This window comes from Hippichthys cyanospilos, chromosome 5 (assembly GCF_059441005.1).
Source record: "Hippichthys cyanospilos isolate Australia breed blue-spotted pipefish chromosome 5, RoL_Hcya_1.0, whole genome shotgun sequence".
NCBI classification, from domain to species: Eukaryota; Metazoa; Chordata; class Actinopteri; order Syngnathiformes; family Syngnathidae; genus Hippichthys; species Hippichthys cyanospilos.
Genome location: NC_142373.1, coordinates 20,449,871 through 20,704,292, shown reverse-complemented (window position 1 = coordinate 20,704,292; position 254,422 = coordinate 20,449,871). Strand labels below are relative to the sequence as shown.

At 38.8% G+C, this 254,422-nt stretch overlaps 2 protein-coding genes across 4 annotated transcripts in view; one reads left to right on the top strand and one right to left on the bottom strand.

Moving 5' to 3' along the window:
• The window catches only part of cps1 (carbamoyl-phosphate synthase 1, mitochondrial), a 39,745-nt gene extending 23,166 nt beyond the window's left edge, over positions 1 to 16,579 (top strand). Inside the window, 12 exon segments of the mRNA XM_088415650.1 lie at positions 1,282 to 1,349; positions 2,785 to 2,860; positions 3,795 to 3,872; positions 4,208 to 4,315; positions 4,653 to 4,742; positions 4,837 to 5,007; positions 9,423 to 9,497; positions 9,723 to 9,821; positions 11,292 to 11,351; positions 12,970 to 13,076; positions 16,048 to 16,177; positions 16,466 to 16,579. Coding sequence (XP_088271776.1) covers positions 1,282 to 1,349; positions 2,785 to 2,860; positions 3,795 to 3,872; positions 4,208 to 4,315; positions 4,653 to 4,742; positions 4,837 to 5,007; positions 9,423 to 9,497; positions 9,723 to 9,821; positions 11,292 to 11,351; positions 12,970 to 13,076; positions 16,048 to 16,177; positions 16,466 to 16,579 — 1,176 coding nt within the window.
• A 39,162-nt stretch (positions 16,580 to 55,741) lies between these two features.
• erbb4b (erb-b2 receptor tyrosine kinase 4b) lies at positions 55,742 to 254,060 on the bottom strand. 3 transcript variants are annotated; one of them, XM_088414941.1, is made up of 28 exons: positions 253,982 to 254,060; positions 152,676 to 152,827; positions 135,040 to 135,226; positions 124,279 to 124,410; positions 123,429 to 123,494; positions 119,372 to 119,490; positions 119,072 to 119,213; positions 118,138 to 118,251; positions 117,873 to 117,999; positions 116,486 to 116,559; positions 112,870 to 112,960; positions 110,798 to 110,997; positions 108,487 to 108,619; positions 106,037 to 106,130; positions 102,650 to 102,804; positions 100,865 to 100,909; positions 97,552 to 97,693; positions 94,238 to 94,360; positions 91,203 to 91,301; positions 88,695 to 88,880; positions 74,642 to 74,797; positions 72,507 to 72,582; positions 71,848 to 71,994; positions 70,231 to 70,328; positions 67,571 to 67,741; positions 65,024 to 65,267; positions 64,738 to 64,866; positions 55,742 to 63,484 (listed from the first exon to the last, which is right to left on the bottom strand). In XM_088414941.1, the coding sequence occupies exons 1-28, from the start codon at positions 254,058 to 254,060 to the stop codon at positions 62,808 to 62,810; spliced, it is 4,158 nt and encodes a 1,385-aa protein (XP_088271067.1). In that variant the 3' UTR covers positions 55,742 to 62,807. The 3 variants fall into 3 exon arrangements, with proteins under 3 accessions (XP_088271067.1, XP_088271066.1, XP_088271068.1); XM_088414940.1 differs by having other exon boundaries at positions 88,695 to 88,911; positions 91,189 to 91,301; positions 97,561 to 97,693; XM_088414942.1 differs by having other exon boundaries at positions 97,561 to 97,693.
• Between the last annotated feature and the right edge of the window lie 362 nt (positions 254,061 to 254,422).

Genomic DNA, 254,422 nt, shown 5'->3' with positions numbered 1-254,422 from the left:
TTTGTGCAACATCTCTCAAGCTGTGTCTCGTCACCCTCATGCTTGCTTCATGCTCCATCTTCATGGCCAACGTATATTTTCATTGTCTCGCATGTTATGCCCTTGAGCTTTGTGGCTGCTTGTATGTCATAAAAAAACAAAAAAAAAAACAAGAGAATTTAACAGGAGGATTCTCTCTCTCTCTCTCTCTCTCTCTCTCTCTCTCTCTCTCTCTCTATCTATCTATGGAGCAGTGGTTAGCACATCCGACTCACAGTTCAGGGACCCGAGTTCAAATCCACTTCGCTCCAGTCTTCCCGTTTGCATGTTCTCCCTGAACCCCCTCCCTGGTTCTCTCCGGGCGCTCCGGCTTCCTCCCACCCTCCAAAAACATGCATGCCAGGTGTACTGGACATATTAAATTGTCCTTTGATGTGATTGGGTATGCGAATAGTTGTTGCTGTCTGTGTGCCCTGCAATTGGCTGGCAACCAGTTTAGGGTGTCCCCCGCCTACTGCCCAAATTCAGCTGGGATTGGAACCACCAAGCCTGCGACCCTTGAGAGGAGAAGCGGCTCTAGAAAATGGATGCGTGGATGAACATCTTTTGCTTTTGCCGCTAGATGGCGACAACGTAGCGTTTATGTGAAGATCCCTTCACTCTATTGCCAGTGACACCATAAGTATAAACAGATATCACCAATCCTTGCAAATTATATACATATTGATACAGCACCCTTCATTTTAAAGCGTGTCAAATCACTTTGAGTTCAGATTGCATTTATAATGTCAGGTTTATTTATTTTAACCATATCAACTATTCACATTTGTTCCAGAAAGCAGTAGGTTGTGTTTTGTTGGTTTGATTTCTCAGAATAACAATATCTTTATGGCATAACAGACATTAGAGTTAAATTCTACAAAATTGAAGCCTGAAAGTGTGTATGCGTTGTTTCAAATCACTTATAGGGCAACATCAAGGGTGTGCTGTAGCCTATTCCAGCTGTACTGTAGTTGAAGCCCAAAAGTCACAGTTAGTTTCATCCAACCCAAAGAGCATTTTATAAAATTATGTACTCTCTATTTGCTGGGGTTGTCCTCATTTATTTATGAATCTGTGAACTACCTGAATTATGTTTTCTTCCATATCTCATTTAGTAGCAGCCTTTTTGAAAAAAAAAAAAGTACCTGCAATTGAACTATTGGACTTTTAGAAAAACGTCGACTTCTGTCCTTGGGGTTGAATGAGTTCACGACATTTGACTTGCATTTTATTTTGTTTTTTTTTTTATCCTCCACTTAGGAAGATGCCTTTACCTTTGCAAAGCAGGTGGGCTACCCCTGCCTGCTGCGTCCGTCTTACGTTCTCAGGTAAACTTCATTTCTCTCTCTCTCTCTCTCTCTCTCTCTCTCTCTCTCTCTCTCTCTCTCACACACACACACTCACACACGCACACACACACGCACACACACACACACACACACACACACACTCTTGAGATTGTCACTTGGCAGTCCCCATTGGATACTTGAATGTCACCACCTCAGAAAAGCATCCCAGAATGCATTGCTCAACTATGTGCAAGCGATTTATACATTCAAATCATATGTAAAACAGACAAAATTTAAAACATGTTCATGTTAATTCTAAACTTTGGTGATACTTGGTGATACTTCCATGCTCACATGCAAATTGCACGCCTCTTTATAACAAACCGGGTCAATTTCCCCCAAAAAGGTTGCTGCCAAATATTTAGTCAAAATCATAATTAGCTTTGCTTGCTTCATCACCTCAATTGCAATCGTAGACACAAAATGCATTTTGATCAATTTGAAAATTAGTACATTTTTTAAAATATATAAAATATATAAACTGGTTGAATTGTTTGCTTTATTGAAGAGTCATGAATACTTTCACAATTTAATATACAATAAAATGAGCACAAATATATCTTTTTTTATGAATTACCCAATGTTCTCTCTTTTCTTGACGTTACGGTGGCTTCTATCTAGGTAGAGACAGTGGCCATAGGCAGCACCAAAAACAAAGATTAAGCCAAACAGGGCACACATATATAACTTTTAGAAGATAAACTACATCAGTTCCAACACACCCAAATTATTTCACGGACCCCCTGCAGTCAGGCCACGGAACCCCTGGGGTCCCCACTGGACCTCACTTTTAGAACCAATGATATAGAGAAATATTTGCTTATATTTAATTTGCAACTTATTTAAGTGAAGAATTTCAGACTGTTTTTTGTACTCAAATCGTTCTTAAAAACATTAAGAAGTTTGAATTAGGTTTTGTTGGCAAGAAACTACATCTTACCACATGGTGTTTTTTTATTGTTTTCTTAAAACAAGAACATTTGTCTACTTTTTAAGAATCTTTTTCTTGTATTTGGTACGGCACTTTTTGCAGCGTGATCAGTTATCATTTGGGTTAGCAGGCCTGTCTGCTCCTAATAGCTGTTCTCCAAGCCCAAGGCCTTCATTTTTCCTACTCCCTCCCTCCCTCCAACACCCCATTCTTTCTAACGGGAAGAATACCCCGACAATCATTCTATCGTCACGCGGCGTATTCCCAGGAAAACTTGTGCACTTTGTTTCAAGAGCCCGCGGTGCTTTTCAATGGCCACGTTGGTTGTTGGCCATTTTTCCCGTTTCCAGACCTTGTTCCCGATGGTGATGCAACAGAAAGATAATGAGTGTTTGAAGCTTTTATGCGCTCCTCTTCGCGGCTCCTCTTCTCATGTGGCCTTCTGCCTCAATCCTTTTCTTTCCGCCTCTGCTGCCTCACTAGTGGCTCGGCAATGAACGTCGCGCACGGAGAGGAGGAGATGAAGCGCTTTTTGAAGGAGGCCGCCCAGGTGTCCCAGGTGAGCGCAATGTCCAAGTGTGTGGCCGGTGTGTGTGTGTGTGTGTGTGTGTGTGTGGAACGAGACAGTGTTTGTGCACGAGTGTCCTTGCTTCTAATAGACACACACACAGTAGATGCACACTTCATGCTGAGTTCTCCCTCTGCTTTCAATTATCTGCTGCTAGCAGCTGATGTAGCTGTTGGCTAGCCGAGTGTGCCCATTTTCTTCTTCACTGCACCCCCAAGTGGTTCAGGGGCAGCTGTCCCTTTCAAACAAAAACAAAAAAAAAGAAATAACAATACAGTACCCAGGGCTAGAATAATACACACATGCTGTACTTTATACACACACATTTCTACCTGCAGTGCACCAAAGCAGGCTTGTTAGTGGTTTTGTCTGATCTTTACTTTAGTGTGGCCATTTCTTGCAAAAGCGGATTCGCTGGGGTATTAAAAAAAAAGAGAAAAAAAAAGACTGGAAGAGAAAAATATCTTCATACACCTCATGGTGCACAAACATCTGCAGGAATGGACTTGAACATTTGTGATGAAAATTAAACAAAACTGTGTTCTATGTCTGAATATTGGTCATTATTTTAACACCTCTTTAGATAAATATAACCCTTTGACTTCCGTTTTTTTGAGAAAAAAATGGCATATATTACTTGTTTATAAGTATATGATACTTGGAAAATTATGAAAAAAAAAAAAAAAAAAAAAAATATATATATATATATATATATATATATATATATATATATATATATATATATATATATATATATATATATATATATATATATATATATATATATATATATCTCACCATGTACATTCTTCATTTTTTACCTGTGTATTTCAATCATTTTTTACAGTTGAAATGTATTTTTTGCAATTAAAAAAAAATACACGTTAAAAATATATATATTCAAGATATATCTTCTTTTATCCAGGAGCATCCTGTGGTTGTTACCAAATTCATTCGTGGTGCCAGAGAAGTTGAAGTGGATGCTGTTGCCAGTTGTGGGAAGGTACATTTTAATATACACACATTGATTTATTTATTTTACATATTTTTGTTTGGAGAAGAAGCGACAACTGACTGTGGAAAATGACCTGGAAATTATTGGAGTATCATTGTTGTTCATTTTGGTTTTCTGACAAAATACATAGCATGAACCTTGTCTATTATGCAGGAATATACAATTATTGTAGAAGTGTAGACGTTCCAAATTCTGTACATCAAAACAAAATGATTGTGAACTGTTCCAAATGTCAATGAAAGAAAGACTGAGTATTAAACCGGCAGACCTGAGTCTTGAGACACATACTGGCCTAATCCGTGGCCTAATCATTTTGTGTCTAGGTACTGGCCCATGCAATAACGGAGCATGTTGAAGATGCCGGGGTACATTCAGGAGATGCTACCTTAATGCTGCCAACACAGACCATTAGCCAAGGTTCCCTCGAAAAGGTCATTCATGCTCTACACACACCCACACACTCACTCATGTACGTGTACACAAACACGTCCGGCTATGAACAACTTAGCAGGTAAATACTTGCTAAATGCTGAGAAGCAGTTATAATTCTCCCTTTTGACTCAACAATACAAAATTCATCCATGAAACCATCCATGCATCCATCGTCTTAGTCGCGAGCTTGCTGGTGCCTATCCCAGCTGTCTTTGGGAAGTGGGCGGGTTGATCTTGTTGCAAGCCAATCGCAGGGCGCACAGAGACAAACGACTATTGAAATGTAAAAGCCTCGCTACCGCTCCTGTGTAAATTGTATTTTTCCATAATTCTCAGGTCAAGATGGTGACCCGAAAGATTGCGCAAGCATTTGAAATATCCGGACCATTCAACACTCAGTTTTTAGTAAAAGGCAATGACGTCATGGTGGGTGATCATTTCCATTGAGATGGGTGTGTGAAGATCAAGGTGTCGGAGACCAATCGTTGTAATTGTCATGTACCTTCGATGCTCCTTTTAGGTGATCGAGTGTAACCTGCGGGCATCGCGTTCTTTCCCCTTCGTATCGAAAACCATCGGTGTGGACTTTATCAACGTGGCAACCAAAGTGATGGTCGGAGAGCCTGTAAACGACGACGGGCTTCCCTCGCTAGAAAGACCCATCATTCCTGTAGACTACGTGGGGATCAAGGTGAGTGGTCTGTGACATCATAGTTCATGGCGTAAGATCGCTGTCAAAAAGACGTACGCGTGTTTCGCCATTCATTTCCGTGTTTGCGTACGACTCTCGCGAGGCACGACTTCACCAATGGTGAAACGCGCGTGTCTCGCAAGAGTCGAACTCAAACGCGGAAACGAATGGTGAAACAGGCGTTCGTCTATTTGACAGCGGCGGATACAAATGGTGAAATCTTTTTACAGCGATCTTACTCCATGTTAGTTCAGCAGTCTCTGCTGAATCACCTCATAAAATACCAAAGACTGGTCGGGAATGTCTGCGTGGTAGTTGTAGTAGATGCTTTCTTATACTACTAGCCTGGAGACTTACGGTACTTCTTTGATTGGATTAGAGAGCGTTTATGTTTCGCCAGCTGTTCCAAAGCCGTTTTTTTCTCCAAAGTAATTTCTCTCTCTAATTACGGTTGAGCTGCTGTAACAATGGTTGTCATTTGAAGCTAGTCGGGCAGGTATAATCCTTCACTTTCCCAGCCACCAAAAGTTTTCAATTTGGACTCCTCACGCTCGCGGGGAATATTAATCAGAGTTCTAAATACGGAATTCAAAAGACTTTAAATACTTCCAGGGTTTAGTTGAAGTCTGTGAAGGTAAACATGGACCCCTGCTGTAGAAACTAAAATACATTTCAACTGAACATCAAAGAAAAAAAAACACGTTTGTGCTTAACATCTTCTTCTTGATGAATCATAAACTGTATTTCATTTTTCAACTCTAATACACACTGATTTCAAAATTACACAGACTAAGAAGATTTACGTTGGTAACGATTTAAAGAAACTCCTCTGATGTGTGAGAAATTGCCACTATCCTCGACGTATAATGACCTGAGAACTATTTTTTTTTTCCTTTTCACAAATTCCATCTTGGTTTATTCCTTCTTTTTCCCTCCTTCCCTCTGAAAGTCTTCCATTTTTGACATTATTGTTTTCTTTCACTAACAAGTACCCAGCAAGTTTCAAAGCATACAAACAAAACTGGACTGGCAACTAGCAGAGTAGCCAAATGTCAGAAATATCAAAGGTTGTTTCAATCAGTCTTTTTCCAGGTTTAATATTGTTCAAAGTGATCATGGAAATAAAATTGCCATTTATATACAAACATATTGTTGACATTGTCTTGAGGTTTTCATAAATCTGGGTAAATCTGACCCTTAAAAGGAGGCATATATGAGACTGAGTCGCTTATAAGCACCACGGTAGCATAGTTCCCTTTCCTTGGGGGGCCTTTGCAAAAAATTGAAAAGCGCAGTTTCCGAAGAACAATCGTGGCCTTGCATGAACCCTTATGAATATCTGATGTGAATGCACGTTTGTTAGCTTTGGCAACAATTACAAATGTTTACATCTCACCGAAACGGAGAACAATCAAGACTGTTTCAGAAGAATTGAGAGAGTACCAGAATGTCTTAAGTACGTCTTAAAGGGCTTATAAAATGATATTTTTTTTCTTTCCAGAGTTTAATATGTTCATATACTGTCAATTACATTACATTTCTCAGCAGGAAGTAAAATCCCTTTTTAGCAGAAACTGCGTCTCTTGCGGTGTAGCTGCCTTGCCCCCTTCGTGACACGTCTCAATGTTGGCGGGCCACACAACATGCACCAACTATCATCTAGACTGCTCATCCTCATGAGGCCCATTGCGGACTATTCCAACACGGGGGGCAAAAACAGGGGGTACGGGGCCAAAAACAGGTGTTTTATTGACATTACATTGCAAATCAGTCCTGGGTGTATTATTTACTACTGACGTTGATTTTCCGGCTGTGTGCTCCCAAACACACGTCTTGGCCACACCAGCACTTCTACAGTAAATAAAACATTGCTGTTTACTTGGCTGACTCGGTGCCAAATCTTTCCTTATCATTTCCGGAACCAAAAGAAAACTAAAAGAATTGGATATGGTCAGTGTGTATTTTCTCTTGCACAGGCGGTACGGGGCAGTGTAGGGGAGTTGCAAGTTGCTCCTGTCATGCTCCTGTCATCATATCCGCACCTCAAGCAGTTTTCATCCGCACGGGCGGGGTCGGTGCGAGAGCGCAAAATAAGAAAGAAAAGCTTAGAAATGCATCAATGAAAGAAAATTACACTTGGGAGTGTTTAGGGTGAGAAATCAACATTGGAACATGGTTAAACGCTCCATAAAGTTGACCTTTCATGCTACGGCCCCTTTAAATACAATTGCAACCTTGAAAAACCTTTGCAGCCGTTCGGCCCTCATTGGAATCGGGGCTTAAGCCAATCTGACAGTGATGGTATTGCCCCCTGATGCTGATCTGAAGTTTTTATCACTGGCAGAGTTCAGTAAAAGCCTTAGCTGAACTTGATTATTGTTCTGTGCTCGGACCAGCCAAAATAAACCACTCCGATGGGGAAAACAAAACGAGAGTTTGATCGCGGACGAAGGGCCTGTTGTGTCAAAGCACCCTAAAATAAGTATTCATATATTCATGCAAGGAGTCCTTCCGTCGTTTCTTTAACGTTTTTATAGTGTCGAAAAAATAAAATATTCATCTTGCCCATCTCGTGTTCTGTTTTCCAAAAGATGTTGCTTCCACCTCCGACAAGGTTCACTGTCAGAAACAATATGAAGTGGAAATGTTTGACTTTATTTTCCTCAGCTTGGCTGGCACCCTGAGATAAAATTGTCGAGGAGCTTTCACAATTTCTCTGTCTCAGGCGTAGGAGGTTAGTGGGGATATGGAGATGGGGAAGCTCCGTTATTGTGTGTTGGGCTTTGTACTCCCAAACACAGCAATTTTGAAATTGCAGCGCTCCCCATTAGAACTCAGTCGCCAACTCAGAGTTTTCTTTCTTCGTCTCCTTTTTCGCAAGGCGGTATTTAAAATGCAAACAATGTCTTTCATCGTTCTTTTCAGCGCATCGCAAATGTTTAAAAATGATTGACATCATGTGACCCATCACCCCTATGTGATTTTTTTTTCCACTTGGCTACAGTGTCATTTAATCTAATGTGCGCACGGCTATGTGGATAGTCCAGTTTTTTTTTTTCTGGCGCTCTTTGAACAGTGCAATGATAAGCTTTACCACATTTCTCATATTGTTCTTTTGGACATTAGTATGCTCATGTTACATTCAGCTGATTAGATAACTTGTCTCAAGGATGAATCCCTCGAGTGGCCGCTGTGTGTGCGTGTGTGTCTTCAAACAACATCCATTTTGTCCCTTTTTCCTTTTTCCTATTCCACATTTGATTCTTCTGCCCCGTGAGCTACAATTATTTGTGTGTGTATATACTGATATATATATATATATATATATATATATATATATATATATATATGTGTGTGTTTTTTTTTTTTACCCTGCCTGTTTTTTTGATCAGAGGTCCCCACCGCTCTGTGGATCAACTGTTACCGGGCTGCATTTTGGCACCAATTTAATTCATTCTTTAACAGTTCATTCATTTTTCTTGGTTTAGCTTTATCTTTGTTTTTGGGCGCTACCTCTGGCCACTGCTGATATTACATTTTATAATGAGGACAGATGATGTGGCTACACAAGAGTCTGTGACACACACATTCTGTCTGTGTGAAACGTGGCCCACGAGTGTATATAAGTCTTACTTTCTTTGTAAGAATGTTGTCATTTGTGATAAAATGCACACAATTAGTTTCCTTGTTGATCAAATAACTCGTGACTGTGGAAAACATGCTAGCTAATGTGAGTTCTTATCTTCAGCATGTTATATAGTGCTGCCTTGTATCCATTTGCTCATTAGTAATTTCGTTTGAGCGAGGTATTTACCTTTGCTATGTTAGCATATGCAAAGGTTTTGCACTGATATGTAATCATTTGCATCTAATTAATATTTTGTATTGAAATGAATATAATTTGCAATTCAGTTATATGATTAATCAAATCATTGAAAACTGTATACATTGTGAGGTGGCAGCCTTAAAGTATTTTCGAGACTCAAGCAGGCTGAGTGCCCCCATTAGCTTGTCGTGAATGTTGAGCTCATATTTTAGATGTCCCACCCCCTCCCCCACCCCCACCACTTCCGTGGTGATAAAAAGGTTGGGGACCCCTGCTTTAGATGTATTGATAGCTTGACTTTTGACCACATATGCTACATATACAAGTTATTTTTCATAGTTCACACTCGTTTGCAATTGTCAGCCTTTATGGGGCTCAAAAGGTTTTCTCTCTAGGTGGCAGCAATGTCCTGAAAATTGCTCTTGTCCTTTTTCAAATATATACTAAATGTCTCACACCCTTTGATATGTATGTCAATTAACAGACGTATGCCCTCTGAAACTTACAAGTCCCCAAGTGGGTTTTCCAAGAGTTGTTAAAATCAATTTTCAAGTGCATGACCAATATTTTTCTCACCATTTCCTCCCAGGCACCGATGTTCTCTTGGCCACGCCTGAGAGATGCAGATCCTGTACTTCGCTGTGAGATGGCCTCTACTGGAGAGGTGTGTTCTTTGAATTTGACTGTATATGACACTGTAAGTGACATTGAACCTACGCTGAGCGCTCCGAGTTCCTAGCAAAGAGAAGGTTACGTGAGGGGGTGATGGAGGAAAAATCACCTTCAGTTAAACGTAAACATTCCTGTAAAGGCAGCACATTTCTAAATGTGCTTGCAAGGTGGGATAACAGTATAATAGTGTCGTATCTATTCTATGACTTGATTCTAGGTTGCCTGTTTTGGACCAAACATTTATTCAGCTTTCCTGAAGGCCATGCTTTCCACCGGATTTAAGCTGCCACAGAGGGGCATCCTGATCGGGATTCAGGTAAGGCCTCTGTTTGCCACTCACATCCTGTTTGCCTTTTCGAATCGGAAATGCAAATAAATTCTTTATGCCATGGGTGTCAAACCGGTTTAAGCTTGCCGCATGGAGCAAAATCTATTCCCAAGTGGGCCGGAACAATGAAATAATGGTATATATTTATATTTACCTTTTAAACAATAACTTCAAATGTATTATTCTTTTTATTATTGTCCTTGATAGTACAACAACACTATAATAGGGATAATTTTTCGCATGCACCCGTGGGAGCTTTAGGAGCATTATGATGTACGTAACAGACATGGCGACCTCCCATGTTATGTAATTTGATGTTAACTAGTAAACACATTTATGTTATATAATTTAATGTTAACTAATAAACACATTCATGTATATAATTTAATGTTAACTAGTAACCACATTTAAAGGCAAGTGTTTGAAATTCATAATAATTTAATTTATTATTTTTTAAGGAAAAAAGGTCTAAGTCTTACACAGTGTGACTTTAACCATAAAACATTAGCATTAATATTAATCATAAAACATTTGAAAATTTTCAATTATTGAAAAACTCAGCTCATTTTTATTCTTTACATTACACTAATAATCTTGTGGGCCGGGTTAAACCTGTTTGCAGGCCAGAACCAGCCCGCAGATAAATTATGATAATGTCCATGGATAATGTCCAAAATCAAACAAATAAAACCACTATTATTCATAAATATTTAACATAATACAATCATTGAACAATTCAAGTGTTTCATTTATTGAAAAATTTCTGCTCTCTTTTATACTTCACAAAATCAGGGCCGGATTAAATCCATTTGCGGGCCTCAACTGGCCTGCGGGCCATATGTTTTACACCCCAACCTTAGGGTCATATGACGCAATAACCGTTTATTCGGAAGTAGCGCCCGGACCACTTTTAACAGCTGTATAATGATCGTTAAGGGGTTAAGTTTTGCAAAAAGGCCAGCCACCAAAAGCTTGCCTCGGCGCTGCCTCGTGTCGCCACACGCCAGTTTGAGTAATTAGTTCTGCTCTCGCTACGGGCTGTCAAAGTGTGGAGTTTGACTAATCCAACTTTAACAAAGCATTCATTACAAAGGGTGTGTAATTGGCACCCTTGGGGAAGTGGACCACTTCAAGGCAAATGCCTGGGGTCACAAATACACCCCAACATGGCTGACACATCCAGAACACAGCCGTAGCACACTGCGAATTCATCTCCGTGGTCTAGTGAATGATTTCACACTGAAGGCTATCTGATTAAATATACAATATTTAGCATAAAACCTCATTGATGACGAATAGTTTGATCTGTAATCTGTCTAGTTTTCTCCAAACAAACATGTCCTGTCTGACGATATTGCCAATTATTATTTTTTTTCCAAGTCCATTGCATAACGGCTTAATGAAAACATGTTGACTGTTGAGCACCTTTCTACTTTTATCCTTTTTTTCAAATGCCAGCATTCATTCCGGCCCAATTTTCTGGCTACAGCCCATCAACTGAAAAAGGATGGTTTCAAGGTGAGTATTAAAAGCATTTTATGTTCGCTGACTAAATTTATTTGATGTACTTTGGACCGGAGGTCCCCAACCACCTGGTCGCATGGGCCGCACTCGAAATAATGATGTTTTTGAACTGACTTAGTTTATCCCTTAACTGTGCTTATTTTGGCTTGATCTTTATTACATTTATTACATTTTGTAGTGAGGAAGGACGATGTGGCTTCGCTTGAGAGCACTGTCGGTGATACACTTGTTGTTCTGTCTCTCTGTGAAATCTGGCCCATGGGTGTCTGCAAGTCTTATTTTCTTTGTACAAATAAGCTTAACATTTCGACAACATGAAATGTACAAACAGGAATGCATGTTGCTTAAACGAAAATCCAAACACCACCCACAAGCGATGCTTCGCGGGTACAAACAGCAAGCGGAAATGACGAGAACAATGGAGCTGTCGAGCGACTGTAAACAGGGAATTTAGCGTGTTGTTCAGTTGTCGTCGTCAATACCCCGTGAGCCGGAGGTGTCATGTGATTAAATCATCGTACCGTAATACAGCTTGGAATTAACTGATAGATCAATTACTTGAAAACGCCTGGGGAGGGAGGCAAAACAACACAAACACTTGCCAGAATTTACATAAATTACTCAAAATCACCTGAAGAAGGGGGCAAAACAACACAAACACTAGCCATCATTTAGTTCAATTACTCATAAACGCTTGAAGAGGGAGACAAATCAACACAAACGCTAGACAGAATTTGGATCAATCAGCATCAGGATAAGCGGCTATAGAAAATAGATGGATAGTCCAAAACGCCTGAAGAGGGAGGCAAAATAACAATTGCCAACTCTCTCACAGGCCATGACAAGTTCATTATTTCGGGGCCGTGGAACGGTGGTACAGACCCTCTGGTCAATGGTATTTTTGCCAAGGCAAAGGTGGTTTGATGACCCTCAAATGTTACGAAATCAGTTTTCTCACTTTATTTTACACCCTGTTCTCACAAGAATTAGGCAAATAAACAAAAAACAACCGCTACCAAATTTGTAATATAATAAAAATGGAGCAAAAAAGCTACAAACACAAGAATGAAATGGATGCTAACACAGAAACAAAACAAGATTTTTTAAAAATGTTTTTGTTTTGTTTGCAGCTGTTTTAATTATATGTTTTAATTATATTTAATTGACATGTATATTTTTTTGCTCTTGTTTCATTGTAAATTTGCTTCCATATTATTTTTTGTGATTACACCCTTTTTTGCTGCATTTTTTTAATGACTTTTTTTCCTGCCGCAACCGTGCTTGTAGCATCCTGTCGTTTGCAGTGTGTTTGCCACGGACCGTACCCATCACCACTTTACCAGTCAAGAGTTAACCCCACCTCTCACTCAAATTCAGCTCAGAGGCCCGTGAACTTACTGCGGATAAACGATTAAAAAAAAATAATAATAAAAATGAAAAAAAAACAGATATTGATATTTTTAATTTACACCTGTTTGACTCCTTTTTTTAACTTTTCAAAATTTTGATTCAGATTTGTACAACTTCACAGCCAATTATTGAAAGCATGAAATCCATTTTCTTACTTTATCTCGCCACTACAATTGTTATTTTTCTGCTCATGTTCCTGCAGCTCTATGCTACAGAATCCACGTCAGCTTGGCTTTGTGCTAATGACGTACCTGCAACTCCAGTAGCCTGGCCAACCGAAGGAAAGAACACTTTGCCCAGTATAAAGAGGTTGGAAATCATCTTTTCACGCCGCTCTTTTGTCTTTGCATGATGTACAGTAACCAAGTCTGCCTGTTCAAAGTAGAGCCAAACATCCCTGAAGGGCTGCTAAAGTAATCAGTAAACCTTCTTTAAATTCCAAATTAGGATATCTGATGAGCGTACGATGCTGAGATCTGAGGGCAGACCACCTTCATTATCTTGCTTATATGCTGCCAAGATCAAAGAAAGAGCCGTGGACTCAGAAGTCCACTTCATTGCATTTGCCAATGAATATGGAGAGTGAGCAAAGTGTTTCTACCACACCATCGTGACAGCAATGTCAAACACAATAAAGGAAACGAAACATTATTATTATTATTATCGAAATGAAACAAATGTAAATATTGTAAATGTTAAGCATTTGTAATTGCATTACATTAATTTTTCAAAGTGAATTCAAATTATTGTCGAAAGTACAGCCAATTTTGGACTATAAACCAAAACTTTTTTCCTCATGATTTGAGCCCTGCGACTTAAAGTGCAGTGCGTTTTAGCTGTGCATTTATGTACTAGCCACTACGGAGCAATCCACCAGTAAAGTAAATGTGTGTATCTGTTCAAGGTGTCTATTTTTGGATCAAATATGAAAAAAACAAATAATAATAATAATAAAAACTAAAGAAATGTGAATCAATAGCTGTGCTCATAAAGAATTTTGAGAAAATGATATTCAAAATATAAAGGGGTGTCAAACTCATTCTTATCGAGGGCCACATTGCATCAGTTTCTGTCAGAGGGCCGGGATATATATACAGTATATATATATACACACACATATATATATGCACATATATATATATATATATATATATATATATATATATATATATATATATATATATATATATATATATATATATATATATATATATATATACACACACATATATATACACTGTATATTTCTGATCTGCAATTTTTGAAAATATGTTGGCGCTAAACATGGAGGCATGTTCAGTCAAGCATGGAACAGGCATGTTCCCAAATATCTGATGTTACAACTTGTGTCTTATAGTCTGTGCGGCTGATCTGTGACAAAAAATGTTTTTTTTGGTCAATTTTTCCTGCCGCGGCTTACAGTCCGGAATTTAGGGTAAATGTCGCAGTATGACAGGCACTAGTTGCGGTGCTCTATTACTGCTTCAGTTCCCAAGTTTGTAGGCATGTAGAATAACTGACGCACCTTGAAGGTTACTTTAGTTGCCGGATAATACCTCCACAAAGATTTTCTGACTATGCAGCGGTGATGCCATCTGTTTGAAATGAGGTGTTAGGGATTACTCTCACACACATAGACACAGGCAAGTCTGGCAGGCATCAGCTGTGCGAGGTGGCACACGGGCCAACACTTTATAGAAGAGCACGCCCTGTGTTCCCTCTGTCATCTGTCTCTCATATCGTCCTTTGGAATCTATTCCACATGCTGTCAAACAGCGCAGCATGAAAAATCCTGCCGTGTACACTACACGTGACTGTGAGAGAGGGACAGGTGTGAACAATTGTAAGAGAAATACAACTAGAATTCAGGAAAGTGCAGATATTACTCACGATTAAATCCGCAATACGGCTAACCTTAGAATGAAACAGAAGTGTGACCAAACAACAAACAGCTGTCTCACACAATGCGCCGCAACTAAGCTCCAAGCTAATCAATTACAACACTTTCATATCGCTCACATATGCCAACTTTTTTGCATCTATTTATGATGCAACCTGCCAAGCCTAACCGTATTTTCCGGGCTATAAGTCGCTCCGGAGTGGCATCCATAAAATGTATCATAAAGAAGAAGAGACATTCATATTTCTCAGAGTACAAGCTGAGTTTCTTTTCCTCATTTTCGACCCCCATATTTGGGCGGGTTGACTTTTAACCGCATAACTCAAAACACAACCATTTTTCCCTAACAAATCTGTGTTTGAATAACATTAATTCAAATGTGAGATACGTAATATAATGTCATTTAAAAGGCTTAAAGTGATTAGATTATACCTTTAATTTGATATAGTATTCCTTCATTTTAGAGCGTTTGCACAGGACATCACAAAAATGCACTTTCGTCACCTTATTGCCTCTTTGTTGTCAACGAGGAGGCGGCGTTGAACATTTTTTTCAGCAAACTTTGACAAATTATGAAAAGGAAAAGACGGCTTGACATCGAAAGAAGACAGCTGGGAGCTGAAATTTCATCCAGATGGTGACAACGCGTCAAAGTTCAACATGGCATGACCAGTTATCACAGTAGCAAAAGTGTGTCAAAATACTGCCAGAATGATGCGGATGTAAATGAACCAAAATGGTAAAAATAGTGCACAAGGGTTAAAAAAAACACACACATTTCTAATTTTCACATTTCCAGTACACAGTTGCTGAGTTTTCCCAAACTATTTAATTTCGAGTAATAAATTTTGCCGTTTTGGCATTTTTTGGGTCAAGCTATTGAATTGTGCCCCCTGGACAGCACCAGCTGTCTAAATACCACCAGTCACTAAATAAGCCCATTTGAGAGGAATACGGTTATCTGAAATTCAAACTCGCTGGATAAGTAATGCCCAAAATTTGTTTATGGAAAAGTTACTAAATGTGTAATGAACCGTTGGGATGCAATTTCATCGTATTGGTACCGTTCCTATACCCACTGTCATTTTCTTGAGAAGCGCAAGGACGCATTGGGTTTTAAAAAGGTAAAGCTAAAGCTAGAGGTTGCTTAGACTGCCTTTTCAGCCACGTGGCACATCAAAAGCAATAAATAGATAGGAAACCGTTCATTCTTCTTTTCATAGCGTTACATGTGACTTAAGTTGAAAGTGTATTTCGAATGTATACTTGTTTATTATGTATATTTAATTGTAATTTTTCTCTTTAACTTGATTGTTCCACTGGTTTAGAATTTAAGGCATGGCTTTGTTATCTCAGACCCTTTCTTTTGTATTTTCTTAGGTTGATCAGCGAGGGTCATATTGACCTGGTGGTGAACTTGCCTACCAACAACACACGGCACCTGAAAGATAACTTCCTCATTCGCAGAATGGCCGTCGATCATGGCGTGCCCTTGATCACCAATTATCAGGTTGGTTAATTTTCTTTGAGCTATTTTCCGCACTATAGGGCACATCGGATTATGAGGTGCACCCAGTCCAACGATTGGCCCATTTACAAACTGGTTTCATAAATGGGGTGCACCGCGTTATAAGGCGCATAGAATAGAAGGTAGAGTAGTGGCTGGTTTTGCGTTATGCATCCACTAGATCAGGGGTTTCAAATATACTGAAAGAGTTCTGATTTTTGTTCTGAGATTTTGATTGCTATTAAATGAAAAACTTTGCGATAATATCCCCAACCCCCGCTGTGGTTTTAGGTTGCGAAGCTATTTGCCGAGGCAATTTCCTACGCGGGTGATCTTGACTCCACCAGCCTCTTCCACTACCGGCAGAGAGAAGACCAGCACAGAGGATATTGACAACAAGGCTAGTGTTTCCTTTTCTGCCCTTGAGTACATTTTTGAAGCCTCGACGCTTTTCTTGCTCTGAGAAATCTGCTTTCCCAATAATTTCATCAAGGTCAAGAAGGCATCTGCAGCCTGTCAGGAAATATTTAGAAAGAATTTATATTTTCACGCTGCATCAAGAAACATTTCAAAAGGTCTTAAAAGTACAAGTTGCCATGCCAAGTTGTCACGCCGAATTTAAATATGTTCTCATCCCCTTCCAACGGAGGGCTGTTGCTAATACAGAATGTGGTGACAATAATAGGACTTGACTTGAAAATTGAACTTGTTGCGACTCATAACTTTATGTACTCATCATATCTCAATTTTGAGTGAGATGTGGAATGTTGAGTGGACGTTGTGTTATGAACACAGTCAAATCCTCAGTGTTTTTTCACAGTTTATGTAATGGTTTACAAAGCTTGGAAAAAAAATATGGTGAAGAACAGAACATTATATTATTATTGTAATTCCTCCAATAATATATAAGACTCAATGTGTATAGAACGCACCCTTCATTTTGAGGTCAAATTTGGTATTTTCTATGCTACTGTGTATAAGATGCACCAACACTTTGGCAACATTGTAAAACCACCAACAAAACAGAATAAATCTTGTCTTCCTAACCTCTTCATATTTTCTTGCCTTTAAATCCGTAAGTTTTATATTTGTTATGCATTAAGTTGCTGTAATTCCCCAGATATAAGACACACCTGTGTATGACCCACCCTTAGTTTTGGGTCATACACAAGTGTGTTTTTCCCCCATGCTTGGGCCATTTCCTCTGTTTGGGGCATGGCTGAAGGCATGTTTTTTTTTTCTCCTCCATCAACTGTTCGAGCTCGTCATATCAATTTTGTTGTGTTGTACTGCAGGTGTAATGACTATCTATCTATCTATCTATCTATCTATCTATCTATCTATCTATCTATCTATCTATCTATCTATCTCTGTCTGTCTGTCTGTCTGTCTGTCTGTCTGTCTGTCTGTCTGTCTGTCGCTCGCTCGCTCGCTCGCTCGCTCGCTCTCCATCCCAAAAATGATCAAAACAACGCAAGGGTTAATGTAGAGACACTTTGAGTGGTAATGTCCGCTGGTGATTATTTGCTATTGGAAACAAAATATATTAAATCATTTTCCTACCTGTTTGTGAATTTACTCTCTGAAAATGAGAGAAGCTTGAATTTTTAAACATGTAATGTTTACTTATTCGAAAAGGAAAAATAATCGCAATTCAAATGTTTTTCATAATCATTCCGATCCACATACTAGCGTTGCTGCTGAGGCAGAATGAGGAGTTCATCAAAGGGGCTCGCAAACAACCCTGACATACAGTAAATTTAAATAAGTCCCCCGATGGCCAATCAAAGCCACAGTGTCACCTGTGTGCGGATTTAAAATGGAATTAATCACACCAGCAGTATTAATATACAGCACAAGCACAAGTTTTACCTTGCGGTGGAATTGATTTATTTTCTGCCTCTGCCTGTTGAGTGTGCCTCATTAAGCACATTTAAGTCTATTAACTGTTAAGAAGCCCGTGCATGTATATTGAATGAACTATGGGGCTTTGGACAGCTTGAGGTTATGCCTGAAGGTCAGTTGAAAAGTCCACGTCCGATTGATAAAAAGCACCCGGCCGTGCAGAGTGCGAATGGGATGATCTGAAATTCCGAGAGCCCCATATCAATGCTTCTCGTTTTTGCTTGAGGCAAGCAGCTCCAGGCTGCATTAGTTGAGGCTGTGACATCTCGTCCTAATGGATGGCTTTCGAGTTCCATGATGGCCGTGGTTTGCGTTTACACGCAAATTTCCTTTTTATTTTTCAAATACAATATTTAAATTCCCACCAAAAATAAAAAAATAAAAAGGTTAATGGAATTTCAATGGGATTTGCTTAACATTTCCATTATGTAATCTGGATGATGGAAAACACAAAAATGATTGTTGACCTATATAGTTTTTAGTCCTGAGACTAAAAACTTTAACCCTTTTCTTTTATTTCCTTGTTTTTGCATGCAGTCAGACTTGTTAATTGGATGAGTAACATAACATAATTATTGTACTGTTTTTATGCAGTGAAAAGTGAATGACATTTACATTTCCGGTAGGTTAAGAGCAATGGTTCTCCAAGTGGGGTCCACGGACCATCAGAGGTTTGTGGCTTGACTGCGAAACAATTTGGGTTATTATTAAAAACATATTTTTGTGTTCATTTCATTTTACTTGTCTCCATTCCAAGATTCAAGAGTTGTATTGTCACATGCGTAGTCACATTAGTCAATGGAATTCTTATTCTGTTCATTTCCCCAAGCAGACCTACACACACAATAGAGCAAATAATAAAGTAGGCAAAAAAAAAAAAAAACCTAAACACATTCTTCAATCCTATAAAAAATAACAATCTGTTGACTCAGTCAACAATAGTTCATCATAGAAATTTACAGGCAGGAACTTTACAAATTGGAAGCTTAACCTCTCATTTTGTGACACAAATGGCTTTCCATGATATCGTTTATGGTAAGCGCGGTGCTTATAGGACATGAGAGTGGGACGTCTCTGCTCACCCTATTGCGGCGCCTGTTAAATACCATTGAGACAGCAAGACATTAGCAGCGATGGCTTCTCATTCCACTCGTCATTTTGCGGCGTAATTGTTCCGCACGCCATCAAACAGCGCGAGTCCCCATCTGTGGCAAGAAATTGTGGCAATAATGTGTTACCATGCTGCTTAATTCGAATCCACTATTGTTTGACGGGTTCTGTTCACCGCACGGCTTTCACCCACTTGTTCTAGGTGTATCGTATTTTCTGCGCTATAAAGCGCACCTAAAAGCCTTCAATTTTCTCAAAAAGCTGACAGCGTGCCTTATGATCCGGTACGCCTTATACATGCATAAACGTAAAAAAAAAATGAAATAACTTAATCGCCGTGCAAATTCTTCAATTTTCACATCTGCATTTTAGATATAAATGCAAATTTTTGCAATTACAATTTTATAACATCCTGTTAAACATTTTGATACACTATATACAGTATGCTCCAATTTTGATACAATTTATAAAAAAGGGAGTTTTTATAAAAGAAAATGTGATTTTATTGTTTTTAAATCAACAAAACTATATATTTTAAGGTTTTTGGTAGCCATTTTATTAAAAAATGTAGATTTAATATTTAATTGAATCATAAATACATTCTTTTAAATTCTTGATTCATCTTGGCATTCATCTAAAACTTTCTATTAATGTAATCAAGAGGTATTTTTTTCCATTCTTCAGATAGTGCTTTCCACAAATCTGTATTCTTCCTTTCAGATTGTCTCGTAATAAAGTTTGACTGACTTATCCGAATGTTTTGCTGACATTCCCTTTAGTGTAACTGTAGCTTCTATTCTATGTGCCTAATAATGTGGTGCACCCAATATATGAAAACATTTTTTCAAGAGGCCATTCTTTGAAGTGGTAAAGTGCGAAAAATACAATAATAATGGATAATTTATTGTGAAACTATTATAAAATATAATACAATTTAAAAAACAAAGATTAATGCCTGTTGTGCAGACATCCATATTCATATTTTTTGAAAATAGAACAAAAATAGCCCAAATTTTATGTAAAGCGAAATTATGGGCGATCACTCCAAATCATACCACAGTGAGCTTCACTGAACAGGAAATGGGGCTTTATCTCCTCCCAAGCATGTTAGCTGTTTATTCCGAATAGGCTTTTATTATCTACTCTTCTTTGGACACATATTAAAAAAAGAAAGAAAGTTTGAAAGGAAACCTTTAATGGAAATAGCAGACATTTGTGTTTCAATTGGTTCAACAAAAGCTGTTTTATCTGCGCTTTTTCACCGGCCCTGAGCTATGAAGAACAGCACAGGCAAGTACTTCAGAGCTTTTTTTTTTCATTTAAAAAAAAAAACCATGTTACATAAAAGACAAGCTTTGTGAATAGAGAAGCTAATTAGAGACATACTGAGACAGCCAACTGCTGTTTGTCACCCAACAGTTTCTCACAGTTAAGGTAACAATAATCATTCTAATACTTTTTTGTTCCAATATTTCGAGTTATCAGCGGAACTGTATTGAACCGAATAAAATACTAATTTAAAGACTTCTCCTGTGTTCATTAAAACCGAAGCTATTAAGATCTTGTTTGTTTGCGTAACCTGTTGTCTTTGAGGCCATTTGATATGAATCTAGGCCAAGTAAATATTTCACCATAGGCCACTGTGTTGTGTGTGTGATCCCAATCCTCCTCTGTCTTTGAACCGCACTGAAAATATCCCACCGACCTCTGTTGTTGTCTCTCCCCGAAATAATCCCCATCCCCTTTATCACAATGTGCATCTTTGTTTAAATGCCTGCTAAAAATAGGTGGTCCACAGCAGTTTCTTGCAGAAACAGGACAAAAAAAAAAAAAACGCCCTCCATGCTGTCCGCGACTACTTACTGCCTCTTCTGCGAGCACAGGAGAAAACTAATCTGGGAGGGCGGTATTTTTAAATGAACACTGCAGGGCAAAGGGGAACAATAACATTTTTAATGAGTGGCGTTGTTGGGGGGGGTGCCTGTTGGAGCATACCAGGTAGGACTAAAACACAGTCGCCTAATGGCTGCTTAAGTCAGGGGACAAAGACCATGATGAGATAAGAGTTTTCACTGGTTATCCCTCATCACAATCCTGTTAATCCGTGTCGTTAATATTCACTGAAGGTGACTGTCTCATCTACTTCTATTTTCTTTCTCTTCACTCGACAGATGTGCCAATTGTGGGCATGCATTGATTTCCTGCTGCAGGAGATTAAGGAAGACACAATGTAATCCGGAGCCAAATGAAAACTAGAGAAACTGTCTCAGGATGATATACTTCTTCATTCATCCACTTCTCTGTGTTGCAAATCTATCTAACTACGGCCTCACTAGGGTTGCATCGGTGAAAACCTTTTTGAAACACACCTTTTTGGAGCTTCTAACCATGTCAACCATAATTGCTCAAAAGGTTGCGGTTTATAGTCCGAAAAATACGGTAGTTTTGACTAGAATAACACTGTTGTAATGCTTGTGTTAATTCTCTCTCTCTCTCTCTCTCTCTCTCTCTCTCTCTCTCTCTCTCTCTCTCTCTCTCTCTCTCTCTCTCTCTCTCTCTCTCCTGCTCCGGCCCGTTTGTCAAATTTTAGAGCCCTTTGTGGCCCTCGAGTCAAAACGTTTGCCCACCCCTGGTCGAGACCCTTTAAGAAAATATCTTTCATTACCAGGTAAAAAACAGGAAATCTTGAAGATCCTTGTGCAGCAGCAGAAAAATATGACGTGTGGGAAGTCTGCCTGCAGCAATATCCCCATTACAACATGACGGGAATACTGTAAAATAAGCTTTGACAGAGTCATAATCAACATTATTGATTAGGTGCCCTATGGACGATGATCCAACAGCAGCATATTGTGTTATATCATTTATTAACAAAAAAAATGCAGGATTGGAGTGCAAACATACACAGCAGTCATGTCTAAGAGAGTACAGTACTTGATATAATCTGACAAAGATTTCACAGATGGAATCCAAATTATATCGTAAATAATATTAAGGTCTTATAGTCAAATTGTCATGCATTCCTAAATGATGTTCAATATCAAGGCTAACTGATTCTTTGTGATGCAAATGGGGAGATCTTGGAATAAAAACACGCACTTTGTGATATATTGGGCGACCACACACGCAGCATGTTGTAAAATCCCTGCAAATAGTTTGGCCACAGGCTGAGAGTTTTACAAAACCACTGCCCGGCAAACAACTGTTTTCTCGTTGCTCCATCTCTCCAAGACCATAAAAATCATGTTATACGATTCACGGTTCACTGTTGCAAATATTCTTTTGTCATTTTTAAATCCCAACCAGGAGCTGAACAATTTGTTGAGTTTGCTCTAGAGATGATTGACCCACTTTCTGAGCGCTCTTCATAAAACCAAGAGAGAACATTGAGAAGTGAAGTGGCCACTTTCAGGCTCGGCCGTTTCCAGTAAACAAATCTCAAGGCTGCCTTCGAGACTCAAACCGTCTCTGGTACACTGCGTCCAAACCACAGAGGTCATCAATGAATGATGGTTCAGTTTCTGTCATTAGCATTTAGTGCAGTCGGGAACTAGAGCAAAATACAAAAACGAACAAATACATTTGCCACAGCCCTCGTGTAGGATGGCTTGGGCTCGTAAATGCCACACTTTCAGACAATGATCAAGCCTTGTTCACTATTTTTCCAATCATTTAACCTTTACATCAAAGGCAATTCACATCAAAAGGAAAGCATTGAAAGAAGACACTAGAAAGCTGAAATTTCACCCGGATGGTGACAACATGGCAAAGTTCAACATGGCACAACCACTTAGTTGTCACTCTACGAGGAGTGTGCCATCCCTTGGCTAAAATACTGCCTGAATGATGTGGAAGAGAAAAAAAAGATCAAAATACTGCACGAGTGTTAGGAAGCATTGAAAGATGACACTAGAGAGCTGAAATTTCACCCAGATGGTGGCACCATGTCAAAGTTCAACATGGCACGAGCACCTTGTCATCACACTACTAGAAGTGTGCCATCCTTTGGCTAAAACACATCAAGAATGATGACCAAAAATGGTGCAAAAAAAAAAGATAATTTTTACTTTGGACTTTGTATATCTTCTGCAAATGAGGTTGCATTGACGGCTGTTAGATACGGACTTGTCATTATGAATTTGAATTTTCATTCGGTGTGCGCAATAGTATGCAATAATGTGTGCCAGACAGAAGGATACTAATAGGAAGAAATAACTTGCATCAGAGTGCTGATTGACACTTGGTAATTACAACACAGACAAACACCCAGGCAACTTGGCTATTTAAGTCCTTGAGGAGAATTTGAAGTGACAACTGCACATCATGTTTTCACCTCGAAAAGTGGAACTTATATTGCATGTGCTCATCTTGCAATTTATACAATATATATATATATATATATATATATATATATATATATATATATATATATATATATATATATATATATATATATATATATATATATATATATATATATGGATGAAAGTTCGAGACCCACAGTTATGGAATTAAAATTTGTTCACCAATAGTGCCTTGCGGTACAGGTGACCTGACCTGACCCATTTTTTTAGAGATACAAGCCATCGCTTGGCCAATTTTCTGTTTTGGTGGTGGAAGAGTTAGTGCTTGTTTGGGCATGAGCACAGATTTAGAACTGCAACCACTTTGCTGGAAAAAAAAAAAAAGCAACCTTTTTTCTCGTGAGGTTAGATTAAATTTGAAGTTGGTTGCAGCTTGGCAGTGAAGTATTCTGCATCATTTTGAATGATTTGAATTCTGTATTTTTTAACTATAAGTTCACAATTTCTGTTTCAATAGTTTAGCTGGTCCTGTGACTCATACCCAGGTGTGACTTGCATATCTTGCAATGAAAGTTTCAACTCAGATTCTTGTTAAGGTAAAACATTGTAAACCTCCTTGTTTTCTGCATTACAAGGCGCACCGGATTATAAGGCGCTCCTTCAATGAATGGTCAATTTAAAAACAGTTTTCATTTACAGGGCACAATGCATTATAAAGCGCATAGAATAGAAGATAGAGTAGTGGCTGCAGTTGCGCTATGCAACCACTAGTTGGAGCTGTCCTAAAGGCATGTTAACAAAACAATCAGATGAGTCAGTCAAACTTTAACAATATAAGTGCCTTATAATCCAGTGCGGTTTGTAGTACGGAAAATACGGTACCATTCATCGGACTGAAAACTCTCGGGTGTTGCTCCATTTTACCATCTTCCTTTTTGTCCTCTCACCCAGACCAGCCTATCAGATCATGACAAACACAATGACAGCCAATCGGTGTCCACTCCAGGTTGTACCCGAGCTTTGTTTCCCAACCTCCAACAAATCAAACACAAGACGCCCGATGTATGAAAACTGTTATAATCATCGTTCAGAATTACAGATTAAAAGTTACACTACAAAATAATAACACTTTAACGATATCTGATGTCTGAATTTAATTGGTTGCGATTGACATGAGAATCTGGTGTTAATCACTAGATTGCCCCTCTCCCCCAAGCAATTCATAGCCCAGTGCTTATTTTCTGTTCTTACGTATGATGACGCATTTTTTGACCCACGCGACGTAGCAATTTATCGTTACAAAAATACGGCAATTCAAATTCATGATCGCGCAACCGTCTGCGTGTTTTAATTTAGATGTTCCACTGAAATAAGAAACAGACGGACACACGGCCAGAGAGGTCGGAGATGAGGGTCGGTAAGAAAAATTAATTTGACCTTCTTTTTTCTTATCAAGACCCACAAGTGTGGCTGAAGCTTAACCCCGGACTGTCCATTTGAGGGCCGCCCCCACTGCATTGTATAATCTCTAACCCTCACCCTGTAGTCCCTTTGTACAAGGTCTCCACTTCAAGCCAGGACATTTTTTTCCATCCGCTTAAGCCCTTTGCTGACCCCAAGCCCGGAGACTCTTCATTTCTTAGGCCAGGGGTGTCAAACTCATTTTTATCCTGGCCCACATTGTAGTTATAGTTTCTGTCAGAGGGCCGGTTTGACTGTGAAGTCAAATCATTTTTAAGTGTGTGGAATAAAAAAATGTTTTTTTTCCCCTCGAAATTCTTAAAAGTTGAAGACAACTTTCAAATTTGGTGTTTTAGAGAGAAACTTCAAGTCAAATGAGCATTTTGCAGGCTGCATAAAATGGTGAGGGGACAGGTCGTATCCGGCCAATAACCCTTGAGTTTGAGAGCGGTGCTATAAAACGATCTGTCATTGTTGTTTTAGGGTAAATTTTGTATCTGAAATGTACTAGCGCTTTCGGTGTTTGGTATCGGTGATTTACTCAAGAGTTGAGTGCTTAAATTGGTATCATTTTGAAAAAAAAAAGTGGTATTGAACATCCCAAAATGTAAGCAAATGTATAAAAGTTTCAGGCACAACAATTATTTTTGTGGTTATCCGACTTTACTCTAGTACTACTTTGCACTATTTTTTACCTGCATCTCAGCACTATTGAGATGAAAAATGCAGGGCACACAAAGACAGACAACCATTCACACTCACAAAGACACCCAAGGACAATTTTGGGAGGGACTTTCATTAAAACGGGGGTGTCAAAGTCATTTATACTCTGGGCCTTTCTGTATTTATTGTTTCTGTCTGATGGCTGGTATGACTTTGAAGTCAAATAAGTTTTAAGTGAATTTGTCACACACTCACCTAGTTTTGAAATTAGAGGCCTGTAAAATTTGTTACAAAAACGATGGGGGGAAAAAAAAAATCTTAAAAGCTGAAGACAACTTGCAAATTTGCTATTCCGGGAGGCTTCTTGAAGTCAAATGAGTATTTCGCCGGCCACATAAAAGGATGCAGCGGGCTGGATCTGGCCCCCGGGCCTTGAGTTTCACACCTTTGTCTTAGGCTAATTGTAACCATTTAGATTCAATTTTATTATGTCAGCAAGTGTAATTTTGAAACGTTACAATGCATCAATCACATTTTTTTTTTTTACTGGTTTTGTTTCTCAACTGACACAATACAGTTGTGTAGAAACTGTATGACAGGAACTCTATCGGTGTGTTTGCATCCATCAGTGGCCATTATGGCTCAAGTCGGTAGCACACGCTATCAAACTATCATTTAAAAGCCTCGGTGTGCTCGGGCACGAGTTTGTTGTTTATCGTTTTGTATATCCCTCTAAAAACTAGTCGGGCATATCTTAAAGGTGGGACCATGCTCCATATTTATGAAATTGGCTCTGTGTGAAATTGATTTTTGCCTAATGGATCTTTGCATGGGTGCGCCTCCTGATACCGCCGCTTCAGCTTATTGGCACGGGAGTCACACGCAGGACGCAACTGAAAGAGATAAATAAACACTCAAATAATGGCCCGAAAATGAAAGGGAAATGGGACTCAAATGAGAGGAGAAAAGAGTCACAGGCACCATTTGGATAAACATTAATGATGTATTTGGTGTTTGGGGGCATAAAAAAAGACAATCTACCAATGCGTTACAAGCTATTCCAATACATCAAATAAGCTACATTAATTACGACAACATTGTCATAAATAATACATGATTAACAATTGCAGCATAACTGTTTTTTTAAAGAGTGCTTTTAGGATTCTTTCACACATTTTAATAGAAGTGACATTTGAAAAAATGCATTTAAGCTTCAGTCTGACTTTAAAAAGCCTCCAAAGTTAACTCTCTGATTATGCAAATATGCTCTGTTATCTACTGCAAGAACCTCTTAAGTCAAACGTCCCTCAAGTGCCACAGCTAAGAAAACAAAACTTTTTTTTTAATTGATATTTTACTCATGTACATCCAGGTCAGCTGTGTAATGTGAAGAGCTCACGTCTCAGGCCCACGTATTAATCTCTTAACCGTGTTAAGATGTGAAGGTGAGAGGAAGTAAGGAATTGTGGGATGGATGGATGGACGGATGGATGGACGGACGGACGGAAATGACCAATGACTGGGTGGATAGAAGGATATAACTAATGACTGGATGGATGGATGATAGATGGATATGGCTAATGGATGGACGGATGGACAGACGGACGGACGGCATTACAAGCCCCATCCCTCTCTCGCACTGTCTTTCCTCATCCATTCTCAGCGTGTTGACAGAAGTCTTCCAAGCGGAACCGCGCCTGCCTAGCAGGCAATTCATATTCTCTTCCCACACGGCCACCCAACACAAAGGGAACGCAGTAAGGGACCAAAGCATATTATAAATAAGAGAGACAAAGAATGGAATGCCTTTTGAATGACAATTAAGATTCTTTCCCTATATTGTAAAAATTTAAACAGTAGTCTGAGTAAACTCATTAGGAAATTCACAGGTTCAATTATTATTGTTCTGCTTTGTTACTCTATATATTAATGTAATGTCATTTCGTTATGGTGTGCATCTTGGATGAATGATGTGTGGAGTTTTTTGGAAGCCAAGAGAAATCACAGATTCACATAAGAACTTTTTGATGAGTCACAGTTTGAATGTCAAATGTTGGTGTGGATGATGCAATCACAATTTTTTCCCTTTTTTTTTTCACCTTTTTTTTCAACCAACAGTTCTGTGCGCATCCTGAGACCCAGCCTGTTCATTTCCACTGGAGTGGACATTTGTTTTTGGTTTTATACATTCCAACATAATCAAGTCCCAGCGTACTCATTAGAGGGCATCCTGGCCTTTTCAATGTCGCATGTAACTGGCTGAAAAGCAATTAACTTTGCTGTATTGCTGGGACAAAATATATATGTGTCAACAACAGTGGACACAAATGAGTACACTGAAATAAGAAAACACGAGGTGAACCTTAAAATGTACAGGTTTCGATCAATTGGGAAAAAAATCAAAGTCAATTTGTGTTACAGCAAGTCAATATTTTCAAAATGGTGTTCAAATGTAATATTTTAAAATTGATCCAAGCTGTGGCGGGTGACATCACTATTTTTAAGTTCAGGTCATGTTTTATTAGACACACCGGAGTATAGGCCACACCCTTAATTTTGGGGTCAAATTCTGCTAATTTCGATGTTTACCGTAACACAACAATGTCAAAACTATAGAAAAAGAATAAATCTCATCTTCCTAAACGTTTCATATTTTCTTGTGTTTCTAGCCGCAAGTTATATATTTGTTCGGCCTTAAGTGTGTTTCAGAAGGACAACATTGTGAGTGGTCAGTACACCTCGTCAGCATAACTTTGAATGCGCTGGCAGCAGTCGATTTTCCTTTTCCTCGCGGTGCAACTCGAGTTCATTTTACTTCCGGAGGTCGCCAGAGGAGGAGTGTGTATTGTTGCATTTCCCGTAACGCCCCTAAAGCTCCCACGCCGCATACGAAAAATTACTCATGCTCCCTATAAAGAACGCTCGGAACCGAGTCTTTGTGAAACAAAAAATATTTGAAGGAAACCAGAGTTCCCTCCCAACATTTTAATTAGCCTCGTTTCACTAAGCTCTTTCTCTCTCCTCTTTGCTTCCTCCCCTTCTCGTCTCCCCTGGTTCTTTGCAATGCAGCAGACGTCGCCAACAATCTTAACCACTGGATGAGGACAGATTGTGAGCTTCAGCAGCATAGCGTAACCAATAGGTGATTGGATTGAGAATAATTCCCTCTAATGACGAGGCCAGCTCAAGGCTGTTAGTGGTAATTAGAAGACAGTACGTGCAGGGAACCAAACACTGCTTTGCCTCCCAATGCACCACCAGAGGCAAGGAAGCAGCACAAGTACGTGCACGCCGCCGCACGAACGGAGAACCTCAGCCAAGGACGAGCACACGGCGCACTAGAACAGTTAAGTCATTACCTGAGACCTGAAGTACATGACGTAAGACCGAGGGGGTTTCAACATTGTGGGACAGAGTTTCTCTGCCCAGGAATGATTTTTCCAAGGACTATGTCCATATATCCAGGGGTGTACCTAATAATTTTTGTGGGTTACTCACATGAGTACCAGGAAGTACCCTTTCTTTCATTAAAAAGTCTTCTTCAAAGTCATTCTCAGAGGTATCATGACATTGAGTGTGTGCCAAGATAATGACTTTTTTTTCATTTCGGATTGCCAGAGGTCGCCATTAGGTTGACAGAGGGCAGCCCAAGGTCACTAGAGGTTACCAGACCAGAACATGATCAAAATTTCCTTGCACCAAAAGCAGCATCTGGCAACCTTGATCAAACCCCGAAGAAGATCAAAAGATCCGCTACTTTGGCAGAACCTTGACAGAAGCCAATTTGCTTCTCAAGTTAAGTGAATGTTTGCCAAGATAACGACGCTTTTGTCGTTAAAATCACCAAAGGTTCCCACGAGGTCGCTAAGGGTTGCCAGGGGTCGCCGCTAGGTCACTAGCGGTTGCCAGACCAGAACGTGTTCAAAATGTCCTTGCCACAAAAGCAACATCTAACGACCTCTGGCGACCTTGAACCAACCCCCGAGGAGATCAAAAGAGCCCCTATCTTTGGAAGAAACTCCTCTGTGTTCACCCCTCAGTCGTATACTAGCTTGATGACAATATCTCATGACGCATTTGATTTGAACGAGAATATTCACATTTCACGTTTGTTTGCTTTATATTTCAAGTGAGCGCCAAGTTTCATGCTCGAAATACATTGCATAATATTAAAGAGTAAAGGGTAGGTTGGGACCCAATATGTTCATTTGGCCCTTTTTTTGGATGAGCACAATGTTTATTTTTCTTATTTAAACAAATACCTGCTAGTGGCTGTTTATTCTCCCTGAAAGAGGCCCGAGGCATTGGCAGGAAGACGGCGTGGCTCGGCGCCGCTGTCTGGTCGCTTCTAACTGGCGCGTGTGCTCACCATCGGTGTGTGGCAAACCGCCGACCAGGCACACATGTTCCATGCATGTTGCCAGAAAACACATTTCCGCACCCCTGCCGCACATGCTGTCACGTCAGCCTCCATCCCCAGCCCTTGCTCACGTTATGATATTATACGTGCACTTTGCTCACATACGAGGCAGACCTATTCAGACATAAGCGCAAACACATGCTGCTCTACAAGGCCACTGAGTAAGAAATTAACAGATGCTGGTGCACGCATATATACGCACTCAAGGTGGCATGAAAAATGCAAATAAACACCCAGTCGCCCACGCACACATACTTGTAGACGCATTGACAATCGAGCTCATAATAGCTGGCAGATTGTGTTTCCGAGTGTTGGGAGCATAACCAAATGATGCGTGGCTCCGCTTGTATAATCATAAAGCTCAACCGCCGTCCCCCGTGTGGGAGTCGGAGCAGACTATGCGAAATAGTAGCACTTCAGATGCACTTTTTAATGACGGATGGCCAGATGCTCAATGGAACGCTCGGTGGAGCCCGTCGCTGCCGAAAGTGACGCTGAAGGTCCTTGTGTATCCACAGTCCTCACGTGTTGGCGAGGAGTTGACCGCTTGCAGAACTCAATCAGGTCAAGTGAAAGGTCTGAAGCGCAGACAAAAGTTTGTTTTGGCGTCTTTGCGCCTCAAAGGACATCGGCGCTGTTTTTTGAGCAGGACTCCCTTTTTACACCTTTATTAATTATTCATAAAATTCTAATACATACAGTTTGTTCATATATTATCCTGGCAGTTGGGTAGAGACTATCCTAAAGACAACAGGTGGAGGTACAGTCATTCAATTTAGATGTAACCCTCGTGAAGTATTGTGACCGTTTTTGGATCATTTACTTCCACATCATTCTGGCATTATTTTATCCAAGGAATGGCACACTCCTGCTTGTGTGATAACTAAGTGGTTGTGCCATGTTGATCTTTGAAACATTGTCACCATCTGGGTGGAATTTTGGCTTCCTAACGTCTTCTTTCAAAGCTTTCCCTTTGACGTGAAATGTCTTTGATGTGGGATTGGACAACATGTCGAAAAGTTAACGCTGCCCTCCCTCACTACAAAATGTAATATTGACGGCAGCCAGAGGCGGCGCCAAAACACAGAGATCAAGCCAAACAAAGCACAAATGAATGAACCGTTAAATGATAAACTAAATCAGTTCCAAAACATCATTTCGGGTGCGGCCCATGCGGCCTTGTACCAGTTGATCCACGGATCGATACCGACCGGCGTTCGGGGACCTCTTGCTTATACAATATGCATGCACACAACACATAAGCGACTACAAATCTAACAAGTCTTAAAACATCTCTTTGTTGTGCTTTGTTCCTTGATCTCGCCACGGGTGTTCACCACAGACGATTAAATGAATTCATAATCATGAATAATCCTCGTGATGCGTCAACCTGCTGTGACAGTGATGAGCAGGGGATGATGCCACTACCTGCAGTCATGTTTAGTAAACACAATGAAAGCTTAACAGGGGGCTCGCTGCTGCAAGCCATCCCTGCTCTTGTTTGTTGCATTTAAATCTATACCATGGTGCAGTGAATGTATTTGAACTGCTTCTTAGTGATGGGCATTTCCACACTTTTCTCTTTATAAAACCAATAGTCAAATAACACAGACGTCGTTAATTTGCTTCCTGAAACTCATCTCATAAATGCCTTGTATTCTTTTACTGAGAAACCTGAATGGTTTGTATCGTTGCCGCAAGTCTATTACCTTTTTAATTACCACAAGCACCAGGAAATGGGTCTTGGATTTTTGGAGCTGAAATAGCTCCTTGTATACCGCCACATTTATTTTTTTCTTTTCTACGCAGGCAGCTTAACTAAAAACAAATGCTCTTACCGTCCTGTCTTCGTCTGTAATGCAATTTAATTGAACCATCGGGTTTGAACTTCCACAGTCCGGTAAGACGCTTCTAAAAAAAAAAAAAGGAATTGAATTAAACATCACCGTGCATACTTTGAAACAATTCAATAACCGGTGAGGAGCATTTGACGTCTGCACACAATAGCATGCGCTGAAAGCAAACAAAGGGGGCTGGACGCACTTCAGAGGAAACAATTAATCTGCAGAAAATAGCCAGTTTTACAGGATAACAAGAGCTCCAATGAAAATTGTCAATCAAGCTCCATTCAGTGCCTGTTCTTTTCCACGGAGCTGTCAACACAAGTGACAGCCGCCAAACTCTGCCTATAGTGCAGTGTGTGTATGATGTATTGTATTAGTGTGCACTGAGCCAGCAAGACATTTTACTGTGCTAACTGGGTTGGCCATTAAAATGAGCCCAAATGTCTTGTATAGCTAATTCCTCCTTGTAAATTGGTCGGATTTTTGCTTCGATTGATCCCTTGATTACCAGGGGTGGGAAACTTACATTTTTTTTTTTGCTGGCCCGACATTCATCAGAGCCCCGCCCCATTTTCGTCATTGTCGGTCCGTCATTTTTTTCAAGCCGTGCAAAATTGCAATCGTTGGTCTGTCAGTCCGTCAGTGGCCCAACCTTCCACCACCACTAGAGGCCGACAATTGACTTTTTTTTTTTTGGTTCATCATTCATCAGGCCCTGGTCTACTTCTGAATGCACTCATACTAATTTTATATATATATATATATATATATATATATATATATATATATATATATATATATATATATATATATATATATATATATGCATGCAGTCTTCTCACTAGGAACAAAACATAAAAACTGGTAAATGTGTTTTAAGCTTTATATCCCATATTTTGTGAAAATCATCTGATTCTCTTGAACTCAATCCTGTGAGACATCTCATCTCATGGGATTTGTATCTCTTCATATTCCTTTTCAATAACTTAAAGGGAAAGTGTGTAGAATTTTCAATAAAAAGGAATGAATTAAATAATTGTAAATTTCCAAAACTTCCAAATGAATATGTTTTTAAAGACCAACAGTATGTTTTAAAATTACTCATAGGTCTAGTTACTGTATCATAAAATTATAATACATGGGGGGGTGGTACTTCACCAGAGGCGGCCATGTTTGTTATAGCTATGGACAATAGTACATGCTGCACCTGCATCGCCCCCTGCTGTCCGTAATGAAAAACGACCTAAATCTTACGCACTATCCCTTTAAATCAAGCATGGCAACTAAAGTAACACTGAAGGTAATTCTTTGGTAGTCCAACACTCAATTTTCTTTAGCTGGTGCCTATCCCAGCCGTACATATTTTTGCTGTTTTAATTGGTATTCTGCGTTCAGTTAAACAAGTAATTTTACATTAATTCACTACTTTCTCTTCTCCTTATCTTCTAATTGCTTTGTTGGGTTTGCTTGTTTTTCCCTAACCACTTGTACAGCGAAAGAAAAGGACATAAAACATAATACGGCTATTTCTTTTGGCACATCTCGGCATAAACCAGCCAAAACATTTAATAAAACAGACAAGATGATTAGATGAGTCCAGATTCATTCCTGCTTCACTCCTTGTACATAAAGTATACGTAGCACAAATAAGAAGGTGCATAGCAAGAGAAAGTATAAAGGACCTCTATTTGGCATGAGCCCTTATTAAAATTTCAAGATGTTGAATATGCGTGCAGCTTTCGAGAAGGGAAAAAAAACCCCTTCTATTTTCCCTATTTGTGAGCGCAAAAGTGCCATGATAGGAGCAATTGAATAATGAGTTTTAAAGAAGAGGGGGACAAAATGATCCAGAGAAGGACTTTCTTCTATTCACACATCTAATTTTGCAGAGGAACAGAGGACTCAATATGAAATGGTTGAAAATAATCAGTCCATGCTGCCAATTTTTCCTTTACCCTTTCTCCATGTCTCCTTGTACTCTCTTAAGCTCATTACTGAATTTCACTTGCTGCTTGCATCAATAGGTAAGCAGCACACTTATCTTTAAATATATCCAATGTGATGGAAAAGTAAAATGATATCAGTATTGAAATATGGTTGAGAATACCTTTTGCTGGATGTCATCATACATAATTCTCCACTCTATTCTCATAATCATACATCATGAAGATAGGCACAACCGTGCGATACATAAAGAGTGCGTTCACAAACAGATACATAAGTGGATGTAAATCACTCGGCTTCTATCTCGCTGATGCATATTTGTGAGCTCATTTGTAGGGATATTAAAGCTCAACATTAAGGGAAAAGAACGTCTTTGCCATTTGTCACTTTTTTGTTTTCTTTTTGTAGAAGAACAAGCCTTATTTTAGCTGCTGACACTTGGCTATGGATATTTTAAAGTACTGTACTTGCTTTTTATAAGAGGTTAGTGCGATTGCTCTATAACAGGGGTCGTCAACATTTTTGAAACCGAGAACTACTGACGGGCTACCAGTTTAAGAGAAGACCCCGAACATGTCATTGATATCTCACAATATTTAAAAAACAGCTGTAGTAAATATGCAAATCAAGTGTAATATGCAATGTATATGTCATATGTGCATAATCGTTGGTAAAATTCCTAGAAAATCACAATGTTCTATCATTTGTAAACTATTTGCAGAACAGGTCTGCGGGCTACTCATGTGATACTCGCGGGCACCACGTTGGTGACCCCTGGTCTATATTTTTTACATGTAAGCATAACTGATGCATCACATGTGTTTTTTGTTGAGATTGAATTTGTTAATGATATATAACACAAATTTTGGACACTCAGTCACTTGAGCCCTAAAATTTCACTCTCAAATACGTTAAATGAGAAAGATTCAGATGTCTTTGGGAAGGGGAAAAGGCCCAGTAAAGAGACAGGTAACGAGCTTACAACTTCCAAGCTAATGAAGGCATGAGCTTGACAAAAATAAAGAGTTTTTAAACAAAAATCTTTAACTTCTTTTTGCATAAATCGCTCACGTTTCAACCAGTGCAGCCCTTGCATGACAAAATGTATTTTTTGTTGCATTTTTGCCTCGGTGAGGCATATTTTAATCCGGTACTGTTTATAGTCCAGAAAATATGGTAAATACAATGTTGCAAGAGGCAAGTCAAAGCGTTGTCCTGATTTTGAGCCAGATGTTCCAATTGTAAATCATTCAAAAATTGCTTAAGTCGTCCTTCGCAGAGTCAATGGATACTCAACAAAACGTTGCCCGTCGGCAAGGCATACAGCATGTGTCATGGGTGAGGCACTCGTGTGCTTTTAGTTTTGCGACCGCAGATTTTAATGCTGAATACCTCAACAAAATCATTGCACTTGAGCAGCCAGGTTCAAAGGTAACTCTTGAGTATCAGCAAATCCTTCCGTACATTCTGTTATTGGTAAGAAAGCCCTTGAGCTTGTTGCGAGGGACTTTCATGAGGATTCTTTGATAGGAGAGCGGCACTTGACAAGGTGGAGGTGAGCTTTTGCAAACCTCCGCAAGTCAACAGTAAAAGTCAGATGGATTTGCTGAAAATATTCATTGAATTAATGTTTTTGTTTTTGCCCAAAGTTACAATATGTTGGTTTTGTTCTCTGAACACATCGGTTGTATGCGCAATTAATGCATGGTCTATTTTGGGCACTAATTAAATACTTTTTTCAATGAATTGAAAGGATTCTTCAATAATAAATCAAAAGTACCTACACTACTATAGTATGTCCTTGGCCAAGGAGTCATGGAGTCATGTTTGAAATAATGTAATCTTGCATTAAAGAGTGGTTCTTTATCCAAAAAGGACCCATAAACTGACAAGTCATGGATTAAATTCCTTTTCGTTACGGAACTAGATGAGCTCTCAAATGACTGTAGCCTCAAACGTATGTTCAAGACTCCTGACTTCCCGTCTGGACTACTTGAGAAAAGATTTTCATCCACGTGGCCCACAAGCTTAAACGAGTTTTAGGCCATCATTTGCCAAAGTAAAATGTGTCATATTTTGATTAAACACGAAATATAAATCAAACAAACTTGACAGATTACATTAATCAGTTTAGTAATAGTGTGGAAGGTGAAACTTTTGATCATTTAAGGTTAAACAATGGCTCTGAGCCATTACTGAATTGTTAAAATTATTGTAGATTAATTTAACAATCTGTTAGTTGTCGGTCATCACTTAATTTGGATGGTTCTAATATTTTTTTATTATCATTTGTACTCACGCGAGCGCTTCTTGATTTAAATATCAAGCTTCAGCAGGAGTGCAATATTCATATACTTCAATGTGGTCAGTTGCAAAGCAGCCAATAAATGATTAGCAGGAACAATTACCCAGGAATGACCTGGCAACAAACAAGAGTAAACAAAAAAGGTTCCATTAGCTTAGAGTAGACCTCTTTTCCGAAGGGGAGCTTTGCTCAGGGTTGCTGGCAGATGTAAACAGACCTAATGGAATGGTTTGGATGTTAGATGAACAGGCCAAATAAAACCTGCATGCTTTCTAATTAGCTGGACTCAATGAAGAGCTGGACTCGGTGGCTGGTGAGAGGAAAAAAAAACAACAACTTCCCCCCGTGCCTCTGCCAATTATAATGTACAACAAATCAGAACTACTGTCGTTGAACAGACAAAATCATTTGGACTATCATATTTCCAGTACAGGGGTCACCAAGTACCCCCCCAAGGATCATATGAGTAGCCCACAGACCTGTGCTGCAGATTGCCTATAAGTGAGAGAGCATTGAGATTTGCTCCGAATTTTAAAATCATACGTTCATTTCGGACGGACAGACAGACTATATATCATTACACCTGCACAGTTACAAGGAATAACATTTTGACTTAATGAGTTCCAACTGTCCAAGAAAGCTGCAATACAATTGACTGACAGTGGGAGACAGACAGCAAGGCTCATCAAGATGCGTTAACACTGAGAGAGATCTTAGCAGAAATAATGTTACACGGGTAAAAAACGAGTCTTAGGCTCTGCCCCAAACAGAGGGCGTGGCTCAAGTGTGAAATTAAGTTCCTACGCATGCGCCAACAATATACTTTACAACATACTGTATCTCACACAAAGAGAAGGGGGGCTATGACTTAGCCCTGCCAGCAACAGCCAGGTGCGGCGCTTCATCAAGCAGCAGTCACTTCACGTGGTTGAATTCAGGAACGACAGAGGTGTTGAGTTGTGACGGTCAGTGTTTGTGTAAGAGTGTCCTTCAGCTGATACATCAAGCATACTGTCCTGTTTGGAAAAGGTGTAGTCTGTTTATCAGTCCGAGGGCACTTAGTAGGAGGGGGGCAGGTGGACTTGTGGGGTCTGAAAAAATGGATTATATTCCTGGGTAGCCAGGAGAGACAGTCCAGACAACAGTTCTTTTGGGAGCAGGCCGACCGACGATGTTGTCGTTGTTGAATTGAGATCCTGAATGGAGCTTCAATTAGTCAAGTCAGGGTTCAGTTACTTTGAGGCAAAACGCCAACTTTTCTGCGATGACAGCAGTTCCACACGAGGATTCTACAACCACATGCAAGCTACGGTTGGATCCACTCGCCACATGAGTCAAACAACATATTACACTTGATATACATATTTACTACAGCTTTTTAAATTTTTTTGGGAGAAATCATCAACATGACTGATGTCTTTACACAAAAGGTTATAACATAAATTAATCTATAACACCAACATTATGATGGATGCTTTGAACTAATTCATCATGTAAGAAGTGTGTGTTCAACTGGTAGCCCTTCGTATTACCCCGTACCAAAGAAGTAGCTCTCAGTTTCAAAAGGGTTGGTGATCCCTGTTTGAGTCAATCGTTTAATGTTGTATTTTGAAGTAGAAATAGAAAGGAAGCTAAAGAGATTCTCGTTTATAATAGAGTTCAGTTGACCATTTTTACTCATGGCAAGCCCTCATTGAACACGCAACAAATTCACCTCCCACTTGAAGCGTGTTGACTTTAGGGGCCAACGAATGTTGTGCGTACATGTCACAGTCATCTCTTATTCATGTCAATTGAGTGCTTGAGTGGCTGTGCTTTAGAGTAGGAGACAATCGCTTCTGCTGGTAAACACAAACTTAATGGGCCCGTCTGGCAAAAAAGAGATGCTCCCGGAATACTTGGCATGTTTAAGAAATGAACATCCAGGATGTGTTAGACACAGACGTGGAAAGCGACCAGACAGAAAATGTAGCAAATGTCCGCACTATAAAAGTATTAGACGATATACTGGGTTTCGTTCTCCCGTGGGAAAAGTGGCACTTGCTAGCTAGCACTGGCTGTGACAAGTTTTATGGGCGTTTGTAATAAGTGGAGCTTGAAAATACAGTGGAAGAAAATGACTCCAAAAAATGGTCAAAATACTAATCCCTGATTTTGAATATTCATACATCGTGACATCTGGTGTCATATCAGTTTCACGATTTGTCTGAGGGGCTTTTTCATTCATTTCTTTGAAACAGCTTTCCACCGGTCCCGAGCAAAAAGATCCAAATCCTCCATGAAGCTGTTTTTGGGATTTTTGCACCAGGCGTTCTCCCACATCCCACCCACAAGCTTATAGAATATGCATAAAGCTCATTTGCATTCACAAGCTAGTTTTCAAGTGGGAAAAACTTTGGTAGTTTTCTTGTCCGTTCATTATTGCAAATCTGTAATGGGTACAGAATGACAATGTGACTACAGCTAATTGGACAAGGGGCTAAATGGACAGGAGAACACAACAGCTGAGGCTCACACACACAAAAAACAATACTTCGAGAATGCATTTAACTCATTCAATCCCAAATACTTTTTTTTTTTTTCATTTTTAACATGACCAGATTTATAATCCCAGGTAATCATTTTTTTCTTAAATCAGTCATTTTTAGACTATTTTACTAGCCAAAAAACTCGATTGTGTGTGTGTGTGTGTGTGTGTGTATATATATATATATATATATATATATATATATATATATATATATATATATATATATATATATATATATATATATATATATATATATATATATATATATATATATATATATATATGGGATTTATGGACTCTTAAAACAATGTATAGCAAGTATATTTTTGTGAGTTGAAATGAGCTAATAGTTTATTGCACTTCCCATTCAATGTGCAGATACCATGGCAAAATGTATGTATAGTAAAATTTTTCATTCTGCTTCTTTTTTGTTCAGAGTCCCAGGTGACTTAAGAGAACGGGTGACACTTTTGACCAGTAAGCAGTTTACCACACGACCAATACATCACTTCAATGTAGTTGAGAAAAAAAAAAAATCCTTTTGGCTGTCGGGTTTGGTGTATTTCACAAAATACGTTGTACCAAATCCACCAGACTGTGCTTGTTGATACATGGTGATATTTCAACAAATACATGCTACTTGGTACTTTTCAATGTGCTGATTGTGCCTGCATTTAGATTTGGGAGCACATAATGTGCAATCTTTTTCTACCAACCATTGGAAGCAAATGCGTTGGTGGGAGTGTGAAAGAGTAGACAACCAGCCAACTCTTCTGTGAGATGTGAAAAAACTTTAGTCAGATGCTACTTTCGGTTCCAGCAAAGGCATAAACCCTCGGTGATAAACCATATGCAGCATAGCGTTTGTCAATTTCTTGTTTGTTTTTTTGGAACAAAAGCAAGGTTTCACAGTATACTATTAAAGACAAATGAACAAAAGCTGCTGTTTTGAAACAGGTGGGGAGCCAGCTAAATCACTATTTATTGGATTCAAGATTTTTTTTCCCCCGAAAAGTAGTGACAAGATATTTTTTTTTTCACACAAATGTTTTCCTATTTTTAGTTGGAATGCTAGTCCAAATAGGGCATTGATTTAAGTGCTTGGAGAGTTTTACATTTTCACCCCCCAAAACATTACAATCAATACATCTGTATAATATACATATTTCATTGCATTCAACTTTAATTAAAGCCATGTTTAATATTAGTAATAAATGTAAGTTCACGTGGTTTCTTTGATTCTAAAAGTCAAGTGGATCTCAAGGAGAAGGTTAAAATTCTGAAAAAGGCTTACAACATTTCAAGTTTTTTATTGATTGAACCCCCCCCCACACACCCAAATATTAAAATCAATACACAATATAATCCACATCTTTCTTAGCATTCAATGTCAATTAAAACCACCGTATTAACTTACTGTATATTTATTACTATTATTTAACAGCACTCTGTATGTCAAATGATATACGGTAGTTTGCTTTCTTCCATCATCCGTATCACATTTCATATTGTGAGCATTTACTTGCTGATGATGTCACCGGTAGATTTATGCACTACAGTATTACCGCAGTACAGGAAGTAGTCTATTCTCTAAATGGAAGTGACACAAGTTTATCTGCTCTATATGCTAATGAATTCAAACAGGAAACGTCGGGTTTACAATTTGACTTTTCCAGTGCAGGACAAGTCTACAAACATCTGCAGAAGCGAGCTGACAAAGAGACCAAATCGTATTCAATTAAAGCTGCCCTCACTTTGCATTTCGCAAGTTTGACAGACAAACTGCTCGTATATAAATATACCAGAGAAAAAGAGAAAACGAGAGGGGTAGTCAAAGAAAGAGGGGGAAATCAATGTCATTAATTTTTCTCCTTCATTCGCATTCCCACAGTGGGGCCATCGCTCTCAGGCGACTGATCTCAAACTGATTTCTTGGAGCTCATAGCCATCAGCGTATTTTCCCCGTCATGTATCAAAGCTGTTGTGTGTATGAATAAACCCCCAAACCAAGACGTCATAACCTGGCAGAGGCCCAAGCGATATTGAGGAGCGCATCAGGACGGAAGTGGGGGGCCATCGTGCTGGGGGGGACCCTATGTGCTGCGCGGGGAGTAATGCAGGAGACCACGCCATACATCAGCGGGGACATAGGCTGTCAGAGCGTGAATAGCTTTTGTCATGAATGAATAACTAGCAGAAATGTGCAACGAGGGGAAGAAGAGAGCTTTACTCGCCTCGGCCTTTTCATCTTCTGTGATCCGTACTGGCGAGCGTGGAGGGATGTGTTGAAATAAATGGATTCCTCAGCTGGACAAAACGAGGAAAGACATGTTCACGGCGAGAAAAGGGAGACAAAAGAGCAAATCCGGGTCCTGCCTACGTCAGCGTCGTTCTCTTGACGTGAACTGTCAGCTGGCTTTTGGCATCATCATGCTTGGGTTTTACTGGAAGGAGAAATTGTGAACTAAAACCGTTCAATTCACGCACTGTATTTTCCGCACATTAAGGCACCCCTATAAGTCTTCAATTTTCTCAAAAGATGACAGTAGCCTTATCCAGTGTGCTTTGTACAATGCATAAGTGAGAGAGAAGGTTTCAAAACATGGAGGATACCGCCCAATGAGTACTGGAGTTTGATACCTGTGATCTATCGGATGCATAACACAACCCCGGCAACTGCAGTAAATTCTATTCTCTGCGCATTATAATGTGCTTCATACAGTGCATAAACCACGGGTTTTCATAGATGGGGACCAAAAAAAACAAATAACGTATTCGCCATGTAAACGCTTTAATGTTTCGTTGACATTCCCTTTAGCGCAGCTCCACCTAGTGCGAAGGTGTCAAACTCCAGTCCTCGAGGGCCGGTACCTTTTCCAATTTTCTCTCCCCAACACACCAGATTCAAATGATTAGCTAATTAGTAAGGTATGTAGGAACTTGAAGAGTATTCTAATCATTTGAAACAGGTGTGTTTGAGAGAGAAGGTTCAAAAACATGCAGGATACCAGCCCTCAAGGACTGGAGTTTGAGACGTGATCTAGTCAATGTAACCACTAAAGTCTGGGGTAGACTTATAATGCCATTTTTCTAAAAGTCACCCAAATTGCAATTAAAGAAAAAAAAAACGTGGGTCAACTTATAAGCAATTTATACTCAGAGAAATATTTTTTTCTTTTGATAATCAACATTACCCATTTATGAGAATCATAACTGCATCACTTTCATTCTCAGGAAAAGTATGAAGACGTAATGTGTAGCGAGTAAAAAGTGGGCAGGATAAAAGTGGCTGATCAAGATCTAGTCCTCCATGAGCTCCCATAGGAAGAAACAGTCCATACTGTGAAGAGGTGGGTGAGAATGAGAAGGTGAGGATGCTGGGCTGAAGTGGGAGGGGACATCAAATCTTGCTTGTGCGCTTGCACGGCACTCGGAGCACGCCGCCTGCTGATTTCCCGTCTGCCTTGGCGATGCCAATGCTGTCACTTGGCATCGCTTTCAGGGAATGAGCGCAACAATAGTTTTGGAAGGCCGAGCCGCCGGTGGTGTCAAAGATGAGCTCTACCCCTCACTCTGGAGCTTCTGCTCTTCTGCAACCTTTTGACCTTTGAGTCACATTCAAGGCTGTGATAAGTTCATGCCTGAACATAGGAGACACAAATAGTTCAATGTTCTTTTCATGATAACAATTTGTTTTTAAGTGACTGCATGTTATTTGAACAAAGAACCTTAACATACATGGGAGCTATTTGTGCAGCAAGAATAAGACGGACCTTGGCAGCTAAGTGAGTTCAACACAGACAAATATTGTTGTGGAGCTTTTGCCGCCCATCTTGTTGTCGTTCATTCTGCTCTGCTGACGGATAATCAAGAGAAATATTTCTTTGTATTTAAGGCAGTTCACTTTCTTGAGTGAGTAAGAATCTTCTCTCTTACTTGTCTCATCTCCCTCTATTACAGGCCAAGAGACCGCTTTGTCAAGATGTGTGTCTTTGAAGCATCAAAAATAAAGTAACTCAAAAAGACCACCGTATTTCTCCAAGTACAAGTTGACCTCGCTTATAAGTCGACCCCCCTCCTTCAATGCAGGCGTAGATGTAACATGAAACGTCAACTTTTTGGCCCTTTTAACCATGTTTCAATGTTGATTTCTCACCCTAAACACTCCCCATTATTTTCAAAGCATTCCTTGCTTATTGTGCACTCTCGCACCGGCCTTGCCCGTGCAGATAAAGACAGTTTATAATTAGCTTAACTGCGCTCATGACCACAGAAGTTATTTGCAACTCTCTTACAACTCTCGCACCGCCTGTGCAAGAAAAAATACACAGTGACTTTATCCACGTATTTTGGTTGCGTAGAAGGAGGAGAAGAAATTTTGCACCGAGTCGGCCAAGTAAACATCAATATTACATTTATTAGTTACACAGTGTTACTGTAGAAAATTTGGAGTGGTCATAGTGTGTGTTTTGAGAGCACTCAGCTAGACAATCAACATCAGTCGTAAGTAATTGACCTGCGGGGTTATGCTTACTGGTTTTATTAAGAGCGGTATATTGACGCTGTTTTGCAAATTAATGTCAGTAAAACACCTGTTTTTGGCCTTGTTGGAATAGCCTTCACCATTTGCGAGCCTTGTGAGAACCAGCACTCAAGATGATGGAAGCATGTTTCGGCCGGCCGGCATTGAGCTACGTCATGAACGGGGTGAGGCAGCTACACGGTAAAAGGGCCGTTTTACTTCCTAGTTAGAAATAGCGGTACCATAAAACTCATATCTATTTAGAAATTAAATTACCAATGTGCCAAACGTAATTTATTTGCGCATACTACACTGTGGTTGGTGTTTAAATATCATTTAAAAAAGTAGTACGCACTTGATAGCCACAACATATGGAAATCTAATAAGTGTTGTACTGTATCTAGACTTATGTTTTAAACTTAGCTGTTAGATAGGTCTTGTATTAGAAAATGGAAAGAATTTGTAAATAGGCACAAATCGATTTATAATTTGTTCAGATTTTCATATGACTGATTAGCAACCAGGCCATGGTTCATCTTTTCCTCCGTCAGCCAAGATAGGCTCCAGCAACCTGCGACCCTCTGTGGGATAAGCCGAAAAGAAGTTGGACGGATGGATGCTTCAAAAATCCTTCCCCGCTTTTGCTTCATTTGGGAGACGTGTGCATTTGTGAGTGTGTTTGCCCGTCCCTGCAGGGCACGGTAGTTCCCCCCGACTAGCTGTGTAATCGATGATTTAAAAAGGAAAAAAAAGTGCTGATATGCTCAGTCTGGACTAGCAGCAGTGCGCCAGGGACATTTACTTTGTTAATGTCTTTATGTTCACCATGATGAACACAAGTGCACACACATAATTTGTTTCTGTCAAATACTTAAGAGAGCATTTAATCTTGTTTGCTTCTGAAATGAAAGAAGAAATGAGCAATTTTGAAAATTATATAATACATTATGTTTTCAGGGCCTTAGGAATTTGAATTAAGATGCCAAATCTTAAATGAGTTTTCCAGAGTGAACTGATTTCCCATTAAGTTTGAAGTGAAAGAAGATCTTGCAGCTGAAATTGAACAAAATTAAATGGTGCTTGCATAGGATGGAAGATTGTGCCAAGGTATAACATGAACAAAAGTGTGTGTGTTTATGTGTGTGGGAGTGGGGAGGGAACTGCCTCATTTTCTGGTTTTCTATTTCTATTTAACTGATGAGTTCTTGGTTCATAAGAGATAGATGACGGGACTCAAGAATTTGATCTTCTAAGAAGTAGTTCCTGGTTAATTTATATTCATTTTTGTGCATCAAACTGTATTATATATGTTTTTTTAAAATTTCACAGTGGTGACTTCAAATTTCATGTACACTTTATATTCGCCATTCGACATAAATATGTATTTGACGACAAAATTGCCGATTTACCTCCTCGCATAAAAATCTCTTGCGTTCACTGGTATGTGGTGATAAAAAGGGGACCCCTTTAATAAAGGACCAAAGATAGCTATTACAACAGTCTTTGAAAACTAATATTATATACCATACATTGCCCCGCACTTGCCCCCCCCCAAAAAAAAAAATCCACAACAGTAAGTTAAAAGTCTAAAGTACCATAATTTTGGCATTTTAAGAACACAGACACACACATAATTGGAGAGCCATGATGTATGTGATCACTAAAGTCATTTTTTTTGTAAAATTTACCCAAAGTGAAGTAAAAAAAAAAAAAAAAAAAAAAACATTGGGACGGGGTTAGACTTATAAGCGTGGCCGACTTGTACAAGGAGAAATACGATATTTTGATGTGAGTTTCAAGGTTTTACTAAAGTAAATACGTGTTACGTGGTGAGTCAAAAGTAGCTTTTGAAAAATGCGATTGATCACGGTCAATTATGCAAATTGTGTGATTAATTACAAGTTTTTAATCGCTTGACAGCAGCAGGGGTAATGTTTACAGGATTTCAAAAGTGCAATGAAACGCAGTAAATGCTAATGACACAAAACTTTCTAAATAAAATAACTAAATTTAAAACGCAGACGCATAGTCTGTAAAACAACCATGTTCTGAATACTTCAAGGAACCCTTGAAGATTGCGCATTTCCCCGCATCAAAATTAATTGTCAAACACACAGGCTGGGCAGGCAAGATTTCACCACAAAGCTGCGTACGGTGATGGAGCTGCGCTTTCATCTAACTGACAGGCTTGTCATCAGTGAAAACAACCTCCATCTTGAGTAGAGGTCAGTAAAACTATGTGATTACTTATGAGGCCTTTCTTCAAGGAGCTCTAACTTTCTTTCTAACTGCGCTTGAGAACCAACAATAGGCTTTATAGTCCATGGGCCACATGTCAAAGACATGGGTGCTTGATATACCGAGGCAGCGGCTATTAATGAAATTCCAGCGGGAACTGAGTTAATAAAAGATTGCAGACTTGTGCACTTCCATTCATTAGCATGTCCTCTGTTGAGTCCAATGTTACGTCTTGCCCACTGGGGAACGAGACGGACTCCTCATCTACCTCACTGATCATCATCCACCTCTCTTGGTGTGCCATTGTGCTCCGTCCCTCTTCATTAAGATAGGCCTTAATGGACTTTTTACAGTCCTCTGAGTGTCTGCATAAAGCGATAGAACCAGGAAGATGTGAAAGGGCACAGGAGCTATTGGATGAAAGCGTTCCCGCCCTTCGATCATTTGTATGACATCTAAAGTGGCCGAAAAGGAAGTCAGACGACGTAAGACTCATTCAACATTTTGGCCCAGAAAAAGACGAGAAGTCTTGCGGGCAAGCTACCGTAATGTCGTACTGCTTCAGACTGATGTGCTTTGCAGGGAAAATCATTACTTTTCCAACTGCTTACTGAATTGAAATTACCGTAGTTTCCGGAGTATAATACACACTGAAAATGCTTAAACTTGATCAAAACACGACGGCATGCCAATAATCAGGTGCACCTTATGCCAAATTCCAGCTGAATAAAGTTTGACTTGTATTTTACCTTGTGTGTTATAATCCGGTGCACCTTATAAAGCTTTGTGCTTTATGGATGGAGACATTTCCAAAAATATACCGCCTTATAATCCAGTGCGCCTTATGGTCCGATGGTTTTATCACTGTATTCAGCAGCATTTACAGTCCCTTCGCTACACAGAACCTCTTTCATTGTTATCGGTCGGTCGTTTTGGGAAATTTGGTCAAACTGTAATCGTTGGTTTGTTGCTCCAAATGTTAGGTCACATCCGTCATCACTTATGGCACTTTCATCAGCAAATAAAAATCATGCTCAAGAAAATAACAAATCAGTCTTTCAGTCATCCTAAAACAAGAGACAAAACTAAACCTTGAAGGCTTCGCATCCTTTCAATGACTAAATCCTGTTTTTCAATGACGGGAGATATAGTTAGGTGTGCTGTGGGAAATGACCCAATTTAACGTATCGTTTTGATTTATCTTTGCAAACATTGCGCCATGTTTGCAGGAGTCGTGTGTTGCAGCGTAATGGTGTAATGAAAACTCATCGCCAATAGGTGGCAGCACTGTACTTCAAGGCAAGATCTTAAGGGGTGTTAAACAGTGCTTGATTCCTGTCAGTATAACTTTGAGTTTAATAACTTTATATTATTAGTCATATAATATTGGCTACAGAGTTTCAAATTTTAAATTTTGCAGCTGGTGGTGTGCCTCAAGATTATTCTAAAGAGAAAGAAAATCACCGACAAGGTTGAAAATCACCGAATTACAGCATGAAGTCATTGGCGAGTTAATTATTTTTAAATGACATGCTGTACAAAATACAAGATGGCAGAAGAACGGTTAGAATATCAGCCTCGCATGTGGAGGTTGTGGGTTAGATTCCGGCCTACCTGTGTGGACTTTGCATGTTCTTCCCATGTGGGTTTTCTCCGCGAACATGCGTGGTAGGTATATTGGTTGTTTGCCTCTGTGCGCCCTGCGGTTGGCTGGCAACCAGTTGAGTCCGACCCCGCCTACTCGCGGAAGACAGCTGGGAGAGACTCCCGCATGTCTGCGACCCTAGTGAGGAGAAGAAAATGGATGGCTGTACAAAAAGCAGATTGATCCTAGCATACTGTAATACCTTTATCAGACAGGCTTTGCATTAAACATCGGATGAGTCTCATTAGCCAACCTCTTGTATGACAGATAATGAATTAAATTAGGTAGCTCATTAGCTAGCAACTATGTGACGGACAAGCTCATTTGAAGTGAACATGTCTTTTCTGGCTAATGACCAAAGTTGTTTTGCCGCTCTCCATTCAAGGTTTTCTGGGAAAATAAGAGATGGCAATTATCCAGAGGAAATAACGATACATATTGACAAGAACATCTTCTAAAGGAAGTTGGGAGAATCATGTAAGAATCAAGTTATTATGTCAGTCAATACTTCTGGTGCAGTATTGAATTCAGGAAGAAAGGTGATCCAACAAACAAAATTAAATGTCAGAATCACCAGTCCAACATGCAACGTACGATCTGAATCACAATGGCATGATAAAAAAGACAAATAAGAACAACAATTTTTCTTTTTAAGATGACCTGGATTGCATTCTGGGCACATGACCAAAAGATTTCCCATGTTGCCTAGCAACAAAACTGCATGAGTGCTATGCACCCCTTGGTGTTGTGAGCAGATCTTGGAAGAACATTTTTGTAATTGCAATTTTATTTTATTTAATGGACAGCGTGCAGTGACACTTATCACAACGGAAAATTTGGCTGCACAAGATTTAGCGAGTTGCTACTTTGCCTCCATAGTCCTTACATAAAACCAGAAGACACAATACAAAACAACAATGACCCATGAAACTTCCATCACACACACATCATATAAATGATATACAGACACAGTCTAAAAATACATTCCTCATATAAAGTGCAGGGCGTAAATTACCAACTGTACACATTCTAAGTGACTGTGCTTAATGTCATATATATATATATATATATATATATATATATATATATATATATATATATATATATATATATATATATATATATATATATATATATATATATATGTATATATATGTATATATATGTACACACACTCCTTATTGGTGCTCTTGTAGGAGTGCCCCTTGAGCTGACTTACAGATTGCCTGGCCAGACAGTTGAGAATACTACTACTTTTTTTGTCAATGCAGAGGAAGTTCTCTGAGTCAATCACACACGAGTGGCTGAAAGAGACCAGCTCGAAGGAAAAAAGCTTTGGGATCCTCTTCCCTTTTGTAATGAATTGGAATTTCAAGTGTTAACTTTGATTTTTATCACGTTTGGTCAGCTACTTCCTTGACTCAAGTTAGATATCAGAGTGCCTACTCGTAGGGCAACTGCGGCTCACCGTGATCCCGAATACGTACAGCCAATACTTGGAAATGAGAAGGGGTAACAGTACTACAGCTACTGTTCAACAGTTTAAGATTTAAGTAAATATGTGTACCGCAGTAGTTCGATATCCGAGTAGTGCCTGTGGCATGTGCACATTCTGTTAACTCATCTGCAAGGAACCTTCACGGAACTACTCTCCACAATATAGCTTTTTTTTCATTAAAAAAAAAAATAAATCTGCGATGCCCTCGGGGAGGCGCAAAGTAGCGAGGGATCACTGTACATAATCTAAAAATATGCTGCTAATATAATACTATTTTGGTTATTTTCTAAGAAAGTTAAAGGTGTGTAAAACACTCATAAAGTACAAAGACCACCTATTTGGGCTGCTGTTGCTCCTTGAATCTGACGTGCCGAAGCTCCCCACACTGGCGGCCCACCATTGAAGTGAAAACCAATAAAAAAAGCAAGCTTCCTTGACATTTTGCAGCTTTACCTGTGTCAATTTCAGCGTACATGCGATCTGAAGTACATAATCCGTGACATGGGGCTTTGATCAGGTACTTGTTTATGGCGCTGCATTTCAAGTTTAATCTGCACAGGAGAAATCATCGAGAATCATCTCTGGGTGATGTTGAGTGGTTTGCCGAGTGTCTGATCGTGACTTTATGTGAATAGCAAGGGATTAGCGTCGAGCGATTCAGTGTAGGGCAAGAAAAGTAGGAGAGGGACAATGCTGTATGATTTGAAAATGATCAATGCATTTATAAATGGCGTGCGGAAGTTGGATTTAATGAATCAAATCGTTAGAGTGTCAATGCACATATCTACAACAATTGTCGCTGCAATATAGGCAAGATGCAACGAGAACAGATGTCTACTTAGGATTTGTTCGGATCGGGTCAGAGCAATGCTCAGTTATTTCTTAATTTTTTTTGCAAAGACCACCCTCGGAAAGAGAAAACATTTTGCAGCGTTGATACAGTATACAGTATACGTTGATACAGTAGGTTGCTGGTTGATCTAAAACAGATGCCGAGGCGATTGGAAGTAAAATAATTATTAATAAGAGTTGTACTAGTATACCTAAAACTGTATCATTTTTAACATACCAAAGAAAAGAGCAAAATAAATCAACTTATAACACGTTTTACAGCGTTTATGCAGGTTATAGGTTAGTCAAAGACAGAAAAAAAGAACCAAATTGATGCCAATCCTCAATTTATTCACAGGGCAAAAATTAAAGCCTTTTTCCTGTAGTCCTTCACAACGTCCCCGTGTCATCGCCTCTTGATTCGTCAGTCACCCCCCCCCCCCATTCTTCAGATCGTACATTCCACAAATGATCATTATTCTTACTTTCTGATTCTCTAATACCAAGGTTTGACTAACTTATCTGATTGTTTTGTCGTCAATTCCTTTAGCGCAGCTCAATCTAGTGGATGCATAACACAACCTCAACCGCTGCTGTAGCTTCTATTCTATGCGCCTTATAATGCGGTGTGGCTTATATATGAAAACAGTTTTAAAATTGGCCATTCACTGAATGTGCGTCTTATAATTCGTGAGCCTTATACCTATATTACGGTATTGAAAATCATGAATTGGTCCAATAAATGTATTGTAGATTCACAGTATGAAGTGTTTTTTTTTCTTTTGCTTAATCGTCCCTGAAAACCAACACACTTGTGATGTTATTGCCAACACAACGCTCGCCTGCCATAGCACACAGATCAGTTGTTTAAGCATACATTGTCCACTCAGTCCCAAGGTTTAGGGTGAAAAAAAAAAGACATCGAGAAATTGAAGACGAGTTCCGGGAAGGACAGTTGGTATTGAAAATCATGAATTGGTCCAAGAAATGTATTGTAGATTTACAGGATTAATTTGTTTGTACTTCACCGTCCCTGAAAGCCAACACACTTGTCATGTTATTTCCAACACAATGCTAGTCTGTCATAGCACACAGATTCATCGTTCAAGCATACTTTATCCACTCAGTCCCAATAAAGGAAATGGAGGACAAGTTCCGGGAAGGACAGTCGGAGAATATGACTGCATTGTTTTTCAAACTGAGAGCCGAGACGCAACAAAATGAGGGGAAAGGCACAATAAGAAATGCTAATATATACTGAAATTAATTAGAGGGTGTCAAGTCTGATTTAATCTGACAGGGAGGTAATTTGTCTGTTTCTGTATGCCTGAGGATGGTGTGTGTCTGTGTGTGTGTTGGATTTGTAATTGCTTTGCGCCAATGTGGTAACTTCCCTGAGTTGGGTGTGACTGCAATGTGAGCAATTTTCTTTTTTGGAACGTGCTTACTTACAATTCTCAAAGACGATGCATCAGCGGAATTAGACAGGTAAAGGACATACGTTGGAGCCGCAACCCACACAGCTTAAAAAAAAACTGGCTGCTCAACCCCTTAAGTCAAACACAATTCATCCTGGGTTAATCGTTAGCAAATTACAGTCTCGTAATTTCACATATGAACTTGTTTAGTCCTAAAGTCATCTCCTCTAAATCAAAATTCTTTTGGAAGATATGGGAGTGAAAATAAGATCATCCTAATGCGAACGTAAATCAATTTTGTGTGGCGGCGAGATGCGCGACAGCCAACCAAAATAAAAAAAGAGAAGCCTCAGAAGACATTGTAATGTCATTATTAGCACTTTTCTTATTACGACGTGTCAAACTGTCTTCTCCGAAAAGACGCACATGCTCTGGCAGGATAAAAACGGAGGTTCTAACTTAATACAAGCGGAGTCCAAATAGAACATTATGGTGTGCCTTTTTCTCACCGTGTGAAAGGACACAATTATGCTTCCGCTGTAAACCAACAAAGAAGTGTCTTCAAGTCATTATGTTTCACATGAATAGCGCCGCGTAATTGCAATGGAGAGTTGATGTGAACAATGACGCCTCCTCACTTAAGACTGCTGCTTAATTAAAATTCAACATTGCCCACAATTGGTATCATTTATCACCCTGCCCAGTGGTATGTTCTAGAAGAGGAAGTCACTTCATTCCTTGCCATTTACTTAATGGAAACTAGGAAATTATATTTCTAGTGGCCTAACTTTGACTAATTGAAATGACAGTACTCATACAGCTCGTAATTGGAAGTTATTCCATTTATGTCATGGTCACTGAATGCGCTCTACATTTTTAGAAGCATTATATGCTTGACTATGTGTGTCGCATTAATGCAATCGAGCTAATGTGTTGTGCACTTACACGATGAAAATGCACAATGCAATAATCGTTTTAGATGCTGAAAACCAACTACTGGATTTTCCGTAAAATAAGGCGCACCAGATTACAAGGTGCACCTTCAACGAATTGCCTATTCTAAAACTGATTTCATAAATACACACAGCATTATGCGGCACATAGAATAGAAGCTAAAGTAGTGGCTGCCGTTGCGTTGTGCATCCACTAGGTGGAGCTGCGCTAAAGGGAATTTCAACAAATACAATCACATGTCAATCAAACTTTATTAGGTAGACAATCAGAAACAACACTTACTGTGAGTGTAAAAACAGTAATAATGGGAGGAATGCATTTGAAAATATGCAGCGTTGAACTCTTTTCAGACGAATTGAATTCAAATTAAAACGTGGCGAACTAGTGCAAAAAATCTGACACGTATTCCTAAATGACATTCATTATCAACGCTAACTGACATAAAAACCTTGATGACATTTTGTTATGTGATTGGTGGCATGTGTGCGCTTTGTGCAATGATTCAAATTTAACAATAGCTTTTTTTTCCTATAGGGCCATGTTTCAGCCCATAAACATAAAGCATGCACAGATATAGGCCAGTTTGCAATATAATGCGCATTCTTGGAGTGACTTTTGTCTCCACAGACGGCCAGCCATGACCAAGAATCCAATATAGTGTTTCATAATAAAAAGTCTCAAGGGGGATAGTAGCACTGCTTAGTGGGCTTTGTACAGCCCGTTCAATCACAGGCTGCCAACATGCTGCGATTTCCATGCAGGCTGCACCCGCGCCACTAGCAGGCTGAGGAAAAGCGATAAAGCAAAAAAGAGTGGCGACCAGAAAAAAAAACAAAACAAAAACCTGTAGAGCCTTTGATATCCACAGCTATTTCAAAATGACAAGATTCCATTGGTATACCTCCAATATAATTCTCAGAAACAATGTCAGGAGGATAGATTGCGCACCGATTTCTGTTGCTGTAACAACAAACCTGAAAGACACAGAATGTTCAAAAAGACTTTTTACTAAACAAAACTTTGCAAATAGCCTACAGTCAAATCTTCAAAGGTGATCATTGAAGTCATGGGTTTGAAAATGATCGCTCCACTGTACTTAGATACATCAGTGACAGTGTTGCGCAAGTGACGTCAAAACTGTAATGCATATACTATTACTCATTACTATCGTTTAAAAGTAACGAGTTATATTACAATATTACTGCATTTGAAATGTACTATTGCATTACTTTTATATTACGCTCACCAAGATAACTGGAAACATGGTTTGCCATTATAATAGTAGCTTCCAGAAGGTTGTTTTAAGACTAAAAACACCACACATTATATAATCTGTTGCATTATAAAACTTTAAACACAAGATCAAACTTTTTTTTGTATTTTACTCCCTTTGTACTTAGCTCCACCGCATAGTTGATGCTTTATGCAGAAACAGTTAGTACATTCCACAATTTCAATGTTAATATTGAAATTCAAGCTCAGTCTAGATCATCTAGCCTAGATCATCGTTATTGTGTTTATCGTACTATTTAACGTGATTTTGTATGCTTCATTTTCACATTGACCGGAACTATGTATAGCCCATTATTAATAGCAATTATACAATGAGAATGAGCTTACCTTGTGATTATTGGTTGTTGCGACAGGGATCTCGCTGACAAAATTTCGAAAAGCTGGCAAATCCTCTGTGGAAAGCGGCAGCATGTCTTCTACGTATGACATACTTGGTCACGAGTCCCCTAACCTCTTGAGGTGGAAGTGGCATCCCTGAGCGAGAGAATGATCATTTTGCCCGCTTTGTTTTATCCCCATTCTCAATCCTCACGTCATTATGGCTCCGCCCTAAATGGTTTGACAAATTACTAGTGCTACTTGGCCACTAAGTTGCCCACACAGTGCACCTAGCTATTATACTCTTCTGCTGTAGTAGATACTCATAACAGGAAGTAAACCTTTTGCCCTGGAATTTTCTTCTCTGATCTCATGGAGTTTTTGGCGAATTTGGGGAAAAAAAACACTACTTTCAGATTAAAAAATGTACTGTAATGTATTGCGTTATTCTCATTTGTACCGAGTAAAACGTTACTTTTTATTCGTGTGTAATGTATTACACTGCTGCATTACAGCGAAAATTAATGCATTACAGTAATTATATTACTTTTGTAAAGCTTTACTCCAAAAACTTGTGGCAATTTTCTTGTTGTGACAAACTTGAGAGAAACAAACAGCCTACAGTCAACTCTTCAAAGGTGATCGTTGAAGTCATAGAAATCTAAATTTGGAAGTGCCGCGGACCACGTTTAAAAACAATAACATCAATACATACCGGAATGTTTGTCTATGCAAATGTGTTCAAATTAAAATGCATTTTGCAGCACTCGAGGTGTCGCGTCAAAGATTGATGTACTGTCAAAGTGAGCCCCGGCTTGTGCGTAGAAGCGTCAGACTATCGATTCGCCCAGAGACACTTGGGATCATTTGCATTCAACAGTGCCCATCATTCTTCACCTCCGATAAAAATCTAGCTGCTTTGTCAAGAGGGTTTGATGTGTAATAGTTGGAGAAATGGCTTGTTCTGATCACATTTTATCACCTTGTGTATGAAGTCATTCAGCAGAGGCGAAAGCTCCTATTATTGAATTTGCTGCGATGATTCCGGGATCAAATCGTAAAAACCGTTATGCAGCGGTTAGTTTTCCAATTTGTTTTGAAGTGCGTTGTGCACATTGTGATTCCACGCTAGGTTCAAATAAAAGGCAGACTCTGCCCAGTAGTAGCAAAGTGACTGAATGAGCATGTCAGCAGCCGGGTTTCATATGGACAGGATGAATTCAGTATATGTCATACTGTGCCCGCAGGCTAGGGCTACACCAACCATGCGGCTAGAATTACACAAAAATGGACCGACATTTGAGATATGGTGGTGGTGAAGGGCACTCAAAAAACATCAAGAGCTGAAGTCAACTTATTTTTTTCCTCAGATCCCATCAAGAAAAGGACGAAGAAAGAATGAGCTATTGTCGCCCATTTGAAAGAAACTTTCAATACAAAGCTGGGGATATCCTGGTTTTCTGTGTTGTGGTTTTTGTTGTGGTTTTTCACTGTTTGTGTCTTACTTGTGGTATTATGAGCTTATCAGACCGAGATTCCATTTTCAAAAACCGCAGATGCGGAAATGCTGACCTACCATGCAGTAAGATCACCGTCAAAAAGAAATATGCGCAGTTAACAATTCGTATGAGTATGACTCGAAACTGTGTTGAGTTTGAATAGATTTTGTATGAATACGATGAAATTGTGTTGAGTTTACCTATTGAAAACTTGAGAGTGCAAGCTATTTTCAACACAATCCTGTTGCACAACTACGACCTCGCCACTTCACATCTTTGCATGAATTTCTCCTTTGGATTCGTGGATCTGATCCTTTGGATTTGAATTGAATATGCAAATTGAGATGATGTCACGCCAAGCTACCAGGCAAAGTCAGTCCATCTGCAAACTTTCCTGTTTCTCTTTGCTCAAAACGGCCTAACCCAAAGGGTCAAAAAAGGGCAGAGGCAATACTTGGGTCAATTTGACCCAACTTGCTGTAATTCTCAATTTGACCCAACATTCTTATAATTCTTTGCTCAAAACGGCCTGAAATTGGTTGTTTTAAACAAGCAATACACAAAAAATTGCTTGTTTTGTACAAAGAAAGACAGAAAATTGAGTTACTGTTGTTAAGAGTCTGGGCAAATACCCCAAAACAGTATTAATAATGGCAACTGAAAATTTGAGAGAGTTCATGATTTATTTTATATTTATTTATCTGTCCTCCCTTCATGGTCCTTGTACCAGGTCCACCAGAACTAACAGAATTGCAAAAGCAATCCCAGTACAGTCACACGGCGAATCCAGTCCGGCCCCGATAGACAACTCTGTCACAACAATGATCGGTAACCTTTTTTGCCAATAAATGACATGAGCAAAATATGTCTTCAAATAGTCACTGACCTTTATTTATTTTGACTTAAAAATATATTTTTGACAGATTCATGTAACAAAACAGAGGGATACATCTTTAAATGCCATTTTAATGGAAATGTAGCAATGAAACAGTTGCTGTTCTATAAACTAGTTCCCAGTAACTATCATTATGATTTTTTTTTTTTTTTACGTGAAAAACAATTATTGACAGTCTTCATTATTGAGTTCTATGCAAATGACGTATTGTAAATGATGGTGAACTGTAATGAGCTATGAATGGACATGTCGTATATCTTACATTAGGATGGGTTTGCTGCTAAAATAACCTGTGCAAATATTCCGACATTTTCAAATAAAAGTAGTATCAACAGTAGTAAGCCTGTAATATCAGACCAATACATTAAATCGAACCCAAACTATAATCTCAGTAGTCATTAGCTATCGTAAGAGCACGACAAGCCTTTCATTTCTTCACACACAGCCTCTATTTACAACGCAGGTTGTGCTTCATTCTGATTGGAAAATTGTGCATCCATGAAACGGTCTTGAAATTATAACCCTGCTGATGCAGTGCAGACTGTAAATTTATAACTCATTTTGTGACTCTCAAACGAATGATGAGCTCAGTAAACCTCGGAGCCCCAATTTGTACCGCACCACTCATTCAGCTTCTTCTCACTTGTGACTCATGTATAAAATACCAAGCAAGGTCAAGATGATGATGACAAAAAAAAAAAAATACAAACTTGAAGTAAACTTCCAAAATGTTTCGCTGTAGTGCAATGAGAAACACCCATCAGTAAATCCTCTATATTATCCTTGAATCTCAAACGGTAGTTTTCAATAGAATATTTGAAAGTTCAAATTCCATCAGTACAAAGTTTCCCTTTTTTTCAACAGGATCATTAATTGTCCCTTGGGGTTGTGGCATTATATTGCTACAGAAATCCGCATTGAAGCCACATTTACTCACACCTGAAAATAAACAATGACCCAGCCAGTGCAAATTCATATTAAATTACCCAAGCAAGAAATAAAATCTCAGTTATCAGATTATAGAGTAAAATTGTCAAGTACTGTATTTAAATATCTGTTAGTATTGCAAGTGTATCTGGAAACAGTGCCAAGCATCGAAGAGATGAAGGAAACAAAGTGAAAGAAATGTGAATATACTATACACTTAATAATAACAATAATAATATTGTAATTTATAGTAATGATAATATAAAACAACTGCAATAACGTGAGTGAGAGCGGAGGTCACAGTTCACCGTTGTGCTGAAAGTACGATCCCATAATCACAGGGGGATGATGGGCAAACAAAAAGACCCTGCAAGCATTTTCAAAATTTCTCAAATTACGCTCACGTAATATATATAGTATATATATATACAGTATATATGTACTGTATAGCTATTTACAGAAAAGAGGTCCTGCGTAACCATCACGCTGATGCAACAAAGAGACAACAATAAAGTCAGCTTGAAAAAAGATCAAAGTTAGAGCTGCCACCTAAGAAAGTACCACTAATGCATTTTAAATTTAACGATTAGCGATCGACACATGATCTGAAAATTTGGTGATTACCGTATTTCTTAGAGTACGTGGACCAATGTTTTTCAACATATCTGTGTTTGAATAACATTAATTCCAATGCGAAATAAGTAATATAATGTCATTTACAAGGCTTAAATTGATCACAAACATCAAACGTCGCCCAATTGCTCTTTGCTGTCAACAATGACGCTACATGGATTTTTCGTCTGATTTTGACACATTATGAAAAGGAAAAGAAGCTTGACTTGTCTCCAGCCCTTGGAGCTACGCTTGAACGATTCGGCATGGATGTCGGCAGGTGGGACGAGAAACAGCATAGGGCAACGTTCCATGCTCTGATTTCACAACAGTCTCAGTTGGGTAAAGAATATCCCAAGTAAGTTGTTTAGCAAATCATCTCCGAAGACCTCCATTTCAAACAAACTGACAGAAACCTGTTTGGAGGAAATTGACCCGGTTTGTTATAAGGAGGCATGCGAATTGCAATTTTTATTTTCTAAACTTCAGTATAGCAGAAAAGTACCAAATATACTTGTTGTCAAATTGAATCTATTGATGAATAAAAAGGGCACGTGTGTTTGGCATAAATGTTTTTTTTTTTTTCCGCAAAGATTTGCAATGGGGGTCCTTGTTAAATTTACTTTCTAAAAGGGGTCCCTGCCTCCTAAAGGTTTGAGAACCCCTGCAATATATGATGAAGAAATGCATCAACAAGTACCGGAATTGTGTCATTTTGAAAAAACACATCATGTGGTATGATTGTACAGCCATGATCTACTGTATGTAACCTCTAAAGTTGAGGGTCAACGTACAATTGTGTTTTTGTAAAACTCTCACAGGTTAAAAAAATGGAGGGTAGACTGACTACTTGGAGAAATACGGTAGTTGTAACAAAAATACAGCTGAATTTTACACCAGCACAATACAGTAATTACATTATAAAAATGTGCTTGGTCAAATGTCCCCTTTGCAATAGTGTAGTATTAATGCACACTTTAGAAATGTGTGGCAGGCACACACACTTTGGATACACTATATTACATACACAAAGAATGTGCGAGTAAAAAAGAAGTCACTGGTTCATTTTAAGTCTCATGGTGCACTGGCAGCAACAATTCTTAGCTGAGTGATATTGAGTGACCTTCTCACAGTAGTAGAACGTGCATTTCCACTTCTGCCATTTAGACCATTTCCATGTCTTTGTGAAGAAAAAAAAAAAAAAAGACTGTCCTTGCGATATGAATGATCAAACCACAGAAATAAGAAATACATTGTCACACTTTCCCACTTCAGGAGATTAACTATCCAAGATCAGGTTGCGTTAGAGCAGTGCTTCGCAAATCGTGGGCGGGCTCCTTGGGGGGGGGGGGCACAAGGTGAAACTGGGAGGGGGCGTGGATGACCCCAGGGAAAATGCTTTTTGTCATGTGCGAATGCAAGATAATAAGGATTTTCATTTTTTTTTTTTTTTTTTTAATCTCAGGCACTTTGATGCACTTGGTTATTTTTTTTCTATTTTAGAATAAGCTGTAACCTGTTGAAATGCTGTCAAAATTAAGAGTTGCTGAAAGTTGATTTATATTCCTTTTTCCTTTGTTAATGTTAAAAAGGATATACTTATACATTTATATAGGTATACTTATACAATTTTTAGAGATAATAATCTTATTTATAGTCAGCGCACCAAGTTGGGGGGGGGGGGGGGGATAATTAAGAAGCACCGAGTTAGACTGACTGAGATCATTTGTTTCATTTCAAGGGTTTCCATACACATACTTGACACCTTTTCCAGAACATTAAAAAAAAAAATCCATTGTGAGTAGAAACATACCAAAGGTGAGAGGATTAATTTTAAAGGTTATGTTTACTAGTAATCCAATATCAATATGATACGGCCACTAAAATTCATCTTCAACTAAATTGACCTTGATGCTGAATTAGAACCAATAATAATAATAATAATAATAATAATAATAATAATAATAATAATAATAATAAATATAATAATAATAAATATAATAATAATAATAATAATAATAATAATAATAATAATAATAATAATAATAATAATAATAATAATAGGGGGCTTGGTGATGCAACACTTAGCACATCCCCCTCACAGTTCAGGGACCCGAGTTCAAATCCACCCTGCTCTGACCTTGAGTTTGCATGTTCTCCCCAAGCCCGCGTGCGTTCTCTACAGGCATTTCGACTTCCTCGCACATTCCAAAAACATGCATGACAGGTGTATTGGACACAGTAAATTGTTAGACGTGATTGGGTGTGTGAATGGTCGTTTGTCTCTGTGTGCCCCGTGATTGGCTGGCAATCAGTTCAGGTTATCTCCGCCTACTGCCCCAAGTCAGCTGGCTTAGGCACCAGCAATCCTGCGACCCACCTGAGGATAAGCGGCTCTAGAAAATGGATGAATGGATCATAAGAATTATTCTAATAATAACATAAGAATAGTAATAAATGTTTGAAGAATGTCTTCCTGAATTCATCAAGTTTCTTTGTTTTAATCCTTATGGGAATGCAACCCTCTAGCCTTGACACGTCAGAATGCTGGTTAAATATGAAAACCTTCTTTCTTTGGCAATTTACATGTTTAAAATAAACGGTTTACTATATTGACCATAATTTATTTTGAATACTCTATGCCTGAGCTGATAAATCCCTCCCCGTGGACTTCTATACATATAGTCTCCTTGCTCGAAATGAAAATACAGTGTTATATACATAGAGGAGCATAAAAAAAGTTCCATAAAAGTGATTTAGTGGATGAGTAGAGAGATGCTGCAAAACAGAGGTCCCCAACCACAGGTCTGTGGCCTTGTACCGGTCTGTGGATCAACTGGCACGGGCCGCAAGGACTGCACCCGAAAAAATAAATTTGGGGAACTGAATTATTTTACTTGTGAATAAGGGTAACATGCTAGCTAATGTTAGTTCTTATCTTCAGCATGTTTTATAGTGCTGACTTGTATGTATTTAGCTTGTTAGCATTTTCATTTGTGCCAGGTATTTACCTTTTGGTATATATTAGCATATAAAAAGGTTTTGCATTGAATTATCGTTTTGTATTGAAATGATTCACATTTCTTATTCAGTTATATTATTCATTTTATCAATGTATTTAATTTTTTTTTTTTTTTTCAGTTTGGGGACCCCTGCTGTAAAATACTGATGCGACTCAGTCGGACGTCACATTAAACAATCGTCTTTATCATTTTCCGTACCACAGTGGTATTTTGATAGGCTTTCGGATTGAACAACTTTTTTTTCCCATTTGCATTCACTGTGAGTCTTCTACTTATACTTCTTCAACAGAAGGATTTTCTACACATATTTCTACACCTGAAAAGTAAAAGAGAGAAAAAAATGACACTTGTGGTCAACACTTGGGAGTTGTTGCACCATCTTACTGCGAGCTTTCAAAACATTGATGCATTGGTGAGGTAACGTTTGTAGAATGCTAATACGTTAGCCTCGTACTCGCTGTGAGATTACAACCTCTTTCCAGCCGCCCAAGGTTTGTGAGTGCTGGAAATATCGGGGAACACAATTTCCCCCTCAGAACAACACGGCAAAGTGGATGAAGTAGCATTCCAAAAGCTAAAAGCCACTTTGCTGCATAAAAGCCCCAACCCCCCCATTGGTTTTCTCTTCCATAAAATTGGCTTTTCTTTCCAGTGGGATGCATTACGGAGCATTATGATATTTCTCAACAACTTTCACCTAAATATTTATTATGCACAGACACGAGTGCCAGAAATTCATAAGAATAAAACACATAACGTGTAAGCCGCAGGATCAGCCAAACCATGTAAAAATACAAAAACAAAAAATGGATAGTCTAAAATGTGCGGTGCACGATTTGGATATAATGATTGGTAGACCTCATGAAATATGTACTTGGACTTTTTTTTGTACGGAAAATTTTGGAGGTTTGTCTGTGGGATTTTGAGTCCTTGGTTAGTGTTCTCTAGACCAGGGAGGGAGCCTGACCGAATCACACGTCTTTTAGAAATGCCCATCCCCCTCGAAACTCACACACACAGTTAGGCAGATGTGAAGGGAGACCAGCGTGGCAGTGAGCATTGTAAATCTCTTACCTAGATTTCTCTTGTAATAAATTGGAATTTCAAGTGTAAACTCTGCTTGGTATCATGTTTGGTCAGCTACAGGCTTCACTTTAATTTGACTTCCGGGCACCGCTAATACGAGGCTCTCGCTGATCCCGACTACAGACACGGAATGGAAACGGCAAGGGATAACAGTACAGTTACTGTATAAGTTTTAAAAATGTAAGATTTAACTAAATTTGTGTACCGCAGTAATTCGAGTGCCTGTGGCATCTGCTTTTACCGTTAACTTGTCTGACTGGCATGCAGGGAACGTTCAGTGCGTCTCTCCATAATATAGCTTTTGTTGCTGTTGTTGTTGTTTTTTTTTTAATGAAAAAAAAAATCCACGATGCGCTAAGGTGGGATATGTGAAGCGCAAAGTAGCAAGGGATCACTGTCATCCGTTAGATGCTATCCACCAGACCTTCAGAGAACTTTCCAACAAAATTGCACTGGCGTATTTGTCGTTTTTTGTTTTTTTTAATGTAAAAAAAAAAAAAAAAATCCACGATGCGCTAAGGTGGGATAAGTGAAGCGCAAAGTAGCAAGGGATCACTGTCATCCGTTAGATGCTCTCCAGCAGACCTTCAGAGAACTTTCCAACAAAATTGCACTGACGTATTTCATTTTCAATCTTTCTGCGTACAAGCACCTGCACCAGTGTATAAAAACTCTGCATTTCATCTGAGCGATATCGGCCCATTTTTTAGGCCGTGGCATGTGTATTGGCGTGTCAAGGCTGGCGGCGTGTTTAAAGAACAATACTGCATGTGATAAATAATTGAATTCCATTACTGGTGCAAGAACATGTTCAAAAGGTGTGCGGATTTGCAACATCTGTGCTTTAGCATCACTGCAGCCTTTTGCTGGCAAGTCACGACATCTCTGTGGGCTTGCATCACTTTCACGGGCTCCGCACGAGCAATGCCAATGTGTGCTTCCTGCCACGAGCATGTTCAACTCTGCGGGAAGTATTCCAAAAGGGCGGCAGGGATTATTAGCTTATGCTTATGAAATAAAAAGTATAATGGATCAGTCATGGCAATAATCCTCTTTTTATGCTATCTAATATTTTTGGATCATTTCCCCCTTCATTACGAATGTATAGTCTTAAATACTGATTACTTTTGTGTCTCTAGACCTGGCGCAGTATCAACGGGAGAAGTTTCTTTTGAAAAATAAAACGGAGCATAGGGACTGCGTGAAAGAAAAGAAAAACGGAGTCGATGGCGCTGCCAGTACATGCTGAGTCTTTGAGCAAGGGTGAAATCACACAGTCGTTCACGACGGGTTCAAGAAGACCTCAGTTTGAGAATGTCTGGTAATGTGAGAGTAGCTCAAGGTTCACTCTTCGCCAGGACTTACTCCGGAGTGCTACAGATGGGTGACTACACCACAGTGTTCCTTTGTCTGTAGGGCGGGGGCGGTAACACATTGCCGGCTTTCATAGCCGCCTCCGACAAGTATTCCTGGTTCTCGGCAACGGCGGGGCGGATGCGTCCATTCTGCCTGTAAAAGAAGCGCGTGCTGCAGTCCTGCAGGTACTCCGGATTGTGCAGGGAGGTTTTGGGGGGGAGACTGTGTTGCCAGTATTCGGGATTGTCAAAAGCAGCCTTCTTGCCTTTCTTATCCAACATGATGGTGCCGCCGGTAATGCCCGAGTGCATAGCATGTCCCGAATGCCCCGGATGCAGGGTATGCGATGGATACGCCGGGTGGGCGAGGTGACCTGGGGCTAGCACGTATGCCGAGGAAGGGACGGCATGGATTGATGCGGATTTGTTGACTGTCTGTGATACCGTTTGGGCAGCGGAGGTCCCCGGGACAGAGAAGGAGACGGTAGAAGCTAATCCGTTCTTGTCCCCGGCGTTAAGAAAGGTATTCAGGTAAAGTGGCTCGTTGACATACTCGTCGTTCCTGTGAGTGGAGTGGCCACCGGGCGTCACCGAAGCAGAGGCGGCCCCGCTCACGTGCAGAGTGTGGCAGCCTCCTCCATCAACCGCTGCATGGGCTTCTCCGTTTCTGCGACGGGTAATGAAGGGGTTTTCCTCGACAGGGCTGTATTCTGCAAGAGGATTTACATTGGCTTTGGGTCTCTTTTATACATTTTTGCTTTAAGGCATAATAAAAGTTCAATTCTTTTAAATTTAAGTTAAGTTAAATTCTTCTTTTGTTGGATCTTATGCCGAATATTTATGACTGTAACAATCTAGGGCTGAAACGAATTGGAGTACCTCGGTTCAAAAAAGTTTTGAGAAAAATGTGTTAAAGCCCTGGGTGTCCGGGGAATTTTCACTAACCTGGCCTTATTATCACCCAATTTGGGCTGCGTTTGAAAAGGTCATAACATCGTCAAATATAAACATATTTTTACTTTCAACCCCTCAAAATGTTCAGTGCCATCAGCCCTATAGGGAATATGTCAAGATAATGTTGTATGTTGTATGAAATAAAACGCTTCCCTGCAGCAAAATAAAATCTTTCCTGCAACATTTACATCTTGGATCGAAATCTTTTGTCAACTACAATGCCCCACAATGCATAGCAAGAACTTTGCACTATGGGAGTCAGGCTAAGCCACTCAATGAAGTCATTGAAACTAAGACTTGCAAATATCATAAGTTGTCCATGAGCGACCCTCGGTGATTTTAGGGTCTTAACACAACATTTTCCCATTCCCATTTGAAAGGAATATGGGGGGAAAATGCATGATAAAATTTTGGGTTTTCAATACGTCCAATTTTTAATAGCAGTAAATTTGCCCCACCTGGGCTAAATTTGAAATCTGCAATTAAGGTCTCGACCTCCCTTTTGCAAGTATTTAGAAGAGACAGTATGACGGCATATTTAAAGTTTACACATTTTGACAATCCATTGAATATTTCCTCCTAGTGTTTTATTTTTTTTTGGATGCTTTTCCTTTGAAATCATAGAAGAAAAACATCTAAAAACCCGTGTTGGGTCAAAATTTCCCCCAGGGGTTTAAAGTTTTGGCACGCTCACCTTTCAGCGGTAAGCATAATTTACTAATCTTTTATTTTCATACTCTTTGATTACAATTTAAGGCTTTTGGCTGCTGAGAAATGAAAGCCAAGGTTGTTTATGTACAAATCCTATAATGGACATCTTTGTTGAAAATTGCTATTTACCAATAACTCTATGACATAAGCCCGCCTTTGTGAAAACGAATCACATTTCTTGTTTCAGTTTTTCAAATGCCCCCTCCCCAACTTGCTGCTCCTCTGATAAGCCTCACGATATTTATCTAATTTCACAAATGTGTTGATTATTGACTTTTATTATTATTCTCAAAGTAACCTGAGCTCTTCTTCTCCCTCATGATAGTCGTGTATGGGTCCTGATCCTTTTCCCCCTTGGCTCCACGTTCTGCTAGAAGACCAGTTGGGTCTGCACTGTAACGTTGGCCACTGCAGTCCTCCCGCCCACCTATTGAAAAAAAAAAAAACAATAACAAAAACTAACTTACACTATTCTAATCAAAACGATGCAAACACACAGTTAAAATGGAACCCCACACATCTTGCTATACAATATCAGCATTCTCCGCAGTCTCTTCAAGTTCTTAATACCATTCTGGTTTTACCTTGTCCTGTGGAAAGTGCTGATCCAGCCACAAGGACGCTTGATCTTGGGGAGGCCTGCTTCCTTAAAGTGCCGTTACATCGGGGATCCTCCTGCTTGGCACGGACAAATCCACCGGCAGTCGGCCCTCCCGAGGCCAGGTCCTGGGAGAGCGGGCAGGCGCCGCTCGTGGGCGGAACTGAGATCACTCTCGGGAGGGTGGCCATCGTGTCCTGCCTGCTAAAATTGGGATCCTGGCAGCAAAACTGGTTTTGGATCCAAAGGAGAAAGAAGATAGAAAACAAAACGAGCTTTGGAGACAAGTAAACCCAAATAACATGAAGGCGACTTGTTTACATTGTACGGCAGAGCACAAAGTCAAAGATCGAGCGATGTTGATGCCTGCGTTGGATTATAGAGCTCGGAGGTCCATTTTCCTCACTATTTCTATCCTGCTTCAGTCACCCGTAACACTACTGTACAACATGAGAACATCTTCATAGACTGAGGCAAATCTGCAACAATTTAAAAATTATACATGAGGCAGTCAGCGTTGAGACTGCGCCACACTAACCAAACGGTTAAATCCGAGGAATGTTATATCCTTGGCTCCTTGTGGTCCGCCTGCAGCTTTTTGATGAAACTACCATGCTCATGCTGAGATCTACAACGTCTGTAGCTGCTTTGACCACATCACTCCCTGCTCAAGTTCTCATTTTTACCTTCGCCTCTTTAATTTCATCTTCACATTTAAATGAAAAACTTAACATGCGTGTGGAAAATGATTGTACAAATATGCAGTAAAAAAATGCATATTTCACTTGAGAATTTGTCTATATCAAATTACAGTAAATTTCAGACTACATTGGACTCTCGTTTATCGTGGGGGGTTATGTTCTGAAAATAAAATTTGCAAAGTTGCCATATTTATTTTTTAAAAAAAAGATACATGTTTTATGGCTGTAGAAACCCTCACAATACACGTTATACATTTTTCTCAGATTGGAATTTTGACTCCAGTGGTCCCCTGTTTATCACGGGGGTTATGTTCTAAAACTAACCTGTAATAGGCGAAATCTGCAAAGTAGCCATTTTTTAAATTTTACAATTATCATGTACGTTTTAAAGCTGTAAAAAAAAATTACATTTAATAAATTTTTCGTAGACGGGTATGATCATTTTCTCACATTTGTCTCATTTAAACATTCCCAAATTCAAACCTTTGTAGATTAGACACATAAGAAATGAATAATAGTAATAGTTAATATTAGTAACACGTGTATTTCACAGATTGTCAACCTTTGCCAAATGTCAACCATTTTGCCCATAATTCAACATGGAATTAACATCTTTTGCTATCTTGGAGTACACAGAAGCAGCTTCTTCTTCTTCTTTTTTTCCTCACACTTTTAAGTCCAAGGTGGTGTATCTGTTTTGTTTTGTTTTGTTTTTTTGTTTGTTTGTCTTTTTTTCTTACTAGCCACCATTCTGTGAAAGCAGCTGTTGAGAAAACAAACTCAACAGCAGCTCAGATTCCTTGGGGCACAGTGAAATATTTACAGTCACTGGATTTCAGTGTTTTATTTTGAAAGTATTTGGCATAAAAGTTGAAAAGGAAGATGATAGAACCCGATAACCTCTGGTAGGCTTGCCAGCTGGCGTGTTATTGTTGCATTGGTGCAGTATTCTAACAATCTGAGTGTGTCTGTGTTATTTTGAAAATAAGTTGGTGCTGCTCTTATTTCTAAACATGCTGGAATATTCAGTCCGTGTTGAAGGCATGATGTTGCTGCAACCAGGCAGTTTTTAATCAAAAGTTTCAAAGTTTTCTTCTCCTTTCGGCTTTTCCCTTCAGGGGTGGCCACAGTGAATCAATTGCCTCCATCAAAGCCTGTCTCCTGCTTCCTCCTCTCTCAGTCCTTCATGTACTCTTTCACAACATCTATAAACCTCCTCTTTGGCCTTTTTCTTGACCTCCTGCCTGGCATTTCAAAATTCAGCATCCACTATATATCCTATTTATTCACTATCTCTCCTCCGGACATGTCTGAACAATCTAAGTCTGGTCCCTCTGACTTTTTGTCCAAAACCTCAAACTTATGCAGTCCCTCTGAGTGTGTGCGTGTGTGTGTGCGTGTGTGTGTGTGTGTGTGTGTGTGTGTGTGTGTGTGTGGGGGGGGGGGGGTCACCAAGGGCAGTAATCCAGCATGTTTTTTTTTTTGCAACCCTCCCCCGACGCACCTGATTCAAACGATCAACTCGTCAAGAAGAGTTTTAAAATATACTATTAAAAATATGTATAAATTGAATAAGATGTATAAATGTTTGCACTGTGTATAATTGCTACATATATGATTAGATATATTTTTTTAACTTTCAAATACAGTATCATCTTTCTGCATAAATATCTGATGTTACGGCCTGCTGTTTATTGTCGGGTGCTGCTTATCCGTGACAAAAAAATAAATAAAAATCTTTTTTGCTCAATTTTTACTGCTGCTGCTTATATGCAGGAGCAAACAGTTGAGCTCAATGGCTTGATAATGGTCATCTCTTGGAATGACATTACCTTGCTGGGGTCCATGCGTGTTTGTGAAGTGTACGTCAGAGGTGGAATATTGAGGGAGTGAGGCACCACATACTCCTCAGCATCCATCAACTCCTCCAGCTCCTCTTCATCCAGGAGACTCTGGAAGAACTTGCTATCGTTGGGACTCGGCAGCTTCATGCGGTCGTCCCCCTAAGGATAATTGAGACGATGAGTCCGTCAAAATGTCATGAGTTCAAATGTCTCTCACATAAGACGCTACAGTCTTGCTGAATTAACTATGTCAAACAATGATTACTTCTGATAGAATTTCCCTTCAGTGGCCCTAAGGGAACCAAACACAATTAAGTGTGACAGTTGTTACGTTGACAGAAGGGAGTGAGCGAAAACACTTTGGCAAAAAAAAAAAAAAAAAAAAACTTTACACATCATTAATGATAATGTCATTGTTTTGCAAAGATAGCAACTGTCAGCCAGTATGTGTAAAAAGTCTACTCACCCCTATTGTAATACCAGTTTGATGTGATATTGAAACAATAATTTATATATATATATATATATATATATATATATATATATATATATATATACTGTATATATATATATATATATATATATATATATATATATATATATATATATATATATATATATATATATATATACTGTATATATATATATATATATATATATATATATATATATATATATATATATATATATATATATATATATCATATATATAAGACATATATAAGACTCTATATAAGTAGTATAAGTGCAGTATTCTGTCTGAGTTTTGTTGAACCATCCATTTTCTATAAATATGTTGGTGCTAAAAATACAGGTATGTTCAGTTTGTTAAAGATAGGATGTTGCTGTGAGCAGGCAAATAAAAAAAAAAAAGTTTAAAATAAAAACGTAAAAACAAACCTTCTATATACCATCTTTCTGCGAAAATATCTGATGCTATAACCTGCGGCTTATAGTCTGGTGTGGCTTATCCGTGACAAAATATGTGTTTTTGCTTAATTTTTGTTGCTGTGCTTATATACTGGTGAAGCTTATAGTCCGGAAAATACGGTACATTTTACAGGGTCACCTACGTCCCCCTTTATAGACAAAAATAGTAAAAATGTGATAATAGCAAAAGTAACCAGGCTGTTTCATAAAAATATACATTGAAATAGTAATATTTTATCAGTAATGATTAGAGTATTGTGACTTTTGAAGACTTCAGGGCTAAGCCAATCAAGTCATTGAAATGTCATAAATTAGCCGCTAGCACCATCCGTTGCTCGCGTCGTTGAAAGGAATAATGCAAAAATCAGGGGAAATGCATGAAAAAACAATATGTCCAAAAATGACAATATTTCCAATTTTTAATGGCAGTAAATAAGTCTGACGTGGGCTAAATTTGATACCAATAGGGTGTATCTCTCGACCTCCTGTTTACAAGCATTTAGAAGGCAAGATGTTTTGACCATCTATGCAATATTGTAGTTTCCTAGTGTTTGTGTATGCTTTTCTTTTGATATCATATCAAAAACACCAAAAAGCCCGAGTTGGGCTTTCCCTCAAAATTTCCCTCAGGGGTTAAGGGCAGTCCATGCCGTTTATTTTTTTACGCAGCGGTTGATGAAATTCAAGGGTATAACAGCTTTTCTCAACAAATAATCAATTTTATTGAACCTTTTTAAGAGAATAAATATTTGAAGTCCATGTAGATGTTTGAGTTGCATAATAGAAAGGGGGAGTTGGCTGTTGGACATCTGCAGTATCAAGTTTACTTTCGATTATATTCATACATATTCAGGTAGGAGCACGGGGATTAATTCAAGCTCTCTAAATTGAGTTCACATGGCTGGAATATGATGTCTCCATTTGTCATGATGGAGTCTTGGATGGAGTCATGATGACGCAACTATGCAAGCAGTTGCAATTTCAACAAATGACTTGATTTTAAAGATATGACCATTATTGAACAGATTGGGACTGATTATCCATCCAAGCATCCATTTTCTATAGCTGCTTATCCTCACAAGGGTCACAGGCTTGCTGATGTCTATCCCAGCTGACTCGGGGCAGTAAGCGGGGGACACCCTGAACTGGTTGCCTGGCTGATCGCAGGGGACACAGAGACCAACAACTATTCATGCACCTAAGGACACTTTATTGCGTCCAAAACACCTGAAACAGAACCAACGCTGGCTCAGGGAAAACATGCAAACTACAAACAGGAAGGTCAGAGCCAGCTGGATTCAAACTCGGGTCCCGTAACTGCAAGGCGGACATGCTAACCACCGTTTCACCAAGCCGTCCGCGAGTGGTTATGTTTAACATAATACAGAAGAGAAGTGTGGATGAAATATCATATCACATTACTTGTACATATTTTCGCCAGTATTTTACACAGTATGTTGCAATTTTCCCTGGAGCAACATAGTTATTTTACTTGAGTGAATTTTGAGAACAACACTACATTGGAAAAGCGATTTGCATTCATATTGACCAGCAAAGAATGGTGAGAAGACTATCATTTACATGTTGGTCAAATATCTCATCAGGAAACCGTCCTTTGATTGGTAGGCTGTATGTTGTGTGTATGTTCACACAGGTTGTGTGGCTACTTTCAAGTTTTGTTTTGAAAATTGCATTCCAACAGTTTTTGAATGACATACTTGGATAACGAGATATCGCTGCGGATCCCGAGCCATCCTGGTGAACTCTGCCGCCAGCTCCCTGAACTTGGGCCGGCTGTCTGCATCAATCATCCAGCCTGAAAGAAATACACGATAACAACGACTAGTTTCAATACACATATGTAAATGAAGTAGAACACAAGTTCTCTTCCTTTAGTGGAAAATGATCGACTGTGGAAGCACGTTTGTAACGTGTAGTGATTCGGAGTTTATCGCGATGAAAAGACACTGCAGATAGGTGAGCGTGACCGCATCCTGCTGCGTGTATGCCAGTTGCCAGGTGGCCGCTGGTTCAAGGTGTCACCAAAAAGCAAGGTGACTGGCAAGAATAGAGCTGCAGGCTGAGGTGACACTGGCACCAAATCAGAGGTTTACTGCCAGGAAAGAATGGAAAAATCCAGCCAATGTGTCGGTGCAGAGGTTAGGGACAAGTCTACCAGAATAAGTTGCATGCTTTACAAACTTTTTTGTGTTTTTGCTCACAAACTTTATGTTGATCGGAGCAATCCTACAGAGTCATTTCGTGTCATGGCATAACTTCAATAAACCGATGGATTGTGTCAATAATTATGAGCTGTTGATGATGTCAAGGCATTAGATTACATGATCGTATTTGTTGCACTCTAAGGCACGTCGGATTATAAGGCGCACCTCCAATGAAGGACCTATTATAAAACTGTTTTCATATACAGTATATGGTGCACCACATTATAAGACACATAAAATAGAAGCTACAGTACTGGCTGGGGTTGCGTTATGTCAACAAACTATCAGAACTATCAGATAAGAGAGTCAAACATTTTAAAAAGACAATGATAAATTGTGAATAAACATAATTTGTGGGAAGTGCGATCTGAAAAATGGGGAAAATACCTCTTGATTACATGAAAAAACTGTTTGGATCAATGTCAAGATCAATCAAGAGTTTAAAGCATAGGTGTCAAACTCCAGTCCTCGAGAGCTGGTATCCTGCATGTTTTCTGGTTCTCTTTCCCCAACACACCTGATTTAAATGATTAGCTTATTACTCAGCTCTGTAGGGGCATAAAAATGATCATAAACATTTGAATAGTGCGTTCACATGGCTGGAATATGATGGGAATCGAGATTAATTTTTTCATATATATATATATATATATATATATATATATATATATATATATATATATATATATATATATATATATATATTCATTTTTTTTTTTTAAATCTTGATTTAAAAACAGTTTCCGTATAAAATCTCTACCTTAGTTTACAAAAACTCATGTGTTTCGCGCCTTGTCCCCATATAAACTGCTTCAACATTGGAGCATACACAGCATATTCGAACTTCAAACAGCTTGTTATAAAAAAAAAAAAAAAAAAAAATCAACTGAAAAGATAAACTTTAATAACTGAAATGCACAATTTACATGGTGATTAAATTATTTTAATTTTTCTTCCCCCAAAAATGAAAACTCACGATTTATGCATTGTATAAGGCGCAGCGGAGTATAAGACGCGCTGACAGCTTTTGAGAAATTGAAGGTTTTTAGGTGCACCTTATAATGCGCAAAATACATGAATACAATCTTAAGAGTCCAAATGACGACGTACACTTGACTAAGACCATGTAGACGTCAATGGTGCAGATGGGGGGCTGTGGGAGACGCTCCCCCTTCTCCAGAAGGTCGGGAATATCTCTGGTTGAAATTCCATCATATGGTTTCCCTCCAAAGGTCATCAGCTCCCAAATTGTTACCCCTGTATGAAATAAAAGTCATTGTTGATCAAAATAAACAACAAAATAAGGCAAAAAGCAAAGAAACAGAGAGGAGGACCCAAAAAGAGCGCAAGTTGTGCGATATTTGAAAAGGGAGAGAAGTGAGAAACTCGAGAGGAGATCAAAGAAAAAAATGGGATTAAGAAACAAAGAATAGCAGAGGGAATTAATCACAGAAACTGACAGGATGCATTTGGACTTTGAAAGGAATGAGAAGGACTAATTGATTAAAGGGATTAATACAGGGGGATTTCATATCGACGCGGTAGCTGAAAAACGAATGAAATCAATGTCCTGGCCTCACTTTTGCATCAAACAAATTCCATGAATTAAAAAATATCCCAGATGTATTTCATGGATTTCATGAATGAATGTTTTATCAAAAAATCTAAAAGAATCTCAGCAAATTAATAATTTAATTACAAAAAAAACCAAAAAAACACAGATTTAGCCCCTGTTGAACAGCAACTCATTTCACGTAACTCAATCTTACCGTAACTCCAAACATCGCTTTGATGAGTAAACTTCCTGTAATGAATACACTCCAGGGCCATCCATTTAATGGGCATCTGTCAGCAAGAACAGGGACACATCATTTCACACACACAACATTCACCAGGGATGGCCACTTTTCTACGTACTTGGCAGGCAACCAATAAAAATGTTTGATTATGTCAAATTGAGACTTGCTGCAGCACCGTGACTGATATGGAAACTTCTTTATTCAAATCTCCTTCTCCCAAGTCAGTTTAACATGTCTGCTTGCTTATTGGATAACGTTTGCATAGAAAATTAAACATACACATTCATTTATAACCTCATTTGTAACATAAGCTATCACTGCGGCTAAAACAAACAAGACCAAAATCATTGCATAACATATAACATGTGCGACGCCGAGAGTGAGCGGCCGCTCACCACACGCTGATGCACTGTGTGTTGCGCAAGAAAATAAAGTTTGTTTAATGTGGGATACTCCAGTATCCGCCCACCTACGGCCCCTTCTGAAGGTTTTTTATTTTCCACCAATAGGGTTTTGAAGATCTCCTTCCTCTTCTGGGAACTTTGTGTGTTTTTGTTTCTTCTGTAAGAATTTCTTGTGGTGATTCAGGGCTATACAAATACAAACTACTTTTGCCATTATTGACATTCTGTCAACCACCAGTTACCAAGTCATTTTTTTTGCATGAGGCCAATATGAAAATACAAAACGCTAATACATATACATTTGATTGCTCTATTTGCTGCGCGCTGGGAGTGTGAACGCAACACGCGATGGCGCACGCGTGCAGCTTAGAGGGAACTGTGCATGTAATTCGGTTTCCACTGCCGGTAAAACTCAGAATCAAATTACAAGCCGTTGCTGATTAGTTACAAGGTGCTACATGAGCACACTTCTAGCGACATTAATGACCTTGTTGTTCCTCATTCCGCCTACCCGCTCCTGGCATCCTCCAATCTCAGGGCCAGCCACAAAACAAAAAGCGACATCACATTTACTCTTTTTGTTGCTACTCTGCAAAATCTTCTATTATCTGATGTTTGCTAAAAATGTAGTTTTAGCAGAAAGCACTTTTACAGGTATGTTACAGCGTTTCTCTGGTGTGTATTTAATTTGGTCGCCTTGCTTTATCAACCCTTTCTCTTCTCTTGCATTTGTGTTAAATATATGATTTACTATCTTTCTTGCATGCTTTTCAAGAGTGGTATATACTCTAATTAATTATAAAAAGGGACACAGTTTGGACAATTCCGGTCAAAATTTGTAATTGGACAAAATACTACTACTGCCTAACCAGACCTACGTGTGTTTGATGTGGGAGCATTTGTAAGACTCTAAGAGAGCAATCGCACCAGAGTTGAAACCAATTCTGCCAAATGTGAACACATTTTAGGATTACTACACAAATATCGTATTATAATGTGGTGCACCTTATATATGAAACACTTGTTTCGGGCGCCTTATAGTGAGGAACATCATGACTTGGTCCAAAAAATGTATTGTAGATTTACAGGCTAGATTTTTTGGCTTCACTACACCTGAAAGCCAGCACAGTTTTAATGTTATTTAATGCACAAAACTAGCCTGCCATACTGCACAGATTCACCGTTCAAGCATACATAATCCACTCAGCCCCAATGCTTGGATGAAAATAAGACATGTGCATTTAATTTTTTAATTGAATCCTAACTATATTCTTTTAAACTCTTGCTTTGTCTTGGTATTGATCTAAAAGGTATTTTTCCCTCCATTCTTCAGATTCTACTTTCCACAAATAATCTTTGTTTTGAATTTCTGATTGAAAAGCTTGACCGACATATCTGATTGTTTTGTTGCAATTCCCTTGAGCACAGCCCCATCTAGTGGATGCATAATACAACCTCATCGTAGCTTCTATTCTAAGTGCCTTATATTTGGTGCGCCCTGTATATGAAAAAAAGTCTTAAAATAGGCCTTTCATTGACGGTGCGCCTTATAATCCGGTGTGCAAAATATGGTACGCTTCCTCTCAAGGGTATCGTCATCTGAACTATGTAAAATTGCTAGGTGGGCAAAGTTTTGGCTCACATAATGCAGTTTTATTCTTTGATCACCTTGTGTAAATGCAAGCGTTTGCAATGATTTACCTTTCCTCCGTCTGCATTATATTCCTTCTCATTAACATCAAGCAAGCGGGCCAAGCCAAAGTCGGTGATCTTGATATGGTTGGGAGATTTCACCAGGACGTTGCGGGCTGCCAGATCTCTGTGGACCAGCCTACGCTCCTCCAGATACATCATTCCCTGCAACACACATACACACACATACAGTACATTTGCTTTATATTGTACTCATATATATATATATATATATATATATATATATATATATATATATATATATATATATATATATATATATATATATACAACCAGTCATTCGATATGCACTGGCAGTGACCTGCACAAATAAACACATGCAAGACTAAATCCTGTTCGACATCACTGTCCATCTTGGCCATTCCCATCACTGTAATGCCAAACAGAGACCCCATTAGCGTTTTCATAATTATTGCTGTAATTATCATTATGAGCACAATGTTATTTTCATGCAAATTCTCATCAATCAACAAACCAACTGTGGAAAAGCCTTCAACATTGTAGGATTGCAATAACAACAGTAAGTGTGGAAAACAGAGCTGGCTTTTCAATTAAAACAGGATCCATAGGAGCACGAAACCCATTTCACACAGCACGTTTAATAATAAATCAAAAAACCACCCAGTCTCATTATCTCGATAACAAACTTTAATTAAAAATAATGACCTACGACCGTAAATAATGCGTTTAGATGAAGTTGCCATATATTTGGTACTCAATGTAGCATTACCGTGTTTTCCGCATTATAAGGCACTCCTAAAAGCTTTGGAATTCGGTGCGCCTTCTACTGTGCATAAACCGAGTTTTACTTTTTGGAGAATGAAAAAAAAAATTGGAAGTATTTTCGACAACTCATGTTTATTCTTCATTTGTAATTGTCTATTAAAGAAGTTTGACTGAATTATCTGATTTTGTTGACATTCCTTTTAGCGCAGCTCCATCTGGTGGATGCATAATGCAACCCCAGCCACTACTAGAGCCTCTATTTTATGCACTTTATAATGCGGTGCGCCTATATATGAAAACGGTTTTAAAATAGGCCATTCATTGAAGGTGCGCCTTATGATCTGGTGTGCTTAATAGTGTGGAAAATATGGTATTGATTTTTAATTTGAACTAATATTTAACTCACCCCAGGAGGCACTCTCATTGGTATTGGGGCAATCCCTGCCAGTAAACGCCACAGGCATATTACTATTGCATTCGTGCAGTATTCTAACAATCGGAGTGTTGAAAGTATCTTGGAGCGGTCAGTCTGGCTTGATGATGTTGGTGTACCCAAACAGTTTGACATCAAAGTTTTAAATACAAACACAAATTTAAAATGATTCCATGTACTATTAGTCTGCGTAAGTATTTACCGTTACAACCTGAAAAAAAAAAATCTGTTCATATTTTAAAGATCAACAAGGACAGTAGAACACAGCTGGAATGAATTTCAATAAAACTACTGTATTCATTTAAAAAACAAAAGAAAGATGAAATAAAATGTGTCTATATAAGCTGTATTATCTTCGCCTTCCAGTGCTAGGCAAAGATTACATACAAGTGTTTTTTGGGGAGGCAACTTGCCTGTTCGCCTCACAAATCCTGATGTCAGAATGACACTCAAATAGTCTCATTCGCTTCCGAGACAAGTAATGGAGTGAGACTAGGTAGCCTGACATCTTGTGACTTTTCACTCCCCTGCACAATTAACTTGAGTGAAGTAAATCTTCAGAACAGAGAGTGGTTGCAGACATACATTTTGTATAATGCTTTTATTCTTTTGAAAACGATGTTGCATTTTTAGCCATCCTGAGATGAGATGGTGACACTAACTGACAGCCCAAAGTCTGTAATTGCAGGAAACATGCGTGTAAGTCTCGGAGCCAAGATGCTCTGAACATTGCGTTTCATGTAAGAGGAGAGGGAAAAAAAAGGAAGGAAACAAAAAACAATGTACAGGCTTGAGCCATGCTCCATATCACACCTCCAGATGAACACTACCTTCAAATCTTTGGGGATCAGACATGGAAAGGCAACAGAAAGGAGAAATGTCATGACTTTGTATTCAAAAAGCTGAGAGAAAGGATTCACAATCCTCGCTCAGACGGCATTGTCATATACTGGGCTCTAGGATTTTCTTTTTTTTTTTTACTAAAAGAAAAGGTCTGCTCCTCTGCATATCTCGGCAAAAAGAAAGAAATCGGAGAAAAAGTGTGACGTGGCTGGATCCTTTGTTCTCTTTCAAAAGTAGAGAAAACACACGTACGTGATTCCCCAAATATATGACGCACCTGTGTATAAGATGCACCCTTAATTTTGGGGCCAAATTATATTTTCTCTGTTACCGTGCGTATAAGACGCACCAAGAGTTTGGCAATAATGTAAAAACTGGAGCTCAAGTTCATTTTATCATAAATATTCAAAGTTGTGCAGCGTCCATGTTTTACCAAGTTTATGTTTGTGTGCATATACCAAAAGACTGCAAATTAATAAACGAGTCAAATGAAGTACTTCTCCATGTTCTCTAACTGGTGCACTCTTCATTGAAAAAGCTGGAGACATCATAACCTTTATATGATCCTCTCCATTATGTAATATTCGTGTGTGTGAACAAGGACGTTGGTTCAGTCTGCTCGCTTCTTTTATTGAAAATTATGCCGTAACACCCTCGGCTAACACGAGCCGAAATGGAATACCTTTCCATGTGCACCTAGCTCCGTGCCTTGCCAATCCATACTTTTGGCCCTAATTTTTGGGAAAACAAACAAAAAAAAATGTATTTCATATTCGGGGAATCACGGTACGTTCAAAAAATGTGACCTACAGTCACAGTTATTTATGCTTATTGCACCGAGTCACAAGGAACAAAAAACAGGCTCAACAATATTTCCCTCCGATGTGTTTTGGGAAGACAGATGTGGCGGTGAATGAAGTGAAGGGCTGGAGATCAAATCAATAGCGGGAGAGAGTGGCGAGGTAGCGCTCATTCGTCACCACCTGGCACTTCCCATTGCAGTTAATTCTGACAAGAAAATAAATACACAGAGGAAGCTGTCAAGACACTCGAGCAGCACACTCACCAAAATGTATAATCAAGCAATTCATCCCGACGGCACGTGATTCATGAGGAAACACTCCTAATGAGATTGAACATTCTCTGTGAGCATGTAATGGGCGGAGAGAAAAGAACACTTACTGGGAATAAGTCTTGATGGTAACACTATCTAAATGGTTTTTCGTCCTCAGCAGGCAAAGACAAAGACATTTGGTCAGTAATCCAAATAACTGTCTACAACAATAAATAAACGTATACGTTAGGACTAGGCATGGAAGTCAATCAAGTCGCGTCAACCAATTCTCAAATGATCGAAAATGTCTGCCTCGATGCGTCACCATAATTATGTTCACGAGGCCGTTTCCTACACAGACCTTAAAAAAAGGAATCATTTCCAATTGCCCTCCCTGCATTTTCCTGCCAGATCATCTTGTTAACCATTTCAAGCCTTCTCGCGGTCATGCTCGTTCTGCCCGTCTGTATCCTGACCCCGCCTGTCCCTGACTATCCCTACATTTTCCGTTCCATATGTAAAGACTGGTTGTTGTCTTGGTGCGTCACCTAGAGGCCAAATAGCTGATAGTATTTGTGTAATTAAAAACATTTATTGATTTAGCTGTTAACCAGCTTTAATCAAAGACGATATAAGGGATAGGAGCTTACCAGAAGGAAGGAAAAGAATGTTTTGACCGTCCCAAAAAGCACGAGGCCTATTATCATCCCAGAATATAAACTGTCATTGGAAACAATCTATAGTTGCTTGATTTTAGGTGTTCAAATTATAGAGCAGGCAAATGTTCGACTGGCAAATGACTAACACGAAGTTGCAGACCTTGTTGTAGCTAAGAGATAGCTCCACTCAATATTAATATGAAATATTGATGAGCATAGTGTGTAATTGACTTTAAAGATACTATTACACTGTAATACAAGGGGGTCAAACTCATTTAAGGTTGCGGGCCGCATGGAGGAACAACCAATTCTATTAACCCATTATTTGATTGAATAATCAATAAGATAATCAATTAAAAAAATATATTTTTAGTGACAGCCGTGGGAGAAAATGAGATCTACACTCATTAACTTGGCAATTCAGAAATAGAATAATTTTGGGGAACAGAAACTATTTGATGAGGTGGACGAGCCTAGCTGTTCCAACACAATTTGATGAAGTGTCAGCGTAAACTATACTTTTTATATCGCGCTTCTTTTGCAAAGTCAGCTGGGGTAGCTGTTAGCTATGAAATGAATAACAACGGGAATAGGGCGTTTAACACGTCAAAGTTATATACTGTACAAACATTATAATTAGTTAACTTGAAACATCTTCATTAAACGCACAATTTCATTCGGAGCTTTTCGAGTGGATCTAATGTGATTGTGCAAATACAATATAACTAATTTCATGGCTGGTGACTTTAAGTCAAATTAATAAATCACCCTCTCTAGATTTCATACTTAAAACACAAATGAGGTTTATAGAATTACCAAAGATTCGTTTCCCTCCCTTTCAAATCCATTAGCTGAATTTTTTTGTCTTTATAGCAAAAACGCACAAATCCTTACCAGGAGGTAAGGATTTCAAAATTAGCCCACGTGAAAAAAGTCAAAAAGAGACTACACGCAAAATCCCCAAATAACGGGGACAACCCAAAGCTACAGCACTGGCTTGTTGTGTATGAAAAAGTTCTTAATGCCACTAGAATCTGTAGATGGGTGTGTAATGAACCAATGCCGTTTCATCTTATTGCTACCATTGCTATACCTGCTGCCATTTTTTGAAGAGCTGTGGGAATCATTGTCCCAACAGGAGTCAAAAGGTTAAACATCTCGTTATTCATGAATGGGTAGTCATTTGCGGACCCGTCCAGTTTGTTTGAAACAGAGGTCTTCTGAAATAATTTGCTGATCATCTTACTTGGGATGTTCTTTATCCAGCTGTTGTGAGATCAATGCGAGGAAAGTTGCACTTGGCTGTTCCTTCCCCCACCTGCCGACATCCATGCCGGCTTCTTCAAGCACACGTATAAGGGATTAAGGAGTCAAGTCAAGCCGTTTTTCCTTTTCATAATGTGTCAATATGTCAAAAAATGAACCACGCAGCCTCGTTGTCGACAACAAAGAATTAGGCGGCACGTGACGAAAGTGCATTTTGCAATATTCTGTCCAAACATTCTAAAACGGATATACCCTATATCAAATTACAGGTATATTTAACAATTTGAAGCCTTCTCAATGACAATATTACTTATTTTGCATTAGAGTTAAAGCTATTCAAACACAGATATGTGGAAAATATTGGTCTGTTTTGAGTTATGCGCTTATAAGTTGAGCATCCTAATATGGGGCTTGAAAATGAGGAAAAAAATACTCGACGTACATGTACGAATCGACTGTGCATCGTGTATACCTACTGTACAGTCTGTACAACTTGTACAGTAACCCATATGTATGTCGTCACATACACACATACATCCTACAGTTCCTGAATTGGAAGCTCGGTTTAAAAACGTGTTCCATGACCCTATTTGCAAAGGGGCACCATTGCAAAACAAGGTATTTTTTTCTCATTGAAATGAAAGGTAATGAAATATGGTTTCTCATTCTTATCAAGGAAGGAGGTATTTCTCGAAGGCACCGGATGTTTGCTTCCTATTTCTGTGTGATCATATGACGAGTGAGCGTTATTAGAGATTTGTGGCATCAGTGCATCGTTTTCCTGATGTAGCACATGCCTAATGAATGCCATAGATATAAAAAGATCCCGGTGGGCACGGGAGAGGGTGAATCATTGTTAAAGGAATGAGGTGTGACAAATCAGACCAACATGGAGGAGAAACAGAAAGGATTACACAATACTGATGAAAGCGCTCGGCTTTTCTTTCAATTTGAACTACCGTGTCAGAATGGATTTAAATAATGACGTTGGGGGACAGCTTAAATATGAAGCAGCAGACTGGGTAAGCAGGGAGTGCGAGGGGAAGACTTTGTGTATATGCATTTATTCTCTCTGATGAATGCCAAATTCGGCAGACACGAGTGAGCCTGCAGCACGCGGGCTGTAATGCTGTTACTACCGATAGGTGAGCATCACCAATTTCATATACTGTATTTACAACTACAGTATATTTACTCTAGTGCTATGACCACTACTATTGGATTTGGCATTTTTGATGGGCTCCTGTTGTGAGTGGGTGGGCAATATATATATATATATATATATATATATATATATATATATATATATATATATATATATATATATATATATATATATATATATTACGTGTGTGTGTTTGTGCGTGTGTGTATACATATAATTAACTACTATACTATATAACTGTACAAACCACTTTACTAACGTAATACTTTTAAAGCCTTTTTAAAATAAATTTCACTGTATGCACTTTCCATAGTTTTTAGAAAGCAACTTTCTTTGCTATGAATGTCTGTTTTGTTTGTGAATGTTTTATATGTACGGTATATACAGTATGAAACGTGCTCTATCAATAAAGTTAACTTGCCTTCCCTATTAAACGTACTAATAAAGACTGCAACCCTTCCATCCCGTGGTTGATAAGCTAAAAAAGAAGACACTCAACATCCATTCATTGAGAAGTGAACACAGCTTGGTGAGTGTTAAGCTGAAAACACTCAGTTCCCAAGGTGCAGGCCTCAAGTTTTGTACAATTGCAATTGCATCCTGTTTGGACAAAGAAGCAAATGAGCTAACAAATAATTTGTGTCAGCTCAGCCAGCTGCTTGTGGCTAATTGTGACACCAATGCTACACAACCATAAAACCAAATTGGATACATTGTAACACTTCTGAGCAAGCAAAAAACTAATAAGTCATTCCCATCCCTGTAGAAGGTTCCTCGCTGTTGAGAAAAAAATACATAAAAAGATTGCAACATGACTTAGTGGGAAAAGGGAAGACGATCTCCCCTTTTGATGAAGGTTTGTGAAAGGAGGAAGATCCCCTTTCTTCCTGCTGGGAATTTCCCTCTCAATTCCAGTTGCATTGACCCACTACTGTGGATTTTCCCACGCTGTCAAATCCACAAAATCACATTTCCAAAGTTTCAATTGGGGGGCTTCGTGGATCCTATCCCTCTTTTGGACCCATAAAAATCAAATCAAAGCACTTATAATAATTTTTCCACAAAACCATATAACCATATATATATATATATATATATATATATATATATATATATATATATATATATATATATATATATATATATATATATATATATATATATATATTTTTTTTTTTTTTTTTTTTTTTTTTTCAGACACTTGGATTACAATTTGAACATTTTGGAACATTTTGACATTAAAGAGGTTGTTTTTGTCGGAATACCAAAATCGACATCTATTTCAAAAAACACTAACCGCCAGCGACATAAGCCTGGTTTTGTAAACATGCATCAGATTCAATGGACGTGAGGTGAGATTATAAATTATATAACAAAAGGGACGTATTCATGTGGCCTGATAAAACGCTCTAATTTACCGTTGTGAAGTTACATATTTTTTATACAAATCATATGACAAAATATTGCATATTGCATTTACTTAAAACATATTTAAAAAATATATTTTGTGACCACTACAACAGAACGACAAAAATGAACAATCACATGAGCACAAACGAAAACAAAACCAGAGAAATGCCTGAATGTACATTTTTTTTTTTTTTGGGTGTGATTTTGGCTCTGGGCAAAACTCCATGATGCAGACATGGGTTGTGTCATGTTACCACTTCACTGTGTGTGTTACCGAGCCCCTGCAGGGACATTTGGAATCAGGCGGCATATTCAATTCATGAGCCAAAAACGTGACCTTGACCTAGAAAGGCCATCCGAGTCCAGTAATGCAGACAGGACAGACTTTTAAGTGTTACAGGAAGGAGAAGCTTCAGACACCAGATGAGTATGTTAATGCACTGAGCATTTTTATCTATTACCGTATTTTCTGCACAATAAGGTGCCTTCAATTTTCTCAAAAGCTGACAGTGCATCTTATAAATTGGTGCGCCTTATACGAAGCATAAAACACTACTTTTCATTTTTAAGGTATGAAAAATAAAACATCTTCCAAATTAAAGCAAAATCAAAAAGCGCATTTCAATGTTGGTCTCGTGGGCATCATCGAGTTCCCTTGAGATAGTTTGTTTATTTGTTTCGTGTAGTAGTTCACTGTTTTGTCATTTTCCATGTACCTTTTATGTTTTGGGCTTATGAAACACCTCCAAAAGCCATTATAGCCCACAGCATGTGGCATTTTATGTTAAACGAAAAGAAGGGATGTTCTGCCAAGCGTAATGTGACATTCTTAATCACATTGGTTGCACTTTGGGTGTCTGTCACAGGCGCAGATTATGACGAAGGTTGGCCTCTGCTGCAGACACAAGTTATTTACAGCTGTTCTAATTTCTCACGGAGACGGGGACTGCTCCCTGTGCTGAGCTAATCGCCTTCTTGTCTGCGAGTGTAGGCAGCCCATTTTTATTGGTGCTTTCCAGTCAGGCGGCGTGGGGATGGCCTCAGGTTGTTTGCAACAGGCCAGATGAGTTGAAATGCACCTGGCTCGCAAACATCCGCGCTGCCTGTTGGAAACAATAACACCTTCCCAAAGGACGGACTTTAAAGTGTGAGATTTGTCTTGAAGTTGATATCCAACACTTCTTTTTTTTTTAAATGAAAGTTTTCAAATAATTCTTGACAAACACTAGCAATACAGTCAATCTGTCAAGAGTTCATGTGAATTTGCCATACCACCGTATCATTAAAGATAAATGAAAGGTGCTAAGGTCATATTTAGACTACATCGGAATGAAATACAACACATTAAGTATTAGGTGTCCCCTCGCTTCGCGCTTCACCTTTTGCGGCTTCTGTGCTTCGCCTACCTGATGTACTGCAGTAACACTTCCACTTTCAAACCTAGCGTCTGAAGCAGTCGACAATCCTGCTAATGTTTGCTGTTATTGATCTGCAAATGAAGATACTATTGCTTTAAACGAAACCACTGCTTGACATTTCACATCAACGGACTAATGGCATTATATAAGGGCGTTTTGGGAACAATTCTTGATAAGTCTTTAAGGCGGTGCACTTGTGGCTGTGAGTGAGAGAGCTGTGTGGAGACATACACGTGGGAAATGGTGTCGGGTGTGAGCAGATGCATGGTGGAATGACAACACATTCTAAGCCTATCCCTTTAAGACAGTGCTTCTCAATTATATTTTGCAAACCCCCCCGAGGAACGAAAAAACATCCCCCCCCCCCCCCCCCCCCCCACACACACACACACACACACACTTGCCACGCCGACCATACATTATCTCTAAAACTTTCAACAACTGTTAACTACTTTTTTTACAGCTTTTTTCAAAGTGCCTTGAATTGGAAAAAAAGATGACAATCATTAATTGATTATAATTACAATTCACGTGACAAAAACAAATCCTCTGCACCCTCCCTCGCATTGCCTTGCTGCCCCCCAGGAGGGCCTGCCACATTATTTGAAAAGGACCGCTTCAAGATAGCTTGTGTTGTGGGTATTGGGTGTGTGTGTATGCATGTGTGCAAAGGAGAGATAGGGGTGGGGCGTGGGGGGTTCTGGGAGAGTTAGTGGCCGCTCAACATGCTCTGATGTACTGTGTGTTGTAATTGAAAATAATGTTTGTGCCCAAAAAGAGACACATGCTTTCGTACTTTAAAAGATCACTAGGAATGGTGAAGAAAGATTTGAAGAAAGGTTTGATTTAACACATTTCATACACTCTATTTATGCATGTACAATGTCTGTTGGGAGGGATTCAGACTTGCCAGAAGTCACTTATCACAGGGGTTTTCCAGTCCCCATAAACTTTGAAAGTTGATGGAACACTATAGATGCTTCCCTAAAAATACAAGGCACAGGAGCAGAATTGCACTGGTTTAACTGGATACGCAACATATTGTTTATGCAAATTGGGAGAAGCGGCAAAACAAATGCAGGCTGTCTCTCCAAGTAACCAACCATCTGAACAGTCCAAAATTCATCTGTTTATATGACAGACGAACATCATAAACAGACAATGCAACACAGGCTTCATTTTTTTAAGTAAGCTTTGAGAGAAGCATGGGAATATATATTCTACAGCTTCCTCCTCCAAACTTTGGGCTGGTGTGGCTGTGTACGTGCTTGGGTGGAGGCGCGGGAGTGCATGAGACCTTTATAGCCAACTTCAGTCAAACAAGCTTTCTTGGATGTTGAAAAAAAACAAACAAAAAAAAACAATGCAAACCCACCAGCCAATTAAGGAAAGTGAGCAGCACGTTTGCTAAGTAATAATCTCCAAAACAACGTTGATCTCTGACATTTCAACAAAGAACCAAAGAGGATTTTGAAAGGAGCTGCGCACTTATCATTATAGGAATGATTTAAGGAATTCAGATACAGTATGTTTGAAAATGAACCTTCACAGGCGTGAAAAGATTCTTAAGAGCCAATTCAAACTGAATTTTCAAGGAGACACTGAACGCATAGCAGATTTTAAAGTTGTGTACAGTACTATTACAGTATGAGATTAGTTAGGAAAATGTTGTATTTCAATTGATTTTGTTACTATCACAGCTAATTGCAGTGGTCATTGTTCTGAAAAGTAGAATTAAGAGATGCCCATAAAATCCATCCATTATTCCATGGGAAATTATTGTATATGTGCTACTCCGTAATATGCTCAGAATGTAAGTCCATTCATTTATTAGTGGTTCATTATTACTGCCCTTATTGCTCTATTATTGTTTTTTTGTTTGGTTGGTTTTTGTTTGTTTTATTGCCTACCTTATTATTTGCTTGATTATGGAATGTAGTCTCCTCGGTGACGTGAACGGAATAAGATTTAATTGTGTGTTATTACTATGCATATTACAATACAACTCTTGAATCTTGAACACAGGTCTCACAACTGTGAGGCGACTGTGCTAACCGCTGCACCACCTAGCTGCTGCAGTACAGTACATAAACCCAATAAAAAGTCAAATACCATTGAATAATGCTAATGTTGATTTATACTGCTATTTTCTTTTGTTAATGTTAAAAATGATACTATTGTAGGTATACAATTTATACGATCTTATTTATAGTCACCGCGGCGAGGGGGAGAATTGTTTCCTCTTTCCTGGGGGCTTTGCAAAAAACAACTGAGAAGCACTGGCATTCACAGAGCAGGACTCAGTTAAAAGAATTTAGTGTGGAGCCGGAGTGCACTTTACAGATTGATGTAATGAGAATTGCGAAGATAGTAAGTCACCAGAGTGTTTGGAACGCTACAACTTCCATCACTCATCACAATCATACACTATGTCTCCACCAGGCGCTACAATTTAGTTGAACTTGTCAGAGGAACGATACGCCCTAATCTACTGTGTTTTCACAGAGGGGCCAAAATACTGTAGCTCTGTGTCCTACGTTCCTTGTATTGCATTATTTACACTGTTACTTAAACATGGTATTTACTTATAGTAGCATTCAAATGCAGTTTTCAAGTCATGTGTGCCACATTAAGTAGCATGAAAACAGGGTAATAGAAGCTTCAAAAACGCAAGATATAAATACATGTGAAAAGCCATTCACACCAAGCAAACATGACAAAATGTGACAAGGCTTTAAAGCCCACTGCAGAAAGGAGATGTAGCAAGATAAAACAGAATAAAATAAAGCATGCATACATCACAGCGCTGATAAATCTGCTCATTAGTATATCTCTTGAGGTGGTAATCATTATGACGATATGGTGTTGGTGACAGAGGGGGTGCACAGGGATTTACCCATCTAGCAGTCAAGTTCTGTCACTTGGAAGAGACCAGAGTGGAGAACATCGGGGGACGCAAACGAAGTTGCCGTTTGAGTCCACAACAAAGACGATTAAATATTCCGTCACGTGTCGGGGTTGCATTTAATTTGGGATTTCGATGCAGGACACTTCAAGACATATCAGTATATAACATGCCCTCAAGCAATATTCTCCCACCCATGCATAAAAGGCCTCAAGTCAAGGGAATCAAACACACGGCCGATTCTGGCCCGAAACAGGTTTGAACCGGCCCGCAAGACGATTTTCTAATGTAAATTATTACATTTAAATGATTTGTTACTGAATCAGATCCCTGCACTACTTGTCTCTTGTCCAGGTGTCCCATGTTGTCTAATCGGTGTGACGTGTATTTAGTTTGCTGCATGCCTTCTTGTCGGATCATTGTAGGTGCTTTGATGTTGTCACTGTCATTGTCACCACACCGTAGTTCAGGGGTGTCAAACATATGAAAACTAACAGATTTAATCTGGCTTTCAAGGTGATTTTTGAAATGTAAAGTGAAAGAAAATGAGCCGAATTTTTCTCAAAAATTGAAAAGCAAGTTGTTTTATGATTAATAGTAATGTTAATGTTTTATGAAAAATAGTGCGTTTTGGACCATATTAAAAACAGAATAATAAATTTATAGTTGTTGTTTTAAAGATGTATAAGTTTATACCATGATTTTACCACAATGACCCTAAAATGAGTTTCACACCCCTGTCTTAAATCATGGGATAATATGGCCCTAGGTTTCTAAAAATTGTAGCCATTATTAACTCATTCAATCCCAAAGGCATGTTTTTCCTTTTATTTTTTTTAATGTCCAGACATTCAATAACAGAAACTTATTTAAATATATTACATCCAAAAGCAGATGTTCGGATGATGCAAAACCCAGCAACAGCATGATTCAATTTCATACAAGCACACAGGAGAAAGAGAGACAACTATTGTAAAGCACTTCAGTAGGTCAAGAAAAGAGCATTGCTGAGCTTCTACTTCATTCTGAGCACTACCCCTCCCTCCAAAAAATACAAACAAGCAAAAAAAAAAAAAAAAAAAAAACAACCAAGGAAAACTACATCGGCAACAGCGTGCTGTGAACTTCCAAATGAACAATACCGTAATTCCCCAAATACATATACTTTGGGTATATATACATATACCATTTGGGTATGATTGATCTGTCAGTCACATAAGTTGATTTTTGACGCATAGATATGCATTTTCATATCAGCCAGATGAGCAAGAGGGCAGATGTCAATTGTCTGTTTGCAGCAAGAGCCTAATGAGCAGCTAACAGCAGCTTGTGTTAGGTGAGGTTGTTACTGACTTATTTTCCATAAAAGAAGCAAGCAGTCTAAACCTATGTCCGAGTCCATCCTTGTTCCCACAAAGGAATATTACTAAAATGGAGCGGGACATCTAAAGATTATGATGTTTCCAAGAAATAACTCGCAATAAATATATAATTTACAAATATGAACACAAGGAAATAAGATTTACAAAGATGAGATTAATTCTTTGCTTTTACATTGGCACACTGTTGGTGTGTGATACACGGTAACAGAACATATCAGAATTTGACCCTAAAATAAAGGCTGTTCCCTATTTTGGGGAAATTACGGCAATGCACAGGCATTGCAAAACCCGTACTAGGCTTTTATTTTGAATGTGGCTTGTTTTAGCAGAGTGGTTGGCTTGAGTCCTCGGTTCTTTTGCTTTCACATCACAGAACTACCAACATCAACACCATAAGACACTTAGAAACTATAATCTGCTACGGGTTCACTGCGTGATACAGCACCAATGACGAGCCTTAGCGCTAGCCACTAACTATGCATGCAGTGCACATGGTGCATTCAAACGTGTTGCATTCAAACGTGATGCATTCAAACACAAATCAAGTCGAGCTCACACAGAAAAAAAGCCCATCAACGCATTAAACATTACTAACTGCAAATACACATTTTCACATCGGGTCAACACTAATGAGAAGAAAACCAGTTAAATTGGAGAATGTGGAACCAGAATGACCTCTGATAAACAAACACACGACCCCAAGCCGCAATTTACCCATCACACGACTGACCGCAGCAAGTCAAACATAAGGCATAAAAATGCAGCCGCTTTTACATTTACCTTTGCAATCTGGACACACCAGTTGAGCAACAGCTGCGATCCAATGTTGTCCTTATGCTCGTAGACGTAGTCGAGAAGGCACCCGTGAGGCATCAGTTGCGTAACCAGCTGGATGGTGGGACTCAGGCAAACACCCAGCAGACGCACCAGGTGAGGATGCTCCATGCTGGCCATAATTAGGGCCTCCTGAAAGATGCACATTTGGATTGTACATATGCTACAACTTGTATCTGACTCAAACGGCACAGATCATTTTAGAATCACCGTAGAGGTTTTATTACCGTTTTCGTTTCAGCATTAACCACCATTTAACCCTTGTGCGGTGTTTTGTCCGATCCTTTGGTGTTTACATCAAAGACATTACACATCAAAAGGAAAGTAATGAAAGAAGACACAATGGAGCTGAAATTTCACCCAGATGTGAAACATCTGTGACATGTGAAACATGTCAAGGTTTAACGTGGCACGGTCACTTAAAAGGAGTATATCATATTAAATGATCAATATATAAGGCGCATCAGATTAAAGGGCGCACTGTTAGCCTTTGAGTAAATTGAAGGCTTTTTGGTGCGCCTCATAGTGTGGGATTCAAAGGATTCTTTATTCTGTTTATTGTTCAAGTTTCTCTTGAAGCTGTGAGCAGCAAGGTTCTACTTTACCCAAGAAGTATAACATTTCATTTCAGCAAAGTGGCTGGTTGTTTATTTTTAAATTCAATAAATAAACAAATGATGAATATGCCCACAATAGGTCTTAACATATTACACGTGAGGTTGCCCTATAAGGCGGCATTGTAAAAATAAATAAATAAAATCCTTTATTTATTCAAATGGCACAGCGAATACAGCCAGAGACACGATGTGTACTGTGACTACAACGATAATGTGTTAATACATCACTAGACAAATCGTAGTGTAACACACATGCGGTACGCATCACGTTAATGTTTTTTTTTTTTTTTCGCAGATCAGGCAGACAGATACACGACATAGTAGCTTGTAAAGCTCCAGTGAACACCAACAGGAACGATATCACAGAAGAGGATTAATACGTTACAAATTACAAGTATCACAAGCTTTGGATAATGAGATCATGCAGAACTTGAAGCAGGGAAGCACACATCTGCTGTTGAAATACAATTACTTTTTTTTTTTATCTACACACAACCTAAATCCTAACCTGTGAGTATGAAATGCCGTACTTATAAGTATGTACTTATACATTATAAATTACCAGGACATCTGGTTTGGCATGAATAATTACGATACACAGAAGGAACATAAGTACCGCAAATGTTTCTCAGTAAAAACTTAAAAGGTCTCAGTAATTCAAACAATGTCATAGCTTTTCTGATGCGAAAACATTTATTGAATTGTATATAGACGTTATATGGCTACCATACTATGCTCCCATACAATCCTATTTAGTCTCACAGCACACTAAGCATAAATTATAACAAACACTGGGTATTCATCAAAGGCATCCTGATGGAAACAGAAATGCTTGCACCAACAATTCCTTTAGACCGCCAAAGTAAATGTAAAAAAATATTTAAAAAAGTGCAATTGGGTCGCTTTCTGTGCGATGTGTGCCTGCCAGGATGTCTATGTGTGCTAATGAGAGTCATTTCATCTGCGTTGCATCATCACTGGGTAATAAGCTTGATCTTTTTCAGTTTTCTCTTTGAAACAAGTTGAACTGTGAATGTTTGAAAATTTGAAATGTGGTGAATGCACACTGAATATGAATTCTAAACACTCGGGTTCATGGCAAGTTTTGTGATGTACAGTATCCCATTATTCTTCACGGTTAACAGAGAATGGAAACCCCCTGCGATAGGTGAATTCCACGATGTTTTTTTTTTTTTTTTTTCAAGGGCCAGGCTCATCCTGTGTTCCTTCAGACTTCCGCTCACACCCCTCCCCTCCCCAACATGTACGTCTCCCAACAGCTCTCTCACTCACATCCACTATAGAATGCTGTCTGTAAGCGTCGTGAATATTTCTTGACAAAACTTTATTTGATATTGCCATGAGTCCGCCGATGTACAACATAGGTATCGAACCCCAGTCCTAGGGGGTTGGCATCCTGCATGTTTTCTGGGTTTCTCCTCAGAACACACCTGATTCAAATGATTGGCTTATTAGCAAGCTCTGCAGATGCTTGAAAATGATCCTAATTATTTTAATCATGTGTGTTTGAGAGAGAAGGTTCAAAAACATGCAGAATACCGGCGCTTGAGGACTGGACTCCCACACCTGTGATGTAGAATGATCAGCAGTGGTTTTAGTTTTTAGCTATATTGCCTTCAGTTGGGGGCTGGGCAATACCGAGTATTAACAGGCTGTTAGACTGCTTCCTACTCCACATTAGGACTTAATGTGGGTGGGTTATTGTAGTACGGCATCGAGTAGGTGCTTCTGTAACGTGATGGTCGTGTAAAGAAAAACTATTCAAAGAGGAACCAACATGCAATAAATACATGTGAAAAAACTGTATTTTACTCACATCCATGAACTCCACATTTGCTTTGGGCCCTGTGGCTTCATTTAAGATTTTGATGGCTACAGGTATCTTCACTGTTTCACCCTCTGGAATCCAAATTCCCTACAAAGAAATAGAAACAAACACATGCTGAGCTGCACAATATAAACACATGAATTAAAGACGTTTGATGCATGCGTGCATTTTCAAGCAACGTGGAGTATGTCGGTTGCACACTTCACTCATATTAACAACCAGTTGGACAAAATAATGGGTCCATTGCAAGTACAGTAGTAGTAGTATGTTACAGTTACCGTAATGCCCCTAAAATAAGACACACCCATGTTGAAGACTCACTCTTTTAATTTGGGGTCAGATTATGGCATTTTCTTTGTTACCGTGTAATACGTACCAACACTTTGGAAACGCTATAAAAAAGCAAAAAAGAATGAATCTCATATTTTGTAAACTCTTCAAAAGCTGCCGTTAGCTGCAACATTCACTTGCTGCATCTATGTATCGACATCTACCATCCAGTTTGTCCCACAACACTAATTATTGGAAGTAAGAATACGGCCGATGCGTCAAAACTCAGTTTATGTGAGTGACATATCAATCTTCCAAGAATGGTGTTGAAAACAAATTGATTTTTTAAGTTACTGTTTATGGGACACACCCATACATTTGGGCATTTTGGGGGTGGTGGGGGTGGGGGGGGGGGGGGGGGGGGCTGAAACAGATATTAGGGGAATTACGGTATGTCTTATATAAGCACATGACCACCCCACCCAAAAAAACTAAAAAAAATATTAAGAACAAGTTTCTTTTGGGGTCTACGTGATGCCAAAGAGATCCACGCATCGCGACCAGCCGACTCCAGCTCGCAGTTAATCACAACTTGTGACGGGCAAACTGGAAAATATGGCCCTTGGTCTTCAAAGGCAGAGTGACCATTTTCACTTGGCAATAAATATTTCGTTTTATAAGGTTAAGTTGTGATCCCTCCCGTCCCCAAATCTTTTATTCTTGGACTGCCTTTTCCACTTTCTTGTTAAATAATGGCTACGCTCTCGATCTCAATTAGTAAATTGATCATTCCTCTACCCTTGTCACCTATTTTATCTCCCTTCTTTCAAGCCGTCATCCCAAATCCCGTTGGGGTGAGTGGGTACTACGATGATATAGTGCAAGCCCAATGATTAAAAGTTATTTTGTCCTTCAAAAAACGGGCACAACTATTTTATCATTTTGAAGGATCCAATTTCAACTGTGATTAAAGTGATTTAGCAGCTGCCAAAACGGTCAAAGCATTTAAAAAGAGGAGGGAGAATTCAAGTGCCTCTCAACTTTTCAACAAGCTTCAAATGCATTGCGCTGCCGCTATGTACCCCCCCAATGACAGCAGGCTTAACACCTCCACTAACGTGAGAGCGCCTCTGATCACGGCTTCAATTTCAGGGGCGATGCATTTAGTTTTATACACTCTCGCCAACAGCATGCGTGGGGATAATTATGGCTCAGTGAGGTTTAATTTAATCAAACTGAACTGCATTTCAAAATATTTCTGAGCTCAAACCTTCAGTACTTTTGCTAACTCATAAGAGTTCACCATCTAATTGTCCTAAATGGGTTGCTACTGTTTTGTTTTTACGGTCGACTCCCACAATAATAGACTTTTTATTGGCCCCTTCCCAAATGTTCAGAAACATGCCTAATTTTACCTCATTATTAAAGCATACTAAAACCTGCCAAAGGAAATATTAAACGGCTGTTAAATTGTGAATAGGGGCGAAAGAAGAAATGCAAAACATTAAAAGACAATTTGCCACAATAATCTGCGAGGCTTGAAAACACAATTGGCATTTGTTGGTTCATTATGACCAAAAAGACTTTAGCTGGATGAGAATAAGATGATAAATGATGACAGTCAATTTTATGTGCTGTTCCTTCTTACGGAGTAAGATCGCTGACGAAAAGACAAATGCGCGTTTAACAATTCTTATGAGTATGACTCTGAATTGTTTTCGGGTGAGTATGACTAAATTAAGTTTTGTTTTAGAATTGAAAGCTTGTGAGTCCAAGTCATTTTGATTACAACTCCCGTGTGCGCGAATCTCTTCACGTCTTTTGCGTGAATCTTTCCTTTGGGATTCGCGGATCCGATCCTTCGCAATGGTGGATCTGAATATGCAAATTAAGATGACGTCGCGGCATGTTGATCTGCGATAAATGTATTATTGTTAGCTTGATTTTGTCCACCTGTGTTGGTCTGCCCGTTTCCCTTTGTTGCCCAATCAGCTCCCTGCACTACTTGTCTCTTGTCCATGTGTCCGTTGTTGTTAAATCACTCTTGACGGATCAATGTTGGTGCTTTGTTGTTGAAGCTGTCATTACAACAATAACGCAGTTCAGGGATGTCAAACATACGGCTCGTATGCCAGTTCTGACCTGCGAGCGGGTTTAGTCCGGCCCTTTGTAAAGTATAAAAATGACGACATTTTTTCAAGAAATGTAAAACTTCAAATGTTTTATGATTAATGGTGACATTCATGTTTTATGATTAACATCAATGTTGTGTTTGTATTATTTTGGACATTATTAAAAAAAAGAATTATACACCTGAAGTTGCTGTTTTAGAGTTATATAAATATGTACAATTGGTTTTATTGGTCCGGGCCTATTGAGAAAAGATTTCCCTCTATACGTCCCTCAATCTAAAACAAAATCAATACCCTTGCTGTAGTTGTTTTACGCAGTTTCCTGTTGTCTCAAGTCCTGGTGCCAGGATCCATGTTGTGTTTATTTTTGGTTTTGTTTGTTACTTTGCATGCTGTTTTGACCTTGTTTGCTTTTCTTTACACCAAATGAAATGATCTTTTTTGATTCTGTGCTTGGGTCCGCATCCCCACACCCTCTCCTATCATGCCTGAGCATGTTAAATAAATTTGATTTTGTTTGACGTTTCTCTTGGGACTGACTATTGTATGTCTTATTAGATTTATAAACGTTAAAGCAAGTAAACAAAGCAGCTAAATGTTCTAACATTGAATTGACTTTACCTTGTAGACTGTCCCAAAGGCCCCAGAACCGAGGATCTTGACTCTTTTCAGTTCTGTCTCTTTCAAGATGCGAAGCTGAGCTTGGTTGGGCGCTGTCCCGCTGGGTGTCAAAGGCTCCACCAGCTGAGGAAACAGCAAATAACACTCAGATTTCAGAAACATTACAGCATATGTGCCGATCTCCAGTCCCGGAGGGCCGGTAACCTGCATGTTCTCGAACCCTCTCTTTCAAACACACCTGATTGAAATGATCAGGATCAGGATTTTCAAGCTCCTGCAGAGCTTGCTTTGAATCAGGTGTGTTTGAAACAGGTCTGGGGTATCTCAATGCAAAATGTCATACCAAAAGCGGCCAGAGGCCGCGCTAAAAAGATTGAGCCAAAAAAAGCATAAATGAAAGTAATGTTACAGGATACGCTAAATCAGTTCCAAAACAAAATTATTTTGGGTGCGGCCCATGACCGGTACGGGGCCGTGGACCGACAGTTGGGGAACTCTGCTCGAATCCACCGTAAGGTGTGGTCCTTACTCCAACAATATGGATTCACGTTGAGGGGCAAAAAAAGGACAGATAAATGGTTCACACTGGTATATCATCACTCCTCAAACATCAAAAAAATATATGACAGAAGGGACCCTGATGGAAATAAAACAACAAGAAGATGCATCCGACTTGCTTGCAAAAGCAAAACCATATAAAACGGAAGCAATATACGGAGGATTAGGAAAATAGTATCCAAGATCCAAGAGCAGGAGAGGGAAGGCGGAGATAATCGCAGAGTGTAAATCAGCCAGCCACTACAAGCTGGGCCGCTCTGTTTCCCTCCGGCTCATGGTTGTAACAGTTTGATTAAAAACAATAGCGATTCTTCATTGAAACTGAATAATAAATCAGCATCTTGAGGGAGGCACAAATACACGCAAACAAATGCTCCTGTACATTGCAAGGAGCTGTCCAGCATTGTTGCACTGCAGTATGGTGGGACTGGGAACTGTCTATATTCTCACTCTAACTAGTGGTGCTGAAATGTTCAATAAGATTATGGCAATTGGATTAAACTGCAACATGGTCAATTGAAACAAAGTGTGCAGGAAGGCTAGCACCAGCACCAATAAGGATCACACACACACAAAATTAAAAAACATGCACACATTCACTATATAGTCTATATCAGAATTCCTCAACCACCAGTCTGCAGTGTGGTACCGGTCTGTGGATCAACTGATACCGGGCTGCAAGGACCGCACCTGAAATAATAATGTTTGGGAACCCATTGAGTTTACCCTTTAACAGAATATTTGTGCTTTGTTCAGCTTGATCTTTGGTTTTTGGTGCCACCTCTGGCTGCTGTTGATGGTACATTTTGTTATGAGTAAGGACGGTCTGGCCTCACTTGAGAGCAGTCTCTATCAATGACACACACATTGTTCTCTCTCTGTAAAATCTGGCCCACAAGTGTCTTAAGTATTACTTTCTTTGCAAGAATGTTCTCATTTGTGATAATAATCCAAAAATTACTTTCATTACATTACAACTTATTGTAACTAAATTACAATTTGTGGCTGTAGATAGCATGCTAGCTAATAATAGTTCTTGTCTTCAGCATGTTCTTCTAGTGCTGCCTTTTTAAGAACTCATTAGCATCTAAACGTTTTGTATTGAAATGAATAGCATTTGTAATTCAGTTATATAATTGATTAAATCACTGTAATTTGTGTACATGTTTGTGAATTATATAATTCTTACATATGGAAATTACCTAAGTGACTGAGTTATGAGTTATAGTGATGTTTGATATTTAAGAAAGAAACACTGATATCATTTTTTGGTGTATTTTATTCTTCTTCTTTACAGATTTACATTATAAATTATATGCAGTCCCTCCCTGTTCACCACAAAAATCACAAGCGTTGACCGGTCCATGGTGATAAAAAGGTGGGAGAACTCTGGTCTATATCACACAATTTTATTGACTAAGATATTTTTCGGCCAATAAGTCGCACCGTATTATAAACCGCGCCAACAAAAAAAAGAACAAACAAAATATTTTTCATGTATAGGTCCCCCTGGACTCTAAGGCGCCGGTTGTAACATCAGATGCAGAAAGATAGTGCATGGATTTTTTTTTCTTTTATTAAAATACTATTTCAAACTGCCTGATTTCAACAACATCATGCCTTCACCACCGATTGAACATGCCTGCATGTCTAAAAATAATACCAGGACCAACAGAATTTCTACATGACACTTGGATTATTAGAATAGTGCTCCATCACAACAGTAACATACTTGTTGGAGTTTACTGGTGGACAGAGCCCCCTGCTGCCAAGTAAAACAGCAGTTCAGAGTCAAAACCAACAATTCGATAGCGTCTTCTTTTGTATCCCTTTGTTTACTGGGGGATTACCCCCTGGTGGCTAGTAAAAAACTGCAGATAAAACGCACTAGATTATAAACCCCAGGTTTCAAAGTGTGAGAAAAAAAATAGCAGCTCATAGTCCAAAATTCAAGATATCAACTAACTCGGCATTGAAGAGGTTATTTTTTTTTCTGTTTCCAAGCCAGTGGATAGTGCCTGCCAACTTTTGTCTTCATGCAAGTTCAGCTGTACCCACTTCTCCAGCAACCACCTGCTTCCCTTTGACTATGTCTGCCATTATCCACTCTCCCATCAATCTCCACCTCCATGGATGAAGTACCTGCACAGTTATTCTGCACAGTGGGAGTCTCCTAACTGAGTGAAATGGCACCGGATTATCTTTGTGGCAACCATAATAGGAGGTTGTAATAACAAATGCAAAAGCAATGTTCCACTTCAGATCAGTTGCACACGAAGTACTGTACTAGCCAGTGTAAAGAGCACACACTACCAGACCTAATTTTCCAAATGGGAAAACCAGCACCTTAAATAATGTGACAGTACTTTACTTTTCCTGTTTTAACACAGCAAAGTCAGCCTACTAATGTGCCCTCCTGTGCTTTTTCGTCATGATTTTGTAACAACGGTTGTTTTAAAGAATGGCAGAATGCTAAAAGGTAAACCCAAGCCTCTTTTTCTACGTTCAACGTCACCATCTGGAGACTGTTAGCATTTTATTTTGTAAACAGGGAAACAACCCCTCCACAGACACTTGAAAGCACATGTTTATCTGAAAAAGATTGTAAGTATATAAATCTGGACTTCAGGCATTCAGACAAAAAAAAGTTTTATAAACCGATGTAAGAAAATCTCCTAAAATGTCAACTTGGTGACTACCTCCTTGAGTGTGAATCATTGCTTCGATTTGATACGGTTCATCTTGCCAATAAGGACCTTCCTCACCTCAGTCTCTAGGAAACGACGAAGAGCTCGTTTCTTCTTGATGTTGTTCCGGCGCACAGACACCGCCACACTCAGCACAACGATAACCACCATGAAGAGGCTGCCGATCACCCCTGCCGCGATCAAAGGAGTTCTGAGGACAATAAGGTGGAGGAAAAGAGATGGAGTAAACAGGATAGAAGTCTTTAGAATGAATGAAGAATCGTCACTTGGATTGAGGTTGAAAAAGATGTTGTATTCCATGGAAAAGTAGCATTTGTATTATGAATCTCAAAAGTAGTGATGGTAAAATGAAGCTTGGCGAAAAACGTTTTCAAAAGACCAGCAGCGTCTGCCCAACATAATGCAAAAACTCCCACGCTCAGTCCGAACGTGGAGTCTGAAGCAAACAAACAGCTTGTTAATACTCGCTCTTGTTCAACCGAAAACAGAGGCACTTTTGCCTAGAACTAAACCATTGCTCGATATTCTACATTGACGGATTCATGGCCTTATGAAAGTTTTGGCAACAACTCTTCACGACTGACAGGCGGTGCGCTAGAGGATGTGAGCGAGGGACCTGTGAGGAGACATACATGTGGGAGTGGGTAGGTGTGTGAGTGGAATGACAACATATGCTGAGCCTGCCCCTCTATGAAAAATTGCGGAATGTGTTAGAGGAGAGGTGCTTGGGGCTGCAGAGAGAATTAGCGGCCGCTCACCATGTACTGTATGTTGTTTGTTATGTAAGAAAATAAACTTTGTGCCCAAAAAGAAACCCATGTTCAACCTCCGTATTTCAGGCGTGGGAAAGAGAGGTAAGCGAAGTATTATTAATCACATTTCAAGCATTTTATTTATGTACATACAATGTCCGTCAAGAGCACAAGGAGTTCACTTATCGCACGGGTTTTCTGGTCGCCATTAACCTTGAAAAAACGTGTGAGAACAATGAAAAAGTTGGTGAAGGGGTCCTCAACCGCCAGTTAGGTTGGAGTTACTACATTCCATAATAGAGCAATCAAGAAATAGCAATTAAAAAATAGCAATAAACAACAACAAACAGAGACAATTGTGCTAATAATGTAGTGCAGAATATCATGTAGTGAAGAATTTTAGTGCAAGATATTGTTTGTGCACTTTATATCATAGTCGATGATCAAATTGCTTTGGCTAAATTCCACCAAATCTTTCACTCAGTAGTGCCATCAAGGAGTCAAAAATATCACAGGTGCTTCAAGAAGCTTCAATCAATCAATCAAATTTTATTTGTATAGCCCTAAATCACCGAAGTCTCAAAGGGCTTCACAGATGAAAAGAGGTCATGTGGAGACCTCCTTCAGAAAAGAAGTCGCACCGAGACATCCTTTCAGTGTAAGGTACACGACAGCATCCCCTGTCAAAGCTCCCAGAAGAAGAAGGAAAAACTCAAAAACCTTCAAGAAGCTTCATTTGTCCATCACAAAAGCTAAACGTATGCAAGCAGTGTGTGCACTGCTGTTCACGGGTAACTAGTTCAAGTTGTAACCCATCCATTTCCCAAATAAACAGTAGCGGATGAATGTTTAACATTGTTTAACAGCTTTTAGATGGCTCAATAACGTACCTATAAATCTACATCACATAATCCTCTACCAGACAAACATCAAAATTGGAAATATGTACTAAATTCAATCTAGAAACCCACTTTGATTAAATATAACGACTACAGAACCATGCCGGGAATAGTCAATTTGATGAGTGAATATTGAGTGACAGCTTAATCAAACGTCCAGGACGTCCCTTCACTGAAATATTGACTTATTGTAATAATGAATGTCCGATAAGCCGCTTCAAATCATGCTCAAAAGGCATTGCTGTCAACAGGCGGCAGATTTACAAGATGTGCGACACCCAGGCTGCTGGATGAGCCGGCCGGTTAATGTATCACCGCAACCGCTATCAGAGATCTGATAAGAGCTGATCCGCTCAACAGGTCAGCTGAGTTACATTCTGCTGCTGCTCCTTCTCTGTCCTGTTCGCCGTGTCTGAGCGTCGAGCAGCAAAGTGTAGATTTTCATCAGTTCTCTAAGGCTTCCCTTGGATTTGGAGGTATCTACTTTGCCATCAGTTGGCCTCGGTAAAAGGCTGCCAAGTCATCAGTAAAGAAGCTGCTAAAAATACACGACTCACAAAGGCACCCGAGTGTCATGTCAGACCGTATGGAACCATTTACGTGGTCCGCGCGCTAAACGACCAGCACCTGACCAGGTCGTCATGCATCATGGTCTCGGGGAGCATTAACGCTGGACATGCATCAGCCGCTGTCGTCACCAGGCGAGGTTTTGGTGTTGGCGGAGTTATAGCGTGGGGAGCGGTGTTCAGTTGGTACAGAACTACCCTGAACTACTTTGTGAACGGTACAGTGACAAGCCCATAATACCTGAATAACGTCATTAATCCAGTGATAGTGCCCCTACATGAACAACACAGACCTAACTTCATCTTCATGGATCACAATGCTCTTGGTCATCGAGGTCGCATCATCAGGGACCTCAAATGGAATGATCTGCGCTTTCTCCAGACCCGAATCCCATTGAAAACCTGCGGGATCAGCTGGGTCGCCGTGTAGAGGCTGGAAACTCTGCACCCCAGAACCTCAATGACCTGAGGGCCGCCCTTCAAGGAGAATGGGATGCCATGCCTCTGCAGACAATACGCATGAGACGTCTACCATTGTTGTTACCTTTTGTTTCAAGAAATATTTTGAGCTGAGCACATCACCAGTGCATCCTTCCACTTAAAATTTCCTACTTTCATGATATATCACTGTAGCATGAACTTATTGTTTTTTTTCAGACTATGATATACTGTAAATGTTAGAATAATTGTGTATAGGTTATCTCATATTTGTTTTTGCAACATGCATATTGATAGACATGGATATTTTTTGTTGGAGTGGTTTGTGAAGAAGGTGTGAGGAAACAACACGTCTCCTGCGGCCGTAAGAACAAAAGTGCAATGATCCGGCCGTTCGTTATATTTCTGAGAAAGAAAATCACAGCATGGAATTGTACCTACACCCCCCACGATCACAAACTGATTGTTTGCTTTGTTGCCACATGTTTTCCCAAACCTTTAAAGTCAACATTGGCTTTGTAACTCGGGCAAACCAAAATGATTAATTGAGGGGCAGACGAGGTATGTAGTTAGAACAGAAGGAGATCTGGTGCAGGTCCCTGTCCACCCGACTCGACAGTAAAAGCTACTTGTCTTCCTTCTGAATGTTGATTATGAAATGTTCTAGGTTGCTTGAACCTGACAAGAAGGACATCGAATATCGTACCTGTCCATCCAGCCAATGCAATCTTGAAGTCTTGGTCCGGTGCACCTACAAAAAAAATACGAGTCAATTTTAATAACGATAAAAAACTAGCATGAGCAGATAAAGCTGTAATTTGATGGACATTATTTGCTTTTGTTTCTGTTTTTACATTTATGTCTTTATCAAAACATGAGATATATTAATGATTAGTGGTGCTATAAAATTTTTGGCGCTTAAAGTGCTAATTCAGTAGCAATTTTGTGATATTTGTCCAGGGTGTGCCTGGTTATTGTATTGTATTGTAACTTCCAAATCTGCTACGGTGAGTTATCAAGATTGCACATGCAAAGGAAAGGGTTAAAAATACAGGACATGGGTTTAAGTCCTCCTTTGTCACTCCACTTTTGTGTGATCCCTCTAATTCCCTCTGCTTGTCTTCTTGAGAGGGAGAGCTGCTTATGAAGCTGTACCTGTGACAAAGTGTCAGCCTGGTGTTTTCCATTTACGACTACATTGTTATGCTCCGGTGAGCCGGGGGCTGTCACTCAGGAAAGGAGAAATAACACACTCGAATGACACACGCTCCCCGTGGAGTAAAATACAAAATTTTGTCCCAGCAACCAGTGTTGAATATTGCATGACGAGATGACTGGCTAGCGAGTGATGGAGAGAAATGTGAAGGACTCTTTCTTTGAGCTCATTTTCTTCTTCAAGTCTCTATTTATTGCTCTGGTCTTGAAATATGTCACGCTCTGTATTTTCTGTACTATAAGGCGCACCTTAAAGGCTTCCATTTTCTAAAAAGCAGACAGTGCGCCTTATACAGCGCATAAACTGTGGATTTTCATTTGCAGGGTTCGGGTTAGTAAATTCAATTTTTCAATTTTTACCTCTGGATTTCAGAAATAAATGTAATTTCTACAAATAAAACGTTTATAACATCCTGTTTGAAATTTTGACATGCTATATATTATGGGTGTCAAAGTTATGGCCCGATGATTTAGTCATGTAAAGCATAAACATGATGGGACATGTTTCAATAAATGAAAAACTCAAACTGTTTTACGATTAACAGGAAAAATGGTTTATGGTTAGTCGTGATATTGTGCTTGTACTATTTTGCACAGTATTAAAAAAAAAAAACTTAAATTTTTGTTTTAAAGTTATGTAAATAAACATTACACCTTTTTATTGGTCCGAACCAATTAGGAATAATTTTCTTCTATGACTACCCAGCTATAGAACCATGAGAAACTGTTCTGTCGATAAATCTTAAGGTTTTAGGTTGCAATTAGATTTGGAAAAAAAAAAAAACAAACTCTTTTAAACTTTTGACAACACCAGCCACTGAAGCTTCTATTCTATGTGCCTTATAATGCCTTGTAATTTCTGATTAAAAAGTTTGACTCACTTATCTGATTGTTTTGTTGACATCCGTTTGAGCGCAGCTCCTCCTAGTGGGTGCATAATGCAACCCCACCCACCACTGTAGCTTCATTCTATGCGCCTTTTAATGCGGTGTGCCTTATATATGAAAACCAAATTAAAATTGTCCATTCATTGAAAGTGCGCTTTATAATCTGGCGTGCCTTATAGTGCAAAAAAATACTGTATGTATCGTTATGGTCAAGGAACTCGGAATGAGAACGATAAGGAGGACCCGTAGCAGTAATAAGAATACAAACATATATGATGTAGTGCTTATTGTGATGTCCTTTTATTAAGATTATGCAAATCTTGGGATGTTTGGGATTGAACCTCTCTGTACATAAAGACAATTTTCATCAAAAACTTTTCATTTCTCACCCTTGTGTGCAATTGGCATGGCAGGGATGACACTCATTGTTGCTTTCGGCGTACTTGAAGATAAAACTGTTTGCGCCTTGCAGCCCGTCGGGGCACTTTTCCACACAGTTAGGACCGTCCTTAAAATGGATGCATTTCACACAATGCTCTGGGCCCTGCAGAAATAGACACAAAACCATTGTTTACTCAGCCGTAGTCAAACATCAGTCAAATCTCTGGAGGACGTGTAATATAGAGTGATCAAAATTTGGACAAAAGTAACTACTTATAATCCATTTGTTTGAATTGTTTTCTCCGAATGCTTTTGTATGGATATATTCCAGGATGTATCAGAATAACAGTATATTAGGGGTCACCGACTCCCGTCCTTGAAGGCGCGTGTCTATCATTTTTGTTTGGTGTAAAACCTCATCTGCAGCACCTGATTTAAATGATCAGGATCATTATCAGGCTCCTGCACAGCTTCACAATGGGCTAATCACATGAATCAGATGCATCAGAATCGGCCGTTTTGCCTGTTTAGACTATCGGCCGAAAGCGGCCGCTGTGCCCAGTATAAGGTCAAGAGGTGTGAAGATTTCATGAGGCAAAGTTATGCGTTTCATCTGTCACTTTTTTTCAAGAGTTAGAGAAACGTTTGCAGTGGCATTACTTTCTTATTTGAAAATTGTTTATGTGAGAAGACCGTAGGAAAAAAAACATACTTTGACAGTGAGTGATATTTGTTAATTTTGTTCAACAGTTCCATTTCACAGGAAATGAATCTTAAAATAGAAAAACTGCTCGAACAGAATGAACCATGTTTTATTTGACGATTACACATAAAGTCAAATATTTTAGTGAAGTAAATATCTGTTACAAGGATTGCAGAAAAAGATATGATTATTGGTCAATAATCGTAAAAAAAAAAAAGCTTCACAGCATTAACTGTATAGAATAGAATGAATAAAATAAAACATCTTTTAAAAGCAGTATGCAAGGATTGAATGAGTGAAGGAGCATGTGTGGAGGGCTTAAGGCAAATGAGAATCATAAAGCAGGGTGAGAGGAGGAAGCTGAAAATAACCAGCGCTCAGAGCGCTCACTATGACCATAACAATCCGCCTCTAGGAGAATTTATGCTACTAATGTATTTGAGGGAGCAAAGAAAGAAGGAGAAAAGGGTTCTTTCAGACACTCAACAGGCTTGAGGAACATTTACTTGCCAAAATGATACATAACAGTACGCAGGCGCAGACAGAGCATGCAGTTGTCATGACTACGCTGACGTCACAGATCTATCATTTTAATACGGTCTTTATGCTTCACTTTGTTTCAAAAGACGCTAGATTGAAGAAGCCTGATGTCCTGCAATAACACCCCCATGCTCAGTGCTAAGGTGGAGTCGAAGAGGTCAAACAGCCTGTTAATACTCGCTCCTGTTGAACCGCAAATGTTTTTTTTTCCTTAAATCGAAACCATCCTAAAGCAGCCAGGGTTTCACCAAGTTTATGATTGTGTGTATATGCCAAAAGGCCACAAATAACAAAGGTGTCACATGGAATAGCTTTATGTGTTCTTTCATCCTAACTTTTACATGATCCTCTCGGATTTAGTAATATTTCTGTGCGTGAACAATGGATGGACTCGGACAGTGGTTCAGTCAGCCTGCTTCTTCAAATAAAAACTAGGCTGTAACAACCTCAGCTAACATGAGCTGCAACAGGGACTGGCTACTAGTCAACTTATGTCCGCCCTCTAGCTTGTCTGGTTACGGTAGTTATCATAAGTAAGAATACGGCCGATAAAAAAAATGCACATTTGTGCGTCAAAACTCGGTTTATGTGGCTGGAGGATGAATTTTCCTTGAATGGTGTCAAATAAAATATATATATATATATATATATATATATATATATATATATATATATATATATATATATATATATATATATATATAGTTTTTTATATACATTTTTAAATAACCATTTAGAGGACGCGCCCATAGTTTAGTTCTTCATTTTTCTCTGTGCCGCGGCGCTGAAGTAATAGCACGCAATTAGCAAAATAGAAGAATTTTTTCAAAATGTTTTCTTTAGTTTGGAGTAGTCCCAGCGAGGATAGACCTTCAGGAAACAAAGCTTTTCCGTCTTTCTCTCGACAGCCGTGCTGCGCTCACCAATGTGGTCATATCCCCAGCCTCACGACACAGGGGCATTAGGCCAATCAAATCACTTTGTGTAAACTCTAATGTAATTGCTATGGGCTCTGCAAGCATAACACGATTGCTGTAATCCATTTGGTCGCCTGGGCTGCACACGCGCTTGCTACACAAGGGTGCAACAGGTTAATATGAGAGATTCCCATCATACACTGCATGACAGGATACATGGCGAGTGGGAGGAAAGGGCTTGTAAAGACATGTAGACAAAGCGTGTTCTTTTCTCACATATGGGGCCAACGTGAGTCAAGGGCTCACACACAAAAAATATCTATCAAATTTCAGTGTGAATGAAACAGCCCTTACAGCTTTGCTGGATGGATGATAGGAAATCACTGAAAATTCGTAAACAGTGCTTCGGTGAGTAATATATTTTATTGATGAATTCAAGCTTTTTTTAAAAAACAATTTTCAGGGGAAAGGTGAGCTGATATATCTTCAAAATTAAACCAGTGTTGCCGACTTAGACATGTTAGATTGACACCTTAAATTGCTTGTGAACATTTTTACATTAATATACCGAAATTATTTTTTAAATCATAAAATTAAGATTAGATTTGAAAAAAAAAACATTTTAAGAAAACATCTGCTTGCTTTACTCATTGCGCTTATTTATTTTTACATGGATAATACATATTTTCAAAACAAAAGCAGTGTGGCTAACTTTGCAATGTTGTTTGCTTGTGATTTATACATACATACATACATACATACATACATACATACATACATACATACATACATACATACATACATACATACATACATAGATAGATAGATAGATAGATAGATAGATAGATAGATAGATAGATAGATAGATAGATAGATAGATAGATAGATAGATAGATAGATGGATGGATGGATGGATGGATGGATGGATGGATGGATGGATGGATGGATGGATGGATGGATGGATAGATAGATAGATAGATAGATAGATTGTTAGATAGATAGATAGATTGTTAGATAGATAGATAGATAGATAGATAGATAGATAGATAGATAGATAGATAGATAGATAGATAGATAGATAGATAGATAGATAGATAGATAGATAGATAGATAGATAGATAGATAGATCCTTTTGAAAGTAACAAATATTATATCACGCAGTTTACTGGCCAATGTGTGCAAATTTATGAGCTCAAGGTCAACATTGAATTTAGGCTCTGGTAAGGTATACTTACTGGCCCGTGGCAGGTCAAAGAATTGCCGTCAGCCCGTTCACATTGGGAATCGCACTCCACGCACACTGACTCGTTGGCAAACTCTCGAATCTCCCTGCGTGAAATAGTGCACAGGAAAGATGTGGTCTAATGTTCATGGTATAAAACAAAATAGTAAATCAATTCCTTACCTACTGCACTCAGTCCTGCATTCACAAACTATATATTTTATATATTTATATATTTTTTCATCAAATTTGAAACAAAAACCTTTAGATATATTGTTTTATTGCTCCACACTGCTCTATAAGGTGCACCGGATGATAAGGTGCACCTTCAATGGATGGCATATTTTAAAACGGGTTTCATATATAAAGCACGCCACATTATAAGGTACATAGAATAGAAGCTGCAGCAGTGGCTGGGGTTGCATTATGCATCCACGAGATGGAGCTGCCTTGAAGAGAATATCAACAAAACAATCAGATAAGTCAGTCAAACTTTATTAATAGACAATCAAAAATTATGAATAAAGATTTAAGGAAGTACTATCTGAAGATTTAATATTAAATATGAAATATTTGATTTTTATCAAATCAAAAACTTTATATATATTGTTCTGTCGATTTAAAAATGCACTTTCTACTGCCAAAAACACGGTCGTTGTGCCTTGTCCCAATATAAATAGCTTCACAATTGGTACGATCTATAGCATATCTCATTTTCAAACCAAATTACATTCATAACTGAAATGCAAAGGTAAAAATTGAAAAATGTACATGATGATTCAATTATTTTATTTTTTTCATCCTCCCCCAAAATGAAAACTGTTGGTTCATGCACTGTATAAGGCGCACCAGGTTATATGGCACACTGTCAACTCTTGAGGAAATTGAAGTCTTTTAGGTGTGCCTAATATTGTAGAAAATACGGTAATAATACAGACAACAACAGGGAGAAGTTGAAGAGCGAGGGATTGAAGATGGTGCTGACGACTTTTTGGACGGGTAGGCACGGCGTGGCCCCGTGCGCAAGCAGTGACTGTGACACGCAGTGACACGCCTAGCCCCCCCGCCCTATCCACATCTCTGGCCCCCCCCTCTCATGGGTGAACAGTCACTTATAAAGTAGAATTATTTTGGGGGTTATTAGTCGAACCCACCAGAGGGACGAGCGTTGTCGGGTGTGAGGTGAAGAACATCAAGCTAGATGTTCAAAGTCAGGGCCTCCCCCCTTCCCCCCTTGATGACACTCTTCAGGGCTGCTCTTCAAAGTGACTTACCTTTTCACTTTAATTTGTTCTTTTGAACCCTCAGACTTATTAAGTATTAATTGCCATCCTGAGTGGCCTAACAATATTGCCGGACTTAAAAGCTATGACAAAGAGCCCCGTGGTGTTTTTAAATGAAACTTTACTTTATGACTGACAGCTTGTACCACAATTCTGTTTCATGAAGAATATAAACAGTTCTTGTAATTGCCTGCAGAAATATTCATAAACCGAGACAGAATCTGAAGTGCAGCTATTTGATTGCTGTTGTGCCTAATGTGATAAGGACAATATTGCATTTTTCAGCAGGGGTTAATAAACTGTGAATTATTTCCATATCAATGTAAAAATTCCTATCCCATAATTTTCAGACCATACGGCAAACATGGACGTAAGGTCTGCTTCATGAAATTTCCGTATATATGGAGAACTGGGTTATACGGTGGACTTTTTTAAGCCACATCTGATGTGCATTACTGCATATTAGGGTATACAAAAAAAAAATACTTATCTTGAGGGAATGACCATGTTTTATCTACGGATGTGATCCCAATTCCCAAAAGCTAATTTTGTAGAACAGTGCATCGAATATATGCTTTAGCTGTTTTGCTTTCAGGAAAAAAAAAAACTTGAGCAGTGCAGTGAATGTTTACGAGACAGAGACAACCAGTCGTCTGTCACAAGCATATTGTTGTTACAACAAAAAAACTGCTGCTTGATTGTCTACCAGGGTGCCTTAGTGATTCATCATATGAAGTGAGTTTGGCTCACACCTTTACCAAAGACCAGCAGGAATCCTGTGCAGCAGTAATAGTTTATTGTTTTTCAACCACAATTAGCATATACATTTTCCCACGCGTGTGTGTGCCTCGGGTAGCCTTTAACTATGCCTCAGTGTCTTTTCCAGGATGGCTGCGATATGCAATTGTATCCATTATTTTCTGTTTGTCTTGTGTTTCATATGGAGGGAAAAGCGAGTGCTGCATCATTGCTCTACCGAGCTGTTTACATTTGAGGTGCACATCTGTGCAGCTTTCCCTGGCTGTACGCCATTACATGAGTTTGCTGCCGTAATAAACGTAATAGTTCTTCATTTAGTGGTAATATTATAAACTGACTAAAGGGTCTTTTCTCTCATATCTGGGTTCATAAAGAAGTGTTACATAACATCAAACGTTCGACATTGTCAGGCATCACTTACCCTTCATAAAGGTTGCAGGTTTCCACGCAACTTTGTCCTCGACTGAAATCCCTGCACGAAAGACACTGGTCTGGTCCAGGACCCCAACATCCAGAGTCGGAACATAATGGGTCACAAACCATATGCTCCTTGGCTGAAAATAAAACGTAACCATGTACCTCATGTAATAAATACAGAAAGGAACAACCGACATTATTGTACTGTGGAGCCACACCTATTAAATCACTAGTAAAGAATATGGAGGGATTTCTGAAGCGGGGAATAATATTTCGGGATTATCACATGATAAACATACATGTTGGTTTGAAGGTCTGCAGTATATGCCATGTCATGCCATGGATTTTACTGAAAATGTCAGCAACGATTGGACTGAAAAAATAACAAATAGGGAACGGAGATACAAGCATTTTTACTTCAGGAACACGACGCAACTCATTGCTAAATCGTGGTATTGTTACGCTTGCAAAATTTTGTTTGGCTTTATTTGGTCAAGTTCTATAAAAATCCACGCCAACATTAGTGATGTTATTTTATGGTAGATGAGCCAGAAATTAAACTCTATTTTCTGCAGTTGCTGAATAAAATAGGCCTAGAGATACCACTGCAAACGTAGGTCCAAACTTCATTCAAAACAGCTGTCTCTTGGTAAAATCTCACTTCGTCCAATCCCCAATTAAACATCGTGACACATCTCATTATGTCCGATTGTTGGATCTGTGTGCAAGAGTACGTTCTTCATCCTTTGAAATGTATATGTGAGAGTGTAGGAATGAAAATGTAGCACTTTGTAGTTTGTGACAACGGCGCGATGCTGCGCCTTTATAAAAATGCTGAGTCACTAATGACAGAGGCCATAAAGGACCCGAGATGTTCCTTCAGATGCCACACGGTCTGTTTGAAGAGAAAATCAGAAGAGAAGCTTCCAACTTCAGTGCTAAGTTGTATTCCATTTGGAACACGTCGTTCCTGAAAATAAGGCATTTTAAATAGATCCCGTTAAAAGATGTTGGCATCCGCTTCCAGGGATAAACATCTGCCAAAAAGATTAGTGTGACTTGCACAGTAAAAATGCATTGTGGAATGCTTGGAAGAGCAAAAAAAAAAAAACTGCAATAAAAGCATCATTGAGTGCACCTGGAATGGAATTGTTTTTTCAAAGAAACACCTTACCAAGCATGGCCGCTAAGAAGTCCATATATGCGTTTCCCTTTTTTCATAGAAGCTACAAAGAGTTTTCCACCCTGCGGTGTAGATTCTTCACTCCTTTTTGTCTCTGTTTTGTCTCACCTTTACAAACGTAAAGGACTTTTTCTGAATTCTTTATTGCGCACGAAGGGATATAGATAAACGTGCCAGAGTGAACTAAATGACGATGAATGCTCCATTTTTGTCCTGCAAGATACACAAACCGTCTTTGGGGGGGACGCTTACATTGAAATACTCAAAGTAGAGGTTACATTTATTTTTGAACATGCACTAGAGGATCAAAACATTTCGACTACTTTTTTTTTATGTGGCTGGTAAACAGGATCTGATGGGTCTCAAGCTGACAGGGTACTTAACACGGCAAAAACTCCAGAGGTGACGAAAGAAAGGGAAATTGCAACATTTCCAACTTTAAAAGCAACTTTTATAACTAAGCATTTGTACATCTTTGAGCAAGGGCAACAAGAAGGACGGGAGGGGAGAACAGCCGCTGAATTTTTGCATGTGTCATGATTCTATTCTGGTTTTGGGGACTGAGTTAATTCAGAATACACATATATAATTGTATTGTACAATTATACAATTATATATATATATATATATATATATATATATATATATATATATATATATATATATATATATATATATATATATATATAGAAAGAGACAGAGAGAGCCATACACTGGAGATAGATAGATGGATAGAAAAAAGAAAGAAAGAAAGAGATAGATAGATAGATAGATAGATAGATAGATAGATAGATAGATAGATAGATAGATAGATAGATAGATAGATAGATAGATAGATAGATAGATAGAATTTTTTGATGATTTATTATACAAAAGCCTGTAAGGAACTCGTTCACAATGTAACCTTTTAAACACGATCATTGACCTTCTCGTAGCATGTGATACAGCACAATAAAGAGAAAAAAAATTCTTCTCAGAGAAAAACAAAACTCAAAGTGAGTATTCTTTTGAACTGCTTATATTCTGCCTGGTAAGACGGGAATCAAACTGTGTCACGGACCTGATGAAAACCTAACATAGCATTTTGGATATTGATTGCTACGTGATTTTTGGGGGGGTGGTGTGAACTTACAGCACTCCTGCGGGTTTCTGTTGTTGCGGGTCAAAGCTTTCTGGTTGGCAGCACGGAACAGTCGGGTCCAGTTGACTGTGTGGTAGTAGCACAGCTGGCTATTCTCTACAATGTGCACATTGCCCGCACTGATCTCCCGGAGTGACTGAAGTTGAAGTGATAAGATGCCATGCTGCTTTAACACCAGCAGGGAGATTCCGCTGAGGGAACGGTTGCAGGGGGGAAGAAAGGAAACAAAGAAGAGGTTGAAGAAGAATCACATATAAAGGGAATGCAATGAATAAGACTTTGATGTTTGTCTTTAGTCAAGATCACACTTCTTGTTTGTGTTTGAAGTAGATAAAATAAGTTGCAGACTAGCCACTGCATTCACTCTTTCACTGCCAGCCCAGTAAAAATGGATTTTGACGTCTATAGCCGTCGTTGGCTCTGAATGACTCAACATTTGCCCAAATCAATGAATTAGACAGAAGATTATACACACTGTATTGCTTTAACGCAGCAAATGCATCATAGACCAATTAAGATTGACCCCGTCCCCCCCAAAAATACAAAAAAATAAAAACCGTATTACGATTTCATTACAAAATACATATATCACATACATGCTGTTCAACCAAAGTTATTTCAACTAATGTCTTTTCAACGTTTTGATGTTGATGTTGAACCAATTTTTGGGAACCAGTCTGATCTGTTATTTTCTTCTTTCTTTTTATTTTTTAATGAATTCTTTGTGCATTTGACTTATGTGTTCTTGGTGCACACTCAAGATAACTCGACAAGATAACTCGACACATCTATTAAGTCTTTCATCTAAATGTCACAGACAATCTTCAGAGCACCTTTGGGAAAAAGACAAAAAAAAAACGAGTGGGGGACTAATGCTAAGCAAATATATTCAATAAGTTATGCTAAAACCTTCAGACCACCAGCTTTCAAAAGTGTCTCTACAGGGTTTCGGTCCAACAGTATATTGTTTTTGTTCCTTCTGCCACCTGGGCGGTATCTTCTTCAAACCAAGGTCGTCTACCTGGGCGCTTGAAGGTTTGGCTCAGGATCTTAGCTGTCCTCATTATTGCACACTTCTCCGTGGAGATGTCAGATGTTGTTCCTGGTATCTACTGGACTGATCCATCCAGTTTTGTGTCAACCGTTTCAACTAAGTATTTCCCCTGGTGTTGTGTTTCTTTCTCCGGATCGTGCTATCACTCAGGATTGCTACACCTATCACAATTATTGTCTTATGATATTTATTCACCACTATTTAATCAGGCGAGATCTGGTAATCACATACAGTATCTTGATTGAGGGACCTATAATCCATAGTCAATAATTCATTCATCTTTTACCAGCCACTAGCATGTTTTTTAGACATTTGCCATTCCTTGAATTTGATAGTGGTATGAATATGCCATGTGGAGATCCATCTGGCTCCTTCTCTTTACTGCCTTCTGTTCAGGCAGGATCTGGAAATCGCACATCTCGAGTGCGGGACCTTTAATCAACATTAGGTACGGATGTTCCAGTACAATATTCCTGCTACCTGGTAATGCCAATCCATGTATGCCTTGTTCACCAGCATCTTACAACTTGCTTTGAAATGCTGCACCATTTCCAGGGCTTCTCTGTGCAGCCTACAATCGGAATCCTGCCTAATTTAGAAGACCGCACCCTCTTCTTGTGCTGTCATGGTTAGTGCCTCTATGCTGTCTTTCAGTCCGGCATTTTCCAGCCACTGGTAAGTTTTCTAGATGTTGGCCATTCCTTGAATTTGATGGTAGTTCATGCCATACAGAGACTTGTCTTTCCATGACAGTCCATCTGGCTCTTTCTCTTAGGAGGTCATCCCCGGATATATATATCGGAAATGACCACTGCCCTAAAGTCTTGACCTTCAAAAAGAAGTCTAAAAAGTGCGGACTTGCCAAATGTTAGCCTTACTTAAACGTTTCAGTGTACCAAATGTGATCCTGTTATGCATATAATCAGAATAGTATCCAGTGATAATCAACGTAATAATTTCTACATTTCATAGCTATATTTGCATCAAACATGAAGTGAATAGTGCGTACCTGTACAAAGATCTTCCCCCAATCGTTACCAAGTTGCTAAAAACACTCAAGTCTGTTACGTTTTCAGGCCAAGACTGGATGTTCAGAAAGCCTAAATGGGGGCACAAACACAAACAGACACCCAGGTTTTAATGAGTCACTGCTACTGACAGACAGAACAGAAGATAAAGTGTATGTGTGTGTTGGCATCCCTCTAGGAATAGCAGCATTCCAGGATATAGTAACCGCACTGCTCCAGGCCATATTCGGGTGCCAGCTGTATGTGTGTGTCTCATCAAGTCTCATATATCAACATTTTTGCATTTCCTTTAAGCGATCCGCATCTCAGTCGTTGAATCATTTAAAAAGATGAGGAGCTGAGAGGGTGGATGTGGCTCATTTAAGATTTTCAATAATGGATTGAAAAATATGAAATATTCAGGAGAGACCAGTAGGAGGTACAATCCTCTAGCCAATATCAGAAGACAAACAAAATAAGTGGATCTGGGGGTAAGAAAGTAATATCAGGTGGAATAATGGATGGGAGACGGAATTGGAACGTAACAAAACATTTGCGTTTCTTGGAGATTAAAACAACACTTTGGTTACCTTTCCGTCATGACAAATACTTGCGTCTTAGTCAAGTTGTGGTGGAGACGGCAACAAAGTCATTGTGGGGTGTGCTGGTCAGTGAGGCACTTTGTCTAATCAATGAACAATCAGACTCCTATTATATTAAACTGAACATTTTTCTCCTGCGGGATGCGCAATGTTTACTCGGGAAGGGAGGAAAGTTGTTGAGGTAAAACGAGATGAGGTAAATAGGGAGCCTTTTGGTAGACAAGAGGCCAATAACCTTCAACAACATCTTTATCAGTTTGTGGACATTGTTTTGTTTATACCAATCCCCAAAGAGCCGCAGCATCAGAGTGGAGTGTGAGGCATAGTAAGTATGTTTGATGAAGAAATGAGAAAAAACAAAAGTGAGAATACACGCATCGGGGTTGTGGCTAATTTAACGTGTGATGAATTCTATACAAATCCTTCTGAAGCAACAAAACGTGGTCACCAAACAGGTGGCAAAAATGCATGCCAGACTAAATGTTTTTTGACTGGCGAGCTCATTTGAACGTATTTGCCGATAGGTTTGAACGTATTTTGTTTGAACATACTTGCCCGTGCCTCTACGGGGTATTGAACTGTGCGTGTGGATACCCCGTGGCATTAAGGGACATAACGAACCAACATTGACCGCTTCACAACGTGGGAAATCTGAAACGCACTTAACACGCAACAAACATATAATTTATGGAAACGAGCACAAGAAAATATGAAGAATTTATTCAGTTTAGCTTTTATATTCTCACCAAACTGTTTATGTGTATTATACACGGTAATATAGAAAATATCAGAATTTGACTTGAAAATTATGGGTGCGTCCTATAATTGGGGTATGATGGTATATGTGACATCCTTCAGTTAAAATATACAAAGGATTAGGAATTACTGTTCGTCTTAATTTTCCCAGGGATCTTGAACGCAAATGGTTTTGAAGGGTGGATACAGTGCAGTCTTAGAGCCTTGTATTTTTTTTCCAGTTGATGTGAAAAGATCATGTACTTCAACACATTCTGCTAAGAGCACACGTGTGAATGTCATGTATAAAACAAATTACAGCATGTAGCCACTTAGAAAAAAAGGGTCAATGCTCCCATGCAATGGTTAAGAGGGTTCAAGTTGTGGTAAATTACAGCGCAAGAAACAATAATGAGAAAGCCAAGCATCAGAGGCTTCATTTTGATTTGATTGCGCAGCCAACAGCCAATGTTTTGAAGAGACGATAATAAAAAAAAAAAAAGGTGTCGGGGGGCTGGGGGTAGGAAGAAAAGAGAGGAAAAGTAATTGTAAAAGCTGAGCCAAGTGTGCCATGTGTAGGATGAGCTCATTTAAAAACAAAAGGAAAAGCACTTGTGCCCCCGGGGTCACAAAGGCAGGTCGTCTGCCTCCGTCAAATGTCTTGTCGCGCTGACAGCTCGGGGAGATGACAAGCTGAGCAGACACACACTCTCTCACTAAATCTGTTTGCCTTCGCCACCCAACAAGAAAAACAGATTTCTTTTCCTTTTGAACTAGAATTTATGATATTAATCTTAAAAGTCATATAGTTTGTTCATAGACAGTTATCCTGAAAACAGAAGTACGCAAGTCAATTTGAATTTACTCTGATTTTATACCGTAATCCATATTTTCTACCTTACCGTGTATAGGATGCACTGACAATGTAAAAACTAAAGCAGCAATCATTTGTAAAGTCCTCATATTTTTTTGTGTTCATCTCCATAATTTATCTATTTGTTGCGGGTTAAGTGTGTTTCAGATTTCCCACATTGTGAACGGTCGGTGAACACAGAGTCACAGTAACAAATTTAACGAATGTGCTCAAAGCGATGCGGCTCAAGTTCATTTGGCCATAAATACCCAATTGTGCACACCCGTGTACATAAAAAAAAATCAATTACTTATTCTAAAGTAATTTTACCAATAGATTAAAGTAAAAGATTACTTTAGCACTTCATTACCTAAAGCAAATGCTTGCTTTCAAAACTTCAGTACCCTAAGTAATCAATTACTTATCCCAAATTAATTGATGACTTCCCAACCTTAACAAATCACTTAATTACTTGATTCACTGAAGAAATCAATTACTATAGTACTACATTACCTAAAGCAAATGTGACCTTTTAGTACTTTAGTCGTAAATTAATCAACTGCTTATCCTAAGACATTTAATGACTTCAACACTTTAGTACCTCAGTACTTGTTTACCTAAAGTAATCCAGTACCCAGTTACATTAGGTAATTACTTTTGTACTTTTAGTACCAGCCATTTCTAGAACCTTCTGTAAAAAACAAAGAAAAAAAAACAAAACAAAAAACATGGAGAAATCCCATGATGGAATGTCTTGACTCATCAAAAAAAAACAAAAAAAACAAAACAAAAAGAAAAAAAAATGTAAAAATAAGTCTTTGGAAATGAATGAGTCAATCAAAATTGAACATTGCTTAGTTTTCTTCATTATAAAAGTTATCCACTATTTTGGGATTACATATTAGCATAATATGACATTTGAACATACCCGATTTAATGTTAGTAGTAAACATAAATCCTTTGAGGAAAGGCTTTTAAAAAAAGACCCTTTATAAACGGATGAGTTTACTATGTCTAATATTGTATTTTTTTACTCAACTATCAGAAAGTAAATCAATGCCAAGCATACAGCACTCAGAGGAAGGAGCTTCTGAAGGATTAATGATGCACGCCACGTCTCCTTCACGGTACGTGCAGGGGAAACTGGGACGTGCAACTTAAGGTTGGGGACCCCCTCGAGGGAAAAGCAGCAGATCCACAAGAGATTGAAAGACTCAACTGATTTTCATCATGTGCTGCTATGTCTGTCCTCAGAGCGGGAGAACGAGAACTCGACTTAAACACTCACACAAAAGTACATCAACCACAAACCGAATGTGCACATTTTGATTTTTGAAGTTCAAAATCTTGCCGACATTAAATAACCATGCACAATTGATAGTAAATCAATTTGGAGCTTTTTCTCGATGCTGTATGAAGAAAACCTACCTGTAATTTCCCTAACAGTGCGAAACACATGAAGTTTTTCTGGGTCCAAAGCTTCAATGTCATGATAGACATCCCTGTGAAAGTACGACAAAAGAATATTGTCAAGAGTCAAAACAATCTTTTGCAAAAGCGGGAGGGAGAAATATGAGCTTCTGGTGTTCTCGGGCTCTGCTTTTCATTTTATTACAAAGAAGGCGGTTACAAGTTTCACAAAAATATCTTAAGGAGTTGTTTATATCTGTGCGTGTGTGTGTGTGTGTTTGTTGGTGTGCGTGTATGCATTAATAAGTATGCAAGCATTGTGTTCTTATATGATAACATATATATATATATATATATATATATATATATATATATATATATATATATATATATATATATATATATATATATATATATAGTATATAGTACTTCATGGACATATAATTAAGCAACATGAATAGTTATTTTTTACTTGACATTACTATTCATTGAAATTAACTCATTCACTGCCATAGAGACCTATAGTCATCAAAATCAATTTTTAACAAAGATAGCAATTATTGAGTTGTGTTTTGTTGTTGTTGTTATGACCACCATTTTGTTAATAAAAATAAACTTATTCATGATCAGCCCAGTTAAAAGCCATCTTGTCTGTAGTCATCAATGGTGGTGAATGAGTTCAAGGAAGGGCAATGTATACAAAAGTAAAAAAAAAAAAAAAAAGAAATAATAATAATAATGCGACAATGCATCGTTTTTCATACTTTCAGTGCTATATTTTCTGCACTATAAGGCGCACCTTCAATAAAAAAACTTATTTTATCACTTTTCATTTTGTATGTAGAGCACACCGCATTATAATGCACATAAAGTAGAAGCTACAGTAATGGCTGGTGTTGTGTTATGCATCCACTAGATGAAGCTGTACTGTAGGGAATCTAAACATAACAATCAAATAAGGCAGTCAAACTTTATTAATAACCATCAGAAATTAAGAATAACATTTTGTGACCTCTTGATTACATTAAAATAACTTTTTAGATCAATGCTAAGATGAATAAAGCATTTAAAAAGGTATAATTATAATTTCATTGCATCAAAATTGGGGCATATATAGCATTTCATCATTTGAAACAGGGTGAAACAGTGTGTATTAAAAAACATATTCATCACTGAAATTCAGATGTCAAAACTGAAATATTTAAATTGTAAATAAGCTATTTTATTTTTTGGTCGCCCAAAAATAAAAACTCAGAGTTTATGCGCTGTACCAGATTATAAGGCATACTGTTATCTTATGACAAGAATGAAGGCTTTTAGCAGCGCCTTATAGTGAGGAAAATATGGTACTTTCAATCATGAGTATGCGGGATTGCAAAGAAACTACTGTATAATCATGTCTCACCCTTTAATTCCAGTGATGAGAAAAATCAAATTGCCATTTATTTTGGTGCAATTTACAAACTTGTCGATGTTGCTGGAGTCCACCGTTTGGGCCGTTTGTAAACTGGCGGTTCCGATGCCATCACATGCTGCAGCAGTAGTAAAGCAAAATACATTCATTGAGTGAAGCAAGAGAAATGTCGTGCCAAAACCGTATGACCATTGCACTTTTCTTTTGGAACAAAATGTCACACAAAGCTTTTTAAAAATTATCCTATTTTCTTCACCTTTTGGGCAGATGTCAGTACAAGGAATGCACATCTTGATGCGGTTCTCCTCTACCTCCATTTTGTTACTTGGACAAGCTCGCACACAGGAGCTCTGGTCCACCACAAAGTTATCTGAAAAAACATTTCATTGTAAATGTCAGCACAGATTGTGGGTAGTTACTGTGTGAGCAGTTAGTTTTGGACTTTGTGATGGCATTCGCAAAAACCGTAAAAAGTCACTTTCATTTTTCTGACTCACAGTGTTAACAACAAAGAACATCTAGGTTTCTTTGGGTTAGTTTTAGGCAGTCCATTGCCCCACTGGACTGACCGTCAGTCCATCAATGATGGATGCCAGTTTCATCGACAGACCAGTGAATGATGGTAATGGTAAAAAAATAAAAAAGGCAAAGTAAAACGTTGGAATTGCAATATTCATCCGTCGTTGTAATCCTCTGGATATGTATGTCAAATGTACCTCAGCCCGCCACGCCCCTTTCCGCTTACTGAAATAAAATTCAACTGGCGGTGTATTAATGCCGTTTTGCATTATAGTATCAGTAAAATGATTCTTTTGGCCCTGTATTGATGTTGATGATGTTGGAATAGTCTCCGTGAACCTCGTGATTTTGAGGGCTCAAGACGATGGATGGATGCATATTGCGTGGCCCGCCGCCATTGAACTACATCATGAAGAGGGCAAGGCAGCCGCACGGTAACTGGTGACAAATATCGGTATCAGAAATTAAATCGCCAATTCTCCAAAAGTAATCCACATGCATACATTACACCATGGAAAGAATAAAATCATGTTATGAGTCCTTTTACAGTGCGTCCAGTTCGTAGAAGTGAAAAGCAAATCTTCAGCGCAATCCATGGTCTCTACTAAGAAATGAACATAGTGCGTACAGTAAGTATGTTTCTTCCTGCAGGTGCCCCGTGTTCTACTTACGAGGACATTTCTTGACACAGAAGGCTCCGTACGTGTATTTTGCCCTAGGGTTGTGTTCCACCTGGAAGGTAGTGGGGTTGTACAAAACAGGCTGTGGACATTGCGTCACACATGCCCCGCTGTCGTTGAAGTTTGTGCATGCCTGTACAATTTGACAGAAAAATATATTGGCACTCTTAGAAACAAAATACCAAAGCCAATGCTGTGGCTATTTGAACAACTTTCAAATCTGCTAATTGAAACACATTCTATGAGGGTCATGCACATCTGTCTTAATGTGTGTATGTGTTGTGTGCTTACAAAGCAGTCAGTGTCCTTCGGCCCAAAGCAGCCACCTGCACACTCACGATGGCAGCAGTCGCTTACATAGGGACCAAAACAGCGACCGTCACATTGCTCAGCACACACCGTCTTGGTTACTGTGGATAGAAGAATACACAGACAAGACACGTAATACCCCAAAATTATATGAGCAGGGCTTTGTGGAGGGAAAATTGTACTGTACTCAGTCACTTCAAAACATTCATTGCAAGCTTTAAAGTGTTTGGTTTTTTTTTGTTGTTTTTTGTTTTTTTTTTTGCTGCTAGACACTGAAAATTGCAGCATTTCCTGAAAATATTTATTAAAATGTTGCATGTTGCTTGTACAAATCCATGTATTTGATCACAAATACGTAGCCGTAGCGTCTCACAAAAACGAGTACCGTATTTTTCGTACTATAAGGCACACGGGATTATAAGGTACAACTCCAATGCAAGACCTACTTTAAAACTTTTCATCTATAGGACGCACCACATTATAAGGCACATCAAATAGAAGCTATAGTATTAGCTGGGGTTGTGTCCAGTAGGTGGGACTGTGCTAAAGTGAATTTCAACAAAATAATCATGCATGCCATCAAATACAATACGACAAATACAAACTCCCACTTCACCATATTAGCATTTCATTTCACCTGTGTGGTTTAAAATAAAATGGCTGATGGTTATTTAATGACATTTTCAAACCAAGGACGTGGACAAAAGACACAGTGCGATGACTTTAAACTTTTCTTTTCAAATGAGGAAAGAGAGCAAAAGCACTTTTTCACATAATATAAAATACAAAAATGCATCATCCAAACATGCCTGGGAGGTTCAATTTCAACAAGCTGTGACTAACAGTATCTGTCAAAAGCTCCGTTTTCAGGAGGTGACGCAAAATGAACTGAAAACCGGGAGGAAGCAAAAGAATTCTGGCAAATGAAATCATGGTTATGGTGATTTTATGATGAAGAAGAAAAGCCACATTTTGAGAAGTCTTTGCATGATCTGATCATCCTGTGGTCCTGGATTCGTAAACAGCAATTTTTCATTCTCAATCAGGAAAATGTATGGTGGGTGTGGGAATCGAAGCGCCATTTTGACGTGTGCGAGTGTGGAAGTCGACGGCATCAGTTGAGCGTTAGCAGCAAGAGGAATCGCTTCCAGCAGTGTTTGTTATCCAAGGCTGTGCCACATTATTTTCATTAAAAGAACAAGGCAGACCGAACCAACATCTAAATCTATCCGTGTTCAATCACAAAAATGAGATTTATTCTGTGTTGAGATTTCTTCAAGCGCTCCAGTTTGTTTAGTTTATTACTTATCTTATTTTGAAATATCTACTTTTAATCTGGAAGGGAGTGATGTATTCCCGTTTACGCTCGTCATTTAACTCTTAGCAGCGTTTGTGTTAACAAAGGTGGTTACCTTCTTGGTTTCAAGAAAAAAACTATCAGACTGACCCAACTATTGAGTCCATCCTTGCTCACACACATTACAAAGACATTTATTTTGTGTTAAGAATTCTTCAAGCGCTTTAGTTTGGAAAGTTCAATTTTATCTTCCTCTGAAAATGTCTACTTTTAATCTGAAAGGCCACACTATATTTCCGTTTCCTCTTTCTTATCTAATCGGACACGCATATCGACTCTTGGACCTTTCCTGACATCCAACGTTGAATTGGTGGTGTATCCGGACCTTCACAGATTTCCAAGGATGGGGTCAAGATTGAATTTCGCCAACCTAAAGACTCCGTCACTTGCGTCAGAAAAATGAATTTACGTTTCGAGCCTGCTTAAACGCTGGAAGTCAGATTTGTCGTCGTAATCACTTTAAATCCAGACATTTCAATACATACGTTTGAACTTTTGCCGTTCAAACACAATACTGTGTTATCTACTGACTGATAAAAATTCCCTTTGTTGGTGATTTTGAGATACGCATAAATGTATCCCTGAAAATGTCACAAAGCTCTTCCTTGAAGTAATTTTCCCTCATGCAAGGTTTCTAGTTATGATTTTGTGCAGTTAAACAAAACAGATTGAAAAGGTTGCGAGGGAAAGTAAGGCAATCAAGGATGAATCATCACATGCACGTCTGGTAGGAGACAACAGTGTGAGATGGAAAGCGTGATAATGGAAAACAAGAAGGACGGCCCCCGGTGCCTATCTGTTGCCCATCTGTAACACGTTGCTAACGGTGATCTCCGAGTTCATTCCTCATTATCTTAATGGGATCGTGACCACGGGACAACTACATCGAGATGTACCCGCGTCGGAAGTCAGAGATTAGGTGGTCGGAGCATAGTGGAGACCAGATAGACCGTGGGATGAGTTGAGAAAACGGATGGCAAAGAAAGTCCATTAAAACAGGAGGAGTTGAAACATAAAACAGAAAAAAATATTCAATTGATAGGGGGGGAAATTGCCTCGCGAGCGTGTTGTGTACTTCAATTTAGATTGTCTGAGAAACATGCCTCATCAAATGAGGACGCGAAGGGAAGAGATGATAGTTTGAGAGGAAACTAATCAAGCATAGGGGCTAGACTGGCCGATGACCGCTATTACCAGTCATGAGCAGCCTTCTTTGGATCTTAGCGTCGATGCTGGGGGACATGACACGTTTGCGTGTCTAAGGAGATTGGACGAAGCGTTACCGAGCGAAATCAAGTGATGGCACGGCCTGTGCCATTTTTAGATCTTACAGGATAGCTCTCAAAATGCAAGTCCAAAATGGCAAACGCAATTTTGATCAGAAACATATGTGTGTCCGGAGATTTTTCACTAACCTGGCCTTATTATCGCCCAACTAGGACTGACTTTGAAAGGGTCAAAACATTATCAAATATAAATATATTTTTACTTTCAACACAACTTTCAAAGCCGTTCCGTCTCAAAGAAGTTTTTTTTTTGTGAAGAAAAAATAAACGTTAATAGCTATTCAATGCTGCAGATTTGGCAGCCGGGAATATGCAGATATAATGCGATGCATTGCACAGAGTCATTTTCCACAAAACTTTTGTGAACAGTTTTGAAAGTCATTTTTTTGCTCTTGCGTGGCATGACGATCAGCATTCTAAAGCCAGCTCTGGTTACCAACTGGTAATCACACAGAACAGATAATAGCATGCAGTTTTGTGCCCATAAAGCTGTATTCACACAGAAAGTGACTGATAGGATGGGATGTTAATAGAATACAGTGATGAGAAGAGATGACAGTAGGCAGGCCTGTGGTTACACTCCCTGATCAAGTCAACTTTTTGGGGTGCGAGGGTGCCGACTACTAATGGTAGCTGAATGAGCAAATGATTAAGCAATCAGCAAAGCAGAGCTCAAATTGTTTGTGAACTAGAAAATATGATCAAAAGCTAGTTATATCATTTACTGCCATCTTAATTAAAATGGATTTTTGACCAATATAGTTTGCCAGATTTTTTTATTGTATATTGTCACCAATGGCAACGAATGACTCATTTTGGCAACAAAACTGCTTTTCCATGTGTTTTGCAATCTACATTTAAAAGCACCACTTTCTGCTACTAAAAAAGACCACATAAGGCTCACGTAAGAACCTATCAGGGCTCAGAATGTGAATGTCACGAGACCAAACCCAAATTGATTGATTGTTAAATGAATCTCAAGCACACGTGATTTCATTTTCATTTGACAGCAAAGTGAAGAGGGAGGCAAAATTACACAACATTAGCCAATCCTCACAGGCTATGATTAGTACCAGTTACTCCATGGACCAGTACTAGGCCGCGAACCGGCAGACATCTGCTCCAATGAATTAAAAAAAGGACCTTGAACAAATTGTGTGTTTTTGTTTTGTTTTGTTTTTCCCCAAAACTAACAGTACCAATAGTCGAACATATGAAGTAATTTGAATCTTAATATTCTGCTGTGTTTTTTTTTAGTATTTGTATCAGCACAAAATTGTGACATGCCCTCTGCTTTCATTTTCCAATATTCAGCAGTAACTTTTACATTTTTTCAAGGAGCTACAGCTATGAAACCTTTATAGTATAAATGAAAACTTTGAATTTAACTACTTACAGCTTTGACATTGGTCTTCTTTGGGACCCCAGCAACGGCCATTACAGGAGCGATGACACTTCTGACCTGCAAAAAAAAAAAAAAAAAAACCTTCAGTCCAACCTCACTAACTTTTGAATTAGACATCAAACTGCTCATATCTGTGCACTATTAAATAACCATTAAGCTGCTTTCGATGTTATTCACGAGCGATGGTGTTAACATTTGAAATATTTCAGTAACAACGCTGAATATTCCTCATGCCGTTAAGGTGATACTGCAAATATCTTATTTATCGACACGTGACTTTTGATGGTTTCTTTAAAAGCTCGGCAGTAAACCTCAACAAATCTGACTGAGATAAAGACAGGAAAGCATGTCATACCTTTCAAGTTCACGTCAGTGCTGTTCTGGGTGGTTTTGGAGAGCTTAATTGACTGTCTGGTAATTGAGTGAGAGGGAAGTGAGCCTGTGTAAGTGCAGGAGTGTTGTCCTCTGTCCATCAGCCTCTCCAGATGAGAGCTATTAGCGCTGAGACTTACATGAGTCTCCATTTTCCGCCCCCCTCCTCTTCCTATGTGCCCCACTCCAGCGCACACACGCTTTTACTCTCCATCTAGCCACCTTAATCTATCACCTCATTGTGGTTCTCTGAACTTAATGGCTAACATCGTTTTGCTTTGTTCATTTCTCCAGCCTGTTTCTTTATTTTTTGCTCTCTTCTTTTGACAGACATTTATTTATATATATTTATCAGTTAGTTCAATTTCAATTGTTATGTTTAGGCAAATTTCCAACATTTGTGAGGTCGCTGTCACCAATTACCCGGATTGAACATGTGCGCGTGTTTTATAACTGTATTATTACTTACAAGTGACGCTGCTGTTGGTGGGCACCACCACAGGGTAGAAACCCGAGTTCTTGATAATGTCCTGCCAATGAATGGTGTCTGCATGACACAGGAACTTGTTTTGGTGGACATAGACACCTCCACTCAGGATTTCTGTGAAGACATAAAAAGATTATCATGCGAGTGATAGGATGGACTCAGACATTGGTTCAGTCTGCTTGCTTCTTTTTTTTTTTAAAATAATGCCATAACAACCTCAGCTGACACGAAATGCTGTTAGCTGCAACAGGCACTTGCTGCTAACAGCTAACCGACATCCATCCTCTCGCTCGTCGTAATTATTGTAAGTAAGAATATGGCCGATATAAAAATGCACATCTGTGCATCAAAACATGGCTTATGCGGTTGATGGATCAATCATCCTCAAATGGCGTCAAATTAAAAAAAAAAAAGTTTATTTGATGCACTCATAATTTTGGTCTTTATATTTTTTGGGGGAAAAAAAAGAGTGTGTCTTATAATTGGGGAATAGCAGTAAATGCTTTTCAGCCATTTTCACAAGTCAGCAGCCTCTTAACTAACACATGCATGTGTTAGCATGCTAACACAATAGTTTGATGTGGTTGAAATTTGAGTTTTCATTTTTGCCAACAATGAAACGTAATTAAACTCCTTCAATTTTTTGTGCTTTGTAATAAAATCATTTTCAAATAAAATAAACATAACCCATGCCATATGCTACCAAAAGATGAGGAGTGGACACGATCATTTTACTTACTGCTGTCAAAAACATAATAACATTAAATAAAAAAGAAATAAAAAAGGATTCTGCCTTGGTTTATTTTCATTATGTCTGCAGCGGGCAGAGGGAAATCAATTGCTCAATTCAACGTTAGTAACGATTGTTTTGTGTGAACACGATCTTGGTTTGTAGATGTAGCTAAAATGTTGACAATCAAGCCCTTGTAGTGAAAAATAAAATCTGTAATCATTTGTGAATATGACTTCAAAAGGAAAATAAATTGACAACAATGCACTGCATGACTACCGGAGGAAAACAATATGAAACTCAGGAAGGCAGAACAAATGCATGCGGGCAATTATATTGGTAGTAAGCGGATGCTGTGAGTTTTCCTGTGTGTTTTTATTACTACAGCGGGGGGAAGAATATGATTAAGAATGGGAACCCAATAATGAACCAATGATCAGGGAAAAAAAAGCCACGTTAATGAGTTTGTGAGAATGAATATATTAAATATTGAGAAGACTCTTGGAGGGATGCGTAGGAGAAACAGAGGCTTGTTTATTGTAGCGTTAGACAACTGCATTAATTAATATCCCGATCATGATTATCTCTCACTGATATCAAGTAAACTCAAGTGAGTACCATTAATTCCGCTCTAAAATTCCATTCCTTTAAAATGGCCAATGAATTACAATTGAAACGTAGTAAAAGGTAAAACCACCAAATTGTACTATTGTGAAGTTTTTCAGTTAATGGACTCGATGTATGGCCAATATTTTCTGGAAGCATTGCTCATTAAAGCAACACGGTCAACTGAAGACTTAAAAAAAAAAAGGTGTTATGACTAGGTCAGTAGAATTACGGTATTTTACACACGACTGAAAAGCCTTCAACTTTTCCAATCGTTGATTTATAATCTCAGTTCCCCTCATACGCATAGACCGCGATTTTTCATTTTTTTGAGGGTGTGGAATAAAAACACTTATCGCCACGTAAATCCTTCACTTTTTACCTGCACATTTTAGTTATAAATGTATTTTTTATAATTAAATTTTTATAACCGTTTGACATTTTTATATGCATGTATGGTCCAATTTTCCCCAAGTTGTCCGTTTCTTACTCATTTAACTCATTTGTGAGTGGATGACAAAATGCAGTCAATGACAAAATGCAGATATTGCAAAGTATCGGTTGATGGCAATCAAAATGGTGTTTTTTAGTCACAGATAAATAATACGGCAAAATTCATATTCACTGGTATAACAAATTGAATCATTTGAACCTTTATTTTACAATCAGTGTCTTTTTTTTTTTTTTTTCTAGATCAATTGTCAAGGGAGATTTGATGGCAAGGGGGCATCAACCATTACCCTGATCCCCTAGCATATGCTTGGCCTCCAAAATGTAATTGCATTCCTTGGCTGGTGATTAAATTTAATGCCGATCCCTTCCAACACTATTGTTTCCTCTGAGTCTTTATGAAAAATTGCTGAGATTTAGGGATTATAGTATTAAACTAAAGCAGGGCTGCACATCCGCTTAAAGATGAGAAGACGAGGAAAAAAAAATCATTAAATTATGACAGAATGATTGTGGGACGTATTGTCGGTTTGCATCCCGGCTCGCTTTCTTTAATCTTAAAGTGTGATAAAACCTTGTAATCTGAGTTTTATGGAAAAGGGTGAGGAGGCGAAGGCCTATAACAAAACACTGTGATAAGATAAATCGACGAGAAAGGATGAAAAACAAAATAAAATAAATGGAGACAAAAGACAGGACAGACATTATTATAGAGGCGTGAATGATTAAAATACAACCAAAAAGACATTGGCTTGCAACGGCTGAAGGCCATTTAACTTATCGGGGCTGATGTGTGATCACCCTAATGCTTGAATGAAAATGAGGCACCCTTGGGAAGGAGGAAAATAAAACAGCAGGAGTCAAAGACACAAGGCAGGAGAAAGGGTGTATGTAAAGTGAGAAATACCAAGCGTGCTGTTTATAACACAATGCTGATTACCGTATATTCCGCGCTGGAAGGCATACAGGATTTTAAGGCGCACATTCAATGACCGGCCTTTTTTAAAATTGTTTTCATGTACAAGGTGTACTGCATTATAAGGCGCGGAGAATAGAAACTATAGTAGTGGCAAGTGTTGCGTTATAAATCCACTAGATGGAGCTGCGCTAAAGGGAATGTCAACAAAACAATCAAATCAATCAGTCGAACTTATTGAATAGACGATCAAATGAGAGCAAATGAGACAACCCACGTGAAAGAATCAATAACCACCAAGCGAAGTCTTAAAGACCGAATCGGAGGCACTGATCACTTTGATAGAGCAGGTCAACTGACAGAATGAACAGGACTGGAGAAAAGGTCAGAAAATGAAGAGAACAAACTATTGACCTTTGGTACGGCTCAACTAATAACAAGAAACAAGGTGGTAAATGTTGACCCAGGGAAAAGCCTAAGGCAATACTGTACTGTACAGAGATTGCATTGCTGCGGGTTGCGGAATGTTTTGATCTGCACTATTCAATATTTTCTCATGGATGATATTGGCAAAAAAAAAAAAAAAGAAAAAAAGAAAAAAATCTATTATGTTTCTACCTTGGAAGATATGAACAGACCATAATTCAACGTCAACACAGGAAATGCAACACAGAACATTTCTCAATAATCTGGAAAAAAAAAAGTCAAATATTTAGTGAAATATAGTCAATTTTTCGGGCCAAATCTCTTACTTTGTCATATGATTAGCACCCTTGTTTCTGTTTGTTGTTTTATCGCTATTCATTTAATTGCTCAGGAAGTGAAGAGATTAAGAATTTCATTGTGTGGTATAATAAGACTATACATATGACAATAAAACTTTTGAATCTTGAAATTTAATGGTCATCGACATGGATCAGCAAAACACAAATAACAACTACATCCTTGTTCATAAAAAGGTGAGTTTCTAAGCAGATAGCGGTCTCTGAAAACAAATTATTATCATGCTTGGTGTTGCATGCAGTAAGACCTCTCATATCCCTGTGGAAACCTGAGATGAACAGAAGAGTCCTTTTCATGTTCCATTACCCACCACTGCTCCCATCAATATCTGCTCCACTAACCAAAGACTTCAGACTCAGAGGGAATACAAATATGTATGTTTTATCAATTATTAAGATGCCGCAAGGTTTTGCAGAGTTGAAGGATGAAGAATATTAGAGCATTCAAATAGTTTTGGAGTATTGCAATACCTGTTTGGTCCGGTGGACTCGCAATACAATAAAGCAAGCTATAAAGTACCAACAGAAATGTTTGGAGTCCCAAAAATTGTGCAGTAAAAAGGACAAAGTAAGTCTAAGGTTCAAAATGCATTTACAAGAGGTGAGCAAAAACCCCTAACAGCTATTAACAAGTGTCACAGTAAAAATGATTAAAATGATACAAAGAGCGTACTGTACATGCAGCAACCGTCATTATCTTCTGAATATCGCTGTTACATCCAGCCTAGGGGAACTGGGATGTAACATAAGTGTGTGCTCCCCCCAACCTCTCAGCACCAGAAAAAGCCCGTGATACTAAAAGATACTAGTCGAAACAGCAGTTTGTTTGTTTTTTTTGCTTCGGAGGGGGAGCAAACAAACAAAATAACAAACAAAAGATCTTCTAAATCCCTAACTAGCGAGCCCCAAAAAATGGAAACAAATGACAATTGGCTCAACTATATAACTAACGCAAAAAAAGGAGAAAAATGGTTAAACAAAAATGGCGTCTCCTCCCTACTACTGCTCTATTTACAAATATTTACAATTGGACAAAGACAGCCGAGTCACAACTAATCCACACTAGTCTGGAAGAAGGCCGTGTCTGGTAGTGGGCTGTTTAAATAGGGCGGCAATAGGGCAGCAATCAGGAGAGTCAGCCAATGGGTGGACACCACCTGCACACAATTGACTCACTCCAACAAAAAGGCACACACACACACACAAACCTAGGAGAGAACACAGCAGAACACACATAAAAACAACATATGACCCTCATAACAATCGCAACCACTGATATAACGCAGTCCTATTTGGAAGAAAAGTCCGCTTTTACTTCAAGTGTTCGTTTGTTCAGCTTCTACTCGTCTGTTTTGTTCCTCTTATCAATCTTGACACTGACACTAAAAGAAAAACTTTGAGTTGAATTTTTTTCCTGCCTAAAAATATCACTATTTTTAGGCATTTTATCACTAGTAACATCCGGCAGACGAAATCTCACGGCGACGAGATCTCGGTTAAAAACGAGTTGATGAAACAAACATACCGGACAAAGTTGTCAAAATTTTTGTTAGTGATCAAGTTTTGTTGAATAAAAGAGTAAATGAACGACGATTCATATTTTGATGTCCAAAAACATTGTGTCCGATGGATAAAGATTGATTTGAAAGTCTGTTTCCCTGTCAAAAATGACGCATCTCGGATTCAGGCTAATGAGAGCGCTGTCACGCTATGTTGAAATTGCTTCAACAGTTTCTCGTCAGAAGCGGCCAAAAAAAAAAAAAAAACATTTCAAGGGATTCATCCCTGCTGTCCTAGCAAAGCACCTACTCTTTCCGGCAGTCTTACTATCTCTGTCAGACAGTGGCATTTGCGAGGAATCAATTAATAGCGAGCGAAAGTGACGGCTAGCACCGAACTTCAATTTAACACTCTCCTCCTCACGATTCACATTAGAGGCTTGCAAATGTGACAATATGAATGTCGTCCTTCAAAAAGAATGTCCCTCTTTCCCCCTTCCCGAAGATGTGAAATATTGAGTGTGACATGGGAGTAATTGCATGGGAAGTAATCAATTAGTCAGACAATTGAAGGAGACCTGAGGTCTGCGGGCTGCCAGGCAAACTTGCTTCAGCTGGCATAATTGTTCTTTTTTTCTTTTCCTTAGTAGATGGTGAACGGTTGGAGATCAGAAGGAGGCAGCAATTAAATGCCCCTCCTCAGAGGGACATGTCCACAGGTATCGTGCAGAGTCAAATTGTCCCTTTCACCTTGCCCATCAATTCTTTCCCCTGTCCATCATTTAGCTGCAATTTCCTCACTGTGCGAACATGCTGTGATCCATTCTACAATTCAGGGAAGCCCAGAATATTACTCTGAACTTTATATTTGTGCTACACTTCACTCTTGCTCCTTGTTTTCTATGATATGGTTTAAAAAAGAATGTAAATATAGGATGCACTTGTGTAGAGTAAGCACCCTTAATTTTAGAGTCAAATTTTGGTATTTTCTGTTACCAGGATGCACCAACAGTTTTGGTGACAGTCAAAACTACAATAAAACTGAAAAATATTTCCTACATTGTGAGAAGCCTGCTTTCCTCCTCTCCATCACCTCTGTCATTTCAAAGAACACATCAGTCCCTGTGTGATATACGTAAGCCCTTGCACAGACACACACAAACATACTTAATGGCTTGTTCTCACTCTCGCTCCTTCACTACAGGTTAGGAATTGCTCTCACAATTGGTATGAATACATACTGTACATAGACATCTTTTATATATCATATACCCGTTTCCTTTTACACATGTCTTTGGTCCCGGTAAAATTATCAGTAATAGTGTGGCATTTAGTGCTAGAGCCTATGTACTGGTGGTTATCTCGTGCAGAGTTCTCCAAACTCTTTCATTTGGGGGCTGCATAAAAACAATGGTACACTTTGGAATTCTTTATTACTATTGTTATTGTTGTTGTTAGCATTTTTGTTCTCAAAATTATCGTAATAAATGATTTTAAATGCATCTTAGCATAAGAATAAAAGCTCTACAACATTAAAACTACTTATTTTGATAAAATATACCCCCCCCCCCCCACACACACACACACACACGCACGCACACACGCCCTGTTGTTGTTGTTTGTTGTTTTGTTTTTTTTAATAGCCTTGCATAGTCCGCGAAATAACATTTTTACTATGTGCTGCGGAGTTGCTGAAAATGGAGGGCGGGCTGCAAATGGCTCCCAGGCCGTAGATTGGGCACCCTTGAATGTCTTGGAAATACAAACCCCCCCTTCATCAGGTTTAAAGTATTTGATCCTGCTCACTGTAACTGAAGATACAAACCAAAACATCACATAGTTTGTTTTTCCTAAAAAGGTACTGATATAAAAAATGAGGAGCATGAAGTGAAACAGATGAGGGGCAGAGAGCCGCAAAGGGGAGTGAAAAGAAATGAAAGTGAGACAGTAAATGAGACAAATAAAGAGAGAGCAGATGGGCCATGAAGAAGTGGATAATGCCTTTGGCGTATAGCAACGGTCCTGTGTACATGCATGCAATGAGAGAGGATCATTCAGCAGATGGGGCCTCAGTTTGGAAGTTGCATTTTGGACAGACGCAGTGCAGGCGTTTAGAAAGATGAATCAACAACACTGAAAGAATGGCGATATTGTGGGTAAAAACAGGAAAGTGTAGGAGGGGTTGAAGTCAATTGTCTTCAAGCCCAAAAACTAGAAGTTGGAGAAGGTATTATATGGTTAGGATAGCAGGGTACAAGCTAGCACCGTATTTTCCATACGATAGGGCGCACTTACAAGCCTTCAGTTTTATTATATTCGTTTGAACTCTAGGCATTCAGCACCGCCACACCGCAAACACTTTATTTATATATATATATATATATATATATATATATATATATATATATATATATATATATATATATATATATATATATATATATATATATATATATATATATACATATACACACACACACACAGAAACACGCACAACTACCATTCATTCATGGGTTGTATTCATGGGTTGTATGAACCCAAACGTCAACCAGAATAAGAATATTGCAAAGGCACACGGAACAGATTTGCTCCAACTTGCTGCCACTAATAGTTCTAAATATTTAATTTTAGCTTTAAGGCGTTCTCCAAACAAAACTCCTTACAGTCAAGTCGTCAAAGACTGAGCGTTTGCTCCAACCTTGCGTTGAATAAATAGCCTCAGTACAACACAAGTTTTGATTTCTAATTCACTTTGTGTTCACAAAGCATCCCCAAACTGTCTCCCAACATTTTTGCGCTTAAGTTGGCTAAGCTTGATTGAAAGGTGCATCGGAGGGAGTCCGATCCTTGCTCAGCCGGGGACCTCCCCCACCCCATCCTTTAGCCCCCTCAAGTCCGCAGAGGCTATTCACAACGCTCAGTGAGGAAGCCAGAAAAATCAATAAGCGCACTGCTACAATACACTAGCGACAAATTGATTTCATCCCAGGCAATTTCGAACCAAGCAAAACGCACGTGGCTTTCATCACCAGGGGATATTTTACCCGCGCCTTCCCCTGATTAGCCCCTTATATACTTAATATATTTGATCCTCTCGTATATGTTTTGTATGGATTACATCGATCACTTTACCGAGCTCCTGGGAACCTTCTGGCAGTTGAACAATGAACTAATTTGACAGCAAAGTCAAAGCCTCTGTGATAAATGAGACAGCTGACCCAAACCCGGCAAAGCACTTGAGGGTAAAAAAAAAAAAAAAGTTTTGAACTTTACTGTAAGATGTCAAATAGGTGATCGATCCTAAAGACACAAACACAAAGTGTGGCTTTGGCATGGTAGGCAAGCTGGAGGAGAAGTGTCACTCACTTATGATGGAAAAGGGGAAAAGTTTCCAACAGAACTGAAACTAAAGACCTGAAATTATATTTAGACATCTTTCTTACGTTATTTATGAATATTTCATCTGCATGCGACTTTATTCTGTTCTGTTGGTATGCGTGTTCTTTGGGTTGTTATCACCGTTTTCTATTCTTTTCTCTTTTGTTGTCTTTTTGAGTTTTCAAGTTTTTTTCATGTGTTTAAATTCATGTTTTTGTTTTCCTATTGTGAGTGTGAATGCGTCCACCTGTTTGCGTTAACCCGCTTATGTTGGCCAATCAGTTCAGTGTTCCAATTGTTTCTTATCCAGTTTATCCTTGTTGTCTCGTGACCTGGCGATTCCACTTTGCTGTGTTGCGGCTCCACTGCGTCGCGCGCAGTACAACGCAGCCATGTTATTGAATGAGAACAGTTCTACATGCTGCGTGTTTGCGGTCCGGCAACTTCATTCAAGACTTGAAAAATCTGGTCGGCCGCTGTACGCTGTGGTCAATTCCTCAGTTCAGAAAGCACCAAATAGAAAAAAGAACGTGGTCTACATCGGGATACAAAGAAAAATAACTACAATTGCTGATTGATTGGATGAAGCGAAAAGCGACTGCTTCTTCTTGTCTGTGCCATTGTCATCGAGACAAAAGAAGCAAACGCTTTCCTCCTCTTAATTGGCACTGTGTGTAAAAAAGCATATTACTGTTTAAGTCACGATAAAAGCAATCCACTTACAAGTTGAAACAAAAGCTGTATGTACTCGCCCTTTGTAAATGAAGCATGTGTAACATATTTACTATGTATCCATGTAGTAATATATTTAGTATTGTGTTTAATTTAGTCACGTTTTCTGTTGTGAATGAATATGTGTTGTTAGCGCGTTTGATTGATGTGCACGCAAGAGAGGAGGGAGAGAGCAAAATTCGCGCTGAAAATAAAGCAAAGATTTGACCATGCGCTGTTTTGTTTTTTTGCACTTTTTTAGCACGGCATTCACGGCATCACCGTGAATGGGATCTTTTAGAGACCCGTGCAGTTTGATTTCCCAAGGAATATGTGACGTGGCACAGCGCAGCATGGCGGACCAGATACGTAACGTAGTTGGTGGAATCCCTGATCAGTTGTTGGTGTATTTAGTTCCCTGTTTCCCATCTGTTTTGTCGGGTTTTTGTCAATGTTGCGTCACTTGTTTTCCCTTCCTTGTCCGCCACCCTCTCCCAGCATGTTCTATCATGACATAATCTGCCGACTAAAGATTGCAAAAAGAAAAAAAAAACCATAAACAGTACATGTGTTTTTCACAAAACCAGATTTACGTCACAGAGATTAGTTTGGAATTTTCAACAGAGATGTCCATTTGGGGATATCTACAAAACAACCTGCTTTAGGGTCATTTCCCAGCAGCCAAAAAGTTCAAATCTAATTCATTATCTATCTTATTGGGTTTATTGTAATAGAAAAATTGAAGAAGGAACACGAGTGAGTGATAGCAACAGTAAAGCAGATTCAGGCTAAGGCTGTTATGCACATTGTGGCTGGAGGCCACGGATGGCGCATCAAACAGTGGCCTTTCACAGAGTCCGGCCTGAACTCCCTGTGTGCTACAACATCAGCTTGGCACTCAAATAAAAAGAACCATCTTGGAAAAACTAAGATGCTACTGGTGAAATAATAAAGAAATTCCCAAAGTATGGTGCAACTACATGTGAGGAGAAATACAAGTTGGAACAAAACACACAAGAACACGCTGGAGTTTCGCAATCAACCGCTGCAGGCTGCACAATTTCCCTTGGATGGATGGATGGAAATATAAATATACATAAAATGTAGAAATAATAATAATTCGTCCAACACACAGACTTTGACAATGAGATTGCCACTGCACCCCCTGGTGCTGCGGATGTGCAATTACATTTCACATGGCAGAGCAAAGCATGTTTTCTCTGGGTGAAATCTGCCACCTCACTATTGGGGACCATGCATTGTGCTTATAAACCGACTTAAATTTGCTTACCAATAAAATTCTAGGTGCAGTCAGTAAAAAAAAAAAAAAAAAAAAAGAAAGTGCTCTTTTCCAACCTCTGCACCTCCAACAACAACAGAGAAAATCGAATCTCTTGATTCACATTTAGTTTGTCCCACGCTTTCTCAGCTTTGCCCTGCGGGGAAGATGCTTTCGATTTATCACGAGCTTCATTTCTTCATGGCTTCTGGGCTTAGAATGTCAAAAAGAAAAAGGTCCATTGTTCATAAGGACGCAGAGGCACCCACACGTCTCCTAATCAGCTATTAATTTCACAGTCAATGAATGAATGTCTAGCTTTCACTGACCAATGGTTTGTGAGACATTGAACATTCGAGCAAGAGAAGACGGTGAAGGCAAATGGCACTCACCCGTGAGGTTCTTCAGACCCAACTGACGCAGGCCAAAGTTTCCATCATGTCTGTAGTTGAGAAAGATTGCCAGGGAGTAGTGCTCCTCATACAATTTGGTCCCTCGGATGATTCGTAAGTTCTCCAACGGTAGATAGTCAAACTGGTTCAGAGCCACCAGTACGTAGCCCGTCACTTCTCGGATCGACTGCAAAACAGAATCACAAAACGCTTCGTTAGAGCGTTTTAGACATGGAAAAAAAAGAGTATTACCGCATTTTCCACAATATAAGGCGCACTGGATTATAAGGCGCAACCCCTCAAAGAATGGCCTCTTTTCAAACTGTTCTGACATATGAGTTGCACCGCATTATAAGTTGCATAAAATAACTTTTGAGAAAGTTGAAGGCTTTTAGGTGCGCTTTATAGCACGGGTAATTCGGTAATAATAAAAATACGAACCAATCTGAGTCAAGAAAGTTTTACTGTCTGATTTCATACATTTTGGAAAACGTTCTCATAGTTGCAGTTAGAGTGGTAGGGTTTCCAGGGTTTTTATAATTCCCTGTTTAATTTTGTTTGACTCCCCCTTATCATGAAACCACTTTTGTGGGCCAACGACAGGTCATGGGGGACTAAGACTAAGCCCTGTCAGCGAAACAGGGCTGTGAATGATTCTGACTTTAAGAATTCAGTTCAGTAAATTAATTTGAATGGACTCAAACTCAATGGACAAAGACTTGAATTATGGTATATGAGCAAATGTCAAAAATGTTTGGGTAGCCAAAGATCTGAGTAACTTTAAATGTTGATACGAAACAATTACCACAGTTTACCATGAACAATAATGAAGTACTTTGTCCATAATGTCCTTAAAATAGTTGAATGAAATTCATGTTGCAAACAGGTGCATGGTATAACCCTTACCGGTAATTACGGAATACAATTTCATTTTGCCTTGTGATTTTTTTATTCCGATGAATTTCAGTTCTCAGTTGAATTGAACTCTGGCGCACCTCGCAGTGCGGAAAGTACGGTAGCAGTATGAGTGAGGTTCCTTTTGAAGCATTCCGTCTGAAACGCAACCACTATAACCATATTGCTTGATCGAACGAGTAGAAGTGCAGAATGGAAACAATGAAGCAGAAAAAGTGTCCGACCAGAAAACGGGAGGTGCGGCGGGGCACGAGCATGCATCATATCATTGACAGCGTGTGCCTGCGAGGTCACTCTCTACATATTCAATCACGCCAGCGAGTTGAATCAGAGCATCTGAGTGAAGAATATTGGCTCCGGGGTTGGAGAGCACACTGCAACACTTGCAGCGGCACGGGGTTCAGCGCTCGTGTCTGCTACGGGGCCACCGGGGCAGGCATTACTTCACACTTTAAATGTCATTTAGGACTGGCTATAATGTCTGTGGAGACTTTGGCAAAAAGCCACAGAGAAGAAGCCGATGCCGAATAAATCAAAGCGACAGGCTGTGCCCTCTTTCTCCCGGCCGCCATCATGGTGGCTGTCACTAAGAGACAGGCGCTCAGATACATCTTTCCACGCCGGCCTGCTGATAATCAACAAGTGCGTGTGTGTGAAATGCTATTGCAGCTGATGCGCCAAGCTGATATGAATGCTTAGGGGGCGCTGGCCTGGCGGGATAATCGTAGTGGCTGACAGCTGTCAGGGAGCGTGGCCGTCCGCCGCCGGTGACTAAGCCGCGGCTGCGGCTCTGGCGTCATTGCCCCGCTCTTTCTCATTAATGGGAGCAGACGCTCTTTGGTCTGGTGAGTGGATGTGGATTTAGTTGAAACGGCGAGGGCGAATGCGTCTCCGTGGTGCCGGTGGCCTTGTTTAACTGTGGTTGGTGGCGAGGCCTGACAGCTTTATGGGGGACCGAAATATGAACCTTGGCAAGTCCATACAGACTGAGTTGAGGCTTTTCGCTTTGTTTTAGGTTTAGTGAGAGAAAAAGACAACATTGTCTAAGAAGAACTTAGCAGTAAAAAAAAAAATAAATAAATAGTTCAACACATTAGAAAAGGGTGATACTTTTTGCGGTTTCGGTGTTTGGAGTTATGTCCGATGAACTACAATAACACTCCCATGCTCAGTCCATCAAATCAAATAAGTTCATACTATAGTTATATTGTTAATATATATTATTTTAAATTGATTATTTTTACTATACATTAAAGTATTCCTGTCACATATCGTATTTTCTGCACTATTAGACGCATCAGATTGTAAGGCGCACCTCCGATGAATGGCCAATTTTAGAAATGTTTTCATACATTAAGGTGCACCACATTAGAAGGCGCATGGAATAGAAGCTACACTAGTGGCTGCGGTTGCACTATGCATCCACGAAATGGAGCTGCGCTAAAGGGAATGTCAGCAAAACTATCATATAAAAACAGTCAAACTTTACTCATGGACAATCAGAAATTAAGATTTTTTTTCTTTTACGATTTCTTTTACAAAAAACACGCTTTTTGCGCCTTGTCCCCATATGAATTGCTTCAAAACGGGAGTATATATATCATATCAAAATTTCAAACAGAATGTTGTATATATTGTAATTGTAAAAAAACACATTACAAACTGAAATGCAGAGGTAAAATTTGAATAATTTACATGGTGATTCAGTTAATTCAGTTTTTCATCTGCAGAAATGAAAACTTGCATTTAATGCACTTTATAAAACACATAAATAAGGATTGTATGGCACAATGTCAGCTTTTGAGAAAATCGAAGGCTTTTAGGTATGCCTTACAGTGCGGAAAATAGGGTAAAAACTGAGTAAAACCTTTGTATCGTCATAACAACTAGTAAATGGTAGTATAGTCCAAACACCAAAGGGAACTGATTCCCAAACATGATTAAAGTGCAAGGCGCATCGGATCATAAGGCACACTGCCAGCTTTTAGGAAAATCGAAAGCTTTTAGGTGCGCCTTATAGTGTGGAAAACACAGTACATACCATCAACATGGTATTGATATTAAATCTGCGTACGTTCAAAAAGCTATATATTAGGTATTGTACATGAATATCCAGTGGCACCGGTAGAGAATACTAAACCTCATATTGGAAGGATTCTGAATGACACAGAGAAGACCTTGTAAGCTAGATATCCGAAAACATTTTGACACATCATTCACTGTTATTCAAATGGGAACAACCTAAAAACGTGGTGCTGATGCAACAGCAGAAGCCTGTTCAACAATTCACATTCACCCTGTTAGGAGGACAGCTCAACCCTGAAAGACAACCCAAAATTCGAAGTTCATGGACTAAGAAAAGCTTCAAGTTCAGTGCCATTGCCTGGGGAGCTGCTCTATATCCTTTCTGTTTAAATCTTCCATAAAAGCAAAGGGTGTCACCACAGTGCCACGTGCTATCAAATGGAGACACTTCATTGTGGCCACATGGAAGTCAAGATGACAATAATTTCAGGGCACACACACTTCATGAATTTGTTTTGATCATTTTTACTCAATTTGTCCATTGACTTAATGTATACAGGGGCAACTTTATTATGCTTCGGCAGTATTGCAGGAGAAAATAGCAGTACGAAATCGAGAAAGATGATTCTTGTCACGCAAAAGATGAAAAAAAAAGAACAAACCTTGAAGTGGCGGTGCAAATGTGCACATAAATCCACTTTGTGTGGTTACTTTCATCAAAGAAAGATCAATCAAATAGAAAACCTCCACACAAATATTACCCGATGCGTCGCATATGCCGTTTTGAGGGGTAAAAAAAGGCTAAAAGCAAAATGACAAACGAAGATCGTAAACTGGAAATACAGCACGGCCATCCAGATTAAATGCAGCTATTTCAAAATAAGATGACACAGGTAAGTGAAAAAAAAAAAAAAAAAAAACAAGTGCTTGAATGAATCTGAACACTGAATAAATCACATCTTAATGCTCCTCTGTTTGTGAACACGGATGGATTCAGACGTTGGTTCGGTCCGCTTGCTTCTTTTAATGAAAATAATGTGGTACTACCTTGGTTAATAAAAGCTGCTGTATGCAACTCCTCTGACTGCTAATGTCCAACTGATTCCATCTGCTTCCAGCATCCCACTCGCCACATTACCATAATTCTTGTAAGAATATGTTTGATATGTACATACTGTATATACATATAGTTGTATAACAGTTGGCTGACACCTTGTATCTAACCATATGAACGTATAGCTGCCTATATTTGTGCTCCAACTGTACCGTTGTAGCGTATTTTAAAGGATACCGCAAGAGAAAATAGTGAATCGGCATATGCAATAACATAATGTTGACTGTGTCTTGGAAGCGCAGCCATGCTCCCGCCGCACACGCGCGCATCTCTAGAGAGCACCAAAGTCCCAGTAACAGTGAACAAAAGGGACAGTCGGAGCCAGATTCACTAGATTAAAAGGGATTGCTCCCCCTTCCTCCTCCCCAGGCCGGAGCATTGGTGAACGGAAGTGTGGCAGCGGAACAAACCCCTCACTTGAGTCACTGAGACGTGCCCAGTTTTGAAATGGAATCCTCCAAATCCCCAACTTCTAAATGGGATGGAGAAGGAGGCGGCTTTGCTGGAGTCAGCAAAGCGAGCAAGGTGAAAGGATGAAGAAACAGACGCGGAATGATCAGTCAGATGGATCAGAGTACACATATATTTGAATGTGGAATTGAAACTCAGCCTATTTTCAGTTCAGAGCTAGAAAGAGGCACAGTTTACAGGGAAAAACAACTGCTTGGAGTGCAGTCAATGTGGCATTCACTGACCGCTCACCATGTGGGGAATCTGAAACACAGTTAACTCGCAACAAACATATAATTAATGGATTTGAGGACAAGAAACTGTGAAGAATTTCCAAAGGGTGAAATTATCTCTGTTTTACTATAGTTTTCACATGATTGCAAAACCTCATGCACAGTAACAGAAAATACCAGAATTTGACCTGAAAATAAAGAGTGCGTCCTATACACGAGTGCGTCCTATGTTTGGGGGGTTACGATACCTCTCAGTACAATGCGCTATATTATAATTCCTAACAAAAACCATGAGAATTTTGTTAAATCATCAATAAAAGCATTAGTTGGTAGTTTATGGTTCTTTTCGTAGATTGCGACAGAATGTTAGGATATATATATGTACATCAGTCATTCTTAGATGATAGTACTCTGTGCCTAAGGCAGCAGTTTGCAGTGTTGCAGGTGAAGAAATAAGAAAGGCTGAAAAACGGCAAATCTCACGACAGGATAAATTTAATGGCTGTGAGGGCCACATTTATTAAGACAATACCAAGCTTGGGATGTTTTGGAGGCTCCGCAATTGTCACTTTATGGATTGCAATGGCAGACAGCAAGCGCCATTAATTTTAGCCTCAATTTGTCTTGCGCGTCCCACCTTGAGGAAACAGATGAAGACCGATACTGAGATTGAAGAGCGGCGAGACGGCGCATCCCACGAGTAAGACTTACAGCTCCATCAGAGCACTTGTAATGAGTGGACCCCTGTTGGGAATTCTGCAAATAGACTAATTTGTAATTGATTCAGTGCATTAATTACCATCCTGGTTCTGCCTGTGTCATGGTTAATATTGTGCCAATCTGACGAGGCTAGGAGGCCCCTCTGCCGTGGGACCGTTGGGGTGAAGCAGCCATTATTCAATTATGCCCCACATATCGGCAACGAGGCAAATCTTAATCCGTGAGTAATCACTTTCCTGCGCTCCCTAACTACCAGCTCATGAGAGGGTGGGTGCAGCCCGGTGGACCACGGATCCATGTAGCCCCTGGTTAGGTCTTTAATCAGGCTTGGGAATCAATTCCCATCGGTGTTTGGACTATAGCTCCATTTGAGAGGCGTTACGACTAAACGCAGTTTTACTAAGTTTGTACCGCATTTTCCACACAATAAAGTGCACCTAAAAGCCTTCAATTTTCTCAAAAGCTGTGAAGTGTGCCTTTTAATCCATATTCATGCTCTGTCTAAATTGCACTGCCTTATACAAGTTTCTTTTTGTTTTTTTGAGGCATGAAAAAAGTAAAAAGTTGAGAAAAAGTAATAATGAAAACATCAATTAAAATGCTGCATTGCATATGAGGAATTTCTGCTCATGGTTCATTGTATATTTTATAAATTTTCTTTTCGAACTCCACGTGGGGCTTACTCCTCTCCCTTTGCTAAACTCAGTTTTGTATTAAAACTCATTAGAATTACAACGCCATTTAGCTAAGTGACACGGTGTAATTGTACCATCCATCAGTTTCAGCATAATAACCCAGCAAAATGTTGATTAGCCTTCAACCAATTTCACCCATGGCTTTTAGGAAAGAATAGCTGGGTGTCACATCCAGCTCTGGTGAAAATTGCTAACCCATGAAAGCCAAATTAACTTGGAAATTATGGGAATATAGTCTCAAAGATAAAGACAGTTTTACTTTCCATCTCTAGTACGTTGACTCAATTTTGTCAGATAAATCGGTAACCTATTATACTACTACGGTTAAACAATATTATCTCTCAGGCTTTCACAAGTTTTGCGGTCTTCATAATTCTTTTGACATCATAATTTTTCACGGTGCACGTTTCAAGCAAGCCCGTGGGACAAAAGAGATCACAAAACGGTATAATTGATATAAAATGGAACGCCTTAGCAAAGCCAAGGCAAGACCTTTGTAGAAATAGAAACCATTGTTCCCGCTATCTGTCTTACAAATAAAGCATTGTGTCATCTCCAAATTAAGCATAAAAGAAGCTTTGTATTCAAACAGAAGATGTGAGAAGCTTTTATGTTGTCGTTCCTGCCGGTGAGTCCTCCTCCAAAGAGCTGGAGCTGATAATACAAAATTATGCTCATGATAGCTCGTTGTCTGTCGGTGACACATTTCGGGTAACCAAAAGATAACAATTGTGATTAAGAAGGAAGGCTTTGGAATAAAACACCAAGATGAAGAACTTATTTCCAGACATAATTGCGGCTGTTATCCTAGAGTGGATGCAAACTCCATTCATGCGACTAACCGTGTTCAAAAGGCCACAGTTGTTTTTACTTTATTTCAATATAAAAAAAATAGGTCTCAAGCAATGAAGTCTTTACTATATGTACTAAAGTCATAAAGTTGTCCATAGATCAAGAGACTGAAAATATAGGCTTAAGAAGTTGTAACTCTTCATATGTGTGGTAAAAAAAAAAAAAAAAAAAAGTTACACAACATAACCTTGGAACCTTGGAATCACGTAAATAAATCATATGCGCAGGGCACAATACCAAGGGGAACTGCCGCCGCCTCTGCCTGTGAAATACTTGTACAGGAAATTTCCATTTGAAAAATTTAAATATTCATAATTTTTTACACCAATTTTCCATCTGCTGAACAATGAGCATAGAAAAGATGACAACACCCTCAACTCCTGTTGTGGAATTGCAAAGTCCATCTGAGGGTTACCACTTTTATTCTTGGAAGGAACAAATTGTGTTTGTTTTTTTTTCGTCCTTAAAATGACTTTTATATACTTGAATAAGAATCACATCAGCAAAGCTGTCTTTGAAATAACAATATTTAACATTCAGTGTATGGCTGATTTCATCGTCAACGGGTTCCCCGACTTTTTTATCACCATGGACCGGTTAACGGTGAAAATAAAGTGCACACAAATTTGAGCTCACCTTTAACGACAAACTAAAGGGAGCCCTCAGCTTGCATGAGTCTTAAAAATACGTTTCAGGCTTCCGCCTCAAAATGTAACAAAATGTTTAAAAATGCACACAAATTATATTGATTAAATATAAATGATTGACATATACTATCCATTTCAATATGAAATGTTAATTAGATGCAAATAAGTACTTATCAATGCAAAACCGTTGCAAATGCTAACATATACCAAAGAGAAATACCTGGCACAAACGAAAATGCTAACAAACTAAAAGCACAAAATGCAGTACTATTGAACATGTTGAAGTTAAGAAATAACCGCAGTCACAAATTAGTGCATCAACAAACAAATTAATTTTGGTCAAGTTGTACAGCGACTGCTCTCAGTTAAAGTCAACCCGTCCTTCCTCACTACAAAATGTAATATCAACAGCGGCCAGAGGTGGCGCCAAAAACAAAGATCAAGCCAAGCACAAATGAATGAACTGTTAAAGGATTAACTAAATCAGTTCCAAAACATCGTTATTTCAGGTGTGACCCTGTACCAGTTGATCCACGGACCCTGACCAGGCCACGGACAGGGGGTTGAGGACCTTTGTGTTAGGCTTCTCTGCTGTGAGCCTCTGTGTTCATTCTGCAATCTTAAAGGCTTGGGAACACTCTGTGGCTTTCATAAATGTCAATTTATTTTATTTAAACATGATGGGCTCTATTTGCTTGGTTTTCCTTCTTTTCAAATGCTGATGGCTTCGGCAGCCAAATGAAACACAATGGGGCACATCATTAAGTGTCTATATGTGTGTGTGTGCGTGAGAAAGAGTGGCGTGAGGGCAGCCAATTGGGTCAGAAAACTGATTCCACAGTTCCCTCCGGGGAGAACAGGACCTTCTCGTTCAATTTTAGAGAGTGCCTCTATGTTCACAGAAGAAGGCTGTATCATACTGTATATCATTCTCATTTTTGGTGGATTGGGATCGCAATGACATCAGCGACAATACCCTATATACTAGACGAACCCTGCAGCTTGCAAATAGCAAATACCTGCATATAATTCATGGCCTTCATAAATACATGAAAAAAAACATAATTTAGTTTACACTCACACACAATATATATATATATATATATATATATATATATATATATATATATATATATATATATATATATATAGGCTGCATGATATGGTTAGTTGAAAGGTTTGTGCATGAAGAGGTAAATAATACTTTGTGTAATAATTTGAAAGAGGCATTTATTTATTTATTTTATTATACACCACCTATGTCTTAAATTGCCCCACCCGCAGATGCATATAAATGAATGCATATTTAGCTTTTTTTTTTTGAACTGGTGTTTGTTTGAAGAGTGTCATATGCGTTAGACCTTACTGATTATCTGTAGCTAAATAATGATTGATGAATTTGCACTTTTTTTTAAGTTCTTACACTGGCAGTTGATCTGAACGGACTACCCGCTTCTTCTTTCTTATAAATGTATAGAGCAGGGGTCTAATCAAACTTTATTAGGTAATAATGCAGTCGAGGTCGCTAAAGGGTTGTCGTGCCCTCCTCATGCAACAGTTAGCAGTCTCACAAGAGTTCTTAGTAGAGGACTGAAGGGCTAGGAGTTTAATGTGGCACAAAGGTGTCTGACTAGACTAACAATTTGATGGTTTTAGGCACAGTAAAATGTTCTCTCTGTGTGACTGGAATTCATACTTAAGGAACCATTGCAGCTAGTTCATCTTGTCCTATCATGTTCACACAGAGATACCGCGCTTGAATTTCTCGTCTTCTTCTTGGCAAATTGAGAGTTGCAGGCATCCTCTGTTGGGAATGTACATTTTCACTTCTTGTTTATTGTTAATGGTGAGTTCATATTTTATGTGAACTTTGTATCCGCCCCCCACGGTCCACAATAAAAATCTCAAGCGCTGACCATAAGTCATAAAAAGGTTGGGGACCTCCTTCATAAAACGCAATTTTCGGCCCATAAGGTGCACTGAATTTTTATAAAATGATACTATAATTAGGAACGCTTGGGAAAAATAGTTTGAGGCGCATTTGAATGACTATCACATTATGAGCTTTGTTGGGAAAATATTTGCCCTCTGTCAAGCAGCCAAAGTAGATGACGGTTAAAAATCACCTTCTGCCTTCATTCTGCTTCACCATTTTCTTTGTGATTTCTCAATGGTCTCGCCTCCCACACCACACTGTCCTCCTTCGTGTCAAATTAAAGTGATGGAAATGAACTTGAGGGGACGCTAATTGCGGTTGTCAATCCAATCTGGGTCAGGGCTGAAAGACAGAGGCTCTCTAGCACTTCATCAGTCTTCATTAATATTGAACGGGTTTGGTGAGTAGCAGGGGGCCAACGTAATCTGCACTCATCTAACAGTGCATCAAAAATTAGGAAGATAGGGAGGGCACCGGTGCTGCCTGGGGGACAAATATGCCAGTCAAGAAGTATGAAGAAAGATGTCAGAGGATGTGAATCGAGTGCAGGAACAATTGCTGCTTCCCGTGCTGAAGGAATCTGAATTTTAAAAGTACTTGAGGATGACGTTCACCTTATGGATTCCTATTGATGGCCAAATTGTGATTTAAATCTATACAATACATTTATAAAAATAAAAGGAGTTGGTTTTATATTGACTAAATAAAAATGTTGAGTACCACTGCAATCCATATTACATGTATAAATAAATATAACACTAAATAAAAATAAATAAATGTAACACTAAACATTGTTTGGTGACAATTTGTATCAAATGAGATCAGACACATCTTGCTCAATCAATCAGGTTTAGAAAGACCTCAAATTATTCTTGTGGTAAATCTTAACATTTCATTTTATAGTGCATTTTCAATGATGTTATACCTCCAACATTTGGGAACAGTTCGATTAAGGTCCTAACTCAGTGCTTCTTTATTATATTTTTGCCAAGGCCCCCCTTAGGAAAGAGAATCCCCCCAGCCACCCATCGCACTGACTATAAATAAGGTTATTATCTATAGAAAATGGATAAATATACCTAAACCAACTTTCAACAACTGTTCATCATTTTTTACAGTGTTTATACGGGTTACAACTTAGTTAAAAACAGGAAAAAATAGCCAAGTGCATCAAAGTGCCTCAAACTTAAAAAAATAAAGACCATTCTTATTTTCTTGCACATATAATTCACATGGCAAAAACTGTTTTTTAATCAACAAAACAATATATTTAAAGGGTTGTATTTGCAATTTGATAACAAAAATGAATATAATATTTAATTGCATCAAAATGATACTCTTTTAAACCCTTGCATTTATCCAAATAGTCTTCTTATATAATCAAGAGGTATTTTCCCCAATCTTCAGATAGTAATTTCCACAAGTCATCTTTTTTCTTAAATTCTAATTGCCCAATAATATAGTTGACTAACTTATCCAATTATTTTGTTGACATTCCCTTAGCACAGCTCCATCTAGGAGCTGCATATTGCAACCTCAGTGACTATTGTAGCTTCTATTCTATGTCCCTCATAATGCGGTGCGCTCTATATATGAAAACCATTTTAAATAAGGCCATTTATTGAAGGTGAGCCTCAAAATCCAATCTGCTTTATAGTGTGGAAAATATTGTTAACAAAAATCCCGGAACTCAACCACATCAGACGTATTTGAGATGAGCAGGTATTATGAGCTTGGACCTCTAGGTCCAGAAATTAGTTGCTGCTGAACTCAGTAATTACATGATGACAAACTAATACCTCGAATAAAAAAAGATAATCACAATCTATCAAACAGAAGACTGAAAGAACATATTTGTCAACAAGTGAGAAATGATTGCCTTCATATATTGCTCACTTTAAACCCTAACCCTCTAATTGGAATATTAAAGCCTTTTTTACGCTGCACTGCACGTTATCATATATGTATGGAATACATAAATTATGTAAGTGCTCGAAACAATGATTCAAGCATTTGTAACCATGTTAGCTTAAAATATAATGTATGTATCGCAATGCAAAGTTTACATGTATCATGACTTCTCCTGCTCATTATACAACAGAGCTTTTTACAGCAACCACATTTTACATCCACACTTGCTAGAATAAAGCACAGGATAGATGCAGGCACAAGGTACTGTACCTGTTTGGTAACTTAGCAACATTTCATTTGATTTTATGTTTTTTTTTTTCGCCTCAAAATAACACCGTGCGCTTTTGTGCATTGGTGCACTGGAGTGCTTCCATCGGCGCCACAGTGATAGTTGGATGAAGGGAAAGGTTAAATTCACATAATTGCCACTGAGGGCCATAAAAAAAGAATTCTCCATTAGTGAGGCCTATTGTCTTTATAACTGATTCATAACAGTGAAGGAAGAAAGACAATTTATGTATTAAGGAGTATTACAATTTATACTATACTTATTTAGCGCGTGGACTACAGCGGTGATCACCAAGATGCTAGCCCTCAAAAATCAGGCCCGCAGGCAAATACTAAATACCTTTTATTGTGATAGAGCATTGTGACTTTCAAGGAATTTTACAAGCATACATATATTTCATATACCGAATTCTCCCCACTGTAAGGCGCACTTATAAGCTTTCCAATTTCTCAAAAGCTGACAGTGCGCCATAAAATCTGTTGCGTCATATACAGTGAATAAACTGGGAGTTTTCATTTTTGGGGGATGAAAAATCAAACAACTTAATCGCCATGTAAATTCTTACACTTAACATTTTTACCTCTGCATTTGGGTTATAAATGTATTTTTTACAATTCCGTTTTTAGAACACTCTGTTTGCAATTTTCATATGCCATATATGAGCAAATTTTGAAGCATTTTATATGGGGACAAAGCACAAAAATTAAAAGGTTTGTATAAAAGAAAGCAAGATTTATAAAACAAATCCAGAAAGTGATTTTAAATCAACAAAACAATATATTTTAAAGTTTAAAAGTTTTAAAGTTTTTTTGGTTGCAATTTGATTAGAAAATAAGTTTAATTATTCATTTAATTATAATTATATTTTTTTATTCTCTTGATTGGTCTTTGCATTGATCTGTGGAGTCCAAATAATCGGGAGGTATTATTTCCCATTCATTTGATAGTACTTTCCACAAACCATCTTTATTCTTAGTTTCTGATTGTATATTACAAAAGTTTGACTGACTTATGCCTTCAAATATAAGAATATAGCATTCCTCAATATTGAGAAATAACATTCTGACAGATATTCTGAGCACATTTGTCATTTCCAAACTAATATCAAACAGGTCACCTTTCATATTACTCAGTACCAAAGAAGCTAGCTCTTAGTTTTAAGAAAGTTGCTGATACTCTAATATAAATATTGGCAATGATACCCCAGATTACTTCAATTTAACACTACAAAAGCAAAAATGAGAATGGAAAATGGAATGGGGTCACATTGATCATGAAAGTAAACGCTAGAGCAGGCACAAATGATAATACAGTATCTGACCAGATTTTTTTTTGACAATGTTTGAAGCTGTCACAATGATAAATATGTTGCAGCTATAAAATATCCCATTATGTCAAAATATCTGTTTGTTCACATCTACATAACAGTTGTGAGAAACTGTGTGCTGGCACTGGGCTCATCATTGCATTAATACACGGAGAAAAATTACGTGTTTACTAATGTTTGCAAGGGGTGACGAATAATCTAATCTAACTGTGGCTCCCTCCTGAGACCGGCAAGGGCAAAGAGAAAGAAATATGAATATTTCATACTCCCAGATCTGCTTTGGAGCACATGCAGGAAGTGACAAGTGGGAAAATAGACACCCAAGTGTGTGTTTACCTCTTTTGGTGTTCTGTTCATCAAACAGTGAAAAATAGTCATGAAAAATTTAAATGTCACGTTAGAAAATGCTAAAGTGTAAAGCTAACCAAATGCAGATTAGCATGCGATCATAATGCTGTACATGTTATCCAATTAATCAGAGGTCCCCAAAAGCCGGTCCATGGCCTAGTACCGGTCTGTAGATCAACTGGTACTGGGCCGCATGGGCCGCACCCAAAATAATGAACTCGTCATGGCCTGTAAGAGTTGGCTAGTGTTTCTGTTGTTTACCTCCGTCTTTAGGCGTTTTTGAGTAATTGATCTAATTTCAGTTAATTCCATGCTGTGTTAGGATGGACTGATTTGATCACATGACACCTCCGGCTCACATTGAAGTGACGTCAAGTGAACAACACACTAGTTTTCGTGTTTACTGCCGCTCGACCGTTTCATTGCTCTCGTAATTTCCACTTGCCCGTGAAAGCGTCACTTGTGAGATGATTTTTGATTATCTTTTGTGCGAAATGCGTTTGTTCGTACGTTTCACGTTGTATAAACATTTAACTTATTTGTTTGTATTGTGTATAATGGTGAAGGATATATTTTTGTATCATTTCAGTTTTACAAAATATGACGTTGAGAGATTGGAGACAATAGGAAACAGTTCAAATTCAGTCTTCATTTCTCTTGAAGACTGTTTGCTATCTGTCAATTTGTGGTCTTACACACACTGAGGAAAGAATAGAACTATGCCTGTTTTATGTATTATCCAAGTATGAAAGCTATTTTATTTTGAAAATCCTTTTATTTTGAAAACCGGTCCGATTTTCTTGGATTTAATTGGGTCACTTGAGCGCCAAAATTGCACCCACAAATAGATTAAATAAGTAATGAACAAATACCTCTCAGAAGGGGGAAAGGCCCTGCAAAGAGGCAGGTGACGAGCCTAAAACTTCATAATGGTGAGTTCATATTTTCTGTGCAAGCGTTGATATGTTCACAACCGCCCCCGCGACAGTCAATCATTGATTGAGGATTGACAATTTGACAACGACTGACACCCCCCTGTCCCCTGGTTCATGATAAAAATCCCGTTGTGCTGATTCGGTCCATGGTTATAAAAAAGTTGGGGACTCCTGCAATAAATAATACGGGTTTCTTTCGATAATATCTGTGGGTAAAATTCACCGTTGTGGATATTTAACTGCATCTATTGAAAGCAGGATGAAAAGCCTCTGTGCCGCAATGTGGCGTTATTAATCAAAGAGGGAGCGTTGATTCATCTATTCTGGAGGTAGTTTGGAAGATGGACTCTGTTTACTGGGAAAAGCTGTTTGGAGTGTAGTGGGAGGCAGCCATCCATCTTTCGTATATCTTTAAAAAAGGATCCCAGGCATCATTTTCAATCACCTTGAAGACACAGCCACTATGCATGCTGCTTCGCATTAGCTACTACGGTATCTCCTCTACCTCAAGGTAAGGTCTCATCCTCTCTGGGGAGCCATGTTATTACTTTTTGTGTAAAAATAATAATAACATTTCCTAAAGATACGCTGAACCCTAGCCTCCTGCTCCCTTGCTGCCTGGCACCCTATCTTCTTAATTAGCATGTTCAATTAACCCATGTTAATTGCCCGCCATGAAAAGGTACAAAAACCTTGTAAGTTGGCACCGGAGGGAGTCGTTTTGTAAATGAATGCTGCTTTGTGTGAAACGTAAGCAGGTGTGAAGTGGGTTGAGTTAACCTCAGTACAGTAGCAACATCTGAGGTGGAAAACAATCTTTGTTCAAGTCTCCCAAGGGAAATGATATAAATCTCAGTACATTGAATGGTAGTTCAATGTGGGAGGTACATTGGAGAATGGCTTGATGCCCGGTACCAATCTGGGGCGTAGTGGTTCATGATCTCTGATTCGAATCACTGAGGCTGGTCACAGCTACAGGATTCTAATAGTCTAGGATTCTATCAGTCGTCCATTAAGCACCTATATTCTCAATGATGTTTACAATTACAGGTTATATTCTGTCAGTATTGTCACTTGAATGAGGGATGACCATTTCTTAACCAATTCATCTTTTGTTTCTGTTCATATAAGATAACCAGATTTTCAAAATTAAAAATCATGACACTGCAGTATAGCTGAAAATAAATATGCACTAAATTCTCATGTGGAGCTACTGCAACAAATGGACTTGATGCCCAATATGATGATTATACCAAATTATAAAGTGCACCTTCAATGAATGGCTTATTTTAAAACTGTTTTCATAGATCGGATACATAACATTATAAGGCGCATTGAATAGAAGCTACGGTAGTTGCTGGGCTGCGTTACGCATCAACTAGATTAAGCTGAAGCTAAACAGTATTTCAACAAAACAATCAGCTAAATCAGTCAAACTTTATAAAGACAATCAGAAATTAAAAAAAAATTGTGAAAAGTACTAACTGAAGAATGGGAAATGAATATATTTCTTTAAGAGACTGTTTTGATCGACGCCATAAAACAGTTTCTGTGTTTATTTTATAAAATCTCGCTGTTAATGTATATATATATGCAGCTGTTCTGATATATCTTACATGAGAAATTTCCACGGTGTGAGATGCCCTGCGGTGTGAGTGCTCATTGTTGAATGCAAGTGAGTACAGTACTCGCTTTCATTTACTTTCCCACGCAGCTATCGATCGCTGAATGCAAGCACTTATTCTTTCTGCCAAACCTTGTTCATAAAACTGAAAATCAATTGGCACAACATACCATGCGGCCCTACATTGGAAATGTGCCACAAGAAATGCTCGGATCACATTTGGTGTGATGACATTTCCCATGATTGTTAGACACACAAAGCAGGAAGTATTTCTAGGAAGGAATTTAATACTTAAATGCATTTTTAAACAGGTTAAATCAATCGTCCTGTTGACCGGACTAAAGGCTCAGTATTCCAGTAAAAGCAGGACATCTGGTCATGCGATATTAAAGTACAATCATAGTTGAACTGAATGTTATTTCTATGGCGCAAAGTATGATAACACAGCTCACCATGGTAGGGGACTAACTCCATTGCAAAGCCCGAGTGCGTCATAAAGTAATACTGGCCTATTAATACAATAAACACGTTCTGCATAATGTACCACCAAGGGAGCACTTCAGTACCCCGGATATACTGGAATCGATTGAAGCGGGGGACAATGCTAGCGGGGCACATAGCCCTGAACATGGTCTGTGATCACATTGTTGAAAGGCTCAGGGTTAAGAGGTTTACATGAGCAGCTGAGTTCATCACAAACACATTACATTTTCCTTCTTGCAAATATCAACACAATGACATCTGCTGCCTCCTCCACACCTCTCACCATCACACTATTATCGCTCCTGCCCTAAAGGACTCAGAGCTGACATCACCCGGCGCCACGGTTGCGTTGAGTGTCCATCAAAACAAAGTGGGACATTGAAACGCCGGATGTTTCGGTATCAAAGCACATCAAGGCAATGCAAGGGTTAAGGTTACCCTGACCCAAATACTGCCACTTGGCTCGATTAAATTATGAGAAATGGGAAATGGTGACACCGTTTCTTAACTCGTGTAATGCGGTTTATAACTGACGTGTTAATCATTTTAAGACTGAATCTTCCTGTCACTTACTTATATTGGAGGAATGTTTTCATCCTAATAGCCCACAATTTGAAATTTGAACCATCAGTGTCCTGCCTCCAATAAAAGTGTCAAACGTACCATTAATTAAAAGCCTATGCAGTATTTTGATCATTTTTGGGACATTTTCCTCCGCATAATTCTCGCGGAATTTCAACCAAGGGACAGTCAGTCTGCCCTCCAGTTCGCACCATTACAGTAATTATCCTAAGAATACGATATATAAATGCACATCTGTATGTCGAAACATGGCTTATGTGGCTAATGGATCAATCTTTTCGAATGTTTTTTTATAAAAAATCCTGACTTTTACGTTACCGTTTATGGAACATAGTTTTGGGCTTTATTTTGGGGAAAAAAGTGTGTGTCTTATATTTGGGGACTTACGGTATAAGTCTTGATTAAAAGCAATCTAACAATCACAGTAAATACCATAAAATTTCAAGGCATTTCAGGACAACAATGTGCATAATCTGACCTGCTCAGGCACACTGATATACAACACAGTTCACAACAATGGACGGCTCTGCGTGCACTTTCTCGTCCTTACTCTGAGAAAAGTGAGATCTCGACTGCGATCGATGCTTGTGATCTCGAGGTTGCCCATAACGACTTCACAACTCTCGTAGTACTTCCTCAGGGTGCGATACTGCTGCTCCAGGTCTGACAGCGTACTCAGCTTGTTCTCTGTACCAGCACATACTGGGGAAACAAAGAGTGACATAAGAGTGTTACTTCATTATATCAGAGACTGCATATTCATGGGGTGATGATGGAGTTTGTGTTTTTATTCAAAAATAAAAAGCACAATTTCAGGTACTAGAAAACTTCTTCGGAGCAACTTTCTTATTTGAAGGCAACATGCAGCGACGAAACGGAAGGCACCACAGCTGGTCGACGGTGCGCTCTTATTCTGCCTCACCTCAATTATGCAATTCATCAACAATCACACTCACACAATCAATATAATTCTCCAGACCTGATCATTTGATCCTTCTAGCTATTACATGCAATACAATGTTCAGCATGCAGGCCTTTTGATTAAAGATCAAAAGTAAAGTGTATTCTTGCCTCTGTCAGCATTTGGGCAACAATTTGTTATGAGAATCCATAAAAAAACAAATTGAATTTCATCTCAGTAGCTCCGAATCTATGCAGAACTTTTCCAATGTGACCTGGATAATACCCATACGATGCACGAGTGATTAGCTTGGTTGCACATAGCATAATGTGCTGCTCAAGAATGATATATGGCAGATCGGGGTGTTTTCAATAACAGTTGAAGGAAGGTGGGGGTGGGGGGCCATAAAGTGAGGATAGGTATAATAAACTGTTATTGCACCCTTGGGGCAGGCTACTGAGATCAGAGAAGAAGGATATCACACTGAGACGTCTGGTTGAATCTACTTTTTTTTTTTATGAACTATTTTTCTCTTCACAAATACTTTCTGTACATCTGCTCGAGTGAAACCTGGACTGCGTTAAAAAGACAAGCAAATAGGAATAGGTTTTCTAATAGGCTGGGATGATCTGATCCCGAGAAAGGGAAGCACGACAAAACAATCTGTCAATGCGAAGCGCATTTTCAAAATGCTTTCAAAACGTCACTACACATGTCTCTGTGTAGCCCTACTGTACATAATAGAGCTCAGCATGTCCCCCTCAGCTGCATGATTTAGTCCATTTGCCTCCATCGCAATGGCATTGAAAGTTTGCATTCAAGAGCAAATGGTCTTTGTGTCCGTGTGACCTGTCCATCAACATGGATTCAATGAAAGCCCCCTGCTCTGGAAATGAAAAAACAAAACAAAAACAAAAAAACAGAACAGTTTATGTATTAATAGTTGTCAGTTGCAATTGATTATCTGTTTGATTGATTCACATGATCACAAATGCGATGCAAACCTGTTTTTTTTTTTTTAATTTCATCATATGTACTGTATGTATACATCGACAAAATAATGGTCATATGAAGAGATGCAGATCTGTATGAATTAATTTGATATAAAAATGAAAAGTTTGCGTTTTGCTTTTGCAATGCATTATTACATACGACCCATGTAAAAGACATTTTGCAAAATCTCGGTACTGTACACCCATTTCTTAGGTGATGTTGACCATCACTTAAAGGGCCTATAAAATGATATTTTATTGTAATATGTACATATAAATTAAATGCAGCACATTGATGTTTTAATTTCTGATCAAATATGAGTTTATGGTGCCGCTATTGCTGCCTTGCCCCCTTAATGACATAGCTCAATGGCAGCAGATCACGCAATATGCATCCATCCATCGTTTTGAGCGCTCATACTTACAAGGTTCGCCGCTGATGGAGACAATTCCAACAGATTTGGACTAACAGGCTTTCACTAACATGCGGCCCTCCTACAAATCAGTCCCTTTGGGAACTCGGTATTCATAAATAGTTCCACCCGCAGGTGAATTATTTACCACTGACACTAAATGTTGCGCTGTGTGCACTCAAGCACATATTTTGGCCAGTTAATTTTTTCTACAGTAAAACTTTGCAACTAACCAATGAAAAGTTGCTGTTTACTTGACCGATTTGGTGCAAAATCTCTCCTCCTCAGCTCTGGCACCAATACCAAAACTAAAAGACAAGGATAAGGTCGACATGCACAGGTGGTGTGGGGAGATGTAGGGGAGTTGCGAATTGCTCCTGTCGTCATAAGCGCACGTCAAGCCGTTTTCATCTTCACGGGTGGGGTTGGCATGAGAGCGCACGTTAAAGGAATGTTTCGAAATGCATCAATGAAGGAAAATAAAGCTCAGGGAATTAAAAAAAAAATGGAACATGGTTGAAAGCTCCAAATAGTTGACTCTTCATGTTAAGGCCCCATTAAATGTACATTAACTTGAGTATTCCCCAAAACATTTGGCAAAACTCAGAGTTCAGATAATTTGTGCATTCAAGAGTGGAAATTTCTCCGTCATCTTCAAAAAACACATTGCAGCTAGGAATGGTGGAATTAGACCTTGGTTCTATTTTGCGAGTGTTCCCTCCTGAACTGAAGCCATGATTGAGTGAAATGCGAGTGGGGCATTTGCATAGCGCTGCGAGAGGTGAAATTGTTGGACCGGTGCATGTGTGCGCTATAAGCTCTAACCCAAATCATTTGATTGGATAGAAACACAACAAGCCCACCAGCAAGACACGGTGCTGTTACTGTAATTGATATAGGAGATATGGTGTAATATCTTTTTGTTGGCTTGTGTAGGGGGATTTTTTTTTTTTTTCCCAGACTTGAGCAATGCCCTCTGTTTGGGACATGGCTGAAGACTTTTTCTTTCTCCTCCATCATCCCCCTATCTATCTATCTATCTATCTATCTATCTATCTATCTATCTATCTATCTATCTATCTATCTATCTATCTATCTATCTATCTATCTATCTGTCCGACCGTCCATCCATCCATTGATCGCCATGCATGTGCGCTTCTGAGGTTTACAGAGCTCTGCTTTAGAAAGACAAATAGCAGCCAATCCCAAAAGCAACGCTCAACTGACTTTGATGAAATGATGTCACTTTGGCAGGTAAACACACTTTATATTTATACCATTGTGGAAGGATAGGAGGAGTGGGAATGTAATTTCTAAGGTCAGAGCAGAACTTAGTGTAATAACCCAGATGAGCTTGTGCGCGTTAAGTGTGAGTTACAAGGCACTAATACCGATGCTAATCATGGCCTACATTACAGTCCATCTGCTGTGCACTTTAAAATTCATCTGAAACAATAACTAGCTGAAAGCCTGTCATAACTATTAGACTCTGGCTTCCGGTCACCAAACGGCAGTGTTGTCATTGCCTCCATATGGTTCGCCATTAATTTACATTTATGCTTGATAGGTCGTATGACCTCCCTGAGGGAAATGTGCCATCGGAGAGAAATCTGCAGAGAATCTCCTTTGCTTGAACAACTTCATAGGAATGCATATGTTTTAGTAAGAAGTCAGGTCATACTCATGAAATTTGTGGTCTGTGTCGAAGAAGATGATGGTAGCACATTTCCCCAAAGGTATAAGCCGGGAAACCAGAAAAAAAAAAAAAAAAAAAAATCTTAACAGACACTATGTCATGGAGGGTACAAATCAACCTCTTCTGGACGTCTACTGAGATACATGCAAATGTGTGAGTGTGTGCATTTGAGTGTGTTTTTGTTTGTTCTTCTGGCACACCTGATACTTGTTGAATTGCCTTGAGCTATTTTGCCTGCAGTAAACATGATCAACGTGATTAGTTTTCAGAGGCCAATGAGTACACATTTGTGGTAAACTTGATGATATCAGTAGCTATGCAGTTGCTACGGTCATGTATTTGTCAGTCATGTATTTGTCACCTGTCAAGTTTATACACAAACTTTGAAATATTGGGTCTTATATTCTTTTTTTTGTCGCCCACAACATATCATTTGTCATGCAGTTGATATGTACTTTACTTTGCTTTATTGTGTCACATAGGATTGATGTCTGCCTGTATTTAGGCTCTAGCTTCTTGGTGACACGTCAAAATTTCAAGTCAAGCTTTCAGGTCAAACTGTCTAGCTTCCAAGATGGGTTTTCCGAGTATTTACCAGTGTAGATTTCCAAGACTGCTGAGGTTATGTTGGATTTTTGTGTATAAATACCATCTACTATTCCACTTCTGTGTCCTATCTGCTTCTGGTTCCAAACGTTGCTCTTCATAGGACATAAATAGCATTACATGTGTGTGATGATTTCTGTTTTAATACATACTTCTGAGAAGTTATACTTCAATGCAAACTCACATAAAGAATATATTTGTACATTATATACCATACCATAGAAACGTGTAAGTGAGAGTGGTATATCGACACCGCTTTGCATTTTAACGTCAGTAAAACGCCTGTTATTGGCCCCGTTATTCATGCTGTTGGGAGTGGCCTTAACCAACGGCGAGCCTCATGAGGACGAGCGCTCAGGATAGATGCATGTTGCGTGGCCTGCGGCAAGGGGGCATGTCAGCTACATTGTAGGTGCAAACGAGCTTACTTCCTGTTTAAAGATCTGTGCCATAAAACTCAAATTTAATTTGAAATTAAATTGCCAATGTGCCAACCGCAATTTATACGCACATACTATACTATGGAAAGTACCTAAATGTCATGTTACGGCCCCTTTAAAGACAATTTAAGTGTGCCTTATATTCCGAAAAATACGGTAATGAAAGTAACTAATGGCAAATTAACTTCTAAAGGTCAGTGCCCCCATCAGTCTTGTTTTTCTGTTTGAGAAAAATGTTTAATTGATTTATTGATGACCGACCGATAAGGGGCAGATGTGAAATACGAGTTTGACTTTAAACTCATTTGCTGTAGTTTTGGCATTCCTTCTGCAACAATTACAAACTTTTTAATCAAACTTATTTTTCATTCCTCACATTGCCCTCATTTCGGGGTTTCCACTACAGTATAAATCACCATCATGCCACCAGTTAGAATATCTACAACAGGTGAAACTCTAAATTGCTGCTATTAAAAAGTCTAATAAGAAAGTGTATGGTGCTCCATAGCTCGCTAATATGTGGACTATCTATCTCCATAAGCACTGCCTGTGGGGGGGAGCTAAAGAGCTTTGAAATAGCATATAAAAAAGCATGTATATGAGTTTTCTTTCATGCAGCCCAAAACTGATTAACATTCATACGCATAGTCAGATTCGCTGCACGGACTATCTCTTGCACACTTGGCCATGGAGCAGTTCTGCTGGGCCAGTTGTGTATTTAATGCACAATGCTGAAAGGCTCCTCAAGGGTACTTGTCAAGGGTCTGTGCGTGTTCCTCATACACGCGTAGCAAACCTTTTTCCAGCCAGTCTGGGGATTGGAGCAACTGACCCGCCCCGGCATCGCCATCTAAACCTGTTTCTCTTGCCTCTGGGCTGAAGTCACAGTTTCCCCTTGTTTTTTTTTTTTTTTGGTTTGTTTTCCGTTGTTTGAGAAGACATTCTATCAATTAAATCAGAAGGCCAGATATCCTTTATGCCTCCAGCTTACACCGGTTTCCAGCCCCCACATGTGGTCCTCCTAGCCATGAATCTTAATCTGGTACCCAAACTGTTTCCATCAATTATGTTGGCTGCTACTGCTAACTTTTACCCCGGCTCCCATTTTTCCCCATTAAACACGTCCTTTTCCCCTTTTTGCTGCAACACAATTGCCTCGGTCGCTTACACAAGAAATTATTTCTCGGCAGGATTCTGCTCCTGCTGCTTATCACACAATGAAGGGAGGCGTGTGCTCGTTTCCTGCTTTTACTGATATGTATTCACTGTACATGCATGCATGTATAATTCTCTGTGCGAGAGAATTTTTTTTGAAGACTTAATTCATTCCGCTATCTCGCAAAAAATAAATAAATGATTGTGTACATAGAGAAATAATCAACTAGTTTAAATTCAAATGCCGAAAAAATGTGTAAAAGTAATGGTGATAATAATTCATCTAACTTAAGTTACATTAGTGAAGTAACACCTTCAATCCAAATACAGTGGGCCCCCGGGTTACGAACTTAATCCGTTCAGCGGCTACGCTCGTATCTCGAATTGCTCGTATAGCGGGCAATCCAAACCCATGTTAATTCGTGAATGCGTGCAACGCGCGCAGAAGCCTTAGGTAAAATCATCACGCTGTATACATATATTATTATTAAGTGACATAATCTACTGTACAGTTGCATTGAATAACAAATACAAAGGAAAAATGACTTTTACCTTTGGAAAGACGTGACTTGTGCTGTGATAAGCAGAGATGAGCAGAGATGAATGCTCGAAGTCAATACGGTAAATCAGATATGCTATTGGTCTTACAGTGTCAAAGTAACTTTTTCAGTCAGGGTTTTCTCTACTTCCTTCCATCCCAACCAGCTGTGCCATCAAGCTAGATAAAGGCGTTCGGCCAATAGCATATCGGCACTTCTGTGATTGACGTGTGACGCCGGCCAATAGCATCTCCGTGAGTGAGACCGGGTGACCTTAATCGACCAATAGCATATTGGCGTCTCCTTGACTGACTGATAATTATTCGCACTTTTTTTTTTAAACGGTTGGAATGTATTGACATCTTATTGATTAAAACACATTTAAACCTGTGACGATTTTTTGTTCTGCAATCGGCACACTTAATTTCATGTCATATGTTTTACCCGACGTGAATTGAGCTGGGTGGAGGCGGAGGGGAGGTTGTGTGTGTGGTATTTACTAGGCACCACACTTATGGCTTGTTCGAGCGTCAGTTCACCGTTGGTTACAACTCACAGAATTGCAAGAATGGCGCTGTCCCAAAGCATGTCGGGAGGTCGCCGACTAACATGATATGCAGTTTTGTCAACCATTATGTGGCACTGTAATACCAGCCGTAACAGGGTTTGGAGATTGACTTCTTGAGTTAATACGGCAACGCATACAGGCTATTGGTCTTACAGTGTTACAGTAACTCTTTCAGTCATGGTGCAAATCACGGAGATACTAAAACATCATCCTCTTATTTCTTCCTTTACCGCTGCTAGTAATTTTAGAAGCTATGTCTAACAGATAAAGTTTGCAAAGTCTTCAAAACATTCCGTTTTTCACTCATTTTGTCTACTTCCTTCCATCCTGTCCCATCAAGCTAGATAAAGGCGTTCGGCCAATAGCATATCGGCATTTCTGTGATTGACGTGTGACGCCGGCCAATAGCATCTCCGTGAGTGAGACCGGGTGACCTTAATCGACCAATAGCATATTGGCGTCTCCTTGACTGACTGATAATTATTCGCACTTTTTTTTAAACGGTTGGAATGTATTGACAATTAATTAAAAAAAAACACACATTTAAACCAATGACAATTCTTTGTCCTGCAATCGGCACATTTAATTTCATGTCAGCTGTTTTTCCCTTTAGCTGTACAAACACTACACTTAAATGGTAATATATTTAGACACCGTGAGTGAGACAGTCAGTGTGAGATTGTAAGACCAATAGCGTTCACGTTACCGCCATAAGTATCTGTCAATGATTGTAAATGACGCATCTGCTGAATATGTTGATGCAGTCAGGCGAGAACATTCCTACATACTCAATGGCTGGTTTGTCGGAATGCTCGCAAGACGAGATGTATGCTCGTAAGCGGAGGACAAAAATCTCCCTGATCCACGCTCGTAAGGCGAATTGTTCGCAAATCAGGATGCTCGTAAGCCGGGGGCAGACTGTACCTTAAATATAAAACCAATATTACATAAAAGAGTTGTATTGATTGTCATGTGTTTCATATATACCGTTTTTCGGCAGCAGCAAAAATTGAACAAAAAAAAAAAAACATTCTGTCATGCATAAGCCACATGAACTGTAAGCCTTATGTTGTAACATCAGATATTTACACAGAATGCAGACATTTTTTTAAATTGTTTATTTCAAACTTTTTTTCATTGCTTGCTCACAGCAACATTGTATCCTCAAGACACTGGACATGCCTCCATATTTAGCACCGAGGTATTTATTGAAAATGAATGGACAGATGGATGAATACTTTCAACAGAACACTGAATACTGCAGTTAAATAGCAGTTAAAACTCAAAATCAATACTTTGATGGTGTCTACTTCTGTCTTTGTTAAACTGATTATTTTAGTGAACATTCGCATACATTGTGCATAAGTCATATATACAATCATACATATATAAAATCCAACATATAACATTTACATTTCACAAACTTTTATGCCAGATCTTATTAAATTTACATGTAAATTTTATGTGTTCAATACTATATTTTTAAACTCTTTTGGGCGAAGCAATTATTTCACATCTTTTTAGTTCTATTTCATTGTTCTATAAATTGACACCTCGAACAGATATACATATTTGCTAAGCGGGTGAAATGAAAAAAAAAAGATTAACTGCAGTTAAACCACACTGGACTATAACCCTCAAGGTTCAAATCATGAGAAAAAAGCTGCGGCTTAAAAAAAATAAATAAATCAGTGAATAGGATTTTTTTTAGGTTTGAGGGTGACTACCTGTGGAAGAGTAATGAGGATATTTGAACACTTGACGAGAAGATAAGAGAGAACGTCCGGGTGTTAAATGGGAGGAGCCGAGGGTATTCGCCATGGTGCAGCGCTTCGCAAAAGCATGAGGAACAAGAATCTGAAACTGTAGTTTTTGTTTATGGTGTTCATAAATCAAAACATAACTGAGTGGAAGATGTCATTTAAAGTTGAATAACATGTGTTATTACGCAAATCAAATATGCCTGTCTGTCATTTTGCAGCCCGACGGATTGTGACATCATTTTCCATACAAGACAACGCTCGTTGCATTCTGAAGCCGTGCATGAAGGTGTCTGCATGATAAGACAATTTATTCCATTAACCCACTGGAACACTCTGACAAGCAGTCAGGTTAAATGTTTTACGTGTAAGACATCAAGATGACAGGAGAACACAGCTGGAGGCGTTTGATTGTCCCACCGTGTCATTCTTATCGCTTTTGTCTAAACACCCCAGAATGAGATTTACAAAACACTTACATTGTCCTTTTGTAGTGAAAGTGGATTTTTTTCTTCCCTCACTGAAACAGTCATTTGAATTACTTAAAAATCTTCAGTGTTGTTAGAATTGAAATACATAGAAGGTCCTTTAAAAGGAAATTCCTTTGGGCTACTTTCTTTATTGGAACAGTGACTGTTTTTGCCTGTGCAAATTAGTCGGATCAATTAAATAGTTGGTTGTAAACTTTCTCACACTTCTCAGAAAAGTTTCAGTTCACATGCAAGGACCGCAATAAGAGTTTTGGCCAAAGTAGTGAATGTCTATATTGCATTACTGACAGACACAAAAAACAAACAAACAAAAAACTTCTTCTTGGGAAACAAATAAGTAACAAACAGTAATTTTTTCACTTGTGATACAAATTTTTTCAGTTGGTCGCCCCGAATAGGATTTAGTCACACGTGTTTTTCAGGACGTACTGTATGACCATATTCGCTGATGTGCGGTTGTCTCAAGTTGCATAACGTACTTTTATAGGTCATTAAAATTGACAGTGAGACAAGATTTTTGCAAAAATATTTGCAAAATATGTGTCTACTATGGATAATCAAATTAACGCATTAAATATTTACTACTGTTGATGCTTGAAAAAAATTCAAATGCAACCTATCACAGGCAAAGCTGAGAAATCCACCATGGGTATCAAAGAGTAAATTCAATGTTGCTGGAAATCCATGTTCTTATTAGGAGGAGACAAATACAAATGCAGGGTGTAATGCAATATCAGACCCGGCAATAAATAACAAATGTCAACAGGGCAGATGTAGTGAGGCAAAGTGGAGTCTGATTCCTTTCCCGGGGTAAAACAATGTGGGCTGCACTAATACTGTATAACACACAGTGCATCAAACTGAGAAATATTTCTAATATTTAGTCTGTGCTGTTGAGTACATTACAATTATATATATATATATATATATATATATATATATATATATATATATATATATATATATATATATGAGAAAAAAGTCACTAAATCACTATCTGATCAATTCTCCAAAAGTATTTCATCTTCATCTCTTTGTTTGTATTATTTAGTGCAGGAAAAGATCGGCTTAAAGCATTCCCAATTAAACCGACTTCTATATTGTATGCTGCTGTGCCGTTTTAATTAGCTGTGAGACATGCAACACCATGTGTGTGTATACAAAAAGATGGAAAGAGGAGCTAAATGTGCAAATAATTAACGCTCACAAATCTGGACTGGTAAGAACAACAGTGACTTGCATCCTCCAGTGGAAAAGAATTAGCAGCACATTTATGTCTTTCAAGCAATTTCAATTGTACAGTAAGTGCACAAATGAATCTTCCAACGAGTACGTTGGCGTCCAGATCCACGACATCTTCTGTATTCTTGCGGGCCGTTCTTTAATTGTTTCAACCACCACACTGCCCGCTAAGAGCTTAGTATTCATTTTTCTGGATTGGATACGGAAAGGCTGTTTGGCAGCCACCCTGATCTCCGAGGCTTACCCAAGATTTGCGTGCAATTATCTTTGATGGTCCAACTTTCCTTCTGGCTTTCAAGACCTAATGATTTGCCATTTGGAGCTTTTTTTTTTTTTTTCTCAAAACAAAACATGAATATCCCTGTCCAAGCACGCAGAGAGAATGAGAATGTCATCCAGTTGAAATGGATTCTCAATAAAGCTAGTGGCATCGTACAACACATTTAAAATCTTGATTGATTTTGAAATTCTTTGGCATCATTCATCATACAAAGCCATAGATTGCAAAGATTGTTTTGCCGCGGTTGCGGACAGGCTCAAACTAAATGATGGCAATACTGCCAGCGGTGTCGGACTTGAAAATAATTTGTAGAGGCCGGACAACCACGTAAAAAGCATTTTCAGCATATTCGAACATTAAAATCACTAACACTGATTTAGTATGTAATGTTATGGAAGGAATGGATTTTGGAAAAGCTTGTGTTGAAAATGCAGTACTTCGAAGAGAATGTGCAATGAAGGTCCTTCCTACTTACAGAACATATCCACAGTAGTCGGTTACATTATATTGCATCAACGTCGTTGATTTCAGCTATGTAAAAACAAAAAACTATCATAAGGTTAAAAATGGATTGGACTGTCTGACTATTCCACCAGATAATCACATAAATGACCCCGCCCCCTCCCCAAAAAAGACACTGACATTTATTATCATTGGTTAAACTGATAATGTTCTATTAAAATTAGAAGGGACGCTGCATGGCATGTTGAGAGTCGTCATGTTTTGAAAATCTATGCAATATTTTAGCCTCCTACTTTTTTTTCTTTTTAATATCGAAAAGCCTGAGTTGGATCAAAATTTCTCCCAGGGGATTAAACTGCTCATTTTGCTGTGATTGCGAGAATTTCAATGCTCTATTCTACTGGTGTGTTTGTACAGTGCATGTGACAAATAACCATCTTTAATCTTAAGTAAGGCATGCTGCTTGCCTGAGAGCTCACAGGGAATACTTTTTTTTTGGGGGGTAGGATTTTATAACAATATGATATCTCTGCTGTCCAGGATAAAAAAAAAATGACATGTTTCAAATCCGAAAAGCTGTTTATCCATCCATCTATTTATTCTCGGTACCGCTCATGGTGATCCTGAATAACATGACTGCATCATGTAGTTTGTTCAAGTGATGTTGACATACCCCTTCCACCTGCAGATCGATGAATAAAATTTCCCCACTTCAATATCAAACCATAGCATAGAACCTTTCATACAGGCCGGTCAACGATTGATAATTTACAACAAAATGCAATATCAAAATATATGCTGACTGAGGTATTAAACATGGACTCTGATTAAATGAATAGTGGTTACGGTATTTTCAACCCCCTTATTAGGAGGGGGTTGACTTATAACCACATAACTTGAAACCGACCAACTTTTTCCATTTGAATAAAAGTAATTCAAATGTGAAATAATTAATATCCTGTCTTGCCCAAGGCTTAAAATGATTATATACAGTATTCCTTTCATTTCATTTAGCATGCATTTGTTTGCACAGCACGTTGCAAAAATGCACTTTTGTCAAGCGCCGCCTAATTGCCTGTTTTTTGTCAACAACAAGGCTGCGTGGTAAAATTTTTTTTGACTGACTGATGCATTATGAAAAGGAAAAGACGGCTTGACTTGTCTCCTTCCGCCTGGATGTCGGCAGGCAGGGGGAGAAACGGCAAAGGGCAACCTCCCACGCTCTGATCTCACAACAGTCGCCCCTTGGGTTAATAGCATCCCAAGTAAGATGATCAGTAAATCATTTCCAATCTCCTTTTCAAACAAATTGGGTGGGTCCGAAAATGACTAATTGTGTAAGAGTAACCAGGATGTTCGAACGAACGACGAGGAGAAAGGTAAGGTATTGGTATTGGCGATAATGCAATTCTAAAGTGTATATTTAAATGTTAAATGTTTGTGTGACCAAACCCAACATCATGGCCTTATTCTTTTATGATGACATCCAATTTCATCCATTTTTCTAGTACTCGCATTGTCCATTTATTCGGGGCATTTTTCTTGGGAGGAGAGGGCCCCAGCGCGTGCGGAATGAGCGAAAAATGGCCTGGCAGACAGCGCAAGACATACACGCACACGCACTGATGCAAGGCAAAGAGCTTGTTGAGCAATAACTGCTCTACAGCACGTACAAGTTATGCTTCCTGACACATAATTTGATTTTAATGAACAACAAGTCACAATGAATAAAGCTCAAAAAGCCTCTTTCCATCAGTGTCCATCTGCATAGCATAGCTAATAATGAAGTGCTTTGCAAATAGCACCTGGGCATGGAGAAAAGGATGAGTGCAGTTAGTCACTTACTTGTACACAGGCTACCCCGTCAAACGTGTTTACGTAAATAATTCATAAATTAAGTCATGATCTACTTTCATGTAATATCGTTTCACCTGATATATATATATATATATATATATATATATATATATATATATATATATATATATATATATATATATATATATATATGAATATATATATATATATATATATATATATATATGAATATATATATATATATATATATATATATATATATATATATATATATATATATATATATATATATATATATATATATATATATGAATATATATGAATATAAATAATTCTTTATATGTAATGAATTAATCTTTATTTCGTAGTAGATTCCAAATGAACTGCAGTGCTTGTGTCTTCCAGCAGAGGTCACTAGCTGTTATGGAAATTTCCCAATATGGTGCCATTTTCCAAGGAAGTGACCCTCAATGGCCACAAATGACCCACAAGAGCTTCATTTGAGCATCACTAAATATGTGCAAATCTTCTCCTCAGATAGAAGCCGGATGAGCTATTGAAAGCTTCTGTTTGGCAGCTCGCGAAAGGTGTCATCTCAGTTTATTTGTATATTCAACTAAATTCATGCTTAAAACAATAAAACAAAATGTGGACATTCTTTTTTGGAAAAAGAATGTTTAATGTGTGCTCATACCTGTAGATGTCAATAATGTGTAACTTTCCGAAAGAATAGAACTTGTCTAATCTATATAATCTATATCTATATAATCTATGGCCTAGATGTTCTATTACAAACATTGCCCAAAATATTTCCCCGCATGCACCTTACAAATCTTGCACAGTACAGGAAAGCTGATAACCACTTAATATTTTGTACTATCGTCCTCATATATATAAAGTTTTTTCCACTCCATCTACGCCATAATATTCATTTATTGCGCTATTACAATTTTTTTTTTTTTTTACAGCCTACTTTATTATTTGCTCGATTGTGGAATGGAGTCTGCTTGAAGTGAACAGAATTAGAATTTCATGTGCAGTATTACTATGCATATGACAACAAAACTCTTGAATATATCGCAATACGTATCACAATTAGCCTTTGCTGTATCACAATATAACGCAATCAACTTTTAAGACACAATACCCAGCACTACTCCATACACAGGGAGAAAAAAATGAGAACAGTGTCACTTCAGGGTGCAGTATGAACGTAAATCTCAAGTGTTTTGTCAGTCACAATTGAACAAAACAGTGATCTGAGTCAAAGAACCTCAAATTAACCATATTTTTTTCACACATCAAGACATCCAGCTTTCTCGATGCGACGCATTGATTTTAAATAAACAACACAATAGAAGCCATTTACTGCAAACTACCGCATCATTGATTGGACAAACACAAATTGCGAGCAATCGTGAGGCCGAGTTTTCCAGGCGAGTCCGATCTTAAGATGGACCGAGCTCTTTCCAAGGTCCACGCAGAAGCGAATGGCCACTCACACACAAGTGGTGCCGTTTTACTGCGGATATGGTGTTTAATTATGTGGCCATTCAAAGCAAGCTGTCATGTTACTCTTCCATTTAGATCGCATCTCCTCGGGGGGAAACACTTGTTCGTCTGTCTGCCGCATACAGTCACGCCATGGCAACCTCAATCACATCAAACAGACGGGCAGAGGGGAGAGAGAGAGAGAGAAACTGGCATAAGGAACAGTTGTAGAACTGTATCTCAAAAATGCTCGTTCTTTTTTTTTTTTTACCCCTCCTTGTCCTTAGGCGTCACGATTCATACCTTTCCATGGGCCCTACTCTAACGTGCATGTTTGCTGGTCCGACATTCGTCAGAGCCCCGCACCCTTACCGTCATCGTCGGTCCGTCATTTTTTTCAAGCCGTACGAAAGTGTAACTGTCAGTCCGTCATTGTATTTTGCCCAACCTTTCGTCAACACTGGAGGGCGACATTTGATGTTTTTTATCTGCCCATCATTCGTCCGTTACTGTTCTACTTCTGTCTACAATACAACTTGATTCCTTTTTTTCTCTTTTAGTACTTACTGCTAAAGTTTACACCATGTCTGTGGTTCTACAGTTACACAGTAATATAAATGTAACACGAAAACAAAGCCAGCCAGGGGGTTTAACGCTAAGATATAATCCACCATCATGTTTAATGCAGGGGACGTGAGTGAAATTAGCAATCATGTCCACTGGATGGCATTATCATGCATTACGTGACTCTCAAATGGTGGATTTTGGTTCTCGTTTAAAACTGCCTGCTCTACAATTATAGAAGACAGTTTTATTAACAGAGAATTAAAAAAAAAAAATTCTATCTTGCATTTCCTGGGCAGGAGCTAATCAAAGAAAAAATGCAAATTTGGTCTGCATTCCGTAGCTATTCTCAACAAGAAACCTGAAACCAGGACTAAGGGAGCAACTAATAGATAAATATCTGGTAAAGTCAGCTCTGAATGACAAGTAGTGAATTGAAGCAACCCAGTTCATCCACTCAACTGAACATATTTCACCACTCCTTGGTGGCACTGTAAAGTGACGTATGTCCCATTGACTGCAAGCTGAATGCAGTTTGTAATATAAAGATGCAGCAGTAATCTAGTCAGCTGAATGACAGTTTAGTAAGCTAAGAGGGGCGTGGCAGGCTGACGGACATCTGACAAATGACAAAGTGCCCACCTCTGCATGTAAGTGTGTGAAAAATGACTAAGCAAGATTCTTCACTTCACAATGTTGTGACGTTAGGATACACGCAAACAAAACATACTGACCTTTCTTTCCGCATGTCATCCGAACCAATCATCAATGAATTAAGTCAATTAGAGTCTGGCAAGGGCATTTAAATGGGGTGAGGGATGGATATGTGAAAGGGACCGTAATGAAGTCAATGGTGCGAGAGTAATGCCCCATCACCGGCGCACATTTCCCAACACTTGCCACCCTGCCGCATCACCTCGGGGCATCAGGGCAGAAGATATTAAAAAACTGTGGCACATCCTTTTCAAGGACGATTAGACATTTCTCCCCTTTGGTCTCGTTATTTACAGATTGCCTCACAGTCTACTGAGACAGTTCGGAGGCAACATTTTCGAAGCTAACGTTCATGTGAGCCCTTGTGTGGTTGTTGACGCCTAGCATTTTTGTGTGTGAGTGTCTTTGACCATAAACACACTGGCTCTTCTGCCCTCACTTGCTTTGATTCTGCATTAAAGTCTTCAAGATGGAAGGCCTTTCTGACAACCACATGCTAACTGAGGATTCCCAAAGCCCTGAAATGCGAAAAAAAACTTGTCTTTAGCATGCTACGCTTTGCGTGTTACACACACGAGCCCAGTTAGCATTCTGTCATATTTCCGCTCCCTCTTTTTCACGGTTTATATATTTTGCACAAGACATCCTTTAATATGCATTCAGCTAATTGGTGATGCAATGTAAATTGGGTAGATCCTTGTTGGTCGTCATTTTCGGACCCGTCCAATTTGTTTAAAATGGAGGTCTTCCAAGATGATTTGCTGATCATCTTACTTGGGATATTATCCCAAGCCTTCTTTCCCCAAGTGACGGCTGTGGTGAGAGCAGAGCTTGGAACAGTGCCCTTCGCTGTTTCCCTGCCCAACCTTGTCAAGCCATCTTCTCCTTTTCATAATGCATCAAAATAATGCACGCAGCCTTGTTGTTGACAACAAAGAGGCAAAGAGGTGGTGCTTAACGAAAGTGCATTTTTTATGTTCTGTGCAAACACTCTCAAACTGAAGCATACTTTATAGAATTAGACACATATATATATATATATATATATATATATTATATATATATATATATATATATATATATATATATATATATATATATATATATATATATATATATATTTTTTTTTTTAAGCCCTGTAAATGACTTGTTATTACTTATTTCACATTCAATTTAAAATTATTCAAACACAGATATGTGGAAAAAATGTGCCCTCTCGTATGGGGGTTGAAAATGACGGTGAAAAAAAGCTCGACTTGTACTCTGAGAATTGCGGTACATTGCAAAGGTAGAAATTATTGTAGGAAAAATAAGATGTCAAACCAGACAGCAACAGACCAAATTCACCCTCAGGTCTCTCGTTTAAGCAATTTAAATGAGACATGTCATATTTTGATCATATCTTAATTCACTTTCAAGTGACAATTTGCTATTGATTAATGAGCATACTTATTTCATGGGAAAAGGAAAAGATGCAGAGCACTAGAGATGGTCTTTTAATTTAATATGCCAAATGAGACATTATTGCACACACAAATGTAATATTGACATTTGAAATTTATGATGACATAAATTAAATGTCGATGTCATTATAAAAACAAAATTGTTTTGCCTAGGCGTTACATACTTTTACTTCCCAATCTGTGTGCATATGAAAACGTACACAATCTTTGTTACTTTGTGTGAGAGAGAAAGAAAAAAGGCAAAATATACACGCTCTGGCAGTTGTTTCCAATACGTACTTAGAACATCATGACATTTTGATAACTGTATTTGCTGCAACCGCAGGCTAATTTTGTGCAACCAGTCATCTGACATGAGGCAAGAAAAGGTCACTTGTAGGATATAGTCAGGCCAACATTTTCTAAGCAACTTCCACAGATCAGTGTGAATGTCTCCATAAATGAAGTGTTTTCTCTGGAAGATGGCATCCTGAGAGGTAATGTTTCTTGCGTTTATCACCCAGAAGACACACTTCTGCATTGCAAAGGATTGCGCTGTAAGCGATCAATAATAAAATACGTATTTTTATGTTTTTCACAAACTACTTTGTCCTGGGTCTTTTTTTTTTGTCCACAGTTTTTATTTAACTTTGTGTCAATTTTGACAGATTTGGGTAATTGATCTAGACTGGGGGTCGGCAATCTGCGGTTCCAGAGGTACGTGCGGCTCTTTCATCCTTATGTTGTGTCTATCAGTGGCTTGAGAAAATGTATAATGCTTGATTCAGCTCGACTCTGTGGACGGTGTTACAAGCGACGCGTTTGAATTGTAGTCAATGACGTTTGCGTGATTGGGTGATAGGGTGACATTTACAGGACGTGTTTGGTGCGAAGGGACAACAAATTTGATGCGTGACAGCCAGCAGTTTCAGGAAGGTAAAGGCAGGAAGCGGGAAACATAGCACAGCATTCCAGATTAAAAGTACACATTTTCAAGGTAAAATATAACAATTTCTCTGCAGGCTTGGGGAAAACATGCAAACTCCACGCAGGGAAGGCCAGAGCAAAGTGGATTCGAACTCAGGTCCCTGAATTGTTAGGCGCAAGTGAGCCGCACTGTGAAGGAAAATCAATATGAAATATAATGGTCACACATTTACAAATTTTGAAATCAGAGGCCACTAAAAACTGTTTAAAAAAGGGGTACTAATAACAAAAAAAAAAAAAAAAAAAAAAGCTGAGGACAATTTGAAAATTTTATATTTTAGCCAGAAACTTGAAGTCATGATTAACATTTTGGCAGCTACAAAAAACAATGCTGGTCTAAACAGCTGGACTAAAACAGCTGGCAACAAATGAGTTATTATCAGGACCAGGCCGAATGTTTACTGTAGTCCTACTGAAGTAGAAATGTCGTTAAATTAAACAAGAAGAGACTGTAATGTCTGAGAGGCTTAAGGAAGTTAAACAACAATCCCGAAGCTTGATTAGCATTTTGTGTTGGCTATAGTCAAACCCAAAGTTTCAGATACCACAGATTAATGACTGCAATCATATCACAAGCTCACCAGACGGGCCAGAAAACTTTCTTTTGTAACATATGAAAGTAGATGAAAGTCGTTTTGTCCTCTGGCTTTTGTCCAAAAATCCAAATGTTGTTGTTTCATCTTTGCACATTTTTCGATTCTAATCCAGCAAAGAGACTCCTTTCAGCTTTTTAACTCGCGAATTTAACCTTGTGGAAACAGAAGAAATGACACTGCGTGTACAAGGGGGATCGGATCATGAGAGTACCTCCTGGAAAGCCACCTTCTGTCACCCTTCGACCATTTTAACAAGATTAACCATGGTGCCAAACAAATGATAATAAAATAAGCAAACAATATAATGCAAAAAAAAAAATCATATACGGCTGAGGATTCTTCCCTCACTGATTTTGCTTTGTTTTCAGTTTACTTTGATATGTCTCATTCTTTACATACCTCAACACACTTAATTTAATTTCTATCCACCACTGGTTATTTATTTTCATTTTCTCAATATCAAGCACCGTACTTCAGCGCGGAGACGAGGAATGAAAAGAGCCTGCCTGAGCAGCGTAGACGGCATGCTTAACAATGGTAGAGTGAAAATGAAAATGTGAATACAAAATGACCCTTCTATTATGTTGGTTTTGGATGGTTTGTGTATCCGCTGGGTTTAAAGGGCAAACCCGTCGATGAATCCCTACTTGGTTTTTCCTTTCTAGTGCCTCTAAAGGCCTTCTCCTTCATCTCTCTGACTGATGTATTTTTAAGTAGCGACCACAAGCCAACATGAATATGAGCCACGGTCTGCACACAATACGCAAACGCTGAAATATTCTGTTGTCAGAAAGTTTCATTTGATAAATACTTTATTAATCTCAGTGGGTAAATTAAGACATATTGCGCCTCCCAGTTAAATAGACAAAAATAAATACAAATGCACATTAACGTAAATAAATGAATATCACCACTGTAAATCACCACTGCAATCGACCAGTGGACAATTTATATTGTGACAGAACTAGCTGCTGACCTTTAGTGCAGAATACAGAAATGCTCGCACTATAAGGCGCACATTTGTTGATTAGGGCACACCGCATTATAAGGCGCACGGAATAGAAGCTATAGTAGTGACTGACCCTTGACAAAAGCATTTTTATATCTCGACAGGAGGCTTAAAAGCACTGATTAAAGGAGAATGCAGCACTTGGAATCAAATAAAGTCCAGATACCTCCCAAAAAAAACAAAAAAAAAACAAAGCTCTTCTTCAGGACCCATCTCTTATCCACTTACTGTAAGGAGTGATGAGAAAGAGGGTGAAAGGTTCTGCCAGTGGCCACTGATCCCATTATAAACCTGTTTTCCCAGTGCGAAGGTCAAGCAGCAGAAAGAAGTGATGAAAGAAGACCAGAAGAGCATATGTAGGTTTTTATTAGTGACCATGTGAGCATTGGAAAGTGCACATAAAAGCATGTTAGTGCGTGCGAGCGTGTGTGTGTGTGTGTGTGTGTGTGTGTGTGTGTGTGTGTGTGTGTGTATGAGTGCACGGTTGTCTGATTTTGTTGCAAAAAAAAATGGCCTATTCCAGTTCACAGAGGTTCTTTTCAGGCCTAACGAAACCTGGCACTCTTGATAAATAAATGCTGTCCAAAAATCATTTGTGACCGTCAATGAGCGTATGATTCTCAGTTTTGAGGCGTAAAGTTCAAAATTTACCTTGCAAACGGTGCTTTGCAAGGTAATTTTGCAAGGTGCTTTGCAAGGTGCTTTGCTTATTTTGAGCCTTGATAATACAGTCGATGGACAGGAAAGACAGATGGATGGACTGACAGATGAACAGACGGACACTGCTTTGATTGGCTGCCGTATTACACAAGCCGCACGGACAGAATCTGCAGCTAGTCATTATTGTCGTCGACCTTGATGGAGCTGAGTGCTTTTGATTGCCTTTTTTTCTTAGCCCAAATAAATGCATTCAGTACAAAGGCATGGAAAGTTACCGTAATTTCCCACATATAAGACCCATTTTTTAATATTACTAAAACAGAAAAGATCATGTAAAATGTATGATGCCTCTAGCAGATTCAATAAAGAACCACATGGAAAGGTTGTTACGACATTAATTTCAGTAAAAGAAGCGAGCAGACTGAACCAATGTTCAAATCCATCTTTGTTCACACACAGGTATATTACGAAACCGGGAGAATCATGTGAAGGTTATGATGTCTCCAGATGATTAAAGGAAGGGTGGCAAGTTAAGGAGCTGAGTGCACCGCTTAGAGAACATGGAAAGGTATTCCATTTGACTCATTTACTAATTGGGGTATTTTGGCATACATACACACAATCATAAACTTGGTGGAACACGGATGTTGCGCAACGTTGGGCAAAATGTTGATTCCCGTCTGAGAAAAGTGTATAAAATGTATTGTGAGGATTTTTACAGTCTTAAAACATGTATAATTGTAAAAAGAAAACAAAAAGATGGCTATTTCACAGGTTTCGCTTATTGCAGGTTATTTTTAGAACGTAACCCCTGCGATAAATGAGGGACCACTGTATACACACAATCCTGAAGTTGGTGCAACACGGACGGTGCACAATGTTGGGGATTTAACAATTGTATGGATATGAACACAAGAAAATACGTAGAGTTTATGAAGATGAGTTTTATTGTGTTTTGCTATAGTTTTTACATTGTCGCCAAACTTATACACAGCAACACAGAAATTCCCCAATTTGACCCTATAGTTAAGAGAGCATCCTGTACACATGGAATTACGGCACTATACCCAAAACTTGTAACGACACTCTTTCGGCGGGCATAACTTTAAAACTACACTCCATTTCTAGGTACTCAAATACTTTTTATTTAGCTTCTACAACACACACAATGCCTTACTTATCGGCCATATGTACGGACATACAAGAGTGCGAATATTCCAAGTCAAGCTTTGTTTGTCTGGCAAACCAAATAGTGACTTGGCTGCAGTGAGGGTTAAAAAAAAAAAAAAAAAAGTCAGGTCTTGACATTATTATGAGCTAATGCAGCAAACCGTTCTGCAGGATGGATTATAGTACTTAGGTTTCCATCCTAACAAATGCCAGGAGAGGTAAGCAGACAGAAAGATTGGCAATCACTCTTAGAGGCATCTGAGTGCAGGTTGGGTGTCAGGTTGAGATGAGGTCATCTCCGGTCTATGGCCCGAAGCTTCTGCCTCACGGTGACGCGGGCATGCACAAAGCTGTGATGCTTGAGCCCTGCTCGCCATTCACTAGAGTCGCCAGCGCTGATTGTGTTGGTTGGCTTTCAAAAAAAGCCGCAATCACATAAGCAGAACATTCGGCGCCAAAATGCCCATCCCCAGGCATTCATGGCGGACGTACTGAAAATGGATGCACATATAAATAAGGAATCACACCGCTCTCATTTTAATTTGCACTTCCATCTCGATTTCCTCCCCTCCCGCCCTCATGGATACTTATCGGGATGAGCGGCAGAACGCCTAATTGAGATGCAATGACTGACAAAAGCCCATCTTGGGTTAGTGCGTTTATGTGTGCATGGTGATTATATTTACAGCTGTTAACAAACTGCTTTAGGGGGGAGAGGCGGCGGACGAGGACGTAGCGGAGAGTGGAGACATAAACTTTATGGAAATGGATGAGTGGTCCCCTCCTGATTTCCGACTGCATAATGCAACAAAAGATGGGGGATGACGCTTGTGTCAAAGTACTTTCTAATATTCATATGTTACGCTTTCTCATTTAATCGCGATCTGTCAGGGCGCATCGGCCACCAGTGGCATCTCGGCGGCAACTGGGCTGTTTCCCCGCAGTTGATGAGATTCCATAGAAAAAAAAAAAGAAAAAGAAGGAAGTACGCCGCAGAGCGCCGGATGAAGTGCAATTTCAAGGCAATGGGACTCCAAAACAAATTACTGCAAACATAGCCTGAGTAAACCTGTAAACGGAGCAAATACTTTTGGCTACTCAAATCCATCTGTTCCCTCTGGAGTCGGTGCCATCATGGCCTGTCTGTTTTCTCAATGTCTCGCTGACTGTCTTCCAATTGCTGTTCCTGGTTGGAAATACAATATATATAGCAGATGTCAACATTCATGGTCTCAAAAACCTCTGGATACTTCATGATACGGTCCTTGTACTGGATTCCATTTGACAATACATCATCTTGGCCAGTGTGTCTACAGCATGTGCGCCCAAAGTTTTTTGATCTAACTTTCCAGGTGGTGGTGGCTTGGTTATGACCAATGATAACTTAATATTGGGCAGCAAATACATTTCGATCCCTATATTATAAATTACCATAATGCTCCAAGTTTTGATTGGCGGTATTTTTTTTCCTCCGGTTGCTAATGTCATGCAGTCTAACAACAGTAACTTCCTGCGCTACAGTATGCACCATATAATGTAATATGTCATTTTCAATACTATCACATTATGCAGTCTTTATATGTCCTATATATTTGCAAGTATGTGATCACAACCAATGTACTTCCACTTGGTGAAACCGTTCCAATTAAAAGAAGGAAAATACGGATTCAAAAGTAAACATCCAATGATTTTCAATTGAATAAACTTCTCAGGGTAAATATATGAAGTGGACTCGCCATTATCTATTAATATATGCATTGTCCCGAGGAGTAAAAGGTTTGTTAAGTAGAGCGAAACTGTGATTCAGTAGCATTCAGCAGTGGATTTTATTGGATCTGCAATATAAGAAGCAATGATAGTAAAATGGCTGGGGATTTTATGTTGTTTCAAAAAAAAAAAAAAACAAAAAAAAACAGCCGTGTGTCTTTCCATTGAGTTTAATTGTTTTATTCCTTACAGATGGTGTCTCGGTTTCTGCTGCTACAAAATTCCCTTGAATGGGCTCGTATTAATTTCAGTAATTTCCTTCATGAAAGGTTTTAGTATAATAATACAAACAGTGTGAGGACGCTCAGAAAAGACTGTCAGGTGAAAATAAGAAAGACGTGCAGACACACAATTAGACTAAACATATGGCCGTATGACAACTATGGGCAAACCGCTGTATGTAGCAAGCACACATGCACAGCATATTTGTTGTGAACATCTGGAGCTGAAGTCAACTGGAAGTCAAAGCACACAGCTGGCAGTGAACCAAAACAGAAGGTGACAGAGTTGGACACTCACAGCGAGCGCCATCGTTGACCTGCTCTGTCCCTTAAAAGCTCACACTCCCGAATTCAACACAGTGACTTTGACAGGGAGTCTCCCGTGAAGCAGAAAGGTGCGGGAAAATGAGGACCAAAGACAAAAACAAAACAAAACAAAACAAATTCAGAGTAGTCAGTCCAGTGTAATTTATCTGCATTTGTTTAACTAGTCAACAAAGGGCACTGTCCCAGTAAGCAGAGGAAGTACTGATTTTGAGATTGAACTGCTATTTTATCTACCATCACTTGGCAGGTGTGTTACTGTGATGTTGGGGCAGTATTCTTGCAATCTGAGTGTGTTATGTTGAAAATATCTTGGTGCTGCGTTGTGCTGTGTTAAAAGCATGATGTTTCTGTAAGCACGCAGTTAACTTTCTTTTTAAATAAAAACAAAACTGTTAAACAATATTTTGAAGCTGGGCCCCTATCATATATGTTGTCAGATCTTCAAGATTGTTGGCCCAGTTGTTACCTTGAATCTTATAATGGTACACACCAAATTTGAAGTAGATTAGGATAACCTTCTAAGGAAAACAAGGCATTAGTTTGACACCTGCAAATGTCCAAAAAGGGGCCAAAATGCACGTTCAAAAATTCATAACTCATTTTCTGTACATCCTAGTATGTATATGACTTTTTTGTGCATTTTAGGGGGCTACTGTACATATGCCTAAACTTTTCATAGTTCTAGGTCAAACATACCAAGAGTGGTCTGTTATTTTTTGACTCTAGGTGGCGCTGCAGAGCCACTTGTTATTATTTGTTTATGCAACACCAAAATAGCAAATTTTACACCAGTCCCGACAAGTGTGCAAACTTTGGTGAATTTTCGTGTGTGTTGAGGCACCCAGAAATCGGATTAGTTCCAGAAAATAAATAAATGTGTATTTTTGTGAGTTTTATAGTGCGGTGCAGCTTGACATCTGAAAAACATTTTATTATTGTGAAAATATTTTTGCATTAGTAATCCATAATCCGAAATCGTGCAAGAATCCAACCCAGTAAATTTAAAGGATTCAATCCAAAAGAAGCTTTTGTTTTGTTCTATTTTGACATTTTGTTTAACTGTTGATGGAAAAATGTGATGACAGACATAAAAAAAAGGGATAAAGCAATATAATAAAACTACGTTTCCCATGGTTGCTCAGGACAGTTTGTTTTTGAAAGAGTATGTGTTTTTCAACTAAGCTAGATGTGCACTCGGCTGACACATACACACACGGAATAAAGGCCCCTGCGATGTAATACAAATTAGTACAGAATACATTCTTTTTTTCCTTTCACCCTCTTTTCCCCCAGCATTCACAACAAATCTAAACCAATATTATATATAGATGTCATGGCGTGAAGACTGAAAAGAAAACTAATTGGTATCCATTCAACCTCTCTGCTCTTGAACCTCTCATCCCAGCCTTTCCGCTTCCTGCAGTCCTTTAACTACAATATAATAAAAGGAAATAAATACACAGGATAATAGGCTTGTTTTTGAGGGCAACGAGAAAATGATGAATTTAACAACATTGCATCAGAAGATTAAATACCGTAGGTTAAGACACAGCCGTTGATGTAATTACAATACCAGACCTTTTTCATTGACATTTCATATGATTTTCCCTCAATTTAGTTGCCATTTATGAGAAACAGGCAATGCATACTGTATTTTCCACACTATGCGATGCACCTAAAAGCCTTACATTTTCACAAAAGCTGACAGTGCACCTTATATAGCGCATAAACTGTGAGTTTTCATTTTGTTGGGGGGGTATAAAATAACTGAATTGCCATTTAAATTCTTCAATTTTTACCTCTGCAGTTCAGATATAAAAGTATTTTTTACATTTTTTTTATAACACCCTGTTTGAAATGTTGCTTTATGTATATAACCGTTGAATGTGTGCCTTATAATGTGGAAAATACGATGCGCTACACCTGCAGACCCACTGACAAAAGCAGTATACCTAATATATTGGCATACAATGTATGGTGCTTTTGATTTTGCGGTGCATATCTTTTTCAAAGGAACATTGGAAGCGTCAAATTGTCCAAAATGAGACAACAGAGGATTAATCAGAAACTCAAGCGTCATTTGCGGTAGCCAAACTCAGACTCAACTCACATGCAATCTTTCCTTCCAATCTACACAGTATATGCTATGTTTGACAATAATGCACTAAAGAACCAATGCGCATGCACTTTGGCCCAGAGGGCGTCTCCAGCCTGGACCCTGACAGCAGTGAGAGCCGGCCTACAGATCGCACTGGACAGCGGTGGAAGAATCGTCAAAGCGGTGGCCTCAACAAGCCTCTTTCAGTTACAAACTTGTGAGATAAAGAAGATGATCTCCTGACACGTTCACAGTTGGATATGTAGTGGAAAATAACAGCATGCGCATGCTTTCAGAAAACTTGCCAAAAAGTCGCAAGTTCTTAGCAAAACATGGAAGAGAAATTACAGCCAAATGTGTTGAAATTGTGACTTTACATAAGTGCGTCTCAATTATATTTTGTCATTTTTTTGTTACAGCTTAGTCGAAAACAGAAGGGCCTTCAAAGTGCCTGCAAAAAAAAAAAAGATGAAAATTTTATTTTTTATTTTATTGAAATGAAGCTTCACATGATAAAACGAAGGTCCCCCTCGCGCCCCCCACTATTTGAGAAGCACTGCTTTACATAATCACGGTTTTGTGGGTCACCCATTAGTAAGTTAAAAATAAACAATAATGATCACGTAATTGGGCAATATATACATATCATTTTCTTTGTTACTGCATACATTTTTATAGAGTATCAAGAAAAATGTTCATGTATTATTCACCGGATTATAAGGTGCACCCTCAATTAATAACATATTTTAAAACTTTTTCATTCACAGCATAGTGATACTCAAAGTAATAACAATAACAACTCAAATTACAATTCTAAACTCGCAATAGCATAATAACTCAATGTCAATATGACCAACCTTGTTCAACTAGAAACACACAAAAGAAACAGGTAAAGCTTACTTTATCAGTTCATTCCCCATCTCCCAATCCCAATCTCAATATTTTTCCATATATGAGGCGCACCGGATTATAAGGCGCACAATCAGCTTTTTAAAAAAATTAAGACTTTTAGGTGCGCCATATAGTGCGGAAAATACGGTATATAAAATAAGCATATTTCTCATCCCCAAAACTGACAGAAAAACTACTGAAGAGAAAAATAAAAAGGATGCAAAGGCTCTCTGTAATTAAAGTCACTTTATTATGATTAAATGACTTTAGTTGCTGTCAACAAATTATTACATCGTCAGAAAACCACTTCAACGCCATATCCTTGTTTTCAGGACACAAACGCACAGAGGAAAAGAGAGAACTGCCCCACAGGTACAACATGCCTACACAAGATGATGAGCCAGTTTGGGCTTGGCAGAGAAAAGATGTTTACATCTCCCACGACACTTGTTTCATGCAGCTATTCTTTTCCCATGTCAAGGGCCAAACCTCTCAAGGTGTGTTACCATTTAGCGCAATGAAGACGCTTTCTGCTGGTGAATTGATTCCGTGGGTTGAAGGCTACCTATCTTCTCAGCACGCCGCGCATACCTCCAGCAGACTCAACACCATTTTTTTTTTTTTTTTGCCCACATAGTCTCTGTGTTCTTGTCCAAAAACCAAAAAATCTTTCAAGAGAGGAATGTGAAACGTTCCTTGAAGGAGAACTCGGGCTTTCCATCTATCTTTTTCTCTCCCGTGGCTCGCAAAGATAGCAGCAGACAGGCGGGTGGAAATCAATTCCATGGAGCCGAAAGATGAAAGTAAAGAAGAAAAAGTACTGCAGCCGTATGAAGATTTGGACCAACGAAAAGTAAAAATAAACATTTTGGGCAGGATTTCAACCTGTGTATGCGCAACATATGAAAATGTTGCAAAGTAGGCGTGACTGCAAGCTCTTGTTATATCACCCAATTTAAGTTTTAAAGTTTGCTCCTTTCTATTAAATACTGAATTTCAGTATTTTACATTTCTATGTAAAAAAGACCAATTTTGACATTCGACAAGCATACAAAAAACATTAGAAAGCTTAAATATTGCATAGATTGTCAAATCATGACCACTTTTATTTGCATGCAAATTGGAGGTACACCCTATAGATGTCAACTTTAGCCGATGTCAGGCTCATTTACTGCCTTTCAAAATTGGAAATATTGTCATTTTTATACATCCTGAACACCTGATGTTTCCTCATGCATTTTCTCCAATTTTTGCATGAATAATTTCAAAGGCAACTCGCGAACTGGGTGTGATGGAAAACGCTGTGGTGACACCTCAAAACCACTTTTTTGATTAGCTTAGCCTGCACTTCCATACTGCACAAGTCTTCAAGAGTCATAATACTCTAATTATGACCTATAAAATATTACCATTTCAATTTCATTATTATAGAAATATACACCGTAATACTTTTGCTATTATCACATTTTTAAATGTTTTGAAGATAAAAGGAATGTATGTTCCCCCTCAAAAAAAAAAAAAAAAAAAAAAAAAAAAAAATATATATATATATATATATATATATATATATATATATATATATATATATATATATATATATATATATATGGCTAGGGTTGATGCCACTGAACAAAGGACCGGGGGTTGAAAGATATTTTCATATTTGATGCTGTTATGACCCTTTCAAAGGCAGCCCAAGTTGGATAATAATAAGGACAGTTCAGTGAAAAATCCCTGGACACCAAGGGGTTAACGACACATTTATAAGAGTTAATCCAATTTTAATACATCATCTGGCACGGGGATGGCTATTTGATGGTCCTCTGACCGTATTCCGAGGAAAGCCCTAAACTATCTTTTTGCGCTGGTGTCAGCACAAAAATCTTTAACCGTATCACTTAACACCAACATTTTTTAATCTCATTAGTATCAATAAGGGTTTCTGAATTGTACTCGATATTAACTGGTGATTGACGGCCAATCTGGGCAACAAACCCCCCAAAAATCTTCAATAGCTGCTGTTAAATATCGATTATGTTTTCTACAAAAAAAAAAAAATGGGGAAAAAAAAAGCAAAAAACTTGAATGTGGTTATGCAGAGATCAACTCTATAAAAAGTGGGAGGGAACAAAGTTATAAATAATAATAAGTTTGACTGACTTGTCTGATTGCTTTGTTGACATTCCCTTTAGCGCAACTCCATCTAATCATTAGATGGAGTGGTGTCGAACTCCAATCCTCGAGGGCCGATATCCTACATGTTTTCAAACCTTTTCCCTCAAAAACACCTGATTCAAATGATTGGGATCATTTTGAAGCTCCTGCAGAGCTTGCTAATGAGCTAATCATTTGAATCAGGTGTTTTGGGGAAAGAAAACCGGAAAACATGCAGGATGCCGGCCCTCGAGGACTGGAGTTCGACACCTGTGCATTAGATGGAGTTGCGCTAAAGGGAATGTCAACAAAGCAATCAGACAAGTCAGTCAAACTTATTATTATTTATAACTTTGTTAAAATGCTTTGTTAAATGCTGTTAAACATCCATTATGTTTTCTACAAAAAATTCTAATGGATGGATAAGTCAACCCATGCCACTGCCGTAGCTTCTCGTCTATGTGCCTTATAATGTGGTGTACACTTTATATGAAAACAGTCTTGAAATAGGCTTTATAATGCGGTGGAATTTATAGTGCGGAAAATATGGTGTATACACTGAAGACTTCCCTTAATATTATAACGTCAAACCTTGACAATCGGAATGTGCAGTTAGAATAATCATGAATTAAAAAAAAAGTAACTTTACTAATGCAAACCATGCATGTCCTGGAAGAGAATATAAACAAAGTCAGCCGATTAGTTTAGTCGAGCTTGTCGTTATTTTTCTGTGAATCACTACGACCTTTGACCTGCTGCTTGTTTACCCATACACTAATTATGCATCAGATGATTCTTACCTTAGCCCCAAAAATCATATTTGAGGCTATTTTTAAGCTAAAAAAAAGGAGAAAGGAAAGCATCCAAAGACAGAAAGAAGAAAACTCGAAAAAATTTTGATCATGTTATAGTGACAAGAATCCCCTCTCCGGTAATTAAAATGATCTGTTATGCTGAGGTTTCATTTGCGCAAAATCTTTGATTCAGTCAGTGACAGGAAACATTTTCAGCATGTTAAAAGATTATTTTTCAAAACAGGCGAATTAGATAACACCTTGGAAACCTCATATGTGGCTCAGGCCATAATTATAACAGGCAGAAGGACCGCTTTTGCTCGAAACATAGTTTCACGCGAGAAACTCTCAACCCTCTCTGAAAAAGGCTTTCAGTCGTCAAGTGTTTTGGATGTTTCCGCGCGTCTTCCGAAGGACCTCGCATGCCGCGGATGCGGCCCCGGCCTCGACAAATTAGCGTCCTCGGCCGTCGGGCACGTCGGCGTTCTTGCACGAGTGTACGGCGCGAGCAAAGTTCTCGCTCACTTTGCGGGCTTGCGAGGCTCAAGGGGTGAGGGTTAAGTATTCGGAGCGAGAAAGTAGGCCCGCTTTCAAACGTGCAGCTAATAAAGCTTTGATGCGTTCGCTTGCCTTGTAGCTCCACATACTTTCATGTTTTTTTCACCCCATCTCCAGCCTCGGCAATGCTCGACACGCGCATTCAATTACTCTTGAGCATGTCTTTGTTTTATCTCGCCTGAATGAGTGTGTATACTTCTGGGTAAGGGCCAGTGCTCGCGCCGGCAAGTAGCCTCCTCCTTGAGCGAAGAAGGACGCAGACAACAGAGAAAGCGTATTAGCACTGCTGTCCTAATGCTTTTCACCTATGTGTGTGTGTGTGTGTGTGTGTGTGGCGTTCGCCGGCTGGCTTCTAAAACGTCCGGTCGCTTCATTGGCCCGGAAAGCGTTTGTTATGTTCAGTCCACAGAACAATGATGGGATGCAGATGGTGCTGGAGCTTGTCATGTCTAGTATCTGCAAGTGGCCTTTTTGCAAATGCCAGCGACGGCAGAGCGCCGCTCCACCAGCATGCCCGACCAAGCCGGCCGCTACTGCGTCAGGCGCCATTCTTGCAGGCAAATGAGCTTTGTAATCTAATGATATCTTGCCACCTCAAACCTCCCGCTTGGATGTGAAGGATTGTTTTTTCCTTTTTACCGTATTTCTCGCACTATAATGCTGCGTTCGCACCGAACGCAAACACTGTGAAAAAGTGGGTAGTTTTGTATTGCAGTCAATGGTGATGGGAATGCACAAAAAAACGGCGGAATTGCAATTTTCGTCCGTCGTTGTAATCATCAGATAGACATTACGTCGTATGTCCGCCATATGTCCATCAGTCCGCCGCGCCCCTTTTTGTTTGCTGAAATAGAATTTGTCAAAAAAAAAAAAAGTAAGTTGCAGCACCTCTGGATTTTTTGCGTTCAATGTGAACGCAGCATTAGGCGCACCTGAAATCCTTCAACTTTTTTTGTTTTTTGGTGCGCCTTACAATCCGGTACACCTTATACAGTGCTTAAACAGAGTTTATAAGGTGCACTGCCAGCTTTTGAGGACATTGAAGGCTTTTAAATGCGCCTAATAGTGGGTAAAACACCATGAGTCAACTCATTCACTGGCACTGACAGTTATAGATGTCAAATAGTTTGATTGGATGGCAGTGCATGAGTTAAATGGTTGCTAAATTAATGAACTTTGGGGTGTTTAACATTAGTGCTGTAAAATGTCATCCTGGTCAGTATTTGCATCTTATGTCGACCTCAGGCAGAGGCAAACTTGAAAGTTCTCCATTGGTGGAGCCTCTTGGCTCTTTCTGACCCCTCGTGTTCTTTCCAAATACCAAGGCAGGCAAACCTAGGGAGAACACGAAACACATGAATGCTAAATGGAAATCGATGACAAGAAACAGGAAAACAAGAGGAGGCATGGACGAGGGCAAGACAGCCTTGGAGTTTGGGGGGGGTTCATTGTGCTTGTGTAGTGGGTAAGATGGTGGGAGGGGGGCTGGGGGCATCTGTCTCATGCTTAATTTGCCATCTGTGAGGAATTCTACTGCCAGGCTGCTTAATCAGGCAATCCATCACATCCCAGCAGAAATACTGTCAATTACGCAGTGTCAGAAGGCTGACAGCGGAGTGGCCTTGATGCATTTCCGGTGGGGGCAAAAAAAAAAAAAAAGTTGTTTTCATAAGAATCTCTGAGTAAGACGCGGAATTTTAGCTATTTAACTGAGGTCTGCAATCAATGACGATTTACAGATGCTGTGGCTATGACCATGCCCCCCCTCCCACCCCTATTGTACATCACATGCAGTGCAAGTCAAAAATTTGAATACACTTTTAAATTGAATCGCCGTATTTTCCGCATGAGAAGGTGCACCCAAAAGCTGACAGTGCGTTTTATAATCCAGTGCGCCTTATACAAAGTGTAAAATGACAGTTTTTGTTTTGGGAGGACGAAAAAAATAAAAGAACTTCATCGCCATGTAAATTCTTCAATTTGTTCCTTCTACATTTCAGGTAAACATGTATGTTTTTACAATTATTTTTTTCAACGTGTTCGAAATTTTGATATGACATATATGCTACATTTTTTTTAATATAAATCCAGAAAACAACAAAACAAGAACAAGTTAAAAACAACAAAACAATATATTTAAATTTTGGTTGCCATTTGATTAAAAAAAAGTTGTTGAATTGAATTGAATTGAATCAACTGTATTATTTTAAATGCTTCACTTGTCTTTTAATGTAATCAAAAGATTTTTTCACCCATTTTTCAGACTGCTTTCCACAAATCATCTTTATTCTAAATTTATGATTGTCTATCAATAAATTTTGACTGGTTTATCTGATTGTCTTGTTGACATTACTTTGGCGCAGTTCCCTTTCTTAGATGCATAACGCAATCATAGCAACTACCGTAGCTTCTATTCTATGTGCCTTATAATTGGGTGTGCCCTGTATATGAAAACAATTTTGAAATAGGCCATTCATTGAAGGTACGCCTTATAATTCAGTGCGCCTTATACAGCAGAAAATATGATGATTTAAAACGCAGAAAACGTCAAGTTATTTACGTTATATGTACAAATGCATAATTTCTAACCTCATGCTTTCGGCATGCTAATTAGATTTGTTTCATGCTTCTGGTGCTTGGGTAGTAGGGGATTGGAAAACAAAGGTTAATTACACCCTGAAGTCGACACTGATTGGCTGTAATTGTCTTTGGTATTCCTTGCTTCTTTTTCTGTGGGAGACGGCAAAGTCAGGAGCAGAAGGAAGAAGAGAAAATATCCCAACGTAAAAGTAGCGTTATAAACGTACTTTGTAAGGAGCTTGCTACCTACAAAAGCAGCTCATGTTTAGCCTATCACATAAGTGCAAAGCATCCAGTCAAGACTGCGGCCAATTCTGTGATGGGTGGTGTTTCATTTCAATGGTACCTTTTAAATGATTTGACGACAGACGAGCTAAAACCAAAACATTCCCCTCAATGGCGGAAACTAAATGTTGCAGCCGGCACTTGGGACAAATCTCAAATACAGCAGAAGGTAAATAGATACAACTGCATCTGTTAAAGAAAATAAAATGACTGAAGGCATGTTTTTGTTGTGTCACTTTAGATCTGTCACCATACGCCACTAACGAATTAAAAAAAAAAAAAGATTGGGTTTTTTTTCACAGAGATTTTTAGGTGAGAAAATGATATTGATTAGATGAATTATTTACAAATCGTAAATAATTCATCTCTCATGTGTAAATCTTGACAGCACTACGCATAACTTACAATAACGAGTGGTATTTTAATATCAATATTTACATGTAGTACTATTACATCTTTATGAGTACATCATCTATTAATGAGGTCCACTTCTACTCAGCCACTTCCAACTGCTATTACCAGCTTCATAACTTAATAAACAAGTGTTCATTATAAATGAAAGAAAAAAAATGTTCTTCCCCATGTTCCCAAACATACATAACATGATGGAAAACGCAAGTGAGAATCGCCTCAGTGGATTTGCAAAAAGACAATTTTCAATATTACTACTACATTTTCCGCATTATAAGGCACACCTAAACACCTTCAATTTTCTCAAAAGAAGAGAGTGTGTCTTATAATCCGGTACGCCTTATACAGCCAGTTTTCATTTTTGGGGGGGGCTGAAAAAATAAAATAAATAAATAACTAACCTTTCAGTTGTAAATGTATTTTTTCCAATTACATTTTTTAGAATACCCCGTTTGAAATGTTTATATGCTAATGCTCCAATGTACTTTATATGGGGACAAGACAGTCAAACAGTGTTTCTTTGTTTAAAAAAAAAGAGCAAATTTTGAAATCAACAAAACCATATACTCTAAGGTTTTTAGTTGCAAAACAAACAAAAAAACATGTATATTTAATTGAATCATAATTACATTCTTTTAAAGTCTTGATACATCTTGGCATCGATCTAAACCACAGGTGTCAAACTCAAAGTGCGGGGGCCAAATACGGCCGGGCACGTCATTTTATGTGGCCCCCAGATAATGTGAATTTCCTCAGTTTCAAATTTTTAAATTTGCATGTATAATAAATAATACATTTTTGGCAGTATTTTTTTGTTTGTGCTGTTCAGTAACCTCCCAGATAAATCCACAAACTGTTACGCTTTAATTTCAATTTCAAAACTAAGCCATCAATTTGCTGTGTAAAGTAATAATACCATGTCGATACAATGAGGGAAGTTGTTGCTGCAAAATGGCCCGTGACAAAAATGAATTTGACACCCCTGATCCAAACATTCTTTTAATGTATTCATAAGGTATTTTCCTCCCCCAATCTTCAGATACAGTATTTTCTGCAAACCATTTTAATTCCTAATTTCTGATTGTCTATTAAAAAGGTTTGGCTGACTTATCTGATTGTGTTGTTGACTTTCCATTTAGCACAGCTCCATCTAGTGGCTTCATACTGCAACCCCAGCCACAACAGTAGCTTCCATTCTATGCGCCTTATAATGTGGTGCACCCTACATATGAGTCATAATAATCATAATTTTTTAAAATGTTGAATCACCTTATCGAGCGAAAATTATGGTATACTTGATGCAGTCAAAGAGGAGTATCACTTTCAAGTGTATACACTGCCAGGTGGAGCCCATTGCTTTCTTGCAACCAATAACACACCCCCTCCTCCCCTTTTTTGCACCTGGGGCCTTGGTGTGTTCTTAAACTAAAAACAGTAAATGTCAAATGGAAAAAAAAGAAAAGAAATTAAGGTACTAGCTGTTGTAGCCTAAAGTTAAAGTTACAAATAAATATGTATTGAAAGTACTTTCTGAGAGTATAGATGGAGTTTCTTCGCTCACAAATATGTCACATACACCTGTGAGAATTCTATTTCTAAGACCAGAAATATGTGAAGACGATATCACATGCAAATAAGCACACAACATACTTTCATAGTGTTTGCATTTCACTGGTTTGAATACGCAAAAAGGTTTACCATCTGTCACAAAATAACAGAGTGTTGATGCTGTGTGCATAAATATGTATGGAAATACAAGATGTCCGTAATACATATCATCATAAGCACCTATATGCCGCAGCATAAGATTTATGAAGTCAATTCAAAAACATCTGCAGAGGAACAAGGAGACAATACAACTTGGAGTCATTCGCCAAATATAAGAATTCGCCCTCTTCAGTAAAGGATGAAAAACACGAGATGACACCTGAAAATCACAAACCAAAAATCACAAAGTGAATTAGCCAGCATCGTTGAAAAAAAAAAAAAAAATGTTATTTGAACTTTCAAGAATATGTAAAAAAAAAAAAAAAACAAGAGAGCAAAACAAAAATGTACTTGATTAGCTTGAGCGGGCAACGTCCAGCGTCTACTTCCACTTCATCGGCTTGCTAACTGCACTCTAACCATCTCTGGCACGCAGGTCATAAACAAATTAATTGGCCTGCCAACTCTCGCTCCTCCAGCAAACGGTGTCCTTTGCGATTGAGATACACACAAACACACACACACACACAAACGCACAAGTGTGCAACCAGCGCTGGGATTCTTCATGTTGGGTGCAGCGCAAGCTGAATGTACAGTACAGTGTTCACACATACTGTATTACTCGCTGAGATGAGTCCGCCTATGTGAACAGATGTCTGACAATAATATTCTAAAACATGGGTGTCAAACATACGGCACACGGGCCGGTTCTGGCCCGCAAACCTGGCCCGCAAACAGATTTCGTGGGGATGTAAGTGGTTGCCTTTTCTTTACAACGGCGTGCATGTACATAAGTGAAATTCATCAAACCCCGTGTGTGCAAAAGGACTATGACACCAGAATGTGTCAACAGAAACATATTCACCTCAAAGTTTCCTCTTATGGGATCATAGTAGAGATGTGTTCACAAAAATAAATCAATAACTTGACAGGTAACGAGAGGTGGCACATGGAAAGTTGGATCCAACTATTCCAGTATGGAGGAACATCCGGCTTTTATAAATAGGGACATTTAATAACCTACAGAACGTAAAATGTGTTTTATTAACTGATATTTACCTGAAACATGTAAATAATTCAATAATTATTTTTGCATGTTTGTTTGTTTTATTTAAAATCTCCACGACCCCCTGGAGTTCCTTCAAGTACCCCAAGGGTACCCGCACCCCATTTGAGAACCACTGCTGTACACAATATTAACTCACACACCATCTACTTGATGCTCCGTCTGTTTTATTTGGTGCCAATACCCACACACACAGTTTCAATTGGATTAGCGCCAAACTGCTCATTTTGTCAACACGAGGTGCGACAGAGCATCTGCATTTACCTACACATTAACAGACAATCTCACGAGCATGCAGAGTGTGGAGAAATCCTCAGGCAAATAAAGTTAAAAAAAGAAATAAAATATTTGATCTTCATGGATGAGTCCCATACAAGAATGCCTGCTTGGTTGGCAGGAATTTCCTCTTGTGTGTTTCTGGGCAAAATAGACTAACAGGATCAGCCTTCATTTTTCCAAGGTTGCCAAAGCCTTGTTTGCTTTCTGTGATTAGAAAAGAGATAATGATGACAGAGAGATTATGAACGAGGTTTTAATGTATTTTATAGCACTGGAGCGGAATATCAATGACTTCCTTTTAATTCCACCTCTAACAGACGAAGCACGAAACTCCTTTCGCCGTCTAACCTTACACAGCCTTTTAACCTTCATTCACATGCTATGGTAACACCGTCATCAACAGAGACGATAGATCTCCACTTGAATTTTAGCAAAAGCTTTCACGTGTTTTGTTTTGCTCTATATAATGCTGGTTTAAAAATCTTCATTTTGTGAATTTTTTGGCTCAAATGAAGGTCAAATATTGTATTTCCCGCACTATAAGGCGCACCTAAAAGCCTTCAGTTTTCTCAAAAGCTGACAGTGCAATTTATAATCCGCTGCACCTTGTACAGTACATAAACCGCTGAGACTGATTCATGTGATTTGAAATCAATCAAAAGGTATTTTTCTCCATTCTTAAAATAACACTTTCCACAAACCACCTTTATTCTTAATTTCTGATTGTCTATTTATAAAATGTATGATTTATCTGATTGTTTTGTTGGCATTGCTTTTAGCACATATAGTGGATGCATACCATAACCCCGGCCACTACTGTAGCTTCTATTCTATTCGCCTTATAATGTGGCACGCTCTTTGTATTAAAACGGTTTTAGAATAGGCAATTCATTGAAGGCGTACCTTGTAATCCGGTGTGCCTTATAGTGTGGAAAAATATTAGTAGTATAAATATAAATATTAATAGTAATGAAAAATACTCATGTACCTTGGAAAAATAAGTCTAAATTTAAAAGGACCTCATGATTTAGTTATGAAGAAAAACAAACAAAAAATCTGTTGGAGTTTCATCGGTAAGATGAATGAGAATGATGAGAGAGAAAAAAAGGAGCTATTAGCTTCCAACTTTTTTTTTCCTCCAGACAACACCCAAGAGCATCCCGAGGAGAAAAAAACTCAAGTGGTAAATCCTTTTAATCTGCGACTTCAAAAAGCACCTCACTTATGACACTGTCTGGAGCAGCGAAACTAAACCCAGACTGGCTTGATCTTTAAATAATAACAATTCAACTACACAACTGTCAGAGATAACACAAGTGCGATATTCCCGTGAACTGCTGAAAAAGTCAACTAAATATAGACAGCTTTCACCTGAGATATCCACATCCTTTAAAACATCATTTAAAATCAAGGAGAGTCTTCATTTGTCCAAGACAATTCCTGAAAGTTTCAAAAGGAAAACATGTATAATCATGGTACTAAAAATTGTAATTTACATCAATGAACTGTTGTGCTATCTCAGAACAGAGTGAATAAAATTTTCTGAAACTGAATCTGAATTGAGAATTATGGATGCATGGCTGGGAGAGGGTTCCCATAATTATAATAATAATTTTTATTATTCATAATAATAATACAGTAGTAGAGAACACACAATTCTCATATGAAACCTCTTGCCTCTCAGATATCTAGCATAATATGTCCGTTAAAATCCATAGAGGAGCATCTGTGACACTTCTACGAGCAATTGTACTGATTTGAGGTTTGCCTTTGGTTAGCGAAAGCCGGCATATCGTGCAGTAGGCTAAATAAGGCTATTATTATTATTATTTCAAGCTTATTGATAACCAAGTTTTAACCAAGTTGAAAAAATAAAAAATACATAAATACACTGATATGGAAAGAGAAATGGAAAGTTTCAAACCAAAAACAAATATTGCTTCAGTTTCAAATATTTGAGTTCGTGCTCAGACAATATCATGTCAGATTTTGGTCAGACTTTGGTCCTCATTAACCACGAAAAATGAAGAATTACTGTATTTTTTAAAGTTGAAACACCCACCTTGGTTGACTTTTTTTTCCCCCTGGGCCATACACAGGGCTATAATTTATATTCGTGCAAACACAGCTCAGTGTATGGAATCTGTAAATTATTCTGTGCATTGTTTAGTTTTTAATCCAAATTAATTCCAATGTAAACCAAAATAGATTACATTTGTCTTGTCAGTGCAATCAACTGCTTTGTTGTCACATGGTTGCATTGACTAGCTGCTTTTAAAAAGGCAATATATTTACATCCACTATCCCCCTCCAGACAAAGCAGCTTATGGTAATATCGCGTCAGACAATACCATGGCACCCCCAAGCCTTTCTTATAATGGGAACTTAGTCAAATAGACAAATGGATGTCAGTGTTGTTGTCCAACCTCCCTGTTGCTGGGTTATCATCCCTCCACATCACAGCAACATGCATCATGTTAGATGACTGCAGGGGACTCGTCATGCCTGCTCCGAGCCCTCGCATTACAACAACTGCACTATCAATCAAAACATCCTTGGACACACTAAGTGCATTGTACGTCCCATGCATGCAAAAGCTCATGAAATGTGTATGTGCTCACATGAAACACAAGCTCGTTGGCATGCAAACATGAAATACAACCCCTGTGTGTAATAATTCACAGGAAAAAAAAAAATCACACATTTGTTTGGGAATTTATTACATTCAATCTAATTAGCAAGCATTATGTGCGTGGCTGCGTGTCTTAACATCATACTGCAAGATGTTAGGGAAAAGTCAAGCTACTGTCAAATTAAAACGGCTGATTAAAAGCAGAACAAAACAATACTTTTGTTCATGTTTTTACTTCAGGTGTGGTTCCCTTCGTTTCCGTCCTCGTCCTCGTGTGATTGTGTCCAACTGTCTGTTTAACCTGCCCCTGATGTTGACCAATTAGCTCCCGCTTCCAATTGTTTCCTGTCCAGGTGTTTCGTGTTGTCTCGTTGGTTGTGAGCGTATTTAGTTTCCGGTTTCCTTTCAATTTTATCTTTTGCTGTTTCAGTATTGTCACTTTGTCTTACTGTCAAAGTTTTTGCTAGTTTCTGTTAGTTTTGGTTTAACGAGTCTCTTGTTCGAGTTTAGGTTGTAGTGGTTTATTTCTTGGTTTTAATTTGTCACTTTGTATGCTGCCGCCCACCCTCTTTTCATCCATCCATTTTCTACAGAAGCTTATCCTCACATGGGTAAGGGTAAAAATAGAAAAACCTGTGCCTTTTAAAGGCCATTTTTGCCTGTATAGAGTATCATCTGAAAGTGGCCGCTGTGCCCAGTAAGGGTTAAGACTTTTATATGTCACATATGGACGTGAAAATATGGTAGTTTTTTTGCACAGCATTACTGCATTTAATAGTGCTGGTGGGTTGCATATTATTGATTTGATAACAAAGGCTGCAGGCCAGTAAAAATATCAACACGGGCCGAAATTGGGCCGCAGTCCAGACTTTTGACATGCCTGCTTTTTTACTTAATAAACTAAAGTAATCACTTTAATACTTAAGTCATTAATTACTCAATTCCTTCCGAATCCCCCCCCCCCTTTTTTTTTTCAACAAAACCTAATGAACATTTTTGATTTTTTTTAAGCCTGTCCTATCAAGGTTCGGTGATATGTTCACGGCAGTCAAGTGACTTTTGTTTAGTATCAACTGAGACGAAACCGTTTCTTTACTTTCACTCCACTGTGTGTCACACTCTGGCAGAATTCCAATTCACAAATAGCTAATCCTAGTCCAGTATGGTCTCATTTAGCACCATTTATGGGAGAACACAGACCATGCCAAGACCAAACTTTATAATCATTATTTAAACAACAAAGTTAGTCAAGGTATTATTGGATATTTAAACACAAAACTGTGCATGCAGCGAAAAATAACGCCTCCAACACAAACATTGATTACATTTTAGGTCATGGAAAAATTGCCAATAAACAAACCCTGTGAGGTGTTCTTGGACCACAAAATTGGCTCTTATCGTTCTTTCTTTTTTTTCAAGTAGCACAGAATGTTTTAATGCCTGGGTGACCTGCTCTTGGGCAGGTGTTGGAAAAAAGAATGGGTCAAAGTGTTCAGATGGTCTGCCAACTAATTAATTTCAAGTCGAAGAGTCATTATTTTGAAGTGTAAAACACTCACAACTGAGGCTAGCAGGACTAAAGCTTAACACATCAATAGCTCACATTAAACTCATCTAACTCACACTTAGTGGTGCAAGATCAAAAAAAAAAAAGAAATGGTCAAGCTACGCAAAGACAACAAACAAGATTTCACTCAAAACCACAGCACAAGACAATTTAGAATGTCCAATTTACATGAATGTGTTTGCATCCAAGAAGGCTGCTTTGGTAACAAAAATGTAGAGAATCCAAACCTTGTCACTTTGCGAGTCCTTTTTGGCTTCGAAGTAGCGCTCAAAGTCCTTACCGCGAAGAAATCATTATTTCAAGTAGGACTTCAAATAAAAGCTTTCTTTTCCTTCAAAGTTGTAGGCTCATCACCTGTCTCTTGACAGGATATCTGTTTCATTTATGAACTTTTGTTACAATTCTACCCCCATTCATACCGTCCTTCCTCATTTCAAAATGTAGGGTTAGGGTTACGGCCAGAGGCGGCGCCAAAAAACAAAGAACAAGCCAAACAAAAGCACAAATGAATGAACTGTGAAAGGATTAACTAAATCAGTTCCCAAACATTGTTATTTTGGATGCAGCCTATGCGGCCCGGTATCAGTTGCTCCACGGACCGGTACTGGGCCGCGGACCGACGGTTGATGACCTCTGCTCTAAATTGTCCTCAGGTGTGATTTGGTGCTTTTGTTTGTCCCTCTGTACCCTGCCATTGGCTTGGCTGGCACCCAGTTCAGGGTGTCCCCCGTCTAGTGCCCAAAGTCAGCTGAGATAGGCAGCAGCAAGCCTGTGACCCTTGTGAGGAAAAGCGTCTATAGAAAATGGATGGATATTTAAAACACCATGATATAGGTCCTTCAAGACAAATTATCGAGAAGAGCATACATATTGATTATTCTTTTGATAAGCTTTACTGTAAAATCAAAACGTAGCATATAATTGGACAGAGGTACGTAGCAGGTAAAAAGCATCATTATCAGCAAAGTCTCAGCAGGGGCCGATAAAAGCCATTAGGGGAGCAACATTTAAGTACGTGTGAAGGGACCTCCAGCTAAAACCACCGTAAGGTTGTAAACATATGTTTACTTGTTTTCACACGCGCTGTGTTGCCACATTAACTTAAAGTCAGCATCTTGCTCCTGCTTAATGTCAACATTAAGTCACTCACTATAACATTCGCCCTGTGTTGAGCAAGGGGTGAATTTAGTTAACACGCCTAAGAGCACATACTGTCAACCACCATGTTTTTGTTATTGCCACTGATGGCATTAAACGTCTTTTGCAATGTATTTTACATTTCATAGGCTTATGAAGAGAGAAAAATTAACCCTCCAAATATGATATGCAAGCACCCATAGGACACACCCTTAATTTTAGGGTCTAATTATGTTATGTTCTATGTTATCGTGTATAAGATAAATCAACAGTTTGGCAGCAACGTTTGTTGCGGGTTAAATGAAGTGTGTTTCATGAATTCCCACACTGTGATTGGTGAGTGAATGCAGCACCAGTGTAACGTTGAATGTGCTCCAAGTGTTTTTTTTTCCTTTTACTTGTGACACAGTTTAAGTTCATTTTGCCAAAAATACTCAAAGATGCAGACCATCCGTGTTGAATTAATTTTATGATTCTGTGTGTCTATACCAAAAAACAAAAACAAAAACAAACAATTATCATAATTATGTGGATTTTTATATTTACTTTATTCTTACTTACAATAATTACGATAATGGAACGAGCAGGAGGGTCGACGTCAGTTGGCTATGAGTAGCAAGAGCCTGTTGCAGCTAACATCAGCTCATTTTAGCAGTGTTATTTTTAATAAAAGAAGAAAGCATACTGAGCCAACGTCCAAGTCCTTTCTTTCTTAACACATGGACATGACTAAAACGAAAAAGTTATGATAGAAGAAATGATATCTCCAGTTGATTCAATTAAGAGCGGAGCGGTATAAAGCTGTGTGCCCTGTTTAGAGGACACAGAAAGGTGTTCGGTCGACTCATTTATTAATTGCAATGTTTTGGCAAATAAACATAAATGGTGAAATACGGATGCTGCACAATTTTGGGTATTTAATGGAAAAATGAACTTGTGACGCGCTACGAGGAAAGGAAAAAAAATCTCTTTGAAGGCATTCAACGTTCACCGACCGCTCACAATGTGGGAAATCGAAGAAACACTTAACGTGAAACAAATATATAATTTACATATATGAACACAAGAAAAAAACATGAAGAATTTGCAAAAGATGGGATTTATACTGCGTTTATTTTTTACATAGTTGCCAAAAATGAGTGTGTCTTACAAACAATAACGTAGAAAATACCAGAATCTGAATTAAGGGTGCGTCCGATATACAGGTGTTTCTTTGTCACATAATTTATTTTGCCATCACTGTGTTTTTCCTCTCCCTTTCCTGGTGTAAAACATTTGAATCTGAATCTTATTTTATTTCTAACTGCTTTGTCTGGAGCTGCCTATGTAACAGGAAAGGCAAGTGCATTTTTGGATGTGAGCATACGCATGATCCGCGCACACACACACAGTACATCCACAAAGCAAGACAAACAAGACTGCAAGGTCTGCTGGCCAAGTGCCAGATAACCATGCCAACAGTAAACAACATAATGAAAGGAGTGTACATGCGTTCGTGTGTGTGTGCGGGGGTGTGTGTTGACATCTTTATGAAATGCAGGAAGGTGGGAATCGCCACACACACAGGCGCACACACGCACACGGACGTAAATACACACTGCTGTAGACGGAAGCAAAATCTCACACAGACTTTATCAAGTTGGTGTTGTGTGACTGAAAAAGATTCAGTAGTGGCCAAAGTGGATAATGTCTCAATATTTTGTCTACTATATGCCTTCTCACAATGCGCTTCAACACACTTCGCCGTTGCACATCTAAAATGGTAAATTTTGCAATAAGAACAAAATGACAAGAATTAAAGGGACCGTAATATATTTAAATACTTTTAAAAATACTTTTCAATGTAATATGTGCATAGAAATTCCGTTTGGCACTTTGGCAATTTAATTCCTTATTAAATATGAGTTTTATGGTGCCAATCTTTCTAACCAGGAAGTAAAACGGATCTTTTGCTCTTACCGTGTTGCTGCCACGCCCCTTGCCGCTCAATGATGGCGGTTCACCCTCACGTTCCTGACCGCTCATCCTCACAGGGCTCGCAGCTGATGCAGATTATTCCAAAAGCGTGAATTACGAGGCTAAAAACAGGCGTTTTACTGACATTAAAATACAAAACGGGGTCGCCATACCACTCTCTCGAACATGGGTTCCACTTATCAAATCAGTCCCAGTGGGAACACAGTATTCATAACAATAGTTCAACCCGCTGGTGAATTATTTACTATGGAAATTGATTGTCCGGTTGTGTGCTCCCAAAAACATATTAGCTAATGTAGCTAATTATTGAAACCTTGCAGTTTACTTGCCTGACTAGATGCAAAATCTCTCCTCCTCAGCTCCAGAACCAAAACTCAACTAAAAGATGTGGATAAGGTTGGGTTGTTTTGTGTAATTTTGTGAATTTTCTCTTGCACAGGCAGTGGGGGGTAAAAATTTCTCATAAGCGCACCAAGCTGGGAGTGCAGAATAAGCAGCTCCTTCTTCACCAAAACAGACCAATACAAAGTCTGCATCACAGCAGACGCTCCATCGATCCGCCTGTCAATCTCCCGCCCCATCTTGCCCTTACTCGTGAGCAGGACCCCGAGATACTTGAACTCGTCCGCTTGGGGTAGGACCTCCTCCCCGACCCGGTGAGAGCACTCCATCTTTTTCCGACTGATTTGGAGGCGCTGATCTTCTTCCGAACCGCTCCGGTGAGGGTTGGGGATCACGGCCAGAAGAAGCCAACAGCACAACATCATCCGCAAACATCATCATCCGCATTATTAATTTAGTCAAGCAAAACTGCTCTAATTCCATTGACAACAATTAGACTGAAACTAGGTGCAACCAGATCACTACATTTTGGCTAAAAGTGTCACAATTTTTTGTCAAATGACTATATCTCAGACTAAAGTCAAATTTACTGTCAAAATAAACACAGATTGCGACAACCATCAACATCGTTGCTAAGTTTGAGAGCGGCTCAAGCTTATCACCCTCGATGTCTGCAATCATGATGTTTACTTAACATACAACTCTCTGCCACACCGGTGCGAGCCATTCTTGTGTTCCCAACAGATCAGAGGTCCCCAACCACCGATCCGAGGTCCGCGTGGACCGCACTTGAAAAAATGAACTTTTTTCATTTTATGTACTGTCCAAATCCATGAGCTATTTTATTTTGAAAAGTCTTTAATTTTGAAAACTTTACGTATTCTCTTGGATTCGTTTCGGTCACTTGAGCGTCAAAATTTCACTCACAAATAAGTTAAATGAGGAAGAAACCGACATCTTTGGGAAGGTGAAAATGCACAGTCAAGAGACAGGTGATGAGCCTACAACTTTGAAGAAAAAGAAAGCTTTTACCAGACAATATCAGGGCTCCTACTTGAAATAATGACTTCGCAGTAAAGAGTTCAGTGCAAAAATGACCCACAAACTGACAAAAGTATGGATTGTCTACCTTGTTGTTGTCAAACTAGATGAATTTCTAAATGGCGGCAGTCTCAAAAGTGTTTCCGAGACCCCAAATATCCCATCTGTATAAAGAGAGAAACAAGCTGAGGGCTCCCATTAGTTTGGCGTTATTGGTGAGTTAATATCTTATGTGCACTTTATATTTGCCATTCGCACCCCATCGAGGCTATAATTGTCAAGCGTTGATCAGTCCACAAACCCTGCAAATGGCCACAGCCTCAAAATCTGTTTGAGACGTTGGAGTGTGAAAAGAGAAACAAGCTAAGGGAACATAGTAGTTTAGTGTCAATGTTGGGTTTATATTTCATGTGCATTTTATATTCGCCATTGTTGATCTCCCCCTCATTATAAATCTTAAACATCTGCAGGTCAAGTAAACCATGCAGCATATTTGACCAGTTACAAAAAGACATTGTGCACACAATTCCCACTCTGGCAATTATTTGGGAACTCTGCAGCAGTCCCATTAAAAAAAAAAAATTTTTTAAAAAGTGCTCTTGGTCAAATGAAGATGTCTAATTTAGTATTTGCTCACACCACACACAGAAGAATAGATTTGCATATGATGCCTACTGTTTGAAGATCACATGAAAATGAAGGTGGATTGGGAGATCATCATATTACCTGCAAGACAAGAAAGATACATACAGTTAGACATATGGAAAAGTATTTTTGTTTCCCCTGAAGTATTACAAAAGACAAGCAATATTCATAATGCTTTATTAGATGCTTTTAGTATATGTGCTTATCAGATTTTCCGCACTATAAGGAGCCCCGGATGATGAGATTTTAAGACGTACCGTAAATTAATGGCTTATTTTAAAACTGTTTTCATTTTTAAGGTACACCACATTATAAGGAACCTAAAATAGAAGCTACAGTAGTGACTGGGGTTGTGTTATGCATCTAGATGGAGCTTCGCTAAAGGGGGTGTCAACAAAACACGTAAGTCAGTCAATCAATCGCAATCAATTAAAAAAAAGTTGCATAAATTCACAAACCCCTTTGCTTCTTGTCCCCATGTAAATTGCTTCAAAATTAAAACATATATAGCAAATCAAAATGGCAAACAGTGTGTTATAAGAATTGTATTAATACATTAGGGTAAACATTTAAGAATTCAGATGGCGATAAAGTTTTTGTTTTTTTTTTTGTTTTTTTACTTTTTTTGTCCCCCAAAAAGAAAACTCACAGTTTATGCACTGTATAAGGCAAAATGGATTATCAGGCGCACTTTCAGCTTTTGAGAAAATGTTAGGTGCGCCTTCTAGTGTGGAAAATAATTCAATAAAACTTAAACCAAAAATATACTCGATTGGTCATTGTAAAGGAAGCAAAATATTATCAATTTTAAAGAAAGCAATATCTGTAGAGGCTAACAAGAAAATAACATTGCAAATGAAAGGAAAAGCGCATGCTATTTTTGTCTCGTTTTTTGTTTTCTTCCCTCAATTTGGCTTTACATTTAATCTTTTTTCTTCCTCCCCAGACTCGTTGCCCATTTAGTTTGGCAGCAGCAGCTAAATCCAATCTCTCTGTTACAGAGGTCCCACTGATGTTTAACCCATTCACGCCCATGAGACAAGGGAATCAATCACCAGGTAAAAAAGAAAAACAAAGTGCTGCTTCAACACGCATTTCTGTAGTTGGCACTGAAAGAAAAATCACAAGCGGGAGACCAAAATCAAACATGTTTACACCACCATGGGAAAATACGGTACCTGAAAAATGTTCATCTCGAAACGATTACTCTTTCATGCAAGAAAATAAATAAATAAATGTTGCACATGTCATCAAACACAGCAAGCTTACAAAAGTGTATTTATTTTTAAGTGAATAGCATACTCAAATCACACTGAGAGTAAACTATTGATACTGAATTGCTTTCCATCTAGTGGATGCATAACACAACCCCAGCCACTACTGTAGCTTCTATTCAATGCGCCTTATAATGTGGTGCGCTTTATATATAAAAACACCATTAAAATAGGCCGTTTGTTGCTGGTGCGCTTTATATTCTGGAAAATTTACAGAATCTAATATCCTAGTAGTTAGCAGTATTTTATTGTATCAAATAACTGCTCGTGAGACTGCAATATAAGGATGCAGATTGATTATGTATAATTACGCATTTCTCTTTTATTTGTGCTGTAGTTTGCTAAACGTTACATCAGTTGAGGGTCACTTCCAAGCAGGTAGATAGATCTATAAATTGGATATGGAATATTAAGAAGACTTTTTTGGTCTCTCGTCGACAGAAGCAATAATATGACAAGATGTCCCGGGCTCTGCATGAGCTCAACAATAAATTGTGGTCCTCTCACAGCCAGTTAGCTCTCCCCAGGTGCCACTTCAAGCAAGAAAGGCTATGCATATTAACCCTGCTTGAATGAGCAGAGGCTGAGCTCTTTAATGGGCTCAGTCACTCGATTCGCCCTCCCCTGAAGAACATGGCACTGAAATTTACATACAAAGATAGAAAGTTGTTACATAAATTAGTGTGCGTTTATGTCATTACCTGCGCATGTACGTTTTCCAATTCAGGCCAGAGGTGATCTGGCGGCAAGACACAGCCTTTGAGTTTATGTACAGCGCTACTTCGACTTACGAATTTATGTAAAATGAAATAATCCAAGTAACTGTTTTTAAATCAACGGAACAATATATTTGAAGGTTTTTAGTTGCAATTTCATTCAATTAAATAAGATTAATGTTTCATTGAATCATTTTCTTTTAAACTCTTGATTGGTTTTGGCGTTTATCCAAACAGTCTTTTAATGTAACCAAGAGGTATTTTCCCTCATTCTTTGAAAGTACTTTCCGCAAATCAGTTGTATTCTTCATTTCTGATTGTGTATTTATAAAGTTGTCTGATTGTTTTGTTGCCACTCTTTTTAGTGCAACCCCAGCAACTATTGTAGCTTCTGTTCTATGCGCCCTATATATGAAAATTGTTTTAAAATAGGTCATTTGTTGAAGGTGGTCCTTATAAGCCGATGGGCTTTATAGTACAAAAAAGTCTGTGATCTGAAACACAGAGATCACAGAGATCAGGTTATACAAGCTATATGTATAACCAGGATTTTTAGAGTATCATATTAAAAGAGTGAGGAGAGTTGTGAGAACGCTTATATTCTATTTTTAAAGTTTGACTGACTTATCTGATTATTTTCTTGACATTCCCTTTAGCGCAGTTCCATCTAGTGGATGCATAAGGCAACCCCAGCCGCTACTGTAGCTTCTATTCTATGTGCCCTATAATATGCTGCACCTTATAAATGAAAACAGTTTTAAAATAGGCCTGTCATTTAAAGTGAGTCAATTTGGTTCGCCTTAAAAGGTTCTGCTCAACCATTTGGTAGAGCACATTTTGAGTCCCTGTATCTCATTGAAAAATGTGTCGAATTTAATTCAACCTGAATGAGCCAACTCTACCGCTCGGATTATGCGTGTAACGCTAAAAAAATCCACTAGATGTCAATGTTTCTTTAAACAATATGCCTTTACATTTCCACTTCTGACCCGAAGTCATCAACTACAAAATCACTCCTGACGTAAGGCCTCTGTTTAGCGCAAATTTCGAAGGTAAGCGTATTGTTTTTACATATTATGGTAGCAAAGGTTTTAGAGAACAGATTTATGTAACTTGTTGCAACAAAAAAAAGTGTTATGAGGGTCAAATATTTTTTTAAAAACTTGCTCTTCCAAATGGTTGATTTGACATTTCATAATAACGGTACCAAATCTAAGCTAATGCAATGAAAATTGAGAATTTGCTATGAAATAAAAAATAATTCTCATCATTTATTGCTGGTAAATTGAAATAAATGGTTATACTGACATAATAGCATTATAGCTGTACATAATTAATAATTTTCCTTTCAGTTTGAAAAATAATAGATGGATACTAAAACATTTTATGGTGCAAGGCCACGCACGCTTCTGGCCCTTGTACCAGAAAATCCTCACGATTCTGATGCTGATCTGAGTGATTATGATGACCAAATTGACGATCGGGATTATCAGCCAATGCAAGCAGAAGACAGTGGGGACACTTCTTTTGAATCTATGGATGAGGAGGAGGTTCCCTCAACAAGTTTATCCTCTAAACTGCCACTCCATAAGAAGAGGAGAAAAAGTAAAAACTGCCTAAAAACTGTTTCCTTGGAGGAGCCAAAGGACACCCCTGACACGACTCCACCCTCAGGCCCAAAACAAAGCACTAAGAGAATCTGGAAGCATGAAGACATTGAGGCAACCCAAGTGCCTGATGCAAGATTTGAACCCCCTGAAGCTGTGAAGACACCCTTCCAGTATTTCAAGACACTCTTCACTGATGAGATGATTGAACATATTGTTATATCTGTAGGAGCCAAACTGGTGACAACATTATGCAAAACCATAGCACTGCCACGGCTTTCAGTCATCTTCTGTGACAACTATTTCACCAGTTTCGAGTTGATCCAGAACCTGCACGCAAACCTGGGTCTCAAGTGCATCGGCACAGTCCGGCCAAACCGTATCCGTGGAGCTCCTTTGATGACAGACAAAGACCTGATGAAGAAGGGACGTGGAGCTTTTGACTACAGATCTGCTGAGGGGTTGATCGCAGTGAAATGGTTTGACAACAAATGTGTCAACCTTCTGAGCAATGCCTGTGGGATCATGCCTCTCTCTAAGGTCAAACGGTGGAGCAAAGAAGCCCACAGAAAGATTGACGTCCCATGCCCATCACTGATTCTTGAATATAACATATGGGAGGCATTGATCTTTCTGACATGCTGGTACACTTGTACAAGATCCCAGCCAAGTCAAGGCGATGGTACTTTCCCCTGTTTGGATACATCCTTGATCTCTGCATCTCAAATGCCTGGCTGGTCTACAAGAGGGATTGTGGCCTATTGAAAGATAAAACAATGCCCCTGAAAAGGTTCCGACTGGCAATTGCCCACAGTCTGAACAAAGTCAACAAGCCAGCATCCAAAGTTGGCCGACCGCCATCCTCCTCTCCACCCCACATGTCAGCGCAGAAGAAACGCTACACTCCAAGACCCTTACAACCGCAACTGGATGTGCGTTTTGATACCTGCGGACATTTGCCACTTCACTCTGACAAGCGGGGGCGGTGCAACCTCTGTCCAAAGGGGGTGTCAAGATGGAAATGCCAGAAATGCAATGTTTTCCTGTGTTTGAATGCAAACCAACAGTGCTTCGTAGCGTACAATGAAAAATAAAGTGGGTCAAACTCCCAAAAAAGACAGTTGAGTGTTTGCTCCACCACACAGATGGCCAATTAGGATTTATTTCTGCTAAAGAATGCCATTTTTTTTTACTTTTCAAAATGTTTCTGATATTTTCAAATGTATTTTGACTTTAACCATGAACAGTCATCTCAACCGTTTGGTAGAGGCCTATAATTAATAAATTGTGTGGTATGTTAAAAAAGAAAATTGGGGATACTGTTGTTAATGCCCCAAGGAAATAAAAAATGCAAAGAAATAATTTTTCTATTGTTTTTTTTCTTGGTGCGGACTTTAAAGGGTTAAAGTGTGGAAAATACAGTATCTATGAATATAGATATATCGCTCTCCAAGCTGTGGGTTATACATGATTTAAATCCTATATGGCACTTACAGCACAGAATAAGTGCCCAAATGATAAATCATAACCTGCATCTGCCGGAATTATGTCATTAGGATTCATCAGTGCTTGCTTGTCTAAAAAAATCAAAACACATTACATATAAAATATTATAGGGATGGGATGTGCAGAGAGATAAAATATGTTCTTCTTGAGCTACTGCCCTTCGCAATGTTTCATGCAAATGAGATATGATAACTCGGAAGGAGTAATAATTGCAAGTTTTAAATATGTGCTTGGGGAGAAAAGAACATGGCTTCTCCTCGGCCAATCGGCAAGCCAAAACTGAAAGTGCAGACTCTATAAGTCTGTCTATTCCATGCGGAGACAGGAGGATACCGTAAGGCTAAAAAAGTGAGGCAACAATGATAAAGTGGGCTAATATTTTTCCCCCACTATCCATGGTCATAACCTTGCACCCCCCCTCCCCTCTTCTCCCTTTCCTAAAGGAAGACAGCCAATATGTGCCACAGCGACATATCCTTTCCCCAGATAATGGAATAGCCCGGCTGTAATAATAATTTGAATTTCACGGCCCGGTGCCTCGCTTGCGTGGGGTTCGATGGAGCTCCGGCATAAATTAGCCCCTATGCACTGCGCTGATCGATAACTACCCTGTCCATCACCTATTGATCTGAGGGTGTCGAGGGAACTCAAGTATAACCTGCACCTATGTGCGCGCGCACACACACACACGCACACACTCACATATTTGACTTCAGGTCCAAAGTTCAGGTGCAAGATGCGTTTTGGAGCAAATGTTGGAATATTAAGCTTTGAGTTGCGGAAATATAAAAATGGACTCGGGCGTCTTTGCATATCAGATGTTCCGGCTTATAAGCCGCATCAGTGTAAGAGCCGCAGCAGCAAAAATGAGCAAAGAAAAAATAATTGGCGTTTACATGGAATGGAATGTCCCCTGATTGCCAATAAAATATCAGTTTAGCGTCAACTTCTGTCTTCTTTTGTTTACTGGGAGATTGCCCCCTGGGAGCAATCAGCAGATTAGGTTATTGCTCCCAATCCTTGAAATAAGAGGACGGAATATTCATGAGATTTCCAGAAGTGCAACAAGGCAGTGACCGATAGTATGAGTGTTACTGTCAAGATGAATCGATGAGTGTTGATAAATATATTATTACAATTTTTCAATTATGGGAATATTTCTTATTTGTCACACACCCCATGACCACGCAAATCATTTCTGTCTGATTTGATAAAGTTTGGGACTTCGTTTGTGGTGCTATCTCTATGTGTACTTTACTCAGCAAGTCCGAAAGATAAGTTTTGTTCCAACGGTTGTTTTATTTCTAGCTTGTCTGCAAGAAAAATGCAAATAAGCCACTATAAAAAAAATAATAAAATTGGCAAAAGGGGGCTACATGCTCCAGTTAATTTGCTCTATTTTGAAAAGAAAAAGTTGTTGGTTCTGTCACAGCATTAAATTCGAGTTCCCAATACCTGCAGAAACCCTAAAATATCACATATCCCCTGAAGTTTCTTGGTGTACCCTCAGGGGTTCTTGTTTATGTAGCACCGAAAGAGCCAAATTTCAATAAATAAATGAAAATAAATTCAATAATTATATAAATGTTTCATTAATTCATTCAAAATTAAATGAATTCATTAAATGTTTCATTCATTCATTCATTAAAAACATCATTAATCAAATAAATGATTTATTAATTCATTCAAAGTGATCATTAATTAATTAAAGTTTCATTAATTAAATATAAAAATGTTAATTTATGAAACATTAATTAAATTAAAGAAACATTTAATGAATTTATGACACTTATTAAATTATTGAATGGTACATTTTTTATTGAATTTTGTCACTTTAGGTCCTCCAATCTCGTTACCTCGTTTCAGAACTGCCAAATCATACACAACTGCTGCATACAGACAAAAAGTGTGCATTCACAAGCACACAATGTTGCTAATTGCGGTCAACAACCTTGAAAGGCAGAACATTATAAAATATTGTATAAAAGTGATTACACGTTACAACAGTTTTGACCTGGTTAACATCAATCAGTTATCATTGAATATGATGGCCCCTTACACACAAGTTTTAATCTTCGATGTCTTACTATCCATCTGAAGAAGAAGAAGAAAAAAAGTAGATAAATGGAGAGCCACTCGCTTGGACTATAAAAGGAGAGATTTGGAGGCGTCATGCGAGCCGTATGATTATTTTTCTCCCAAATCTGACCAGCAGATAAACAGCTGAAGGCCATGAACTGTGTTAAAAATTCCCTTCCAAGCTTTTTCTCATACTGGGTTGAACTCCCACTGAGAATCAGATGGAATTTAAAGGTGATGCGGTGGTACCTGGACTTACGCGTTTAATTTCTTCCACCAAGATGCTCATAACTGACCCATCCATCAATTTCTTAAGCATTTGTCCTTGCAAGGTTCGCAGGAGTGCGGGAGGTAACTGGCGTGTCCGGAAGCTATGCGGGCACGGGGTGGCACAGGAAGGCCAGAGCCGTAAGCGAACCGGGGACCTCAGAACCCTGAGGCCGACGTGCTAACCTAGAGGTCTCCAACCATCCCGTCCGTGGTTCAACTGGCATGGGCCGCACCCAAAATAATTGATGTTTGCAACCGATTTAGTTCATCCTTTAACAGTTCATCCATTTTTTGTTTGGCTTGATCTTTGTTTTTTTTTCTAGCTAATGTTACGTTTTGTCATAAGCATTTTATATTTTGTTTGCATTAAGCTCGTTAGCATTTTCGTTTGTTCCAGTTATTTCCCTTTGCTATATGTTAGCCATGCATTGCATTGAAAAGTAAGCATTTTGCATCTAATTACCGCTTTGTATTAAAAACACGGGCAGTTATATTATTGATTCAGTCAATGTAAATTGTGTACGTTTTTGGCAGCAGCCTCAAAAGTATCTTCGACACTCATGCAAGCTGAAGGCTCCCATTGAATAATTTTTGATAATAGATTGAAGAGGTTAGCGGTTTCACTGCAGAGTCCAAAACGAGTAGTGAGTTGGACGCTTTGTCAATAAAATCATTTGCCCTTCAAATAGTCACCTCTGTAATTATTTTTGGTAATTTGCCATGGAAACATAACATTGCAGATGAGACAAGCTCTCGTTAACCTCCCATCTGGCTGTCTGATTTAATCAGGGATGCCATCAATTCAGTTTTACTTTAAATTTTTATTTCAAACTGAAGTTAACTGTTCGTATACACAACACCGACAACTACCCACAACATCAGTGAATATTGCTTAATTTGCTCAGGATATAACTTGAATATGCGTGAACATGACAAGGTTCGGAAGTAATTAAAAGCTTCATCTAACTTACATCACGTCGTGTGTCTTTGTGTGACAACAGTGTAACGATACGGGCATGGATTACTTCCCATATTTTTCTGACTATTAGGCAAACCGCAACAACAAAAATTGAACTGCATCGCCTGGGTTCTCCATATAGGCTGGCGTGATGGATGCAAATGACTGCACGCTTTGATGCTGACAGCCTAGCACAGTTACCATTCCTACTGTTCACTTTTGAAAAATCAAAACAAAACCCCAACACATTCACTAATCATTTTTCAACACTTCTAAAATCTCTCCGAGAAAATTCCGACTGGTGTGGTCCCTGGGGGCCACTTTGGTGACCCCTGATGTAGATGTATGAAAATCCCGCACACAGACCCTCCACCCACTGGAAGACTCATCCTGTTCCTCCATAAGGAATTCACTGCACATTGAATCGGCACTTAGTAAAAGAATGTCTCCTTGAATCATTGACGTAGTGAATTTCTGTTTGAGCCGATCCCTCATGAAGCGTGTAAAGCTTATTGAGGCTTTGCAAATGGATTTTAAGACAGCAGCGATTGTTCAACTCTCTCAACTGATGCCTTTTTTTTTTTTTTCCAGGCGGGTGCATGTACAGGTGAAGAGAGAATGCAAACCTTTTATGATATTTTGCTGTACATTTCAGCCTGTCTATGCATATATCTGGTTCAAACTCAACACTGGCAAAAACAGCCAAAGTGAGAATTTCACTGGCACCAAAAACAACACTGCCACCCTTCTTTCATCAATAACTCGGTTGAATAAATTAGCCTGTTCATTTGACGTTCAACCAGGTAATTACATGGTGCGTTGCAGAGCAAGGAACTCGGCGGCAAGTTAGCTCTGTTCCTCCTGGTTTGCCAATGGGATGCTAACCCAGCCATGACATGGGACCCTCCTCATCAATCTTAATGAGGCCAACATCACCACTGGACTTAACAATGAGACTCCCTCTTGTACATGCGCCAAGATTTCTGTGACACATTGTTATACAATATTTTACACGTTAGAAGACGCACCTAAAAGCCTTCAATTTTCTCAAAAGGAGGCAGTGCGCCTTATCGAGAGCCAAAATCCAGAGTTTTCATTTGCGGAGGGTGAAAAAAATAAAGTAGCTTAATCGCCTTGTAAATTCCTCTAATTTTACCTTTGCTTTCAGCTACAAATGTAATGTTTTACAATTACACCCTTTTTGAAATTTTGATATGATATGTTCTCCAATTTTCAAGCAATTCATTTGGGGACAAGGCACAAAAAAAAAAAAAAACAACATGTGTTTTTTGTAGAAAATCCAAAATAATCCAGAAAATAAATTCTTTATATTTTAAAGGGATTATGTGTACCTGTAATTTTGTTTATTGTTGTTTGTTGATTATATTAAAAAAACATGGAAAAATGGTGTGAATTTCTTTTTTCCTTATTGTCCCAAAGTTGGAAAAAAACAAATTTAAATCAACACCAGTTTATTAGAGTTAAAAATTTACCAAATCAACCACGTTCACAACTGAGCAAACATGAAAGTGCACCAAGAAGTAGCAAGACACTGTCAGGTCAACCGGACCTTATTACAAATCCTCCAAGCAGTCTCTCTCCAGATGCACTCGGCTACACTGGCAGCTCTCTAACCACTTTGGCATTCCTTGGTGTCTGCACTAAAATTGATCAAAAAATAAAGGTTAGAGACAGAGGTGGCGACTGAATGGAAAACGGGGCTTGGCAAAGATTGTGTTTGTCTGTCGAATTTCAGATGAGACTAAAGTTTTGTAAAGAGATCATGTGATACTGTGAGAATGTTTAAGAGTGACCAAAGAGCACTCGCGCTGAATCTTTTGGGACGTAAAGTCCATCATGATGGTAAACACGCATAGAGTACAGTGTTCCCTTGCCACCTCAGGCTTCACTTTTTGCGACTCCAGTGCTTCGTGCTTTGTTTTTAAAAGACCATCTCATTACAGCTGCGTCCATCCGATGTATTGTAATGACACTCCCACACTCAACCCTATTGGGGAGTTTGAAGCTATCGAACAGCCTGCGGATACTCGGTCTTATTCAACTGCAGCATTTGCTTAAAGTTGCAGCTGAAGTTGCGGCACGTTTGCCTAAAACTAAACCACTGCTCGTCCTTCCACATCGCCGAGTCATTGCATTAGATAAGGGCGTTTAGGCAAGGACTCTTCACAACTCATACAGGTGGCGTGCTTGTGGCTGTGAGTGAGAGAGCTGCGCGGGGATGAAAACAAAGTTTGTGCCCAAAAATGACACACATCTTCATATTACAGTTAGGAGATCACATTGGAAAGAAAGGTAGGAAAGGTTTTACTAAACATATTTCATACACTTTATTTCTGTACTGACAATGTCCGTCGGTGGGGATTCTAATTCACTTAGCGCGGGGATTTTCTGGTTTCTATTAACTGTTATTAACTAAATTAGTATGCTTGTACTGGAATTTAACTTTGTTTCAATTAAATAGCCTGATTTATTTGTTTTACCCTTTTAGATTAATATTTGTATGCAGACATTAGATTGTCCTTTATTGCCAACTTAGGGCTCTTTCCGTTTGCATGTTGATTACAGTTTTACAAGAAAACTGAGTCTTGAGATTGGATCTAATCAGCTGTACAAGACCAGATATAGAAGTAAAGATGTTAAACTTAAATTTAAGTTAGACCACCTCATCTCAAGTGTTAGCTATCGTCTTACAACAACATCTCAAACGAGAACAGAATAACGCTTATGAGAAAAATAAAATAACATCAACATAAGTATTGGGGTTATAGTTTTCAAAGAATGAAGTGGAAATATACAATATATTATTCTATCCGACATACAAAGCGTGTGTTTTTGTACGACATATGTCCTTGGAGGATATTGCTTCAGTGGGCTGACATCATTCAGCACCAAATTTGAACTAATTACATGAGGCAATTAAAGAATGACTAAGCCAGCAGTGATAATTACAACCTGATATGCAAGTAGCAGCCATAATGAATCTTGTATTCTGCTTGGTTGGCTTAGCCAGGCTTTGCAGTCAGAAGACAGGCACACTTGTTTGTTAACACATACATTTGCTATCATGAACCACTTAGCTTCAACTCCTAATGCGGATCCCTCAAACAATTATACGACCCTTAAGGGTACAATTTGAAAATAGGCAGGTTCGCTATCATTTGGTATCAAAGCAATGAAGAGAAAGAAAGAAATTGCGCCAAACAGGAAATCTGAATTACAGGGGAGGGCGATGTAATCAACGAGGACGGGGCTGGTCTACATAAGAGAAAAGCATGTGCACCTATAACCACAAGAAAAAAAAAAATGAGGGAAGGTGAGAAGCAGTCTGGCAGAAAATTGAGACTGCTGGCCATTTTCAACTGGCCCTCATCCCTCTGGGTTTATAGCCCGTGAAGCCTCTTGTCATTGGGACTCGTCAGAGGGCCAAGTTAACGGGCCTTGTCTTCGCCTCGGCAGCACACAACATATTCCTCTTCATCATTAGGCCACCTTCACAACATCATCATGCACAGCTGATCTGCAGAGTTATTCCAGAAGAAACCAGTTACCAAGCCAAACAAACACCACACGTCCACAGGTAGTACAGTAATCCCTCGATTTTTGCTGTTGATGGGGTCCAGAGCCAAAATTACGATAAGTGAAAAGCCGCAAAGTAGCATTACCCACTGGACGGATTTTTCATGCATGTGTATGTGGGTACCTTATTGTTTGAAATGTGAATCTTAAATTATTAAAACTTATGCAGTAACTGTACTGTTATACCTTCCCATCACTTTAGCTGTAGTCTCACAGAGATTTTCGGGTATATTAGCGGTGCCTGGAAGTCTAATTGGAGTTAAGCCTGTAGCTGATCAAACATGATAATCAGTTTACACTTGAAATTCCAATTTATTACAAAACCAAAAAAAAATTGAGGGAAGAGATTTACAACATTCGGTGCTCTCTCCTGCCCTTTCTTTGCATCTAACAGCTTTCTGTAGGTTTCATGAGGGAGACGGGCACTCGTTTATTGTAATTATACTTCACAGCAAAATCCTTATGATTACACCACCAGCCCTCCCACCATGCTAACTCAAACAAAGATTATCATCTATAAAAGTTGTATACATATATCTAAAACTAAATCCTTTTAAATGATAATGAAAGAAAAAAACAAAGTAAATCGACTTTCAACAACTAACTACATTTTACAACGTTAATACAGGTTAGTTTAAAACTGAAAAAAAAAAAGTCAAGTACATCAAATTGCTATGTAAAAACAACAAAAGGATGCCAATCCTTATTTTATTGCAACGGCACTTCACAGAGCAAAACCCTAGTGTTATTCCCCCAGTTTTGTGGAGTGGTCACTGGAATTGAAAAGCAACTAAAACACAATAAGTCAAAGTCACGCAATGAGTGACAGTAAAACAATCTGGCCTCGAAATATTTTCCAAGGTACCAGTTTCTTACACCTTCAATCTCTCCTCCTGTTGTAGCAGATTCGGGCAGGTTGTTCTGGCAAAACACTCTGTTTATCTGTTCGTAATCACTGCCTTTGCCTCTGTGGGGACAAATGGAATGCAATCAGTCTAGCAAGGGACTGACAGGGTCACAGGCCCGACTGAGTGGCTAGCTAACCATTCATCAGTGTGTCAAACGGAGGGGTGGCCTAAACCCATTGTGCCAACAGATCTGTCTTCCGCGCCATTGGTGGGAGACAAGGCAGAACGTAATAGTAACACAGATACAGGTGAGAAACAGTTGGATGTACGGAAGAGGATTTGGGGAGTATGGCAGGATTCTCACTTTTATCTCAGAATGTGGACTTTTTCGTAGTTCTGAGAATAAAGTCAAAATCTGACTTCAAAACAGTGCTTCTCATACATTTTTTGCAAGATCTTCCCTAGAAAGAGCAAACATTTCGCGCTCACACTTGCCGATGACCATCAACAAGATCATTTCATATGAAAATTATGATGATTATGAAACAAAAAAAAACAAAAGCAGAGCCTGTTCCCCGGGTTCCTAAACACGTCATATGACCCCAGCCCCACTATTTGAGAAGGACTACTTCAAAGAGAGAATTGTGACGTCACATTTTATCATCTACAAAATCATAGCTATTAATCGGTCTACTAACTAAAAAGCAATTTAAAAACGTTTTCAAAAGCACGGGACCAATTGTTGATGATATGCATCTTAAATCATTGTAGTCAAAATGGAGTGTTACAAACCAAATGTCATTGCCATCACAATAGAGTGAATTCAAATTCCTCTTTCAGAATGAAGTCTATGGGATTTGACAGTAAAATCGGTGCATAGGTTGAGGGGTTTATCTGTGTAAAGCAGGTAATTCTTTAAGCATTGGCAGCATTATGGGCAGTTAACATCAATAATTAAGTCACTATAGGCAGTCAATGTGCTCCCCTGAGATTTAAGAGGCCATAAGCAAATGCCCTGTGACTGCTGGCCTGCTGACGGGTCGCAAATGGATCATCGAGCCTGCTGCATGGGAATGCATTTCAGGGGTGCGTACTGTCCAGTCACCCGCATTGTACATACACAAACACATATTTGAAATTGTTGACTTTCTAACTAGTAGTTTACGGAAAGGTAAACATTGGTGTTTTTTTTTTATTAGTGCCTCATTATCACTGCCCTTATTGCCTTATTACAGTTTTTTTTTATTGCCTACATTATTATTGTGTGGAATGTAAGTCCGCACAGGGAAGGGAACGGAATAAGAATTTCATTGTGTCATGTTACTATGCATATGCTGATAAAACACCTAAATCTTGAAACACAGCTGATTCAAAAGATTAAGATAATTGTCGAGATTGTGCAGAGCTTGCTGAGCTAATCATTTGTATCAGGTGTATTTAAGAGAGAAAAATGTAAAACATACATGATAGCGGCGGCCCTTGAGAAATATAATTTAAAAACATTAAGAATTTACAAAAATAAGATTTATTAATTTTTTGCTATACTTTTTACATTGTTGCCAAACTCTCGGTCTGCATAACACACGGTAACATAGAAAATAGCAGAATTTGACCCTAAAATTTAGGGTGTGTCCAATACACAAAGAAAAAAAATTGCATTTTGCTTTCTTTGCATTTTCCCCACATTTTCATGGCCAGATTTTTGTGCGCACTTGGGGGCCAAATATTTCCAGCGTGGTTGCTGGAGAATGCTTACTGAACACGACAAAGGTTTTTCAGTAAGAAGGACCGAAACTGGAAACTGCTCAGAAATGTAACTTTGTTTTCATCTCTTCCTTGATACGTACACGTTCTTGTATGAGATCATTATAGGCTGTAATGCATGTACAGTGCAGAGGTTTAAACTGAAATTTTCCCATGAGCGATGAATAAAACATAGAAACTATTATTTATTCATTGTGCATGATTGGAAGTTTAACACAAACCAGAAATTTACTGGGTCATTCCATGTTTGACATTAACATCATTTGAATTCCCACAGTGGACATCAAAATTTCTGTAAAGGAACCATTTGGGTATCTTGCGACCTCCCCACTTTGCTGCTTTCATAAAAATGTGTGTTATTTGTTTAGCTTGATAGTAATTTAACCCACATGGAACTGGCAGACATAAATTAGATCAAGTCAGGGTTGTTAGTGCCACCCCTGGTATCTGTTTGGACCAACGGGTGCCACTCAAAATGATTTATAGGCCAGGGCAACTCTGTTGTGCTAGATGAACACTCTCTTGCACATAGATGTGGTTGAGTTTTCATTAGCACCCTCTACTGGTCAAAAATTCATACAGATTACAGATAATCTTCCAATCCACTTCCAATCCATTTTCTATACCCGTTTATCCTCACGAGGGTTGCGCTAGCATGTTGGCAGAACATAATAGGTCCAAAATTCATTGATTTGATAACATGGAAACATAAAATTCATTCATTTATTCGTCAAGGAACCTCAATGTCCAGATCTCGATCAGGTCAAGGAACTCTGATGTCCAGATCTCGATCAAATATGCAAAATCAGGACAACAACATTTTCAGTTGGTCAGGAATTGAGGGAAAACATGAAGGTTAGATGATTGTTATTTTGTGGGGGGTTTTTTTCAACCTTTGAGAGCGGGGAAACTACAGCTATATTGCCAAAATAATGTTTACAAATCATGAAACAGCGGACAAAACCATGTTTCAGAATGTTTCAATGTTTTGGGCTGCTTGGTTAAACCAACACGTTTTTTTTTTCTTTTTTTGTGCAAGTAGTACAAGTACAAGTGAATATATATATATATATATATATATATATATATATATATATATATATATATATATATATATTTTTTTTTTTTTTTTTTTTTTTTTTTTTCCCGCTCGCTCACCTTCATTTGGACATTTCTCCTTGAACACTTGTACGTCTGTGATCCGGTTCCCTGAGTGCTGTGCAAAAACTAATACATTATTGCAGAGTGTGAGATTTGTTTCCCCTTGAGGGATTTCAATGAGTGCGTTTTTAAAAAATAGTGCACATCCTGTGTTTGTCTCATCCAATGACAAAGCACATGTACTGCATGGCATCAGTTTTTTTTTTTTTTAATCCTTGAAGGCAATATATTCAAGAACTTCACACATTCGAGGCACAGTAACACATTTTGGCAGGGTAAAAACAACTGCACAGGCATACCAGGTGGACGTGAATTCCCCAGCTGTACATCCCAACACAGATGTTGAGAAGCTCTCAGCTCAGCTCTCTCGGGGAAAAGGTGAGTTCAAGAAGTCACTTGGAGTTGAAATTGTCAGCACTTCAACAGCTGCCACTTGCTAATTCCCAAATGACTCGTCGCATTGAGATCATCATTCATATTAGCTTGATTATGTTAATCGACTAGAAATTTGTGGTCACGAATGATTGCATTGCACTGACGCCGCAGGAGCTCAGAAATATTCGAGACATTTGAAGGTAAGGAAATAGTGTGTATGTGTGTATTGATGGACATACAGTATTCTAAAGTTTGAAGTTACTGAAAAACATCCTGTGGAAAATGTTTAATGATGATGAATTTTGATTTTGAATCAGTTTTAACAAAAATACATCTTTTAACGTATCATTCGAGTCTACACCCTCACTGTTAGTTTTTTTTATTTTTCATTTTTAATTGTTGTATTTTTGTGTTAGTGTAAATGTAGAAACTGGATGCCACTGAACGAATTGAGTAGTTAATTATTGTAAACATTTATTGTACTCCAGTCATGCTTTTGCGTAACATCAATTTCACGCTTCAGCTAATTTACAAATCTTTGATTTTTGAAGACAAATAAATCCAATGAAATTGCTTTGTTGCCCAGCTCTACTTCAAAGAGTCAATCATTTTCTGTACAATTAAGCCCCCACTAATCTAAACACAACATTTTGACTACAGTTTTTGGATTATAAACCACACCAACAAAAAATGAAGAGAAATGTGATTTTTGTCATGTATAAACCACACCGGACAATAAAATGCCAGTTGTAACACCAGTAAGATGGTACATGGAAGTTTTTTTTTTAAACTTGTTTTCAAACTGCTTGGTCAGAATAATATTATGCCGTCAACATAGACTGAGCTTGCCTACAGATTTATAAAAAGAGAGCAGCGCCAACATATGTTCAATAAATCCCTACACACTCTGATTGTTAGAATACTGCACCATCACAGTAACATGCCGGATTGTTTTACTTGTGTATAGTGCCCCCTCGTGGCGAAAAAAAATGCAGTTAAAACTCAATGATCCAATATCGCTTCAACATTTAGAAATAAGAGCAACATATTTTCAACATACTGTAAGGACACACACTGATTGTTAGAATACGGCTCCAACACAGAAGTAATACACCTGTTATATTTAGCAATGGAGAGTGCCCCCTGGTAGTGAGTACAAACGCATTTCAAACCCAAAACTTCAATATTGTCTTCTGTCTCTTTTTTTATTTATTTATTTATTTATCGAAACTGAACTGGACCATAAGTCGCAGGGGTTCAAAGCTAGATTGTGTGTGTGCATGTGTGTGTGCGTACCGCGTTACAGCAAAAAGTAATGCATTACAGCGCTAATTATATTGTGCTGTGCAATATTAAAGTGTTTAGCGCCAAAACTTTCTTAACTTTGCACAAAGGTATATTCTCTTTTGTTACCACGAAATCGATGTTTTTCATATTTTCATTTACAAAATCAGCTCGCAGTATAAAGTCCTATTCTTTTTGGCAGTGGTTACTCGAATGGCTCTCCCAGTGAGACATTTCGAACAAACACGGCCCTTTTCTTCACTGAGTTTCTCATTCATCTTGGAGCTGGCAGAAACACTTTGGATTCGGCTTTTATCATCCCACCCGACTCCCTCGCAAGAAAACAAGACAGTTTACTCATTAGCGCATCCCCAAATGAGCGTCAATAATCTAAAATCATTATAAGGACCGACTCCAGCTAAAAGGTTACTTATCCATTGTGTCTAGGGAAAGAGATGGCCTTTCGAGGTGAAACCCTTAAGCTGCATCAATAAAGCAGCAACGTTTGGGTCGCATGCCCAGGGAGCACAGCAAAGGTGAAGAAATATAGTAAACAAAGAAAACAAGGCTTTTGCAGTGCTATTTTAGATTAGCATTTTTTTTTTTAAACTGCTGGTTAAATCCCCAGAGATGAATACAAAGGGCAATCACTTTCCACTTGTCTGACTCTCAAGTTATTGCTATTGTAGATCATGTCGGCTAGCATCTGCTCAGGAAATGCAAGGGAAAATTCAAATGAGCAGCTAACGCTCGTGGAGTTTCTGAGGCAGGCTAGATCTCCTTTGTGCTTCAAAAGTTCTTACGAACCATCATTTGCTTGGAAGGTTGCCTGTTTCAAAAAGTAAAGTCAAAATGATAAAGATGCTGACATACAGCGACGGTAAAATGGTGGGGAATACTCGGGTAAATTATTTCATATTTCGCATAACACAAATGACTATATCGAGAAGATTTTGAAAACGTTTGAGGGGAATAAAGGAAAAATTACAGCCACCGTGAGTAACGATTAACACGTCTATGGTATGTAGTGCTAAATATTGAATTTTTTGCACTATAAGGCAATTTTCTCAAAAGCTGACAGTACGCTTTATAATCCGGTCCGCCTTATACTGTGCAAAAACCACCAGTTTTCATTTTTGGGGTACTAAAAAAATTAAATAACTTAATCACCATGTAATTTCTTCAATTCGGTAAATAGATAAATAAATAAATGTATTTTTTACTATTAACATTTTTATAACACATTGTTTAAAATGTTGATAGGCTGTATATGTTCCAATTTTGAATTTTTATGGAAACAAGGCACAAAAACTGCAAGTTTTGGTAAAAGAAAGTGAGCTGTATATAAAATAAATCAATTTTTTGGGGCGCTGATTTAAACAGACTTTGATTGTAATCAAGAAGTATTTTTCCCCCTTTCTTCAGATAGCGCAGTAATTTTCTTTGGTCTTCGTTTCTCATTGAAAGGTTTGACAAATTATCTGATTGTTTTGTTGACATTCCATTTAATGTAGCTCCATCTAGTGGATGCATAACGCAAGCCCAGCCTCTACTTCTATTCTATGCACCTAATAATGCGATGCGCCTTATAGTGCGAATGTTATGGTGGCAAAAAAGAGGTTAGCACGACCGCCTCACAGGTCGGATGTCTTAGTTATGATTCTGCCTCCAGCCTTCCTGTGTGGAGTTTCTGCCCATGCCCGTGTGGGATTTGTGTGGGTACTCAGGATTCTTTCCACACCCCTAAAAACATGCAACAGAGCACTTCAAATTGCCCTTAGGAGTGATTGTGAATGGTCATCAGTGTGCCCTGCGATTGGTCTACTGCCTGAAAACAACTGGGATAGGCTCCAGCAACCCCGCAACCCTTGTGAGAATAATCGGCTAAGAAAATGAATAGATGGATGAATGAACAGAGTAGTCACCACACATATTTGCTGGACACTTTTCTAGGTTTAACTCATTCACTGCAATTGACTGTTATAGACGTGAAACTCTGAGTGAGAAAAGATCGTCCGTAAGAAAAAATATAAAGATTCTTATTTAGAATTTGAAGAACTGTGCTGGCTGACAGCACAAGTAGATTCCCTGCAAAATCCCCAGAATGTTGGTTTCATAAACTGACAGAGCGGCTACAATATGAGCGGAATCTTCCGCTATGTGAACGCAGCCGCTCCAGACGGCTCGACAGCACAGCTCCAGAAAAATTATCTCCCAAATCATGACAAATCACTTTGCCGTAGCAAAAGGTACAGAAGCAATAAAGGTTTTGATAACTGTGAAGGTTGAAAAGGAAACAAGTAAACGTGGAAAAACAAAACGTCACTGAGGGGGAACAAGGTGTGATTGTGGTGTAGAGTGAAATGCATTCATTTCTATTCTATTACGGCACGGCTATTCTAGCCTGTGAATAGAAAGCCTTCCTTATACAGCAAAAAAAGAAGCAAGTCTCCATAGCAGATTGATAAAAATCCCCTTGGTGACACAGAAATACTGGACCATAGAATCTTTATGAAAATCAATAATATTTTTTGAAACTATTATTGTTCACTGTTTCACACCGTGGATTGAAGGAACTGTCAAGAGAACTATTAAACAGACATCCACATGAACCTTAGCCACAGTAAACTTTTATTAACGTTGAAAGTGTGCCACAAAAAAAAGGCTTAGTCGATGCCAAAGTCATATATTGGACTTATATTTGTCCACCACTGCTTTTCCACTGAATATCTCAAAATGGAACAAAAATGTCACACTCAGGATCAGGTATACTATAAAAAAAAAAATGGTAGCAAGTTCAAACTCTCATGATGTGGCAGGCCAGATTTGGCCCCCGGGCCTTAAATTTGACACCCGTTGTTTTAGAGAACTAAATTTTCCAAATTCTCAGAATTTCAACCTCTCGACTGGAATTATTCTTGTATTCCTTTAGTCCCATGTGAAAACAGACCGATTGTCTGTGTTGAAACAAAATACGTAATTTGCACACATCTGCTTTTAGTTTGGCAAACAATATTTGCAGACTTCACTGACTAAAACAGCAACAGAACTATTAAAAAAAAGTTTTCTGCAAATGAAATTGAAAACGAGCCTTGTCATTTATAGGATAGGTAAAACATTTTAATTCAACTGATTATTTAAAAAATGATTGAGAGATTAATCTATTAATAAAATAATCATTGGTTGCAGCATTATTGATATCTATGCTTAAAAGTATTAGTGTAACACCATAATCCCCCAAATATAGAACACACTTTTTTTTGGATGCGGTTAGGGATAGGGTTAGGGTCCTCTAAACAGTAACTTGAAAAGTTTTTTTTTTTTTTTTAACCCTTTTTTTTATCTGTCGCAGAAGCCGTGTTTTGACGCGCAGATGTGCATTTTTATATTGTATTCTTACAATATTTACCGTAACGGTACGAGCTAGAGGGTGGACATCAGTTGTCTGTTAGCAGTCAGTTCCTGGGCTCGCAGCTAACTGCAGTTCGGGATAGCTGAGGTTGTTACGGCATTCTTTTCGATAAAAGAAGCGAGCAGACTTAACCAACGTCCGAGTCCATCCTTGTTCACACACAGGAAAATTACTAAAACGGAAAGGATCATGTAAAAGTTATGACGTCTCCAGCTGATTCAATTAAAAAAAGAGGAAAAACAACTGCTTCAAACACATTCAATGTTACACTGGCCCTGCGTATACTAACTGCTCACAATGTGGGAAATCGGAAACACACTTTTAACTCATGGATAGGAACACAAGAAAATACAAAGATGAGATCTATTCTCTTTTGCTATAGTTTTGACATTGTTGCAAATATGTTGGTGCGTCTTTTACACAGTAAGAGATAATACCAGAATTTGACACAAAAATTAAGTGTGTGTCCTCCTGCATATGAGCGTCTTTTATTAGGGGAATTACGGTAGTTGATTAGTAGGCAAAAAGAAAGTCACTCAATACGTACAGTACATCTCTTATGCACTATTAATATTCACCACTTCAAAGTGAAAGCCCATTCTCAGTTGGTAGATTAAAAACCAAGCGAAGTTATTGAAATCCCAGATGGACATTGGAATACGTTACATCTTGGCGTGCTTCTACAATGACATCAGCTGTCGCTTGGCGACGGTGCAGAGCAGCTTGTAGTTTTCTGAATAGCTGCTTCCAGACATTTGGATACACGCTAGCGTTAGCTTCTTTTCTTCAAACATTTCTGCCCAAAATGGTCTCTTGTTTATCGAAAGGAACAAGATGTCAACAGATGGACACATGGATAGTCTGCAAATCAGATTTTTTTTTTTTTTCCTGAATAAATGCCTATTCAGGTTAGTAAGTCAAAGCATTTCAGTGAGTGAATTAAATTCTGTGATGCCTTTACATGATTGGCTGCCTGTTTCACCTTGCACTCCGCCTCCATACAAGACTACATCTGCCCTGAGGGCATGCTGCGGGGACCCCTATCATCTCACATATGTTGCCGTAGTTCTAATGTACATAGTGCTAAACAGTTACGAGGACACAATGACACACTGACAAATGCAGTAACATCAAAGTCAAACTCAATAATCTTGAAGGGCAGAAGAGTTTAAAAAGGCGGCGTGAAACTGATCTGATGAAAGAGAATAGGAGCCATGATAATAGGAGGGCGTCAGAAGTGGAAAAACAAAATAAACAGTGCATTTGCATTGCATCAAGTACAGTATTCCCTCGCCACTTCACGCTTCACTTCTTGCAGCTTCAGTGATTCACATCATATTTCAAGAGACCGTCACTTTAAAGCCGGGCCCATCCAGTGCGATAATGCTTACACGCCCACTCCTAACAGCCTGTGAATACTCGATCGTAATACTCAGTTTTGCTTAAAACTAAACCACTGCTCATCATTCTAAAATGACGGTGTCATGGCATTATATAGAGGCATTGTGGCAACAACTCTTGCAGCTTGTGGGTGTGAGTGAGAGAGCTGTGCAGAGATGCACACATGCTGAAGGGGGGTGGGGTGTGAGTGGGTGCATGCGGGAATGACAGCAAATAATAACACTTTAAGAAAGTTGTTCTGTGGGGAATGGGTGGGGCTAGTGCTCGGGGCTGCAGGATAGTTAGTTGCCACCATGCTCTGATGCAACATGTGTTATAAAAGAGAATTGAATTTGGGCCCAAAAAGATAACATGTCTTTTCAGGCTCCGTAGTACCGTTAGAAAAATCACTGGATACACAAGGATTTGTTCGTTCATCACATTTTATTTACTTTTAATTACGTAAATGCACCAGGGCCACACATTCTTCACGGCATTTACTTATCATGGGGTTAACCGCAAAAAATGAGGGAACATGGCAATTGATCAATGTTTTTTTTCTCTCTCTTCATATAAGGATAGTAAAATTCTGTCTACTTTGGTCATTGTAATTATGATACACAATCTCCAATAATAACAGTCAAGAGTGTTTTTTCCATATTTCATCAAGGATTGCTTCATGGAGAAAATGTAGAGAGGTGCTCAGATGGTCTCTGTTGGCCACTAGCTAATCCTTGAAATCACATCCGTTGGACACATGCTAGCTAGCATGCAGATGACGGCAAAACACACAGCCAAGTCTCCCATCCAAAAGACACAAAAGGGGTTTGCAATAAACTATAATGAATTGTCAATCAAACATCTGCTTCACTTTGAAATTATTCTCATCTGAGTCATTCCATTTCTTCATTATTTTCTTCTACTTCTTTTGTTCAGGAGCACAGGTGAGTGAACTGAGCTGGAGCCTTTCCCTGCTGACTACAGAGCAGTACTTCAGGGTACTTCCTGGACTGGTCGCCAGTCAATCACAGGGCAATAATTGAATTTCAAGCATGCACGCACGCACGCACACACACACACACACACACACACACACACACACACACACACACACAGACACAGTTGAGAAGGCACCGGTCACTGTGGTAACAGTTCAACCCCACACCATTATCCAAAACCCTGCTAAACTTCACACCGTGTAAAAGCTTGCCACTTTCCAGTGATTTAGTCCATCAATGTTGGATGGAGTCACAATAAAACACAACATGTTCAAAAACAGATACACACATTCAGTTTTCACCTACGTTATTGTAAAAGCATGTGGCTCAATTATATTTTCAATGCAATCACAAAGACATTTTCAAAACAACAATGATCAAGACCAAAATCGACAATTGAAATTCCTGTGAAGAATATTCAAGTGATTGGATTGAAGGATTACTCAGCACACCAATGGATGTGTATAATACTTTTGTTAAAAAGGTACCCGGAGTTCATATCATTTAATTTGGTCCTATTAAGTACATTTTATCACAGGCATCAATTCAGATCGCCAAAAACATCTTTGTTTAACCCGGCCAACAAGAGATCGTATTACGTGTTCTAAAATACATTTTGCTTTTCAAAAATACATATATTTAAAATAGATCCCTCTTTTCGTGATGAATTGAGACTGGGTCGCAAAAATGTACAAATAATTAAAGTTATATAGCATGATATGTAGCTGTCTGGCCCTGCCGAAAATAGATTTTCCTTCATGCGGCCCATGAGCTAAAATGACACTGACACCCCCGTGTGAATGTTCAATCAGTAAACAATTTTAAATAAGTATGATGTTCGCCAAATTGTGACTCATGAGGTTTTGGCCAGCGACACACAGCATTATTTTGTGTAGATTGGTACTTTAGCAAATACAGATAATCTTTTAAAAGGTGTTGAAAGTGTGGGTGTTTTTTTTCAGTATTTATGAAATTGTGATGACTGAAACCAAACGAGCAGTGACAGACGTCTGCTTTTCTTCTCAAAAAGGCAAGAACATTGTATTTTTCTCTGCCATTTGACTATGAAAATTAACAATTCACCATTTATGTGAAAGTACGACAAGAGGACCCTACCAAGGAGTGCACATATCTATTGATCAATTATGTTTTTATTTTTTGTTTTGTTTTTGTTTTTTATGTGAATGGGCTGTGAAAAGGGTTGGGAAAATTAAAATAAATAATTAAATAAAATAAATTAAACACTAACTACTGCCAGTGTGCTCAAGATTGGTTGGCCAGTCTTTCTTGAAAAATGTCTGTCATTAAAACAGGTTATTGTAAGGTTTGCAAAACTTAAATTCCACCAATTATACACAAAAGAACAGACCTCTAACTTAATTCAGCATTTTTAGCATGCACATTACTATCCCGTTCACATATTTTTAAGAGTTCCCCGCAGCATTTTCATTGTGTTGCCGAATTCCACAGCTGCGAGGAATGACTGGCGTCGCCGATACGAGGCGAATCTGTTCAAATCCATGTCAACTTTTCTTTTGCGCCTTTTGTCACATGTGCCATAGAGCATCCAACTTAAGTGTCACATTGCCCCCTGCCTGACCCTCCACTGCCACTATATGGCTCATAAAGCTCAATGCGTGTCACCCACCCCTTCACCATGGCCACCATTCAAGTGTTCCCATGCAGCAGCACCTCAGTGGGTACAGTGGTGGCCTCAGCCATTTCAACACAACTGACCAAACTCAATTACATGTGCCATTTATCTCCACTGGGGATGTTTGGCCCCGTGGCTTGAGTGTAAATCTCTGGTCCCAGTCAATAATCTATTCTCCAACTCATCCAAGGGCCCCCTATTGTAATCTGACATCCCTTTGGCAGTTGAACGATGAATAGTGGGCGGGGAGAGTGGGTGGGAAAATAGAATCGAGAGAAAGTGAAGTGGTAGGAGGTTATGGGAGACTGTGAGGCCAATAGTCATCCATCTAGCAAATGACTTCACAGTTCATTGTGGGTTGTAATGTGTCCTGGCATCACATGCAGCCAGCAATAGGCCATCGCAGTGAGCTAATAAAGGTCACATCAGGGCCCCCAAAAAACACAAACAGATATAAAACATGACACGATGGCGGGTGGAAAACCTCTTGAAAAACAAGTGTCAAAAAGTTTCCCTCGAGGGGTTACGAAGCACCAGAACTTTGACCCAAGAATTAAATTCATGTAAAATACGTGTTGTCTGCCAGTGACTAGTCTAGTCTAAAAATATCATGATCGAGGTCCTTTAAAGCCGAGGTCCCCAAATGCCAGTGCGCGGCACGGTACTGGTCCCTGGATCGACTGGTATCGGGCCGCATGGGCCGCACCCGACATAATGAACTATTTCTGTTTTATGCATTATTTGAGTCTAAAAGTTATTTTATTTTAAAAATATCCTGATTGGCTTGGATTTATTTTGTTCACTTGAGTGCAAAAATATCAACTCACAAATAACTTAAAAGAGTCAGAAACAGACGTCTTGGGAAGGGAAAAGGTCCAGTCAAGAGACAGGTGACGAGCCTACAACTGTGAAGAAAAAGACAACTTTAAACAGGAAATACAAGGAGTCTTACTTGAAATAATGACTTCTCGCCATAAGGACTTTGAGTGCTAAAAGGACCCACAAACTGGCAAAGAATGTATTCTCTACCGTTTTGTTACTGAACCAGATGAACTCAGAAATGGTGGCAGCCTCAAAACTATGTTTGAGACTCCTGACATCCCATTTGTGTAAAGAGAGATACAAGCTGAGAGCTACCATTAGTTTGGCGTTAAAAATCTCAAGTCTTGACCTGTCCAAATGAAGGTCTAGATGGGTAAAGAGATCTATATTGTAAAGTTTGAACAGTATTTGAACAGTCTTGTCCAGTACTTACTTGTCGCTATTCACCCCAAAACGCCCTAGTTAGTTTCAAAGCGTGGCTGCATTTTGAGAACAAATCAAGTCATTGACTGAGCCATTGCTTGCCCCACCGACTGATATGCCGGATTGTTGTTGCCATTGCTAAAATGAACTATTCCAACCAAAGTCAAGAGATAATGATCCAACGGCCTGTACGTCCCGAACGTGGACTGTGAAGACTAAGAAACTGCAAGATCAGGTGTCGTACCGAAGCTATCTTACTGGATAGATACAGTAATTTCAGTGGAATGTAGTGGAATAGGCCGTTGTTGTGCTTTTCCATATATTGTTGCAAAAGCAATCTAATTAAACTATGAAAGGGCATATTCATCCTGTTGTCTGAGAGTCCACTGGTGATGGATGGCGTAATGAGTTTCCTGAAGAGCAACAGACTGGGATAATGAGTTTTATCCAGGAGAGGCTCAGAGGGAACTCAGAGGGAGCTTCTGCAATCTGAGCTCGGTGGCAAACAACTCAAGACTTTCAGTCAAGTATGAATGTAGGAGGGGAAAAGGCAAGACAACATAGCGTTTTACTTGATGAGAATGAAAACTGCAAGCCTGTTCAAAAGGGCGATATAGAAAGTGCTCAGGTACTGAATCCGGTGTGGTTTATACAGTGCATTAACCATGTTTTCATTTTGGGGGGTCAAAAAAATTAAAACTTCAATGACATGTAAATTCTTCAATTTTTAGCTCTGCAATTTTGTTATGAATGTATTTTTTACATTTTTTTAGTACCCTGTCTCAAATTTTGATATGCTATAAATGTTCCAATTTTGAAGCAATTAATATGGAGACAAGGCACAAAAAATGTGAGGTTTTGGAAAAGAAAGCATTTTTGTTAAATAACACCAGAAACTGTTTTTAAATCAATGAAACAATATTTCAACATTTTTGGTAGCAATTTGATTTAAAAAATTGAGTTTTATATTGAATGTCATCCTAATATATTCTATTAAATTCTTGATTCGTATTAGCATTGATCTAAGCAGTCTTTTATTATAATCAAGTGGATTTTTTTCCCCCATTCTGCAAATACAGTACTTTCAACATGTGCCTTATGTTGAGGAAATAGGGTGTGCATGTGGACTGAAAGAGGTGCAACCTTTAACGGCATAATTTTTTTTTCTGTCTGGAGAGCATGGCGAGGACAAGTATATGCAATATTGATTGGCATACAAATAAATAAATTTCAAAATATAAATTAGGGAAAGAATACAAGGGGCAATCTAATGACATGGTCTGTTCGACATGGCGACAAGCAATTCAGCGTGGCAGAATGAAGCAAAGCCAGCAACTTTACAGTGGTCATAAAAGGACAATGAAGAGACTTCTTACTGCCGCTTTATGTCAGCTGGCAGCTGCTGCTGCTGGTTCCAGCATGTGCCAGTTACGGGCAGGCGCAGGAAACAAGGAACAAACTCTCTCAACTTGTTTACAGAGATGCATGATGTTACACTGTATGGCTGGAAATAAATTGACGTGACGTGACGTGACGTGACACAGACAGACAGACAGACAGACAGACAGACAGACAGGCAGACAGATAGATAGATAGATAGATAGATAGATAGATAGATAGATAGATAGATAGATAGATAGATAGATAGATAGATAGATAGATAGATAGATAGATAGATAGATAGATAGATAGCAAACATGGGAGAATATTGGTGATTAAACTCATAATGTCAATTTACACAAGTGTGACATTAGCACAGGTTCTGCAAATTAAGCATATCCATTTTCTGGAATGGGCTGAGTTTCAGGTTCAGTGTGGTGCATAACATTAATATGAATACATTTTTGTCTATTGTTCCTGTTTTTCAGTAAGCATTTAACATTAGGAGCTAGTTTCAAAAAGGATTAACTGTGATGATGTTTTATATGAGTATCTATGTAATGTAAGTATTGGAATTACACTTTTTGGCATCTCACAATCTTCAAGCCAAATTTGACAGCTTCCAGGCTTGTTAATAATATGTCTACTATTAGGATAAAAATTTCAGAGGAAAAAGAAAGCAAGCATTGCAAGTAATGGAAACTTCTTTCATTTATGATTTATTTGATGGAGAAAATCACCGGGATGTATTTCACCCCCAAAGCAATGTTTAAAATGTGTATTATTTCTAAAAAGGCTCTCTTTCTTGCATTTTTTTAAGTGCATACCTTCTTAGCTTCTTGAGAGCTTTATGCTCATAAGCTGTTTGATGAATCATGCTGGCCTATTTGAAGAGCTCCAACCGCTTTACTATTTACTTTGATTATTCATCCACCGCCATCTCTCAAAATACTCTGCGCAAAGACAAAACAGCATAAGGGATTAAAGGTGTCTGCAGGCCCGAAAAAAACCTTTTGAAAAAAATAATAAAAAAAATATATAGCGCCTCATATTTAGCTCGGCATTCACAAGATATCAGAAAGACAAAACACTGGAGCGTCATCGATGTGCCCCCCGGCCTTTGTGATGTGAGTGAGGCCAAAGAAAGTAAACCGTGCCGACAAGTTTTAGGCCACATTTTCCACGCTGTAAGACGCATCGGATTATATGAAAGGCCTATTTTAAAACTGTTTTTACATTTAAGGTGCATTGCATTATAAAGTGCATAGAATAGAAGATACAGTAGTGGCTAGGGTTGCGTTATGCATCCACTAGATGGCATTGCGCTAAAGGGAATCTCAACAAAACCATTGAAAACTTTATTAATTGACAATCCGAAATTAAGAAAACGGAGGATTTGTGGAAATCTGAAGACCAGGAATAAAAATATCTTGATTATGTTAAAAGACTTCACAGAGTCTTCACAGGGTCAGATTTCAGAGACAGAACCACGTGTGTCTTTGTCAGAGACTGCTCTTAACAGTGGCCTCACCGTCTTTCCTCGCTATAAAATGTAATATCAACAGTGACCAGAGGCAGCGCCAAAAACGAAGATCAAGCCAAAGAAAGCACAAATGAATGAATTGCAATAGGATAAACTAAATCTTACTTTCTTACTTCAGGTGCGGCCCATGTGGCCCGCTACCATTCATTCTCACACATTTAGCCTAAGACATAAACTTGATAGTAGAAAAAGGTCAAAATAAATCACTGGGATTGAATCTAGATGCTTCAAAATCTCTTCAACGTCTTAAACATTTGTCTCCAAACTTTGTAAATAGTTTTAAATGTGGCGTTACAATGTTGAGCACATCGATTTACAATGTGTGTGAAATCTACTGCCTTGCTTGCCTATACTATTTTATTTGACCATATTCCACTTCCTCTTTTCAGTTAATTCAGTTAATTTAACAAAACAGCACAGCGCAAATGTGTTTTTAATCCTTGCCTTATCATCCTCTTATTGTCTAAAGGCGTATTCGCCACATATATTTGATGTCCTGTTCTCAAAGTCCAACATTGTTCATCAGCTTATATATATATATATATATATATATATATATATATATATATATATATATATATATATATATATATATATATATATATATAGGCCTCTTTCTCACTGCAGGGACAGTAATGGGATCTTTGCAAAAGTCTGATTAAAAGGACACTTCCTCCTTGGAGACCACCCAACAGTTTCCCTTTTTCTTCCCTTCTTTTCCTCAGAGCGTCAAAAACCTTGAGCATGGGAACAGAAGAGTCTGATATGAGACGAGCGCAGTAAAAGCTAATTAAATTAAGCTTCCCTCAATAAAAGAGGAAGTGAACTTAGCGCTTTTATCCCAACTCTGCCATCAAAGGGAAGAGAAAAGAAACACTGCCGCGCAAGAGAAAACACACATCCTGGAGATATGAATTTCTTCCTGTTACATTACATCTATGCTACTCACTTAGTAATGTTCAACCTCATGCAAGGGAAAGGAACTTTTTTTTTTTTTTTTAATAATCAAAGGGTCCTCGGAAGAAGCAAGTCTTTTTAAACATCTAACTTTTTTAATCCAGACCAATTCTGTGTCTGGCTAAATATGGAAGACACCTGTGTCAAGGTTATCATCGCATTTTACAAACTAAAAGGTGCACCGAATTAAAAAGTGCTTCTTCAATAAACGATCTATTTCAAAAACATGTTCATGTATAAGGCGCCCCACATTATAAGGCGCATAGAATAGAAGCTACAGTAGGGGCTGGGGTTGCGTTATGCATCCAGTAGATGGAATTTTGCTAAAGGGAATATCAGCAGAACAATCAGAAAAGTCAGTCACACTTAATCTAATATAAACAAGTATTCTCACAACAACAGTTGTTTTAAATTTAAAAAAATGTGTGGATTATATTAAAGACTGTTTAGAGCGATACCAAAATGAATCAAGAGTTTAAAGGAATAAGTTATCATTACAAATGATACTTGAGTAACTGTAATGCAATATGTTGCCCATTTCAAAACTGTTGTCATTAATAGGATGCCATTTTTTCATTTTTCTAAAGCTTAGATAGACAACAATTTATATACTTTGGAGATGAAATCATCACAAAGAATTATGTGACATTAGGCCAGCAATGTTTGTTGATTTATTACATCTTTGGTTCAACAATTAAAAAAAAAAAAAAACACTTCTGATTAATACCCAACTTGCAAATGTTGTAAATGTATTCATGTCTTGTTGACTCAATCAAAGTTGCACCAAAGAGTCGGAGGTAATTATCAAAATACCGACTTACCATTTGGTACATATAGATTGCATTTGTGTGTTCTAAAAGACAATGTTTCAAAAGAAGAAGAAACAAACAAACAAAAAAAACACCATTTGTTGTGGTACTTTAAGCTTCTGTGACTGGTGACAGTTTGTGCACTTGCCTGAGTAAATCACAAAAAAGGTTCGCAGACTTAACATGATGACGTTGGAGACCTAGTTAAAATCCTTTTATCTTTATGGCCAGAGGGGTCCACTATTTTGGATGCCAGTTGCCTGAAGGGTGGATAACACAACTTAGTTAAAATAATTCAACACATTCGGTTTGATCAAGGGCGATGCGTTTCTCGCACACATTTCACATTTTACTTTCATATTCAGAATCTTTCTGGTGAAGCAAAAGTCTTTAGTCAGGGTCCATCATTTTCTCCTTCAACGGGGGCACAGACGGAAGGTCAAAGGGATTAACATAAATTTACATGATCAAACGTATTTTTTGAATATATATAGGTATGCTTAGAATTCAGTCAAATAAGAATGGTTGAAAATGTGGTCGATGTAAAAGAGACATGTAGAGAACAATTGTCAACGTGGTCTCCATTTTACACCAAAACTGTTGTGAAATTACCGTAATTCCCCAAATATAGGATGCACCTGTCTATAGGAATCACCCTTAATTTTAGGTGTAGTTCATTTTAATTCTTGATATTTTCTTGTGACATATCTGCAAGTTATATGCAGTATTTGTTTCTGGTTAGGTGTGCGTGAGATTTCCTATATTGTGAGCGGTCAGTCAGTGTAATGTTGAATGTGCTCCGGTTGTTTTTCCTTTTCCTCACGACGCAGCTCAAGTTTATTTTGCAATAAATACTCGATGTTGCGCACCATCCGTTTTCCACCAAGCATACGGTTGGTGAAATCCACAAAGTAGGAATTTTCATGCTTGTATACGTGGGTACCAGAATTTTTCTAATTTATCGTGAAGAAATCTAGGTAAGAGATTTAATACGCTCCTTTTCGTGGTCACCGCTCTCCTGCTCCTCCGTCTGCGTGTCACTCTCAGCCTGTGAGTGTCATGAGGAAGACAGCAAAGTCAATCTGTAAATCTGATCACGGGCCCTCCAACAAGACACGTGATTGGCTCCCGGCGCGACCACTGAGGTCAAGCGTGGTTACAACTCCAGGGCGGGAGTAGATTCCAACTCCTGCCCACATTGGTCGATGGTTAAAAGGCACGTCTTATATAAACATACTTCTTATATTTGGGGAATCATGGTAATAAACGTATTTTCTAACTGGTGCACACTTAACTGTATCATCAATTGAAACCTTTACATGATCCTCTCCGTTTTAGTAATATTCCTGTGTGTGAACAAGGATGGACTCGGATGTTGGTTCAGTCTGCCCGCTTCTTTTATTGAAAATAATGTTGTAACAACCTCAAGCTGTTGTTAGCTGCAAAAGACACTGGCTGCTAACAGCCAACTAACGTCCGCCCTCCAGCTCGTCCCGTTACAGTAATTATTGTAAGCAAGAATATGGACTTAATTAAAATATGCACCTGAGCGTCAAAACTTGTCATATGTGACTGACATCTTCAAACGGTGTCGATAAAAACTTCTAATCTTTAAGTTACCGTTTATAGGACGCACCCATACTTTTGGCCTTTTGTGTCTTATATTTGGGGAATAAAGTTAGATCTCAAAATTTTCTTCGAATATTTGCTGCCTAGCTCGGGTCACTGTTTGACTTTGCTCATATGCGCCAGTGGAACGTGTTGCTTTGATTTGGTTCAACAGGCCAACAATGGAGATTGATAGCGAAGCAGAGAAATGGGGAGAAAAAAAAAAAAAACGAGGAAAGAGTTCCTCCTCTCATCCTCATTATGTAAACGAGGTGCATGACTGTTCAGTGTGTCCCTTGAGAGTTAATTACCAGTGGCTTCTCAGCCTAATTGGCTGAAACTAAAGAATTTGCCATTTCTTATTCCTATGCTCACTCTACCCAGTCCATTCTCCCTTCTCTCACACAAACACACTCTTGTATTTTTCTTTCCTCTTTTATTTCTTGTTTTCTCCTTCTTCGGCTTCGTCCCCTCGGCTTAGCTTCACGCCAATCCAAAAACTGGCACTAATACTTAATTTGAGCATCTGCTCTTGCTGGCAAAAAGCAAACACACTTTTACCTTTGCTAATTTCGCTTATTTGGTCAAATTAATCACTACTAAATAAAAGGAGGGAGACAAGGTCTGACAGTTGCTCATTCCTTTGAAACAAAAACAGGTAGTAAGAGCTCTTGCCTCATTCGATTGGAAGAAGAAGGAAAAATAAAGTGGATAACAGGACACGTAGTTGAAGAATAAACGGGGTCTATGTAAGAAAACGACAACTTTGAAATTTGTTTAACCACAGAATTCAGAGTGCAGAAAACCAAACAGAGAACACGTAACGTTTAACGGCCACATTCACTTTGCGCTGTTGTCAGTTGCTATTGATTCACACTAATGAGATGATAAAAGAAAATGAGAGCACAAAGAGGGCACAAGAAATTAAAGAAAGAACTAAGTAATAGAGGGAGAACGAAGAGAAAAATGAATAGATTGAGCTTTGGAAAGCAGTTTTGAATAGGCAACGCTCACAATAATCATTTATTAAATACTTCAAGTACAGCCGGGAATTAACCCTCAGTAAAGGTACACTATTTATCTTTCAATTATTTTCACGTAGATGCTTATGATAATATTGTCAGGTTGAGGCAACCTTGAAAGTTTATTAAAAAACACACAAGGAAGGAAGACAAGAGGCTTTAGATTCTTTTTGCTAACGAGGAGAACAGACAGATGTGCAGTTAGTCTCCTACCTCTTTGACCACACATCCTGTTGAGTGATTGTGATGTGTGTGTGTGTGTGTCTGCTGTACTATTAGTTATCATTTCAAACAGTTGCTACCATCTTCTCCCTCTAAAACATAACAGCCATCCACAGATCATGAGGTCATGGTGTCTCCTTTCTCCTTGTGATCGCTGCTTCCACAGAAACTTTTTCTCTTCATTTAATCAAGGTTATAGAGCCGAACAAATGCTTTACAATATGTAACAAGTAAATATGAGAAAACCTATGTACCTTTATTCTAAAAAAATATATAGAACCTTTACTATCAAAGGGGGTGCATCAATTTGACCCCAGTCCTTTTTGACCTATAATTGGGTTATTTTTTTATTCAAAAGGTTTGAGAATGTTTATTAATGTTGCACTTGAATAAAACATGTAATTAAGGCAGGGGTGTCAAACCAAGTTTAATTGTGGAGCATACTTAATATGATTGTCAGACATTAAACTTAGTTTTGAGATCGGAGGTCAGTAAAAATTGTTCAAAAGAGGGATTGATAACAAAAAATGCATGTTGTTTCCCCAAAAACGCACATTTTGTATTATAGTGATAGTTGGAATCTTGAAGTCATACATAGCACTTTGTGGACCTAAAATTGAAGTGGCGGGCCGTATTTTGCCCCCGGGCCTTCAGTTTGATACTTGTGAATTAAGGGGATTAAGGAACTGAGGTTAGAAACTAAATGGCTGAATATTGCAGAGCTGAAAAAAAACAAAGCTGCCATGTTTATCAATAGTAAGAATTGATCTACGTGTGACTTTCGACCCCAGTAATCTATTTGAAACACATTGGAAAACATTTTCTAAATAAAACGGTCACTGCCTTGACCTGAAAGTTTAAAAACTGTAAAGACTCGTGGACTAGTTATGACTTATAATTCAGCAAAATCAATAGTCCTTGCTTTGCCATACAGAACCATACTCAGAAAAATAAAACAAAACAGGAAGATTATTTGAAAAAACCGGTGGTGATAATGAATTTAGACAACTATTTTTTTTTTAACTATGGATTGTTGTACTTGTATTAATATTATTTAAGACGTATATGCACTTCTGCATTATCAGGGCAGCCGGAAAGGACCAAAATATAGACGCTATTTTGTGTCATCTGTGGTCAATGTGGAAATTCTCAAGAAATAAAGTTGAGTTCCCTGACTCAAAGTGCCGCCAGCTCACGCTGTGCGTCTCCCTCCCTCCGTTTTGCTTTCATTTTCCAATCTATGTTTTTCTCCCCTCGGAACCTTTCCCCACTGGGAAAAGTGAAGGTCTATCGACAGCGTATAGTTTACCGGTCTTGTTAACTCAGATGGCAAATACTGTAGTTGAGTTTACTACCCGCTATCCACACGCCGAAAGTATTTTTGGTCATTATTAGTACAGTCACTCACCGTATCTGCTGGACTATAGGTCGCCCTGGAGTACAAGTGACACCAGCTGTGAAATGTATGATAAAGAAGAAAAGACATATAGAAGTCGCACTGGAGTGTAAGTCACATTTTGGGGGGAAATTAATTTGAACATTTCATCTTGAAAGGCAACTTCAAATGAAAATAGAATAGAGGCAAGAGCAGGCTGAATACCATAACTGCTTGCTAACGTTGAATGACACATAAACAACAAACTGAAAACGTGCCTAGCTTGTTAACATATTCTTTAGTTATTCAGATAACTAGAGCATAAAGAACCTGCTAACAAGGTATTTATTTATTCATTTGCTTCTTTTTTCTTGCTTAGTTTGTGTGTTTGTTTTTTGTTCATTTGTATTAGGGTAAAGGAGAGCCGTAAAATGGCTGGCATAGTGAATTAATTACAATACATGAACCTCTCTCTGAAAGATAAAGGAAAAGAAAAGCTTCAAAAGTGAGCTCATTATTTTAGCTGGTAGACAAAAGGTTCCACCTAAATTGATAAGAATTCACTATACCCAACATAAGTACACAGTTCAACAAAATCCAGAACCAAAACTGATATGAAACATTCTGCCCCCCATATATGACAAGAATGTCACATAGCAGAGCACACACCTATACTGGAAAAAGTTAAAGCTGTTCTGGAAAACTGGCATATTTATGTTTAGGTTTAAACATCAGTATTTATGTTTTTTTTTCCCTAAGTTTATATTTTATAAGCACAAGCTTTTCCGAATCATTAGCCCGTGTCAGCGGAGCAAAGACGCACGGAGCGGGACCACTAATGTCCAAGGCTATCTCGGAAGCTTTGATCTTTTGCTCTGTTTATGCCGTTAGCGTGGAGCGACGCAAATAGAGGCCTCCTGCCACAAGGCTGTTAGATCTGACTAACAAGGACGGCCCAGGTAGCCCTAATAGAACATTTCCGCTGTGTCTCCATCGACTTCAAACGGAGCAAAATGACTCCAAAACAATCTGGGTCTGACTTTGAGGGTTGAAGAATACTTATTGGTTGCTGCTTTCATACGCGCTGAGCTGCAAACTCCTACGACTTCACTGCAGAAGATCAAAGTTAATTCCCCTCTTAATTAAGCAGAAAATTGGACGAGAGCAGGCCGGGCCCGCTTTGTTTTGTTTGGTGCCAGCAATCCTTACGCCCGCGTTGGTGTGTATATGTTTTTTGGGGGGACAAGGGCGGAACGGTGCTTCCGTGTGGCTTTTGACTGGCCTCGATGGCAGTGATAGAAAGAGATCGAAGCTTCATAATGAGACTCCTTCTGCTGCTCTCCTTTTCATGGCCGTGTCCATGTGTTGTGATGCTAATGAGCCCTCACCACCACAGGAACCCCCCTCCGCCCCCCTTAATTGTCCTCTTTGATCTACCGCTAATTCCGCTAATTAGCAGCCGAACTTTCAAAGTTAAACGTTTTGTTTCCACCTCTAACTGTGCTTGTGTGTGTGTGTGTGTCTATCTGTGCGCCTGTGATAGTGCGGGGCGATAATATCAATATATTGATAAATTGAGATACAAAGTGATGCGATAAAAAATCACGTAGTGGTTTCATTACATTTTATTTTCATAATATTTTGGGTTTTTTTTCAATCAATCCGCTCCGGGGTGGCTTTCGTATCAGAATGTTTGTCATACTATAATCGTGTTTTACATGTGAATCATTCCAAGCGCTTCAAAAACACACAATAAATGTTACGATACATTTTCTTTTGAGTGAGCCGATGTTCCAAAGCAAAAGTGGGGGCAGAGGAGGGCAAACGACAGAAAAAGAAAAATTTATGAAACGAAGAAAGGATTTCCTTCATCCGTAGTAAGCTCCTGTATGTGTTCCCCAAAAGCGCAATAATATCCGAGCAGTGCATATTAACGAGCAGTAGAATCTCATGTTGCGTTTATGTCAAATGGGAATTTGGAGATTTCAGGTTTGGTTTATTTTTATTTGGTTTTCTTTCTTTTAAATGCGAAGACATTTTCGCAATATGAAGAAAAAGAACCTGCACAGAAGCAACTGTATCTCGAGGTTTCACTGCATTTGATCAATTATAACAATAGATTTCTCTGATGTCACAGATCTGTTTCGTTTACGGTTGAAGAGCAAAAATAGCAGAAAAAGAAGAGTAGGAAGTGGTGCGTAACCTGTGTATTGCTGTGTATATTCAGTGCCATCTGAAAGAGTATTCTCAACTGTTGGGGACATATTAACGGCATGAAGATCATAGAAGATGCAATGTTTTTCAATGATCATACAGCAGGGGTGCCCCAACTTTTTTTGTCTTGAGATCTACTTTCCCAGCAGCCGGGATTTTTGTAAGGACCCATTGTTGATATCCCATATATTCAAATACACCAAAATATATTAGCGTAATTCCCCAAATATAGGATGCACTTGTGTATAGGATGCACATATAATTTTAACATCAAATGCTGGTATTTTCTATGTTTCCGTGTATAAGATTATTGTGATTCATTTGCAGCGTTCTTATCTTTTCTTGTTTTATTACTTATTACTTATACTTATTCCAATAATACATTTTCCTTAGAATTGCATAGTTCGTGACAGTTTTCTATTGTCATTTGTGCTTGTAAAACTGTTTCAGTAATTTTATCAATAATCACCCATCTCTGATAAAATGTGTCGTATTTTAAAAGCACCAAGATACAGATGTGATATATGCAGCCATTTTTTTAACATTTTTTCAATTCAATTATAATAATATACGTCAACATACATACATTATACATACATACATTTCCACCATGATAACTCAGCAGCACAGTAAAATTAGTAATCTATTCTATCTGAAGTGCCTTCCAAAATGTTTTGTATTTGTTTTAAAAGTGTAATTCAAACACAGTGACTACCTTGCTAATGAGAGTAGATTCAAAAAGTATTCAGATTTAACAAACCTGGAAGGGGCAAAACCGCAAATAGCTCCGCTGTTTGTCTGGTCCACTTGTTTTCACAATTGTTCACAGTCCCTTTAAAAGGAATAGCCTTTGGATATTTGTTTTTTTAATCTACTTTCACACAAATCTCTAAACAAATAGAGCATTGCACACCAACACGGAAAAGCATGTGGCATTTAATTTGAAGAATCTTCAAATTAATGATACATTTTGGAATCAAATGAAATGGTGAGAATGATAAATGCCCCATACTGAAGCGGGCCCATTATTTCAAAAAAATACATTTGAAATCTTTTCATCTTTAGTCCATGCAGTAATCATTTAAAAACTTCCAAACATATTTTCTTTTACTTCTTCTTTGGGGGAATGAACTGAATACAGATAGCAGCAATCCCTGATAGACTTGAGCCACATCATGCAACAAAATAAAAAAAAACATCATTTGGGACTCATCCTGCAGTTAACATCTTTAAATGATTGAAACTGACACATACACAAAATAAAGTGTTCCCCGTATTTCAATAAATGAAAGAAAAAGGAGAGGGAGAGAGGTTGACAGCACAGCCGTGGGATCCCATGCCAATCGGAGCATGGCCCTCTGAGATGCCAGTTTGACGGACGATGCCGGTCTTAGTGACATTTCTCCGGGGTAGAAAAAGCGTGAAAAAAAGTGTTAAAGAGAAAGAAAGTGAAGAAGGCACAAAAAGCATCCAAAGCAATGAGTAGTGCGGGTATTATTGTACTTGTCATGTTCTGACTTAAATACATACCATATGAAAATGTGTCAAAGGAAATGTCAAATGTCAAAGGAAAAACATGCAAAAAAAAAAAAAAAAACACTATGAGGCTAAAATATTGCATGAATCCTCAAAACGTCGATTTTCAATATGCCCTTCAAAATGCTTGCAAACGAGAGATCGAGAGGTACACCCTGCAGATGTGAAATTTAGCCCATGTCCGGTACATTTACTGCCATTAAATATTGCAAATATTGGCAATTTTGAACATATTTTGAACAAAACCCAATCATGCATTTCCCCCAATTTTTGCATTAATCTCTTCTCGCACACAGGGTGCAATAGAAATTTTTGTGTGAAGACCCCAAAACCACCGGTGGGCGCCAGTGGACAACTCATAACATTTGCAAGCTTACCAAAGCTTATTAAGTGGCTTAGCCTGACTCCCATACTGCAAAGTTCTTGCTACGCATACATATATATATATATATATACATATATATATATATATATACATATATATATATATATATATATATATATATATATATATATATATATATATATATATATATATATATATATATTTGACGATGTTATGAGCCTTTTAAAGTCAGCCCAAGTCGGATGATAATCAGACCAGGTGAGTGAAAAATGCTCTGACACCCAGGGGTTAAACCAGTGAGATTGTGTGCACATTTTCCATCATTTTGAAACCATCTTCTATATTCAGCTAAACACATGGCGATGTTTATTTTTTTCCATTCAAATTCAGCTCACTTGTTAGCAACACCAAAAAGGAGGTTGAAATACAATGAGTATTCACCCATACGACAATAGCGAAATACAAATCTGGCAGGGAGGCTCCACCTGCCTCGCCTGCAAGAATGGAAGACAAACAAGAAAAGATCAGGGGAGAAAGGAGCAGCAAAATGAAGGGAGAGGAAGCACTTATTGGCATTGAGCTCATTAGCATCACACCTATTAGCGTCCCGCCAGCTTCACTGGCCCCCTTTGTCACTCGGCAACCCGGGGAGACGGCCTTGCTGTCAGTCCAGGCGACGCAGTCAACAAACACGAGCATTGCTCATTTTTCTCCAGTCCTGCCTGTTTGTCCACCACACAAAACAGACAGTCGAACAGACAGGTGATGGCTTCAAACCGCTCGGAGGACTTTTCAAAGAGGGTTAGCCATGACAAGAAACTGCATATGTCACGTGTTTTCACAAAAGCAGACTGAAGTCGCGAAGACTGGTTTGGAGTTATTGACGAAAAAAACTATTTTGACACACAATGTCCATTTTGGAATTTCTACAAAAACAACCTCCTTATGGTCTGCACTTTCATTTCCCAGAAGCTAAAATGTAAAGTTGAAAGTGAATTAAATAATTATTCAGAATATATCAGAACATTTTTGCAGACATAAGTCTGACTTTTGTGAACAAGCATCACATATGATATCAGTTGCTATGCCGTTGTGGTGGTCATGTATTTGTTACCTCTGTTATAATGCTTGTGTATTAGGCAGCTTCAACATTTTTATGTATTTTTCACATTTGTTGTATTGACTGTCTTGACTATTTTTTCCTTGATGTATTTTTTTTCTATATCATAAAATGCTGATGTGTGTGTGTGTGTGTGCGCGCGTGCATGTGTGTGTGTGTTTTTAGGGACAATGTGTAAAATTTAGGGCGTTTTTCATTACAGACAGCAGGAGGTGCTGCTTTTACCATTATCCATAGCTAGAACAGACATGGCACCCCCCATGTAAATTCATTTCATGGTAACTAGATCTACGATTACATTTAAAACATAATGTTGGTTGTTAAGAACACATTTATTTGCAAGTTTTTTAAATTTATTATCATTTAATTTATTCCGTTTTAATGATAAACGGTCTTGTCCCTTTAAATGCTAGGTTTTCAGTGACACATCAGAAAATCAAGCTGTCTTCCTAGCTCTTTTTTTTCATGTTTAGTTTTTTAAATGGAGTTTTTTTTTTTGGTCTGGTATTCCATTCCTATCTGCCACTGATGGCCTTGGGCGTTTCGCTCGCCATTAGGCTGATGAGTTTTGGCAGCACGAGTAGCCGGAGTTAGCGTTGAACTTCAGCCCTCCTCACGGCAAGACATAATTAAACTGCAACCTCACCCCTGATTTCAAGATAATTAGCTGTAGGGGTTAACTGGGACCTTCACCCAGAGGCTGCAAAAAGGCCTGTGTAAAATGTGCGCTAATTTGCTTTCAATGACAGAAATATCAGAAATTAAAGAACAGATTATATGTGTATCTGTGTGTACTACATTCTGAAGTCAGTCACAAATTGAGAATATATATGGAGACTGTTTTATTGTTTTTTTATTTGTGTTATTGTATTTAGTTTAGTGTGTACGCCGTACAGTTGAGGGACTCAAGTTTGAATCCATCTGGCTCCAGTTTTCCTGTGTGGGCATTTCTCCCCTTATAAAGCGGTGCGCCTATATAGGAAAAAATAGGCCATTTGTTGAAGGTGCATTTTATAATCCGGTGTGCCTTATCATGTGGAAAATGCACTTCCCCTTTAATCGAAAACATCTACAATTCAAATAACCATTTTTAATCATGGTATTTTACAACAGATGTTAAAAAAATCTATGGTCTACTATAGTGATTTATAACTTGTGGATGAAAACAATTGTGAAGACGGTGTTTTGTTTTGTTTTGTTTTTTTCTTTGTGTGTAAATTACAAAGCAACCAAATAACCTCGCTGCATTTTAACTGTCCAACCCTTGGGATTGGTCCTATATTTTCCCATTAAGCTATACTGACAGCATGACATTTCCCAAGGTGGAGGGCTCTGATTCGAGGATGTTTTATTCATCCTATTGACTTGGCAATAGTGCCGTAGAATGAGAGCAAATGTCTGAAGTGCGCAAGGTGGCAGTGAAGGTACTCGCCGCTGTTGTGTTTACTACTGAGATCGCCAGACACGGCGAAAAAAGACAACCGCTTGACACCTAAATAATATACCTGTCACTACGCAGACAGGGTGATTGCAAAACATTACGTGCGTTGGAAACTGTTTTTCCAGTGGCGCATACAGAACAGAAGCAAGATGACAAATATTCCAACAGTCGATTGTTTTTTTTTGTCAGTATTCCTCAAAAGACTTTATGTCTGCATGTCTTCATTATCTCTTTTACGCCTAGCCATTATCTTTGGAACAACTCTTTCAGTACCAGCCGTTTTCTTGGATTTTGACTGATCTTGCAAGGCACACAGAATATTGTGTTCTTTTGATGTACAAACACATAACCTTTGAAATGATTCGACTTTTATTTCATCTGAAAAAAATGTGCATGTATTAAGAACTTTTTCCATTTTATGGCAATCTTCATTATAACATGTTTTGTCCAAATTCTTTGACAGAAAAGCAGCAAAACGCGTTGGTGAAAGCTTATGTTTCAAGCATAACTTTGACACAACTGTTTTTTGCTTTTGTGACAACTCAAAAATCTGAATAAAGATTTCTCTCTACACAACAAAAACAACACTATCAAAAGAAAATTTGACTGCAAAATATGACTTTAAATGCCAGTCAACTTGCAGCCAGCGTGATTGAAGGCCACCACTTTTCAATGTGAGGCGTTAAGGGACCGTAACTAGAGATTTAAATGTCGCCAAATAGCTCATGTTGCAGGAATCAAACAGGAAAAGAAATTTAGAATCATTGTAAAAATCAAAACAATAATCCACCACTCCAAGAATAATATCCACGCAAGAAAAATGAACAAAATCTGAATTACCCTCTAAACTTTCTGAAATGATTCTAAAAATGAAATGATTGATCTTCTGTCTTGCAATTATGTTAGGCACGCGTTCCCACCAAATTGTGAGTTTTTCATTTTAATTCATACTTCAAACGCATTTTGCCTGTCTCTGACCAATGGAATGACCATGACACAAGTGCCTCCCCTCATCTCCAGGCGGATCACGTGGGAGGCACGGCAGGAGCCCACACTGCTAGCCTTGTTCCCTTTCGCATGGCTCTTTGTTAAATGGCTGTTTGCTTACCAGGAAAATTGGAAGCCGTTCAACTAAGCGTATTCTATCATTTAATATCATCTCAGTGTTTGTCACTGAATTATTTGCAAACACTCTACAAGCATCGTGGCCAAAAACAATCCAAACATGTTTATCTACTGCAGGTTGTAGGATTGTCTTGTGACATCAAACAGAAAACCAACTCACGCTGCATGAGTAATTTGTCGGCGAATCAACTAAATGTCGGTCACTCTATCGTGTTGCTGGTTGGAATAATTAAAAGAAAGAGGAGGGAAAAAGAAAATGACGATGGTTTCAACACAGGAATAGAAAGACTTGTAAATCGAACACATCAAAATCCTAATAGATATCTCGAAAAAAAATTGCGACATGAGATGGGAAAAAAAAATTAGTACGACTAATTACTTTTCGGATTTGTCTGTGAACTCTAAATCTGGAGTATGCATTCACAATATAGCCTCCTCTGTTAACAGCATGACAAACAACAGCCATCAAATATACAAATGAAGCAAACAGTCTTAGTACACATAGGGCCTGATATACTTATATCCCTAACAGCTATTGCATATACCGTATTTTCCAAGTACAAGTCAAGTTTTTATTTACCTCATTTTCAACCCCCATATCTTTTGGCTTCTGGTAATTGTATTCATGAGCATAAAAGTACTCAAGGCCTCGAATTCAGCCTAATTTATGTCTGCTTCTCTGATGCAATAATTACCGTATTTTTCAAACTATAAGCCCCGCCATTTTTCTTATGATTTGAGCCCTGCGGCTTATAGTCCAATGCAGGTTGCCAGTGTGTGTGTGTGTGTGTGTGTGTGTGTGTGTGTGTGTGTGTGTGTGTGTGGGTGGGTGGGTGGGTGGGTGGGCACCAGGAGACAATCTACCGGTTAAGCAAATGTGTGCATCTTTTTAATGTCAACTATGAAATTGTTAAAATGTTGAAATAGTTGACAATATTCATCCATCCGTTTTCTATCATTTTGTTGGTACTATACATGTGGCATGTTCAGTCTGTTGAAGACAGGATGTTGCGTAAGCAGGCGATTAAAACGAAAGTTTAAAAAAAGTCCAGTGCAGCTTGTCTGTGACAATTTTTTTTTTTTTTTGCTTAAATTTTGCTGCCGCGGCTTATACCCCAGAAAATACGGTAAATGCAGTTTTGTTCAATGACATAGAGAATGCTACATATACCACTTAATGAATTTGCTAAATGAAATTTGTGGCAGTATTCCCTCTATGAGAGATGTGATCCTGTTCATGCCCCGTTAGTCCCACCCCCCCGCCATTTTAACTCTTCGAGCACCAGCAACCCTGCCGAACGGCAATGGTGCAAAGAGGCTCCGGTCTTGACGTTCTTCATCTTGTACTTCCCTTGCCTGCTTCACTCAAGCGTCTGGCTGATTCCTACCATTGTCCTTGCCGCTAATGCCCTCGGGTGAAGCAGGCCATGTCAAACCCGAACCCATCAATCACGCAGCAGCAGCTGTGGGGATAGCGAGAGGGAAATGAAGGGATGAGCGAGGACAAGAAGGGAGGTGCATTTCGGGTGAAGTATAGCCACCAGTCTACCGTGGCTTGCCGTACTTTTTTATTTCCCCCCCCGTTCGCCTGTCTAGAGCCCCAAGAAAAGTCGTCTCCTACAGAGTTTGGACCAAGCTGTCAAGTCTCTCAACTGATTCGAATCAAGAAGAGAGGCAAAGACAAAGTGAGGAGAAGGAATGAGTGGTTGAGAGAAGTCGGAATACGGAGGGGAACGGTGGTGAGGGCGAACGGCGTCGTGAGAAGAGAAACCTTAAAAAAATGAAGTGGGGACTGCAAGCAGTGGCCCAGCCCGCCAGCAGGCAGGTGAGCGTGTGAGTATGTGTGTCCGGCGCAAAATGAAGTGTCCCTGTCACAGCCCCATTTCCCCCTCTGGGCCGCCGCTGATTAATTGTCCGTACCGCTCCTGTGATAGCGAACACTTTAACCAAGACTCCCAAGACGTAGGCCCATATTCCATCCCGGCAAAGAGGCGGCTCTCCTCCCTTGTACCGGGTTGCCCTTTTCTGAGTGAAATCAAGAGAATTTCTCTCTCCTGCGCCACACAACAAATAATCCTACATCAGCAACCCATTCACCTTGCCGTCGGGGGATAATGTCTCTCTGTGGGGGAGAGGTTTTTGAACAAAGGCAGGCGGTTGAAAGCAGCATGATATAGAGTGTGCCCCCCCAATCCCTTCCTCCGCCTCCCGTGTGTTTACTCATGCACTCGTGACTGGCTGAGATAAAGCACCCCTGTCTCAGGTAAATAGTCTAGCACAAGGGGGTTGAAATGGCACGTTTGACTTTGCTACCGGCCTGCACCCAGTCAGCTACGCTCACAACGAATGTACTGTACGCTCCCCTCGCACATACGCCAAGAAACAAAGTATTTAGCTCTGGTATAACTACAGTAACCTTTAGGCTGCGGTTAAATAATTACAACTGTTAGTCAAATCTGTTAATAGTGTTGCCAAGTTTTCAGACCCTATGGATTCGTAAACTCGACCCTGAACCGCAACCCTCAGCTGGTTGCCAGTGCACAAAGAGACGAAGAACCGTTCACGCACCCAATCGCACCTAAGGACAATTTTGTATGTCCAATACACCTGTTTTGTTTTGTGGGGAAGTATGGGATGAAACCAGTGCCCCAAGAGAGCCAACACGAGGTGGATATATATATATACACACACAAAATATTTACAAAATACTTCACGGAAAATAATTGGAAGAATTTTTTAGATTTACATTCTGTGGTGGGAGGGAAGGAAACAATTTCTCAAAAGGTACGTAATGATATCATAACTTCAAAAGTGCTATTCAGTATTGTGATTGCAATATATAGTATGTTTCCTCAGACTTAATAATAGCTGTCATTCTCTGCATTGTCCCTTTCACCAGTCCGCAGGCCCATCGGGTGGCCGTATAGGGACTATACCCCCCAGCCCCCAAAAAGGAAGCAAGGTCAATTGCCTTTCCTGCTCCTCTCATCCCGTGCTTTATGAACCTTCACATCCAGGAGAAGAGAGCTGCGCTATTTCTACTCTGTCCAAGGTGACTGCACCAGTGACAGCCACACTATTACAGCCGAGCGAGAAAATCACTGCCCTTTAAAAAGGGCCAATGTAAGAACAGTAAATTAAAGATAGCTCATTAAAAGACCGAATCAAGAGTACATATACATTAAGGGTCGACGATTAAATTCATTCAAAAATCAATGCTGCCATGAAGTATAATGCAATTTTCAAATGCCAAAGACTGCAGTTTTAGGGATAAAAAAAAAATCATTTTGGGAGGAAAAAAAAAACGAAAACAAGCAGAATTTAAAGACAGCATCAATGTATAACGACGTTTCTAACTACGGCTCTACACCAATTTATCTTCACGTTTGACCAAACAGGACAAAAGGAAACCTCTTTTGGAGAATCCTTGAACGTTTTAGCCTAACGCTGGAGTCAGCTCGACAAGGGAGGGCAATTTGCCTCAGTATCAGCCTCTGATCTGGGGCTTTTGAGGCAAGCTCCAAAAGGCACTGGGGAGATGAAAATCACGGCTTGAAGCCTGTGGAATGAAGAGACTTAGCATTTCTTGGCAAAAAGTTGTAAAGGTCTTTCAACTCAATTGAGATCTCTGAACAGTGGGGAACACACACATACACACACGCAAAGAAATGATTACGGTGATTGACCTGTTTTGCAACCGTCGCGTCCAACTATTTCGTCAGCGCTTCCATTTATTTCATCAGCTATCACGTTTTGCCACACATCATTTTAAAGGGCAGGATAATTAATCTTATAATATTTTTAACAACAAAACAAGAGTGTTGTGTTTAAGAATTAGGCTATTAGTCACAACTTTGTTTTTTTACGACGTAAATCATAAAGTTGGGAACTGTGTCTACTCCCAAAGAAAATATGCCAAACTCATCTGCACATCCAAGCAAACGTTATTAGCTAATGAAATGAAACCAATCACTGCTAATTAGAGCAAATTATAATCACTCCACAGGTGGTGAAAGAATAGTGAACAAATTGTACCAAAATAAAAATGTGAGAAGCACATTCATAGAGTAACTTGATGCTTTTCATTGAATTTTTGAAAAGCCCTCGCTAGGAAAGAGAACCCCCCCCCCCCCCAAGAAACGGGATGCATCATCAAAATTCTTCTTATAGATTTAGACAGGCAAACCTTGACTTTTTAATACCAATGTAATCAGTCCGTGCTTAGTTCAGAATGCACCCTAAAGTTGCCATAGATTTCAGTCCAACCAAAGACCTGGTGAGGATGAGCGTTGAAGAGAACAGAAGGATGGATGGATCAAAGAAATGTTTGGTATGAAAGTAAGCCCTCCGACAACCAAGGGACGACTGCAGCTAAAAAGTTGTATCCTTATATCATGCACCCACATTGATGTATGATCCTTGTATTTACCTGTATTCAAAATGTTTTTCTGCAATTCATTTCCTCAAGGAAAAACTGCTTCTTCATCATTTAAGTCAAGTATGCTCTACTTGGCCAAACTCTTTGCTGCTTCTGGTCCAGTGCGGTTTATCCTTGACAAAATTAGCTTTTGGGCTAAATTTATGCCGCTGCGATTTATAGTCGGAAAAATACGGTAATGCCTTTCCCAAATACAACGTAAACATCCTGTAATAGCTCACAACAGGAGTGGGAAAAGGACTGTGGAGCATCAATTCCTGCTAAGTCAAGATTTATGTCATCTCTCGCTTGTCTATCACTCGGTATGACGTTTTGAGCGGAACCTTCAAAATTATAGGCTTATGGTTATTTTCATGGCTTAAATTTATCATCATAGTCGCTCATTTTCCTTCATTTCCATCTCCGTTCTCACACGTGTTACATGTGTGCTGTACAATAATTTACTTCAGAGAGTGATTCAATACTTGTCGCTATTTATGGGCTGGATTGAGTCGTCAAAGCATGATATCAAAAGATTTACGTCAGTGGAAAAAAAACACTGCTGTTTAACTACGTCCTTTCAATTAAAAAAAAACACATTTATAACTGACATGCAGAGGCAAAAATTGACACAGCGATTAAGTTATTTTATTTTTTCAGCCCTTCTCGATTAATGCACTGTATAAGGCGCACTGGATTATAAAGTGCACTGTCAGCTTTTGAGAAAATTGAAAAATTCTAGGTGCACCTTATACTGCGGAAAATACGGTAACTCATGTTCCACAACCACAGTATTCATCTGAATCCTGCATTCAGACTGGTGTGACGCATTTAGTGAAGAATTTGACTTCCCCTTTAACAACCAAAATGTTGGCAGTCCAACAAGACATCCAGCGCTTTCAAGTCGTGCATCCACCATGAAAAGAATTGTCTCAGCCACATAGAATTTAAAAATATTACTTCAAGTGTAGTCCAACACACAAATGACCAAATCAAGATTTTGAAAGAAGTGTGTGTTCAGCCTACTTTATCTGTTATCACTCAAAGGCCGTCTGTAATTACATTGTAAATGCAGATTAGCTATGAATATTTTAGAAGGGGATTACTAAAAGAGGAAAGAGAGCGAGAGGAAGAGATTTGAGAGGAGTCTGTCTTTGAAAGCCCCCACATGTGGAACTGAATGAAAGGCTCATGTGAAGGTGGAACTTGTCTTTCATGCCAAGTTGTCAGCCTATTATCATTCTCTCATTTGTTGGCTGAAGTCATTAATTCTGACCGAGAATAGAAAAATAACAACGTAAATGACAATACAAGCCATCACTACAACATGGCATGCTGTCACTACATAGAAAAGAAAAAAAAAAAAAAAAAAACTCTTTGTCACTCATGTTAAAACAAAAACTACTGCAATTCCCCAAATATAAGACACAGGTTTTTTTCCACAAAAATTAAGGCCAAAGGTATGGGTGAGCTCCATAAATGGTAACTTAAAGAGGCCGTATCATGATATTAAGTACATTCCACAGTGTAATATGTGCATATAAATTACATTTGGCACATTAGCCATTTAATGTCTTAAGTATGAGTTTTATGGTATTGATCTTTCTAAAATCAATCAACAAGACAAACGGTGACAGCTATCAAACACAAGCATACACACACAAGGATTCTTCCTTCTGTGTGTGTTTTATTTTTTTAATCATATTTTGTAACCTTCAGAAATATGTCTGTCAAAGGTTTGAGTGGCTATCAACATCCTGCCTCCCTCCACCAAGATGATGAGGACGCAATAACATCATCGGGGATCAAATATCGAGCTAAACTGAGAGATGTACATCTCACGCTCGGAGAGGTTTTAAAGGGGTCTGAGTGACAGTTGTGCTCCTGCCCTTTTGGAGCGAAAGCTCAGCACAAAGGCTGCACTTATGCTTGTGTCAGAAGATGTCATAAGATAACGTCATTATCAAACATCAATCAAACATTTCAAGATTGTGTATTTCCTAAAAAAATAACAAATTCAAATACTGATTTCTTCCTGTAAGGAAGTCCACTTTTCATCTCCTTTTTAGATGCCTGTTGAAATCGGACAGTTTTGAGGAGACATGATGACTCCCATTGACCACTGTGCAGCCCGATCTAAAATCAAATCAGACATATCACTTATTTTTCATTGGAATTATTATGGAATTATTCAAACACAGATATGTGGAAAAAAAAGTTATGCAGTTACAAGTCAACACTCCTTATATGGGGGTTGAAAATGAGGGAAAAAAAACTTGAATTGTATTCGGAGTTGCACGGTAGTTTTGCATGTAGTAACCAGACCAATAAACATACTGTACATTTGCCAGGCTAATTAAGACGGAAGGGATCGATTCTTCTCTCTTAAAACTTTGAGCTCCCAATCTATCTCGAGACACTCGGCAAATGGGCCATGATATCAAGCAAGGGTGCGCTCGTGTATTTGAGTTTGTAGTCACTACTGTGCTAATGGTGCTCAGGTCGATATGTGGATTGAATTCAGGGGCTTTATTTTGGTGTCTCTTTTTGCAAACAAAGATCCACATAATCCTGCCTCTGCTTGAAAAAGGAAAAAGAAAACCTACGGAGGACGAAAGTCAAAAAAAAAAAAAAACCTCCGTCGATTCGATGAGCTGCATCCTTGTTTGCATTCTACCGACGCATCATTTTAAAGGCGCCTTACAACAAGGTGGGATGCACCAATCCCATTATGGAATCCTTCACACGAGGGCCATCTAACAGCTGACAATAATGATGATGCATGGCCTAACGTATGGACTTGTATTTTGCCCGTATAACTGCATCTGATAAATGAGCTTATAGATCGTGTAAAGGTCACATAAAATATGATCCAATCACTTGTGCTGCCAGCAGACAGTCTAAATGTTGATGAACCCATCAACAAGTCAAAACCGGAGAAAAATGCCTTCCCACATGCAGTAGAATATAATAATATAAAGTGGATGATAAAGTGAAGAGTACTATTATTTTGAAACGCTAAGGCATTATTAAATATAATCACTAAAATGAAATATAAAGGAAATAGTGACAAGATAATGTTGGGCTTGACTTTCTAGATGTTGTAATGTTTGTTCATTTTAGGAAGTGTGCTTTTTGGCATTCATTCTTGTCATTGATATCAGTGAATCCTAATCAATTATTCATGTTTTTAGTTTTCAATTTTGTTGGAGAGCGCCAGCCAAAAGTTTGGAAACTCCTTCAAATCCAAATGGTCTTTAAAAAGTCAACAAATTCAAGCAGTTACCATATAAATAACGAACAGCTGTGAAATCAAAGTTATTCCAGGTCATAAAGCATCATCCACATCATAAAGCTGCTCCAAAACAAACATTCATATCTTAACAATGAATCAACATGGCATGATCCAACTACTGGAACTCAGTTTTATTGTTTTTATAACTGAGAATACAGGGAGAGAAAAGTAAACATCTTAGCTCAAACACATCAGGAGAGAAAACAGACTATGGTAGAATTTTAGTGTATTTTAGCCTCATGTGACTTTTTTTTCCATTTAGTCCCAAATCATGTCGACCAGTCCACCACAATTGATGTAAAAATGATAAAACTCTCAAAATGGTCCATATGACACGAAGTCCTCAGCAAAATACACAAGGACTAAAATGCTATTGTAACGCTGCCACAGAAAGTCACCAAAAACAACGAATAAGAGGCCTGTGCCGGGTTGAAAAAAATAAAATAAAAAACACTTGTATGCTCTTTTTTTAACAGGTGAATGGTGTCCAATTAGAATGTTCTTAACTCCAGAACACCGATCCAGTGTTGTATTGTTAGGCGAAGGCACATGTAAAGCGCATGCTGAAGTGTGGCTGTGCGCCGTGCAGGCCAGCAGGAGACAGAGAAAAGAGGAGGAATGGCCCTGGAACACTGCAAAGAAGTGCAAGTGCAAGTGCGCCCTCAGCTTTCATGCTATAGCACAGCACCATACGTACATTCAGCTATAAAACACAAAGCAACGTGACAAGTAGGCATGGGCCCATATTACAATGATAACCATGAGCAAAGATATCATAGTGTCACAATATTAAAATTAAAGCTCTATAATTTTAATAATAATACATACAATATTTTGTATAATAAGAAACGTTCAACACGTAATATGGATAAATGAATATATAAGTGAATACATTAGCATTTTTCTTGTTTTTTATTTATTCTTGCAAGTAACAGTGCCCCATCAATAAGTAACCCCAATGGAGTTTACCCACCTGCTGAAATCCATGTGAACCAATGCTCTCTTATTTTTGTCATGAATGTACAAGGCAAGCCGTCTTTTCCTTTTCATAATGCGTCCAAATCCGCCTCTTTTGACAAAAAAGAGGCAATTAGGTTGCACTTGACGAAAGTGCGTTTTTGTGATGTTCTTACTGTAAACACTCAACAGATGCAAACATTAGCGAATTAGAGGTATATATAATCTTTTTAGGCCTCGTAAATGACATGTTATTGTTACGCTTTTAAAAAAAATGGTTGAAAGTGAAAAATTTAAATAAAAACTCCACACACTAGTGTTGGCGTATCACTGAATTGCACTGCATTTTAACCAAATTCCACTGTGAGGCAAAAAAAAAAAAAAAACCTGCCAGCCAATCAGCCAATCCCTGAGTAGAAGGTAAACATAAGTAATAGTTCAACTGATATAATCTACTTTTAAAGATGCTTGACCAGATTTTCGAGAGCAGTGTTTCCAAAGTGGGGGACCCCTGGGGTTCATGGCTATATATATATATATATATATATAAATATCTATTAATATATATATATATATATATATATATATATATATATATATATATGTATATAAATATATATTAATATTTATATATATATATATATATATTAATATATATATATATATATATATATATATATATATATATATATATATTTATATATTATCTTAATTCATGTAACCATTCATGAAACCACAATTTAATTTCATAATATATTGTGAAAGTATTCATGACTATAGACCAATCAAGTCAACCAGTTTAACATATTTTTAAAATGTAATAATTTTGAAATTTTTCAAAGTGTGTTTTGTGCCTACAATTGCTTGCTAACGAGGCGATTAAGCCAACCAAGCTGAAGCGGCATTTTCTTTTATAACGCTGTTTTTGACTAAATAATTAGCAGCAACCAGTCAGGAACAAATTGACCCGGTTTGTGATGAAGAGGCGTGCAATTTGCAACCTTTATTTTCTATACTTCAGTACAGCTGAAAAGTAACAAATACTATACTTGTTGTCAAATTGCATCTGTTGTTAAATAAAAATGGCACTGATGTTTGGCTTCAATCATTTTTTTCGTTTTTGTTTTTGCAAACAGTTGCAATGGGGGTCCTTGGAAAATGTGCTTTCTAAAAGGGGACCCTGACTCCAAAATGTTTGAAAACTCCTGTTTTTGACTCAAAATTCCCACTGCCCCCAAAACAAAAAACTTAATTCCTCGAGAACGCTTCGCCCAATTTCCAAAATTCATTCTTCCTTGTACTAAGCTCGAAGTGACCTTTTCAAAGTGGAAAAAAAATTCTGTTTGTCCAAACACAGTATTCTGCTTTTTATCGCATTGGGGCAATCTAAATCAGGCTGCAAAAGGCGCTGCCTGTTTTCTCCATTTAAGCGGGCAACTTGTTCTGCCACTTGATGTTGCCCGAAATAATAAGACCAATATTGGCTCACGTATTTATTTTATTAGTTAGTTTGGTCACTGGCCTTTTGTGAGGTGAGCTAAGATTATTCGTTCCGAGAAGCAACTGTGTGGTCATTTTCAGACAATAGCAAGTGGCAACCATGCAACCATGGATAAATGCAGATGGACTGCTGCTTAAATCATATTCCATAAATGCAATATTATTCAGAATACCATGTTGGTGATTTGACCTCTCCTCCAAGAACATAATGCAAACATTCGCGAAACACATTGAATATACTGTAATAAAGGCACTTCAGACTAAGGAGATCTGTGCTGAGTAAATTTACAAGCTAGTTCTCGCAAGGTTTGAAACTTACTGTACACACACAAAACTGTCCTCACAAAAAGACAACAAACCCTTTTGTCCATCACAGCACAAAACATTCCTATACCAGGACGCTAACAGTTCACCAATGAAAGGCGCAGCCACAGTCAGCATAAACACATTTCCAAGCCTATTGAATTTCTGATGAAAATCCAAAACTCTAAAGAAATCACATAGAGCTGGGAAGCAGAATAATTAGCGGATAGAGTTTACCGGCGTTGCACAGACTACTAATTGAAAGAGCCCACACAAATACACACAGACGGATGCAATGCCTACACTGTCTCCTGCATATGGAATACATGAATATTCATAAAACGGAGCGCTATCTCGAATGAGGCCATATGGTTTGGAATCGGCGGCACTTTGCGATTCTCCGCTCTGGTGTTTTAATGAAGAGTGTGCTGCAGTGCAGGAACTCTGCGGCCACTCGCCCGCCCGCACACATGCATCTTAGCGACAAGTTTGGCTGCTCAGGTGACAAACTGGTTTCATTTCTAGCAAAGGTCTAGCCGGCCAAAGGAAACCTTTCATTTATTTTACAGAAGATAACAATTCGAGACATTCAGCACACACGCAGCGGCTCAGATAAGGCAAGATTGGAACCAATAAAGCTCAAGAAAAAGCTATTGAGCAGAGGCAAGTGTGCGCATGCACTTTTTTTCCACATTAGCAACCTAGCTTCCGACCAGGGGTCACCAACGTGGTGACCGCGGGCAGCAGGTAGCCCTCGAGTAGCCAGCAGGCCTGTTCTGCAAATGGCTTGGAACATTTTGATTTTCGAGGAATTTTAAATCTACTACAGCTGTTCCTTCTTTGTTGTGAGAAATCCGTCCCTTCGCATTACTCAGCACCAAAGAAGTAGCTATCACTTTCAAAAAAGGTTGCTGATCCCTGCAGTCCAGCTTTTTTGGAATCACACACACACTCGCGCATCACAGCACTGCCATCTCGTTACCACCTCCTGCCACCAATGAACCAACGTTTATCAAACGTTATTTGCATCATTTATTCTTTCTACTGCTATCTTCTTGATGCTTTGTCTCTGCAATTAAAAACAAACAAAAACAATCACAACTGGTCTTTTCTGGTTTACTCTTTTCGTACATCCAGTATCCAGAATATTGCAAATCAGATCATCATCAAAATGCAAGAAAATGAACCGCTACGTTAATTCCATTTCTGACTGGCTGTAACTGTAGTTATTATTGACTGAGACTTGGATCTTTGAACCTATCCTATTCAACCGAAACACCCACAGTTTGACGTGTCCGGATTACGCTTTATTTCTATCCTCCTAATCTTTTCATCCTAATTAATCTCACTATTTTGCGGCATGCATATTGAAGAATTAAATGCAAGCTTCCACCCGCGTCACGTTCATGCGAAAATTCCACACTCTTGTTTTCAATTCACTGCGAAATCGAGCGATACAATACATTCATCACGTCTTCTTTTTAGAAGAATAAGTGTCGTTGAAAATACAAAGTATAGAAGGAGTGCATTTGACGGTGCGTAAAAGAGCTCCGCTGCAACGCTGGTCCAAGTGAGATGCACATGGTCCCGGGGGAGGGGTGGTGGGGGCAATAAAATGAAATAGTGTAATTTCACGCTAACCAGCTTTAATATCAAGCCGTTTGCAGATTGCATATGGACAACTGTTCATCACCGCATGCTCATCCCTGCAGGATTCGTGGCTCGTATGCATATTTGGGTGAATTGAGATGATCTGTTGAGCGCAGACTATGCGTCTCCACTCGCAGATATTTCATCTTAAAAGAAAAAGAAACAAAGTGGGAACTTCCAAAACAGTATTAAACCAGTCTTATGGACAATGTCAAGTGTGCATTCAACTAAATCCGCACAAGCATCGTCCAAACTGTACGAACAAAATGTCAATGCCAGCCTGGCAAAAGCACGCAAGTTCCTAATCGCGATTGCAAATTGCAAAAAGAATGAGGTGCAAAAAAAAAAAAAAAAAAGTCTCCCAGCGGAGCCCGCGCACGCCGCGCGTCTCTCGCGAGCGGGCGAGCATTGGGCTGACGTCGGCTTCACTCACCTGATTGTGAGCGGCTGGAGCCAAACAAGAGGCACGTCAGGAAAAAGTCGATGCAACACAGAACACTTGCTTTTTTCATTGTTGCGCTTGCCAGTTATTTCCTTGAAATTCACATGTCCAATAGCGTATCCTTATTTGAAGCAAGCGCACGAGAGGCTCGCTCTTTTTTGGAGCAAAATCAGCGTCACTTTCGGGGACCGTGGGGCTTTTGCCCTTCCTGTTTGACTAACTTTGTCGGACTGTGATTCGGCTGAACCTCTCGAAGTCCACAAGCTAAAAGTGAGAGCGGCTGGCAAAGCAAGTTTCCGAGGCGCGCACGGGAAAGCTTGTTTAAACAGTAAGAGGCTGTATTCATGCCATTTCTCCCCCACTTGTACTCAGTATGCGGCGCCACACTTGATTTTTCCAGACACACCTCCGAGCACTTGAACTCCTCCCACG

Excerpts from the sequence above, each read along its gene's own strand:
- erbb4b (XM_088414940.1), bottom strand. The coding sequence starts at position 254,060 with ATGAAAAAAGCAAGTGTTCTGTGTTGCATCGACTTTTTCCTGACGTGC. Across the intron at positions 108,620-110,797 it reads CAGAAACCCGCAGGAGTGCT|CCAAGGAGCATATGGTTTGT; the intron begins GTAAGTTCACAC and ends TTTTATTTTCAG. Across the intron at positions 65,268-67,570 it reads CACGCATGGACCCCAGCAAG|TTTTGCTGCCAGGATCCCAA; the intron begins GTAATGTCATTC and ends ATCCAAAACCAG.